Source organism: Pelophylax lessonae (genome assembly GCF_965119305.1).
Source record: "Pelophylax lessonae genome assembly, chromosome: 3".
NCBI classification, from domain to species: domain Eukaryota; kingdom Metazoa; phylum Chordata; class Amphibia; order Anura; family Ranidae; genus Pelophylax; species Pelophylax lessonae.
This window is the reverse complement of record NC_138770.1, coordinates 228,699,543-228,953,991: the sequence shown is the minus strand read 5'-3', so window position 1 is coordinate 228,953,991 and position 254,449 is coordinate 228,699,543. Positions and strand designations below refer to the sequence as shown.

Below are 254,449 nucleotides of genomic sequence, written 5' to 3'. Positions count from 1 at the left end.
AAAGTTCAATAATGCAACTTCATATTGCTCTCATTACAGGTTTCCTTAAAGGTTTGTGACAGGCAAGACATATTTCAAGCTTTTCATGTACCTCAAAGAGTAAATAAGACTGCTAAGGTATTTACAGTATGAGCACTAAGAAATCCTGGCCGGGCCAGCATAGTCAAAGCTGTAGTGTCTTTAGCATCTCTATATTTGCTTTGCAGCAGAGTACTATGCAATTCCAAATCTACTTGATTGAGCTGCCTTGAGAGCTTGTAGAATATGATGTCAGGTGGCTCCTTAAAGTGAACCTGGTACTAGTTCATGGGCATCCGCAGGTAGGGGCAAGGGGGGGGGGCAAATGCCCCCCCTTGGAACCTCAACTTCCCTTTTTAAGTGGTTGTTAAGCCACTTTATGCCATCCTGTCTGGTCTGTTTAATAATCATGTGTGCCTGTGTTTTAAAAAAATAAGCTGTTCTTTACCAGTTTTCAGAGGGCCGAGCCCCGCTCACGTGACCCGTCGGCTCTCTCCTCTCTCTGGCTGACAGCTGCCTGCAGTGGGCTGGGCCAAGGATTCCTCACTGATGTCAGTTGAGAGGGGAAGAGGAGAGGCGGAGAGAGGTGGAGGGTCACGTGAGCGGCGAGTGGCACTCTATACTTGTAAAAAATGGCTTATTTTTATAAAAAACAGACACAGGGGCACACAGGATTATTAAACAGACTGTAGACAGGACATTAAACTTTAAATGAATCTACAGCAGCAGGAGAGGAGGGGGGAGGGGCACTGACACAGGAGCAGACAGGCAGGGAGGGAGGGGGGAGAGAGGACAGAGGAGGACAGGAGGGCTGCAGATGATGGAGACATGTAAACTGACAACAGTGTCAGGGCTCAGCAACCATGGTATACGGTGGTCAGTTTACAGAAGGGAGGATATAGTCAGGCAGGATCAGCCAGGTATTTTAGGTGATAGAAGGGGCCAAATTACACAGCAAAGCACTGCACTGTATAACATGCTTTAAGGGAATATACTCAAAATAAGTATAATGACTAAGCCCCTCCCCTTCATGACATTGTTGAAAAGGGGCGGAGCATGGGTGACCTTAAAATTATGCCCCCCTTGAAAAAAGTTCTGCGGACGTCCATGTACTTGTTCTTAACGTTCTATGTTTCTAAAAAGCAGTAGCTAAGCTTTAAAGCAAGTCATCACTGATTTCTGTAGCTGCAGGCACTGTGGAGCAAGTTTACAGAAGAAGCCCTGAAATTGTTCTCTTTCAGAAGATTAGCTTTCCCTGCTCACCAAAAGTCCAGGCTTTCCCAACATTATTTAATCATAGGGAATGTCTGAAATAATTTTCAGGCCTTGTTTAAAATATTATATCTGCAGCGTATGGCACATTAGCATGGTCAGCAGTGTTGGGCATGTCCCTTAAAAAAGTAATTAGTTATAGTTACTATAGTTACAAAAAGTTAGTAACTGTAACTGAGTAACATCAATAAAAAAGTAACTAATTACCAGGGGAAAGTAACTATTGTGTTAGGGATGCGTTGTACAGAGTGCAAGGTTTAGGAATGCGTTGTACGGGGTGCAAGGTTCAGGAATGCGTTGTACAGAGTGCAAGGTTCAGGAATGCGTTGTATGGGGTGCAAGGTTCAGGAATGCGCCGTACGGAGTTCAAGGTTCAGGAATCCTATGAAACCCCACCTTGGATCCAGTGATGGTGGATACACCCAGCCCCCACCTTGGATACAATGATGGTGGGTACACCCAGCTCCCACCTTTGATCCAGTGATGGTGGGTACACCCAGCCCCCACCTTGGAGACAGTGATGGTGGGTACACCCAGCTCCCAACTTGGATACAATGAAGGTGGGTACACCCAGCTCCCACCTTGGATCCAGGGATGGTGGGTACACCTAGCCCCCACCTTGGATACAGTGATGGTGGGTACACCCAGCTCCCACCTTGGATACAGTGATGGTGGATACACCCAGCCCCCACCTTGGATACAGTGATGGTGGGTACACCCAGCTCCCACCTTGGATCCAGTGATGGTGGGTACACCCAGCCCCCACCTTGGATACAGTGATGGTGGGTACACCCAGCTCCTACCTTGGATACAATGAAGGTGGGTACACCCAGCTCCCACCTTGGATCCAGTGATGGTGGGTACACCCAGCCCCCACCTTGGATACAGTGATGGTGGGTACACCCAGCTCCCACCTTGGATCCAGTGATGGTGGATACACCCAGCCCCCACCTTGGATACAATGATAGTGGGTACACCCAGCTCCCACCTTGGATCCAGTGATGGTGGGTACACCCAGCCCCCACCTTGGATACAGTGATGGTGGGTACACCCAGCTCCTACCTTGGATACAATGAAGGTGGGTACACCCAGCTCCCATCTTGGATCCAGTGATGGTGGGTACACCCAGCCCCCACCTTGGATACAGTGATGGTGGGTATACCCAGCTCCCAACTTGGATCCAGTGATGGTGGATACACCCAGCCCCCACCTTGGATACAATGATGGTGGGTACACCCAGCTCCCACCTTTGATACAGTGATGGTGGATACACCCAGCCCCCACCTTGGATACAGTGATGGTGGGTACACCCAGCTCCCACCTTGGATCCAGTGATGGTGGGTACACCCAGCCCCCACCTTGGATACAGTGATGGTGGGTACACCCAGCTCCTACCTTGGATACAATGAAGGTGGGTACACCCAGCTCCCACCTTGGATCCAGTGATGGTGGGTACACCCAGCCCCCACCTTGGATACAGTGATGGTGGGTACACCCAGCTCCCACCTTGGATCCAGTGATGGTGGATACACCCAGCCCCCACCTTGGATACAATGATAGTGGGTACACCCAGCTCCCACCTTGGATCCAGTGATGGTGGGTACACCCAGCCCCCACCTTGGATACAGTGATGGTGGGTACACCCAGCTCCTACCTTGGATACAATGAAGGTGGGTACACCCAGCTCCCACCTTGGATCCAGTGATGGTGGGTACACCCAGCCCCCACCTTGGATACAGTGATGGTGGGTATACCCAGCTCCCAACTTGGATCCAGTGATGGTGGATACACCCAGCCCCCACCTTGGATACAATGATGGTGGGTACACCCAGCTCCCACCTTTGATCCAGTGATGGTGGGTACACCCAGCCCCCACCTTGGATACAATGATGGTGGGTACACCCAGCTCCCACCTTTGATCCAGTGATGGTGGGTACACCCAGCCCCCACCTTGGATACAATGATGGTGTCTGCTGATCACACCCCTATAGAGATAACCCAGGTATGTCATGATTTGTGATGACAGCTTGTCACGTATTCTTAGTAATGCAGACTCCTCTCTTCTATAGAAGTCCTATGGTGGAATATCCTGTGTACTAGTCTAATCAATGTCATCACGTGACCCCCCATGACACACAGCCTCCAATGTGATGACCATGGAATGATCGTTCACCCCCCCCCCACCCACCTTACTGCGAAGAATCCCCATAGACAGTGTGATGACCGCCATCCACAACAGGCTGGCTCTCTAGAAGTGGGCAGAGACCAGAGGCAGCCCTGCCAGCCGATGCCATGATTCCAGGACCGTGCACAGCTTCAACTGCTCTATGTAATACTCTATGTACCATGCTGAGCCACTCATGGCAATTGGTGCATTCTATTAATGCATACAAAGCCTTCTCGGATTGGCAAAGGTTGTATAAGCCCTTCTCTCAGCCAATCCGAGCAGGCTTTGTATGCATTAATAGAATACACCGCTTGCCGTAATTGGCTCAGCTCGGTACATAGAGTATTATAGCACAGGGATGTTCTGTAAGTAGCCAAAGCTTACTGTATACACATCCAGCGGGCTAAACTAGCTGAATAGTAACGCCGCATTTTTACTGTTAGTAACGGTAACGTCGTTACTACCGGCGAAACAGTAATTTGTTTGATTACTAATTACTGTAAAAAGTAACGCTGGTAGTAACATCGTTCACTTATAACGCCATCATCCCATCACTGATGGTCAGTAAGTTGAAACAAATATAAACTAATAGTCAGAAAAAGAAAAGCATCAAGTGAAAGGTGTCCTTTCATTGGTGGTCAGTGGGAAGAATGCACCCCTACAGATACCATTGGTGTCAGTGGGTTACTTACCTGTGCTTTGACAGGGAAGAATGAAGTTTGTGCTGAAACGATGCAAGCACTGATCAATTTGTCACTGCTCGAGGAACCCTTAGCAGCCTCAGGAAGAACCCTGGTTATTAAAAGGATGCATTAAAAACATTAGAACGCTGGAAGGCTTCTGAATCACTGCTGGGAGGAGGAGTATGCAGAGCATTAGGCCTGAATTTAGACCATCCCTGTAAAAGGGTTTTCATCTTTGGTAATATTGTTTTAGTACGTAAGGGATGTTAAGAATGCAGTCTTTATACAGAACAAAAAAAAAAAAAACAGACCTACCCAGTTAGCTGTCGGATTTAGAAAGAACATTGGCAAAACATACATAAGAATCTACAGAACAGTAGTAATTAAGGCTGTGACATCTTTAATTTGCAAGATGGTGTATCCTTGTAAATTGTACACTCTCTGCATATTTACAATGACCCTCATTTGTGAAAATGTCTGATAGAACAACTGTCTTTCTTGCCTGAGGCAGCTACATTCTGTTTTTTGCTCCTAATTGAAAGTTTATCTGATTGCTAAGGGCAAAATGTGTCCTTTTTTCAGAGACACTTTGATATTTTTAGTTATTCCCTGGTAAATGTATAGTTGTAGCATAATTCCCAGCCGTTTTACTGGATATGGGTCCGCCTGGGTTAGCACTAGCAACAACAGCACATTTAAGTGTGAGCACTGAGACAATGACCAGTCCAGTATCTTTGGGTTTTTGTATTTATTTGGTAACTTGGATAGGAGAAGGGACGAGTGGGATATTCCTTTCGCTCAGCTATGCACAAATTGCTAGGGACAAATGAAAAATGCAGATTGGCGCTGACTTGACGCTGGCTGGATGCCGGTCAACGCCGATTAACGCTGGCCTGCTGCCTGTTAACGCTGAACTGACTTCTGACTGCCTTCCTGGATAAATATGTCCTCTTAGACTCAGGGCTTAGACTCTAGCACCTCCTTTCTAAGCCTTCTCTACTGGTTAGCTGGCTCCCTGATCCCTTTGACCTTCTGGAGTGGTCCCCTCTCCTAGGCAGACCCCTGAGCAGTTTCAAGTACTCACAACACTGTTTTTCCTGGAGACTTTTGCCTAGCAGCTCCACTCGGTCCACAGCACTCTCTACAGCCCAGCTCAACCTTTGTCCTCTAGGCCGACCGCCCAGGACACCTTCTCCAGCTCTGACAGGAGGAGAGACAGCCATCAGCCTCCTCCTGGGACTCTGCTTCCCGCCAAAGACGCTCTGTCATGTGCTTCCCTCAGACTTATACCCCATCCCAGGATGCATTGCGGCAGACTCTGCCCACTGAGATAGATATAAGCCCCAGAGCCCTATTGGCCAGGTTTCCTCCACTGCCCAACAAGAGCCCTCATTGGACACAGTGGGGAGACTCCCCAGACTCAACAGACACCCCTGGAAACACATGACAGCCTAGCTGAATGATCAGGCCCCCCTGATAAGCAGACAGGGCCATATAAATGCTTTTTCCTAGCACCTACCTAGGAGGGTGCTACATCCACCCCCCACCAATAATGAGCCATGTCCCCATTGGCTCTGAGGCAGCCGTCTCCTACAAAAAATCTGCCAAAAAAGCAGAAGTATCGCACAAACTTGGAAACGGGGAAAACAAATGTACAAATAAATTAGGTGTATAAATATATAAATACATCTCTGTACTGTACACATATACATGGATCTGTTAAGTGCATGAAGTGATGCACCCCCACCAAACAAACTCCATTTGGTGGGGATTAAGCAAATTTACATATCCTGACTATCTACCTCTACTGTGAGCCCACCTGTAGAGAAAAAGGAAAGTTAGTCACGGTTCACATACATTCATTACGGGACTAACTATCTGAACAGTTGAGTGAGAAGACCCTCCTTGCAAGGGCGACCTTCTCAATCCATTCCCTGACTCTGCTATTTAGTGCTTGACACGCCGGGTCCAATCTCCCCCTCCTCTTGCAGGAATCCGAGCCCTATCACTGGCTACCTATTTGCAGAGTCCTTTGGAGAAGACAATTACAACATCTTCCTGCTGTCTCTCACGATGCTCCTCCTTTTGGAAACAGGGCAAACCACTGGAACCTAAGTGGCCTGCAGTCCTGCTGAGTCAGGGTAATGTAAGGGGTCTTGCACAGCACCCCCCACCAGACTTCCTGGATGCACCGCCCATCACTGTGACGGCCACCCGCTTCTTTTCATCTAATTTAAAACTCTGAAGTCTCTCCAAACAATATTTGTAATCCAAGAGATCCTGGCCCGTTGGCCCAAGGGATCTGTTAAAGTGAAGTTCCTTTTTTTAGGGCCCTTGCCCGGTGGCCCAAAGGGGTCTGTAGAACAAAAGTAATGACTTAACCGGAACATTAACTGTGAAACTCAGCATTATATATTTGTTTTCTCTGTGATGGCTAGCCAGCCTTATTTGGTTAGTCTTTGTGTGAAGAAATTTACTTCCTTAAATATAGTACTCTGGGTGGGGGACCCTGACAAGGGCTCCCTGGCTGTCCCGCACTTGGATGGACCAAGCCTGGCCCGACCCGTCCGGACTTCCACCCGGTCAATGTATATAGATCGTCCATAAAGCCACTGTGTCTTTACAGCATTGAATTTGTCTTTGAGGTCAGTTCTGGGTGAGTCCCGAAAGGGCTTGGGGACAAACAGAAAATCCCAAATGGCTTCATCCCACCAGAAGTCTCTTTTTGCTTCAATATTTAACTTGACCTCCCTAGGAGCATATGGACAATAGTATCAATAGTATCCATACTCCATTGCTACCTTGCGTTGCATCCATCTTTGCATCCGTGAGAGTCTGGGGAGGGTCTTCCTATTACCCCTCCCTGGCAAAGAAAAAGGGGTCTCCTCTCTTCTAATCAGGGAGCTGTACGCATCATTCTGATCCCGAGCCTGGGCAGAGTTTGTGGGTGGAGTTAGGTCTGGGACCCTTTTCGTGTAGGCCTCACAGAACCCCAATTTTTGGGCCAGCTCCCCTCTCTCAATGGACTCCTGAGTTTCTTTATCGAGTAAAGTGACAACATCAGGTCCTGGTGAGCTGCTCCCAGCTTTGAAACCCCAGTCCCATTTTGTCTCATCTTCGGATCTCCAATCATCAACTCCCTCCTCTATAGATCCATATTTGTATTGAAAGGAGCGAGACCCCACATTAATGACCCCAGCCTCTACCTCACTACTCAGACTGGTTGGTGAGGCCTTGATGGCCACGGGCCACTTCGGCTGAGATATAGGAACAGGGGCAGACCTTGTCTCTGCTGCGGCAGATTCCGGTGCATCCTCTGGCCACCTCCTGGCCTGCTGGACTGGCATGCACCCTCTTCCCAGTCCCCTCTCCTAGGCATACCCCTGGGCAGTTTCAAATATTTATAACAGTGTTTTTCCTGGAAACTTCTACCCAGCAGCTCCACTCGGTCCACAGCACTCTGGATACCTCTCTGCAGCCCAGCTCAACCTTCGTCCTCTAGGCCGACCGCCCAGGAAACCTTCTCTAGCTCTGACAGGAGGAGAGACAGCCGTCAACCTCCTCCTGGAACTCTGCTTCCCATCAAAGATGCTCTGCCATGTGCTCCCTTAGACTTATACCCCATCCCAGGATGCATTGCGGCAGACTCTGCCCACTGAGATAGATATAAGCCCCATTGCGCTATTGGCCAGGTTTCCTCCACTGTCCAACAAGAGTCCTCATTGGACACAGTGGGGAGACTACCCAGACATAACAGACACCCCTGGAAACACATGACAGTCTAGCTGAATGATCAGGCCCCCCTGATAAGCAGACAGGGCCATATAAATGCTTTTTCCTAGCACCTACCTAGGAGGGTGCTACATAGTAAAGGTAGCATCATTTTCATTTTAGCTTAGTTTAGAAAGGCTTTTTCATAAAATACACTGGACTACATGTATTAGCCTTGCCAGTACAGAAATAAGGCAGCTGCTATTGCTGTTTTTGTAAGTATAAATTGAAAGGAAACTAAGCTTAAGGTGAATTAAATAAATAGAAGTAAAATAAAATGAAATAAAAGTGACAAAAGCAGCGACTCTGCCGTGAGATATTCCACACAGTGTGACTCCAATTTTAACATAAAGGAGTTGTGCTACTAAATGATAAACACATTAATGAACAATGTAAACATAAAAACATAATTTACCCCAGTGATTAGGGGGTTCAAATCAAATCAAAGATACAAAAGAGTCCACGTGCAAAAAAGAAACAATCCTCTTCTTAAGTGTTCATATAAACATATGGATATACTGAGCATCCATCACCCTTGAGGAAGTATGATCTGTGACACCACCACCTCTTATGGAAAAAATACAAGCCTACCGACTGCATATGACCCTCTTATTAAAGAAAGGTCATCAGAGCTTATGACCGAACAGCCCAGCCTGGATCATCCCAGAGCAGTTCCAAAGGTTCTCCTCAGAGGCAGATGGTTAAATGATAGTTGTGACCTCAGCATCATCCCAAATAGTTAATCACCAGGACATGAAAAGAAATGCTCCAAATAGTGTAAAACCTTATTGATGAATTTATTAAAGTTTAAAATCACACTTTCATCACTACATCCAAAATAGTGCTATACAGTAGATTCCTCTCAGACCAAACACGAACATGGCACCTGCACTTCTGGGAATTTGAAACTGTGGTTTTTGCCTTTCTTTTGAGCCACTGTGCAACTCAGAGCAAAGGCCAGCCACACAAGATCATTGAAATCATTGATACCTGGTAACATCCCATAAAGACTTTCAAATAAAAAAAATATATAAGACATAAATTAATTCATAAATTCACAATAACTAAATAAGCTTTAAAAAGGTATCTATCATAGTAGTGGAGCCGTATGTGAATTAAAAATCCATCTAATAAAGAAAAGGGAATATGTGAAGTACCAGTATAAGTTCATATTAAATAAGAATAAAGCAGGGAACAAAACATTTTTTTTAAATGCTCTATACTTAGCCTTTGACCTGGGTTTTTAGAGGCAAAACTGGTCTTAAAACCCTATGGTTTTGTAATTTATACCAGTGTTTACGGATCAAGTGCTTTATTGATTGGTGTTGCATGGAATATGTAGTGATAAATGGCAAAGAAAATCCATTGCAAGTATTATCAAATGTTTTTGGCTTCTCTACCAACAGTAAACTTCTTTTCATGTTCTGGACAAAGGAAGCTAAGCTATCAAGTAATTCAACCAGATATTCTTTTTCAGCAAATCTCTTTGTCAGAATCTCTGTCTGAGTCTTATATTCCTCTATTTTAGTACATTCGCATCTTAGGCGCATATACTGACTCTTTGGAACTGACTTCAGCCATGACCGGTTGTGGCAGCTGTCGAGGGTAAAAAAGGAATTTCTGTTTGTGGATATAAGAATTGAACCTCCTCCAAACTCGCTTCATTAGTTGAGTTCAATACCCTTATCATTATTATTGTGGGATCCCATAAAGGTTTGTAGACTTTCCTACCTACCATTCCAAAGGAGGAGGCTGTCACTTATATATCTGGCCCACAAGACCAGCCCAAGCCAATGGGCATAAATGACATCCTCCTCCCATTTAGCCGTGAATAGGTTTGCCAAGCTGGGGGCATATTCAACCCCCATGGCTACCCCCTTATTCTGGTGGAAAAATGTATTTCCAAACCGTGGAAAAATGTATTTCCAAACCGTAAATAGTTATGCGTTGCCACAAACTTCAAAAGTTCCATTATGAACTCTCTCTGACACCTATAAGCTCATACTCCTGGTCAAAATAATAGGCCACTTATGAAAAACCCAATTCATGTGGTATAACTGTATATAAAGATGTCACATCTGCTGTGACAAACCAGTAACCTTCCCTAGGTTCATAGTTTGACAACAGGTTAATAGTATGCCTAGTGTCTTTGATGTACTAGGGCATTTTTTAACCAGAAGTTGGAAGTAAAAAATATGCCCCCACCTTGGCAAACCTATTCATGGCTAAATGGGAGGAGGATGTCATCTATGCCCATCAGAGGCCTGAGTTGGTCTTGTGGGCCAGGTACATGGAGGACATCCTCCTCCTTTTAGTTTTTGTTTCTTCTTTCCCTCCTCCCCTGTTCCCCTATTTCGTTAAATCATTACACAATTGGATCTTTACGGATAGGTAAGGACCAAGTACAGAGCATTTTTAAAAAAACATTTTTTGTTCCCTGATTTATTCTTAACTATTAGGAACTTACTAGTACTATGTATATTCCCTTTCCTTTAGTAGATGGTTTATTTGTAATTCACATATGGTTCCACTCTTAGGATGGATACCTTTTTTAAAGTTAATTTAGTTATTGTGAATTTATGAATTCATTTATGTCTTATATATTTTTTTAAATTTTATTTATATGAGATGTTACCAGGTATCATTAGGGAAGGTAATCTTTGCTTTCGGTGCTGTCAGGTAAATAACTGATCACTCCTCATGGATCAAGGCTTGTTTACTATTTAGATGCTCAGCTTGTAGCCCAGACTTTGATCAATATTTAGCTAGAGGCTGCTTTGCACTGTCACGATTGGGTTATCTATATTGTTCCCGGACCAAGGCGTGGTTACTGTCTGGATGACTGTCGTGCAGCTTGGGCTATGACTGTTATTCAGATGAAGGCTTGGTTGCCAGTGTATGAGAACCAGCCTGCAGTTCAGACCAAGTGTCAGGAACCATGAATCAGACTGAGACAGAAGATGCGGTAAAATCACACCTTCAATGTAATAGTAAAAATAGTATAGATCAGAAATGTAGTCAAAACATAAGCCAGGGTTTGGAAGCCAAAATGAGTAATCAGACATGCCAGTTATCAGGGAGCCAGAAATTAGCGTAGTCGGAAGTAGAAGGTTGGGATCAGGAACCAGAAGGGACGTCAGCCAGGCAAAGTCTTAATTAGGAACACAGCAGAGACACTGAGGATCTCTTGACCAGGCAAAGGCAGGAAAGGAATGAACAAGACAGCTTAAATAGCCAGAAGGGGCTAGCTGTAGGCGGGTCTGACGAGCCATCAATAATAATTAGGTGAACCACTGAGGAAACGAGTGCTGACAATTAACCAACAACTGAGCAGCCTGAGCACAGAGAAGAGAGCTGCTGCGAGCCCAGCCCTAACAGTACCTCCTCCTCAACGACCCCTTCCCCTTCGCTATAAACGGAACGTGACTTTCCACAATAAATGGCTAATTGTAAGCTAAATAATGATCAATAATTATTTAAATTTTTTTTTAATTCTTTACTTAAAGTTTTTAGCAGAATGCAAAATATAGTATATGAGGAAAATCAACAGCAAATTAACTAACAGCAAATTGACAGGAGAAACCCCTATTCCAAAAAGAACAAAAGAAAAGAAAAACACAAAGAAATATATCCGTAGTTACACAGGGTTACGGCCAAAAGACTCAAGAATAATAATTGCTTTTGATTTTCACTGGCTGATGTCCTTTAGTTCTAGCTGAAAAGAATTATCTCATGATAATCATATTTAATGAGAACTTAATTTAGAAAATAGATTACCATTACTTACATTTGAAAAGGAAATTGTTATTAGAATAACACTTTATATATTTGGTATGCTGCAAATGATAAACATTATTAGCTGTAGGACTAAAGCAACAATATGTAGATGTAATAATATATGCAAAAAAAAAAAAAGCTTTTTATAATAGTAACAATAGTGACAAATAAAGCTCACTCATTTTTTTTTTGTTACAAGGATTGATCAGTAACTAGAAAATTATTCAGAAATGTATGCATAATCACATTGTCAGGTTTACGGTAAATGTCACATTTCATTGTTCTTAAAGTAAATCTAAACCTATTCAGTAAATTATCATATAAGTGTTAATTATTGTAATTTGTCTTTGGAATTTCATTTAGATAACACTTGGTGATCCTGCCATGAATCGCTCTGTTCAGGCATTTCCTGTTTTGAAGTGACAGCCGATTCCCAGCTGTGTTCATTCATTGTCATTCTGTCACATGCTTCCCTGATGGAGACTATAGGCAGTCATGCTGGCATAGTTTGTTGAGGTATGGTCAGTCATTGTCATCATCAAGAAGCCGGTCCAGAATAATGATATGCCGCCAGTGCAGGAACACGTACATGTAGACAGGAAGAGGCTGGAAGAGAGCAGAGGTGCTCATATACAAAAAAAGGATGAAAGGAAGGAAGCTGCCATCTTAGCAACTGTTTGATCTGCATTTGCCACAGTGTTTCACATGTGATTAGTTATGACACCAGCTGTTTAATGGCTTGACAGTTTAATTGCGCTAGCAACTGTGACAGTCATCCTTTACTGCGTGTCTTTAAAGTAACTGATTTTATAACAGTGCTGCATCACCATATAGGCAGAGTAGGCACCAGCCTATGGACCCTGATAATTACTCAGTCATACAACTCTGTACCCAATCAAATTTTTATCATTTTTTTCCACACAAATAGAGCTTTCTTTTGGTAGTATTTAATCACCACTGGGTTTTTTATTTTTTGAGATATAAGTGAAAAAAGAGTGGAAATTTTGAGAAAAAACACATTTTGTTTTAGTTTCTATTTTAAAATTTTGCAAATAAGTATTTTTTTTTTCATAAATTTGGGCCAAAATTTATACTTCTACATATCTTTGGTAAAAATAATCCAAATTAGTGGTTATTATTTAGTCTGTGTGAAAGTTGTAGAGTCTACAAGCTATGGTGCCAATCACTGAAAATTGATTACACCTCATGTACCGACGGCCTATCTCATTTCTTGAGGCCCTGAAATGTCAGGACAGTACAAATACCCCCAAAATGACCCCTTTTTGGAAAGTAGACATTCGAGGGTATTTAGTAAGAGGCATGGTGAGTTTTTTGAAGTTGTAGTTTTTTCCCACAATTCTTGGGAAAATGAAGAAATATTTTTTTTTTTTTTACACAAAATTGTCATAAGAACAAGTTATTTCTCACACACAGTATATGCATGCTTGCAATTTTTCCCCAAAATACATTCTGCTACTCCTCCTGAGTATGGTTATACCACATATGTGAGACTTTTACACAGCCTGGCCACATACAGGGGCCCAACATGCAAGGAGCACCATCAGGTGTTCTAGGAGCATAAATTACACATATAATTTCCTAACGACCTATCACACTTTTGAAGGCCCTGGAGCACCAGGACAAGGGAATTACCCACAAAATGACCCCATTTTAGAAAGTAAACACCCCAACGTATATTTTATGAGGCACAATGAGTATTTTGAACATGTCATTTTTTTCCACAAGTTTTTAGAATATGTGGAAAGAAAATGAAAACACATTTTTTTTACACAAAGTTGTCAATTTATAAGATATTTCTAACACATAGCATGTACATAGAAAAAATGACACCCAAAAATACATTCTGCTACTCCTGAGTATGGCGATACCACATATGTGGGACTTTGTCACAGCATAGCCACATACAGAGGCCCAACATGCAAGGAGCACTGTCAGGTGTTCTAGGAGCATAAATTACACATATCATTTCATTACAACCAATCACACTTTTGAAGGTCCTGGAACACCAGGACAATGGAAACCCCCACAAAATGACCCCATTTTGGAAAGCAAACACCCCAACACATAATCTAGGAGGCATGGACTGCAGATAGGTACTCAGGTACTCTGATGGGCTGCAGACGGGTACTCAGGTACACTGATCGGCTTCAGAAAGGTACTTGGGTACTTTGATGAGCTTCAGAGAGGTACTTGGGTATTCTGATGGGCTAGAGACAGGTACTAAGGTAATCTGATGGGGTGCAGATAGGTACTCGGACACTCTGGGCTGGAGACAGGTACTCGGGTACTCTGATGACAGGCACTCGGGTACTCCAATGACAGGTACTTGGGTACTCCGATGACAGGTATTCAAAGTACCCGAGTACCTGTCATCAGAGTACCCGAGTACCTGTCACCAGCCCATCAGAGTACCTGAGTACCTGTCATCAGAGTACCCGAGTACCTGTCACCAGCCCATCATAGTACCCGAGTACATGTCATCAGAGTACCCGAGTACCTGTCACCAGCCCATCAGAGTACCCAAGTACCTGTCATCAGAGTACCCGAGTACCTGTCACCAGCCCATCAGAGTACCCGAGTACTTGTCATCAGAGTACCTGATGGGCTGGTGACAGGTACTTGGGTACTCTGATGACAGGTACTGGGGTACTCCGATGACAGGTAGTCAAAGTACCCGAGTACCTGTCATCAGAGTACCTGAGTACCCGAGTATCTGTTATCAGAGTACCCGAGTACCTGTCATCAGAGTACCCGAACACCTGTCACCAGCCCATCAGAGTACCCGAGTACCTGTCACCAGCCCATCAGAGTACCAGAGTACCTGTCATCAGAGTACCTGATGGGCTGGTGACAGGTACTCGGGTACTCCGATGACAGGTACTTGGGTAGTCCGATGACAGGTACTCGGGTACTCCGATGACAGGTACTCAAAGTACCCGAGTACCTGTCATCAGAGTACCCGAGTACCTGTCATCAGAGTACCCAAATACCTGTCACCAGCCCATCAGAGTACCGGAGTACCTGTCACCAGCCCATCAGAGTACCCAAGTACCTGTCATCAGAGTACCTGATGGGCTGGTGACAGGTACTCGGGTACTCTGATGGGCTGGTGACAGGTACTCGGGTATTCCGATGACAGGTACTCGGGTACTCTGATGGGCTGGTGACAGGTACTCCGGTACTCTGATGGGCTGGTGACAGGTATTTTGATGGGCTAGTGACAGGTACTTTGATGGGCTAGTGACAGGTCCTCTTTATTAGGGGGGGGCAATCAGTGTGTTTTGGGGTGCACTGTAATCGGTAACTAGCTGTTACCACAATCTCCTCCTCACACAGGAGGATCAGTGTGTGAGGAGGAGAACACGGTGACAGCTAGTTACCGTGTTCTCTGTTGACATTCTGTGACCGGTTGTGATTGACAGCCGGTCACGTGGTAAAAAGCCAATTTCATTGGCTCTTTACCTAGATCGGGGATGGGCTCTGTCCGAGGGACAAGCCTCGTCCCCGATCGCCGCAAATAGAGCTTTCTTTTGGTGGTATTGGTTCACCTCTGCAGTTTTTATTTTTTTTCTGCTAGAAACATAAAAAGAGCGACAATTTAAAAAAAAACTTTTCTTTTTTTTTTTTTTACTTACCGCTATAAAACACAGACAATAAAAAAAAACGTAAAAAAAATCTAATTTTTTCATCAATTTAGGCCAATATGTATTCTGCTACATATTTCTGGTAAAAAAAATCCCAAAAAGTGTTTGTTGATTGTTTTTCGCAAATGTTATAGTGTCTACAAATTATGCAATATTTTTAAAACATTTTTTTTTGTTTTTTACTAGTAATGGTGGCAATCAGTGATTTTTAGCGGGACTGCGACATTGCGGCGGACAATTCGGACACCTAACTGACACTTTTTAGGAACCAGTGACATTATTACAGTGATCAGTGCTAAAAGAAATAAGCACTGTCACTGCACTAATGACACTGGCAGGGACAGGGGTTAACATCGGGGATGATCAAAGGGTTAAGTGTTCCCCTAGGGGATGTTTTCTAATTGTGTCGGTGATAAACTCACTGGATGAGCACAGAGATCTGTGTTTGTGCTTAGCAGGAACTCAAGTTCACTGTGTTCATGCTTGTTTACATAGGCAGATCTCCGTTCTGCCTCTCCTGGGGATGATCGCAGGAGCTCATTGGACCTGTTGATTGACATTTTTGCTAGCCAATCACAGTGCGATCTTCAATAGCCTTCTAGTGGCTATTGAATGAAACGGCGTACAGCTACGTTGATTCGTGCAATAGAGCCACACTGCCTCGGTATATACATGGCGGGCGGTTGGCAAGTGGTTAATTTAATGCAGTGTTTCTCAAAAATTGTAAATAGGTTAACCACACTAGATAATGAACAATACTCAACGAGTTCAAAGCAGCAACTTGAAATGTGACAAACACCCAAAAAACATATTAAATAGAAAAAGCTGCGCTAAAGTGAAAGGACTATAAGTGAAATGAGTATAAAGTCCTAATAAAGTCCCATAATAGATTGTATGTTGAGTGAACAAAAACAAATTATATAGTCCAAATGTATCCAAATGATGTGTAAATCTTCTAGAGGGATTGACACTAGATGTATATACTGCTTACCAGAAACAGCAAATTCAAACGCCTGATAGGATGATATATGGCTCTCCCAATCCACTGTATAACCAGGGGAAGACCCTTAGGAGGGATTCCGGGCCTCAGACGACACGATATATTCAATAGGCGTCAATCATGTGTATATAAAATGAAATATTATTGCGTGATATTGTATTTGTAACAAAAGTGCACATAGCAAGTATAGAATCACCTATGTGCATAAATTGGAAATAAGTGCTGGGTAAGAGCAGAAGACCACCACCAACATCACAGGCTGCTTACCAGACACATATGTGTTGATAGCACAAAAAGGAAATAAGTCCAAAGCCGCCAAAGTTCAATCGCATGCGACAGAATCCAATCCACAGCTGTGACCACCACCAACATATACCACTGCTTACCAGAAATATGTTAAAATGATGCAGGCAACAGTCTAAGGAACCAAGAAGTTGGGAATCCCAAAGGATATAGATTCAATGGAGTGCCCCTCAGAATCGCGGAGTACACCGGTCCCAACCAAAAGAGGTGTCTTATCCAAGGATATTCTCACATGTAGCAATTATGCGGTCACATATAAAAAATAAAAATGCCCCATAGCGTAAAACCATTACATTTATTATCATAAAAAAGAAGTGACACTTACAAAAAAGCAAGAAGTAAGCGCTGAATTGAAGCCGCCGGCCGGTCGGCTTCAAACACCCGTCCTCACGTCTCGTGTAGGTGACGTCAGCACGCCGCGACCGACGTATGTTTCGTCAAAACTGACATTCTCAAGGTACGGGCGGCGCACTGGCGACACCTGTTAAATACATTGGTAAAAAGGGATCCTCCCAGCGTGACCTCCAGGACAGAAACCGAAAACGCCATCTTGATTATGGCATAACACAGCAGCGTGCCCTTCCTTAATGAAGAGTCAACTAAGGCAAACTCGCAATATACAATCTTTTGAGTGGTATATATCCTCGATTGTCATTATACAAAAATATATTAGATTGGAAAAAGTGGCAATGCGTCTCATGTACCAAACAGCAATAATCCTGTTCAAACACTTGACGCAACCCCATATGGACCTATAAAATCAAATTGATATACATAAAAGCAAACCTACTGATAATCACAGTATATGTACAACTAGTGACCATAAATCTAAAACCAACTGATTCTGAATTCCCCACAAGTCACACTGGGAAAACTCCTTGAGCTATAAAACGCAAATAACACAGTAAATAGCTCATTCTTATTTTCAAACCCGACATTGCCTTGGTCTAATTTGGGTAATTAAATCATATCATATAACATCACTAGTCATAAATGTAGATGGCTAAATAATTTAAAAATTATTCGAACCTATAATCAAAAATAATTAATATAAAGGACACGATAAATCATTCCAAACCAAATATTGGCAAAGTACAATACACTGCCATATTTAAACAAGATATATAAAAATAATATTAAAATTACAAAAAGCAAGGGGCTAAGCATTATCTATGAACGCGTTGACATCAGTGTCAACGCTCAGTCCAAATGGCGTGTAGGTCTTAACTCTGTAAATCCAGGCTATTTCTAACCTAGAAAGGCCCCTCACAAGTGGCTCACCGCGCCATTTTGGACTGAACTTGTCAATGCCCAAAAAAGTAACATTCGAAGGGTCCTTATTGTGAGATAAAAAATGTTTGGAAACTGAATATTTATCAAAGCCCTTACGAATATTAGCAATATGCTCATTAAGGCGTACAAAAAGTGTTTCTCAACCTTTTTAGTTGTGGCACTCTTCAACATGTTGCTGAATCTCGAGGCACTCTATTCTATAATGTAAAAAACTAAACTAATAGTTCTACATAAAACAGCAACATCCACCCCTGTAGGACACCCAGTGTCAGAGATGATTTATTCTAACAAAGCAAATACACCTTTACAGACTGGTATTGACTGTTTAACTCAAGAAACTTGAGCATTTCTCAAACAAGGATGCTGTGGAGACACCAGATGTTCCCCTTAGCAACTGATGATGTCATTGGTTGTTAGGAAGGCGGCGGATGGAAGGTTGTAATGGTGCACAATGAAAACCTGTGGCTTTGTGTAACTAAAGGCAGGCTTCAACGACCCGCTAGCTTGTTTATAATTTTTGGGCAATTTTTAGGAATTTTGCCAAGGCACCCTGGTTGAAAAAGGCTGATGTAATCTACCCAATAACAACTTAAAGTGCATAAACCATAGATATCAGGTTCACATTACAGTTTTTCTCTTAATAGGTCATCTTCTTTCAGCTGTCAGTTTGTAAAAAATGTTATTGCAGTCTACATATGTTTAATGTACAGTAGTGATGGTCATCTCCATCTAGAAGGCTGATTTGCACACCACTTAGTTCAACGTTATCCCATTAGAGCAGTGATGGCGAGCCTTGGCACCTCAGATGTTTTGGAACTACATTTCTCATGATGCCCATGCACTCTCCAGTGTAGTTGAGCATCATTGGAAATGTAGTTCCAAAACATCTGGGGTGCCAAGGTTCGCCATCACTGCACTAGAGCATGCACACAAGAAATCTCCAGAAACCTGTAAAGGGGGCCCCCAAGGATTGGATTGCCCAGGGGCCTCTACAGAATTTAACCAGGCACTGTTTGGTAAACAGTTAAAGTAGAATTATAGGAAAAACGTTTTTTTTCTTTTTGGATAGAGCAATAGAGGGTTAGAACCCCTGTCAGTTGTGTTTTTTGCCATCTATGTACCTTCACTTCCTGTCCCATTGCCAAAACAGATAGGGAGATTAAATCCCTGCAAATTAATTTAATTCCTTGGGGTCCCCCAGATCACCATAACTAGTGTCCCCATTGAAAGATTTCCCCTCCATTACATTTCTGGGACAACCCAAAATGAGGGTTTTCTTTTACTTTCACTTTCTATGATAATGGTAAACTGTACAAATAGAGAGGGTGACTATCAGAGGTAGCAATACAAACCTTATATGTGTTCTAATCCATCTCCACTCTATCCGAAACTTTAAAAAAAGTTTTGCCTTTAGTTATACTTTAATTCTCTGGGTTTATTTCCACGTTAAGATATACATTGATTAAGCACACTAAATACAGTTGGCTTAGGAATCAGATCTAAGGCACCCATAGAAGTGGTAGTTTAAAGTCTGCTAATAGGTTGTACAAGAAACAGGGTCTGCATATAGGGAGGTTGGGAATCATGCAAAATGTATCCCATTCCAAGGCATCTGGGTTTTACAGGGGGCTCCAGCAACACATTTGCAAGTCAGACAGGTACTGTGAATGCCAGATGTAGCACATTATGGAACAGTTTTACCTTCATTTTCATAGCATTACATGGGGTTTTTTTTTAGGACATTACAATTAGATTAGGTCAAATATTTAAGGGCATGTAAAGTTTTATAAATGTCCTGTAGATAAACGTTAAAGTGGTCAATTTTATTTAAATAATCTTGCCAATGTGTAATATTATTTGATAAACCCTGTCCTCTTCATTTCCTGTTCTCTGCATTTTTTTATTTTTTTTTAAGAAATTGAACATCGGGCATCCATGTTTTTTTCAGGCTTCCCTTCACAATCCACAGTACTACGCAGTGGTTGTACCATACTTCTCTATTAGTTATTCAGTTTATTTAAAACAAACGATACCTCTTATATCGAAAGAGACGCTAAATGCAAAAAGTTGCAATGTATGTGAAAAGGCCCCTTTCAATATGATCTGCTGGCACTCACCTTTGTCTGTAGACAGTGCTCAGGCCTAGTGCTTGCCATCTAGACCCCAGCACTGTTTCATGGAAGGAGAACAAATTCTCATCATATCTAAAGCCATCAGGTATTTTTTATACTGGCTGAGGCAAGAGCAGCAGGGGATGGCTGGAGAGGTAAGGATTAATGTGTTGTAGGGGAGGTTTCCCAGACAGACTGTGCACTTTGCAAGTGCATTTACACTCATTTTTCCCAGAGCTTAAGTGAACGTGGTGAAGTTTCACTTTAAAAAAAAAAAAAAATACCCAATCAGCTGCAAGGAAAAAAAAAAAAAAAAAAAGTTTTTCTTGCACATAGGAAATCAGAGGAGCTCCACTACATTCACTAAGATCTCGGGAGAATGAGTGCAACTGCACTTACAAAGTGCACAGCCTATTTGTCTTTAGTAAATCAACCCCTGTATCCCTTTACTCAGCCATAAGAGTGATTGCAATAGGTAATCTACCCGCTCTCTAGGGGTTTACTTACAATTCTCTGCATTCAATATTGAAAAAAATATAGAATATGTGTTAAAAAATAAGTCTAATTGACATCAAAACTTAATTTATGATAGACACTGTAATAATACAGTGCCTTGAAAAAGTATTCATACCCCTTGAAATTGTTCCACATTTTGTCATGTTACATCCAAAAACGTGAATGTATTGTATTGGGGTTTTATGTGATAGACCAACACATAATTGTGTAGTGGAAGAAAAATGATAAATGGTTTTCCAATTTTTTTTACAAATAAATATGTGAACAGTGTGGCGTGCATTTGTATTCAGCCCCCCTGAGTCAGTACTTTGTAGAATCACCTTTGGCTGCAATTACAGTGGCAAGTCTATTTGGGTATGTCCCTACCAGCTTTGCACATCTAGAGAGTGAGAGTTTTGCCCATTCTGCTTTGCAAAATAGATAAAGCTCTGTCAGATTGGATGGAGAACATCTGTGAACAGCAAAATTTTAAGTCTTGCCACAGATTATCAATTTGATTTAGGTCTGAACTCTGACTGAGTGATTCTAACACATGAATATGATGTGATCTAAACCATTCCTTTGCAGCTATGGCTGTATGTTTAGGGTTGTTGTCCTGCTGGAAGGTGAACCTCTGCCCCAGTCTCAAGTCTTTTGCAGGCTCTAACAGGTTTTCTTCTAAGATTGCCCTGTATTTGGCTCCATCCATCTTCCTATCAACTCTGACCAGTTTCCCTGTCCCTGCAGAAGAAAAGCATCCCCACAACATAATGCTGCCACCACCAAGTTTCACGGTTAGTTTTCGGCCACACACAGAATTTTACTTTTAGGCAAAAAAGTTAAATTTTGGTCTCATCTGACCAGAGCACCTTCTTCCATATGTTTGCTGTGTCCCCCACATGGCTTCTTGCAAAGTGCAATATAATGGCTTTCTTCTTGCCACTTTTCCATAAAGGCCAGATTTGTGGAGTGCACTGCTAATAGCTGTCCAGTGGACAAATTCTCCCACCTGAGCTGTGGATCTCTGCAGCTCCTTCAGAGTTCCCCCATAGGCCTCTTGGCTGCTTCTCTGATTAATGCTCTCCTTGCCCAGCCTGTCAGTTTAGGTGGACAGCCATATCTTGGTAGGTTTTCAGTTGTGCCATACTCTTTCCATTTTCCGATGATAGATTCAACAGTGCTCCGTGAGATGCTCAAAGTTCGGGATATTTTTTTATAACCTAACCCTGCTTTAAACTTCTCCACAACTTTATCCCTGACCTGTCTGGTGTGTTCCTTGGCCTTTGCGATGCTGTTTGTTCATCAAGGTTCTCTAACAATCCTCTGAGGACTTCACAGAGCAGCTGTATTTTTACCAATATTAAATTACACACAGATGGACTCTATTCACTAATTAGGTGAATTCTATAGACAATTGGTTCAACTAGATTTTACTTAGGGGTATCAGGGTAAAGGGGCTGAATACAAAGGCATGCCATACTTTTCAGATATTTATTTGTAAAAAGGTCTGAAAACCATTTATCATTTTCCTTCCACTTCACAATTATGTGCCACTTTGTGTTGGTCTACCACATAAAATCCCAATAAAATATATTTACGTTTTGGTTGTAACATGACAAAATGTGGAAAATTTCAAGGGGTACTGTATACTGTATCCTAACCTTTAACACTTTTTGATGCTCAGGGAATAACCTCTGAGTTACTTTTAAAATAGGCCATATGGCTTTCCATGTGACTTAAAAATACAGATAAAATTAGAGCTGAACTTACCAAAAGAGATGTTGGATCAGTGCCTAAAAGTGGCGTAACAGCTAGAACAAAACATTACTATTTGTATTTTCTCCTGGCCTCCCTGGGACATTTCCAGTTCCCTTCAGCTATAGCCAAAATAAAAGAAGGAGCACAGAGCTATTGAGAGGGGTCACAAGGATCTTTATAGCTCAGGTAACAAGATCTCTTTGCTTTATTTCTTAAATTCACAGTCCAATGGTGGACTTGCAGATAAAACTGGAAGCATGCTATTTCCAAGAGTGCATACCTTTTTACAGATGACTTTACTAAAGCAGCGTGTTTTTCAAATATGACCTTGAACATAATAAATACGGTATACAATGTATCTCACATAGTGTTTAAATGACAGTTTTGGTTTAATAGGTATTTACAACAGACTAAGGTCACAGCATCTTCAAATAGGGCTTGAAAAAATAAAATGCATTCGTTAAACAGAGGATATTGTCAGGTCAAGTAAGGACTTGTGAACTCACTTAACTTTAATCTGCTACTCACTGACTTGGTTGGACAGCTTTTCGCTTTCTTTAGTACCTTCTTCATAGCTCCTAATTGTCCCTGATTTTGAGGTACTGTCCCTGATTTTGAACAAAGCCCCTGTGTCCCTCTTTCCTCCTCATTTGTCCCTCATTTTGGTCTGATCTATATAGTTGTATACTTCTTTCTATCTTTCAGAAAGTGTTTCCCAGTGCTAAACCTTTCATCCAATTTCCAAATTGATCCCAGAATCCCAGACAGGACAGGGGTAAAGTTGTGGAGAAGTTTAAAGCAGGGTTAGGTTATAAAAAATATCCCAAGGTTTGAACATCTCACGAAGCACTGTTCAATCCATCAGAATGAGGACCTTTTGGGGAGTTGCTACAGACCCCCCCCCCCCCCAAGCTGTTAACTGAGCCTGAGTTGGCAAAGCCGGCCAATTAATTCCCCTTGAGCCTATGATCTACCATGGGTAGTGAGGGTTAACCCATATGTGGGTAATTATTAACTGTACAGCAGAGCAGAAAGGGTTAGGCTTTCTGTGACCAGTTACTGTAGGCAGTGGGAGCCCAGAATGTCTAAGGATCGCAGAGGCGCTAGCCAGCTTTGCATGCATGCAGACAAAATGGCATGCACATGTGCAGTGAGTCTCCCTGATATGGAGGCCCAGTAGACACAGTGGTGGCTATCATCTATGTGAGGGATGCAAACAAAAATTACACCAATTTCAAATATTATATACAACAGGCAAACCCTGTCACAGTGTGTTATTTTAACCACTCAAGAACTAGAGCAGACAGCACCCTGGACTGAATTACCATGGCAATCTCATCACCCTCTCACAGGAACAGTGTTCCACTAGTGGATGGACCATGGCCCTGGACTTGTATATCAGTCTGCAGCTAACTCGTGTTGCACTGTGTGCCTGGGTGAGCACATGGATCCAGAGTCAGAAGCAACATTAAGCTGGCCCAACATATTCACCCTGGTGCGGTCCAGGTATGGCCCTTCAAAGTGTAGCAGAGGAGTCAACCAATGTGAAAATGGGTAGATGCGGTTGGCTATTGTTGCGTACTCTCCCTATATTGGGTAGAACTGGATTTACAGATTTTTACCTTCAGTATCTCCCATTAAAAGTGTTATGGTTGTTGATGTGGAATCATTTATATTGTCACTACACGATTTAGCATTTAGATGGTTGGTTTAGAATTATACATCCATGCTCTGCCACCGGTATTTTATGTGAGAATTTTCATGGATTTACACCATCTGACTGTGAGCGCTTATGCTAGCAACACCAGTATTGTGTGGACATTTTTTCTTGTTGGGATTTGGTTTGTTTTGGCACATATATAGTATATATATTTTACTTTTTTTATTAGCAAAAAACGTTGCGTTGCAGGCAGTGATTATGTTAAGGCAATCCTTATAAACGTTGTTTGCCAGTGCCCAATAAAATGAAGGTAGCTGCATAAGACAGTGACCCAAGACTAAGAACCTGTGTCCTGTAATGCACAATTAGGAAAATGCTGCATGCATGTTTTTTTTTGGTCCGATACTGTTCAATGGCAGCCCATTCAAAATAATGGGTTTCCTTTAGGAACAGAAAAGTGTGAATCCAACCTCAATTGATGGGTTTGCTTCATCAGGTGCAGCCTAGGACCCACAGCCAACATCCCTGTAGGTGTGCCACCCCAAACTTGGAGTACCCAGCGGATAAAAAAAAAAAAAAAAAAAAAAAAGTGTACAGTTAATTCAGCCTTCTAGACTCCACAGGAAAACAAAATTCACTTTTGGTGGAACTGATTCGAACTTAGAACAGGTTTCTGTATCCCTATTTAAGAAAATATGTAGGATGCCAGAGCTGACCTATTGTTTAAAAGTGTTATTTTACCTACTGGCATGCTGCTCCAAGGGATTTAATACATTCTGATTCACTGACCCAGAACAAGTATGCAGGTCAAGGGTTTGGACTTTTTCTTTCAAATTCACTTGCTGCATGCTTGTTCCTGGTCAGTGACTCAGAACTGAAACCTAAGGCAGCCAGACAACTTATGAATTCAGGACGAATGTCAGTGAGGAAACCCCACATTTTTCTATCAGTGTAAGTAAAGTTTAAATCCAACCATTTCATAATACTTTTCTTTTACTTTGATCCTGTAGCAAAAAACATTTCTTATTACTCCCTGTGACATCATCACCAGGCTTGTAATATTCTTTCAGAAACATCTGCTTGGAGGAGGGATCAAAAGGAGGTATCAAGTCAGTTCATATTGTGGAAGGCATGCCCCCCAAAACTATAAGTCAGACGCCCTTTAAAACCAATAATATTCAAACTCTATATTGTGTGCTTAGTTCCATGGTGAGACTTAAGCCAGCCATAGATGGTTCAGAAGGGACCGGCCTAGATTCGAACCATCTATGGCCAGGCTGATTTCTGCAGGAAGTAATATTGTATCAACTATGGCCTGCCTTAGGATGACTGTACACATGGAGGGGTTACAGAGACTAGGAGAGGCAGTTTATGCAGTGCAGCAGGGGAGAGTAAGGCAGGGCTGACAACTCGGTTTGATATTCCTGTGTGCCAGAGGCACTGTATTGTCAGCCCGCAATAGGGAGTTAGGAACTTAAATAGATTTCTTGAAGAACACATTTTTTTGTATGTGCAGTTTTTTTTTTTTTTTTAAACAGAACATCCTCTTCTCTTTTTTTTATATAAAGTCCTACTTGAGCAAAAAGGCCGCTGTGTCCAGAGCAGATATCCTGAATGCTTTATGGCATTTATTTCAAAACAAAATAGGCAGAGATTAATTGCAGACAATGCCAGGACACTCTCCCAGATAAAAATAGTTGAAAAAAACATAATATTCCAGTTTTCATGAACAACCAAAGCGTGCCAGACTGTACATTCCGTCTACAGGAAATCTCCAAAAATGTTTTAATGGCTGAGATCACGTGATACAAGTAACTTGTGTCATCATAACATTTATTGATGTTCTATTATTGACCACTGTCCAGGTGACAATGGAAATACATAAAAATATAAATCAAGGCAAAACTTAACATTGCATATACTTTTAATTTAGTTGATGTACAAATTTGCAATCAACATTTTATTTAAAATAAAAAAAAAAAAATCAAAACATGTCCATTGTGCAGCACAGCTCCATGCCATGAATCTTGAACCGCACTGCACTGTATATAAAACACACAGATAACAGCACATGCCACTATGAAACACCCTCACGCTGTACTGTAAATACAGTGATAGACACATTTTTAAAAGCTTACAAACTAGGAAAATGAGGACATAAAAAATCTTCCCTTTTCATAATAAAATACTGTTCTCTATAAGATCCAATGAAAATTTCCAGTACTTAAAATATAATCAGGGAAAAAATAAAAACATTTTGCAAACAAATGTTGGTAAAATTTGAGAAATATATAGGTGCACAGTAAATATGAGAATATTAATCAACCTTTTGGTGAAGGATATTGGGTGGCATGTTGTATCTAGAAAATGAATATACAGAAGAAAAACAAATGGGCTTTACAGCATTGTACAGAGAAGAATGATGTAAAAGAAACACATTAGCAACCAAAGTTATGAGCAGTCAGAGTTATGACAGGAGAATAATGATTGGCTGCAATGAGGTACTACTTATTTCTCTGTGCACTATTAAAAGCCCATAGTAGAAAATGGTCCGTTTGGCAATACAAGACGATTATAAGCAAATTTTTAACAATTATACCCTTATACAGCAGCACTGGGTCATGATACACAATAGCAGATGACAGCAGAAACAATGGCGATTTATAAACAAAAGTGGAAACTTGAAACAGAAAAACTTTTTGGCAGCTTTCCTTAGATTACCAGGCTGCTTGGTTTGCCAATGGTTACCAAATACTGTACATCAAATCCTGCAGTATTTTAAAAATAGGAATTTTTGGAAAGGAAGGAAATAAATCATCTGTTGCTAATAGCAATGTAAACCAACAAAAAACCCATGTTAACATAAAAGGATTTTAAACATTAGGATGTTTTCGAAAACATAAGAATGCTCAGTGCATCTTCCTGAAACCTTTATAGTTTAGACAAGGGAGAATAGCTTATCGTGCAGCTGCACCTTTATTGTTTTTGGTGTGGGTAAAGGGCACGGAAGGACTGTTCAACCCATTTTTAACAGGTTTCTGCACCCATTAAAAAAACAAACTCTGAATCTAGTGCAAACCCTTTTACTCCAGGAACCTGTAAAATCACCCCGTGTCAAGCCAGTGAATAACACCACTCAGTGATAATCTGGACAGGCACAGATCGATCTCACACTACCTGCTGTTTTCTGCAAGACATTTGTTTCTGTATGGCCATCCTAAGACAGGCTCATACTAGGGAAGGGAGACTCTTATGCCCCATACACACGTGCAGATTATCTGCAGACTTTTGTCTTCAGATTTACCTTTTCTATGTAGTGCAAGGGCCTGCCGGATTGCATACAAATTGAAAGTGTTTAGGTTTGACCTCATATTATATGGTTTTGGTAAGTCTGCAGACAAAAGTCTGCAGATAATCTGCACGTGTGTATGGGGCATTAGGCTGGTCCGGTGTGTCCCTGTTCAACGTTTCAGGTCTGATTTCAGTCCAAATTTTTGTCTGAATTCGGACCAGAAAACACACAGGACTCCTGTGCAATTCGCACTGGAGCCGTTCCGGAGATATGTGAACTAGCTCCATAGAGAGCCATTCACAATCTCCTGACATGGGAATTGGATACAGGGAAACCCGCATACAATTCACAATAGTGTGAACCCAGCCTTAAAGGATATTTCCACTTTTGTAGTCAAATTTAAAGAAACCAAACATATGCTTGTTGTGTATTTCCTTTCACACAGCAAGCCAATTTTTAATTTTTGTTTTATATTTATTACCTTTTAGATGTTTCTCAGGACAAGGTGTCATGGCTGACTACAGGGTTTTTTGAACAAAGTTAGGTTGGTCATACATTATACAATTTATTTAGAATTACCCTCAACTATATAGTGCAAAGGCCTGCCTGATTGCATACAAATAGACAGTGTTTAGGTTTGACTCCATAATATATGGTTTTGGTAAATCTAAAGGAAAATTGTACAAGAGAATTGTATTCTGTATGGCCAGCCTCATGCCTAGTATATGATAGTAGTTTTCTTTACATTCAACCCAGCAGGGCTGAATGTATAAAAAAAACTCACAGCTCAGGAGGAGCGGCTGTACTAACTATCAGATGTTGGTACAGCAATCTCCCCTGCTGTTCTATTGTGTTCTGACATGGGGACAGTCCCCCCCCCAGAACATTTTGGTCAGCGCCATTGGCTGAGAGCTCTGATCGGGAGCCAAATCAGCAGACCTTTTTCAGTCATGCCTCTTCGACAGAAGCCGATTGAACGGCTGGCTTCCGTTGGACCGACTGCAATACACACGGGCCAAACGTCAGCTGGTTTCTATCGAACCGACATTCAGCCTGTGTGTACTAAGCTTTAGAATAAATCTGTTCCATATCTGTCTCATTAACATACAATGCAACAATTCCAGCGAACAGAAAGTGTTCAAATCCAGTTACAATTGTTAATGAAGATCTGCCTGCACAGTACAGACAGGCAAACAAAGTTGCATAGCCCCCTCATAAACAAAAAACTATCTAAAATATTCCTATAAAAACGTAAGCTGCAACTTTTAATTTTTTTAAGCTATGCTATGTGAATGGGAACATGTAACAAATATAAAGTATGTGTTATCCCAATTTGACTGCAAAAAAGTGGAAACAAGCTTTAAGTGTTGGGGAGGAGAACTGTCTGCCCTATATTGCCCATGGGCAGTGCAGCCATTTTCTATTTTGAGGAACCGCCTAAATAAGTTGATCGAGTGAAAAAATAGTAATATATAAACCTCACATTCATAGCAATACTTTAAAAATCTTCACAAATCAAGACTGATAACAGAATTATCCGTATGATCTCAATAACTTGCTCTGGGCATAATATGTTAAAAAGGGAGCTGTGTTTGATGTGCCCTAATTCATGGCAACCAATCAACAATTGCATGTATTTGATCATCTGGTAAATCGAATTGTCTGCTATGGCTTAATACACTTGTTTGCTCTGTGCAATTGTTATGTAATATCTGGCCTTCAGCAACACAGCTACTACTTAAGTAAGCTGGAATGCTGAAGATGTTCTAATCGTGGTGTCAGGAAATGAAAATATATTTTAATTTAAACAAGAGGCATAAAGTGTACTAGTGTATTATTCTGTAAAATAAAAAATAAAATTAAGCTCATGATTTAAAACAGTAGACAGCAGCTCACACTGTGTGTACACAGCAATGTTAAGGCGATATTACAGATGTTGGAAATAGACTAGATAACAGTCTGCTTTATTCTGAAGCTTTTGGAACGCTAAAGTTCACGGCTAATTTCCGAGGTTTTCGCCTGCTGCCTGATCCCGGAGTGGGCTTAGATTGAGGAGTTGAAGAGCCAGGTGGAGCAGACTTGTCCTTGTTTGGAGGGGTTTGTGGAGAAGTCCCAGGAACATGAGACCTGTGTGAAGGAAGATGACTGGCCACATCAGGTATCAGTCTCTGCTCGGTACTTGAAATGCCTTGTGAAGAACATGACGGCTCTCGGACTTCAGCATTCCTATTAACAGCTACTCTTTGTTTGGTTACCTTGAAAAAAGACACAATGTTTCATAAGTACACACAATAGAACCATTTCACTAAGATGCACAAGTTATTTTAACTGCATTCATTAAATTTACCCTGTAGTCATTTTCTCTGAATGTTGAAATCATAAACACCTTGGGGTAAAACTAGGATTATTCGATATGAAATAGATTTTTAGCTACTGAAATTCTCAATTTCTGATAAAATGGCAATTTATCTCATAAATCTGCATTTCATCTCTACCTCAACTGACTATTTTTCCTGCTCTCCTTAAAGAGCACCTCATTAAACCTCAAAATGATCATCAGGCAGAAACTAGTGATGTTTTAAGGAAGTGATAATCTCTGTGATATTCTTTAACCACTTAAGCCCCGGAAGATTTTACCCCCATTCCGACCAGGGGGTATTTTGCGATTCGGCACTGCGTGACTTTAACGGACAATTGCGCGGTCGTGCGACGCTGTACCTAAACGAATTTGGCGTCCTTTTTTTCCCACAAACAGAGCTTTCTTTTGGTGGTATTTGATCACCTGTGCGATTTTTTGATCACGCGCTATAAACAAAAAAAGAGCGTCAATTTTGCAAAAATAGCAATATTTTTCACATTTTTTTATATGAAATTCCCCAAAAAAAAATTTAAAAATCAAATTTTTTTTACTTTTTCGGCCAATTTGTTTTATGCTACCTATGTTTGGTAAAAAAAAACCGCAAAAAGCGTATTTTGATTGGTTTGCGCAAAAGTTATCGCGTTTACTAACAAAGGGAAAGATTTCTGTCATTTTTGTTTTTTTTTTTAACGTGTAATGGCGGCGATCTGCGATTTTTTTTGCGGTACTGCGACATTGGGGCGGACAGATCGGACCCTTGACTGACATTTTTGACACTTTTGGGGTTACCAGTGACATTTCTACAGTAATCAGTGCTATATATATATGCACTGTTACTGTAAAAATACACTGGTAGTGAAGGGGTTAACTTTATTTGGGAGGGAGGGGCTGTGTGTATCCCTAGGGGCGTGCTTTCTACTGTGATTGGCTGGGGCTTGAGCTGTATGGACACTGATCAACGGATCTACATACTAGATCCGAGTGATCAGTATCCTAACAGCAAGGAGAATGACAGGTGGCTTGTTTACACAAGCTGCCTGACATTCTCCCTCTCCCCCGCCGATCGCCGAGTGACCGGCGGACATCGGGTCCGCCGGTCACACGCGCGGAGGGGTCCGTGACCACGCGGGAGCGCGCGCTCGCTCCCTAGACCCTCACAAGCTAGTGACGTAGCCCTACGTCACTTTGCCTGTGAGGGGCTGACTGCCGACGTAGATCGGCGTTAGGCAGTCGGCAAGTGGTTAATTAACCTTTTTATTACTTTTAAGTGTTACACCGATATTAGTTTGGTAAAAATACCATAATGCGCTAACCTAAGGTTATCTCTTTTTATGGGTTAGCCAATGAAGTGATAGAGGTGAGAATAACGCAAAGCTGCACTGCCGCCAAACGCGAACCCTTGAAGTGAATGGGGCCGTGCCGCCACTGTGTGCAATGCACATGGTTGTGGCATGGTGACATGAGTTTTTCAGGGTTATAATAATCAGCGAGGAGGTGACATATAATCTCAGAGCCGCCTGTCAATTCCCCCACTGGAATGTGATCCACCGTGGATCACTTTTAAGGGGGGACGGCAAGGGCTTCCGCACGTGTTAACAAACATTTATTGTGAAATTATTCCTTCTCAGAGATCACAACAAAGACTCTAGAGGTGGGGTATCTAACACCTCAAACACATGCTGGTTGTTTGCAATACAGGGCTAGCACTATCCCAAGAGTCTGTTCTCATAGAAAATCACAATTCCTCTGTTGTCAACAGTAAAGGCCCCTTTACACCAGCAGACTGTTTTACCATGGCCGCTGGTGTGTGCTGTGAAGAAAACAAGACCATGTGCTAAATACAACCCATCACACTGTTTACATTTTTTTTTTATTACCTTTACTGAAATTTCACAAACTGACATTTCATTCATCTTTAGGTACCATAGCATGTTGTTATGTGGTGTAGTGTGTTGTACTTTTTTTTTTCAGTACACTGAACCGAACACATAGGACACAAGGCAAATTAACTTATCTATGTGGGCTACACTAATGCATAGTGGTGTGAATGGGTCCTTTTACAATGCAGAATATACGGGCACAGTCAGCGATAGCTTGTTTAAAAGATTTACCAGCTTGTTCATGTAAATACTTGGCACAGATTCATAACAAGCACTGAGAAGTTCTCAGTAGGTGTTAGAAAACTATGCGTACCCAGGTTTACACCACCTTACCTGCAAATTCATTTTGATAATGACTTTCCTTTATTAGATTGCCAACAATGGGGCACTAGAAGTAGCAGTTGATTATGGTTATTATTTTGCTTTTTTCAAAGGTTTACTTTGATGCATGCTGAAACCACTGTCATTCTGAATTTCTGAGCATCCACTTCACTCACTACTGGAAAATGGTTACAGTGGTTTTAAGTGGTGTTGCCTCAGGCATGAAAAATGTACAAAGAACACATTCCTCTATAGCAGTGGTTATCAATTCCGGACCTCGGGACACACTAACAGGCCAGGTTTGCAAGATAACTGAAATCCATCACAGGTGATATATTTTGCTGCTCAGTGATTGCAGTATTCTAGTCTGCATCTCCCCAAGGTGATACTTAAAATCTGGCCTGTTAGTGGGCCCCGAGGACCGGAGTGGAGAACCACTGCTCTATAGTGCAGCCCTCAAATTTTTCACTCGCCTGCTCACATTTTGCGAGTGAAAACTGATTGAATGCGAGCAAGGAGAGGAAGAAACAGAACACTGTCTGGACGTGCAGGGGTGGGCAGTGTCCATATCTGTGATGAGGGGGGGGGGGGGGGGGGGCGCACTAGGAGCTTCTGTCTTCACCTGCCTGACAGGAGTGAATGTCATTCTCCCTCCTGTTATTGCAGCAGCACAATGCATGATTTCTGGACTCCTCCGTTCCAGCCACTTATCTCTCCTGCAGCCGTTAATCACTTCTCTCCTTCCAAGCTCCCCCCCCCTGTTGGTTTGTTCTACTTGGCCAGGTTACTTTCACTTTGTCCTCACACTTGTCTTTATCTTCCCTGCACAATCGTAAGTCCTCTGTTCCCATTAACCCTTCATATACTTCTATCTTTCAGCTGTCCTCTCCATAAATCTGTACTGTATGTCCTGCAGCCTCTGGTCCCAGCTCTGAGCATTCCAAGCAGCCATTTAGCTGACCCTGTCCTGTCCCAAAATACAGCCTTAGCACTTTCTCTACAGTCCTTCACTCTGCTCTTCATTAACATATAATATTACAACCCAGACCCCCCTATTCACTCTCTTATCCCTAATAACTGGTGAACTGTGGTTTGGCCAGTGTAATTGTATGTGCGTTTTACCTGGATTTTAGGTGCATTTCTATTGAATTTCTATTACAAAGTGCGTTTTCATGAAAGCGCTTTAAAGTCCTGCATGCTGCATCTTTGATGCGGCTTCAGAAAATGCACTGTGTAATAGAATTCAATAGAAGTGCACCTAAAATCCAGGTAAAACGCACATACAATCACACTGTTGTTATTAATATTTATTTGTGCAACTTCTGCAGTCATGCAAAAACATTTAACAGTGTAATTTTATAAAATAATTTTTTGAGGGCGCATTTAGGGGCGGGGCAGGGTAGGGGTTAGGTGGGGCAAGTAGTGGCGCGTAACCCTTAAGGCCTGGCTAGTAGCTCAGGACTTGAAATTTTAAGCCCTGCTATAGTGTGTACTAAATGGAATCCAAAGCATCATGTCCGTTTCCTCTCTGACCTCATGGCTCACCCCTTAAGGCCCGTACACACGATAAGAAAATCGGAAGTAAAATTTCGCTCGTCGAATGATCGGCTGATTATATGATCGTTAGTATGGTTCTTTTCGACAGCCGATTACGAATTTGCAGATGACAAAAACTGGATGTGCAGGCTATAAAGTTTTAATCGTACGTGAACACAACATACGATTTTCATTCAATTAGTACAATTTTCGTCCAAAAGAAAATCTTAAGAGCAAGACTATGCATGCTTTTAAACGAAAGAAATCAAACAAAAAAATTCAACACATGACATCACTTCTGAAGTTGAATTCTGTTATATGAGAATTTTCATATAAAAGTAACCTCTTCACTTTCTATATGAGACTAGCATGCAACAAAAAACTAAAGAAAATTGGTTTGATAATCTGATCGTGTGTATAAAGCTTAAGAGATTAAGCTAACACCTCAGCCTCCTGGGAGAGGGCTGCCCTCCCTCCAGCACACAGCGGATGACTATACCCTGAGCTCTATGCTTCTCTGAGCACGTAAAGACAGGGATGTGTCACTTTCCTCCAATCAGCTCTCAGATTACACTCAGCCATTTGTTTTAGTTCTATGGTGTGACATCAGATCCCAGCCGCTGAGAAAAATACTTTGATCTGTGTACTTTGAACTGATGTAGAGGAAAGATGCTGCAGATAAACATGTACAAGGTATGCAGGAGGATTTGTTTAGTCTCGGTGTATCATCTGAGGCTAGTCACTTCACTATAAATATATGTATAAATAAGGGTTTACAACCACTCTGACAAGATTCACTTTCTACCAAACTAGAATTCTCACATTATATTTTGATCATTTAAATAATAATAACTCTATTAGGTGCTAAAACCACAAATATTATCTGGAAAATGAGCAAGTCTCTCAATGACTAATATTACAACTATACTCTATAATGTTTCATTCACCATGCCCTCAACATTACAAACATCAATCACTGGTATGATGAAATTGTATACTTTCTTCAATCATTTGCATTTGAGCTTCTTTTCTTACCTGTAGTGGTATGAATTGGTTGTGACTCCCAGCTGGCATCTGCCCTGGATATGTTCCTTGGTAGTAGGGTTTATTAAGAAGTGGTACAGGCGGCCGCCAGGAAACACTATTGAAGACATGTGGTGCTGGAGGGATAACATTGGCAAAGTTGAAAAAGAATGTTGCATAATTTACATAATGCTGCAAAGAGTTTCAGTCTTGTGCTTAACCAGTTGACCACCCCCCTCCTGCCTAAGCCAATTTTTAGCTTTCAGAACTCTCACACTTTGAATGACAATTGCGTGGTCATGCAACACTGTAGCCAAATAAAATTGTTATTTTTTTCACACAGAGCTTTCCTTCGGTGGTAAATAATCATTGCTTGTTTTTTATTTTTTACTAAAAAAAGGCCGAAAATATGAAAAAAAAAAAAAAAGTTTTTCTGTCAGTAAATTTTGTAAATAAGTAATTTTTCTCCTTCACTGATGTGCACTGATGAGGCGGTACTGATGGGCACTAATAGGCTGCACTGATGAGGTGCCACTAAAGGGCACTAATAAGGTGGCACTGATGAGGAGCACTAATATACTGGACTGAGGGGCATTAATTACCACTGATAGACGCACTGGTGGGCACTGACTGGCATCCCTAATGGGCACTGATCGGTCTCCTAAGAACACGGAATGATCGGCGCGGTCGAGTGAGAGTGGCCGTTCTATGGTGCCGTCATATGACATTGTCCCAGGGCGAGAGCGCACCTCTCTGCTGTCAGCGGGTGGGAAGTAGTTAAAACATATGTCCACTTTTGTTGAGAAAAGCGAAGCTCTTTAGATGAACTATGTACACGGCGGAGATTTTTAAATCTTTGTTGAAGATCTCAATCATTTTTTGCTGTGAAGAAATAACCATTTGCTTCCAAATGCCTTTGTAGACTGATTCTGAGTGGGAGGATCTTTCAGAGGTTGGATCTACCTGGACAACATGGAGGAAATCAAAGTTCCTCGGATGGAGGGAGGGGTTTTATAGCGTCACAGTAGTATCCTCTGCCCCCCTTCACATCACCCCCCACTGTAGTGTCCTCTGAAATGTCTACTGCAGGGGATGCCTAAAATCGGACTAGCATCCCAGTGCAGGCTTCTGAAAAAAGCAGTGACCTAATCACACAAGCAGGAAATTACATTTCTAGTGGCATCCTGTACACCAACAGTGTACAGAACATCTCTAGGTTTCCATATCGCATTAAATTCTATAGAAAATTACAGCAGCCCCAGACTGAAAAGGAAAAGAGGAATTTTGGCTTAACTGTAAATTCCATACCTTGGAGTACAGTACAGAACACAGGAAACAGGAAACTTATTCATAAATCATGGGTTTTAGGTTTGCACCTTCAAGTGATTGGACACTGGCAAGCTTTTGAGAACATGTCCTCTTGTGTGTGCATAGGAAAGCGGGAGGAGGTGTTTGTTTTAGAGTATAAGCTCTAGTGATTACATTCCCTAATGCTAAAACCACCTTTGGAAGGAAGAACGGTCTAAGGTGTAATATGACATTGACGTTGTGTAGTATGAGGAAGGGCTCTTCGCAGGAAAGAGACACTAGTTCTGAGATATGTCTAACCAGCATAATGGCCACCAGAAAGGCTATTTTGCTTGCAAGAGTCTCAAAGGGAATATCCCTAATGGGTTCAAGTAGTTATTTTTGAGGTAACCTGAAGCTAGAGGCCTTTAGAAAAAGATGGATAAGTCAGAGACTTGCCCTGTTAGAGTGCTGAGAGCTACATTCTGGTCAAGATCTGTTTGTAGGAAGGCCAGAACACTGGGTACAGCACAATCTCTGGAATGAAATTGACCATGCTCACACCAGGCGTAGTAGGATATGCAGGTACAATGTGGCTTTTCTTGTCTTCACGGTGAACCAGTAAATGAAGGTTGTGTGCTGCGTAAGCTGAAAGGGAACGCTGATTCTGTGCCCATCGCTGTGAGTGCTGGCCAGGGAAGGAGCTTGTCTCAGCTCTAAACATTAGTGTGAACAAATAGTATGTCCAGGGGGGGCGCACATTAGGACAGATCCGCTGTATTGAAGTGAACAGCAGTCTCAGCCTGGGTTCCCGCCAGGCCATGCCCCAACTCGTTTCACTCCTTCCCTTGAAGCTTAATCACGGATAAGGAGACCTGCCCTTTTAGAGTGCCGAGAGCTAGAGTCTGGTCAAGATCTGTTAGTAGGAAGGCCAGAACACAGAGCAATCTCTGAAAGCCATATCCAGGTACGATAATAAATCTTCCTGGATATGGCTTTTCTTGTCTTCAGTAAGGTAGCAATGGCAGACTTTGAGACCCCTCTATCCTTTCGGACCTGGGTTTCAACAGCTATGCTATTAAAGCCAGAGACTCTGAAGCAGGGTGGAATAGAGGCCTTCAGATAGATAACAGATCTGTTGGGAAGAAGCCAGAGGTTTTCTTCAAAATGTCTGAGCATGCTTATGTACCAGATTGTTAGTGGGGCAATTTGGTACCAAAAGAATCGCTGTCTTTCTCTCTCGCTCTATTTTGTGGAGCAGATGGGGTAGAATGCCTAATGGAGGGAAGGCATAAACCAGCCTAAACGGAGAAAAAGAGAAAACTAGAACATCGGAGGCCAGAGCTATAGGATGCCTGGTTCTGAATACAAATAGAGGTAGCTTGTTGTTGATGTATGTGGGGGCTAGGATTGCCACATCCGGAGTCCCCCATTTCTGGCATTTCAGATTGAACAGATCTGGATTAAGAGACCATTCCCCTTGGCCCAGGCAGTGAAAGCTGAGATCATCTGCCTGCCAAACTCCTGGGAAGTGGATTGCAGAAATCATTGGACAGTGAGTTTCCGTCCATGAGATAATCTGGTTTGCTTTATTCCAAGGCAGCCATGCTCCTCGTTCCCCCTTGATGGTTGATATATACCACTGTGGTGAAATTGATTGACTGCACCGAACTGCGAGTCCCTTTAGAAGGGTAGTCCAGTGCAGGAGGGACAGCCTGTCAGCTCTGAGCTCCAAAATATTGATAGGGAGTTTGGCCTTCAACCTTGGCCATGTTCCTTGAATCATTAAGGATTAAAAGACTCTGACAGACTTGCACCTGTTGCAAGAACCTTCTAATTGTAGGTCAAGGAATGGTTTTCCCACCTTGAGAGTTCCATCAGAACTAGGAACTTTTTGTTTGGGAGAATAGAAGTGTGGGTAGGTCCAGAGCCTACTTTTTCCAATGTTTAGTTGGAGAGTTCTTAAATAGAAATGGACGAAGGGTACTGCCTTGCAGGAAGCAACCCTTAGGCCCAGAACTCTCACGGTGAATCTCGCTGTATGATTTCTTTGGGATCTTAGCTGTCAAGCATGAGCTCTTTCTTCGAGGGGAAAAAAAAAAAGTTATTTTTCTGGAAGAAAAACACTTGCTTGAGACATATCAAGAATTATACCCAGATACTATAGGCCCATGGAGGGCTGGAAACCAGATTTTTTTTTTTTTTTTTAAGTTGACCACCCAACCAAAGGCCTGCTGGAATTGAATTCTTCTTTGGACATTTTCTGAAAGTTGAGAGGGGGATGCATCCTTCATGAGAAGGTAGTCCAGATAGCCTGTCACCTGGATGCTCTAAGAAGGGCAAGTAAGGGTGCTCAGATGTTTGTGAAAACCCTTGGAGCAGATGATAGGCCAAAAGGCAACTGTAAAGCATAGAAAATGCTGATGTGGTTGGTATTTTAGATTGTAAGCTGTAATGAACAGGGCCCTCTGATTCCTCTTGTATTCAATTGTATCGCAACTGTACTGTTTGTCCTCATGCTGTAAAGCGCTGTGCAAACTGTTGGCGCTGTACAATTCCTGTATAATAAATAGGAGCATGTTGATAGGAACCCTGGATGTCCACTGATAGTATGTGTTTCCATGGTCTCAGAGAGGCAATTACTGACCTTGCTGATTCCATAAAAATTTTTTGAACGTGAAGGAATTTGTTGAGGGATTTTAGGTTCAGGATGGGACAGGTAGCTCTGTTGGGTTTTGGTATGATCAGGTTTGAATAGAATCCCTTAAACCTGTCCTGAGGTAGTACTGGTACTACAACTCCCTCGAACAGGAGGAAATTCGGGGACTTTTGCAAATCTTCCCCTGGACAGTTTTTGGTTGATTTGACAAAGGAAAGCAATGAAGTAGAGTTTTTTAACCCTATTTTATAACCTTTGGAAACCACAGATTGAACCAACAGGTCTGGGTCATCTATGATCCAGTGAGATGCAAACTGCAACAGATGTCCACCCACTCTAAGGAGTGAGGGCGTCCCTTCATTGCGAAGAGGGCTTTCAGGAAAGGCTTAGTGGCTTTTGTGGGCCAAGCCTTGTGCCGAAAGGAAGGGCTGAGCTTGAGCTTTGACATTGGGTCTGGGTTTTCATGGAGCTAGGAGCACCTGAAGAGGAGGGTTTTGTTACCTTTCTCTTAGGAAGCAAATCTTTTACACCTGTGATTTCTTTAATGAACTGGTCAAGAGCCCCACCAAACAGACTTCTTCCTTGAAACACTTACGCATGAGGCTTCTTTTACAGCCAGGTTCTGCTGTCCAAGCTTTTAGCCAGAAAGTCTTGCACATATGAACAGAGATAAGAGCCATCCTGGATGTTTGTCCAATGATGTGTTCCAGGATACTGACACAGAAAAGAAAAGCAGATGGAAGCTGTTGTAATCAGTCTGCAACATTACAAACCTAAAAGACAGGGTCATGTCATTTGTTCATAGTCCTGGTCCAGTCTTCTGCGGTTTGACAAGATTTGGTTGTAGGGCTGGGCCAGCCAGGGTAAAGAGAGTTTTTAAAAACGTCTCCAATTTCCTGTTGGAAAGATCTTTAAATGATACAGCATTTTCAATGGGTAGAGTGAGATATTTGTTTAGGTAAGAGACAGCAGAGTCAAAAATCCTTTTTAGGAGTGACCCAGTCATCATAGACTGTACATTATATATGTTAATGAACAGGGAATGTTTTACAAGGCTTTGTAGGTCTCTTTGGATCTAAAGAGGCGTGGCGAAATGGAGTCCAACTGTAAAATGCCAAGGCTTTTGCTGACAGAGGCAATGAGCTTTTTAACATTGGCAAGCATATTGCGGAAACATCATTTTTCAATATAGTGACAGTGTGGGGGAGAGAAATCTTCTGAAGCTTCCTCCCAACACTGCTGCTACATCCTCTTCATTCCTCTGTCATTCAGCATCCTCTAGTTCTGGTATATCATAGTCTGACTCTGGTTGAAAACAAAGAGTAGGTAAAGATGCAGAGAGTTTTTGAACTCTGACTCTGGACAAAGATGGCTGAATTTAGGCTGTAATCTGTCCCCAGAAATATTGACATATTAAAAAAAACAAAAAAAAACTGCTCTTGTTAAATAGGCTGCTTATTTTACAAAATCACATCATGGGGTCCAGGTATGGCTCCCAAGGTCTTAACGAGGTTGCACAGATCCAGATACATTGCTTCTGTAGACAGTGAGGATATTTGAAGAAATCTTTACAAAAATAATAACATAGTGACGCTGGTTTCTTCAGGAAGGAGAAGAGGTCCATCAGCTACAGACATTAGCAAAAGACTGAGGACTCACAAAGTGGGGTAGTGTTACAGGGGAGAGCCCTAGGGGGTGTGTCCACAAAAGCTTGCCAGTGTCCAATCACTGAAAGGTACAAGCCTATAACCCATGGTGTTTGCTTAAGTTGCCTGTGTTGACTGTACGGATAAGACAATGGGATTTTTGTACTTACCGTAAAATCCATTTCTCAGAGTTTATCGACGGACACAGCGCTCATAAAATCATAACTACTAGGTTATAGTGCCTCCTCCAGGAGTAGGACTAGGCGGAACAAAAACACCTGGCTACACCCATGGGCTGTTCTCAGCTGGTATATAACCCCCCTCTCTGCTCTAGGTAATCAGTTTAGTAGCAAGCAGTATTATAAGTGTCAGAACTCAATAGAGGGGTGGGTGCCGTGTCCGTCGAACTCAGAGAAATAGATTTTATAGTAAGTATAAAAATCCCATTTTTTCTTTCGTTCAACGGACACAGCGCTCCATAAATCATAACTACTGGGACGCCCAAGGCAGTGCCAAAAGAAAAATGAGGGGTGGGGAAAATAACCCAAGGCTAAACATAAGAGCCTATAACCAGGACACAGAAGCTTTAACCGGGTCACAGGAGCACAATTTGAAAAATAAAAAAAGTTTAAAGAAGAAAAAAACCCTCAAGAGGGAACAGCTCCTCTTAAACAGCAGCCGGCAAAATTTTGCAGTCAAAAGAAGCATCCGCAGATGCCAAAGTATCTACCTTATAGAATTTTGTGAAAGGATGCCTCGACGACCAAGTGGCCGCCTTGCAAACTTGCGATATTTGTGGCAGATGACGGAAGGCCCAAGAAGTACTCAGTGCCAGAGTAGAATGCCCCATCACAGGGAAAGGTAGAACCTGACCTTTAATGGAATAGGCCTGAGTCACTGTCTGCCTGATCCATCTGAAGATGTTAGCCAAAGAAGCGGCCAGCCCTTTCCTTGTTCTGTCCATAAACACAAAATCGAGTCTGAACTCTGAAAGGACTCAGTAGCTGCCAGATACACCCAAACCGCACAAACCACATCCAAGGTACGCAAAGCAAATTCCCTGGGATGAGCCAGCTTGGGACACAAGGAAGGCAGCACAATGTCCTCATTCAAATGGAAGTCAGAGACAACTTCAGGCAGGAATGATGAACAGGGATGAAGAACCACTTTATCCCTATGGACCACTAAATAGGGACTGCGACAGGATAATGCCGCCAATTCCGATACCCTGTGGGCCGAGGTAATAGCCACCAAGAATGTCACCTTACGGGATAACGTAGGCAAGGGAATCTCCTGAATATTCTCAAATGGAGGTTTCTGGAGAACCAAAAGTACTAAATTTAAATCCCATGGTGGCAAAAGAAACCGTACAGGTGGAGCCACATGTTAAACCCCCTGAATGAAGGTACGAACTAAAGAGTGCGTGGCTAGGGGTCGATGAAAGAAGATTGCCAGGGCAGACACCTGGCCCTTGATGGTACTCAAGGCCAACTTCTGATCAACGCCCTGTTGAAGAAAGGTTAAAATCCGAGCCACAGAAAAGGATCAAGGATGAGCGCCAATCAACTCACACCAAGAAATGTACGCTTTCCACGTACGATGGTATATCTTGCTGAAAGACGACTTCCTTCGCCTTCACCATAGTAGGGATAACTGATCCAGACAGACCTCTATCCCTCAGTACTTGGCTTTCAATAGCTAAGCCAAAAAAAAACAGCGACTGTAAATCAGGATGGTAGATCAGCCCTTGGGACAACTGGTCTTCTCTGAAAGGAAGCCCCCAAGGGACGTTTATGGCCACCAGACTGATTGCAAGATCCTCGCCCTTGAGTCCTCGTAGGAATTGCGGAAGAAGCCTGAGACGACGATACTGGCCTTACCTTGGCCCTTGGACGCCTGCGGGATCTGCCAGAGGAACCCGTGATCTCGCCACAAACCTTGGTATCCTCCTTTGGAGCCGAACCTGCTAAAGGAGCTGCATGTAGGACTGTGCAAACAGAACTGTCTTGAAGGTGGATACCACCAGACTCAAAACCTATTGGCAAAAAGGGAGAGAATTATCTGTGTGACAGCAGCCGGGGGAATCACGGCCTGTGGTTCCTTAAGTTTGTCCAGAGGAAGGACCACCCTGGTCAGAATGAGAAACAGACCTAGATAAATCAATTCCCTGGACAGGGATAGGGGGGACCTTAGGTAGTTCGGACATCACTTGAACCTTTGCAGGAATTAAATCCGCACAAAGTCTCAGGACCCAAAAAAACTGAAAAGGACAAGCTATGTCCCCCTTTTTGGGTACCCCCAAAATAATCATTTTGTGGATCCCCTTGACGCTCATGAAGGAGGTCCACGAGGCTGGAAACCAGTGAAGATGTCCCCCCACCCCAATAATGGGTGAGGGCAGATCTTGATGCTGAAGGAGTCTTGTCTGCGGGTCCAGGGAAGCTAGCTCTAGGCTTACCAGACCAAGGATGCTTGGAACCTCCAAGGGAAGATTTGAAAGATCTAATTCCCTTATTCTCCATCCCAGAAGCACAAAATAATTTTCTTTGTGCTGAGATGGAGGGCCCCCGTCTGCGACGAGGAGCCTTCCCTTTCCTAGACTACGGCAGGAAGGTACTCTTCTCCCCCGTGATACCCTTAATGATGTTATCAAGGGCAGATCAATGAGAGCTTTCTTAGAGGCCAAAACTAAAGCTGCATCACAAATAAACTGCAGCCCATGAACCAACTGGTCCGCTAAACCAACATAAGCAGTGGGGACCTGCTCACCTCCCAATCCCTGGTGCAAAAGCTTGGCCCATTCAGTTAGGGTTTGAGACACCAGGGCTGAGGCAAAGACTGTCCGCAAGCCATAGTAAACATGCTGTGTGCCACAGCCTCTGCTTTCCTGTCAGCCGGGTCCTTAAAGGATGGGGATTCCTCTACTGGGATCATGTTAGCTTTGTTCAACCTGGAAACAGGAGGGTCCACCACTGGTGGACTATTTCACATTTTTAAAAGTGACTCCTCAAAAGCGTAACGTACAGCAAAACGTTTGTGGACCACAAAGGGTCATTTTGGTTGTTCCCATTCCCTACAGGAAAACCTGTCAAAATAAGGCACATAAGGAAACACTTTTGGAGTGCGAGGTGACTTATGCGTACCAAACGACACAGCCACGTCTAGGGCTACATCAGCCACATCCTCCATTTTTAAAATCTCAGTGCACTTACAGTGCGTTTACCATTTTTAATTTGCTGCTGCAAACATGGAGGAATCATCCTCACTATCGGATGGATCTGGGTGTGTGATTTTAAGCCCCCCTGGACAGGCTGCGTCCACGTTGGGAACAGGCTCAGAATCAGATGAGACAGACTGAGCAGGGAAAGGCTGGGGACGCTTCCTCCTGGGCCTTTGCCCACATGCCACTTCCACCCGGGACACTAAGGACTGCAGGACCACCGTCAGTGCAACCATGGGAAGCAGGGGTTCCGAGGGACCTGCCCACTCCATGAGGGGGTCAATGAGGGAGATGTGACCCTGAGGCTCCATAAGGAAACGAAGACCTTGCAGTACAAAAACAATCTTTTGGCACCACTAAAAAATCCCCCCAAGGCTCAGGGTACCTATCAGCAGACAGAAAGATAACAGGGACCCCCAGGACTCACCCTACCGATTGGAGGAGCGCTGAGAATTCGGACCCAGCATCACCATGGATGCCATCCCTGTTCAAATTTCCCCGGGCACAGGAAGAGGAAACTGAGGAGGAACTTCGGCATATCCAAGAGGCTTCGGTCATCTCCAGCGTCTCCCGGACTAAGGGAAAATGACCTCCGTGACATCATCGTGCAACACAAATATGGCTATCAGCTTGAGACCAGCCAGACTACTAGAAAGATTAAAACAGATTACCCAGAGCAGAGAGGGGGGTAATATACCAACTGAGGACGGCCCATGGGCGTTTCCAGGTGTTTTTTGTTCTGCCTAGTCCTACTCCTGGAGACGGCAATATAACCCAGTGGTTATGATTTATGAAGCGCTGTGTCCGTTGATGAACGAAAGAGAAAAGTAAATTTAATAACATTAAATTATGGTATAGCTTATGTTGCAATTATATATACTATTTTACTTTTTAATTTATCAACACCCTTTATGTTCTGCCTAAAGCAAACACTCTCTTCTCTTAAAGCAAACTTGTGCTTTGAGCATGCAAGGCAAATCAACAGGTTTCCTTTAATCCTCAGAAAACGTAAACCTTTCCCCTGCACACCCAAAGCTTTAGCAAAAGGCTGTGGGTGTGCTATGGCAACTTGCAAAAATCATAAGAAATAAAATGAGTAAAAACATATAAAGAAGTGCAGCGCAAAATGTCCAATAAAAAACAAAAGTCTATATATCTAATGGGGTGAACCAGAAAGCCTAGAAAGCAGCAGCAAGTGCTTCCATGTGTTGAAACAGATCCAGAAAACACAAGTAATGTATGACAATCCCTCCACCTCCAAGATGCTTGCTCGCTCCCCTTATTTAATAGACAACAACGCGTGTCCATTTAAGGATGACAATGTTTTTTATTGGAAATTTTGCACTGCACTTCTTTGTATGTTTTGACTTAAGCCCCGTACACACGTACCGATGGTCGGCATACAAATGTTCCTCTTTTCTCCCCGGGATGTCGGTGTCTGTTGAAAAGTGCAAAGACAGCACAAGGACAGCACAAGAATTTTGTCTGCAGACTTCAGCTGACTGCAGAAGTGATGTCATGTAATGGTTAACTTTCCCTGTGTTTTTAATTTTCTGAGCATGCCCAGTCTTGCAAATCTGCGGTCTGTCGGCCGAATTCTGTACTGACAGGCGAACAATCGTCCGTTCTGGTGTCGGCATACAAAAATTTTCATGTTTGCAAGAAAGACTTTTGTCCGCGGATTGTGCGCAGACATCTGTCGGAGGCACCATACTAACACGCGTACAATCGGCAGATCCTTCGTCCACCGACGTTTGTATGCCGACGATCGGTACGTGTGTACGGGCCTTTATTCATTAGGTGTTGTGAATACCTTTTTAAGTGTTCAGCTGGCATACGATTTTTATATATTTATTTTTTATAAGAAATAAAATATATTCACATTGTGAACGTGTGAGCTTACCTGCTGGTTGAGGAAAGACCACTGGCAATGGTCCAGAAGGTACCCCTGCTCCAAGAGGCTGATAATTTGGAAAAAGAGGTGATGGTGTTTGCAAAGGGAAGTTTGCTCCAACTGAACTCTACAGGAGAAAAGTTAACAGAAACATTTAGTAGATCAAAGGCAATATCCACTGTGGTCACCTTCCCTGGACAGACTTTTTTTTAGATAGAAGAAAAGTAAAAATGATTGTCCTTTTGCCAAAATAATTCACACCCTCTGGTTTATCCTTGCATTTTAATTTACAGTGCATCCTGAAAGCATTCACAGCGCTTCACATTTTGTTATGTTACACCCTGATTCCAAAATAGATTAAATTAATTATTTTCCTCAAAATTCTATAAACAATACCCCATAATGACAACATAAAAAAAATCTTTGCAAATGCATTAAAAAAAAAAAAAAAAAAAAATCACATCTACATAAGTATTCACAGCCTTTGCTCAATACTTTGTTGAAGCACCTATGATGCTACAAGCTTGGCACACCTATTTTTGGGTAGTTTCTCCCATTCTTCTTTGCAGGACCTCTCAAGCTCCATCAGGTTGGATGGGGAGCATAGGTGCACAGCCATTTTCAGATCTCTCCAGAGATGTTCAATCGGATTCAAGTCTGGGCTCTGGCTGGGCCACTCAAGGATATTCACAGAGTTGTCCTGTAGCCACTCCTTTGTTATCTTGGCTGTTTGCTTAGGGACGTTGTCCTATTGGAAGATAAACCGCTGCCCCAGTCTGAGGTCCAGAGCGCTCTGGAGCAGCGTTTCATCAAGGATGTCTCTGTACATTGCTGCATTCATCTTTCCCTTGATCCTGACTAGTCTCCCTGTTTGTGCTGCTGATAAACATCCCCACAGCATGCTGTTGCCACCACCATGCTTCACTGAAGAGATGGTATTGGCCAGGTGATGAGCGGTGCCTGGTTTCCTCCAGATATGAAGCTTGCCATTAAGGCCAAAGAGTTCAATCTTTGTTTCATCAGACAACACAATGTCACAAGGGGCGGAGTCTTGTGGTGACACCACCGGATAGCCACACCCCATGGCTATAAAAGAACTGGCAGACATCGGAGAGGAGACAAAGGCGGGAGCCAGCATCAGAGGAGGACTGGGTCGGCAGCGGATAAGTTAGCAGCGGAGATGAAGACACCAGCTGTGGAGAAGACAGCAATGGAAGAGAAGACCGCACTTGTTAAAGGGGGCTTCCAGATTCCAATAAGACTCCTGCCCGCAGACCCCCACAACCACCACCCAGGGTTGTCAAGAAGAGGCCCTTGTCCCAATCAACACCGGTGTTTTTTTTCTCAAGGGCCCGGTATGGTCGGATCAAAGTCACATCCCATTCATTGAAGTTGCATGGAAGTCGGACATGAAGTTGCATGGAAGTCAGACATGAAGTTGCAGAGCAAAGTCAGATCGGAAGTCATACGACTTTCATGATGGATCAGTGTGAACATAGCCAAAGGCTGTGAATACTTATGTACATGTGATTTTTTTCATTTTTATTTTTAATAAATTTGCAAAGATTTCACATTGTCATTAGGGGGTATTGTTTGTAGAATTTTGAATAAAATAATGAATTTAATCCATTTTGGAATAAGGCTGTAACATAACAAAATGTGGAAAAAGTGAAGCGCTTTGACACTTTTGGGATGCACTATAGGTTACTTTAAATGTTGCTTAAAAAGCAATGACTCATGAAATATGTTTACAACAAGCAAAATGATCAATGTAAACAAACTACAAAGCTATAAAGATGGTCATGGCAATTTTAAATGTAAAAAGATTATTTGTTAATTATTTAATTCTCATATGTTCACAGTGCAAAAATCTTGAGTTAAAGGGGGTGTTAACCTGACTTAAGTAATTTGACCAAAGTATAAATATCTAGCATGATAACTTCTGACAAGTTCTCTGTCAAACATAAAACCAGGCTGAAATTTGTGACAGAGAGCTTGATTTGTCACAGCACAGCTCTGCCTATGTGTCCCTTTCCTCCAATCAGCTGTCTTGGCTGTATGCCAAGAATCAACTTCCAGTGCTGAACAGGAAGAGAAAATCTCTAACACCATGTGCACTTTCTAATAAATACATATAGCTGAAGACAGTAGATATGCAAGTAAAACTTAAGTAGGGCAATTTGTTTAATCTCTGTGTATCATCTGAGGCTGTTCACTTCACTGGGTATATATATATATATATATGTGAGGGTTTACATCCACTTTAAATGGAAATTTTTTTTTTGCATATTTACCAGTCTCTGCAGTGCATATAAGGCAGCCTTCTCCTTTGCATCATTTTCAGTATGACATGGAGGTCCTTGTATGGCTAAACCATTTGACAGCTTAACTTGACAGAGTGTCAAATTCTGCAACAGACAAAGAATTAAACAGATACATAATCCACTGGCAAAAGACATACAAAGCTGGCTTTGATCCAAATCTTCTTTCTTAATTCTTTATTTATAAACTATACATCGTTTATTTAATCATACATGGATAGTTGAAAAAGCAAATAAAGGCTAACTAAAGACAGCGTATGTATATTTTTAGTAAACCAGGCTAGTATTCTTTATAAAAATTAAAAAAAAATATGTTTCAACATTTGAATGAATAATATTTAATAAATGAATACATTAAAATGGTCATTTAAAATTATGATTTTAAGTCTTTATTAATGAAAGCATTTAAGAAAAAGATATTTCATATCATATCTGATTTCATATTCAAATCAGAAGCGTCTTGAACCGCAACCGATTCACATCAAGTGAACCGTACCGTCTTGCAATAGGGCCGGTTCACATACATCCAGGATGGCCGCAGTCTGTTTTTAAAAAGAGTTCTGTGCGATTTTAGGTCCGGTTCAGGTGTGAATTCAAAGTAAAAATTTGCACCTGAATCGCGCCTGAACCAGTGAACAAAAACTGCACCGGACTATTTTTAAAAATCAACTGCAAACTTCAGTTGGACATGTGTGAACCTAGGGTTAAATGGAATTGCCCAAAAATGTCAAAGTGGGCTTCTATTCTCATCATCACATTTTAAAACTATTAACTGTCATTTTGTAGTAACCTTTTGCCAAAAAATGGCAGCCAAGACAAAGCAATAGGCTTAACAGCAAAGCTAGACAATATCGGCTATCTCAATTTCTGAGAATCTTTATGCATTTATTTGTAAATCTTACAGGTTTCCTGTTTTAACTCTAATTCTTACATACAGTGATCATTTAATTGTCGAACCAGTGTGAACAAATGATACAGTGGCATATGACCTGCTCCTGATGTCACCCCAGACTGGAGTGCAATATAAAAGCTCTCTGTTGAGCAGCTACTCTATGAGCTAAGAATATGGGATGGCCTTGGTCACCATCTGAATTTCTGAATTGAAAGTATGGGGTTTTACCTGCTTTCTTGATTAGTGATTTTGCATTTTTGATGACACACAAAATTGCACCACTCTAGGTTTCTGATGGAACTACTAACAGAAGCACAATAACACAGAAAGGCAATGGAAGAATGCAAACATTCTTGAACCACCAAGCTTTTTAAATCACCATTTCAAACAGTATTTCAGCTCAATGCTTCCTAAAAGCCTAAAGCTACGTACACATACGGTCAGTTCAGGAGAAACTGGACGACTTACAGCCCGTGTGTACAGTTCCCTGTCCAACAGAAGCCAGTCTCACAACGGCTTCTGTCAAACGAGCATGCTGGAAAAACAGCATTTGACCAGCTCTCGCAGCTGATGTGTTCAGGCGAGTGGGTGGGGGGGGGGTCGTCCCCCTGTCAGAACACAACAGCTCAGAAGGGGAGATTGCAGCACCAAAATCGCGAAAATAGGGAATAAAAAAAATAATTTAAAGCGCCCCCGTTGCCGTGAGCTCGCGCACGAAAGAAAATGTACATGGAAATGGCGCCCGCAAATGAAAGCGCTGTTCAAACCACACTTGTGAGGTATCACCGCGATTGCCAGAGCGAGAGCAATAATTAAAAAAAAAAGAGCTACTCTCTAACTCTAAACTGGTAACCGTTAAAAATTTTAAAGCGTAGCCTATAGAGATTTTTATTGACCGAAGATGGCCTCCATTCCGCGGATGTGCGCAATTTTAAACCGCAACACGTTAGGTATCTATTTACTCGGCGTGACATCATCTTTCACAACATACAAAAAAATGGGCTAACTTCACGGTTTCGTTTTTTTTTTTTTTTTTTTTTTAAATGCAGGGAAATTTATTTTTTCAAGAAAATGGCGTTTGAAAAACCGCTCCGCAAATACTGCGTGACATACAAGAATTGCAACGACTGCCATTTTATTCTCCAGAGTCTTTGCAAAAGATTATATATATATATATATATATGGAAGAATAAACAAATTGGGTAGTGCGCTAACCTAATGTATATAGGAATCAATAAACATAATATTTAGTGATTAACACATATCAAAATAGGTGCAAAACATGTAAAGTCTTGTGATTGAGTCCGTGTTGATCAAGAGAACAAAAACTTTGAAAAAAAACACAAGTCTTTCAAACAATGTCGGGTATGAAGAAAGGTGTTCTGTGCCAAATAAACTTGCCACTCTGAAGAAAGTGATCGTGTTCCCAAATAAGATCCTTGATATTTGTCAAGGTGGCCCCTTACCGCAGAAAACCTTTAAGGAAAGCTTTCACATAATGGACTTTCTATGTCGTTGGTATGATGACACTTTATGGTAAAGATGGATGCTTACCAGAAATCAGGGAGACTTGAGCATGGACTACTATAAAGCAGGGAATTCCACGAGGAAGCCTGGAGGTTGGTTTGCTTTGCAATGGTGGGATTCAGACGATGTAGAGAGCAGCTCCATTCCCAGTTGACGACTCCTAAGTGGAAACGCGTCGGAAGGGGCTAGCTGCGACATCCCACATGACGTACCGTTCTGCAGGCGGCCATGTATGCTCTTGAGCTTGTTTTGTACATGTTTGTCTCGATTTATTAAGAAAAAAAGGTGGCTACTTACATCAATCGAGACAAACATGTACAAAACAAGCTCAAGAGCATACACGGCCGCCTGCAGAACGGTACGTGATGTGGGATGTCGCAGCTAGCCCCCTCCGACGCGTTTCCTATATACATTAGGTTAGCGCACTACCCAATTTGTTTATTCTTCCACATTTATTTTTTCTAGTGCTGCTTTCCGCTTTTCATCACTCATAATTTGCGCACCTTTCACTTTTCACCATATATATATAAAATGTTTGGGGGTTCCAAGTAATTTTCTAGCAAAAAATACAGATTTTAACTTGTAAACAACGTGTCAGAAATGGTCTCGGTCCAGAAGCGGTTAAAGAGGACCAGGTCCTCTAAACAGCAGCCTGCAAAACCTTGTGGCCAAAGGAAACATCTGCAGATACCAACACGTCCACTTTTTAGAACTTTGTGAAAGTGTGCACCGAAAACAAGGTGGCTGCCTTTCAAACCTGATGGAATAGACCTGAATCACTGTCTGTCTGATCCATCTGGAAATGGTCGCAGAGGAAGCAGACAACCCTTTCCGAGGCCCATTCATAAGCACAAATAGTGAGTCTGATTTTCTAAAAGACTCTGTAGTTGCCAGGTACACCCTAAACACCCAGACCACATCCAAGGCATGCAAAGCAATTTCCTTCGGATGTTTTGACCTTGGAAACAGGGAAGGCAACACAATGTCTTCATTCAAATGAAAATCAGATATGACCTGAGGAAGGAACATTGGACAGGGGCAAAGAACCACCTTATCACTGTGAACCAAGTAAAGTGGATGACAGGGTAATGTCGCCAATTCTGAAACCCTGCGCGCAGAGTTGAAAGCCACCAAAAAGACCGCCTTCTGGGACAGCGTTAGCAGGGAAATCTCCCGAAGATTCTCAAAAGGAGGCTTCTGGAGGACCGAGAGCACCAAATTGAGGTCCCAAGGAAGCAACAGAGACCACACCGGAGGGGTCAAGTGCCTAACTCCCTGAAGAAAAGTACTTTCCAAGGAGTATGTGGCCAAGGGCCGTTGAAAGAAGACCGCTGCTCAACCCCCCGTTTAGGAAGGTCAAGATCCGAGCCACCGAAAAAAAGAGCGATGAATCCCAAGAAACTCATACTACGCAATGTACGTCTTCCACATACGATGGTAGATCTTCCTAGAAGTAGATTTCTTAGCTTTTAACAGCGTTGGAATCACCGACTCAGACAAACCTCTATCCATTCAAAAGCCAAGCCGTCAAAGCCAGCGACTGTAAAGCAGGATGGAAGAGTGGGTCTTGGGACAGCAGATCCTTCCCGATAGGAAGCTTCCAAGGAACGTCGGCGACCAGCCGCACCAGATCAGCGTACCAAGCCCGGCGAGGCCAGTCCGGGGCCACTAAGATAACCATAATTCCTTCTGCCTCAATCCGGCATAGAAGTCTTAGCAGAAGCTTAAGAGTAGGGAAGGCGTGAATTAGTGATCGACCGATATAGGTTTTTCGTTGCAGATACCAATATTTCGCCAAACGCATATCGGTATTGGCCGATATTTTCACACATTTTGCCAAAAAAACACAAATTTCGACACAAATCTCTTAACAAACATGTTAATCTTTATTTATTAACATTTTTAACATTAAGTTCTCGCTCTTCACACCTTAACTGCATAACAACTGATAGGAAAACTTTAATTGCAAGGGCATTTGCATTTCACATCATCTGATTGTGCAATAATGCATAATAAAATGCTGCAGTAGTGGAATCACTCACTGCAATATGTTTTAATTCACTACTGCAGTGCAGTCAGTGCAAAACTGCTAGAAAAAAAGCTAGGCAACAACAACAGCTACACAACAGTGGATTGGACTGGAGTACCTCTGCATTATTGCACTCACTGCAACTACTGAAGTGTGCAGTCAGTCAGTCAGTGCACAACCACTGTAAAAAGAGCAAGGCAACAGCTACACATGTCACAGTGGATTGGACTGGAGTCAGTGAAGGACTACCTCTGCAGTAAGGCACTCACTGCAACTACTGCAGTCAGTGCAATACTGCTAGAAAAAAGCAAGGCAACAACTACACATGTCACAGTGGATTGGACTGGAGTTGCAATAAACAGGGTAGCACTAAACAGGCAATCTCCTTTAAAGGGAAGATCAGTCAAGGCCTTTTTAGAAGTCTGGTCCGCAGACTGGCATTTGAGCCAAAAGACACGCCGAAGGACAACTGCCGAGCCACTAGGGGAGCCGCATCCAAAAGAGACATCCCAAATAAACTGCAGCCAGCTCAGCAAAGGCGGGGGGATCTGTTCTCCCTCCAGGTCACGGCGCAAAGCCTAGCCCATTCGGTCAGTGTCAGGGCAGTGTTGAAAAATGGCTTCATGGTCGAACCAGCCAGGGTGTACATATTACGGACCACAGCCTCTGCCTTCCTGTCAGCCGGGTCCTTAAAGGCCGGGACTCTTCAACCGGAAGCATGGTTGCCTTGTTCAATCTGGAAACCAGAGGGTCCACCACTGGTGGAACTGTGGAACTGTCCACTTCTTAACAAGGGACTCCTCATAGGGGTATCGCCTAGCAAAATCGCTTAGGTACTCCATGGGGACGCTTTGGTTGTCCCCACTATTTACTGACAATTCTGTCAAATAGGAGGGAATCTGGAACACCTTTTCTGCTCTGGATGGCTTGTGAATGCCAAAGGGAACCTGCACCTCCGCCGCAGCTTCAGCTGAGCCCTCCATCTTTAAGGTCTCACATATCTCTACAATCAGTGCATCCACCAGCGCCTTTTCGTACGCGGTGTTAAACTTTCAGTGCGAAATAGAAATACATTTTTATTATTACAGGTCAAGAATTGTGAACTTTGAGGCCTCCATTGACCTTGCTACATATTGAGTCAAAACTCTTTCAGTTTGAAACACACATTGCGTCCATTGTTTGACATGGTTTTGTTTGCCTGTACTTTGAGATAAGAAGCTGTGTCATCTGCTCCCGAAAGGAAATTGTGTTGGTTAAACTTTGAATAAGAGAAACCAGAAAGATCGCAAAACTTTATGTTCAGGCCATGACTCACACAATGGGCGAAACTAAATTTCAGGATAACACCTGTGTTCAACCATACCCAATGCAAGTAAACTATTGTTTCCACCCTGAGAAGACAAACAAAACTGTCTGGACAAAGACGAGAATCTGTCATTTATTTACCTAAACACAAACAGGGGGATAAAGTTGTTGAAATCTACACGGAGTCACATAAACATTGTCACTTAGATTGATGAGAACTGCAAATCTCAAAATGAATTTCAGAAAATCATAAATTGATATCTCTGCCCCATCATATACAAAAGGTGTTATGGAACTATGATGTTATGACAACCTCCTACTGAGAAGTACATTATATTCTATCATATAGTAGTGTCAAATGGTCAGAAATTTCGCCCATATTTTATCATCCAGTCCAAATCATAAATGTACTGTTGTTAACATAGTAATCCCTTAAATGGATAATACTCTAATTGGAAACAAACCATGTATAGAAAAAGTTACATATACAAGCTGTTGTGTATCAATATATATAACTGTATATGTATCTATACAATTCTTACTGCTACTAATTGAAGTCTTGGGTTAAAAAGTAAAATCCAATATATATATTACATAAGATATATTAAATATTAGAATAGTGTTACCAAGATTAATCTTTATTCAGATACCTGGTGGATTAAATGGACGTCATAGATGAGAGCATGATTACATTTTATGTTTTTTTTTTATAATAGTCTTAAATGGAGAAATTTTTAATTCATTTTAATATACTGGTTATCCAAGAGGTGTCACCCTATGACATCACCAGTTAATGAATAAGATGTTCCAACCAATAGGAATAATGTTCCTCCCACTGGGTTTGGCTTATGATAATTTTTACTGCCCTTTTGTTCAACACAAAATAAGAAGAAACCAGAGATGTAAGAGGGGATGCAACACAACAGACACAAGATACAAGATACATCACACTTACAACATACACACTACTAACAGCCATGCACAAACTCATCTACACAGACGACTCCATTTCAATCTGCCATGTATCTGAACCTTTGAGGGACGCCAGGCGAAACTCCTCCCTAATTGGCCACCATCTTGGAAATGCAGCCATCTTAAGGAACCTGGTAACTACTATTCTAAGCTAAGCGGCCATTTTAAATATGGTAATTATGCCTTGCTGTTATTTGATTATTATTCAATATTGTTTATGTACTTCCTTAAATGTTTTATATTTCGTATTTAAAGGGTAACGAAAGTACAATCCCAGCCGTATAAACCATATGTAGATTTTTCTCTAAAGAGATGATTTTTGTTTTTATGACATTTTTAATATCAGATTAAGCGCATTATTTGCGATTTTACGTCTTCCGTTTTGCATGGCTTATTCTCACTTCATCTGCAGTGGAATGACTTTCGGCCATGTGATTCGCAGACTATTGTGGTCTGATTATATAGAATATTAATGTATGGTTCATACTACACCTGGGAAAAACATAATCTTGTTTTATTTTACTTTCATCGTTTAGCTAAATATCACATTGCATTTATCGTTTTAAGTTGGTATTTTATGTAAGGTTATCTCTTTGTGTCACTCAAGTATGATCATTTATGGTGAAAATATGTCTTGCGAATAAATATTCTTATATATATATTCCCTACTGTAGACTGTTTCACTAAGATTGGTATATGCTTTTAAAAAGAAATTAACTGATATAAAAAAAGAACTTGGGAAAATTGCGTGGTATACTATGAGTGTCTGAACAAAATTAATTGGGTTTTTTCTTAGATATTAAATTATTTGCCGTAATCGGCTGGAGGCACTGCGTCATAATTCTATTGATAGTTCAGACATCGCCTTTTAGTAATAAATTAAAAATAGTCAAATTTTATACCAAAACGCACAACATATTAAATGGAGGCACTGCTGAGATATCATTAATTTCTTACATATACCAATCATAATTTTGATCATGGTGACATAATTCATAACTTTGCAAAAAAAAAAAAAAAAAAAAGAGAATTTTTTTTTATAATTTTTTTTTAAATTATTTAATTGTGAATATTGATAGTAATGCCCTAAAATGTCTACATAAGGTAAGGTTCACGCTGCCAACTCTGGCTAGATGTCAATCCCACAGCCCCAGTAGATTCGGCACAGATCTAGAATATGTAGAGACACCTCTCTGAGTCTAAAATGGTGATATATGTATAGGCTAGTTGGAGTCATACCAAAATCCTCAGAAAAAGTCGGGCCAAAAATGGGCACCAGACGTGGGTAGAGGAAAACCTGATGTATGAACTCACCAAAAGCTTCTCTAACCCCAAAGACGTCAGGAAGCGTGATCACATACTTTTAGAATCATGGCCAATCTTACTGTATCTCTGTGAGGAACTGCACCATAAGGCTCAGCAAAAAGGAATTTAGTAAAGTTCTAATCTCCACTCCAAATAATAAGAAGTGAGAAAAGGAACCTCCTTGAGCAGGTGAAAGTGACCTCTATTGGGACACATAGGTTAAGAGAATGTAGCACGAAACTGTAGGAAAAAGTAGAACTGTGGCAGAAGTTGTATTCAGAAAGCTGTAATATAAGCAACCATTTGAAAGAGCAATGTAAACGATTAATGCAATAAGTAGGAAGTTTTGAGCAAGGAAAAATGTTTTTTTTTTTAATAGCGGAAGTTGCCGAGTAACCAGTAGTTAAAAATTAAGTTGCCGAGTAACCAGCAGTGGAAAATTTTAAAATAAATAAATAAATAAAAATAAAAATGTAACAGTTCCAGTAAGGACAGGAATTCATCAATAAATAAATAGGAAAATTCAAAAAGGTTATGGTGTCCATACAAAAGGGTACTGCTTATCAGTCCTGCATTATAAATAAAATGAAGTAATTAATTAGACCCAGATATGACTCCCAGTCTGATGGTTATGACCCAGACAAGGGGGGGAGAGTCAGGCAAAGAGTCCACGTCCTACCCCAGTCATATTCCTAAGATAGGAGGGCAGAAATTGGGCAGCCATGCATAACTAGGTATGAGTCATATCAGGTCACCGCAAAAAGACTAGCACCCCTAAAAAGATACCATACACCTCTATAATTTAAAAAGTTTGTTTTAAAAAGAGTACTGTCCCGATTTTTATTAAGAAAGGGTCCTTAGACATTACTAATCTTGAGGCCTACAAAAACAGCCTGTGTTGTTCCTCAAGGATGTAATTTAAAAGTCGGCCCACACAAAAAAAAAAAAAAAAAAAAACCCTTAACGCTGCTAGAGCTGCTATATATAATTTAAAATGTACACAGCACCAAAGCCCACTAAATTTTTGCTGTACTGTACTCAAAAGTGCCTAACACCCTTCCATGGAGGAGCCTGAGTACAACTATCCAGAATTTAAAACCCTGTGCTTTGAGGCATCGGCCAGGTACATAAAAATAAGTTTGGCCAGGGACTACAAGTTGGGGTGTTCACTGGAATGGTTGGCAAAAGAGAGCGACAATTTGCACTCCATCCAACAGACCAGTGAACAAAGAAAGGCGTGAGCCTGTCACCAAAATTGTGGCAGAAACACACCTTTCTCCTCAACCTTAACACTAAAAAAAAAAAAAATATATAATAATAAATAAATAAATAAATAAAAAGGAGCAAGATTTTATACCGGATACCTCAAGGAGGACACCGGACACCCCACCAATAAGGAGGGGGGAACAGAGGCCATTTTAGGATTTCTTTCCAAGGGGACAGAGCCCAAGGTTTAAAAGAATCTCCAGGGAGCATCCCCAAAGAGCCAATTCACCCTTGAGGATGGAAATCCTCGCTATGCCAAATATCCTCAACAAAAGGGGGGACCCCACAAATAAATAGGGATTTGCCCCATCTTAGGGCTCCTCAAAACCCTCGGGAAGATGAACAGACATTAAGGCCCAGACCCCGCCAGAACCGAGCAAATGGTTCTGATAGGGATCTGTCCCATCTGTCTGTACCCGAGAGACATAGGCACCGCAGGAGGCGGAGCCAAATATATATAAATAAAAAAAAAAAAAAAGCCAATAATTCTATTTCAGAAAAGATTGTTCAGCAGAGTAGATGCCAAGGTGGATCGGATGATCACTTGATTCACTCAGGGCACTGTAGCCCGAACTAAAATAATTCCTTTTTAGGAACAAATCTTGTGGCCAGCCAAAGGCCACAAAATCCTTAAATGCCCAAATAGCAAGGGATCAGAGGGACACACTGAATGGATGCATAGGAGACAGAGGTTCTAACACCATTTTATCCCCAGGTCACAGTATTGAGGATCCTGAAAATCCCTGTCAGGGGGATCTTGGTTGTTAGATAATAACTACTCTCCTATTTTTCAGTGGTCACTTCATCCCTCTGACTCAAACAGGTCGCTCAAAGCGGGCACATTTCGAAAAATCGCCAATGGCGGTGATACAAGGAGGATCAAACCCTAATGACGTAATGAAGTCAAGAGGTTAAAGGTGGTATTACGGTAACCAAGAAGAATCCTCAATGTCAGGTAGTTTTGTTGCCTACCATGAATTGCATTGATGCCCCAAAGGGGGGATATTATATTTTTTTTTCCTCCCAAGTAGAAGGTAAATTCTAACAAAATAGTATATCACTGTTCAATTGTTCAATGTGTAGTATCCATGGTGATGAATACGTCCCCATGTTAATGAGCCCCAGAAGTCAGTCTCCCCTGGGAAAGGTTGCATATATAGTCTCACCGTCCATGGTGGTCAGATAAAAGGCTGATCACACGATGGAATAAAAGGAGGACTCTGAGGAAGCTCAGGATACTAACCTTACATTGAAATCCCAACTAAAAGTTATGGCTGAAAACTGTATGTATCATTTTCTCATGGAATCCATTTCCCTTTATAGGACTAAGAGACCCAGGAAGTAAGCAGGAAACCGAGAGTCTGATGTGTCTGAGACACCCAAAGGGGGGTACAGTGTGAAGGACCCCCAGATACCCCTGATGGCCAGTCTACCAAGACGAACCCGTCAAGACAGCCAAAGGCAAAAGTGCCCGGAGAAATCCACATTCCACTGGCCAACAGATGATAACCCTTGGATCCACACCTCACTCGGAGTCACCATGCTTGTTTACTGAAGTCACTACACCTACTTGCAGGTGTCTACACCCCATTCAACTATTCCATACCTATCTACAAAGCTGTCAAAGTCCGATTTAAGCCCTATTTCTTCAAAAGTTCTGCCTTGGAAAAATGTTTCAAACGGCTACGGCAATTTTCACAATTTTTCCAAGAGGGGGGATTTGTTAAACTTTCAGTGCGAAATAGAAATACATTTTTATTATTACAGGTCAAGAATTGTGAACTTTGAGGCCTCCATTGACCTTGCTACATATTGAGTCAAAACTCTTTCAGTTTGAAACACACATTGCGTCCATTGTTTGACATGGTTTTGTTTGCCTGTACTTTGAGATAAGAAGCTGTGTCATCTGCTCCCGAAAGGAAATTGTGTTGGTTAAACTTTGAATAAGAGAAACCAGAAAGATCGCAAAACTTTATGTTCAGGCCATGACTCACACAATGGGCGAAACTAAATTTCAGGATAACACCTGTGTTCAACCATACCCAATGCAAGTAAACTATTGTTTCCACCCTGAGAAGACAAACAAAACTGTCTGGACAAAGACGAGAATCTGTCATTTATTTACCTAAACACAAACAGGGGGATAAAGTTGTTGAAATCTACACGGAGTCACATAAACATTGTCACTTAGATTGATGAGAACTGCAAATCTCAAAATGAATTTCAGAAAATCATAAATTGATATCTCTGCCCCATCATATACAAAAGGTGTTATGGAACTATGATGTTATGACAACCTCCTACTGAGAAGTACATTATATTCTATCATATAGTAGTGTCAAATGGTCAGAAATTTCGCCCATATTTTATCATCCAGTCCAAATCATAAATGTACTGTTGTTAACATAGTAATCCCTTAAATGGATAATACTCTAATTGGAAACAAACCATGTATAGAAAAAGTTACATATACAAGCTGTTGTGTATCAATATATATAACTGTATATGTATCTATACAATTCTTACTGCTACTAATTGAAGTCTTGGGTTAAAAAGTAAAATCCAATATATATATTACATAAGATATATTAAATATTAGAATAGTGTTACCAAGATTAATCTTTATTCAGATACCTGGTGGATTAAATGGACGTCATAGATGAGAGCATGATTACATTTTATGTTTTTTTTTATAATAGTCTTAAATGGAGAAATTTTTAATTCATTTTAATATACTGGTTATCCAAGAGGTGTCACCCTATGACATCACCAGTTAATGAATAAGATGTTCCAACCAATAGGAATAATGTTCCTCCCACTGGGTTTGGCTTATGATAATTTTTACTGCCCTTTTGTTCAACACAAAATAAGAAGAAACCAGAGATGTAAGAGGGGATGCAACACAACAGACACAAGATACAAGATACATCACACTTACAACATACACACTACTAACAGCCATGCACAAACTCATCTACACAGACGACTCCATTTCAATCTGCCATGTATCTGAACCTTTGAGGGACGCCAGGCGAAACTCCTCCCTAATTGGCCACCATCTTGGAAATGCAGCCATCTTAAGGAACCTGGTAACTACTATTCTAAGCTAAGCGGCCATTTTAAATATGGTAATTATGCCTTGCTGTTATTTGATTATTATTCAATATTGTTTATGTACTTCCTTAAATGTTTTATATTTCGTATTTAAAGGGTAACGAAAGTACAATCCCAGCCGTATAAACCATATGTAGATTTTTCTCTAAAGAGATGATTTTTGTTTTTATGACATTTTTAATATCAGATTAAGCGCATTATTTGCGATTTTACGTCTTCCGTTTTGCATGGCTTATTCTCACTTCATCTGCAGTGGAATGACTTTCGGCCATGTGATTCGCAGACTATTGTGGTCTGATTATATAGAATATTAATGTATGGTTCATACTACACCTGGGAAAAACATAATCTTGTTTTATTTTACTTTCATCGTTTAGCTAAATATCACATTGCATTTATCGTTTTAAGTTGGTATTTTATGTAAGGTTATCTCTTTGTGTCACTCAAGTATGATCATTTATGGTGAAAATATGTCTTGCGAATAAATATTCTTATATATATATTCCCTACTGTAGACTGTTTCACTAAGATTGGTATATGCTTTTAAAAAGAAATTAACTGATATAAAAAAAAGAACTTGGGAAAATTGCGTGGTATACTATGAGTGTCTGAACAAAATTAATTGGGTTTTTTCTTAGATATTAAATTATTTGCCGTAATCGGCTGGAGGCACTGCGTCATAATTCTATTGATAGTTCAGACATCGCCTTTTAGTAATAAATTAAAAATAGTCAAATTTTATACCAAAACGCACAACAGCGGTTGCAGAAGTAGAGGAATCCTCCTCACTATCTGAGGATTCAGGGCACGTGGTCGCAGACCCAGCAGGGTGACCAAAGTCTGTGGTGGCCGAATCAGATTCAGGATCTGATGAGGCAGATGAGGCAGGGGAAGGCGAGGGGGGTGCTTTTTGCCAACCCTTCACCCAAAAGCCACCTCCACCCGGGACATCAAGGGCTCCAGGACCGCCATCAGTGCATTAAAGGATGGGACCTGGAGGGCCCCCAGCCTTAGAGAGGGGATCGGGTGGGGAGATGTGCTCCAAAGACTCCATGAGTCACCAGGGGGACAACCCCCACCGCTCAGGCAGCCCACACGGTTGCCAGCCACAGAGCACCAATCGATCCTCAGTAGGGAGAGAAAGGGGACACCACCAGACTCACCAGCCTGCAGAAACCAGGCACTGCAGCTACCAGGAAAATTTGCACTGCACGAATGGCCAAAAATCAACAAAATCGCTGCCCAGAGGGCTTCACTGTCACTGCCGCTGCTATTTTCAATGGCAAACCACCAAAAAATGGCCGCCGGACTACACAAACATGGCCGCCATGCATTTAGCAGACAGGCTACGAAAAAATGGTGGCTCTGTGCAGCACCCGAGGCTCCCAGGGACCCAGGAGGGATCCCTAGGCTTCAGAAAATGGCACAGGCAGGAAGGGGGGGGGGCCCTGGCAGGAGTCCCTACCAAGTACAGCCCTCCCCCTCACAGTTGATCACCCAGTCGCTGGCAGCGCAACCCCTTTCCCCCATCGCCAGCACAGCACCCTGCCCCCACCCTAGGCGGTGAATCAGGTCCCCCCACAGCCCCAGCATCAGTGAAGTAGCGGGCCAATGGGGAGGCGAGATGGCCCACAGGGACCACCAGTCCGATGAGGGGGGTGCCTAATGGGAAGAAGGGGAACTAGAGTACGACCGTCCCATGGAGGGGCCCACATCCACCCCAAAACCCTCAAGGGGGAGAGGGGAGACAGTTCCCTATCATACCAGGAAGCAGACGGGCACCGCTTCAGAGAGAACCTCCTCTCCATCGAAATGGGGGGCTGTCGGCCAGGTGGAACACTGTGACTCGAACCGAGACCTGGTCGCACGCGACCTCGCGACACGTTTAACTCGCAGGCCAGCCCGCGTCTGGTGGAGCTATAAAGAGGCCGACCTAGTGCAGAGCTAAGGTCTGTGCATGCTCGCTGGCCAGACTGGGGTGACCACTGGATCTAGATTATCCAGCCCGTCGCCCAGTCCGGCAGTTGATTGTAGATCTCACCGTAAAAAATCCAGGAGAAAAAAAATTCTATCTAAAAAGAAAAAATTGGCAGGACCAGAGATCAAAGCAAGGAACTAGGTCCTTACTCCTGACTAGGCAGAAAAAACTGAGTACCTATAGTAGAGAGAGGGACTATATCCCCTGGGACTGATCATAGGCGTAGCCAGAATTTTTTTTTTAGTGTCCTACACCTGTAGGGGCCAATATAACCCAATGGTTAAGAAGATCAGGAGCTGTGTTCATCAATGAATGAAAAAGAAATTATAACGCGTACCCTGCATTACTCTGGTCATAACAAAAAAAATGGAGTCCTACACACTGCAAGGATTAACTGTTTATTAAAGCAGAAAAACTGAACATTTGACAACCACAAACCAAAAACAATATTTATTTTTTAATATTCTAAGCAAGTCATCCCTCCACGTCTCCATGCATTATTTAGCAGAGAAATCACTTTGAAAAACACCCACTAGCATTTCTGGTCGTGGCTATCTTAAAGTGAGATTAAAATCTTGTTTTTTTGTTTAAAAATAACATGTTATACTTACCTGCTCTGTGAAGTGGTTTTGCAAAGAGCAGCCCAGATCCTCCCCCTCAGGTCCCTCGTTGGCACTCCTGGCCCCTCCCTCCTGTCAGGTGCCCCCACAGCAAGCAGCTTACTATGGGGAAACCCAAGCCAAGCCGCACTCTGTGTCTCCATTCAGACACGGAGCTGCAGCTCGCCCCCCACCCTCCCTTCTCATTGGCTTTTTTACTTTGATTGACAGCAGCAGGAGCCAATGGTGCCTGCTGCTGTCTAAGTCAATAAGGAGGGAGAGTCCCAGACAGCCGAGACTCTCATGCAACATCACTGGATCAAGAGGGGGGCTCAAGTATTAGGGGGGGCTGCTGCACAGAAGGTTTTTTATCTTAATACAAAGAATTAATTAAGATAAAAAAAAAACCTCCTGCCTTTAGAACTACTTTAAATAAAGGCAGGGGATTCATGTAGCATTTACTTCCTGGAATCCATCTGCCCTCAGCTCGGGGATGCATGCAGGAGTGTGTGCTTAGCTGAGAAAAACCCTCTAACCCTCCCGAAAACTCATGTACAGTATGACATAATTTGCTTACGCATGGAAAACAGGAGGTGAAAAGATATTAAAAAAAAAAAAAAAAAAACACAAAACAAGTAAATATGATATACTTTCCGAGGGTTTACAAAAATGGCTGCATTACTCATCTTATCCTCACTCCAGCAAGTTCCATCATTCTGTGCAACCAGCCTGCTGCAGTCTCTGTAAGCTGCTACCGGCCAAGGTCACATTCCTGCCTTCATCACATACAACACAGCATTACTAGCCCTACACTGTTAGTGTAGCGAGGTAATTCAACCCCTACAGCAACTCTCTTGACCCAACAAGCTTTAAAACATGTAATGCAGGGGGACCCAAAGCTAAATTTTGTTTTTTTTTTGCTAAGAGTTGGATTTGAAGGTTTTGAACCTTTGGTACTATGACCATAATTAAAATATATGCAAGTGCATCTATAACTAGAACTTTTTTAAATTTAGCATGGAAGGGTCGGACTCCTGCCTGTTTCCCCACTGGAAAATATTCACCCTTTCTAGTCCTGATAGCTACTGCTCCTAGACAAAAAGTGACATGAATTTCAAACTTTTATAACTGGGATCAGAACAAGATGTCAGGGAAATCTTGTATTGAAAAAATATTTTCCATTAACAACTAAGAGGAATCTCACATTGGAACACCTCTCACATTGAAAGGATTTTCTTCATTTGCTGTTGTATCTCCAGGAGAAGCAGTGAAAGTATATCTAATCAATATAGATGAGCTTAGGTTTGGTCTGAACATGGGTTTGGACTGAACCCAGAAGTAATCTACCACTCCCTCTCACTACTACCCAATCAACTGAGGCCAGGGGAATTCCTGTCAAGCAAATGCATATACATGAAGGGGTGGGGATGCTCATGACCTTATTGACCAAATATGGCCACATGCTCATACCTACTTCCAAACGGTACCAAGACAGCAAAAGGGGGGGGGGGGGAATCATTCTTGGCTTTTGATTCACTTTAATATTGAATGCATCATATTCAGTATTTTTAATACACTGATCAGCAATAGTGACAGTAATGTGGTTGACAGACACTATATATTTTATAGTTTTCTAGTTTACCTGTGGTGTTCGCATTAGTGAAAACTCCGGCGAAGGCATTCCAACAAAGGAGCAGATACGACAAAGTTCAGAAACGAGTGTGACCAGAGGTTGTGGAAGGAGAGGTGGGCGCTTTAACTCTGGATTAGGTGCATTGAAAGGTGGTCCTGCACCATGTGCTCTGTTCATATGTGCAGCTGCAATACAACGCAGAAGTTAACAAGGCATTTACCACCCACAAGCTCACAGCGATGCACAAAGCAGTCTGCATAAGTAAGTAATGCTCTACTATTTTACTTCAACTTAAGTCTCACTTTTACAGCTTGGAACATAAAAAAATATGCTGATGCACATGATACAGATATAGATTTTCTTTTTGCATATAGCGTTTCCCATGCTACAGTACACAGTTGGCAGATGACAACATCACTTTGTTTCAGTGCTGCAGCTTCCTGTGCCACCTGTCTGCTCATTTGAAAGTCAGCATCATCACATAACTAGGTCACTGTCCAATAACTAGACAAGAGAACACAAGATGCTCTAAAGCTAAAACAGCATAAAGTGCACCTGTGTGTCTATGGAGTGTAGCAGGAGTGAATGAATGACAGGACTGGCTGAATCTTTTGGCAGTAAAAAAAAACTTCACAGGTAGGTATTCCAACAGTCTACTATTCAGTTTGCTTGATTTAAGCAATAGTCCTGCAATAATTCCATTTTTAAGAGAAATGTGTTGTTATATACAGTATCTCACAAAAGTGAGTACACCCCTCGTATTTTTGTGAGATATTGTATATTCTTGTCTAAACATGCTTTTTAAGGCTAAGACATATAAAATAATTGACCCCAAGTTTACAAAGAACATAAATATTAAGGGCAGGGTGGATTTGATTTAAATCATGATTTAAATCACTAGTAAAAAGACTTAATTGAAATCATAATTTTTAAAGAGCAACTGTCATCTCTGACCCATTGTAAATTGTGTGAAAGCATTGTGTAAAATTGTGTGAATACATCAATGCAGTGCATGTCATCTCAGCATGCAGAGCTTGGATTAACTGAAAGAGTTTACCAAAAATGTAAATATTGCAGAATATATATATATATATATATATATATATATATATATATATATATATATATACACACACAGTGGGTACGGAAAGTATTCAGACCCCCTTAAATTTTTCACTCTTTGTTATATTGCAGCCATTTGCTAAAATCATTTAAGTTCATTCTTCTTCCTCATGAATGTACACATAGCACCCCATACTGACAGAAAAACACAGAATTGTTGACATTGTTGCAGATTTATTAAAAAAGAAAAACTGAAATATCACATGGTCCTAAGTATTCAGACCCTTTGCTCAGTATTTAGTAGAAGCCCCCTTTTGATCTAATACAGCCAGGAGTCTTTTTGGGAAAGACACACCTGGATTTGGGGGATCCTCTGCCATTCCTCCTTGCATATCCTCTCCAGTTCTGTCAGGTTGGATGGTAAACGTTGGTGGACAGCCATTTTTAGGTCTCTTCAGAGATGCTCAATTGGGTTTAAGTCAGGGCTCTGGCTGGGCCATTCAAGAACAGTCACGGAGTTGTTGTGAAGCCACTCCTTCGTTATTTTAGCTGTGTGCTTAGGGTCATTGTCTTGTTGGAAGGTAAACCTTCGGCCCAGTCTGAGGTCCAGAGCACTCTGGAGAAGGTTTTTGTCCAGGATATCCCTGTACTTGGCCGCATTCATCTTTCATAGGGAGCCACATGCTCTTTTTTTTGTAAATTCTTTATTTAGCAAGAGAGGACACTGGTAGATCTTCCTAGAGGTAGATTTCCCAGCTTTTAACAGCGTAGGAATCACCGACTCAGATAAACCGCTATCCTTTAGCACCTTGAGTTCAACACCCAAGCCGTCAAAGCCAGCGACCGTAAAGCAGGATGGAAGATTGGTCCTTGGCATAGCAGATCCTCCCTGACAGGAAGCTTCTAAGGAGCATGGGCGACCAGCCACACCAGAACGGCATACCAATTCGGCGAGGCCACACTGGAGCCACTACAATGACCGGAATTCCTTCTGCCTCGATCCTGCGTAGAAGTCTTGGCAGAAGCTTGAGAGGAAGGAAGGCGTAAATCAGACGATACTGACCCCACGGGGCCACCAGCGCGTCTGTGGCGTCCGCCAGAGGATCCCGGGACCGAGCCACAAACCTCTGCACCTTTCTGTTGAGCCAAAATGCCAACAGATCTACCTCGGGATGTCCCACCGGAGACACAACTGATGAAACACCTCCGTATGAAGGGACCACTCCCCTTGGAGGTAATCCGCCTGCCAGTTTTCTTCCCCGGGAACGTGTACAGCGGAGAGGTCTGGAACAAACTGTTCTGTCCCCCTTAGAATGCTGGCTACCTCCAGAGCCGCCAGGACACTTCTTGTGCCCCCTGGTAATTGACATAAGCCACTGCCATGGCATTGTCCAATTGAATGTGCACTGGGTATCCCTGAAGACGATCCATCCAATGGTCCAGACACAGTCTGATCGCTCAGAAATCCAAGACATTGATCGGTAGACTGGACTCTTCCAGTGTCCAGATCCCCTGAGAAGAATGTTTGCTGAGGACGCCTCCCCAGCCAGACAGGCTGGCATCCGTGGTGACCACTGTCCAATACAATGGGAGGAAGGATTTGCCCAGACGAAGCGCCAGAAACTAGAGAACAAAGCCACCATATCAGGGACTTCTTCGTTCCCTGACTGAGCAGGATCTGACTGTCCAGAGACTGCCCCATTTGGCCAGAATCTCCAGTTGCAGTGACCTCATATGGAACTGTACAAACAGAACCGCCTCGAAGGTCGACGCCATCAGGCCGAGCACCCGCATGCAAGTCCGAGGGACGACCATCTGCTTGACAGCAGGAGACGAATTGCAGCCTAAAATTTCTGGAGTTTGTCCAGGGGAAGGAGTACTATAGCTAAGGCCAAGTCTAGAGTCAGACCCAGATAGTCCAGCTTTGTGGACGGACCCAGAGCAGACTTCTGAAAATTCAGAATCCAGCCGAACTCCCGCAGAGTTCGTATGGTGATCCCCAGGTTTTCCACCAGAGCAGTAGGAGAATCTGCTCTCGCAGAAGGAGGTCGTCCAAGTAGCCCAGTACCGCAATCCCCTGTTGGCGTAACAAAGCTAGCACCGGTGCAAACACTTTTGTGAAGACCCGAGGCGAGACAAAAGGGCAACGCCACAAACTGATAATGCTCCTCTCCCACGGCAAATCAGAGGAAGCGCTGGTAAATGGCACATATTGGAATGTGAAGGTAAGCATTCTTGATGTTGATAGAGGCAAGAAAATCCCCAACGCAGGCATGTCACCACCATGCAAATGGACACCATTCTGAACTTCTGCACCCACACAAAGCAGTTCAGCGCCTTGGGGTCCAGGATTGGATGCACCTAGCCTTCCTTCCTGGGAACTGTAAACAGGTTTGAGTAAAAACCCTGAAAACCTTACGAAGTTGGAACCGGGACAATCACCTCTTGAAGTAACTGGTCTTTTACCACCCCAAACAGACGATGTAAGCGGTCTGGGGACAGGCGCAAGTTGGAAGGAAAGAACCGTGCTGGGGGCAAGAGCGAAACTCGATCTTGTAGCCAGACAAAATGACTTTGTGGACCCACTTGTCTTTTACCAGGGAAGACCACGGATCCAGGAACCAGCGAAGGCGTCCCCCCACCCCCGATACGGGTGAGGGCGCACCTTCATGCTGAAGGAGCCTTGTCCATGGGTCTGGAGAAGCCCGCTCTCAGCTTGCCAGACCGGGTTCATTTGGATCCTCCAGAGGAGGCCCTGAAAGGCTTTGAGCCCTTGTCAGTCAACCCTGAGGGACGAAAAACTTCCTATGACCCGAGAAGGCCCCACGTCTACGATGAGGTTCCTTGCTCTTGGTAGCCTGCGGAAGAAAGGTACTCTTCCACCCTGTGAGACCTTGAATAATATCATCAAGGGTAGCTTCAAACGGACAATCTCCTTGAAAGGGTCGATCGGTCAAGGCCTTTTTAGAAGTCTGGTCCACAGACCGGCATTTGAGCCAAAAGACACGCCGAAGGACCACTGCCGAAATGGAAAGCCGAGCCACTAGGGGAGCCGCATCCAAAAAAGGCATCACAGATAAACTGCAACCCCTGGACCAGCTAGTCCGCCAGCTCAGCAAAGGCCGGGGGGGGGGGGGCTGTTCTCCCTCCAGGTCAAGGCGTAAAAGCTTAGCCCACTCGGTCAGAGCAATGGTGAATACCAGCCTCAGTGGCGAACCAGCCAGAGTGTACATATTACAGGCCACAGCCTCCACCTTCCTGGCAGCGGGATCCTTAAAGGCCGGGGACTCTTCAAACAGAATCATGGTTGCCTTGTTCAATCTGGAAAATGGGGGGTCCACCACTGGTGGAACAGTTCACTTCTTAATAAGGGACTCCCAATAGGGGTAACACTCAGGAACCCCAAGGGGACACTTTGGTCGTCCCCACTCTTTAGCGACAATTTTGTCAAAATAGGCATGGAAAGGAAACCCCTTTGCCGCTCTGGATGGCTTGTCAGCGCAAAAAGGGAACCTGTGCCTCTGTCGCAGTTGCGTCCTCCATATTTAGGGTCTCGCTCGCAGATACAATCAGTGCATCCACCAGCGCCTTTTCGTGTCAGGGTTGCAGATGCGGAGGAATCATCCTCACTATCAGAGGATTCTGAGCGTGTGGTTGTAGATCAAGCAGGGTAACCCATGTCCATGGTGGTCGAATAAGATTCAGAATCAAATGAGACAGGTGAGGCAGGGGAAGGCGGGGGATGCTTTTTGCTAGCCCGTCGCCCAAAAGCCACCTCCACCCAGGACACAAAAGGTCAACAGGACCGTCATCAGTGCATCGATGAATGGTTGGGACCTGGAGGGCCTTGCAGCCTCAGAGAGGAGATCAGGTGGGAAGATGTGCTCCAAAGACTCCATGAGTCACTGTGGAGACCCCACAAAAAAGGTGTAAAACACAGCAAGGGACAACCCCCACCGAGCTGGCACCACAACCTGGTCGCCAGGCACAAAGCACCAAGCGATCCTCAGCAGAGAGGGAGAGAACCCCACCAGACTCACCACCCAGCATAAACAGGCACCTGCAGCCACCAGGATAATCTGCACTGCAGGCATGGCGATCAGGAAGTAAAAAGATCCAGGAGTCAACACCAGGGAATGAGAAGGGGCTCCCACCGCTGAAAAAAACATAAAACAAGGTGCGCTGATCCTGTGGAGCCAACAGAGCTTAGTCCACCTGCATACAATTCTGTACAGTTTGTTGTTCAACCTGGAAGCAAGGAGGTCCACATTCAGCATCCAACACCTGTTACACTGATCCTGGAACACCTCCGGGTATAGAGACCACTTTTCCCAGGTCCAGATGCTGCTTGATGAGAAAATCTTCCTCCCAATTGTCTACACCTAAGACACAGCTGACACAAAGTCCTGCCCAGGATAGGCTCCCCTCTACCTTTCTTTCTGCAGAAATATTTCTGGTTCCTCCTGGATGACTAATATACACCATTGCTGTGGTACTGTTTGACTGAATCAAGCTGAAATGGCCCTCCAACAGGACACCTAAAGCCCCAAAATGTTTATCGGTAGACTAGATTCTTGGGCCGCCAAGCTAAAAAAAGCATGGTCCTCGTCATCAACCGAATCAGCTTGTCCAGAAACTGGACTTATTTGTCCCACAATGACAATATTGTCTTACAGATGCCTAGAGTGAAAGTGGGCAACAACAACCATTCCAAAGGATGCTACCATCAGCCCTAAGACTCTCATGCAGAAGCGGAGAGTCAATTGCCTTCTGGAAAGGAAAAATCAATCCCAAGGCTGGAGAGTCTAAAGATTCTCACTATGGCCTGCGACATGTCCAGCGCTAGACCCACATACTAGTAAGTAATGAGTCAGTACCAGCTAGGATTTCTGAAGGTTTAGAATTTATCCCAATCTCTGTAATGCTGGGACAATCAGGGATATGTCTGACAGTGCCCTCACTTACCATTCCCTAAATAGGAGGTTAAACACCCGGGGGAAGTGCAGAAGAGAGCCTAAAGGGCAGGGACACTAACTGGTAGAAAATGAGGGTCCAGCAGTCATCCCTTAAAATTGCTGGTTGTCTGGAAAGATGGGCACATGTAAGTAAGCATTTTTTATTTCCACAGAAGCCAGAAAGTTTCCATGGCAGGCAATGACTTATCTGGTTGACTCCATCTGTAATTCTTGGTCCCAAATGTAAACATTCGAGGATTTGAGGTCCAAAATAGGGAGAATGCCCCCTTTGGGTTTTGAAAGAGGTTTTAGTAAAACTAGAGATGCGCCAAAACATATAGTCCGAAAATAGTGTTTTCGGCATTTTGCCAATAGTGGCGCCGAAAACGCGAAAACGCCATGTTTTTCATAACTCATGTGACTCAAAAACCGCAGCAAAATATTAACACAGGTGCGTTATTGATGCGTTCTTGCTGCGTTTTCAATGCATTTCAATCGAGAGGTGCATTTATAGTGCTTTTTTTAACTGACCACAAATGCAGCAAGTAAGGTTTTTAACAACACATCGGAAGTGCAACAGACCAGTGTGAAGACATGCATAAAGGGATGTATTTTTCTTAAGCTTTTCTTGTGCTAAAAGGTGCCGATAAGGGCCAACAAATTCATATTCATTTAAATTCATGATATTAAAAAGTTGAAAATAATACAATTCTATATAAGAAATATATATATTTTGTAAAAACTGTAATTTTCGGTTTCAGCCAAGTGCATCCTAAATTTTTGGTTTCGGCACCAAAATTTCCATTCGGTGCACCTCTAAGTAAAACTGTTCTGTTAGTAAAACTGTTCAGTAAAACTGAAACTGTTCTGCAGCAGGGACTAGTGCTTTGACACCTGGTCCAGAGGTCCTGAGGCAACCTAATGGAGATCTGCCAGTTGGTGAGGAAACACAGGAAGGTTAGAAGGAAAAAAACAAAGGGTCAGGAAACAAATCTTAAATTTGTAGCCCTGGGACACCACCTTTCCCACCCAAGCTTCTAGAATGCAAGCTGTTCAAGCATCTGCAAATGTTAGATAATGTCACTGCACACTAAAAAGTGGGAACACACCTTCAAGTGGAGGAAGGCTTGTTTAAAGGATAAGTTTACTTTTGGGAACATGTTACATGTTTTACCTGATTTTAGGGTGGAACATGTAACATGTTCCCGGTGCTGCAGCCGCCCCCCGCTGCCCCCCCTACCTGTGGGCAGCAGTATGGGGAGAAGTTCCCTGTACTAGCTGTCACTGCCCACACAGCCACGTCATTCATACACATGTGTCACTATGTGTCTAAATGAACTACAAGCTCCAACATCATTAGCGGCCGTTGGCTTGTAGTTCTCAACGAGCTACCACAGCGCTGTGGTAGTTCATTAAGTCTTCCAGTCAGGGAGTATCAGCTTACCTGTATGGGATGTACAGGCAAGCAGATACACTGACAGTGTGCAGGAGACCTGCATGGCATCAGTGATCTGCTGATTGCTAGTGCAATGCTTTACAGGCTCCTTCTACAAAAAATAATAAATGCACATTTTTTTACCTGCAAAAAAAAAGTGAATTATTATTATTTTTTTTTTTTTTAAAGTGAACTTATCTCTTAAGGACTTGGCAGACTTGGAGTGCCAGGCTTTATGGTTATAGTTAGAAGAGTCAAGCTTGGAAGGCTTCCAAGCTGAAGGGAATGGAGTGGAGAAACAAAAGGGATGATTCCTATTACTCAGAGAGGGAAGCAGCTTCACTGTTTGCTCCTTAGACGTATATTGTTGGGGAAGAGGAGTGCTCTTGCAACCAGTAATATCCTTGAGAAGAGCATCAAGTAATCCTCTGAAGGAAAGTTGTCCCTCGAAAGGCCATGCAGACCAAACAATTATAACAATACAGTACCACAAGCTGGCATTTTAGCCCTACGCATATGTACTGACAGAAGACACATGCAAGAAAAAAGACAGGAGTCTTCCAGTAAGTCAACACAGCTGAAATTTAGCACCACAGTCATCTTCTCTATGCATTCAGCGAGCAGTGGGTCAAAAGCAGAATGACAGGATCTGTTTTTAGGAGATTTTGACCAGTCATAAGCTTGCCAATGTAAAATCATAGCCAGAATAGGGTGCAAGAAGGAACATGTCAATGAGAACTGAGTTCTGGAAAGAGCTTTTAACTGCTTATTGGCTGGGTCGTTAAAAACACTTACATCCACCATCAGTACAGTAGTCACCTTGTTAAGGTATAACATGGCCAGATATACAGTGGGCACTTCTGAATAAAATCCACACCAAACAGATACAAGGCCAGCAAGCAGACCTTATCAGAGCACAATGTTCCTATATAAAAAGCAGGAAAAGAAGGTGCAGGTTTTGGCAGTCTTAGGGGCCGTATACATCCCAAGTTTCAAAGCAGTATCCGCAGAGGGGACAGGCTGATCCACTTGCCCCAGGGTGGTACACAACACATTATTAGGAGCCAAAATTGCCTCCCTTTTACTTGAGAATAATAGAAGGCGTCAACTACACAGGGGTGAGCTCATTAGAAAAAAAAAACAGAATCTGTTGGAAAGGGAGGGCGATCATGTGTGTGGCCTCGCATGACTGTAGTTAAAACCTCAGCTGAGGGGGCAGAGGACTAACCCCCACCCGACTGGGCCAAGGAGGACTCCATGGACAAGAGAAACTCTCACAGTAGAGGACAGCATGACTCCAGACCGTAGATGTATGCACCATCAATAGGTGTGCTCCAGGCAGACCGTGATCAATTAGTACAATTAGGTACCGGTACAGCAGGTATCTCTTCTCCATACCTTAAATCAGACATGTTGCAGTCACAGCATACATAAACAATGTACAGGCACAGGCTAAGAGATACGGCCTCAAGTGCTCATGAAACTCAGACAGCTGGTAGCAGGTGAGGGTCAGTAAACAGAGGGTTAAATGATCATAGATGACCAAAATCACTGTAGGTGGGAAGAAAGAGCTGATCAAATTTCCATGTGGCTCTTTACAACAGAAGCATCAGCACGGAAATGTTTCCTCGATGCTGTATGGCAGGAAAGAGTGTGTGCTGCACTCTACCCAGAAATTAAAAACCGCAATTATTCCCAGAGTGTTAAACTGTTCCATGGCAAAGCCAGCAGGCAACAAGGTACAATAACAGCCAGTGACCAATAAACACAAGGGACCACCAAGTGCTCAGCCCAGCCAGCCTACTCACTAATTGAATCTTTGGAGACAGGGCAAGCGCAGAGGCAATCACAGTGGCTCCACACCAGCAAAGTTCTTTACAGCTAACTTAACCAGAACGGAGCCTTGAAGAAACCCCACATGGAACCCAATGCCTGAACATCAATTCCTGATTCACACTGCAGCGTCTAGTCCACTGGGGTCCAGAGGCAGTATGGTCCAAAAGTCAGGCTGAAGATGGCCACACCGGAGAGCTGCAAACCAGAATGTGAACCACCAACAGCCATGTGGAGAACAGTCTTGAATAAAGAAAAAAAAATGAAAATAAAACTGCTAGCAAAACCAGATGGTCTTGAGGTAATCGAGAACAGCAGAGCTGAAAAAATAACACCCATCCTCCTAGAACGCCAGCACAAAATTGAAGCATGCTGATAGTAGGAGGGGGTAAACCCTGTACTCACCTGCACTTTTTTGTCTAATTCTCCTATAGGTGGCAGTATAACTTGAAGGTTTAGAACTTCATTTTTTTTCACAAGAGAAAAATGAAATACCAATTTAAAGAATAACTAAAGTCAAAACTTAATCTTTTTTCGTTTTGGATAGAGTGGCAGGGATTAGAACACCTGTCTTTTTTTTTTTTTGTGGCGTGTCCCTGTTAGGAAGGTTCACCCGTTCTATCTGTACTGTTTACAATTATTACCAAGAGTGAAAGTAAAATACAAATCCTAAATTATGGGTTATCACCAGATCAGGATTATAGGGGAAATCTTCCAAAAGATTCCATAGTTCTGGTGACAATCAGGGATTCTCTTTTTGGAGGGAATTCCTCTCAATTTATATTTTAGCTATGGAACATGAAATAAAAGGAAGATCTCCTTAATTGGATACAGATGGCAAAAAAAAAAAAAAAAAAAATCACACAACTAACAGCAGTTATAACCTTCCCTTGTGCCGTCCAAAATAAATGAGTTCTACTTTAATAGTAATGCATTGCTGCTCTAATATGAACATCTTGCAATATAAGGGAAAATTTTTTTAGTCAGCTATTACCAAATTATGTAAAGACATACCCATCTGTTTGGTTTGCTTGTGCTGCACAGGTGTTGTCACAGGATCCTTTCTAATGTCTTTATGCTGATTGGAATTGTCATTGCTGTCAATCTTCAATATTTCCTTTAGCATTTGGGTTCCTTTCTAATGTTATTATATAAAAAAAAAGAAAAAAAAAAAAGAAAACTATTATTGCAATGATTTGCAATTGTGAAGGCTTTTTCAGATCAATCATGTAAGTGGGAAACCGTTTTGTGTGTTTCTTATGCAAAGGAGTGAGTGTTATCCCTCTAGTGAATGTAAATTAGAAGGATTTTGGGGTCAGTGGGTATAAAAAAAAAAAAAGTATATGTAAGTGCGTGTGTTTTATATATATATATATATATATATATATATATATAATATATATATATATATATATATATATAAAATACACACACACACATACATACATACATACATATACACAGTATCTCACAAAAGAGAGTACATCCCTCACATTTTTATAAATATTTTATTATATGTTTTCAAATGACAACACTGAAGAAATTACACTTTGCTACACTGTAAAGTAGTGAGTGTACAGCTTGTATAACAGTGTAAATTTGCTGTCCCCTCAAAATAACTTAACACACAACCATTAATGTCTAAACCGATGGCAACAAAGGTAAGTACATCCCTAAGAGGAAATGTCCAAATTGGGCCCAAAGTGTCAATATTTTGTGTGGCCACCATTATTTTCAAGCACTGCCTTAACCCTCCTGGGCATGGAGTTCACCAGAGCTTCACAGGTTGCCACTGGAGTCCTCTTCCACTCCTCCATGGCGACATCACGGAGCTGGTGGATGTTGGAGACCGTTCGCTCCTCTACCTTCTGTTTGAGGATGGCCCAAGGATGCTCAATAGGGTTTAGGTCTGGAGACATGCTTGGCCAGTCCATCACCTTTACCCTCAGCTTCCTTAGAAAGGCAGTGGTCGTCTTGGAGGTGTGTTTGGGTCATTATTATGTTGGAATACTGCCCTGCGGCCCAGTGTCTGAAGGGAAGGGATCATGCTCTGCTTCAGTATATCACAGTACATGTTGGCATTCATGGTTCCCTCAATGAGCTGTAGCTCCCCAGTGCCGGCAGCACTCATGCAGCCCCAGACCATTACACTATCCCCACCATGCTTGACTGTAGGGCAAGATACACTTGTCTTTGTACTCCTCACCTGGTTGCCGCCACACAAGCTTGACACCATCTGAACCAAATAAGTTTATCTTGGTCTCATCAGACCACAGGACATGGTTATCCTTAACACTGACACCTTTGCTGCCATTGTGCGATGTGCTGGGTATTCAGTGTGACCCTGTGCCTTTAAGGAGGGGTGGGCTCCCTCTATTCACCTGTCCTCCATCTATCCCATTAAATGCATGTGCTCTCATTGTAGAGACTCTTTAAATTGTAGAGTTAGGGACTGCAGATCACAGGGTGCCTTGTCGGGGCCTGCAGCTTACGCGTGTATTTGCAAATGTGTGCAACCAAACCCCTGTTTTTAACGCATACTGTTAGACAGGTCAATTTGGTTGGTTGCTGGCTGGTTGGTAAGTTGTGACTGGAAATCTCTTCGTTTTTTTGATCTGCGTCTGCCCTTCCAGTGCTCCTTACCACTAAGACCAGTTATAGGTGGAGGCGGTGACCACTTTTTGCATTAGTCTGCTTGTCTTCAGCAAACTGTTTGTGGGCTTTCTTGTGCATTAAAATTAGAAGAAGCTCCCTTCTGGGATGACAGCCATGCAGTGTGCGGTGTATGGTCTGAGCACTGACAGGCTGACCCCCCTCCCCTTCAACCTGTGCAGCAACGCTGGCAGCACTCATACGTCTATCTCCCAAAGACAACCTCTGGATAGGACGCTGAGCATGTGCACTCAGCTTCTTTGGTCTTTGGAGTGGAACCTGTCCTGTTAAACCGCTGTATGGTCTTGGCCACTGTGCTGAAGCTCAGTTTCAGGGTCCTAGCAATCTTCTTACAGCCTAGGCCATCTCTATATAGAGCAACAATTCTTTTTTTTCAGATCCTCAGAGAGTTCTTTGCCATGAGGTGCCATACTGAACGTCCAGTGACCAGTATGAGAGAGTTAGAGCGATAACACCAAATTTAATAAAGCCGCTCCCCATTCACACCTGAGACCTTGTAACACCAACGAGTCACATGACACCGGGGAGGGAAGATGGCTACTTGGGCCCAATTTGGACATTTTCACTTAGGGGTGTACTCACTTTTGTTGCCAGCGCTTTAGACATTAATGGCTGCGTGTTGAGTTATTTTGAGGGGACAGCAAATTTACACTGTTATACAAGCTGCACACTCACTACTTTACATTGTAGCAAAGTGTAATTTCTTCAGTGTTGTCACATGAAAACATATAATATAATATTTACAAAAATGTGAGGGGGGGTGCACTCACTTTTGTGAGATACTGTATGTATGTATATATATATATATATATATATAGATAGATAAATAGATAGATAGATAGATAGATAGATAGATAGATAGATAGATAGATAGATAGATAGATAGATAGATAGATAGATAGATAGAAGCTTCACAGGTGCAGGTCCCACCTGAAATGTTCTCTGGTAGGTGTCTAATGACGACACCAGCCATCTACCGCAAGTCCACAGAAAAGTGGTTTCCTTCTTAAAAAACATCTATGAGGGTGTAATTTGCAGGCAGCTGAAGAACAATTCAAATAACACATACTGTAAAGTAAGCAAAATATTTGGTATGTACTAACCATGGCAAAGGACTGTGGTGACAAATGCTCCTCTGTGGTAACATGAACCTCTGTGCTGGGTGCGGCCGGAGTTTGATCCTGTCCAGACAGGTTCAGTGATGCAACAAACTTTTCAAACTCATTGTTTTGCTGAAAATAAAACCACAAAAATCAAAGTGAAACCAATCAGCAACAGCACTTTTATAATTAAATACAATTTAGATGTCGCCAAGATCTAAATAATTAATGTTGAGAACAGAAGTACCTTTCTCTGTAAGATGCTGTCACTGCTGTCTACCTGTACCTCATTGGGAAGGTCACTTCTCTTCAAAAGCTTGATTTGTGTTACAGGCTCAGAGATATTCTGCAAAACATACACATTTACAGAATGCCCAATGCTAACATATATATATATATATGAATGCACATGCACATAAATACATATACACACACACTTCGCACTGAACTCCAGAGTCTTAAAAAAGAAAAAAAATTTGCAGAGCTTAGAGGTACTAGTCTGTAACAGGAACGTGTATTAAATAATGTAGCTTACTAGTTTAAATTTTTTCGCAGTTTGGATAACATGATGCAGTCCAGGAGGTTCAAAATGCAAAAAAAAAAAAAAAAAGGAGGATCTATAGAAGAGTGTATTACAGATTCACCAACCAATACTGTGCAGGCTCCTTGTGTTAATTCATTTACAGGGTAGCCAGAGTAGAAAGAACTTGGATTTGCCCACCAGCAAGGCTGAGTTGCTTGACACATGCAGCCAATGAAGAGTACAGTGTGCCGTATTGGAAATGCCTAACAGGCAATAAAGCACAATCTGGTCCAACTGGTGTAAGTGGAAAATGGCAGTAGTTACAACATTCTTTTTACTTTTGTAAAGATGAATACAGCAGTTTAGCAGGTGCCCACCTGTCATCATTTTTGTGTGGTTTTCAGCTTTAATAGTTGTAACCCCTTGTTAAACCTGCTTGTTCTCTGCGTATTATTTCTACTATACAGTTGGCTGCTTTTTTTTTTTTTTTTTTGCGCCGATTCCTAAAACTAGATTTGAATAAAAGTTTGGATTCCGTAAAGTCATATCCTTAAATCAAAATTAAAAAGTAACATTAGGTCTAAGACTGAACATTTACCAGGTACCAATGCAGGGAAAAAAAGTTGGATTTTTGTCCTACCGTAAAATTATTTTCCCTGATGTTCATTGACGGACACAGCTCCAGAATATTCTAAACCATTGGGTTATGCTGCCCCCTACAGGAGTAGGACACTAGGAAGGAAAAAGCTTTGCCACGCCCATGGGCAGTCCCAGGGGGTATACTCCCACTTCCTGCTATAGGCATTCAGTTTAGTTGCAAGCAGCGTCACAAGAAAAATTACCCAACTCAATAGAGGGGTGGGTGAACATCAGAGAAAAGGATTTTACGGGAAGACAAAAATCCAGTTTTCCCTTTCTTTCATTGATGGACACAGCTCCAGAATCTTCTTACTGAGACAAATGCAGATGAGCCGTTCAGGTGAGGATCTACAATCAGGAGCAGGTCAGATCTGTAGTCTCCAGCAGTATCTTCAAACACAAAGTGATGATTGCACACCGATGTAAGTGAACATGTGAAGTTTATTCACCACTGTAGATCCAAAAATGGACATCAAAACATCACGGACAAGGATAAAATGTTGACGCGTTTGCCGAGTTTACACTCGCTTACTTATAACCACCACGCGTCAACCTTTTGTCCATGTCCGTGATGTTTTGATGTCCATAATCTTCTTGACCATTGGGACAACCCAAAGCAATGTTAAACATGAGGGGTGGGAAAAAAAACACAGCAGAAAAAATTCCCAAAGGGCTAAACCTAGCCAATCAGGTAACATGGAGCTCAACCAGGAACAACTGGAGCTCACCTGAAAAAAACAAACTCTCAAAGAGGACTAATCCTCTCAAACAGCAGCCCGCAAAACGTTGCAGTCAAAAGCAGCATCTGCAGATGCCAGCACATCTATTTTCCAAAATTTTGTGAAAGTGTGCACAGACAACCAAGTGGCCGCCTTGCCAACCTGCACCACTGACGCCTGATGGCGGAAGGCCCAGGGGGCACTAAGCGCCCATGTAGAATCCGCCTTAACAGGGAACGAAGGAACCTGACCCTTGATGGAATAGGCCTGCACCACCGCCTGTCTTGTCCATCTGGAAATGGTCGCGGCAGACGCAGCCAAACCTTTGCGAGGTCCATCCATAAGGACAAATAGTAACTAGGTTGCTGCAAGGTACACCCTGATCGAATGACCCACGTTCAGAGAGTGCAAGGCAATCTCCTTAGGATGTTTAGGCTTAGGACACAGGGAAGCAACAAAAAGTCTTCATTCAGATGGAAACCAGAAACAACCTTAGGAAGGAACAACTAAAAAGGGTGAAGCACCAGGTAAGGTGAACGACAAGAGAACCCTGCTAGCTCCGACACCCTGCATGCAGAAGTAATAGCCACCAAAAAGGCTACCTTCTGGGACAATGTAAGCAGAGGAAGCTTGTGAATATTTTCAAAAGGCTGGTATTGGAAAACCAACATCACCAAACTGAGATCCCACTGAGACCGTACTGGGGGAGCCAAGTGGCGAACCCCCTGAATAAAGGTGCAAACCAAAAAATGCGTAGCCAAAGGACGGTAAAAGAAGACCGCCAAGGCCAAAAACCTGGCCTTTACGGTACCCAAGGCCAGGTGCTGCTCAACATCTCGTTGAAGGAATGCCAAAATCCAAGCCACCGAAAGGGAACGGGGATGAACCCCAAGAGACTCACACCACGCAATGTACGTCTTCCAAGCAGAATGGTAAAATCTAGCCTTTTACAACGTGGAGATCGCCGATTCAGACAACCCCCTATCCTTCAACACCTGGCTTTCTACAGCCAACCCGTTAAAGACAGCGACTGTAAAGCAGAATGGAAGATTGGCCCTTAGGTCAATAGATCTTCTCTAAAAGGAAGTATCCAAGGGGAATCGGCGTACAGCTGTTCCAGATCAGCGTACCAAGACCGGTGAGGCCAGTCTGGAGCCACTAGGATGACCGGATCCCTTCTGCCTCGATTCCTCGCAGGAGATTCAGCAGAAGTCTTAGAGGGGGAAAGGCATATATCAGAAGATGCTGGCCCCAAGGAGACACCAATGTGTCTGTGACGTCGGCCAGAGGATCCTTAAACCTTGCCACAATTCTCTGTACCTTCCTATTGAAACGAAAGGTCCACCTCAGGAGTTCCCCACCGGAGACACATCTGAACCTTTGAATGCCGGCTACCTCCCGAGCCGCCAGGACACTTCTTGTGCCCCGTTGGTGATTGACATATGCCACGGCCGTGGCATTGTCTGATGGAATCCTTACCTGGCATTCCCTCCTGAAGGCGATTTGTTAAATGAGCCAGACAAATCTTATTGCCAGAAGTTCCAGTATATTGATCGGTAGTCTTGACTCCCCCAGGATCAGTACAGGGGAAGGAAAGATTTGCCCTGTCGAAGCACCGGAGAGCAAAGCCACCATATCAGGGACCCTCTCGAATCCTGGGTCAACAGGATCAGATTATCTAGAGACTGTGGATCCTTGTCCCACTTGGCAATAATCTCCCTTTGCAGAGGCTTGAGTTGAACTGTGCAAATGGAACCGCCTCGAAGGTAGACATCAGGCACAGCGCCTGCATGAAAGTCCTGAAAGAGGACCGACTGCTGAACAACAGGAGCAGAGTCACATCCTGCAGCTTTGGAGTTTTTGTTCCCCTGGAAAAAATACCCTGGCTGAAGCCGAGTCCAGAGTCAGACCCAGATAGTCCAACTTGGTGGACGGAACCAGAGCAGATTATTGGAAGTTTAATTTCCAACCAAACTCCTACAGAGTCCGCACAGTCATTTCCAGGTTGTCCTTTAGAGCAGTCAGAGACTCTGCTCACAGAAGAAGATAGTCCAGGTACCCAGTATCATAATCCCCCGCTGCCGCTACAATGCCAACACCGGGGCCAACACTTTTGTGAATACCCGAGGAGCTGAGGTGAGACCAAAGGGTAATGCCATGAATTGATCATGCTCCTCACTCATGGCAAGCAGAAACGTCAAACGCTGATGACCAACATATATTGGAATATGAAGGTAAGCATCCTTTGATGTGGGCATGCCACTACTGTACGAATTGACTCAATTCGGAACTTCTGTACCTGCACAAGTGGCGCAGAGCCTTGAGGTCCAGGATTGGGCATACCTTGCCTTCCTTCCTGGGAACTGTAAACTGGTTTGACAAGAAACCTTGAAAACGTTCCGATTTTGGAACCGGAACAACCACCCCTTGTAGTATAGTCTTGCACCACCCCGAAAAGACTCCGCAGGCAGTCTGGGGACAAACGAAGATTTGAAGGAAAGAACCTCACTGGAAGATAAGACTGGAACTCAAACCTGTAGCCGGACCGGATCAGCTCGTGGACCCAACTCAGGGAGGTCCATGGGCCCGAAAAGAAGGGAAGACCCCCCCCCCCCACCACAGACATGGGTGAGGGCGCCCCTTCAGTCAGAAGAGGTCTTTTCTGCAGGTCTGGAAGAACCTGCTCTCTGTGATGAGACTCCTCACCCCTGGCAGCCTGTGGAAGAAGAGTACTCCCCCCCCCCCCCCGTAAGACCCTTAATGAGATCATCTAGGAAGATACAAACAGGAGATCCCCCAAAATGGGGAGAACAGATAAGGCCTTCTTAGAAGACTGGTCCGCAGACCAGCATTTCAGCCATATCATGCGCCGAAGGATCACTGCTGTCACGGACAGCCTAGAAACGAAGGGAGCTACATCCAGAGAGACACCACAGACAAACTGCAACCCCTGGACCGACCGATACAATCAGTGTATCTATCAGCGCCGTTTCATGCGCAGCTGCAGTAGAAGAGGAATTCATCTTCACTATCTGAGCACTCAAAGTGCGGGGAACACAGACCCAGTAGGGTGGCTACATACTAAGCTCACCCCGAAACAGAACAATCAGGATTGTTACATAGACCAAAAACAGGCAGGTGAAGGATGCGACTGCGAACCTGCAAGGGGATGCCAAGCCAGGACCCACTAATGGACCCCTCCAAAAAAACAAAAAAAGGGGTCACCCTCCGAGCCCCTCCATAGAGGCCGTATAAAAATAAATGGCACCCTTAAAGGGCGCTGCCCGCCGTGAGGCGGACACGCAGGCAAGGTATCCAGATGGTCCACAGCACTAAAGGGGGGTGCCCTACGAAATAATGGCGGCATGCTGTCATCAAACACAGGTGAACACTCCCACCCCCCTCCAGGGAAGGCGCCCTGCTGGCCGCATGGCCTAAATTTTGGTGGAGGCCCAGCCGCATAGATCCCATCCAAGAGAAGGCGGGTGGCTACAGGACACTCACAGGGGGTCAGGGGGCGACCCCCTCCCTCCCACAGATGCACCCGCTTGCATGCAAGGCCCAGTAGCCACGAGCCGCGGCCCAATAACCCGAAAGAGACGGCCTAAATTCCTGTGGGCGCCCCGCCGCCTGGGCGCAAAGCCCGCCAGGGCCGAGCGCCCAGGAACAACGGGGGAGAGGGCGGATGCCCAAACAGAGGGTGGTGGCTCCAGCCACCCTCATTGGGACCTCCCAAATAGCGTCCGGCTGGCAGGTCCCAAAGCCATGGCCTAAATTTTCGGCCGGGTGCAGCCGCGAACCCATCCGATCCACCATCCCAACACAACAGTCGGTAGTCCTTAGGACCCTCCTGCCCAGGTCATCAACCCCCAGGATGACGAAGGACCCTGTTGTACACCCCGGTGGGCGCCCGGAGAAAACCGGCCAGCAGCTGCCCCAAAGGAAGCCCCCCTTCAGAGCACATGGCAGGGAGGGGCCCATGTCCACCCCAAAAACCTCAAGGGTGAGAGGGGAGACAACTACTTACTATACCATGAAACCGGGTGGGCACCGCTCCGGACAAATCACCTCTCCACCGAAATGAGGGTGCTGTCGGCCAGGAAGAACGCTGCGACTCAGGCCGCGACCAGGTCGTATGCCACCTCGCGAGACGTTTAACTTGCAGGCCAGGCCCCGTCCAGTGGGGCTATGTCGTGGCTGACCTAGCGCGGAGCTGAGGCCTGCGTGCGCTCGCTGGTTGACCTAACTACCACTCAACACTGGCCTATTACATCTCAAATGAATATCCAGTTTCACTCAAAGTAATTCTAGGAAAAGTTGTAGGAGACCTTCTACAAAATAGCAGCTATGCATTAAAAATTATACACTTAAAGCAGAACTTCACTTAAAATCGGCAGTTCCTATACCTCCTCCCACCCCCCCACAGGTTGTGTCATAAAAGGAAATACTGTATACTTGTTTAGGACTGACTCAAATGAACAGTCCACAAATGAAATGTGGTTTCTTCCTTTTGCCTGGAATAGTCTTACCTGCTTAGTTAATACATCTTGCTGCCGGATCTCCTGTCTTAAAAATTCAGACTCTTGTTTTCCTATAAGAGGAGTAAATATTACATTTACAGGTGAATCTCAAAAGTATGCATTTTACACATTTCTAAAGCAAGTCAAAGACAAAAACAAGACACTTGCTTAAAATAAACTATATAAAAACAGAGGGGTCAGAAATGATAAAATACAGTTTTGGATTGTCAGAAAAATAATTTTTTCCCCAAAGTGAATTCTTTTTTGACTTCATTAGAAGAGCCGACGGTTCCTAGGCATGAGGAACAATGTGATTAAAACACAGTAAAGCTGGCCATAGATGGATTGTTTTTGTTTTATCAGCCAGTTAAAAAAAAAAAGTGGATAGAGGAAAGCCTCCCACTGTGCTATTGTATTCTGACAGCAGGGACTCTTCTGCTGTCAGAACACATTGATCAGCACTGCAGCCAATTGGCTGATGAATTGATCAAACATACATTTTCCAACAAGCCCGATTGTAAGAAGAGGATTATCCCTGCTGAACTGACCAAATTTTGATCCATCTACGGCCGGCTTACAATAAAAGGAACAACAACTATATACTGTATGTAAACTAAGGAAAGGGAATTTTCAGCTACAGTATTCCTGAAAAAGTCCTCATAACAGGAAAGCAATGGAAATAGCCTCTCGATGAGGAACTGGGACACAGACAGCAATAAACATCCTATGTATGATGCAACTCTTTTCCCCTCCAATCAACAATTCTTTGGCTGGAATTCCACTTTAAATACCCCAATTGCAAGATAGAATGTGCTACTATCTACTTCTAAAAAATGTGCTGGATGGTGAAGCCACCATAACAGAGCAGATCTTGTGTTGTGGCTCAACCGAATCAAAAATCTAAGTGTCTAAAGACTTTGGGTCCTTGTTCCATTTGACCAGAATCTCTCTTGCAAAGGTCTGGTATGGAACTGAGCAAACAGAACCGCCTCGAAGGTTGATACCATCAGACCCAAAGGCCCGCATGCAAGTTGGCAGAGAGGACAGATTGTTTGCCAACAACAACTGGTTTTCCCCCTGCAACTTCTGCAGCTTGTCCGGGGGAAGAAAGACCATTGCAAAAGCTGAATCCAGTCATGCCCAGATAATCCAGTCTCAAGGAAGATATCAGGGTGGATTTCTTGAAATTGATGGTCCACCCGAACTCCTGCAGGGAGCTGATAGTGATCGTCAGGTCGCCGATCAGGGCTGAATGAGAATCTGCTCTCAACAGGAGATCGTCCAGATACCCCAGTACTGCAATCCCCCGTTGGCGCAACAATGCTAACACCGGGGCCAGTACTTCGGTAAACACATTGGAAGCGAAGGCGAGACCAAAGGGTAACGCCACAAATTGATAATATTCGTCTGCTACGGCAAAGCGTAGAAACCGCTGGTGTCCAGCGTAGATAGGGATGTGTACATATGCGTCCTTGATATCTATGGAGGACAAAGTCTCCCTGGTGTAGTGACGCCACTACCGTTCGAATAGATTCCATGAATAAAACCCTTGAAGGCGTTCCTGAGAGGCAACTGGCATCACCCCTTGCGACAGCAAATCTTGTACCGCCTCCCATAGATTCCTTAACCGTTTTGGAGAGAGGCACAGGTTGGACGGGAAGAATCTGTCCGACGGACGAGACCAGAATTCGATCTTGTACCCTAAAGGGATCAATTTGTGAACCCATTTGTCCTGAATCAAGGAAGTCAAGATTCCTGAAAGAAGCAAAGACGTCTCCCCACCCCAGAAGCGGGAGAGGGCGCCCCTTCATGCAGACGAGGATTTGTCTGCAGATCCGGAATTGCCAGTCTTTGATTTACCTGACCATGGCTTTCCTTTTGTGACCCGGAGGTACGAAAAAGCTGCTTATGAGCAGTGAAGGAAGGCCCCCGTCTATGACGTGGCGCCTTGCCCTTAGAGGAAGAAAAGTACTCCCCCGTAAGGCCTTTGATCAACTCGTCCAGAGAGGATCCAAATAGGGAAGATCTGTTAAAGCCATTTTGGAAGCCTGATTCTGCAGAACAGCTTTACAACCACACCATGGGTCTAATCGCAATCCCCACTGCCGATATTATTGCCGCATCCAGGGACGCATCACAAATGAACACCAGGGCTTGAGCCATCTGGCCGCTGGGGGGGAGCTGCGCAGCTTCCAAGTTACCTCTTAGTAACTTCACCCTGACATTCACAAGTATTTCAAAATGGAAGCCGCAAGCACGCGCAGATGGCAGGACAGAGACTCCACTCGCCTATCCACAGGGTCCGCGAAGGCCGGGGATTCTTCCACTAGAACCACAGTAGACTTATTCAGCCTGGAAATCGGGTGATCCACCTTAGGTGGCACGGTCCACCTAGTGGACATTGCATCTGCAAAAGGATAACGGTGCTTAAAGCGCTTAGGCACCACTAGCATGTGCTTGATGCGCCGCCATTGTTCATTGACAATATCGTCAAAAATTTCAGGACAAGGGAACGCCCTGCCCGATTTTCGGGATTTGCGGGAGTCAAAAGACAACTGCGAACCCGACACTGTAGATTCATCTGCCAATTTTAAAGTTTCCCACACTGAAACTAGAAGAGCTTCAACCAATGCACGTTCCCGCGTGGCAGGGGACGAGGACAGGTCCTCTTCACCATCAGAATGCGAAGACACCGACCCCTCAGGGTGGGGTGCGTCTGCGGCGGCCAAGTCTGCCTCAGAATCTGAGGAAACTAGAGAGGGAGGCGAAGGCAGAGGGCGTTTGCAGCTAGAAATGCTTTTACATATTCCAAGACTGCCATAAGCGCAGACAGGGGCTGCGACCCAGAAGGTTACGCAGCCACTCCTAGGGGGTCTGTAGGTGAAATAGTACCCTGGGACTCCATATTAGGCTGAAAAAAATGCACTGTCACTTTAAAAGTCGCTAAATCGGAGTCCCACCGCTAACTTAGCTGTATACCTAGTCCCAATCCAATAGAGTGGGTGAGTAAAACCTACAGGGGACCCTAGAAAAGGTTACCAGACCGCTCAGGAGACTGCCACGTTCTTGTGAAAGTGAAAGTAAAACGTTCCTTCACAGGAAATGACAAGCACATCCGGTCATAGATAGATTTATATGTTACATGCCGTTAGCCTGTCCAGTATTGTGGACTACAAGAAAATGGCTGCCGTATGCATTCCTATAGGGAAAAAAGAAAAAATGGCTGCCCATGCATTTCAATGGGAGAATAGAAAGCATGAATCTACAGCAAAAAGGCACCCCCCCCCCCCATGCGGTCTCCCAGACCCCCCGAGGGGGTCCCAGACAAGAGGCATCAGAGGGTCCCTAGGAAGGTCACCCCCAAAGAAAAAAGCCGATATGGTCGCAATTTTTCCACCCCCCCCCCTCCCGAGGTAGGACCTGCTATGGGTAGGGGAAAAGACTTGGAGGGGGTAGGCCTAGTATCCCAGAGGCCAGGGGAACCTGAGGAAGCCCCGAGGGTCCGACTATTCCAGGAAGGGGGCCCACATCCACCCCGAGACTGCCAGGAGGATTTGGGGGACAGTACTCACCATACCATGGTACCAGATGGGCGCCCCTCCACACAGACCTCCTTCCACCAGGGATGGGGGTGCTGCCAGCCAGGGGGGTACGCTGCGACTCAGGGCATTCCAGGTCGATCGTGTCCCAGCGAGACTTGTCCACTCGCAGGCTCGTCCCCATCCATTGGGGCTCTGTCGTGGCGAGGCCTAGTTCTGGACTATAACCTGCTCACGCTCGTTGGCAAGGCTGGGAGACCATAAGGATCTAGAATATGCAGTCCGAAACCACAGCAGGCTGTTGCTTGGAGTTCTCCAGGAACTCTAACTAGTGAAAATAAAAAATCACAAAATAACAAAATTTCCCTATTACAGCTGAGATCGAAGTCCCAGCAGGGAACTAGGTCCTATTCCTAAACTAGACAGAAACAAACTGGCTGTTGTAGCAGAGTGTGTAGGGTTATGCTTGCAGGGACAGCCCCCACAGACGTGATAAAGCTTTTTCCTGCCTAGTTTCCTATTCCTGATTGGAGGAGCATAACCCAATGATCTAAGAAGATATGACGTTGCGTCTGTCGATGAAAGATAGAGGAATGTATTTTAATTGTTTTTAGCAGAATGTTTTGGTTGTTATGGCAGCGATTCCCGCAGTGCATCATTTGGGGAAACCAAGACCTAGGGGGGTTAACTGCTGCAGGGTCAGAATAGAAGGAGGGTATTTAAGTATCCTGATTGGCTACCTCCTCCAGCTTCCTGATGACGATATGATGGCGAAAGCCATTTAAGCGGAGGTACATAGCTTCTGACGTCACTTCCAAAGGAAATACACTTTTGTGTTTTTTGTTTTCCAACTCGTTCAGCTAATGTGACCCCAGTGCTGACGGAGAAAGGCAGGTCAGGAGGTGAACAAGGATGCTGGTACAGGCACCTGAAGGTCCTATCAATTATCAACTGATGATGTTATTGGTTATTACAAAACCAGTGGTTAGAAAATGGCAATGGTTCACAATGAAAACCTGTGGATTTGTGTAACAAAATGGCAGGCTTCATCCACCCGCTGGCTTGTATAACATTTTTGAGCAATTTTTAGATGTTTTGCAAAGGCATCCCTGAATTAAACTGAAGATACAAATGTAAGCCAGCACTGTGTCACATAATTTATCAGTTTATTATTTTAACAATATTGTTAAATAGTGGTCAGGTACAGGGGTTGGTTTATGAAGTAAGCAGAGACTGTTCACCTTGCAAAGTGAATATTCCCTTTATAAAAGTGACTGTTGGTAAAGAAGGTGAATCTGTGGTTACTTTAATCAATCAACCCTGCATATAATACTGCTCATGTAATTAAGGGCCTTTTAGTGCCACCAGCGGATATGTGCATGGCAGCCTAGGCTCATAGGAAGTGAGCTGAATAATACCAGCTGTCATTCAATCCAGAAGAGCAGAGCTATCTAGGAGGAGGGGAGGACAGCAGAGAATTGAAGGTAAATATGGCAGACCTGCTTCTTTACTTTTACTACTTCTGGGCTTTGTTTCTTACATTATTTTAAATTGGCGTTGTGTTTTAAGTCTCTGTATACTGCAATGAGGTAAATGTTTAATAAATACCTTTTCGCGTGGCATCCTGCTTCTTATGCTGGCTTTTTGAGGTATTGTCACCAGAACTTGGTTTGTGAAACTGATAGGTATTTTGGCCAAACTTCTTTTCCTGAGGTAGACACTATAAAACATATTTACACAAGAACATTTAAAGGTATAAAAAGTTAAATTACAGCAAATTGCATGCTATACTTCTGTAAGTGTACCTGGTCATTCACATTTTGTGGCACTTGTGTTTTCCCAGAGCCTTGCAGCATCTGCCATACATTGCTGAACTCATCCTCTTGCTTATGCTGAAAATGAAAACATTATACTCAAGTTATGTTCTAAAATATGATTTAAACTACCAAAGTAGCTTACAAACATGGGTATATAAGGCCTAGAAAACGTTAATTGGCTTTCTATACAATACCAAAATTGTGCATTAGAATTAGGAAGTATTTAATGCATTAAATATTTAGCAACAGTAGTGTTAATTTATTCTAAGAAAATATTTTCGCCAACAAAATTAACAATGGTACTGGAGATTTTAATCAAAAAAAAAAAAAAAAAAAATTCAATTTTCTCTTTTGTTCATCGACTGACACAGTGCTCCATAAATCATAACTACTGGGACGTCCAAAAGCAGTGCCAAAAGGAAAATGAGGGGGTGGGGAAAATAACCCAAGGCTAAACATAAGAGCCCTTACCCAGGACCCGGGAGCCTTAACCGGGTCACAGGAACAGCCCCTCTTATACAGCAGCCTGGAAAACCTTGCGGCCAAAAGAAGCATCCGCAGATGCCAAAGTATCTACCTTATAGATTTTTGTGATGGTACGACCAAGTGGCCACCTTGCAAACTTGCGATACTTGCAAAGTAGCTTGATAAGCAAAGATCGATCAGTCTGTGGGAAAGAATATTGGTTGCGTGTGAAAAGGAGCATCGGGGCTACAGGGATACAGTTCCAGGTATTTGGTCATAGATATGACATCCTAATAGGTAGCACCCAGTAGTGCCAGACTCGACTGGAGATGCGTCCCTTAACGGGTAATAGAACGGCAACCACAATATAGCCGAGTAGCGCTATGCTGATCAATGGCTCAGCAAAGTTAGTAAACGGGAGACAGCCGGTGGGGGAATGACTTACCACCTCCTGGGAACAGATATCATCGCTTAGCCCCCATTCACACTACCGCGACTTGTCAGGCTGACAAGTCGCGGTCCCTCATGGTCCATTGACTGCTACAGGACCCGTTCTAATAGGAGCGACACAAGTCACTCCGACTTAGAAAAAGGGTCCTGTACTACTTCGGGGCGACCTCGGAGCGACTTGCATAGACATTCATTATATGAAGTCTGTGCAAGTCGCGCCGAAGTCACGGTGCACGGGACTTCACAAGTCGCCCCCGAAGTAGTACAGAGTCGTGCCGCGCTAGTGTGAATGGGCTCTTAGGCTCCCCGTCGGAGCTGTGGTGGTTTCCCTCTAGCTCCAAATGTCCAAGCAGCCCACTCGTCACTCCGGTGACTGACTGACACTACATCAAAGGAGCATGCTCGCAGCAGCAATCCCCACTGGATGTCACGTGTGTGATGATGACGACAACCTGATGCGTTTCGTTAGCTAATAGCGTTAACTTCTTCAGAGCAAGGAGGGGTTTACTGGCTCAAGCTTAAAAAGCTGCTAGTTCATGCAATGCTGAGTTTCTACCAATAGATGTCACAAACACTCATTCACCCTCCAGTCCTAAGGAACGGTATATTAAAGCAATTAATATGTGAAGTTCCAACGACTGAGAGAATAGTGAAAATTGTAGTATATCCAGGACAGTCTACATTATAGATGGTAATATGGGAAGGGACGTAAACAGAAAGTTCTTAATATTCTACAGAGTTTGGATAATTAGAAGAAAAACAGGACCATGTCTCCAGAAAGGGTTGTCAATTACATTCACTTTTTAACCCATTAGGGACTAAAGATCCAAATCTGTATATCCACATCTTTTCCTTCTGTAGAAGAATAGTATCAAAGTCACCTCTTCTACTAGGTAACTTTAAAACATATATGCCCTTTACTCTAAGGCCACATGGGTAACCCTAGTGAAATTGCATAAAGTGTACCGACAGTGGTCGATCATCATCTTTTTTCCCCAAGTTGTCTTTTTGACACAACATTCTTAGGAGAACCATTTACCTTTCGCTCTTGGATTTGACCACCCATCTATGGACTTTTTTTATATGAGTTACATATAACTGTCATATATATATTTATCCATTGGTTATTTCATCTGTGATTAGCGCTGCACTATTTGTCTGTGATCTTGTTTTGGAAGCTTGTATCATTATTCCAAGTGCTAGCAGCTTTCCTCATATCGCAGTGTTACAATTTGTTTTTATAACAGCCTATGTGTGCATGGACACATAGGATACCATGCTGGGGGAGTTTATTGGCTGCAGAAAATGTCTGAAGCCAAAAACAGCAGCTGTAAAAACGTCCAGTGTGCATGAAGCCTTAATGTTGGTAATATATTCAGGTAATATGTACAATGACATTACAGCTAGAATTTACATTTTTTTTTTTTTTATATATTTTAAAAATGCACTTCTTTTTGTCAAAAAGCAAAATTTTTGTTTTATTTATAAAGGCATTAAATAACACAATTGCTAAATCTGTGTCTGTAGTGCATGATCAATCCTGTTACTAGATTTTTACTCCAGGACTATATGAGTTTGTCATTTCTAGAAAAATGCTGAAATAATGCATTACAATTTTACTAAACCCATTATATTTTAGTCAACTAAAACAAATCAGATGACTAAAACAAGGCTAAATTTAATTTGTTTGGGTGCTCAGGTAAACTATTTAAAGCATAACAGAGGCACCTTCATCCCAGTATGTAATAGCAGAAAAAAAGAAAAGTATTGGGGCAAAGGGTATATTTGGGGCAATTTTAATGGTGCCGCCCTGAAGACAGGATAAATGAATCCAATTACGAATGGATAAAAATTAACATTTTATTTGAAAAAGTAGTAAAAAACATTACATCAAAAATTTCCTTAGTAAAAAAATATGGCTAAAACTAAAAAGGGCATTTTAGTCAAAAGGCTATGACTAAAACTAAATTTAAATTTGACGTCAAAATTAACACTGATCACCAGGCTAGATTATTTCATAAAGTGGTTATGTGAACTTACACAAAGCAGCCAGACTGCCCCTATCTTTAGCCTGGCAACAATAAAGTGGGAGTAAACCCTCCTATCGTTTTCAGCCAAAGAAGCTGCCATCTTTGGCCTCTGTTTAATCTTCAACTGCCATGATGCTGCAAATGTGATCAGTTTTGACGCCAGCTATTGGATGGTTTGAGAAGTTTAGTTGAGAGCACTACCAATGTGACAGTTACATTTCCAGCAAGTCCTGGGAATGTAACTTTTTTGAAACCGTTAAATCAATGGGTTTACATCTACTTTAACCAAAGCTGGTGTGTGACTGGTCACTTTGGATTACAGCGGAGTATTGCTCTTTGCTTGCCTTGAAATAAAAAAAATATCCTGAGTACTAGTTAGAAAAACATGATCACAGATGTAGATTACATATGAAAATGATAGGTCTTGGGTGTTCAATAAACTGGCTTACCTTATGCTTCTGATTTCCTGGTGAATAACCTTTGTATGGTGAACTGGCATTGCCCTGATATTGCTGCTTTCCACTAGGTTGCTAAATTACATGGACAAAAAAGTAATTATTATTTAAATACATCTCAAATGAATAAAACAGATTGTGCCACATTATGTTGGATGTCTCTTTTCTGGTAACTGGTCAACATGTATATTTGGGCTAGGTACAGGTGTACATATATATCACAAAAATGTATCCTGTATAGGCACAGGAAAAAAGAGGCTATTATGCTGACAAATAAAGTGGCAGAGGGATACTATTTGTAAAAAGATATTTGCAATGTATCTTTATTGTTCACAATGGAAACATTTCTCAATAAAAGCATAATCAAAAACATCCCAGACAGGGAAAATGCCAGAACCACATCAATTCATGAGACCAAACCCATGAAAAATGAAAAAACAAGACAAAACACATAACAAAGAAAACCGTCTGGATGCCAGGAATAATACCACACAGGAGGACTTCCACCGTCAATCACGCTGTGTCTGTATCCTATCAAATTAGTGGTGAATGTGAAATTCCCCTGTGTGGACCCCTGGGAGCACGAGCTGTAAGAGCAAGTTTCTGATCAATATACTGGATGCAGATAAGCGCAGTATGGGAACCATGGATAATATCAGGACCCCTCTGGTAACTATGAAACTCTAATCACTGTGGCAAATGCCTTGAATATCACTGGATGTTTCTGACCATGTGATCATCCCAGTGGTGAGCTGGGCTATGATGTGAATAGGAAAGTTCATCCTGATGGATATATCTTCCATGAGTCAAAGATGGTAAGTGTCTCAAAACCTTAAATGAAGCGTATGTGCTTAACATACATCCATCATCACCTGGGGTTTGTGCATCAAAATTGTGAATATACACAGGTGTGAGTAATGCCAACTATTCCTTTGCGTGTCAATAGGCAATCCTGGTAGAGATGATACCAGGAGCATGTACTGACTTCCACAAAATTAGTGCAATGCATAGTGCGGATCGGCAAGTGTGTGACGCTTGTACATCTAACAGGTGCTGAACAGTCACTGGGAATATGATGGTACCTTACCCTCCTATGTGAAATCAGTCACTTGTAAGGCGCAGCAACAATCCTTGGCCGTTGCTCTGGGGTTGTTTGTGAATTCCCAAATGGTAGCCTCCTATTCGTTTAACACATACCTGTGTAACTGTTTCGATTCAATCCTTCCAGGGTGCGGGGTACATATCCCAGCTTGTCCGTCCCGAACTGCTTTCACATAGCCCGCCACCTGTCTGGGAATGCTAAGAGTGGCATCTCAGCAAGAGATGACGTCAATGCGTTTCGCAAGACCAATGGAAGGATTGAATTGAACAGTTACGCAGGCATGTGTTAACTGAATAGAAGGATACCATTTGGGATTTCACAGACATCCCCAGAGAACAAATCCAAGGATTGTAGCAGCGCCTTACGAGTGACTGATTTCACATAGGAGGGTAAAGTACCATCACACTCCCAGTGACTGTTCAGCACCTGTAAGATGTACAAGTGTCACACACTTGCCGATCCGCACTATGCATTGCACAAATTTTGTGGAAGTCAATACATGCTCATGCCCACCAGGATTGCCTATTGACACATAAAAGGAATATGCGGCATTACTCAAACCTGTGTATATTCGCAATTTTGATGCACGAACCCCAGGTGAGGGATGTATGTTAAGCACATACGCAACATTTATGAGGGATGTATGTTAAGCACATACGCAACATTTAAGGTTTTGAGACACTTACCATCTTTGACTCATGGAAGATATATCCATCAGGATGATGTTTTCTATTGGGGACACATCATAGCCCAGCTCACCATTGGGATAATCACATGGTCAGGAACATCCAGTGATATTCAAGGCATTTGCCACAGTGATTAGAGTTTCATAGTTACCAGAGGGGTCCTGATATTATCCATGGTTCCCATACTGTGCTTACCCGCATCCAGTATATTATTCAGACAAAAATATGATAATACCATTAAATGAACATTTTTGGTAAAATTCAAATAATTTAAAATATTTGGACACAAACAGTGTGCATAATTGGTGACTTGTTGTGAAAATAAATAATAAATGAGTGACATGGTGATAGTGATGTGAAATATTAATAATAATGCTATTAATAAAAATTAATAAAATATTTATAAAACATATGCAATAAAAAGATATATCCACAACGTTAATTGTGCAACAAGTGAGAATAGTCCGTGAAAATAAATGAGTTCTTCAAGGTGATTTTGTGCTCCAAATGTGCTCTTGATAAAATAAAAAATCTCTGCCTCTTACCAGATGGCTTTAGGTCACCAGGACCTAAATCGCTTTTGATCCCTTTATAGGATGGATCAGTCCTACACCGAACTCCTCCACTCCTCTTTCTGGATCTCACTCAGGTGTATATAGGAAAAATAGTGGGGAAGCCAAATATAGGATAATACCATTTTTTATTTTTTTTAAATAAATGTAAAAATAAGAAATGGCTGCTTACAAGAAATAGTGCCTTTCCTGGCACTAGGTGAAACCGCTGTTTGTATGTAAAAGGGTCTGTTTCTGGTGCTCGGTTTGTTTGTCCAGAGACTCCTCTACAGCCCTGGTAGCAGCTGCGGCGTGCGCTTCAAGCAGGAAGGATATGACGTCGCTGGATCTCTGTGTTTTAGGGTATCAGTAAGGACCACAATGCATTTCACGTGTCAATCTCGCGTCATCAGGTAGCTACCAGGGCTGTAGAGGAGTCTCTGGACAAACAAACAGAGCACCAGAAACAGAGCCTTTTACATACAAACAGCGGTTTCACCTAGTGCCAGGAAAGGCACTATTTCTTGTAAGCAGCCATTTCTTATTTTTACATTTATTTAAAAAAATAAAAAATGGTATTATACTATATTTGGCTTCCCCACTATTTTTCCTATATACACCTGAGTGAGATCCAGAAAGAGGAGTTCGGTGTAGGACTGATCCATCCTATAAAGGGATCAAAAGTGATTTAGGTCCTGGTGACCTAAAGCCATCTGGTAAGAGGCAGAGATTGTTTATTTTATCAAGAGCACATTTGGAGCACAAAATCACCTTGAAGAACTCATTTATTTTCACGAACTATTCTCACTTGTTGCACAATTAACGTTGTGGATATATCTTTTTATTGCATACGTTTTATAAATATTATATGAATTTTGATTAATAGCATTATTATTAATATTTCACATCACTATCACCATGTCACTCATTTATTTGTTTTCACAACAAGTCACCAATTATGCACACTGTTTGTGTACAAATATTTTAAATTATTTGAATTTTACCAAAAATTTTAATTTAATGGTATTATCATAATTTTATTTGAGTTACACACTGGCTGCACTTTAAATTGGATACTTAACTAACATAACTACCAGAACACATTTAAAACCATCCAGATTTCCAAACACATCTTGAGCCTTAATTAATTAATTCCCATTAACCCATTAACCCATACCATTGCCAGCGCCCATTTTTTCATTGATATTAGCCTGTAATTTTTTGGGGTGACTCACCACAAAAATAAAAAGGGCAGCAGGTATCCTGAACTCATATAGGGTTAATCCATATACAAAAAGAACCAGGCGCCTTCACCTTGATAAGAAATATTATTCAGACACTTGCTCTTACAGCTCGAGCCCCCAGGGGTCCACACAGGGAAATATCACATTCACCACTAATTTGATAGGATACAGACACGGCGTGATTTGACGGTGGAAGTCCTCCTGTGTGGTATTATTCCTGGCGTCCAGGTGTTTTTTTTGTTCTGTGTTGTATTGTGTCTTGTTTTTTTCATTTTACGTGAGTTTGATCACACGAATTGATGAGAAATGTTTCCATTGTGAACAATAAAGCTACATTGCAAATATATTTTTACAAATAGTATCCCTCTGCCCCTTTGTCAACATAAGAGCCTCTTTTTTCCTGTGCCTATACAGGATACATTTTTGTGATACATTTTATAGGCTATGTTGACAGGCACCATACTGGTGAAGGCAAGATTGGGTAGATTATTAATACTATGAGCCTTGACCTAAGTTTTCTTATAACAGGTGTACATGTATAGCATTTAGCAGCAGGCATGCCTTTGTGTACTTCATTTGCCATAATTTATATATGAATTTACATGAAATTCGGTGCACAAAGTGTTTATAAGATGTGACTCAAAATAGCTGCTCGCAATTGTTTTGCGGCATTAGACATAGCTATTATTTTAGTACTAGAAAAAGCTCCGGTTCGCACTGCCACAATTTTTCATGTGACTTGAGAGTTCAAAGTTGCATGAAAAGTTGCACCCCATTAACAGCAATGGAACAGTTCTAATCGGTATGACTCAAGTTGCTCCGACTTGGAAAAAGGTTCCTGAACTGTTTTAGTGCAACTTCAACACGACTTGTATTGACTTCTGTTAAGGGAGGCACATGCAAGCCATGATGAAGTTGTGCAGGGAAGTCGGATTCAAAGTCGCAGCAGCATGAACAAGGGCCTAACACTGAATATTTGAATGCTGCAGAAAAGGTTTAGTGTCTGCCAGCCCCCAATGTGTTTAGTTTGGTTCTCAAGAACTGAACTGTAGCAAAATGTATTTTTAGGATGGAACAGAGAAAGGGCACAATATCTGCAAAGTTTTTATTGCTGTGTTCTCATTGTAGGGCATTTCTGCTCATGTCTAGTCCACCTCTCACTGGGACATTAAAGATAAAAAAACTGCAAGCAGGCAAACTATTATCACAGAAGAGACATGCAATGTCTCTTCTGCAATATCATATACCTACTGGCCTGCCCGCAGTCTTCTAAGGTAAGTAAACTGAGCATGTGCAGCTCAGCTTACATTACCAGTACGGTCTCTGTGTGCTAGGAAGACTGACTCATGTTCATGCGCAGGAGTTACAGCACCCCACACCAGAAAATAGAGATATCTAAAGACTGGCACCCAGGGAAAAGATGCCAGTGTGGGACGCAGACCTGAAGAGAGGAGGTACGTTTAATCTTTGGCTCCACTTTAAGTGGAATCTCTCCAATAAAGGCACAAAAATCAGCAAAATATTTTTAAGTACAGTAGAGAAGGATTAGATTCTCCATCGGAAATGTACTGCATCCCCATAAAGGGTGCAATTCCAGTGAGTAAGTGGAGTAGATAGATTGTTGAGTATTTGTACTAAGCAATCAGCAAATGCAGATGGCCTTCACCTGCAGCTGCTGCACCTTCCTTATCTCTGCCCCTACCTTGTCTCAGCAGCTGGCAACAGAGAGGGCGACAGAACTCCTCCTATGGATCCTGCACCTCTCTGTGCAGCCCCAGCACCGCTTCATCTACAAGTCCCCTGGTCTCAGTATTTAGCAGACTCCAGCCCTCCTCTTGACCTCCTCCAGACCCTGCACTTTCTGCTTCCCATTATTTCTGCCCCCACCTTATTTTTGGCAGCAGCACAAGGTAAGGGGGGGTGCACTGTGATGTATGGGAGGGTAAGAGACTCTTGACTTTTAGTGGTGGGGCGCTACAGATGGAACCGGCCCTTTGAGGGTGACCAGAATGCTGATGCGGCCCTAGATTAAATTGAGTTGGACACCCCTGGTCTATTGTAGATTTTCTTTTAAATCTTTTTTAATGTTATAAAATGAAATGTTTATAGTACTGTTACCATTGATTTAACCCCTGACGAAGGGGACATCCTCAAGCGAACAAAATGTTTGCTACTCTTGTGGAATTTAAAGATAAGTTTACCTTTTTTTTAAAAAAATAAAAATAAATGCACACTTTTTTGTAGGTTAAAAAAAAATGTGCATTTATAATTTTTTTATTCAGAGCCTGTAAAGCAGGGGTGGGGAACCTCCGGCCCGCGGGCCGCATGCGGCCCGCACGATCCTTCTGTCCGGCCCCCCCGTGCCGCTGTGTCAGAAGGAGCCGATGGCTCCGTTCTGACACTGTGAATTCTCCGAAAAGGGTGGACCCGAAGCGCAGAGCAGTGCGCCTCAAACCCGCCCATTTGTGTGACAATAGCGAATGAAAATTCGCTACTGTCTCACGGATCCACCTCCTCCTCGGCCAATGTCATTGGCCGGAGGAGGCGGGAGGCGGGACCCGTGAGGACTCGAAGAGAGGAAGCCGCCCGCCGCTAGAACAGGTAAGTCAAGTGCACTGGGACTTGGCACGCTGTTCACTCTGCATTGTGGTCAGTCACTGGAATTGAAAGGGGGGGCACGCTCTGGGCACTCCGCATTGAAAGGGGGGCACGCTCTGGGCACTCCGCATTGAAAGGGGGGGGCACGCTCTGGGCACTCCGCATTGAAAGGGGGGGGCACGCTCTGGGCACTCCGCATTGAAAGGGGGGGCACGCTCTGGGCACTCCGCATTGAAAGGGGGCATGCTCTGGGCACTCCGCATTGAAAGGGGGCACGCTCTGGGCACTCCGCATTGAAAGGGGGGCACGCTCTGGGCACTCCGCATTGAAAGGGGGGCACGCTCTGGGCACTCCGCATTGAAAGGGGGGCACGCTCTGGGCACTCCGCATTGAAAGGGGGCACTCTGCATTTAAAGGGGGCACGCTCTGGGCACTCCGCATTGAAAGGGGGGCACGCTCTGGGCACTCCGCATTGAAAGGGGGGGCACGCTCTGGGCACTCCGCATTGAAAGGGGGGGCACGCTCTGGGCACTCCGCATTGAAAGGGGGGGCACGCTCTGGGCACTCCGCATTGAAAGGGGGGGCACGCTCTGGGCACTCCGCATTGAAAGGGGGGGCACGCTCTGGGCACTCCGCATTGAAGGGGGGGGCACGCTCTGGGCACTCCGCATTGAAAGGGGGGGCACGCTCTGGGCACTCCGCATTGAAAGGGGGGGGCACGCTCTGGGCACTCCGCATTGAAAGGGGGGGCACGCTCTGGGCACTCCGCATTGAAAGGGGGGGCACGCTCTGGGCACTCCGCATTGAAAGGGGGGGCACGCTCTGGGCACTCCGCATTGAAAGGGGGGGGCACGCTCTGGGCACTCCGCATTGAAAGGGGGGGCACGCTCTGGGCACTCCGCATTGAAAGGGGGGGCACGCTCTGGGCACTCCGCATTGAAAGGGGGGGCACGCTCTGGGCACTCCGCATTGAAAGGGGGCACGCTGTGGGCACTCCGCATTGGAAGGGGGCACGCTCTGGGCACTCCGCATTGGAAGGGGGCACGCTCTGGGCACTCCGCATTGAAAGGGGGCACGCTGTGGAAACTCCGCATTGAAAGGGGGGCACGCTGTGGTCACTCCGCATTGAAAGGGGGGCACGCTGTGGTCACTCCGCATTGAAAGGGGGGCATGCTGTGGTCAGTCTGCATTGAAAGGGGGCACGCTGTGGTCACTCTGCATTGAAAGGGGGGCACGCTGTGGATCTGCATTGAAAGGGGGCACATTATACCTTGATTACTGAAGGCCCCTTTCACACTTTTGTGACCTCAATGTCACACAATTTTTTACAGCGTTTTTTGCCGCAAATCAATGCCTATTACATTTATGCATACATTTTGTGCGGCCCCCGAATGATGTTACAAAAATCCAAATGGCCCTTGGTAGAAAAAAGGTTCCCCACCCCTGCTGTAAAGCAACGCACCCACGATCAGCAAATTGCAAGTGTCATGCAGGACTCCTGCAGACTTGTCAATGCATCTGTCTGCTCGTACAGAGAGCTGGTCAATGAACTCTACCAAACTACTATGGCGATGTTGAGCGCCATGAACTACCAGAGCGCTCAACAGCACCATGGTAGTTCATTGAGAAATACAAGCCAACAGCCATAAAGACTTTTGGTACTTGTAGTTTCCCATTCACAGAACTCTGTGAACGAATGATGCGACATTTAAAAAAAAATGACAGCAGGCATCCGGAAAAGATGCCCACTCGCTATAACTGGGGGAAGAGGGTGGGGTTGTAGAGGTGGAGAGGTTGCAGCTGCTGGTACGTGCTACATGTTCCAAAAGGTGAACTTATCGTTTAAGTGGAACAATTAAATAGTTAGTCCTTTAGACTAAATTTTGAGTGTGGTGCTCCTTTTTCTTTGCTAGATTTAGGATGAGGATAGTGTTTCTTGATTCCCTTCTATAGCTGATGCAACGAAATTTTGTTGGAAGGACAACTGTCATGAGTGAAATACATAGGCTGCCATTGCTGACCTGTTTCTGAAAACACTGCTTTCTTCAGGGGAGTAAGAATTCCTGATCTACACACTTATTCCAGCTCAAGTAACTCAGAAGAAACTAAAGTCAGAGGAACAGCAGTACAGACAGGCAACTAGAATTTTCAGAAAAAATCCAGCAATGTCACCTATATAATCATCAATGATCTTACCCGTGTGGGAACAAATAGGGAACGAGGAGAATGGTTGAGGGCACCCAGCTGTCCTTTTTGTGATCCTCCAGCATAAAATTCAGGAGAATAAGTATGGTGATTAGTGGACGATTGGGGTTTTACTACAGAAGTTACCTTCTGCCCTCCATTTTCTGTGCGAACACCATGAGAAAGGTTAATTAAGGCACTGGTTGGCATACGATAACCTTTAGACTGGGAACATCTGTAAGAATATATGACAATGAACAGTCAATGAATAAAGGAGCTTTGCATTCACAATACAAAAGTATTAACAAAATGTTGTCACATCAATACCTTATAATTAAGCCTCCAGGAAATTCTTCATCAAATAATACTTCAAGCAGGACATCTGCATCTCTTTCGGCTGCAAGGATATGAAGTTTTAAAATAAATAATAAAATACCCTACATCTAGTAATGACTACACAATACTGGTGAGTAGCATCAAGAAGATTTGGATTTTCTGATCGGAATTCAATCCAAACTAGATGTAACTGAATGAACACAGACATCATACAAAGCAACAGACAGCATATCATCGTTTGATTTACAATGCTCTGCTTACCTCCTTTAATGCCAATAATAGTGCCCCTAAGTCCCACAGGAACAGAAAAGCTTTCCCGCACATTGACAACGCGGTCAAAAAGGCGAAACTCAGCATCTCTGTCTGGAACAACCCCGTGCTGCTGTTCAAGTGGCTGCCAATAGGAAAAACAACACTAAGCATAAAAAGGCATAAAACATCTAACATCGCATTAAAAAAAATATAAAGCAATTATTTTCACAAACAGCAAGAAATGCCAAGAGTTCTGGTAGTAATCGGTATTGCTTTTTATTGGGTGTTTAAGGTTTCAGGTGAGTTTATAAATGTAGTCTGCAACTGATTACAGTTACTGAGTACAGTAACTTTGCTTTGAGATAGAAAATAACTTACCCGAAACAATAAATGTGGTTTCACAGTCACTCGAACCTTTTTATTGCCCTTCTTGGTCTGAAAAAGAATTAAAAAATTTGTTACAGCTCCTGTTACAGTTTCTATAAAAAGTATGCCTCTCCCATGAAAAATTTTGTGTTTCATTGTCCCAGATTTACTACACCCTAATTTTCCCCCCTACACATGCTGTAGCGCTGTCGCAAGCTCCATTGTTATTGGGAGTCCATTTTCTCAATCCTTAATTCCCTCTGTTCTACACAGATGTCGGTAGATGTAAAAATTGCTATTTTGGGAATAATTTCTGAAAATATTTTTTTCTGCTGAAATGCATTTATTGTGGATACATTCCCTGTATTTAGCCTGTAAACTCATTCTATAGAAGTGGATTTTACCTTCACTTCGGACACATAATCATTGGACTCATACGCCTAACTTTACCTTACGGAGAGAGGAGTTAAGGTATAAAACACAGTCGGTACCCTAAGAGATTTTAAAAAATGTGGTCGCTGTGGCTAAAATCGAATGAATCAACACAATCATCTATAACCTCAGGGGAATGCTGTAAGCTAGATACTTACTTGTCTTTCTGATAAAATAGATAGTATAATATGTTGTTGTTATTACAAAAGCACTGTAAGAGCAATATATGCGGAACTGAGAGGGTTACTTTTGGTATCTGATAACTTATATTTGTGTTTGATGGCCTGAGAATTTAACGATTTCCTGTATGAGGATCATTTTTTTCCTTTGTTTTATTTCAATTTATGCTAAGTATGTGCATTATTTGTTCTGAACGACAAACCTGTATGCAACAAATGTTTTTATTTTTTCCCCTTTTTCTCTAAGTTATTGAAATATGTTTATTAAAAATTACCTGATTAAAAAAAAAAAAAAAAAAAAACACTGAACTGAAGCCGAAATACAAGCAAAACCCAAAAGCCTGAGGACATTCTGTAAGGGCAGGGAGTTCTAGGCCCACACCTAAAGCGCAATATAGCAAAAAGCAGCCCAATGTCATCACGTTAGCGCTCTCTGTATCACTGAGATTCAAGTAGGAAGAGGTCCCCATGCATTACATGAAAAGCCTGTAGATGTCTGTAAAAGGTAGGTTTAAAAAATAAAGCTTATAATACATGTTCAGTATGGGGGGGCTCCATGAGTGGAGGAAGAAGAAGAGGAGACAGATTCTGGGGTTAGAATTTATTTTACATCATTCTGAAAAGTTTTATTTTCACTTTGACTTTTTTTTACATTAAATATTCTATTTCTATAACAAAAAATTGGATTTTTGACTTACCGTAAAATCCATTTCTCTGATGTTCATTGACGGACAAAGCTCCTGATCTTCTTAACCATTGGGTTATACTGCCCCCTACAGGAGTAGGGCACTAGGCAGAAAAAAGTCTGGCTACGCCTATGGACAGTGCCAGGAGGTATACTCCCTCTCCCTGCTATACAGTATTTCACAAAAGTAACTACACCCCTCACATTTTTGTAAAAATTTTATTATATCTTTTCATGTGACAACACTGAAGAAATTACACTTTGCTACAATGTAAAGTAGTGAGTGTACAACTTGTATAACAGTCTAAATTTGCTGATGCAGGGAAACCACCACCATGCAAACAGACTCCATTCTGAACTTCTGCACCTGCACAAGCAGTTCAGCACCTTGAGGTCCAGGATTGGAGGCACCTTGCCTTCCTTTTTGGGGACTATAAACAGGACAATCACCCCTTGACGTAAAATGTCTTGCACCGCCCCAAAGCAGACTGGGGACAGCCGCACGTTGGAAGGAAAAAACCTTTCTGGAGGGTAAGAACGAAACACGATCTTGCAGCCGGGCCGTATGACTTTGTGGACCCACTTGTCTTGTACCCAGGAAGTCTAAGGGGCCAGGGAACCAGCAAAGACGCCCCCCCCCCACTCCAGATACGGGTGAGGGCACACCTTCATGCTGAAGGGGCCTTGTCCTCAGGTCTCGAGAAGCCTGCTCTTGACTTGCCAGACCAAGTTTGCTTGGATCCTCCAGAGGAGGCCCTGAAGGGTTTCATTCCCTTGTAAGTCATCCCTGAGGGACGAAAAAAATCAGAGTTAGAACTTACCGGTAACTCTGTTTCCAGGAGTCTTCCAGGACAGCCCTTGAGAGATGGAGCTCCTCCTACCAGACCGGAAACACATTGCCATCAGCTCTTTAAAAGGCGGTCCCTCAGGCACCTGGTCAGTTTTATCCAAGAACCGAAGGACAGAGCTGAAAAACAGTTAAAACACAGTACAGAACAGTACATCAATTCATTTTATCAATGTAGAAGCAAAAGGGTGGGAACCTGCTGTCCTGGAAGACTCCTGGAAACAGAGTTACCGGTAAGTTCTAACTCTGATTTTTCCCCAGTCGTCTTCCAGGACAGCCCTTGAGAGGATTAACAAGTACTCACCCAGTTCCTTTTAGGGGGGGACCACTGCTTGGAGGACTTTCCTTCCAAACACCTGATCCTGGCTACCCAAAACATCCAGACGGTAGTGTCGGACGAATGTTGACATGCTTGACCACGTTGCGGCCTTGCAGATCTGCTCAGGGGTAGCACCGGCTCTTTCTGCCCAAGATGTGGCTAAGGCCCTTGTGGAGTGTGCCTTGAGTCCCTCTGGCGGGTCTAGGTGCAAGATTTTGTATCCCTCTGAGATAGCCATCTTGATCCATCTGGCTATGGTCCCTTTGGAAGCCTGCTTCCCCTTGCGTTTTCCTGAGAACAGGATAAACAGGGACTCCGATGTTCTGAAGCCCTTTGTCGCTTCTAGGTAGGTAATGAGGCACCTTCTGACATCCAAATGGTGCAGTTGTTCTTCCTTGTCATTGGATGGCCTATTGCAGAAGGAGGGTAGTGTTATGTCCTGGCTTCTGTGAAAGGTAGAGGCGACCTTGGGTATAAACGTTTGGTCGGTCCTGAGTATGACCCTATCCGCCAGAATCTGTATGAAGGGTTCTCTAACAGAAAGGGCCTTTAGTTCGCTAACTCTGCGAGCGGAGGTTATAGCGATAAGAAAAACTGTCTTCAGGGTAATCGCTCTTAAGGAAGCCTCTGATAATGGCTCAAAGGGTTCCCTAATAAGCGCCCTTAATACGATAGATAAGTCCCAAGTCGGAAACTTACGACAAGGTACTGGTCTAAGTCTAGAAATTGCCTTGCAGAATCTGCTAATGAGGGGATCCTGTTGTAAGGAAGTTTGTAAATAAACTGATAGGGCAGCAATCTGTACCTTAATAGTGCTTAAGGACAGGCCCTTGTCGATACCTTCCTGTAGAAATTCCATAATTGTAGGCGAGTCCGACTCTCCTTTTTTGGATTGCGCCAGCCACAAGTTAAACCTCCTCCAGACCTTTTGGTAAATAGCTCTTGTGACTGGCTTTCGGCTCTGTAGCAAGGTTTTGATCACCTTGTCAGAGAGCCCTCTAGATTTTAAGATGTCCGATTCAGATACCAGGCTGCCAAGTTTAGCATGGCTGGCCTGGGATGAAGTACTGGTCCCTGCGACAGCAGGCTCCGGTTGGAGGGTAACATCCATGGTTGTTGATCTGTCAGGGATAATAGTAGTGAAAACCAAGCCCTCTTCTCCCAGAATGGCGCAATCAGGATTAACGTAGTGTGTTCTGTCCTGAATTTTGCTAGGACCCTTGGGATTAGAAAAAGAGGGGGGAAAGGCGTAGCATAGTCTGAAAGTCCATGCGGTCTGAAACGCATCTACTGCCATCGGCTGATCTCGAGGATTGAGCGAGCAAAAATCTGGTAGTTTGGTGTTCGCTTTGTTGGCGAATAAGTCGATCTCTGGATAACCCCATCTGGATGTTATCTGTGAGAAGACTCCCGGGTCTAAGGACCACTCCTCTTGTGAGATCAGTTGTCTGCTCAAAAAGTCTGCAAGGTTGTTCTTGAGGTGTACCGCTGAGAGGGACTCCAAATTCTTCTCTGCTCAGAGAAAGATCTCCTGTGCTACCTTCATTAAGGTGGGACTTCTGGTCCCTCCCTGCTTGTTTAGGTATGCCACGGAAGTTATGTTGTCCGACCTTACTTGTACGTGCTGGCCTTTGAGTTGCTCCTGGAAGGCTGCGATTCCCCTCTCTATGGCCTTCAATTCCTTGAAATTGGACGAATTGTGTCTCTCTGAAGAAGACCAGACTCCTTGTGTCCACTGACTCCCTAGATGGGCTCCCCTACCCCGGCTGCTGGCATCCGTTGTTAGGATGCATGAAATGTGAACTGTCCATGACAGTCCCTTGTTTAGGTTGGTATGGTTTCTCCACCACCATAGCCTTGTTTTACTCCTACTGGGAGAAGGACCTTGTCTTCTAGGTCTCTGTTCCCGAGGTTCTGTAGGAGGAAGGCTTGAAGTGGCCTCTGATGGAATCTGGCCCACCCAACTGCTGGGATGGAAGCTGTCATGAGTCCAAGTACTGACATAATCTCTCTTATTGAGCTTGGAAGGTTGGTCTGCAGTTCTGCTGTTCTTTGATCTATGCACCTGATCTTCTCCTCTGGAAGTATCATTACCTGCTCTTTTGAGCGGATGATATATCCCATGAACAGTATCTCCTGTGAAGGTATGAGATTTGACTTTTCGATGTTGATTATCCATCCTAGATGGGTAAGCCAATCCTGAGCCACTACTAGATCCTTGATCAGTTTTTCCTTGGTGGGAGCCATGAACAGCAGGTCGTCTAGATAAGGGATTGTAGTTATGGCCCTCAGTCGTAGCGGAGCCAGAGCCTCTGCTAGGATTTTGGAAAAAATCCTGGGAGACGACGAGAGTCCGAACGGAAGAGCTCTGCTTTGAAAATGGTGGATCTTTTCTCCGATCTTTAATGCTATGCGTAGATGCTTCTGGGATCCCTCCCTTATGGGGATGTGGAGATAGGCATCCTTTAGGTCCATAGTTGCCATAAAACAATCCCTTTGGAGCAAATTCCTTACAGAGTAAATTGACTCCATGCGGAATTTTTTGTACCTTATCGCCGCGTTCAGAGGCTTCAGGTTTAATATTAAGCGGAATTTTCCTGAGGGTTTCCGCACTAGGAACACATGCGAATAGAAACCCTTTCCTTCCTCTTGCTTTGGTACAGGAATTAAGACCCTCTGGTCTACCATTTCTCCTATAAGTAGTGGCAGGGCCTGTGCCTTTGCCGGGTCCCTGGGTAGTTTGGTAATTGTCAGTCTCGAGGGGGGAATTTTGCTGAATTCCAAAGCATAACCCTTCTCGATGACTCCCCTGACAAAACTGTTGGAGGTTAGTTTTAGCCATTGGGGGAGGAATCTCTCCAACCTCCCTCCCACCTGGCCTCCAGCGTCACTGGGTTTTGGGATTTTGGCCAGGAGGGTTAAAGAGCACATTTGCCCTCGGTTTTCCCTTCTGCCCTGTCCAATGCTTCTTCGGTCTTCCCGTATCCGGGCGACCTCTGTCTTCCCTGGCCTGTCCCCTATAGGGACGAAAAGTTTTCCTCTGAAAAACTCTCTTCTTGAACGGAAAGGTCTTCTTTCTATCTGCCGTCCGTTCTAAGGCTTCGTCCAATTGTGGGCCAAAAAGGAATTTTCCCGAAAAGGGTACGCTGCATAATCGCAGTTTTGAGGCTGTGTCTCCAGACCAGGTTTTGAGCCATAGTGCTCTTCTGGCTAAGACAGAAAGTGCCGCCGATCTGGCTGACAACTTTACCGCTTCCGTTGAAGCATCTGAAATAAAGCCTACTGCTTTAAAAAGCATAGGGAAGGATTTTAGCATCTCTTCTCTCGGGGTACCTGCCGTTAGGTGCTCCTGTAGCTGTTTTAGCCAAAATTCAAAATTTCTTGCCACACAAGTTGTGGCTAAGGCTGGTCTTAAATTGGCCATAGCCGTGTCCCATGAACGCTTCAAGATGACATCGCTTCTTTTGTCCATGGGATCCCCTAGGTGTCCCATGTCTTCAAAGGCCAAGTCCGAATGCTTGGAAACTTTAGCCAAGGGAGCATCCAACTTTGGTGACTGGTTCCATACTGATTCCTCGTCGTCGTCAAAGGGGAATCTTCTCTTCAAGGAACCTGAAAAGAATGGTCTCTTTTCAGGTTCTGACCACTCTTTCAGTACAAACTCCGACATAATATTATGTACTGGGAATACCCTAGCCTTCTTTTTATTCAGGCTCTGGTACATTTTATCGTGTCTAGATAAAGGGATCTCCTCTTCCTTTATTTCCAGTGTCTCATAAATGGCTCCCAAAAGGTCATTGACTTCCTCTATGGAGAGCCTGTATCCGGTGGGTCTGACAGCCTCTCCCTGTCCTTCTTCCTGCCCAGAACCTGACTGGGAGGAGTCAGGGTCCGTGACCCTAGAGGGGTCTTCCCTGCTCCTTACTGGTTCCCCTGATCCCGAAGCTACGGGGGTAGGCGGGGAGGAAGGTCCTGGTGGGGTAGGGGGAGGTATTTGTACATCTGCGATTAGTTGTCTGAAGGACGCAAAGGTAGATTGTACCTCGTCCTTAAATGAGGAGAGAAACTTTGAAAAAGGTGAATCCTCCTCAGCTTTTAATACAGCCGAGATGCATGCTGGGCATAGTGTCTTGGAGTAATTGGAGGAAAGTTTTGTGGCACAAGAGGGGCACTTTTTCCTTTCCGTTTTAGAAGTTCCTTTGGAGGGTTCCTTCTCAGAAAGGGGTACATAGGCAGGGAATTGATTCACATGATATCAACAACCAAAAAAAAAAAAAAAAAAAAAACATTTTTTAAAATAAAAAAGCCCTCTCTGTGCCTCTCTCACTAAAAAGTCCCTTAAGGACTCTTCAGTGCTTAACCCCCTTTTCACCCCCACTATGCTGCATAGCAATCACAGGAAGGAGATACTGGCAGGTGCCAGCCTACCTGTGCTGAGCCAGTGTTCGTTTCCCCTGCGGTGTGTGGAGCCTCCATTCCGTCAGGGACTTCCGTGGGATCGCTGCTGCAGTCGGCATTTTCTTGCAGGCTTCTCCCTTCCTTTAACACTGGCTCCGGCCCTCCCCTTCCTCTCTGCGCCCGGAGGCCGGAACCATGACCTCCGGCGCACAGCGATGACGTCATCGCCGGCGGAAGTGACGCCCCGCGTCTTCCGGTTTACGATTGTATACAGCGAGGCCGCCGAGCGGCCCCGCCACATCCACCGCTGGTGTGCGGTCAGCGCTGCCCTCTCCCTCACTGGGCCCTGGAGAGAGGGGGGACGGGGAACTCCAACGTCTGTGGAGGGAACCCGAGGCCATGCTGCTCCGCTGGAAAAAATCCTGTAAGGTGAGGGTCCCAGGCTGCTGCGGTGTCTTCCCAGACAGTCCTGAGAAATGGAGCTCATCCAGCCCTCTAAGGTGGTTCCTCCTGGCAACATGTCTCCTCGGAGTGAGGAAACAAAAAACTGACCAGGTGCCTGAGGGACCGCCTTTTAAAGAGCTGATGGCAATGTGTTTCCGGTCTGGTAGGAGGAGCTCCATCTCTCAAGGGCTGTCCTGGAAGACGACTGGGGAAAAACTTCTTATGAGCCAAGAAGGAGGGCCCACGTCTACGACGAGGGTCCTTGCCCTTAGTAGTCTGTAGAAGAAGGGTACTCTCTTCCCCCCTGTGAGACCTTTAATGATGTCATCAAGGTAGCACCAAACAGGCGATCTCCTTAAAAGGGAAGATCAGTCAAGGCCTTTTCAGAAGTCTGGTCCGCAGACCAGCATTTGAACCAAAAGACACGTGGAAGGACCACTGTCGAAACAGAGAGCCGAGCGACTAGGGGAGCCGCATCCAAAGAGGCATCACAGATAAACTGCAGCCCCTGGACCAGCTGATCTGCCAGCTTAGCAAAGGCAGGGGGGAGCTGTTCTCCCTCAAGGTCACGGCGTAAAAGCTTAGCCCACTCAGTCAGAGTTAGCGACACCAGGGCAATGGTGAATATTGGCCTCAGTGCCAAACCAGCCAGGGTGTACACATTGTGGGCCACAGCCTCCGCCTTCCTGTCAGCCCGGTCCTTAAAAGGCCAGGGACTCTTCAACTGAAATCATGGTTGCCTTGTATAATCTGGAAACCAGAGGGTCCACCAACGGTGGAACAGTCCACTTCTTAAGAAGGGACTCCTTTGAGGGGTATCGCCTAGCAAAGAGCTTAGGGACCCCAAGGGGACACTTTGGTCATCCCCACTCTGAAGTGACAATTCTGTCAAAATAGGAGGGGAATGGTTACACCTTTGCCACACTGGATGGCTTGTGAGTGCCAAAGGGGCCTGCGCCTCCGTCGCAGCTGCGTCCTCCATCTTTACGGTCTCACGCACAGATACAATCAGTGCGTCCCCCAGTGCCTTTTCGTGCGCAGTTGCAGAAGTGGAGGAATCCTCCTCACTATCTCACAGACCAATGCAGGGTGACCCACGTCCGTGGCGACCGGATCAGATTCAGGATCTGAGGGGACAGATGAGGCAGAGGGCGCTTTTTTGCCAGCCTGCTGCCCAAAAGCCAACTCCACCCAGGACACAAAGGACTCCAGGACCGCCGTCAGTGCGTCAATGGATAGTTGAGACCCGGAGGGCCCCGCAGCCTCAGAGAGGGGATCAGGTGGGGAGATGTGCTCTAAAAGACTCCATGAGTCACCAGGGGGACCCCACAAAAAAGTTTAAAACACTGCTAAGGGACACCCCCACCGCTCTGGCAGCACACCTGTTTGCCAGTCACTGAACCCCAATCAATCCTCAGCAGAGAGGGAGAGGACCCAACCAGACTCACCACCTTGCAGAAACCAGGCACTGCACGTACAACGATCAGGAAAGGAAAGGATCCAGAACTACGGGACGAGGAGGGACTCCCACCGCCGGACTACACAAACAAGGCCGCTGTGCACTATAGCACAAAGGCTACAAAAAAAAAAAAAAAAAGGCAGCAGGCACAGGCAGGACAGTGGGTTCCTGGAAGGAGATCCCACCAGGTACAAACCCCCCCGCCCAGCCGATCGTCTGGTTGGCCGACGATGCATTTCCGCCCCCCCTCGTCGTGAGCATAGAACCCTGCGCCCACCCCGGGAGGTGTAGTGGAGGGGGGTAAGATGCGGGACATGTGAGGGGGGTGCCTAACGGAAAGGAGGGGAACCCAGGGGTCTGACCGTCCATGGACACGTCCACCCCAAAACCCTCCAGGGGAAGAGGAGGGACAGCTACTCACCAAACCAGGAACCGCTCCAGACAGAACTCCTCGCCATCTAAATAGGGGGCTGTCAGCCAGGAGGAACGCTCTGACTCGGGCCGAGACCCCATTGTATGTGAACTCGCAAGGCATTTAACCCGCAGGCCAGTCCCCACCCGTTGGGGCTATGTCGTGGCCGAACTAGTGCGGAGCTGAGGTCTGCACGCGCTCGCTGGCCAGACTGGGGTGACCACTAGATCTAGATTATCCAAGCCCATTGCCCAGTCTGGCAGTTGATTGCAGATCTCACAGGAAAAAGTCCAGGAAAAAAAAATTGTATCTAAAAAGAAAAAATTGCCAGGACCAGAGATCCCAGCAAGGAACTAGGTCCCTACTCCTGACTAGGCAGAAAAAAACTGAGTACTTATAGCAGAGAGAGGGAGTATACCCACTGGGACTGCCTCTAGGCTTAGCCAGACTTTCTTTCTGCCTAGTGTCCTACTCATGTAGGGGATAGTATAACCCAATGGTAAAGAATATCAGGAGCTGTGTCCGTCAATGAATGAAAATCGGATTTTTGTAAGATCTTACCGTAAAATCCTTTTCTCTTAAGCTCATTGACAGACGTAGTGCTCTTGAGAATCAAGAAGACTACGTCTGTCAATGAGCGATAGAGAAAGATAAATCCACTGTAATACAATGAGCTGAAACAATAAAACAGAACTTCAAAGAGGTGAATACTTTTTATAGGAATTGTAAATCACAAAACAAAAGGACCTGCTCTGTCCAGCTGGAATATTAATTACATAAAACAGACTGAAATCTGTAGTTTCAAATCATGTTAAGTCCTACCTTACAATTTGCAACCTCCTCTTCAATTTTCTCCACAATAGCGGAATCCAGAATTTGTAAATCACATGATGACCGGGAGAGCATACTCGCAGGATGAGCCTTTAGCCAGGAAACAATCTCCTGAACTTTCTCTGCACTATGCACAAAAAAGCATGTGTTACACTGCAAGGAAGATAGATTTCAATGGAAGTTGATAAACTTCATTCTACTAACCCATTTTCATCCTCTCCTGGCCAGATGTCATCCTCATAGAATACATCATCGTGGCTGTTTTTTGAAATGTATGTAAACAATTCAGGGTATCTGTGTGGAAAAAAAGGATACTATAAGTCCACATAGAGAAACAATATAAATTATAAAACTCTAGATCTAACAATTGCCGAACCACAGATACATCTGTGAAACAGCCTAAAAGTATAAAAAAATTGGATTTTTGGCTTACCGTAAAATCGATTTATCTGATGTTCACTGATGGACACAGCTCCTTATCTTCTTGACCATTGGGTTATACTGCCCACTACAGCAGTAGGACACTAGGCAGGAAAAAGCTTGACTACTCCTATGGGACAGTCCCAGGGGGTATACTCCAATGCTCAGCTATAGTACGTCTTCCACGTATGATGGTAGGTCTTCCTAGGAGGTACATTTTCTAGCCTTTAACAGCGTAGGAATCACTGATTCAGACAAACGTCTACCCTTCAGCACCTGGCTTTAAACAGCCAAGCCGTCAAAGCCAGCAACTGTAGAGCAGGATGGAAGATTGTCCCTTGGGACAGCAGACCTTCCCTGAGAGGAAATCTCCAAGGAGCATCGGCGATCAGCCGTACCAGATCAACGTACCAAGACCGGCGAGGCCAGTCTAGAGCCACTAGAATGCGTCTGTGGCCTTGGCTAGAGGATCCCGAGACCGTGCCAAAGCTCTGTACCTTTCTTGGAATGTGTACAGCAGAGAGGGCAGGAACTAATCGCTCTGCCTACCGTGGAATGCCGGCAAATTTTTGAGTCGCCAGGACACTTCTTGTGCCCCCCTTGGTGGTTGATATAGACCATGGCCGTGGCATTGTCCAATTGAATTCATGCCGGACACCCCTGAAGACGAATTGTCCAATGATCCAGACAAAGTCTGATCGCTCGGAGTTCCAGTACATTAATTGGCAGTCTGGACTCTTCCAGAGTCCAGACACCCTGAGCACAATCTGTGCCGAGGACGCCTCCCCACCCGGACAGGCTGACATCCGTGGTGACAACCATCCAGTACAGGGGGAGAAAGGACTTTCCCTGTCAAAGTGCCGGAGAGTGAGGCAACCTCTAGAGACCATGGTATCTTGTCCCGTTTAACCAGAATCTCTTTTTTGCAGAGATCTCGTGTGGAACTGTGCAAACGGAACCGCCTCGAAGGTAGACACTATCAGGCCCAGCACCCGCATGCAGGCCTGGAGGGATGACCGTCTGCTGGACAACAGAAGCTGAATTGCCTCCTGCAATGTCTGACTCTGGACTCTGCCTCAGTCAGAGTGTTTCTTCCTCTGGAAAAATTCCAGACACAGATAGTCCAGCGTTGTGGACGGAACCAGAGCAGACTTCTGAAGGTTCAGAATCCAACCGAACTACCTCAGAGTTCGCAGAGTAATCTCCAAGTTGTCCATCAGAGCAGTCAGAGACTCCACTTGCAGAAGAGGATTGTCCAGGTACCCCAATACCGCGATCCCCTGCTGACGCAAAAATGCTAGCACCGGGGCCAAGACTTTTGAAGACCTGAGGAGCGGAGGCGACACAAAAGGGTAATACCACAAACTGATAATGCTCCTCGCCCACGGCAAAGTGGAAAAAGCGCTAGTGACCAGCACATATTGGACTGTGAAGGTAGGAGTCCTTGATGTTGATAGACGTGAAAAAATCCCAGATGTAGGGATGCCACTACCTTACGAATGGACTCCATTCGGAACTTCTGTACCCGCACAAAACAGTTTAGCGCCTTGAGGTCCAGAATTGGACGTACCTTGCCTTCCTTCCTGGGAACTGTAAAGTGGTTTGAGTAAAACCCCTGAAAACGTTCTGAAGTCGGAACTGGAACAATCACCCCTTGAAATAACAAGTTTTGCACTGGCCCAAAGAGTCCTCGTAAGCTATCTGGGAACAGGTTTGAAGGGAAGAACCTTTCCGGAGGATAAGACTGAAACTCGATCTTGTAGTTGGACCGAATGACTTAGTGGACCCACTCACCAGAGGTCCAAGGATCTGGAAACCAGCGAAGATGTCCCCCCACCCCAGATACGGGTGGGAGCGCCCCTTCATGCAGAGGAAGCCTTGGCTTACCAGACCAGGTCCTCTTGGTACCTCTGGTGGAGGCCCTGAAGGGCTTTGATACATTGTGTTGAGACCCTACGGGACGAAAAGGCCTCTTATGAGCAGAGAAGGATGGCCCACGTCTACGACAAGGCTCCTTGCCCTTGGTAGCCTGCGGAAGAAGAGTACTCTTCCCCCCAGTAAGACCATAAATGATGTCATTCAAGGAAGCTCCAAACAAGCGATCCCCTACAAGGGGGATACCAGATAAGGCCTTCTTAGAAGTCTGGTCCGCAGACCAGTATTTCAGCCACATAATACGCTGAAGGACCACTGCTGATACAGACAGTCTAGATTTAAAGGAGCCACACCCAAAGAGGCATCACAAATAAACTGTAGCCCCTGGACCAACTGATCCACCAGCTACACAAAGGCAGGGGGAAGTTGTTTCCCCACCAGATCCCAGCGTAAAAGTTTAGACCACTCGGGCAGAGTTTGCAAAACCAGGGCAATAGTAAATACCGGCCTAAGTGTCGAACCAGCCACAGTGAACATATAGCGGGCCAGAGCCTCCGCCCACCTATCAGCTGGATCTTTAAAGGCCAGGGACTCTTCAACCAGACATAAGGTAGCTTTATTTAACCTGGAAACTGGCAAGTCCACTACAGGTGGGACCGTCCACTTTTTAAGCAGGGAATCCTCATAAGGATACCGCACAGAAAAACGCTTAGGGACCACAAGAGTGCATTTTGGACAACCCCACTCTTTTGTGACATGTTAAAGTAAGCGGAAAAGGGGAACACCCTCGCCGCTTTGGAGGGCCTGTGGGTGCAAAAAATGACTGGCGCCGCCGACGAGGCATCGGCCGCATCCTTTATTTTTAAAGTTTCACGCACTAAAACAATCAGCGCATCCACCAGCGCCTTTTCATGCGCGCTAGAGGAGCAGAGGAATCATCCTTACTATCTGAGCACTCAAGGTGTGTGGACGCAGACCCAGTAAGGTGACTGGTGTCCGCGGGGGCTAAAGCAGATTCGGGATCTAATGAGATAGGTGAGGGCAGGGGGCGCTATATACGAAGCTCACCTGGAAAAAATAATCAGGTGGAGGGCCACCGACTGCGATCCCGCAAAGGGGACGCCGACCAAGGGCCCACGAATGGACCACTTTTGTTGCCAGCGGTTTAGACATTAATGGCTGTGTGTTGAGTTATTTTGAGGGGACAGCAAATTTACACTGTTATACAAGCTGTACACTCAATACTTTACATTGTAGCAAAGTGTAATTTCTTCAGTGTTGTCACATGAAAAGATATAATAAAATATTTACAAAATTGTGAGCGGTATACTCACTTTTGTGAGATACTGTATCTCAAATATGAAATTTCCTGCATTTCCACACCAACAAATTGCATTTGAGAATCAAAAGAATGACATTTCAAAGTGTGAAAGTTTACCTAGTATTAGAGTTAAATTCCAGGTTTACTTTGACCGTAAATAGTTTGTTTGGGCCAAGCTGGACCAAATTATCTATTTCCTTGACTAACAGGAGCGATGTTTAAACCGTATGTAGCATCAGCTAATACAGTATACAACACTGTGTTCCAGCAGCAGGACAGAGACTTCCGTCCCATTTCCAGAACAAACTCAAGTCCCAGCCATTCTCAGGAAGCCTTGTATTTTATGAATAAATACAAGGCTTCCTCTGATTGGAGAAGTGGGCAGATGATGTCACAATTTCCACCTCAGTCAATCAAGGAATGGCAGAGCAGTGCCCAACTCGATTTGGTTCCGGGAAAGGGGACAGAAGTCCCTGTCCCTCTGACAGAACACAGCACCGTATACGCTACATACAGTTTACACACTGCTCCAAGTGGACATATCTATTAGATCTATTTGTCAAGGAAGCAGTTTGTTTGAGCCAGTTTGGCCCAAATAAACTATTTAAAGTCATAGTAACCCTGGAGTTAGATTTTAAGCTGGCCAAACGCTGTTTGAATTTTGGCCGGTTCCTGATGAACTTTACAAAATTCACTATGCGGGTGGCTCTGCCCTACTACCCAAAATCTTTCAACTGCAAGGAAGGGGCAATGGGAAAAAATGTTGGCTGAACAGTGGCTGTGTCCAATGAGATGCAGCCGCTGTTCACGTTTTCTGACAGCCATAGGCAACAGCTCTCAGAATACTATAGCCCAACAGAGGGGATTTGTCCACCTATGCTGTTAAGAGTGGATGGAGAAATTTGTTAAATTTCAGACAAAATAAAATCTAACAGTGTATGGCCAGCTTTACAGAAGCAGAGGGTATGTCATCTTTGCATAACTCATAGGTAACAACTGAACAGAGGGGACATGCATGTTCTACCATAGTGTATAAAGCTTAAAGAGTATTACTTATGAGTACTATCGTCCCTATTAAAATTCAGAAACATTGGACCAGTCAATCCAGGTGTGTGTGTGTGTTGATGTCATTTTCTATATCCCTTTATACTGCATTCCCTCAGATGCCCATCTATGAATTTTTAAATTATTGTCTTTCCCCGCTGACACCATCATATTGGATTCTGCCAATCTACTCACCTTGGGTTTAGGTATTCTAGTTACACTATTAATATTGCCCCCAGTAGCAGCCTCTGACTTTCCCTCACTGCCAGCTACAGCTTCCTCTGATCCCTCCCCTTCACCCCCTAGTTTAAAATTTCTTCCAACCTTTTGGCCATCTTCTCTCCCAACAGAGTTGCACCTCCCCATTTAGGTTCAGTCTGTACCTGCTATAGAGCCGGTAACCAGCCTAGTTTTCCATTAATCCTAATCTCTCCTTCCTGAACCAGTTCTTCAGTCACTTGTTGAGTTCCCTAAGCCCCTGTAGCCTGTCTGGTGTGGCTTAAGGTACAAGCAGTATTTCTGAGAATACCACCTTGGAGTTCATTTTTTTAACACACACCTGCATTTTGGGTGTAACATACTGCAAACGCCCCCGCACCCCCACTTTGACACTGGGGTTTCTTCTCCCCTACAGCAACGGTCACTTTAAATATTGAGGTAGAGATCTGTGAGATAAACTACAAGTATTGTCTTCCACCACAGCAGAAAGACTTGTAGCTCTTAATGCACTATAAGTGTAGTAATCAGTGTACCCGTAGTCCACCTCCAACTCAGGGAGTGGGCAGAGCGCTGAAGGAAGAGTTTACAGGAGCCTGGCACTGCACATATGATCCACTGATAGTGAGTGCAATCGTTTGCAGGCTCCTAGTAAAAAAAAAAAAAAAAAACAATTGCACTTTTTTTTCTGCAAAATTGGGTGCGTTTTTTTTTTTTTTTAAGGTGAACTTCGCTTTTAATTACATAAAATAAATATATGAATTTTATGATACAATATTTGTGTTGCATTGGTACCTAAAAAATGTCCCATGTATTTTTCTTTCAGGACATGCATGTTTTAATGTTTGCTTTCCACAGGTAGGAAAATTCTGATCTATGAAGCAATAGCCCTAGAACCTTTGCACAGCTAAAATAAATTAGAAGATAGAATGATGTATAAACATTGTGATGGGAATCGCTTTGGTTGGGGGGCCCATGGAACACAGCTTACCTTAGAGAGGTTGGGAAATCCCTGTCTCACCTCCCTAGGCGCGTCTTATGTGTAAGTCACCCTGTGTCTATTAGGTGCCAAGAAAATTATGGACAGCTACTTAATGGACACTGAGAATATGGTTTGGATTACTTTAAACGGGACAGTAATATTTATAAACAATAACCCTTAAGAAATATATGAAGATTTAATCCCACTTTACACTGTGAGACCTATAAACCTGTTGTAGACCGTTGCCATGAAGTCTGTGACTCCTAAATAATCAAAGCATTGCTTAGATGTGGATTCCATGCACATCAATGTTGGAGACGGACAGTCTGCTACTGGGGTCTCCTGCTATTGTCTGTTTAGTAAGGTTCTGTGTTTATACGTAGGACAATGTGTAATGCATTTTGTTTTAGCCTTGTTGCCGGCCAGTCTGGTCATCCAGGCTGGTTTAAGTGCTGAGTTAATTAAAACACTGTCTAGATGTTGATTCCAATTCACCGATTGTTTCTGTCCAGATGGCTAGTTAATTAGTTCAGGTAATTATGTTTCTGGTTACAGTTTGTATTGTTAGGATAATCTGATCAGGAGGGGGATGTCCTCCTGTGTGTGGTATATATTGTGTGCGAGTTTGTTCAATAAATGTTCCAGATCTTGTACAAGCTATTGTTGGCTAGACTTTTATATCGTGGCTACAATATCTGATATCTATGTTCAAGACTGGAGCAAGCGGTATACTGACGGAAGCACACAAGCACACTGTGTGTCGGTCCCATTACTAAGATCTTTACAGACTGTCTTACCTCTCTATATATTCACCAAGAAGCTGTTCCACGGCAGAGGAATAGGTCCATTCAGTCCCAACTTTCTTGGTATAGCCTGGAACTTCTTCATTCTTTTTAACGAATTTCAAATTCAAGCCTACGTTTGCTTTTTGCTCTCCATGTGGACTATAAGACAGGACACAAGACTGAATAAAGTGAGCATTTCAATGAAAAAGGCACATCCTTATTTTGTACACACAGTGCCACACAAAGTAAGAAAAAGCTATCAGATTATTTCAACTGTATTTGCTTTACAGGTGTAGAAAAAAAAAGCATAAACAAAACTTCTAGCAATGGCTTAAAAAAATTTAGAGCATCAGAAACAGAGACATTCTAGATCACACAAATACTGGCAAGAAAAACACAAACAAGCTTTCAAAGTTGATCTTTTTGTTTAAAATGGAATTTTACTCACGTAAGATGGAACAATGATTAAAGTGATTGTAAAGTCTTGTGTTTTTTTACTATTCAAATAACAAACATATTATACTTACCTCCTCTGTGCAGTGGGTTTGCACAGCGTGGCACGGATCCTCCTCTTTTTGGGTCCCTCTTCAGCTCTCCTGACTCTTACCTCCTGTTGAGTTCCCCCACAGCAAGCAGCTTGTTATGGGGACACCTAAGCCAAGCAGCTGTTCTGTGTGTCCATTCAGACACAGAGCTGCCATTCGGCCCCACCCCCTTCCTCCTGATTGGCTGACTTTGATTGACAGCAACAGGAGCCAATGACGCTGCTACTGTGTCTCAGCCAATCAGGAGAGAGAGTCATAGACAGCTGAGGCACTCGTGTACATCGCTGGATAGAGAGAGGGCTCAGGTAGGTATGGGGGGGGGGGCGCTTCTGCACACAGAAGGCTTTTTATCTTAACAACCCCTTTAACCACTTACTGAACGCCCACTGCCTATTTACGTCGGGCCTTTGACGCTAAATACCAGGGTTTTCGCAGCAAGTAGCTGCCATAACCCCTGTATTTTTAAAAAAGGCGATCTGCTTTCAGATAAGGGTGGTCCAGCGGGATCACCCTTATGGTGCGGCGGAAGAGGTGCCCCCCTCCTGCCGCGTCCCGGACGTTTTTCCCGCTTACCGGACCAGCCGGCAGCGGGGAAAACGATCCGGTCCCAGATTCTCTGAGACAGGAAGTCGAGTGAGGGCAAGGTGGCCCTCACTCGACTCTATGGTCTTGGAGGAGCAGAGCGACGTCAAACGTCGTTGCCTAGCAACCGGTTTAAAGGGCCGATTTTTTCTCAACACTTTTTTTTTCCTTTTTTAGTGTAGTTGTGAGGTCTGAGGTCTTTTTGACCCCAGATCTCACAATAAAGAGGACCTGTCAAGCCTATTTCTATTACAAGGGATGTTTACATTCCTTGTAATAGGAATAAAAATGATCACATCTTTTTTTTTTTTTTAAACGGTGTAAAAATAAAAAATAATAAATAAATAGGAAAAAAAAAAATTAAAGCACCCCGTCCCCGTTAGCTCACGCGCAGAAGCAAATGCATACGGAAGTCCCGCCCACATATGTAAACTGTGTTCAAACCACACATGTGAGGTATCGCCACGATTGTTAGAGCGAGAGCAATAATTTGAGCCCTCTGTAACTGGTGACCTGTAGAAATTTTTTATAGTGTCGCCTATGGGATTTTTAAGTACCAAAGTTTGTCGCCATTCCGCGAGCGTGCGCAATTTTGAAGCATGACATCTATTTACTCGGCGTAACATTATCTTTCACATTATAGAAAAAGATTGGGCTAACCTTACTGTTTTCTTATTTTTTTATTCAAAAAGTGCATTTTTAAAAAAAAAAAACTGCGTTTGGGAGACCGCTAGGCAGATATGGTGAGATAAAAAATATTGCAACAATCCCCATTTTATTCTCTAGGGTCTCTGCTAAAAAAAAAAAAAAAAAGTTTTCTAGCAAAAAAAAAACTGATTTTAGCTTGTAAACACCAAGTGTCTAAAATAGGCCCGGTGTAACGTTAGAAAACCATACCTCGTTAAAATTCCATACCCACGTCACTTCCTGTCATGGAACAGCTGAGCAGGTTAGCAGTGCGCATGCTTGAAGGTCCTGGAGGGTAGGGAATTTTCACGGTACTGTGTTGTAACGTTACACCGCATCAGCTGTTGCCGTGGTTACATGAAAACATCTCGGGTGCAACATGAAATCATCTCCGCTCCTACCCCTGTGACTTCCCTGATCTCGGCTACTAAATGTAAAAGCGGCAGGTGTATGAAAATATAAATCACGGAGAACTCGGCTCAGTGATTTATATTTTCATAGACCTGCCGCCGCTTTTACATTTAGTAGCCGAGATCAGGGAAGTGACAGGGGTAGGAGCGGAGATAATTTCATGTTGCAGCCGAGATGTTTTCATGTAACCGCGGCAACAGCTGATGCGGTGTAACGTAAAAAAATACTACCCCGTGAGAAATCCCTACCCTCCAGAGCTTAGAGCATGTGCACTGCTAGGCTGCTCAGCTGTTCAATGACGTAGGTGCACCGGAAGCGACGAGGGTAGGGAATTTTCACGGGTAGGGTTTTTTCACGGAACACCGGTCTTAAAGTGGTTAAAATATGAACAAACCTGGGAGTAAGTTATAGTCATAGTTAGTGTCAAAAATAGAGCAGACATGACCCTAAACACCTATCTGAAATTAAGGAAAGCAATAGATAATTGCTGGCTTTAGTAAGTGCTTATCATAGCACACTGCAGAACTTGTATAAATATGCTCTCTACTTACTTGATAGTATATGTAGACAATGTTTAACACTTTCTATATCTAGCACGTTGCTTTAAATACCAGTGCATACTCCAGCTCTGCTTTCCTCCAACAATCCTCATCAGTGTAAGCAATAGCTTAAAGCAGCACATGAGTCAAACACAAGGCCTGCGGGCCGAATCTGGCCCGCCAGGCCTTGTCATGTGGTCCTTACACCCAGTTTTGCAGCCTGAACTACATTCCCCCACCTCCGGCTCTTACACTCCGGCTCCCAGCTGTCAATTGTAAACACAGAAGCCTTCTGTGTTTACAAGGGACACCTTTACTCTCAGTGGATCCCAAAACTAACAGATCCCTGCGTGCATTCATGGCGGGGACAGATTTCCAGAATCAGAGAGAGAAAACAATCTCCCTGCAAGGCAGAGCTGCCTACACAGGGAGGTACTAGAGCAGGGCCAGGTAGGAGAGAGATGCAAGGAAGCTTGAGAGGTTGGGGTTGAACACTGTGCATATTGCACCCCTAAAACATGCACTCTGTACACAGCACACCCCTCTGAACCCTACACGTAGTGTAATCCTAAACTCTGCTCGTAGTGTAATCCTAAACTCTGCTCGTAGTGTAATCCTAAACTCTGCTCGTAGTGTAATCCTAAACTCTGCTCGTAGTGTAATCCTAAACGCTACACATAGTGTAATAGTAAACTCTACACTCTGTATGTAGCGCACCTCATATACACCCAGCCCTTTGGCAGGAAACCATATTGCTGATCCGGCCTGCGATGGAATTGAGTTTGACACCCCTGGCTTAAAGTATAGTATTTTTACTATTTGACAAAGTGGAGACGGATTAGGACACCTGTAAACAAACGTGCAGTGCTAATGTGTGATGTATAATGAAAAAAAAAAAAAAATTATATATCAAAACAGTGCTATTAGAGGTAAATATACAATATACCAAAACAAATACTGCAATTGTGCTAGTAAATGTGAACAACAGCCTGTGTTTTTAATATTTTTTTTTCTCATTATACATCACACATTAGTGCTGCACATTTGTTTACGTAATCTTTGAAGGTTACATATTCACCTTTTGGTGCTAGCTGCTGTTTTCACATATCACCACCCAGAATTAGAACACGTGGCAGGTTTATACTGCTGTCTCTGCCTCATAAAGGAGATTGACCCTCTCGATTTGTCATGTTTACCAGTACCACTGAAAGTGAAAATAAAAGAAATCTTTTGAGTTGTAAAACCCATGAAATCTTTCAATGGGGACCCTACTTTTGGTGACCCTAGTGACAACCAGGGATTCCCTCACTTTGGATGGATTTACTCTGACTTCCTGTTTTGGCTATGGGACGATGGCACCCAGATGGAAAAAATAAAACTGGCAGGGGTTATATCCCTTCCTTACTGTTATTTAAAATTAACAAAAAAGTTTACTTCTACTTACTTTTTTCATCTGGAAAACATCAGTGAATTTCACATTCTTTGTTGTCTTGGTGTGGGGGCAGCCATAGAACTACACTTTTCATCAGCACTGGCATAGGAGGGGTGAGGAGAGGGTTTCCCATGTGGGAAATATCAGTATGTTGTCTTGTAATCCAGACACAAGTTTGGCATGCAGGGCGGGCGATGCTGAATTCTATTTCAAAGCAGTGGTGACAGCACTGTGGCCAATGAAATGAAGTTCGGTATTTCGCCCATATTACTGCCAGGATCATCTTTCACAACTAATAGTGGTCTGGCAAAAAAATTAACAGGGACAATGTCTGCCTCTTCCCCTGATTTCTCTGTCAAGATCGATAGCACTACTATCAGCCCGTCCCAACATGCCAAGGTTCTAGGTGTAAACCTGGATTATGAACTCTCTCTTCAGCCCCACATCCAATCACTGTCCAAATCTTGCCACCTCAACCTTCGCAACATGCCAAAAATACTCCCCTTCCTAACCAATGAAACTACAAAGCTCCTAGTTCACTCCCTGGTCATCTCTCGCCTCAGCTACTGCAACTCCCTCCTCAATAAATTGCCTTTACATACGCTATTCCCCCTTCAGTTCATCATGAATGCTGCTGCCATACTCATCCACCTTACCAACCGTTCTGTTATTCCTCCCTGTGAATCCCTCCATTGGCTTCCACTCACTCAACAAATGAAAATCAAAATACTAACAACAACTTAAAAAGCCATCCACAACTCGGCCCCCAGCTACATCACTAACCTAGTCTCAAAATACTAACCTTATCGTTCTCTTCGTTCCTCTCAAGACCTCCTGCTCTCTAGCTCCCTTATCTCCTCCTCCCATGCTCACTTCCAGGACTTTTCCTGAGCCTCTCCCATCCTATCTAACTCCCTACCCCAATCTGTCCGACTATATCCTACTCCGCTTCCTTTAAGATGATCCCTGAAAATCCCCCCCCTTTAGAGAAACCTAGCCTGCCCACACCTAAAAACTGTACTTTTATTTTCTCCATCAGCTCACCCCCCCACAGTTATTACCTTTTGTATCACTTGACTTTCCCCCCTACTCCTAGATTGTAAGCTCTAACAAGCAGGGCCCTCTGATTCCTCATGTACTGAATTGTATTGTGACTGTACTGTCTGCCCTCATGTTGTAAAGCGCTGCACAAATTGTTGGCGCTATATAAATCCTGAATTATAATAATAGTAATAATAATAAGCGTGTGTAAACAAGCTCTGCTATGGTTAGAGTTTTTCACACTTACAGTGTAAAGATGAGCATCGAAACGAGCCAACACCCCTATGTGTACTGTGTCTTCTACTAAACAAATGAAAAGAAAAGATGCTATATATAAACTAGCAAAATGTAAGTTATTAATATTAACTACCTCAATACTGGGCACTTAAACCCCCTTCCTTCCCAGACCAATTTTCAGCTTTTAGCGCTGTTGCAATTTGAATGACAATTGCGCGGTCATGCAACACTGTGCCTAAACCAAATTTGTGTCATTTTTTCCCCACAAATAGAGCTTTCTTTTGGTGGTATTTGATCACCGTCAGGTTTTTTCTTTTTTGGTGCACAAATAAAAAAAGACTGAAAAGTTTGAAAAAAAAAAAAAAGTTTTTTTGTTTAGGTTATAAAATTTTGTAAATAGATATGTTTTTTCCTGCACTGATGAACACTGATGATGCCGCACTGACAGGCACTGATGAGGAGACACTGATGGGGTGGCACTGATGGGGTGGCACTGATATGCAGCACTGATGGGCACTGATAGGTAGCACTGATATGCAGCACTGATGGGCACTGATATGTGGCACTGATAGATAGCACTGATATGCAGCATTGGTGGGCACTGATAGGCAGCGCTGATGGGCACTGATAGGCAGCACTGATGGGCACTGATTGGCGGCACTGATGGGCACTGATAGGTGGCACTGTTGGGCGGCAATGATCAGCACTGATCGGCACTGATGGGGGGCACTGATGGGGGGCACTGATAGGCACTGATAGGCGGCACTGGTGGGCAGTAATAGGCACTGGTGGGCGGCACTGATAGATGGCAATAACGGCACTGGTGGGCAGCACTGATAGATGGCATTGGTGGGCAACACTGATAGGGAGGGCACTGGGGGGCTCTCTGAGCCCTGCTTGCCATCCCTGGTGGCCATGGTGGGCATCCCTGGTGGTCATGGGTGGGCATCCCTGGTGGCTTAGTGGCACCCCTCCCCCCCCAAGGCTGTACTGGTAATCAATCATCTGATTACCAGCACAGACCCCCCCTGTGATCAGTGAGTAATTAGAAATACTCACTGATCACCCCAGCAGCAGCACCGATCCTCTTCTCTTCTCCTCACTGACAGGATCTGTCAGGAGGAGAAGAGATCGAAGCCGTTACAACGGCTCTATTTACATTACATGACGGCTGTGATTGGACACAGCCGTCATGTGATCAGGAGGGCCAATCACAGGGCCCTCCTGCCGAATGATGTTGCTCTGTGTCCGAGGGACACAGGCACATCGAGATCGCGCCGCTGCGCGTGCCCGCGGCAGCGCGATCTCTCTCCTTCTGAAGGACGTTCCGGAACGTCCATTCAGAAGGACGAGACTCCCACCCGGCCGTATATTTACAATGGCCCGGGTGGGAGGTGGTTAAAGAGGTTGTAAACCCTGGGGGAAAAAAAACTAGCTCGTTATGAAATGCCTATTTTAGAACGAAGACGGCTGACATCTTCCCAGGTGTTTCTTCTGGGTTCGCGGGCTCCGGCGCTGTGAGTGGCTGGAGCCACGATAATGTCACTCCCCCCCCGTTTACAACATGGGCTCTGAAGGTCCAGCACAGTAAACCAGACCTTCAGAGCGCATGCGCTGATGGTGTCATCAGCTGCATGCACTCTGAATATCCCCTAAACTGTGCAAGTTTAGGAGACATCCACAGTACCTACAGGTAAGCCTTATTATAGGCTTACCTGTAGGTACAAGTAAAAAAAAAAAAAAAAAATGGGATTTTTGTACTTACCGTAAAATCCATTTCTCTGAGTTCATTGACGGACACAGCACTCCATAAATCATAACTAGTCAGTTATATTGCCTCCTCCAGGAGTAGGACTAGGCAGAACAAAAAACACCTGGCTACGCCCATGGGCTGTCCTCAGCTTGGTAAATAACCCGCTCTCTGCTACAGGTAATCAGTAGCAAGCAGTGTTATAAGTATCAGAACTCCATAGAGGGGTAGGTGCTGTGTCCGTCGAACTCAGAGAAATGGATTTTGCGGTCAGTACAAAAATCCCATTTTCTCTTTCGTTCATCAAAAGGACACAGCGCTCCATAAATCATAACTAGTGAGACATCCAAAAGCAGCGCCAAAACAAAAATGAGGGTGGGGAAAATAACCCAAGGCTAAAAATAAGAGCCCTTAACCAGGACACAGGAGCCTTAACTGGGTCACAGGAGCCTCGTCTGAAAAATAAAGGTTTAACCACTTTACCACTAGAGGATTTTGCTGTCTTACGTCTGGGCCACTTTTTGCGATTCGGCACCGTGCGACTTTAACGGACAATTGCGCGGTCGTGCGATGCTGTACCCAAAGAAATTTACGTCCTTTTTTTCCCACAAACAGAGCTTTATTTTGGTGGTATTTGATTACCTGTGCGATTTTTACTTTTTGCGCTATAAACAAAAAAAGAGTGTTTATTTTGAAAAAATAACAATATTTTTCACATTTTTTTATATGAAATTCCCCCCTAAAAAAAATGTAAAAATCAAATTTTTTTAAAATTTTTGGCCAATTTGTTTTCTGCTACCTATGTTTGGTAAAAAAAAAAAATCACAATAAGCGTATTTTGATTGGTTTGCGCAAAAGTTATTGCGTTTACTAACAAAGGGAAAAATTTCTGTCATTTTTGGTGTTTTTTTTAACGCGTAATGGCGACGATCTGCGATTTTTTTTGCAGGACTGTGACATTGCGGCGGACAGATCGGACCCTTGACTGACATTTTTGACACTTTTGGGGGTACCAGTGACATTACAGCAGTAATCAGTGCTATATATATGCACTGTTACTGTAAAAATGACACTAGCAGGGAAGGGGTTAATTTTATTGGAGAGGGAGGGGTTAATGTATGCCTGGTGCTTACTAACGTGTGGGGGGGAGGTGACTGTGTGACACAAGGACAGATCGAGGGTTCAACTATGCTGAACCCTGCAATCTGACCCTGCCTGTCACTTCAGAGATCCGCCCGCTTGTGTTTACACAGGCGGGCGGATCTCCACACTCGATTCCCCGACGATCAGGGAAGAGCAGCGGCGATCGCCGCTGCTCCTTCCCTGGCCCGACTCCCGCTGTGACTGAATACAGCGGGAGCGAGCCTCCGGCGGCGCGCGCGCCGACGAGAAAGGGGAGTGTCTGACGACGTAGGTCTACGTCGTCAGACGATAACGAACCACTTTGCCGCAGTAGGCTCCACGTGAGCAGACGGCAAGTGGTTAAAGAAAAAATACCCCTCAAGAGGGAACAGCCCCACTTAAACAGCAGCCTGCAAAACTTTGCGGCGAAAAGAAGCATCCACAGATGCCAAAGTATCTACCTTATAGAATTTTGTGAAGGTATGCATGGACAACCAAGTGGCCGCCTTGCAAACTTGCGATATTGAAGCCTGATGATGGAAGGCCCAAGAAGTACGCAGTGCCCGAGTAGAATGCGCCGTGACAGGGAAAGGTGAAACTGGACCTTTAATGGAATAGGCCTGAGTCACTGTCTGTCTGATCCATCTGGAGATGGTAGCCGAAGAAGCGGCCAGCCCTTTCCTTGGTCTGTCCATAACCACAAAAAGCGAGTCTGACCTGCGAAAAGACTCAGTAGCTGCCAGATACACCCGAATCGCACAAATCACATCCAAAGTATGCAAAGCAAATTCCTTGGGATGAGCTGGCTTGGGACATAGGCAACACAATGTCCTCATTTAAATAAAAGTCAGAGACAACTTTGGGCAGGAATGATAGACAGGGACAAAGAAAACCCTTTATCCCTATGGACCACCAAATAAGGACTGTGACAGGATAATGCCACCAACTCCGATACCCTGCGGTCCGAGGTAATAGCCACCAAGAATGTCACTTTCTGGGATAACAAAGACAAGGGAATTTTCAGAATATTCTTAAATGGAGGTTTCTAGGGAAGCAAAATAACTAAATTTAAATCCCATGGCGGCAAAAGAGACCGTACGGGTGGAGCCACATGTCGAACACCCTGAATGAAGGTACGATCTAAAGGATGCGTGGCAAGGGGTCGCTGAAAAAAGATTGCCAAGGCAGACACCTTGCCCTTCATGATACTCAGGGCCAACTTCTGATCAACGCCCCATTGAAGGAGCCACAGAAAAGGATCGAGGATGAGCGGCAATCTACTCACACCAAGAAAATCGGATTTTTGTAAGATCTTACCGTAAAATCCTTTTCTCTTAGCTCATTGACAGACGTAGTCTTCTTGATTCACATCAATTGGGTTATGTTGTCTCCGCAGGAGTAGGACTAGGCAGAAAGAAAAAAACGTTCTGGCTCCACCCTAGGGGCAGTCCCAGAGGGTATATCCTCCCTCTCTCTGCTACAAGGAATCAGTTCTGTTATAAAGCAGCAACAGAGAATTTAACCCAACCCAACTCAATGATAGAGGGGCGGGTACTACGTCTGTCAATGAGCTAGGAGAAAAGGATTTTACGGTAAGATCTTACAAAAATCCGATTTTCTCTGTCGCTCATTGACAGACGTAGTCTTCTTGATTCACATCAATTGGGACATCCAGAAGCAGTGCCACAAATGAGGGGTGGGATTGACAGAAATCAAAATCCAATCTAGAAGGCCCAACCGGTGCCAACTAAAAGTTTTAAAGGCTCATTGTAAGCAAAGAATGAGACTCAAATAAAAATTCCAACGGAAAAAAAAAAACCCTCGAGGTAGACCACTGGTCTCCTCAAATGGCGGCCTGCAAAACCTTGCGGCCAAACGAGGCATCAGACGATGCCATTACATCAACTTTATAATGTTTTGTAAAGGTATGCACCGATGACCAGGTAGCCGCCTTGCACACCTGGACCACTGACGCCTGATGGCGAAAGGCCCATGACGCACTAAGTGCCCGAGTGGAGTGCGCCTTAACAGGGAACGGGGGCTCCCGACCCTTAATAGAATAAGCCTGTACCACCGTCTGTCTGATCCATTTGGAAATAGTCGCGGCAGATGCAGGCAACCCCTTTTTGGGTCCATCCGGGATTACAAAAAGTGAATCCGTCTTGCGAAACGAGTCTGTCGTTTTCAAGTATACCCTGATCGCCCGGACCACATCCAAGGAGTGTAAAGCAAACTCCCGAGGATGACTGGGCTTAGGACACAGGGAAGGTAATACAATTTCTTCATTCAGATGAAATTCTGAAACCACTTTTGGTAGGAAGGATGGATTCGGACGAAGAACTACCTTATCTCTATGAACCACCAGATATGGGGAACGCCAAGATAATGCGGCCAGTTCTGACACCCTGCGTGCAGAAGTGATAGCCACCAAGAAGGCCACCTTCTGGGACAACGTAGGTAGAGGAATCTCCCTAATATCTTCAAAGGGAGGTTTCTGAAGAACCGACAATACTAAATTTAGACAGAAAAAAACTGATTCCTTGTAGCAGAGAGAGGGAGGATATACCCTCTGGGACTGCCCCTAGGGTGGAGCCAGAACGTTTTTTTCTTTCTGCCTAGTCCTACTCCTGCGGAGACAACATAACCCAATTGATGTGAATCAAGAAGACTACGTCTGTCAATGAGCGACAGAGAAATGGTATATTTTTCTGGAAGACGACTTCCTTGCCTTCACCATAGTAGAGATCACTGATCCAGAAAACCTCCATACCTCAGTACCTGGCTTTCAATAGCTACACCATTAAAATCAGCGACTGTAAATCAGGATGGTTGGAAGATCCTCGCTCTTGATTCCTCCCAGAACTGCGGAAGAGATCTGAGCCGAGGATGATACCGGCCTTATCGTGGCCCTTGGACACCTGCGTCATCTGTCCGAGGACCCTATGATCACACCACCAACTTCGGTATCCTCCTGTGGGGCCGAACCTGCTAAAGGAGCTGCATGTAGGACTGTGCAAACAAAACTGTCTTGAAGGATACCACCAGACTCAGAACCTGTATGCAAATCAGGAGAGAGAACGGTCTGTGTGACAGCAGCAGGTGAATCACGGCCTGTGGTTCCTGAAACTTGTCCAGAGGAAGGACCACCCTGACCATAATTAAAATCAGACCTAGGTAAATCAATTCCCTGGACAAGGAAAGGGGGGACCTTAGGTAGTTCAGACATCACCTGAATCTTTGCAGGAATTAAATCCGCACAAGGAAACCCAGGACCTAAAAAACCTGAAAAGGATAAGCTTTGTCACCCTTTCTGGGTACCCCCAAAAGAAACCTTTCGCAGATCTCCCTGATATTAAAGAACTCCACAGGGTTGAAAACCAGCGAAGATGTCCCCCCCACCCTAATAATGGCTGAGGGCAGACCTTCATGCTGAAGGAGCCTTGTCTGCTGGTCCGGGGAAGCTAGCTCTAGGCTTACCAGACCAAGGTTGCTAAGAAACACCCGGGGAAGATTCAAAAGATATATTTCCCTTATTCTCGGTCCCAGAAGCACAAAAGAATTTCCTTTGGGCTGAGAAGGAGGGCCTCCGTCTGCGATGAGGCTCCTTCCCTTTCCTGGATTGAGGAAGGAAGGTATTCTTCCCCCTGGTGATACCCTTAATGATGTCATCCAGGGTAGCCCCAAACAAGTGATCACTAAGAAGGGCAGATCAATGAAAGCTTTTTTAGAAGGCTGGTCTGCGGACTAATTCTTAAACCACAGCACGCGCCTAATCACCACCGTTGAAACAGAAAGTTTGGACAGCACAGGAGCTGTTTGCAAAACTGCATCACAAATAAATTGCAGCCCATGGACCAACTGGACGGCTAAATCAACATAAGCAGTGGGGACCTGCTCACCCCCCAGGCCCAGGCGCAAAAGCTTGGCCCATTCAGTTAGGGTCTGAGACACCAGGACTGAGGCAAAGACTGGCCACAATGCCAAACCAGCCGTAGTAAACATGCTGCGTGCCACAGCCTCTGCTTTCTTGTCAGCCGGGTCCTTAAAGGATGGGGATTCCTCTACTGGGATCATGGTTGCTTTATTCAACCTGGAAACATGAGGGTCCACCACTGGTGGACTAGCCCACTTTTTTAAAAGTGACTCCTCAAAAAGGTAACATACAGCAACATGTTTGGGGACGACAAAGGGTAATTTTGGTTGTTCCCATTCCTTACAGGAAAACCTTTCAAAGTAAGGCACATAAGGAAACACCTTTGGATCTTATGTGGACCAAACGACACAGCCAAGTCTGTGGCTACATCAGCCGCATCCTCCATTTTTAAAGTCTCACGCAGTGCAGTATTAAGTGCATCTACCAGCGGCTTTTTATTCGCTGCTGCAACCATAAAGGAATCATTCTCACTATCTGAAGGATCTGGGGTCGTGATATTAAGCCCCCATGAACGGGCCACGTCCATGGCGGCATCAGGCTCAGAATCAGATGAGACAGACTGAGCAGGGGAAGGCAGGGGATGCTTCCTACTGGGCCTTTGCCCACACGCCACTTCCACCCGAGACACTAAGAACTGCAAGACCGCCGTCAGTGCAACCATGGGAAGTTGGGGTTCCAAGGGACCTGCCACCTCCATGAGGGGGTCAGTGGGGGAGATGTGACCCTGAGGTTCCATAAGGAAAGGAAGATCTTGCAGTAAAAAAGCAATCATTTTGGCACCACTAAAGAATCCCCCTGGGATGTGCCATACGAGCTTGGATGGTCCAATGGACTTTCTGTGGTGAAGTTGGTGAGCACAGATATGTTCTCAGCTGAGACAGACATTTTTGATTCACGATACAATTTTGTAAGTATATGTTTTCTCTTTTCTTCAAAGCTTTATGACAACTTAATACTGAGGGTTCCTGAAGAAGCAGAGGGGAAAAAAAACCTACCGTTAGTTTACCGGTAACGGTCTTTCTTGCGAGCCTTCCAGGACGGCCCAACAGTGAGAGGATAATAGAGATCCCTTTAGGCCTACCTTAGGGTGGGACCACTGCCTGTAAGACCTTTCGGCCAAATGCTAGGTCTTGTTGGGACAGTATTTCAACACGGTAATGCTTCAGGAAGGTGTCATGACTGGACCAGGTGGCTGCACAGCGGATCGGTTCCTATGATGCTCCTGCCTTCTCGGCCCAGGATGTAGCGAGGGCTCTTGTTGAGTGCGCTTTAACTTTAGTTGGGGCAGGAATACCTGATGACTCATAAGAGGTGGTAATTGCCTGCCTAATCCATCTAGATATTGAAGGCTTAGAAGCCTGTAAACCCTTTCTGGGCCCAGAATTAAGGACTAAAAGATGATTTGATCTCCTGAAGGATTTTGTTCTTTCTAAGTAAGTGAGAAGAGCTCTTCTCACATCAATTTATCTCCTATGAAAAGTCCTATGAAAAGAGGATGCTACCTTAGGTAGATACAGAGGATCTGGCTTTAGGACAATCCTATCTGGAAAAACTACCAAACATGGTTCTTTTATGGAAAGTGCTTGTAGATCACCTACTCTCTTTGCTGTTGTAATGGCTAGCAGGAAGGCCAATTTTAAAGACAAAAATTTAAGGGAGCTTCCCCTTAAAGGTTCAAAAGGGTCCTTAGATAAAGCCTCTAGGACCCTGGTCAGGTCCCAAGGAGGGAACCTGTCCTTAACAATAGGGGTAACCCTGTGTGTAGCTAACAAAAATCTTTTGATTAACGGCTCTTTTGCCAGACTAGTGTCCAAAAATACCGAAAGAGCCGCTACTTGTACCTTAACCACTTCCCGCCCGCCCTATTACAAAATGACGGCGGGAATGTGGTTGAGTTATCCTGACCGGACGTCATATGACCTCGGCAGGATAACACAGCTCTGGGCGCCCCCCGGGGGCGCGCAGAGCGGCGATCGGTGATGCGAGGTGTCAGTCTGACACCCTGCACCTCCGATCTCGGTAAAGAGACTACTGACGTAGCTCTTTACCATGTGATCAGCCGTGTCCAATCACTGCTGGTCACATCGTAAACAGGAACAGCCGTTGATCGGCTTTCCTTAGTTCGTGCCTGACAGGCACGAGTAAAGGAGCGCCGATCGGCGGCTCCCCTGACAGGGGGGGGGGTTGGCACTGGTAATCAGATTATTGATTACCAGTGCAGACCCTCGGGGGGGGGGGGGGATGCCACTAGATCCACCAGGGATGCCCACTATGACCCCAGGGATGCCCACTATGACCCCAGGGATGCCCACTATGGCCACCAGGGATGGCAATCAGGGCTCAGGGAACCCCCCATTGCCCTCCCCATCAGTGATGCCCACCAGTGTCCTCCCTATCAGTGCTGCCCACAAGTGCCCATCATTGCCATCCTTTAGTCGCCCACCAGTGCCCATTATTGCCCACCAGTGCCGCCTATCAGTGCCCATTAGTGCCCATCAGTGCCGCCCGTCAGTGCCGCCCATCAGTGCCCACCAGTGCCGCCTATCAGTGCCCATTAGTGCCCGTCAGTGCCACCTATCAGTGCCCGTCAGTGCCGCCTATCAGTGCCCATCAATGCCGCCTATCAGTGCCCAGCAGTGCCGCCTATCAGTGCCCACCAATGCTGCATATCTGTGCTACCTATCAGTGCCACCTATCAGTGCCGCCCATCAGTGCCACCCCCATCAGTGCCACCCCCATCAGTGCCACCCCCATCAGTGCCACCCCCATCAGTGCCACCCCCATCAGTGCCACCCCCATCAGTGCCACCCCCATCAGTGCCTCCTCATCAGTGCCTGTCAGTGCAGTCTCATCAGTGCTCATCAGGGCAGGAAAAAACTTATTTATTTACAAAATTGTATAACAAACAAAAAAACTTTTTTTTTTTTTCAAACTTTTCGGTCTTTTTTTATTTGTTTAGCAAAAAGTAAAAATCGCACAGGTGATCAAATACCACCAAAAGAAAGCTCTATTTGTGGGGGGAAAATGACATAAATTTGGTGTAAGTAAAGTGTTGCATGACCGCGCAATTGTCATTCAAAATGCAACAGCGCTAAAAGGGGAAAATTGGCCTGGGCAGGAAGGGAGGGAAGTGCCCTGTATTAAAGTGGTTAAGGGTGTTAACTGCCACACCCTTATCTACTCCGTCTTGCAAAAAATCTAGAATTGTAGGAATAGAGGTAGAGGCAAATTCCTTTTGCTTATGCCAGGTACAAATTTTTTTCCATACTTTCAGATACATTTTTCTAGTGACTGTTTTTCTGCTCAGTAAGAGTATCTACCACTCTTTCTGAGCATCCCTTAGATCTAAGGAGTTGGCGCTCAGTAACCAAGCTGTCAGCTGAAAAAATCCTGGATTCTGACACAGTATTGGTCCCTGAGACAGCAGGTCTGGGGAAATTGGGAGTTGCCAGTGGCAAGCTATTATCATGGCTTTCAGAATGGCAAACCAAGGCCTTTTGGGCCACCAAGGAGCAATTAGAATCAATTTCAGGTTCTGGGATCTGCTCAGTTTCTGCAAAACTCTGGGAATTAGCATCAGAGGAGGGAAGGCATAGGCTAGGTTGAACCGACACGGTTGGGCTAGAGCATCCAGGCCCACCATCCTTTCTGACCGGGTGAGGGAGAAGAATCTTTTTGTTCTGAGCGGAGGCAAATCGGACCTATTTCCGGCTGTCCGAACTTTTCCACCAGAGACAGGAAGATTTTGGGACTTAGTTCCCACTCTCCTTTTACACGGTGGCGGCTGAGGAAATCTGCCTGCAAGTTGTTCTTTCCCTTGATGGCAACTAGTGAAATAATTTTTCCTTCAGCCCAACCCAGGATGTGTTTGGTCAGGGTAAGGAGGGGGTCTGATCTGGTCCCTCCTTGTCGATTCAGATAGGCCACAGTTGTGGTGTTGTCCGATAGAATTAGGACTTCTCTGTTTACTTTTGAACTTTTGAAAAGCTTTTAGGGCTTTTCCTACCGCCTTCAATTCTCTGAAGTTGGAGGAGGTCTGTGCTGTTCTCTTGCTCCAAACTCCCTGAGCTTGAGCCCCTTCCAGGTGAGCTCCCCAACCCTTGGTGCTGGCATCTGTGGTAACCCTCACGGGATTCCACTGACCCCACGGTTTGCCTTCTCCCAGGTTGTTGGGATTGGACCACCACTCTAAGGATTTCTGTACCTGTGGAGTGAGACTGACTAATTCGTCTAGAGATTCTGTCTTTTTGTCCCAAGAGGACAGATGGAAGAACAGAAGCTCTCTGGCATGAAGTTGTGCCCACACAACTGCTGGAATGCTGGCTGACATAAGTCCTAGAACCTTTAAGATTTCTCTCCTGGAACAGGATTGAGCATTTTTTAGGGCTAGGACTGCAGAAACTATATTTTCCCTCTTCCTTGTGGGAAGAAATCGTTTCTGGGACACTGAGTCCACCTGAAAACCCAGAAAAGACTGTATCTGCGTTGGTACCAGGGATGACTTTTCTAGGTTTATAAGCCATCCCAATTTCTGAAGGGAACTTATCACCTGCTGGGTGTCCACTTTCACTTGTGCCTCTGATTTGCCAAAAATCAGTAGATCGTCTAGATAAGGGATCAAGGCTATCCCTTCAATGTGTAGATGTGCTACTCCCTCTGCTAGGATCTTGGTAAATACTCTTGGACTGGCTGCTAATCCAAAGGGTAGTGCTCTGAACTGCCAGTGAGTCGTTCCTACTTTTGACACTATGGCAAACCTCAGGAAGATCTGATGTTCCTGATGGATGGGAACATGCAGGTAAGCATCCTTGAGGTCTAACGTAGTCATGAAGACGTCTTTCAATACATTTTTCTCACTGAATAGATAGATAGTCTCCATTGCAAATTTTTGGTAAAGTAGAAACTTGTTGAGATTTTTCAAGTTTATCATCAGGCGGTGCTTTCCCGAGGGTTCTGGAACTACAAACACATGGGAGTAAAATCCCTGGAAGATTTGATCATCTGGGACTGGAATTATTACAAGTTGCTCTGCCAGTTCCTGAATTCCTAGTAGAAGGGCTTCCTTCTAATGAATGTCTTTGGGGACCTGCGTAAGGGTTACTGTTAAGGGGGGTATCGATGTGAATAGTAGTCGGTAACCTTCTTTTATGATGGAGCGGATATATGGGGAGTCTGAGATTTCTTCCCAGCTGGAAAGAAATTGCTTCAGTCTGCCCCCTACTTTGACTTTTAAGTAATTTGTTGTCTCTTGTAACAGAAGGGGGAGGGAAAAGTAAGCTGTTTCTTTGTCTTCCCCTCCGAAAGCGCCAATTCTTTGCAGGTTCCCTTTTGTTTCTTTGCGGTCTTTGGTCCCTGGGGCCATGAAAACATTTTCTGTTAACTTCTTTTTTGGGTTTTGCAGGAAATTTCTTCCCCTTTTCCGAGGATCTGGTGAGGACCTCATCCAAACCAGAGCCAAACATAAGGGTCCCTTCAAAGGGAAGACCACAGAGCTTGGATTTTGAGGTGACTTCCCCCTCCCATTCTTTTAGCCAGATAGCTCTCCTGGCAGAATTTATGAGAGCTCCTGTCTTGGCCGAGGCTACAACTGACTCCACCACAGCATCTGCTAGGTAGGCCACAGCCTTACCTATTACTGAAAGGTAATCTTGTACGTCTAGAGCTTTGGTCTGAGAAAATTTTTTACTATCAGCCCAAAAGAAAGCATTTCTTGTTACACAAGAAGCAGCCAATACAGGAGCCATAGCAGACGCATTGGCATCCCAAGCTTTTCGTAGTAAGGACTCTGCTTTACGGTTCATGATATCCTTAATGTTACACGAATCCACAAAGGAGAGGTCTGACCTTAGTCACTTGAGCTAAAGGGGCATCTAGTTTTGGTTTAAGGAATTTTTCTATTTCTTCTTCCTAAAGGGAAATCTCCTTTTCCAGGATCCTGTTTTATTTAACCTGTTCTCAGGTAGTTGCCATTGCTGAAGGATTAGACTCTTCAGGGAATGGTGGATAGGTAAAACTCTAGAAGGGCTTTTCCCTAGTCCTTTATAGAGCTTATCCTGTGCTGAGGTCTCTTTTGGCAAATCAGGTATCTCTTCTGAGGCATAGATGGTCTGAAGGAGTCCCTGCATGTTCTCCAAAACAAATGGGTTTTTAGATGGTTCTGTCTCATCCGGAGCATCCAAGTCCCTGTCCCCTTCACCTTCTGAGCAGGTTTGGGAATCTGAGCGGCTCTCCTCTGGTGAAAACCTAACTTCTTCCCTAGTTTGTGCTGAAGGGATACTTTGGGAAGATGGTAGGGGACCTGAAAGTCCTGTCCTAGGTAAAGAGATTTCTTGTGAAGAGGTACCTTCCATTGAAGAAAGATCTTTGGGTTCTACAATACTTGGGGTTCCTATTGAAGAACGTACAGTTTTAATAGTAGTTAACATTTCCTCCTGTACTGTCTTAAGGAAGTCTTTCATTAACCCTGAAGCCTCTTTCCCTGCCAGTTTGTAAATACATTTAGGGCAGAAAAGCTTAGTGTGGGAACTGGATAACCTATCCCCGCAATTACCACACTTCTTAGAGGCAACAGAGCCTGATAATGCTGGGGTAGCAGTAGAGGTTTCTTGTGAACCGCTCAGGGACTCTGGAAGACAGGATACAAAGCAATATAAGTATCACTCTTCCCAAACATAAAAACTTGAAAACCATAGAAAGGACATAGCAAAGTCCGACTAAGGTCGGGGGAAATGGGACAATTTCCAGGCTTTTTTAAGTCGGTTCCAGCAGAAAACAGGACCTAGAAGGACACCTCAGGTGACCGACGGCCTGTGTACCTGGGGGCGACCTGTGAGAAGCCTACGGAGGCGGCAGGTAGAGCTCAGCTCTGAAAAGCCCTTTGCTGAACCTTGCTCACAGGGGTACCGTTTGACTCTCAGAGTCTGCAGGTAAGTGAACATAACAAACATTTCGTTGTAGGAAGAAACACAATCTAAACTGAGGGGCAGAGGGAAGGGTGGGGCCTTTTAACAAACTGTAATTGATTGTGTTTCCGGTAGGGAGGAGCCTATCATCTCTCACTGTTGGGCCATCCTGGAAGGCGAGGAGAGAAAGTGTGTTCTGCGAAACGCATTGGACGGTTACACTTTAAAAACCTGTTGTGAATATATACATTGTATATGCAATGAGCCGGATATGCCGTTGTTTTGTATATATTATTTTATATTTAGATTTTAAAACTATGTCTGTATAATAAAATCTTTCTTTTTACATATGTTCCGTTGTTTGTGTGCTCATCTCAAGTGACAACCCCACATCCTTTAACCACCGGAAGGATTTACCCCTTTAATGACCAGCCCATTTTTTGCGATAAGGCACTGCGTTACTTTAACTGACAATTGCGCAGTCTTGCGACACTGTACCCAAATAAAATTGATGTCCTTTTTTCTCACAAACAGAGCTCTCTTTTGGTGGTATTGGATCACCTGTGCGTTTTTTATTTTTCACGCTATAAACAAAAAAAAGAGCTACAATTATGAAAAAAAAACCAATATTTTTTACTTTCTGCTATATAACATTCCCAATTAAAAAAAAAATCAAAAATCGAATTTGTTCATAATTTTAGGCCAATTTGTATTCTGCTACATGCTAAAAATCCCAATAAGTTTATAGTGATTGGTTTGCGCAAAAGTAATCGCGTCTACAAACTAGGGATTTTGTATCATCTTTATTTTTTTTTTTTACTAGTAATGTCGGCGATTAGCAATTTTTAGTGGGACTGCGACATTGCGGCGGACAGATAGGACATCTGACATTTGTGACACTTTTGGGGGACTAGTGACATTTACTACACTAATCAGTGCTAAAAATATGCACTGTTACTGTACTAATGACACTGGCAGGGAAGGGGATAACACCAGGGGCGAACAAAGGGTTACATTTGTCCCTAGGGAGTGCTTTCTAACTGTGGGGATGGGCTTACTGCATGAACACAGAGATCTGTGTTCCTAAATAAGAGGAACACAGGACGCCTGTGTTCATAACTGACAGAACAGCGGTCTTTCGTGTTTATAATGGCAAACCGCCATTCTGTCTCCACGGGGAGTGATTGCGGGTGCCCAGCGTCAATTGTGGCCACCGGACCCGCTGATTGCCCCCCCTATGGCCAATGGGGGTGCGCACACCCCCGCTAGCGGTACCGTGAAGCATCATACACGTACGACGTTTCGCTGGACAGAGCAGACTTGCCATAGTAAAACTATGGAGGCTGGTCTACAAGCGGTTAAAGTCTATTTTCTCTATGTAAGAGGGGTTTTCCTATTTACTTTTTTTTGTGGTTTACATCATATATTACTAGGATGCGGATGTGGGATGTTGTCTCTAGAACTGGTAAACTTACATATAATTCTGCTATGAAAGCAAAACATTATCAGAGACCAGTGAAGAAGTCGTACTTAATAAATCAAACGAAAAAACCCCACAAAAACATGATATTTACTTACTTTCGTTTGGAGCCTCTGCCAATAAGAATGCATCCCGTAAACCTGGAAACAAGGTATCCATTCACTCCAAGACGACTTGCCAAAATGTATCCAGGGTTATATTTCACAGAAAATTTCTAAAAAATATAGCACATACCATTTTAAAAAAATCAATATATGTGGAGGATGACCTAGCAAAATAAAAGGAACTAAAAAGAAAACTACCCGCTAATTATAGTCCCAGGGCCACAGAAGGTTATTTTCCCCTCTCTATTTCCACTTGTTACACACTAAGCTGGGCAAAACTTCATTGGCTATTAAGATGTAGCAGGAAGATATTTGTTCCTCCCACATTATGGTATTGCAAGCAATTAATAATAGACCGATTTAACTGTATGTTATTTATCAAACATACTACCAGTTCAATGACGTACAACTAGCCCAAGCTCTATATGAAGAACCCCAGGCAGATTGGCCGCATTATACTAGAATATTTTATAGAAACATTTAAGGTCTGCGAAGCCAAAGCTATTAAATGGGTAAGTCCATCCTACCCTACTGTAGCCCATTGATCAATCAGATTATTCTTTAAAGTAAACTATCTCAATCAACATTAACTATTTGCAATCATTATGCTGATAGCATTAATAAATAGGAAGGTATGCTATATTTTCTATTTTTTCTATTTTTAAGAGCTAAACGCTGGTCAAAACCCAGCTGAAGGAAGGAAAGGATTTGCTACATAAAACTCCTGGGGGTGGAATCCCTGAGACCTACACTAAGTAAATGATACATTCCATGTCCAATGAATGACCTTGTGGTAAGAAGACTTCTTAACTGTTAGTATTGTCCAAATAAGACTCAGAGATTACCCAGTCTATTAGAAACTGGGCTTTAACAGCCATGCTGTAAAGTGGGATGGCAAATTAGTTCTTGGGACAGAAGATCCTGGTGATCCTGGCATAGGGTCAGTGCCAGGCCAGTGTAGCACATTTGCCTGAAGACAGAGCACACAGGCAGAGTGCTTAGAAGCAGTCTAGGTACAGAAGCACATGTGGCTCCTATTGATCTCTAAATAATGCACATTTAGCCTGTTTTTTGAGGTGTCTATAGACCTGGTAGAAATGGCCATTCCCACTACAAACAAGGGGTGCTGCTTCTGAATCAAATTTTTACAAAATCAATAATTACATTTATTTAAAATAAAACTGTTGGGAACTTCCAGATTTGCTATAAATTATGTGAAAGTATGCACAAAGCTATGAAAAATAACATGGATACACATTACAAGAAGGAAAAACAAAATACAAAAAAGCAATCCCTTATAAGTAACAACTTAGATTAAAATTAACAGCATTCTCCACAATGTAGCAGAGAATTATTAAACTGCAATAAAACAAAACAACTTACATGCTGGTTCTGTATTAAGGCATCTAGCTGCGGTTCACAGGGAATGTTAAATAGAACACGGACTCTGTTCTCACTGAGAACATCAGAAGAGTCTTGAACCTATAGAAGCGAAGGCAAATGGAAACATTTCATGAAGTCATAGCATTAATAAATAAACAACAAAACAGAAAAAAACAGTGTTGTATTAAAAAAATAAGATGTGTTATGCCAAGAAGGAAATCGTTTGCAAGAATGAAAGACCTATATATCAGTCAGCACAATATTAAAAATACTGTTAGAGCAAAGATATAATTAGTTTACTTTATATGTTAAAAAAATCATTATACATGCAACAAAACATGTAAAAACAATATTTTAGCCCTATATAGCATGAAAAACATGCAGCCACCCTTGTAAGGACAAACTACTCCCCCAGGGTATAGATTGAGGTCTAAAGTACCACATAAAAATGATTTTGTAAAACATGAAATGTTGCATACTATACATAAACAAATGTGCCTATTCTAATATGCTAGCATACAAGTGCAAACAAGTAAAACGGTTGGCAGCATGCAGGTGAGATACAAATAAAAATAGTTGCAAAAAAAAAAAAAACAACTAAATATGCAAGAAGGGCAGACAGGGAGGCGCACAAAGCCAAGTGCATTGCATGGTGTGGACGAAATGTGTCCTCTTGTCATTATGTGTACACAGTAAATGAAAGTCAGTCTGAGGGTGCTCTATACTTGTACTTAAAGCGGAGTTCCGGTCCCGGGGGTCAAATTTAGATAAAAATACCCCCGGGACAGTCAGGGCTAGTACATTCCACAATGGATAGCCTCTGAACTGTCCTGGGTCGCACTTACCTGTAAGAAGAGAAACTTACCTTGCAAAGTTCTTCTGCAGCGCTGTCATCTCAGGTGTGGGCAGCTGAAGCCAGCGCGTCCTCTTCTGTGGCCTCTTCGGTGATGTCGGAGTCCCACAATGCACTGCACCGGCCCCACTTGTCACTCCCGATGCATGCGCAGCATCCCTGCATAGCTTCTGGGCATGCCCAGAAGCTGTTTAGCAGGGTATGCCGCGCCTGTACCGGAAGTGACGAGCAGGGCTGGTGCAGGCGCATTGACTCCTGGGAGCGATGACGTTCAGCTCCCAGGAGTCATCGCAAGCCGAAAGTGATGGCGAGGGCCGTGACTGCCGAGGGAGGAAGTGAAAGGAAGGTAAGTATATTTTCTTCAATATCAAGGTAAGTGACCAAAAAAAAAAAAATTGGAAGCATCCTTTTTTTTTTTCAGGTGGCCCTCAGCAAGCGACTGGCCCAAAATTGATTTTGAGGCCGGAACTCCGCTTTAAGACCGCAGTATACAGGTGAAACGTCAAGGTCAAATATTTTCAAAATTATTTTTCAACTGTAAGAAAATCAATCAACAAAACGTGTAGATCTCAAATAAATGCAAATGTGTCCAGTAAATTCAACCCAACAGCAAACAGTCTGTTCCTAAAATGCCTCCAAGAACCCGTACATTTCACAGTGGGTTGTTCATGTAACTCATGCAACAGTTGGGGTTGGAGTGCATGCATGCATAATCAGAACAAGATTGCACCATTTCAACGGGCATGAGAGGCGTAAAAAATTATATTGGAGGAAGATTACAGTTTGTCGTTCAACGTCTAGCCAATGGCCAGGCCTTATGGAACAAAGTGCTAAAGACTGATCAAAAGTTAGAAATGTTTGATCGCAGCAATAGAAAACATACTTGCCACAAACCAAAAATAGTATTTCAGGAAAAGAACCGCATAACAATTGTGATGCACAGTGTGGCAAAAGTTTTTGAGCGCTGCACACATGGAATCAAAGGAAGACCCCGGCAGCAAAATGGCATCCACTCAGCCATCTTCCTTAGCCACAGTAGCAACTACTGTATACAAGAGGGTCACCGGACCAGTGACAAGAGTGGGGAAGCACCGACAAATGACACCTACAGGGACTTCCCAAAAGACACACCACAAATTTTGCATCCAGACTTCCCAGCAGATTCAAAGGACTACCACACTTTAAGAGACATGACGATGGTTACCAGCAAAGCTCCGAGTCCTGTATTTTGCCCTTCAGTCGAACCTTGAAACATTAGCACAAAGGATACAGAGAATTCTCACACAGAGAATCTTAAAAAAAATCACACAGGTCTCCCAGGCGAGATCTAGGGTATCTAATCTGAAGGGTTCACAGGCTATGTTGAAGTTTATAATCTTGGTACTGGAGACAGCTCAAACCCACCACATCTAGGCTCTCACTCAGCTAGTCAGCTTAGACTGAAAGTTGATGACAAAAAAAAACATAGACTGTGAAATAATCTGAGAATATGGGAAGTCCTGAAAGCCACCATGGGTCTGCACCTGAAATTGACGCTATTAAATAAACTGCTAGATAGAGACCCCTCTTGAGTTCGAATTAGATAGAGTTCACCGGGTAGCTGGTTTAAAAGACCCAGCAAACAGGAATGGTCCATGGGACGTTCTCTGCCGCATTCCCTTTTTTGCAGTTAAGTAGAAGGCTTGGGAGAACAATACAGTGGAGCTTGAAGGAGCTTTTATCTTCTTTCTGCTGGATCTTTCTAGTCAGATTCTACATGAGAGGCGACAACTACTTCCCCTTCTTCGAGTGTCTGAGAAGCAGGCATGTCATACCGATGGGGCCATTCATTCCAACTCCAGGTTAGAAAGGATGGATGTTAATTCAACCTTAGTGACCTCCTCCTCTGTTCTCACAGTCAGAATGTATTTTTATGAGTGGAGTAATTAACTTGGAAACTGTTGGCAAGGGACTTAAAAGAAGCCAGGATGCAATCTTGTATCCCACATATAGACTCTAGCAAGGGCAGACTTCTCCGTACCTTGGCAGAGATTACCAAGCATTTCCAAGAATATTACAAAGATCTATAGAATTCATTCCAAATACCTCAATTACTGACTCACAAAATGAATAAGATACACCAGTAACTAACAGAATCAGGCCTCCCCTAACTAAAAATGGAGAGTCTCCTCAGCCCATTACAGTAAAAAAAAAAAAAAATGACTAGATGCACCGAAAGACTTCAAACCACATAAAAACCACAGCCCAGAAGGCTTCATGGCCTTATACTATAAAACGTTTGCTCACTTGCTAGCTTAGCCCTTTGTTTGTGGCTTTAATTCCATTCTGGAAAGCCACTCATTCCCACTACACACTCTTAGGGTTAAGTCACACGTGTTTTGACTACAAAGAACAAAACAATGCTCATTACCGTGCCTAGATCATTTATGTGCTTTTAAAGTGTGTGTGACGGTATCACTGTATCTCACCGCCTTGTAATTCCTTAATCCCAAATAGTTGAAGAATCCCCAATTCGCCAAATAAGAAATCGCTGGTATCGCTGAATAATTCCACACATGATTGTAAAGAAACTATCAGCGCAATCCAAAATAGTGACGTAAACTCAACACAAAATCACTGTGCGTGAATATAGTGCATAAATGTGAACCATCATCGTGTATAAAGAAATATCCGGCAGCATACACCAATCGTGTTCACAAATCACAATAAACTCATAATCATACAAAAAACGTGATGCGCCAGAAATACACAAATTCTTAAAAAGTGATAATAGTGTGTATAAATAATTATAAGAAATATATAATAAATAAATAAATCAAGTCCATAAGGCACACAACAGTGCTCGTGCTCAGATCCAATAATATATATATGTATATAGTGTCCCAGTGTTCGATAGAATAATCCTATAGTGACCAATACACAGATTGTGAACACCAATGCGTGAATCCCTCCACCGGATGAATTAGCCTCTCTCCTTCATGCGGGACCCAAACGGGCCAGCAAATGCATATATTAAAGAGTATTGGGCTCCAGGAAAGGACCTCCCAGTTTATCACCTCCAGGAATCACGGGACATAAAAGGGGAAGAAATATGGCAAAATCTAGTGCTTTATTGGGCTTTATTGAGAAAAAATCATTCAACTCCCATTTTCAAGGCACTCAGCCGTGCCTGCTGTTATGGCAAGATCTTGGTATGTACACCGGAGAGATGGTCAGCGTCGGCCACGCACGCTCCGCCCCCCCTATACGCGTTACGTCAAGCGTAGGGCTCCAATGACTTCCTCGGTAGGGGTGGCCTATGCGTGTCAAGCCTCGCTTTAAGTAAGTGTGCTCAGAGGTGGATTGGCCAGCGGGTCTCTGTCCCTCCCCTTGCTTCTAGCGCTATACAGGACACCGGAACCAACGAACCAGGCAGATATTCGTCTGTGTCACTGGCTAGTGTTGCTAATGGGGCAGTTTACTTCAATAAATATGCAATGGTTAATTATTCTATACTGCGGAGATCGCGTGCCAGCGCTAACCTCTCTCGGGTTTACAATACATATACTAAAAAATATATATATATTTAATATATTAAAATCCTATTAAATAAATGCCATACAGTCATATTAAAATACATATGTAAAAGCCAAATAATCTAAAATCAGTTATCAATTAAAATACATCCATAATTTATAAGAATACATCCATAATTTATAAAAATCCATAAAATTCATAAAATAGACGATTGGCCTCAGATAAATTTAATACATGAAGGGGTGTCATTTATTACTGATAAAACAGTTAAGATCGAAGTCCTTGTTAAGACCCCTGGGTGCCAATACTTTGGCCTCGTAGACCCAGAAGGATTCCCTTCTACTTAACTGGCGAATATAATTTCCTCCTCATCAATGTGGTTGGACGTGTTCTATTCCCCAGAATTTAAGGGAGTGAGGTTTCTTATCATGGACTTCTTTAAAGTGCTTGGATACATTATGTGAGACCTCCCCCTTCTTAATGTTTGCAATATGTTCCCCTATTCTCACATTCAGGGGTCTGGAGGTACGTCCTACATATTGGAGTCCGCACCCACATTCCATCATATAAACAACCCCAATGGTAGTGCATGTTATCAGATCTTTGATCTGGTATTCGTTGCCTGTGCTGTTACATATAAATGCTTTCCTTTTCTTTACATTTTTTTCTTGTCTGCCGGCAAACACCACATTTACCGCATGCGTGAAAGCCAGATAAGAACTGGAAGACCATATTTTTCTTGGGTTTGGGGGGGTTTATCACTCCCGGAGCCAACCTGTCCTTCAAGATAGGTGCTCTCCTATATATGAAGCCAGGTCTCTCCGGGAGATGGGGTCCCAAGATCCTGTCTTGTTTCAGAACCCCCCAATGTTTATTGAGAATACGCTCAACCTGTCTACGTTGAACGTTAAAATCAAACACTAATTTAAAATTATTATTCTTGTTATCCCCCTTGGGTGGAGCAACCTTATGTTTTAAAAGCTCTGTTCTGTTCAATAGAGATACCTGTTGCAGATCAGAGGACACTTTTTCCATATTGTACCCCGTTGCCTGAAACCTGTCTACCAATATTTTGGACTGTGCAATGAAATCTTCCTCATTCGAACAGTTCCTCTTGATTCGGATAAGCTGTCCCCTAGGGATGTTAAAAAGCCAATTCCTATGATGGCAGCTATCCATAGGCAAGTAAGAATTGCGGTCAGTGGGTTTAAAAAAATTTCTGGTATGTATTTGACCGTCTTTAATAAAAATCTCTAAATCTAGGAACTGTATGTATCCTTTCTTTGCTCTCAGTCCATGATAAAAAAATGTTTCTATTATTAAAATTCATCCTAGCTTTAAAAACGTTAAAAGAATCCATATCTCCCTCCCAGATCATGATCAGATCATCTATAAATCTCTTATAAAAGATGAGTTTTGGGGGTCTGATAGATAAAATCTCCTCTGCTTCCCATTGGGCAATGAATAAATTGGCTACACTGGGGGCAAATCTTGCCCCCATAGCCACGCCTTTGGTTTGTAAAAAGAAATCCCCTGCATACCAAAAATAATTATGTTTCAGACAAAAGTCCAAACTGTCCAACAAGCACTCTACATGTTCCTCTTTCAGATCCGAATGCTCCAGAGCCCATGTTGCGGCTCTCATAGCAGCATCATGCCCTATGATAGTATACAAAGAGCCTACATCTGCCGTAGCCAGAATGCAGTTCTCTGAGATGGGAAGGGTTTGTAGATCCTGTATAACATGTTTGGTATCTTTTATGTATGCCTGAGTACGGGTAACCAATGGCTGTAAGTAAAAGTCAATATATTGGCCCAATCTGGAGCTAAGGCAGTCAATTCCATTGATAATTGGTCTCCCCGGGGGTTTCTCTACAGATTTATGAATTTTCGGGAGAAAATAAATAATAGGGGTTCGACAGGCTATGGGGTTTAGATAAAGTGCTTCTTTTTTATTTAAAATGGCATCATCCAACCCATTTTTAATTAGTTCATCCAGTTCTTTTTTGTATACATTTAGCGGATCACATCTTAAACGAGAATATGTGTTCGTGTCTGAGAGTTGTCTTTTCATCTCATTAGTATAGTATTCTGTACTCATAACAACAATCCCACCCCCTTTATCCGCTGGTCGTATCACGAGCTGTTTATTAGCTTCCAAGCTTGCAATACCATTTCTGATCCATTGGGGGGTCTTGAACTTTTCTAACTTTTAATTGTTCGATATCCTGTGACACCAGATTCTTAAACACCTCCATATATTTACTATCTTTGTTGGGTGGGTTGAACACCGATTTGTTTTTCAACATTGAATGATGTGTTCTCTCACTGTTCATGGGGCGATTGTCTGGTTTAGATAGGAAATATTTCTTCTGATTTAGACCCCTCATGTATTTCTGTAAGTTGACATAAGGGTTCTGAAACAAGACAGGATCTTGGGACCCCATCTCCCGGAGAGACCTGGCTTCATATATAGGAGAGCACCTATCTTGAAGGACAGGTTGGATCCGGGAGTGATAAACCCCCCCAAACCCAAGAAAAATACGGTCTTCCAGTTCTTATCTGGCTTTCACGCATGCGGTAAATGTGGTGTTTGTCGGCAGACAAGAAAAAATGTAAAGAAAAGGAAAGCATTTATATGTAACAGCACAGGCAACGAATACCAGATCAAAGATCTGATAACATGCACTACCATTGGGGTTGTTTATATGATGGAATGTGGGTGCAGACTCCAATATGTAGGACGTACCTCCAGACCCCTGAATGTGAGAATAGGGGAACATATTGCAAACATTAAGAAGGGGGGAGGTCTCACATAATGTATCCAAGCACTTTAAAGAAGTCAATGATAAGAAACCTCACCCCCTTAAATTCTGGGGAATAGAACACGTCCAACCACATTGGAGAGGAGGAAATTATATTCGCCAGTTAAGTAGAAGGGAATCCTTCTGGGTCTACGAGGCCAAAGTATTGGCACCCAGGGGTCTCAACAAGGACTTGGATCTTAACTGTTTTATGAGTAATAAATGACACCCCATCATGTATTAAATTTATCTGAGGCCAATCGTCTATTTTATGAATTTTATGGATTTTTATAAATTATGGATGTATTCTTATAAATTATGGATGTATTTTAATTGATAACTGATTTTAGATTATTTGGCTTTTACATATGTATTTTAATATGACTGTATGGCATTTATTTAATGGGATTTTAATATATTAAATATATATATATTTTTTAGTATATGTATTGTAAACCCGAGAGCGGTTAGCGCTGGCACGCGATCTCTGCAGTATAGAATAATTAATCATTGCATATTTATTGAAGTAAACTGCCCCATTAGCAACACTAGCCAGTGACACCGACGAATATCTGCCTGGTTCGTTGGTTCCGGTGTCCTGTATAGCGCTAGAAGCAAGGGGAGGGACAGAGACCCGCTGGCCAATCCACCTCTGAGCACACTTACTTAAAGCGAGGCTTGACACGCATAGGCCACCCCTACCGAGGAAGCCATTGGAGCCCTACGCTCGACGTAACGCGTATAGGGGGGGCGGAGCGTGCGTGGCCGACGCTGACCATCTCTCCGGTGTACATACCACGATCTTGCCATAACAGCAGGCACGGCTGAGTGCCTTGAAAATGTGAGTTGAATGATTTTTTCTCAATAAAGCCCATTTGAATCACTAGCAGAGAGCACTAGATTTTGCCATATTTCTTCCCCTTTTATGTCCCGTGATTCCTGGAGGTGATAAACTGGGAGGTCCTTTCCTGGAGCCCAATACTCTTTGATATATGCATTTGCTGGCCCGTTTGGGTCCCGCATGAAGGTGAGAGGCTAATTCATCCGGTGGAGGGATTCACGCATTGGTGTTCACAATCTGTGTATTGGTCACTATAGGATTATTCTATCGAACACTGGGACACTATATACATATATATATTATTGGATCTGAGCACGAGCACTGTTGTGTGCCTTATGGACTTGATTTATTTATTATATATTTCTTATAATTATTTATACACACTATTATCACTTTTTAAGAATTTGTGTATTTCTGGCGCATCACGTTTTTTGTATAATTCCACACATGAGCCAAAGCTGAAAGCTGGAACGCTTTACTGGAAGCAACAACAGGCATTTCAAACTACAATTTCTTTTATCCCCTGCCCCCATGCAAGGGAGACACCCACAACAAATACACATTAACCAGTAACACAAAGGTTACAATCCACATAAAATTCCCCCCCCCCCCCCCTCTGTCTGTGATGTAATTATGGTAAACAATGGTTAACATAATTATCACAGGCAGGAAAAATGCAGTTTTTATCCACATGCTGTAACTTTAAAACTATACATCCAATCTTTATACAAATACATATTCACAATCAATCTATTCAGGGGAACAACATATTAAAAAATGGCACGAATCGGACCATGGGTTCCAAAGTTAGTACAAGTCTCTTTGGCCTGGCTGTACAAGTCTCTTTGGCCTGACTTGTCTGCCAAAAACTGGTTCTACACAGTCTTTTGTCCTGGAGACAATTGAGAAGTGATCCACTTATCTCCCAAGGACAGCAAAATACATGAAACTATATAACTATGCAGCTTATTGCATTAAACAGGTACATTCAACATATCCCCAGAGAGCTTAGATCTGAGCGCACATTATTACTAAATGGCGCTCAGATCACATACGTACAGATTCAACAGCAGGGGAAAAACAACGTGGGACCATAATCACATGGTAAGAGGCTGACAAGTAGTCCTCTCCAGGTACTTATGGCAACTCAAAAGAGGGGAGTTTGTCACAGACATATAAACGGATACTCAATATAGTCTTTAAAGCAGGGAGAGGAAACATGCGAACAGACATAGAAGGGCATCCTTCACAGTGTGTTTGAATTTGGGTTTTTGAAAAGCATCAAGAACACTTGTTAATGCCCATGAAAGTGTTGTTTTTCTAGCGGGAAGCACTTAAAGATGAAGTGATGTAGAGGAATTTGTGAAATTTGAGGCATGGTAAAGTGATTGTAAACAATCACCTTGTAAAACAACCTATTCAGTTAAAATTATAAATGAAAAGCAAAAATTTTTGTAGAGATATAAAAATACATTATAAATACATTTGAAGTGATAATATTCTCTCTGTTTTTAGCTGCATAAGAGCTGGGGGGAGGAGGGGAAGAATCAGCAGCACACTGAGCTTCCCAGTGAATGGCTGTGCAGCGGGGGCGTCAGGACGAATCTGATCATTTGAGGAGAGCCGAGATTGAGAACTAGCCACGGTTTGTTTTCCTGCTTATTGTGGTCAGTTTTTAATCACAAAAGCAGAGGGACTGGCAGGAACACCAGGAATTTCACACAAAGGAAGCAATAGAAAGAGAACAGGATACTTTCTCATACAAGTACATGGTACAGCAGGCACATATCAGGAATAGGAAGTGTTTGGGTAACAAACGCTTTAAGTTGTGGTGTGATGACAAACATTTTTTGTGAATTCTCTGCAAGAAGGCAGAGAACACTTGGCTTGGTCCAGCTCAGCTTTGCTGACATTTCCACTGGCAATAATTCTCAATACCTCTTGCCTCACACTGTCAAGTTTCATTGGTTGGGTCGATGCTTTTGGCTATGCACAGGAGCAAATGGTGTTACCACATGGCTGCTCTACACAAACAGGAAGTAGCTGGAGCTGTTCTGTCCTAGTTCTGTTTTCTTTCCCAGTGCATTCTGGGATACAGGAACCTCCACTGCCTCTCCCTCAGCACCAAGCTAACACTTTTTAAATGCTTCACTAACACATTATAAATTACCATTAAAATTAAGGGAGGTGAATGACAAGCGTCGATGTCTCAAAAATGACATGCTTATTTTTTTTTCTAACATGAAACAAACAGAATATTAATGCACCTGTGTATACTGCACAGTGTGGTGCCCATTGTATTATCCATGGCAGTCATTGAAGGGTGGTTATGAGGCTTTAAAAATGCTGCATAAATGCTACCTAAAAACATGGTATGGACACATGTTTGAACAAGCCCTTAGAGCAAATTTTGCAGTACTCCCAAAAGATTGGAAGGATCCCTCATGTGCCAATTATCACCCTACAGTTGGGGAAAAAATTATTTAACCCCCTGCAGGTTTTGTAAGTTTGCCCGCTTACAAACAAATGAAGGGTCTACAATTTTGATCATAGGTGTATTTTAAATGATAGAGACAGAATATCAACCAAAGATCCAGAAAAACAGCTAAAACAAATGCTGAAAAAATAAGTTGCAGTTTGGTGAGTAAAATAAGTATTTAATCCCCAAGCAAAACATGACTTAGAACTTGGTGGAGAAACCCTTGTTGGCTAGCACAGAGGTAAGATGTTTCTTGTAGTTGGTCACCAGGTTTGCACACATCTAGGGAGGGATTTGACCCACTCTTCTTTACAGATCTTCTCTAAATCCTTAATAAAGGTTTCTTGGCCGTCACTTGCCAACTCAAAGTTTCTGCTCCCTCCATACGTTTTCTACAGGATTAAGGTCTGGAGACTGACTAGGCCACTCCATGACCTTAATGTGCTTCTTTCTGAGCCACTCCTTTGTTGCCTTGGCGGTATGTTGTGGGTCATTGTCATGCTGAAAGACCCATCCACAATCCATCCTCAGTGTTCTGGCTGATGGAAGAAGATTCTCATCCACGATTTTACAATATATGGCCCCGTCCATTGGCCCCTCAGTGCAGCAAAGTCGGCCTGTACCTTTAACAGAAAAACAGCCCCAAAGCATCCGGGTTCCACTTCATGCATGACTTTAGGGATGGTGTTCTTAGGGTCATAGTTAGAGTTGAGCGGACACCTGGATGTCCGTGTTCGGCGGGTTTAAAAAAAAGTCTGGGTCCGTGTCCCGGACTTTTGCCGAACTTTTACCGGACACCGAACCCCATTGAAGTCAATGGGGACCCGAACTTTCAGGCACTAAAATGGCTATATAAAACACCAATGGAAAGGGCTAGAGTGCTGCAAATGGCAGCAAAACGTAGTTAAGAGCATGGCAAGTGCTCTGCAAACAAATGTGGATAGGGAAATAACTTAAAACAACAAAAAAAACACAGAAAAATAAAACAATGTTCTTCATCTCTGAAGGACGAGGCCCATATGGAGTAGGAGGGAGGTTGAGGTGGTGGTGGATGTGGCGGTGTCATAGGCATGCGCACAGGGTGTGCCGGGTGTACCTGGGCACACCCTAATCACCTAGGGCACATTAGCATTATCGCTCTGTTTGCCAGTGTGGAGATGGGAAAGATCTCCCTCTGACCTGCTCTGCTCTATTTCACTTTGCCAGCAGGGAGAGTAATGTATCGGGGCCATGTACATGTAGGCAAACACATGCATGTGTATTTAAACTTTGGGGTGCACACCCTAATGCAATAGGCTGCGTACACCTATGGGCGGTGTAGGTGGAAGCGGCGGTGGAGGAGGACCAGGGCCGGATTAAGAGCATCATGGGCTTGGTGCTGAGGATTTTGAAGGGCCTTAAGGGCCGTGCCTTGGCATGCACCCAGAGGAGGAAGGGTGCAGCCATGCATGCCTAATTCAACATGGGATGCTGTCTCTGAAGCCCATAAACACATCCATGCATCGGCAACTGTCCCTCCTTGTCCGGCCTTCGTGCTGTGTGGGGAGGTTCTGAGGGAGCTGCCTGGGGAAGCGAGCATAGAAGCCAGACTTCTGTGTTTACAAGCAACAGAAGAGCGGTAACAGTGAATATGGCCAACCCGGGGCCTATATAAAAGGTAGGGGCCTGGAGCTGCAGCTCCAATAGCCCCTACGTTAATCTGGCCCTGAGGAGGACGAGGTAGCCAACACTGCTTCTTTTCACAAATTTTAAATGAGGGTACACCCCAAAAGAGTGAGAAAGAGCAAAAATAGAACAATGGGTGGGTAAGGTCGGTATCCATCGCTATTCTGCACAAGGTACGGAAAAGTCCCGTGGGATCCATGCCTGGTTCATTTTAATGAACGTGAGCTTGTCCACATTGTCTCTGGACAGTCGGCTGCGCTTGTCTGTGATAACGCCCCCAGCCGTGCTAAATACCCGTTCAGATAATACACTGGCTGCAGGGCACGCCAGCACCTCCAAGGCGTAAAGGGCAAGCTCAGGCCATGTGCCCAATTTGGAGACCCAGAAGTTGAAGGGGGCAGACCCGTCATTCACTACATGTAGGCGTGTGCACACATACTGCTCCACCATGTTGGTGAAATGCTGCCTCCTGCTAAGACGTTCCATATGAGCTGCTGGTGCTGCTGTTTGTTGTGGCGTGCTAACAAAGCTTTTCCACATTTCGGCCATTTCACACGTACAGAAGCACACTAGGCTCCAATTACTATTGTTTGTACCCCTAAAGGCAGGATGAGGAGTAGGAGGAGTATGGAACAGGCAGCACCCTCAAATCTTCAGAAGTACGAGATGAACACCAAAAACTTGGAATGGTGGATCTCACACGTACCAACACAGACTATCCCGCAATTTAATTGATCCCCAAAGGTTTTTATTGAATAGCGGAATAGGAAATATGATCAAAAAAGTGTATGTATCTCACAGGTACAAAACCACACTAGGCCCCAATTACTATTGTTTGTACCCCTAAAGGCAGGATGAGGAGTAGGAGGAGTTTGGAACAGGCAGCACCCTCAAATCTTCAGAAGTATGAGATGAACCCCAAAAACTTGGAAAGGTGGATCTCACACGTACCAACACAGACTATCCCGCAATTTAACTGATCCCCAAAGGTTTTTATTGAATAGCGGAATAGAAAATATGATCAAAAAAAGTGTATGTATCTCTAGGGCTGGGCGATATGGCTGAAAACTGTATCACGATATCAGTGTTTGATATCGGTCGATATCGATAATTATTGATATTTTTTATTACCCATTTAAAATAAGGACCAGGAGAAAAATGTTACATTTAAACATTTTTATTTTAAACTTAACCTTCCTCTGATCATAATCCCCCCAGTTCTTAAGACAATAAAATGTCAACACAACCATACTTGCTTCGCGTACTCTGTTTGCTTCCGACGAAGAAGAAAAAATGAAAACAGAAGTATGCAGCGCTTGATGGAAAACACAAAAACAGGCAATCACTGATATATATATAGATGAATTTCCACAATGTATCGGAGTGTACTGAAAAAACAGTAGAAGGAGAGTCCGTGGAGAGGAAAAAGTCCAAAAAGAAGCTCAGATGATAAGTTGAAAAGATGTGACCTCCACATCCAGGTAAAATCCTGCGGGGATCTCTGAATGGATGGTGCGGTAGCTGCAGCCTGGTCTCCTGCAATGTAAAACAGGAGGACACTACAGGGTATACACAGGGCGGACGATCACCGGTCCCCTACCGGTTTCGTCAAAGCGTGACGTCATCAGGGGGCGTGGTTCAGGACCGCCGATCACCCCATTAAATGGCTGCAAGAGTCGGAAAGGGAGGAGCGGCGTTTGATCCAGCCAATCACCTCCCCCACCGCTAGCGCCAACCGCACATTGCTAAGGACGGAGGAAGCGTACCTCGGATGAACCGGAAATTAATCCAGGACCAATCGAAAAATGCCTCCAAAGTCCCAATGAAAATCAATCAGTACCTAACCGCTATCCAATCATAGCATCCGAGCAAGTAGGCGGCAACTTCCAACTGTAAAAAAGAGAAAAAGCAGGAGGAACAGAAGCCGACTTGCAGCGCTATGAGTGAGACTGCTTAAGGAAAAATATCGAACGTTTTATCGAACAATTTTTTTATTGATATCGATCACGTGTCTATCGCGATACATATCGTTATCGTTTTATCGCCCAGCCCTATGTATCTCACACGTACAAAACCACACTAGGCCCCAATTACTATTGTTTGTACCCCTAAAAGGCTGGATGAGGAGTAGGAGGAGTATGGAACAGGCAGCACCCTCAAATCTTCAGAAGTATGAGATGAACCCCAAAAACTTGGAAAGGTGGATCTCACACGTACCAACACAGACTATCCCGCAATTTAATTGATCCCCAAAGGTTTTTATTGAATAGCGGAATAGAAAATATGATCAAAAAAAGTGTATGTATCAAACACGTACAAAACCACACTAGGCCCCAATTACTATTGTTTGTACCCCTAAAAGGCTGGATGAGGAGTAGGAGGAGTATGGAACAGGCAGCACCCTCAAATCTTCAGAAGTATGAGATGAACCCCAAAAACCCCAAATATTATTCAGCTCTGCTGCAGGCCACAATTTAGTTTTTTTTAACCCAAGGCTGTATATTGAATAGTGGAATAGAAGAAAAGTGTATGATTTTTGAAACCACTCAATAGCACATGTGAACTGAACACAGCAGTGTATGATCAGTCACTCAGCACAGCACAGCTGAAGGAAAAATGCTGCACACAGTGCCTGATAGAAAAATACTTTTCTCCCTCCTCCTCCTCAGTGGGCAAAAAAGATTGTGTTCACTGCACCCCAAAAAGATTGTGTTCACTGCACCCCAAAAAGATTGTGTTCACTGCACCCCAAAAAGATTGTGTTCACTGCAGCCCACACACAGCAAAATGGATGTGGACCACTGACACCTGCCTATCTCCTATCCCACACCACACAGCAATATCGATTGTAGTTTGTAGAACACACTGTCTGACCCTAAAAATCAGCAGACTCTGTCCCTAAAAGGATTGATAAGATCGTAGATCGGTGACTGCAAACCCCCCCCCCCCCCCCACACAGCAATATCGATTGTAGTTTGTAGAAAACACTGTCTGACCCTAAAAATCAGCAGACTCTGTCCCTAAAAGGATTGATAAGATCGTAGATCCAGTCGACTGCAAACCCCCCCCCCACACAGCAATATCGATTGTAGTTTGTAGAACACACTGACCCTAAAAATCAGCAGACTCTGTCCCTAAAAGGATTGATAAGATCGTAGATCCAGTCGACTGCAAACCCCCCCCCCCCCCCCACACACACAGCTATATCGATTGTAGTTTGTAGAACACACTGACCCTAAAAATCAGCAGACTCTCTCCCTAAAATGCCTACAACTCGCCCTGCCTAACACACTCCGACCTGTCCCTCAATTCTATCCGGACACAAATGTTTTTTTTTTTCCTGTCTGTCCCTAATCAGCAGCCAGCACGTTGATGTGTGCTCTCTCCCTGAACTAAACAGCAGAATGATGCCGCAGCGTCGCTGCCTCGAACTTATAAAGACTTGGTCACATGCTTCAGACGGCCAATCACAGCTACTGATACATTTGTAGGCATGGCTGGGATGGCTTAGGCACACCAGTTAAACGCTTGTTGATTGGCTGTTGAAAGCCCGCCATGAAAAGCGCGCCAAAGCATGCAAAACCCGGAAATAAAACGACCTAACACGGATTTTTACCAGAATATACAGTAAAGTTTTCGGGTCCGTGTTCGGGTAACAAAAATCCAATTATTCGGTACGAACACGAATAATACAGTCCGTGTTCGCTCAACCCTAGTCATAGTCAGCATTTTTCTTCCTCCAAACATAGTGAGTCGAGTTGATGCCAAAGAGCTCAATTTTGGTCTCATCTGAGCACGGGACTTTCTCCCAATCCTTCTCTGAATCATTTAGATGTTCAATGGCATGACTGTACTTGTGCCTTCTTGAGGAGGGGGGACTTATGTGGTGGAGAAACCCTTCTTTGGGAGACGTCCACAACTCCCCATTTCCCTTCCCCCTCCCTACCCACCTCTCCTCATTCATATACTTGTTATGCTTTTGTATTCAACTTCAATTATTTTTCTATTCTTTCTTGCGCACATGGGCCTCTTGCTTGTCACAGCTCTCTGTTGCTATTTCAGTCTTGATACAGAGTCTTCAAAGCCGAAACGTCAGATGCTTCCTTCTAATCTATCTTCAGGGCTGGTTCAAGGGCTGAAATCGCACTGGACAGCACCAAAAGTAGAGCATGCCATACTTCTAAAAACACACTGCAACAGAATCGCATGTGTACAGCCTAAACATGTGACTCGGTGCAGGCAACCGTACTATGTTTGCGATCTACGTTTGGGCTTGTGTTAGGAATACACGGACACACAGATCTCACACCGAGTGCTTTTTCGAGGCAGTGTGAGAAACGTGTACAGGACACCGGTTTCCCGCACAGCTTTCTGTTCTAGTGTGAATGGACCCTGACAGCAGACACTCAACTGTCCTGCCCTTGACCAGAAACACTAAAGTGTTTATTCTCATGTTTGCAGATTTCTCTATGATGATATGACTGTATGTTGAATGGCTTGCGAACACTGCTCTGACTGTACTATGGTAGAACTAAAAAGTTTAAAAACCTAAGTTACTTACCGGTGACGGTATTTCTAAGAGCCTTTCAGGACAGCACATTGAGAGAGCGCAGCTCCACCCACTTCAACAGGAAACACTGCAAGATTAAAAGCTCCGCCTCTTCCACCATGCCTCAGTTATAGGGTATCCTCCGACATGCTGGAAAACAATGAAACACAACAACCACCACAGGTTAATATTGTTAATAAAATAACACAAAGATCGAAAAACCAGGGAGGGTAGTTGCTGCTGTCCTGAAAGGCTCTTAGAAATACCGTCACCGGTAAGTAACTTAGGTTTTCTCCAGTCGCCTTTCAGGACAGCACATTGAGAGGATAAGCGAGTAACTTACACCTAGGGCGGGACTACAGCTTGCAGAACTTTTCTGCCAAAAGCCTGATCCGTGGCTGACAACAGATCCAATCTGTAATGTCTGAGGAAAGTCGAAAAACTCGACCAGGAAGCTGCTTTGCATATTTGCTCAGGCGAAGCACCAGCCCTTTCAGCCCATGAGGTTGCCACTGACCTTGTTGAATGTGCCACCACACCTTCTGGAGGTTCTTTCCCCTGGGCCAAGTACGCTTGTTCAATGGCCCATCTAAGCCATCTTCCTAAAGTACTTTTGGATGCTCTTTCACCCTTACGCGGGCCCAAAAATAGCACAAATAAAGCATTCGTTTTCCTGAACTCCTTGGTTACAGACAGGAAACGAAGAAGACATCTTCTTACATCCAATGTATGAAAGGTCTCCTCTTGCGAGTTATCAGGCATCGAGGAAAAAGTTGGGAGCACAAATTCCTGGGTACGGTGAAAATTGGATACAACCTTTGGAAGAAAAGCTGGATCTGTACGAAGTACTACTCGATCCGGAAAAACTGATAAAAAAGGATCCGCAACTGAAAGTGCCTGGATTTCACTAACTCTCCTGGCTGAGGTGATAGCAACTAAAAAGATTGTTTTCAGAACTAAATTCGATAAGGAACTTCATCCAAAGGTTCAAACGGAAACTTGGTTAATCCCTGTAACACAATGGACAGGTCCCATCTAGGGAACACCTTGAGTGCTACTGGTCTATTGCGAGCTAATGCCCTAAAAAATCTTATAATTAAAGTCTCTTGAGATAAGGTTCTCTCAAAGAAAACAGAAAGTGCCGCTACTTGGGTTTTAAGAGTGCTGGCTCTAATACTCTCCTTCTGCTTAGCATGTCTGCTAGGAGATTCTGTGACCCCTTTAGGTGGATCGCTGTTAGGGAGGCCACATTTTGTTCCGCCCAGGAAAGCAGCTGCATCGCCAAAACAGAGAGTTCTGCTTCTTGTTCCACCTTGTTTTGTAACGCAAGTCACTGCTGTTATGTTGTCCGAGAGGATCTGTACATGCTGACCCTTGATCATTTCCTGAAACTCCTGAGGACCCAGAAATATAGCCTTCAACTCTCTCCAGTTGGATGACCTTTTGGATTCCAGTTTGGACCAGTTCCCCTGTACTGTCCGACCATCTAGATGGGCTCCCCATCCCCAGGCGCTGGCGTCTGTGGTCAGACGTTTGTCCCGGGGGAAGGACCACATCAGACCCTTCTCCAGATTGCTGGTATCTCTCCACCAACAAAGAGCTCTTTTTGTTTTTTCGGACATTTTGATGGATTTTTCCAGAGGTTCCAGATGTGACCAACTTTGTAGTATATTTCTCTGAAAGAGGCGGGAATGGAACTTCGCCCACTGAACCGCTGGAATGGAAGCGGTGAGTAGACCCAGAGCTGCCATAGCGGATCGGACTGACACCTGGATATTGGTCTGCATGTGAGCGACTGCAGCCTGTACCTTTAAGATCTTCTCTTGAGGTAGAAAAACCCTTTGAAGAACCGAGTCTAAAGTGTACCCCAAAAACATTATCCTTTGGGAAGGAACTAGATTGGACTTCTCCAGATTTAGCAGCCACCCCAGTCTCTCTAGATGGAATCTTGTTTCTTGAATGTGCGACAAGCACTGACTGCTGGAATCTGCAAAAATCAGGAGATCGTCCAGGTATGGAACGATGGAGATCCCCCTCAGTCTCAGAGGCTGTAAGGCTTCTGCCAACACCTTGGTGAATATCCTTGGAGAGGAGGAAAGACCGAAGGGAAGGGCCCTGAACTGAAGATGCCAGACTGAGTCTCCTAGATTGATCGCCAATCTCAGAAATTTCTGATGGGACAGATTTATCGGGACATGTAGATACGCGTCCCTCAAATCCACCAGAGCCATAAAGCAACCTGGGGACAGAAGTTTGGTTACAGAATAAATGGTATCCATCCTGAAATGCTTGTATCTGATTGATTTGTTCAAGATTTTCAGATTTAAAATCAACCGATACTTGCCCGAAGGTTTTTTCACCAGAAAAATATGTGTGAATAGAACCCTTGACCTTCCTGACCCCAGGGAACTTGGGTGATCACCTCTTGAGAAATCAACTCTTCTAACAGAGATATCATTGCAGAGGCCTGTTCCCGATCTTTTGGAAGTGGAGTCATCCAAAACCTGCTTGGAGGGGTTCTTGAGAATTCGAGACTGTACCCCTGCGCCATAATGTTCTTTACGAAAAGGCTTGAGGATACTTCTTCCCACTGTGGGAGAAATTTTAACAATCTCCCCCCCACCGGGAGAGAAATGTCACTTGGTTTTTGTAGACTGTTCAGGTGGTTTAAACCGTATACCACCCCTTCCTCTTCCTCTCTGTGAGGACCACTTTGATCTCTGGTCCAGATCTCCCGTTTTCTGGGTTTGCTGAAAAGGACGAAAATTTTTCTTTGGGGGTGGTTTCTTTTTGGAAGGAAAGGCCTTTTTCTTATCTGCCGTCCTAGCCAGGATAGTTTCCAAATCCGGACCAAAGAGCAGGTCTCCTGAAAACGGTAACCCACAGAGTCTGGCCTTAGAGGCCGAGTCACCCGTCCAAGTTTTCAGCCAAATCGCACGTCTTGCTGAATTCACCAGAGCCGACGACCTTGCTGCCATTCTGATTGATTCAGCTGAGGCAGCAGCCATGTATTTGACGGCCTTAATGAGCAGTGGAAAGGAATCAAGAAGGTCTTTCCTAGCCGTTCCAGCCTCCACATGCCCCCTGAGCTGATCTAATCAGCATTCTAAGTTTCTGGCTACCACTGTTGAAGCCATGGCCGGTCTAAGGCTGGATGTAGAGGAATCCCAGGCCTTTTTCATGAGGGAGTCTGCCCTTTTGTCCATAGCATCCTTCAAAATCCCCATGTCTTCAAACGCCAGATCTGTTCGGCGTGAAACCTGGGAAAAAGCCGCATCCAACTTAGGTTTTTTATTCCAGGGATGTGCTACATCATCCTCAAAAGGAAATCTTCTCTTTAGAGATTTGGAGAAAAAGGGGGCCCTCTCAGGGTCCTTCCATTCACTTTTAATTGCATCCGTAAGAACCTTGTGGACCGGAAACACCCTATGTTTGGTTTGATCTAAACCCTGGTACATTTTGTCGTGTACTGACATCTGTACTTTTTCATCCGGAATTTCCAAGGTAGTATATACCGCTTTAAGGAGTTCATCCACTTCTTCTAGAGCCAATTTATATCTGGACGATCTAGACACTTCCTCTTCTTCCACTTCTTCCTCAGAATCTCTGAGGGAAATTAAAGTACTAGCCCTCTCTTCCTCTGTGTCATACGCTTCAGCTGACTTAGAGGTGGATGCTTGAGAAATTGCCCATACATTTTGTTCTGTCTGGGAATCTGTCTGGGAGGCTGATCCCCTAGCTATTAGGGAATTTAACGTATCTTTAAGCTCTTGTACAGATGAAAACAGATCACTATTCTGTTGGGCTGTTTCCCAATCCCAGATCCGCTATACATGATCTGCAGAATGGCTTAGGCCAGGTATCCTTAAGAGGATTCTTGCAAGAGGGGCACTTCCTTGAAGATGCTGAAGCCCTGGCTTTAACTGTGGCTTTAACCTAAGACAAAACACACCAGAAACCACCTATCAGATAACTAACTTAGCACTGATTAAAAAACAAACAGCCCCCCAGACAATACATACAATCCTGCAAGCCTTAAGGACATACACCTCCGACTGCAGGGCAGGCTCCCAAGGAGGAACAACCAAAAAACCTATAAGCCCAATAGTAAAGAGAAGAGGCACCCCTGTACCTCTCTTACCTGGGCTGGGCCGGTGCTGACGGTGCCTGCTTCCACCGACGCTGCGGTTCTGTCCTCCATCGCAGAGCCTGCAGCAAGCTGGGCAGATCCTCCCCGCATGTATTGAATTTAAATGTCCGCTTCCCGCGTCCCCCTGTGGAGACCGGAAGCGGAAGCACCGACCCTTGACCTGCTGCCGCCTTCTGCGCTGCTAGTGGCTGGAACCAAAGCCACCACGCCCCCGCCGGAAGTCCCGCCTACCGTACTGCCATCCCCCGACAGCGGGACCAGGGACCGATATGCGGAAGGGAAAACATCCGCCCGAGCTGCCTACCAGCCCCACCAGCGGACCCCCGGCGCACAGGCGAGACCCTCCGACGAAGCTCTGCTCCCCTGAGCTCGAAAAGGCGGCCGCTCCGGAAAAGCCCCTTTGTCCTCAGGGAGGGGTGCTGGGATGGTCTCCGCAAAACATGCCAAAAAACGGGGTAAGTCCACCCTACTCCACCTGGAGAGAGCGCAGCCCCACACACTGGTTCCATGCAGTGTCTCCTCATGGAGGAGGAAATACAAAAACTGAGGCATGGTGGAAGAGGCGGAGCTTTTAATCTTGCAGTGTTTCCTGTTGAAGTGGGTGGAGCTGCGCTCTCTCAATGTGCTGTCCTGAAAGGCGACTGGAGAAATAGGCGTTATTAGAAAAAAACACACACACACACAAGCCTACTATAACAAGTTACATGTTAATATAGTATATTCAGTTCTGATGCTACACGGGAATGTTTAACCACCAGCCCACCGCGGCTCTTTACCACGTGATCAGCTGTGTCCAATCACAGCTGATCATGGAGGTAAACAGAAGCTGGTTATCTGCACTCCTTTCCTCATGCTGACAGCGTGAGGAAAGAAGAAGAGAGCCCCTAACCAGCTTGTGTAAAAGGCACATGTACACTGATAATCAGGGCACTGATTATCAGTGTCCTGCATTTTCAAAGCTGTCCCAACAGTGCCCACCAGTGCTGCCAATCGGTGCCCACCAGTGCCACCCACCAGTGCCCATCAGTGCCGCCTCATCAGTGCCCATTAGTGCAGCCTCATCAGTGCAGCCTCAACAGCATACAGTTTGCACAATTTTATAACAAACTATAAATAAGTTTTTTTTTTTCAAAATGCTCGGTCTTTATTTGCTTATTTAGAAAAACAAAACAAAAACCAAGTGGTGATTAAATACCACTAAAAGAAAGCTCTATTTGAGTGAAAAAAAATGATAAATATTTTGTTTAGGTATAGTGTTGCATGATAGCGCAATTGTCATTCAGACCGTGACAGTGCTGAAAGCTGAAAATTGGCCTGGGCAGGACGGGGGTAAAAGCGTCTAGTAAGCAAATGGTTAAATATAAATACTGTTGAGCAGAAATTAACTTGCCTCATATTTACCTAAACATGCACAGATGTAGTGGGAAAGAAAAAAAACTCACCTCTCCTATGGACCCATAGTAGGGTATGCCGAGCATGAAGACCGTACTCCCAGGTGAGTACAGCTCTACAAGTGTCTTAAAATGGGAGAAACCAGATTCAAAGGCAGTTATGTCCTGAAAGAGAAGCATAAGTAAGTTAGTCTGCATTTATAAAAAACACATAATAATTAGGTGTAATTTCCCAAGAACAATGTTGCATATTAAATACTCTGCTCACCTTGACAACTGCCTGGTGTACGAAAGGGAGTACCTGCTTGGACCACTGCTTCTCCAGGTAAACCTCTCCATTTTGTGTTATCTGATAACGACGTCCAGTAAGCAGTTGAGCATACAACAGCACCGATGTGTCATTGATGATAACTCCTTTTCTTCTTTGGTATCTTATAATAAACATATAATACATGAATAGTGCTGAAAAAAGTAAATTGACTATAATAGCTAAAATGTGCATATTCAGGAAGAGGAAAGTTTTTCCCTAAAAATTACATTTTTTTTTCTAGATTATTAATGTGATGCTACTAAACAGTAATAACTGTGCCTTCTTTTTAAATTTTTAACAGTACTATGTTTTGCAAGTAAGGGTTAAAATAGCCTGTGCTAGCATCACACTAGAGAGCCGGACCACTAAGTGGCACGCTGCTGACACAGGATATTTTTACCATTGCTGCAGCAATTAATACTGCATAAAAAACAAAAAAGCATGGAGCAGATGTGGCCAGACAGGCACTGGTGCAGATACAGAGAGGGTGAGTGAGAGCTGCACTGTTGTAGTGATGGTAAAGTTACCAGAGAGTGTAGAAGGGTAAATAAGCTTGGATTTACACTGTTGTGATGGTGGCAACATTTCTAAAATTGACCAGATGGCTATAGTTGCAGAGGACATTGCATGAAGGTGGAGCAGTGGGGAAGTGATGTACAGGGAGGTGTGTGAAGGGTGTGATCAGGCATATGGCTACAATGTAAAACCAGGTGCATACATATAATAAATCACATGCATACACTAACAGCGCTATGATTAATCACATAGTCCATCATGTGACATATTAGATATAGTCCAGCTTGCTAGCATAATCTGCAGTGTCAAAGTCCTTTGTGAGTATTCAAGTGCTCTGGCATAAAAGAAGTGTGAATCAGAAGGTGCCCCTTCACCACACCAGCATGCCCCCCAAACAGTGCCCACGTACATCACTGAGGGGTAATATGCGCCCAACAAGATATGCTGGGGATGGACAGCCTCAATCTACCAGACCAGGAACCTCCCAAGGATGACCGCTCACCACAGGAAATATACAGACCGGACAACTCAGATGCTTTTCCTAGCCCAGCTCCGGACTTCTTTAGGAATGCAGGCTGGATCACTCCATATATATCATTTCATGTATAGATAAAAAAAGAGCTCATAGCGTGATTCCATACACATGCAATTATTTATTAAATAAAGCAAAACAATATGCACTCACAAACGCAATCAAATCAATGGCATCAAAGATAAAAAGCTGTTGTCCCGGACCGGGCTACCTGTACGGCTCCCGCCACCCCGTTGTGGAGCCGAAGTAGCGGCTGAGAACGCCGAACGACTTTCGGGTTCCGACTTCCGGGTAGGCGTGACGTCAGACGTCCGGGACGTAGGGTTGCTATGGTCACCGCGTGTCCACGCCTACGCGTTTCGTCATTGGCTGACTTCAACGGAGGGCGTGGACACACTGCGACACCTCTCCTTAATATATCAAGCAAGTAAGGGCGGAAGGACCGCTCAGAGCGGGTCCATTACTGGCAATGCAGGACGCTCTCATCGTCCCTCCCCACTCCTTGAGCATCTCCATTAGCCCACTTGTTTCCAGTTCTCTGACGTCTCGGGCAATATTAACCCTATGGCCTCCGCCAGAAACATGGAACTTGGAGATCAAGGCACGCAAACTAACCACAGTCACGGCCATAAAAACATCTCCATGTTGACCATGCAACATAATTACAATGCAATAAACCTCATTTAGTAATATATCACACATTTATATAAAGATACTTGCAAAACAACTGAGCGTATTTTCAACAGGGATAATGCAATGTACCACCTCAGACAGGTACCCACACCCTTCATACGCAATCCCCCCTCCCCAGGGAAGAAGGAATACTACTAGGCCCTTCTAAGAGGTAATTTGGGAACATAGCCCTGCTATTCCCATTAATATTACACCCAGGGGAATTTCTCACTCCTCCCCCCAGCATTAAATCCAGGCACCAGTTCATTTAAGAACTATGTCGGGACAACTAGCTGGAAACAGTCATTGGGGCGATGTAAATATCCCCTGGCTTTCAAAATACCATTGAGTCAACATGTATATACACACCTGTACCTCCCATATATCGACTCAATACCACTCCTGTTTTGCAACATTCTTTCTAAAAATATATAAATGTGTGAGAACAATGATTACACACCAATATGAATAATATAATAAAAACATAAATATCTAAAATTTTGACTTATGCACCTCACCCACCCAACTACGGGGGGGGGGGGGGGGGGGGGGTGCTTAGCAACCGAAATCCGATCGGGTATTAAAATGTATATATACATATATAATGTCAAAGGTGAATCAATCAAAATAAAAAATTATATTAAAATAGACCTGTTCTTCGTGTGGGCTGGTCCAGAGAGTTCATTGCAAGAATTTTCTGAATACCTGAACAGTAACTCTAATAACATAAAACTGGAGTTTAATTGGAGTAAAGTAGTGATCCATTACCTAGATGTAGAGATACTGATAAAAGACACTGCACTGGTGACACGGGCCCATTTCAAGCCCACAGACAGGAATGGCTACTTACCTGTCCAGAGTGGCCACCATAAGAAGTGGCTTACTAACATCCCAAAAGGACAACTGCTACGTATCCGAAGAAACTGCACTGGAGACGCAGATTTCTTTGAGCAAGCAGGTATTATTAAGAACCGGTTCGTGGAGAAGGGTTATAGTGGCAGTGTTTTGGATGACACGATCAGACAGGTGGGACAAAATTCCCAAGCGTCGTGTCTGCCAAACAAAGAAAACAGTACGGATAATCACCATGAGTGGGGCTTTATTTCTACGTTCAATGCACAACATAAGGACGTTGAGCAAGTCTTCCGGAAACATTGGAATGTCTTATGTATGGACCGGATTTTGGGGGCAGTCTTACCCCCGAATCCGCCCTTCATCTATAGGAAGGCACCCACTTTTGGCGATAAATTGGTAAAGAAGGTCTTGGACCCTCCAAAGAAACCCACCTTTTTTTTGGGATAACAGAGAAGGCTTTTATGCCTGCAGGAGGTGTATATCCTGCAGACAGGTTCGTACACATCTCAGAGGGTATACTTCTTTCGTATCCCCAGGGAATGGGAAGACTTTTGACATCAAGGACTGTATCACATGCATGTCCACACACGTTGTTTATGGTCTTTTGTGTCCATGCAATAAGATCTATATAGGTCGAACGAAAAGAACCTTAGGGAAACATGTGTAGGAACATATTGCCAACATACGGAATGGATACAAAGACCATAGTGTGCCTGTACATTTTAAAGAAAAGCACAATCAGGATCCAAGTGGTTTGGTGTTTTGGGGCATAGAGAAAATTGATAAAGCATGGAGAGGTTCCAATATGGTAAGGGAAATATCCAAGAGAGAAACCTATTGGATTTACCTCACCAATGCACTCCAGCCCCAAGGACTCAACGTAGAATTGGATCTCAATTGTTTCATTAGCGACTATTGAGATCCCAGTAGGCTGATTGTGTGATTAATTCTGTGATATTCTTCATATAAAGAATTTAGGGGCACCTTCTCTGTTCGGGGATGCCTTGTTTTTATTTATGAGTAATTTTAGTTCCTCTCGGTTCCTGTACCAGGTGTGGGGCCTGGTTTTGATACCTTAGTCTATTTTAATATAATTTTTTATTTTGATTGATTCACCTATGACATTATATATGTATATATAAATTTTAATACCCGATCGGATTTCGGTTGCTAAGCCCCCCCCCCCGTAGTTGGGTGGGTGAGGTGCATAAGTCAAAATTTTAGATATTTATGTTTTTATTATATTATTCATATTGGTGTGTAATCATTGTTCTCACACATTTATATATTTTGAGAAAGAATGTTGCAAAACAGGAGTGGTATGGAGTCGATATATGGGAGGTACAGGTGTGTATATACATGTTGACTCAATGGTATTTTGAAAGCCAGGGGATATTTATATCGCCCCAATGACTGTTTACAGCTAGTTGTCCCGACATAGTTCTTAAATGAACTGGTGCCTGGATTTAATGCTGGGGGCAGGAGTGAGAAATTCCCCTGGGTGTAATATCAATGGGAATAGCAGAGCTATGTTCCCAAATTACCTCTTAGAAGGGCCTAGTAGTATTCCTTCTTCCCTGGGGAGGGGGGATGGCGTATGAAGGGTGTGGGTACCTGTCTGAGGTAACAGTCGGCGGTACATTGCATTATCCCTGTTGAAAATATGCTCAGTTGTTTTGCAAGTATCTTTATATAAATGTGTGATATATTACTAAATTAGGTTTATTGCATTGTAATTATGTCGCATGGTCACCATGGAGATGTTTTTATGGCCGTGACTGTGGTTAGTTTGCGTGCCTTGATCTCCAAGTTCCATGTTTCTGGCGGAGGCCATAGGGTTAATATTGCCCGAGACGTCAGAGAACTGGAAACAAGTGGGCTAATGGAGATGCTCAAGGAGTGGGGAGGGACGATGAGAGCGTCCTGCATTGCCAGTAATGGACCCGCTCTGAGCGGTCCTTCCGCCCTTACTTGCTTGATATATTAAGGAGAGGTGTCGCCGTGTGTCCACGCCCTCCGTTGAAGTCAGCCAATGACGAAACGCGTTAGGGCGTGGACACGCGGTGACCATAGCAACCCTACGTCCCGGACGTCTGACGTCACACCAACCCGGAAGTCGGAACCCGAAAGTCGTTCGGCGTTCTCAGCCGCTACTTCGGCTCCACAACGGGACGGCGGGAGCCGTACAGGTAGCCCGGTCCGGGACAACAGCTTTTTATCTTTGATGCCATTGATTTGATTGCATTTGTGAGTGCATATTGTTTTGCTTTATTTAATAAATAATTGCATGTGTATGGAATCACGCTATAAGCTCCTTTTTTATCTATACATGAAATGATATATATGGAGTGATCCAGCCTGCATTCCTAAAGAAGTCCGGAGCTGGGCTAGGAAAAGCATCTGAGTGGTCCGGTCTGTATATTTCCTGTGGTGAGCGGTCAACCTTGGGAGGTTCCTGGTCTGGTAGATTGAGGCTGTCCATCCCTAGCATATCTTGTTGGGCGCATATTACCCCTCAGTGAGGTACGTGGGCACCGTTTGGGGGGCATGCTGGTGTGGTGAAGGGGCACCTTCTGGTTCACACTTCTTTTATGCCAGAGCACTTGAATACTCACAAAGGACTTTGACACTGCAGATTATGCTAGCAAGCTGGACTATATCTAATATGTCACATGATGGACTATGTGATTAATCATAGCGCTGTTAGTGTATGCATGTGATTTATTATATGTATGCACCTGGTTTTACATTGTTTATATATATATATATATATATATATATATATATATATATATATATATATATATATATATATAAACAAACAGCTGCTGAGATCCGAAAGGTTTTATGATTATTGGTGATTTTATTATCAATTTTAATTAATTTTATTATTGATGGTTTATTACTCTATGTATATATGCTATTGTATGTAACATTAGCACCTTAGCGCCGAGTGGGTGAGATTGATTGACACTCCCCCTTTGGGGTATAAGTGTTATTGTTCTTACTTCTTTTTTTACAGGCATATGGCTACAGTTGGGGGTATTCTATATGTACAGGATATGGAACATTAGGGAGCACCATACAGTGCAGAGGGTTACAGTTGTTGGAATAGCAATGCTCAGTGTACACAGTAATTGCTTAGTGTTGAGAAGCCTCTGATAGGAAATAAATGGATTTTTGTAAAATCTTACCGTAAAATCCTTTTCTCTTAGCTCATTGACAGACGTAGTCCTCGGTGATACAGCACCTTCGGGTTATGTTGCCTCCACAGGAGCAGGACTAGACAGGAAATTAAAAAGCTCTGGCCACACCCTAGGGGCAGTCCCAGAGGGTATATCCTCTCTCTCTCTGCCTCAGCAAATCAGTTATGTCAAAAAGCAGTCTTTAGAGATTTTAACCCAACCCAACTCCAAAACAGAGGGGCGGGGACTACGTCTGTCAATGAGCTAAGAGAAAAGGATTTTACGGTAAGATTTTACAAAAATCCATTTTTCTCTATCGCTCATTGACAGACGTAGTCCTCGGTGATACAGCACCTTCGGGACGTCCCAGAGCAGTATCACAAATGAGGGGTGGGAAAATGGAAATCAAATCCCAATCTAGAAGGCCCAACCGGTGCCAACTAGAAGTTTACAATGCTCATCCTTAATGATGAGACTCAACAAAAAAGACATTTTTCAAACAGAAAAAAACTCTCGAGGTAGACCACCGGTCTCCTCAAATTGCGGCCTGCAAAACCTTGCGGCCAAATGAGGCATCCGCCGATGCCGTCACATCAATTTTATAGAATTTTGTAAAGGTATGTACCGACGACCAGGTGGCCGCCTTACATACCTGGACCACTGACGCCTGATGGCGAAAGGCCCAGGAAGTACTGAGCGCTCGAGTGGAGTGCGCCCTAACAGGGAACGGAGGACTCTGACCCTTAATAGAATAAGCCTGTACCACCGTCTGTCTAATCCATTTGGCAATGGTCGCGGCAGATGCAGGCAAACCCTTTCTGGGGCCATCCGTGATCACAAAAAGTGAATCCGTCTTACGGAATGATTCCGTAGCTTTCAGGTATACTCTGATTGCCCGAACCACATCCAAGGAATGCAACGCATGTTCCCGATGATGCTTGGGCTGAGGACACAAGGAAGGTAGTACAATATCTTCATTCAGATGAAAATCTGAAACCACCTTAGGAAGAAAGGATGGCTTAGGATGAAGTACTACCTTATCCCTATGAATCACTAGGTATGGGGACTGGCATGATAATGCAGCCAGTTCTGACACCCTGCGAGCAGAAGTGATAGCCACCAAGAAGGCCACCTTCTGGGATAAAGTAAGCAAGGGAATATCCCTGATGTTTTCAAAGGGAGGTTTCTGTAGAACCGACAAAACTAAATTAAGATCCCAGGGCGGTAAGGGCGCGCGGACTGGTGGAGCCAGGTGCCGCACCCCCTGGATGAAATTCCGCACCAAGGACTTGGTAGCTAAAGGTTTCTGAAAGAAGATTGCTAATGCTGAAACTTGACCCTTGATGGTGCTCAAGGCTAGCTTCTGCTCAACCCCTTGTTGCAAAAAAGCCAATATTCGAGTCACCGAATAGGTACGTGGAGGAAATCCTAAAGATTCGCACCACGCAATATAAGTCTTCCATGTGTGATAATAGACCTTGCTGGAAGTCGCTTTCCTTGCTTTAATAAGGGTAGGAATGACTGAAGCTGACAAACCTCTGTCCTTCAGTACTTGGGTCTCAATGGCCAGGCCATTAAAACCAGCGACTGTAAAGCACGATGGTAAATTGGTCCTTGAGACCACAGACACTCCCTGAGACGAAGTTCCCACGGAACGTCTGCGACTAGCCTGTCCAAGTCGGCCAGGCCGGCTTGACGAGGCCAGCCTAGAATTTCTAGGACCACTGGTGCTGACTGGATCTGAACCAGGCGTCCCTAGAGCTATCTGGCCCCGACCATCCGAGAAAGTCTGGTCGTTTTCTGTTCCCACACATTTATCAGATACCTGATTGCTATCAGGAAGGGTGATCTTTTCTGGTTGAACCTCAGGGACCGAAGTCACCCGGCTAGAGGCTTCTTGGCCTGTCTGGTCAACCAGATCCGATTTCTGTGGGGAATTGAGACTAATCTTAGGAAAAGGTAAAGGAAAAGATCTATTCAGGGAACGGTGACTACCGCTCCCTGTAGTACTTAAATGTTGGAAGGGAAGAATCGCACCGGTAGTAGTAGTTGATGCTCGATCTAATGTCCTGAATACCGGTGAAAACGTCCCCCCACCCTCAAACCGGGTGGGGGCGCACCTTCAGGCTGTGTACTCCTTTGCTTCGGGTTTGGCTGAGTTGGTCCTCTGTTTGTCCGACCAGCCTTTCTTGAACCCTCCTGGAGGAGTCTTGCCTTTCCCGCTTGTTCCAGCCGGGCGTGCGAACCCTTTATGGGCGGTAAAGAAAAGGTCCTCGCTTGTTGCGAGGTCCCTTAGCTTTAGCAGCCTGTGGCAAAAAAGTGCTCTTGCCCCCAGTGGCATCCTTAATGATTTCATCTAGGGTGGCCCCAAATAGACGATTCCCCTGAAAGGGGAGATTCGTCAAGGTCTTTTTGGAACCTAGGTCAGCTGACCAGCATTTTAACCACAGCACACGTCTGAGGATGACCGCTGACATAGATGCATGCCCTAATAGGGGAGTAGTGTCCAAGGCTGCGTCACAGATAAACTGTAGCCCTTGTATAATCTGTTCCATCAAATCAGATGTATCCTGGGGAATATCTTTTCCCCTAAGGTCTTGGCGTACCAATCTCGCCCATCCCGTAAGTGTCTGGGAAACTAGACCAATAACAATTACTGGTCTAAATGCTGACCCTATCAGAGAGAAGATGGTGCGGGACTCTGCTTCCATCTTTCGATCCACCGGATCCTTAAAGGACGAAGTGTCCTCTACTGGGATAACCGTGGCTTTATTCAGCCTGGAAATAGGTGGATCCACCACTGGTGGTACCGTCCATTTCTTAATGATGGATTCCTCAAACGGATAGCGTCTAGCAATACGCTTGGAAATAGTAAAGGTACGTATAGAATGCTCCCATTCTCCTTTAATCTTATTACCAAAACACTTGGGTACAGGAAAAACCTTCACCGTTTTGATGGGCTTGTTAGTACCAAAAGGAATCTCTGTATCAGTTGCTTCTGCCGGTAAAACCTCAAGTTTTAAGGTTTCCTGCACTGCCACAACTAGTGCGTCCACCAATGCTTCTTCCTGAATTATAGCGGGAGAAGAAACGTCCTCCTCACTGTCTGAGGGAGCTTTACCTGAGGTAACAGCCCTTGCAGAGGGACCTGCAACTGCAGTGACCATCTCTGAATCTGAGTCAGAGGTGTCAGATAATATAGGGGTAGGCGGGGGTCGCTTCCTTGACCCTCGTCCCTGACAGGCCGCCTCCACCCGAGCCACCATAGACTCCAAAATTGCTGTAAATGCCTCTACACTCTGTGCACCGGCGGGTCCCGTGGCCCCCTCGAGGGAAACAGGTGGGGGAATTTGTGTGGCAGGGTCCATGATTATTCCAGTAACTTCCCGGATAATATAATTCAAAAATAAAAAACTTTTTTTTTTTTTTTTTTTTTCACAGACCCCCAGCGCCACAAAAGCCCCTTAGTGTTACCTGCTAGGGATCCCTATCGATCGAGAGAGAGAGAGAGAGAGATAGACCCCCAGGCTCACCACTTGATGCTCAGAGTTTAACTGCAACAGGTTACAGCGCTGTCTTGACAAATAGGAAGTCTTTTGGCTGGCTGCCCAGGAAGAAAGGAGGCGGCTCCGCCCCTCTGCACGCCTTCCGGCGCCTCCCCTAGCTCCACGAGGTGTTTGGATCACCTCAAACATGGCCGCCCCCATGCTGGAGACACGAGGCTACGCCAAAATGGCGGCTCGTGCAATCCAGCAAAAAAAATGGCGGCGGCCTGTACCGAATAGCGGTGTGCTGCAGGGCACACAACACTATCTCTGCATGGGGATTTTTGGCGTGGTTGGCGGTACCGGCCCTGGCGGACCTCATGGCCGTTCGGAAGGACTGCTATAGCTGGAGATTTGACTAGGAAGGCAGTCTACATGTCCGTGGCTTCTGACTGGTAGGTACCTTATTCTTATCACAGTAAGATTCCCAGACTGCCACTGATTACAATCTTTTAAACATGTATACAATTAGATTGTTAGCTCCCAACACGGAGAATATAACACAAACCAAGCCTCCTGGCTTTTTGCACATAAAATCACACTCAAAGTAGGGGGATCTGTGCCATGTTATAGGATAGAGGGGGACTCTATCTTACCATACAGAGAGGGGCCCGCGTTCACCACAAGACCCGTCAGGGGGAAAAGGGGGAACATACTACTCACCATACCGGAACCAGGCGGGCACCAACTCCTGACAGTACCCCTCTCCACCGGGGCGGGAGGGCTGTCGACCAATACGGACGCCGTGACTCATGGTCTTTGGCGTTTCAGCGAGACGTTTAACTCGCGGGGTCAGTCCCTTAATGGGACTTTGTCGCGGCCGACCCAGCGCGGAGCTATGGCCTGCACGCGCTCGTAGGCTGAACTGGGGTGACCACCGGATCTCAACATCCAGCCCGTCGCCCAGTTCAGCTTTCTTGCTTGAAGATCTCACAGGAACACTGGAGAAAAAAGTTGTCTAAAAAATCTTTTTAAGAAAAAAATCTTGCCAGGACCGAAGATCCCAGCAAGGTATCTAGGTCCTTACTCCTAACTAGACAGAAAATAACTGATTTGCTGAGGCAGAGAGAGAGAGGATATACCCTCTGGGACTGCCCCTAGGGTGTGGCCAGAGCATTTTAATTTCCTGTCTAGTCCTGCTCCTGTGGAGGCAACATAACCCGAAGGTGCTGTATCACCGAGGACTACGTCTGTCAATGAGCGATAGAGAAAGCACATTTATTTTGTCTGCTCATGAGTGTTGGCTGTGAAATCGCTCCTGGACAAGAAATATACAACTGGCGAAACAAAACTCAGCATAAGGTATAATCTCTAGAGGAAATACAAAACTGTAGTGAAAAACCCATGAACGTTTATATTATTAGGGAAATATAATACATACATTTACAATAGATTATAGATGGTGAAGGCGTCTGGTTTTAATGTTTTGGCCCTTGATGTAATGCAAAAACCTGCTGCCCTTTATTTTAATGGTGGTGTGCCAAAAAAATACAAGTAGTAGATAAGTGAAAAAGTAGGCGCTGGTAATCAGTGTGTGTTCCAGGTGTGTTAGGGGGTATTAGATTGTCTACACCAATCAATTATGTCCCTAAAGATAAACCTCATTTACCAATAAATAAATAAATGGTGGACTTTAAAATCATCTATAATACCATAATGTGAACCATTTGTAATAACAACCTAGTAAAAAGGTGAAATCTATATCTCTGTGTCTATATAAAATTGGTGACTTTTAGTGATAATAAAATTGCAATTAGTGACATTTGTGTTATAAAACCTTGTGTGACATAAAAACGCATGTAATTAGCAATAAAATCTATCAAATCTGTAATTCATTTATATTTTTGTGCAATAGGTGAAAGAAAGTCCGTGGTGATTAAATAAAATCTTCAAAGTGCTTTTGTGCTCCAATTTGTGCTCTTGATAAATTTCAGCAATATTTGCTTCTTACCAGATGGCTTTAGGCCACAAGGACCTAGATCGCTTTTTTCCCCTTTAAGGATAGATCAATCCTCCACCGAGTTTATCCAATCCAGGGTTAGGTGGTAGATGTTCCAATTTAGATCTGGACCACAGGATAGGGTCTCAAGCAGATGTATATGGGAAAATACGATAGGGAAGCCAAAATATAGTGTAAATCCGTTTTTTATTATAGTGAAAAAATAAAAGATAAAATTGGCTGCTTACAGTGTGTAGTGCCTTCTCCTGGCACAATATGTTTAGGGTGTATGGAAGTGACCACTCTGGTGCTCTGTAATAGGATACAGTTTCCTTCCCAGCCCCTTTAGTGTGGCAGCGGTGGCGTGTGTTCCAGACCAAAGCAGGAAATGACGTCGCTGGTTAACTCAGTTTCCGGTTTACAGACCACCAGTGTGAAGCCAGAGAAGGCACTACACACTGTAAGCAGCCAATTTTATCTTTTATTTTTTCACTATAATAAAAAACGGATTTACACTATATTTTGGCTTCCCTATCGTATTTTCCCATATACATCTGCTTGAGACCCTATCCTGCGGTCCAGATCCAGATTGTAACATCTACCACCTATCCCTGGATTGGATAAACTCGGTGGAGGATTGATCTATCCTTAAAGGGATCAAAAGCGATCTAGGTCCTTGTGGCCTAAAGCCATCTGGTAAGAAGCAAATATTGCTAAATTTTATCAAGAGCACAAATTGGAGCACAAAAGCACTTTGAAGATTTTATTTAATCACCACGGACTTTCTTTCAGCTATTGCACAAAATTATAAATGAATTACAGATTTTATTGCTAATTACATGCGTTTTTATGTCACACAAGGTTTTATAACACAAGTGTCACTAATTGCGATTTACCACAGACTTTCTTTCACATATTGCACAAAAATACAAATGAATTACAGATTTTATTGCGAATTACACGCGTTTTTATGTCATATAAGGTTTTATAACACAAATGTCACTAATTGCAATTTTATTATCACTAAAAGTAATTAATTTTATATAGACACAGAGATATATATTTCACCTTTTTACTAGGTTGTTATTACAAATGGTTCACATTATGGTATTATAGATGATTTTAAAGTCCACCATTTGTTTGTTTATTGGTAAACGAGGTTTATCCTTAGGGACATAATTGATTGGTGTAGACAATCTAATACCCCCTAACACACACTGATTACCAGCGCCTGCTTTTTCACTTATCTAATACATTTACAATACTAATGAATATACTTTTTTTTTTGTTTAAACTCACTGTTCAGAGATTCCCTGTACTTCCTTCACCCAGATGTTTCTTTCCTTGTCAGCAAGATAAATTAATTTTGTAGGTGGCACAGCTCCACCAGTGTAAAGCTTCTGAGTTCCAGGAGGATCTTCCAAATAAAATCTGAAATCAATGGCAGAAAACAATCTAAAATTACATATCCAATCAATTAAGACAAGTCTAAACCAAAGCCAGCATCCCTAAATTTGTTTTCGAATTTTAGGTCAGTAGTTTGCAATTTCTTCTTTGGAGAGCAATAACAAGTCATGTTTTCCAGAGGCACTTACAAGAAGAAGTTTAAAGGAAGCAGGGACATGGAATCATCTGTAATTATTTCAAAAGGTGTGGAGTACACAGCCCGTTATTGGTGCCCGAGGGCTTTCGTTTAGAAACACTAAAATCTGTTGTGTGAATCCTCTAGAAGAAATTAGATAAAAGTCCAAATTCTTCTCTTATTATTATAGACTTTATTATTTACCAAAAATTAATTCTGCTCACATTTTTGTAAATAACATGCCAAAGTGTAATTATTGGGTAAGGTAAATGAAGGGGAAAGCGGCCTGAATAGAAGAGCACTGATTTGAAGCACACTTTACTCACATGATTGTAAGCACAATTGAGCTGAAGTGGGAATATTGCCACTCATAGCATACTACACTATAAATGTTTTTGTTTTTATGTTTATAAGACATGGCACCTTAATGTGGTGAGAATACTAAAAACAGAGGAAGCAGATGAAATCTAAACAAGATATATTGGGGTTAATTTACTAAAGGAAAATATATTGTGCGCTGCAAGTGCATTTGCTCCAGAGTATAGTAAATGAGGTAAAGCTTCACTTTGCAAAGAATACTCATCACATGCAAGGAAAATAAAAAACAGCATTGTCGCTTGCACATGATTGGATTATAGAAATCAGCAGAGCTTCCCCTTAGATCGAGACCAACTGCACTTCCAAGGGCACTTGCAGTGCACAGTATATTTGTGTTTAGTTAATTGACCTCATTGCCATGTTTGACATAGCAAGCTTTATTGGACCCAGGTTCAGGAAGGGTCTAGTCATCCGGTGAGGATCCCATGAGAAAATATTTTATTATACATTTAATTGAGAGACTTTGATTGAATATTGGGATATTTTTTTTAATCCCCCCCCCCCCCCCCACAAATAGAGCTTTCTTATGGTGGTATTTAATCCCCATCACCCCTGTTTTTTTTTGCTAAACTAATAAAAAAAAAAAAAAGGTTTTCTTTGTTTTTGTTATAAAAATTGGTAAATAAGTAAGTTTTCCCCTTCACTGACGGGCACTGATAAGGCTGCACTGAAAGGCAATGATGAGGCACTAATATGCAGCACTGATATGCGGCACTGATGAGGAGGCACTGACAGGCATTACTGATGGGTGTTGATTGGCATCGCTGGTGGGCACTGACTGGCATCCCTAGTGGGCACTTGTGAGAATCCTTGATGGGTCTGCACTGATAATCAGTGCGCAGACCCCCCCATCAGGAGAGCCTCTTATCGGCTCTCCTCTACTTGCACCTTGTCAGTGCGAATAGAGGAAAAGCTGATAACTGGCACTTCCTGGTTACGATGTGATCAGCTGTGATTGGATGATCACATGCTAAAGAGCCTAGGCCTAGGCTCTTTACCAAGATCAGAGAGGAGATGTGTTAGAGCAACACACCAAACTACCGATTGCTGCGCTGTGCGCCCTCGTGGGCAGCTTATTCTGCTGGAAATCATATGACACCCAGTCAGGATAATGAAGCCACTACCCGGCCTTCATTTTGCTGTAGGCTGGGCAGGATGTGGTTTAAGCAGGCAACTTCGCATATCTACCCACACCTTTACAGTATATTTAGACGATTCTGAAAGCCCCACAACCCAGGGGTGTTCTATTATGCTGATATCAACCACAGATTATGTAGTCAGCCTCTGGCCTAATTCCACCTGTCCCCTGCACCTTTCCATTGGCTAGTTTGTTGGAGCTGCCTTCTTTATAAAATTAACAACACTATACAAGGTACCAATTGCCCACTGCAACAAAGCACATTTCTACCCTCCTAACCACACATTCTGGCTGGGGGGGGGGGGGGGGTGGCATCCCCTGTCAGGACACAATAGAACAGCAGGGGAGATCACTGTACTAACATTGGATTGTTAGTACAGCGGCTCCGACCTGAGCTGTCAGTTTTTTTTCCGTTCACCCGCTAGTTGGAACAAAAAAAAAAAAACTAGCAGGGTGTACTAGGCTTAATACCTGGTTCAAACTGATTAGGTTCAGCCCTTTTATTTGAATGTGTGGCCATGCCTCCAGAAACGCAGGGAAAAGGTACCTACTGCATTTTTGGAATTGGAGCCTGCACATGAACTGCAAGTGCAATGCGGTTCTCAGTGTGGGAGCAATTTCCAGTGCATGCTGTGTCCCATTAGGATTAATGGCACACGCACATTTCTCCTGCGTTTTACTGTGTGGGTGGTTGCGTTTGCGGGAACAGGTGCACCTGTAGCTGGAATCACCCACACAGATGTAAACCTAGCATTATACATTTGCTACTGCAAAGAAACACAAAAAATGTTTATGCTGTGGAATGCAAGTATTGTCTAATATTTACATACTTCGCATCTCCATCTGACACTGCAACAACTCGTGCTTCTTCAAGGTGGGGCCAGTTAACAAATACAGATTTTCCAAGAACTGCTGAGGCCACAGATTCCACATTCTAAAGAAAAAAGGCACATAGGAAAATAAGTGTCATTTTACAAGACAATCAACTAGAGTGGTCTAATATACACCAAACATACTTACAGTATTATCAGAGTCTTCATCAACCACTATCTCCAATATCATATTTTCTCCTCTACTAGTCTGCTGGAAAACCTGTACTCCTGTTTTCTTCAGAGAGAACTGACAAAAATGAAACACATATCGTGCCATTAACAGATTTCTAATAATCAAGGGTAAATGTAGAAATTGCACAAGTACAACTCCTGCTAAAACACACATCTTCATGCAGAGAAAAAAAGACTGGCCCTGAACAACATCCAATAAAGAATTCTTAAAAGTCACCCATTAACATATGTGGAATAAAATGAGTCTAGCTGTACAATGGCTAAACCATGACAAATACGATGCCCTTTTTGTTAGGAGGACTTACCCTGTGTTTGATGTGCTTTAGAGTTGGGAAGCCACAAAAATACAGTGCACTTTTGTTCACTTTTGTGATTTTGTTATCAACCATATCCACGTGCCATGCATCCAGTGAAATACTCTTACTCCTGCCAAGAAAACAGGAACAAGATAACAACACTACGTTGTAGACACCAGATCATTGCACATATATGAGCTTGCTGGACATCCTAATCCATAGCAAAGATTTTAGGGGAACCTGTGTCCATTCAGCCAAAAGAACATTTATGAGGTCAAGGACTTATGTTGGATGAGAAGAGCTGACTCACACTTAGTATTCTAGTTTATCTAACTTAATAGGGCTGACTGAGCTCAGGGCTCTATTTAAGGCACAGGGCTCCTCCAACCAAACTGGTTCACAAACTTTGTGACCAGTGCACAGTCATTTTGGAACAGAAAAGGCCCCTCTCTAAACTATTTCTACAAAGCTTAGAAATGCACAAGTCTAAAATCTCTTTGTATGTTGCAGCAAGAAGACTATGCTTTACTGGAAACATCTGAACTCAAGTTTGAGGGGTGTCTACATACTACTCTTAGTAGGTTTAATAGTCAGGTGTCCACAAACTTTAAGCAATATATGTAGGTAATATGACATTTTAAGATAATGCCAACACAAACACACTAGCAGAAGCAAACACTCCCGTCACAACATGAAACTGCCTTCATATAAAAAAAACAGATTGTAAAGTTTCATCACGATCCGCACAATTCCTGAAACATATTCCTATAAATAAAGCCCATGGGTTTACGCATTTGTGATAAAAAAAAGACAATCAAAACCTCTGTTTTTAAGAAGGTAATGTTGTAATGTACAAAAATTAGGAGGACCTTTTTGCTTTCTAGTCCACCTTACACAACTCTTAAAAGATTGTACTGTCAGGTGCTAGCATTATTGAACATCTTTACCTTTACTCACAACTGTATAATGAGTGCAGTTTTACCTTGCCCGGCAGCAATTGATGCTCTGAAATTTCTCTGGCCATGGAGAACTGTATTTGAAGTCATCATCCTTTTCAAACCAGTACATGAAGCATTCGCTATGTCTATTGCGTGTCCTCTCTTCCTCAGTTAGCTGCTTATTACAGGCATCCATGGCTTCTAGCAGTCGAGTCTGCAGGGGTGGAGGATTCACACTTATAGTTCTGCTTTAGAAAGGCATAATAAATATCAACAAGCCTTATGTCTAGACAGTTTATTTCTGATATCGGGCCCCATCAGGGGATATTGGCCAAACACTTCAGTAAACTTTTGAGCCATGAATTACTGCCTCTCTAATGCAAAGACAATCTTTCCTTTTTTGGACCCATGTCCAATAGCAACATTTCCTCAGCAGTCTAGATCGAATCAACCTCTGGTCACGACCTCTCACCCACCCTGTATCCCTGTGCTCTAGAAACACACCGTTACAACATTTGGTCACTACTATATATGCACTCTTAGTTAGTGATCAGTCACCGAAAGCTGGAAAGACATTTCTCTCCTGGGAAAAGACTTGAAACTTTTTCGAGGAGGACTGGGAAGGCATCCATACTTTCATCTATAAAGGCTCAGTAAACATGACAGTCCTGGAAAATGGCTACAAGATACAACTGCGCTGATACAGAACCCCCAATGCAGATCCACAAATTCTCACCTTCCACATCCAACTAATGCTACCATATAATCTCTGCAGTCACCACATACACATTAGATTTCACTCCAGCCAAGTTTCTTCTGTGCCATACTTCTCTCCGCAGGAGATCATACCTCAGATCCCTGGTGATGCACATGGTGAATGCAGCCAAGCTCTGTGTTCCAGTGCTTTGGGGCTCCACTCAAGCCCCAACCATCTGGGAATGGTTTTCTGGACTTCATAAGAAGGCAAAACTGATTTCTATATCACATGACAACCTTTCAAAATTCCCAAAGATCTGTTCTTGCTGGCTTTACTTCCAGATTACCACGGAATACTCTTACCTTATGGGTAACCCCCCTTAAACCTATGTTTCATTGAGATAACTCCCAACTTGGGCATACACCCATAGCCCTTATGTTAACAGCAGTCATACCTGGGTGGCAACCGTATTCCATAGGGAGCAAGGAAGGAAATGAATACCTTTACCCCACAGGGGCATTCCTCCTTCTACCCCACCGTGGCCTGCTCCAGTCCTACACCAGTAAGTGAAGTGAAATCAGCAATAGAAAAATTAAATCTCTACTAGAAAATGAAAACTGAAATATGAAAGTAAGGAATTGATTAGCTGTAGAAAAGAACATACAACGATTAAAACCCATGCCAAAGAAAAACATACCTCATCAATAAATGGAATCAATACCACTGCTTCCCACTCCTGTTGTTTTCCATTGAGATCAGTTTTAAAATCTTGAGGATAGTAATCTATAATGGGAGAGTCTTGGCTAATCATTAGGCTCTGTGGGAAAAATGTACTTGTTAAAAAAACATACATAGCCAAAAAACTGACCACTAGTCTAGGGTTGACAGTGAACAGTTACCTGATAGGCCTGAGGCAGCAAATCTTTACTAGCAGCAGGTAAGACAGCAAGTAGCTGTTCAAATGGCATGAAAGGTTTTGCCAAATCAAACTTCAGTTTCAAGTGACTGATATTCTGAATATCAGATAAGTATGGTGCATAATGGTAGGGGTAGTACCTTGAAAGAGGGAAAAATAACAGTCATAGTAAACAAATACAGTTGTGCTCAAAAGTTTGGATACCCTGACAAAAATTGAAAACTTTTTGGGGAAAAAAAAAAAAAAAGTTTTTGTATGTATAGGGAGGGGGTCCCTATACATACAAAAATCCATGCATTGGGGTACCTACGTAAAAAACGGCAATCGTGCTACAAGTTAGTGAGATCAATATTTTTAGCACCAGAGCTGCTGGGTGACTCCAAATTGATGACCTGTAGAGGCTTTTATATCTTTCTCTATGAAAAACATAGGGTATTGAAGTTTTTTCGCTGTTTCACAGGCGCACACATGCTTGCCATGTTGGGTATCTAACAACTTAATATTTTATATATTACTAAAAAATTGGATAATTGGCTAAAATTAACATTGGTGTATTTTAATTAAATTTTGCGTTTCAAAAACCGCTGTGCTAAAATCATGTGACAAAAAAAAATTGGAACTACCACAATTGTATACTCTACGGTATCCGCTTTCAGAAAATATATAATGTTTGGGAGTTTTAAAATATAACTAAAGGCAAAAATTTTTTTTGGGGTTTTGGATAGAGGGGAAAGGGATTTGAGCACCGATCAGTTTTTTTTTTTTTCCCGTCTGTGTCCCAGTTAAGGATTAGTCTTGTTTACCATTACAATTAAAAGTAAAGAGAATTCCACATTTTGGGTTGTCCCTATATAAGTAATAGAGGGGGAAGCTTTTGGTGACCTGGGGTCCACAAGAGATTCCCTTAATTCACAGGAATTTCCTCACTTTCTGTTTTGGCTATCTCCAAGAAAGCAAAAATAAACCTTAAAGGGGTTATAACTCTTCCTTAGGCCTCTCACACGGGCGTTCTGTATGTCCGTATATCACCCCATCCGTTTGCGGGTGATATACGGACATAATACATGTCAATGGGATTGCGGATGTCAGCGGATGACCATCCGCTGACATCCGATTTGCGTCCTTTCAGTTCTGTTCCGTTTTTTGGAACGGAACAGAACCCTATTTTTCTTCCATTTAAAAAACGGAACGGATGCAAAATCGGATGTCCGGATGTCAGCGGTGTCATCCACTGACATCCGCAATCCCCATAGACATACATTATGTCCGTATATCATCCGCAAACGGATGGGATGATATGCGGACATACGTGTCCGTGAAAAAAAAAAAAAGTGCCAGAGCGGAGAAATAAAACGGAGCGGCCGTGTGAAAGGGGCCTTTCTCTATCTAAAATGGAAAAAAAAAAGTTTGCCTATAGTTATACTTTAAGTAATCTTGAGGCCTTAAATAATTTTTTAATCATGTTACCAAAAAATTAAAAAAAAAAAAAAAAAAAAAAAATGGCTCCAGGATTCAAGTGGTTAAGAATGTCACCTGGCAGATGTAAAAAAAAAAAAAACTGATGTAAAAATGGATGAAAAACTGAAATCTGATATATCATCTGATGTAAACTAAATCTGATTGGATGATGCCCATGTGAAAGGACCATTAGGGTTTACATAAATGTTATGGTACTCCCAAAGCACCTTCTAGATTGAAAGGCATAAGATTACTATAAAAATTGGCTTGACAACCTACATCTGTACAGTTCGGAGGCTGCATAACAAACAGCATTGCAGAACAGTTTGAGTACATCTAAAGGTCAATGTGTGCTAGCCTAAATCCAGTTACTATGTGATGCACAAGTGGTGTGTCTGTCAGTCCATCATCTTTGATTTAGAGATTCACATATTTGATTTAATGTGCACAGTCACAGCATGGTGCATGGGACTTATGAAGCAGATTCTTTTTTTAACACATTCTGTTCATTTCGGACTCACTATTTTTCATCTAGAGTTTTTAAATGTATGCAAATTTTTATACAGGGCTTTCTGTAACACATGAACCATTATATGGAATTGTTGTGTTTTTGGTCACTCTGATTGTATAGTTATTACTAATATTAATGTTATTATAATATCTATGTATTGTAAGATTTTTAATTATTTATAGTTGTTTGCACTACACAATAGAGCACTTCATGGTGTATTATTTACATATCCATTTGGGCTTGTGCATTATGTGATTCACTGTTTATTAATCGGTTTCTGTACTATTTGGTAGCGCTGAATCATTTTTAGGTTTTATATACATGTGAAATTGTTAAAAAAAAAAAAAAAAGTTATAGTTTTACAATAAGTAGAGAATAAGAAATTTTATTTCAGTTAAATCAAAGAACTTCAGAGACACAAAGATAAAAACACTGAATGTTACTTCATTATTTAAACCCAGCCTGGCTGAACTGGCTCATTGCAATTTTATAATATGCAAAAAACATAATCGCCTTTCACTTCAAAGTGAAATACTCTGCATAGAATATTCTGAGAGAGAGTGAATATAAGGTCTATAATAATGTCAGAGCAGACAATGAGAGTTAATCTTCTCTTCATGTCTGTGTGCTTCCAACAAAGAGATGTCTACATTCCAATATACTACATAGCCATGGAGACTACACTAGGTCTTTTTCAGTTGTGTACTAGACACACACAGGAATGCTGCATCACTAAGAATAAAACTTTTTCCACTCACCAGCTCCAGGATTGGACCCCATGGTAGTAATAGTGCAAAATCCACTGTATAGCCAGGACATAACATTCAGCTTGTTCAGCCAGAAACTCACTAAAAGAGTAATAAGAAAAAGTAATAATTTCAGACTTGGAAATCTCTGTATGTTCATATGTTTCAATTCTTGCATTCCAATAATGAAAAAGCACAAAACAGCAAAGAGGGTCCTAGGGGAACCATTGAGCAGGCATATACTATCAGGTGGAGCTAACCAATGATATATATAATGAGGAAGAAGTTTGATTAGAAGAGTGATGAAGGAGGTAGGGCACAGCAGTGCTCAGCAGACAAACTGCACAGATAAGAGAGAAAAAGGGATATGAAGACAACACTTGTCCAGGGAAGGTTACATCAATTGCCAGCCAGTTCATCACTAGCGGCAGTCCAGTGCAATATTGCAGGGAGCCATTATAAATACATTAAGGCAAACCCAGAAAGAGCACCTAGATTTTGCTCCAACCGCTCGGGTTCAATCCTCTTGCCCCCTACATCACTACAGCAGTAAAAGGAAGGAACCCCAGAGACTGGCATCCAAAACTCCCAGATGTGCTGTATATTAGCGAGTCTAGTGGAGGCAACAGTGCTGGAATGGAGGGAAGGCAGAAATTGTATGTACAACTTTTGTCTGACAAATAAACATTTAATAAATGGCAAAGGGATCACCACAACACTATGTAATAGATAAAACACATAAAACATAAAAAGCTAAGCACATTAAGTTTGCTTTCAGCTTCCATTGTCTTATTACAACCTCATACCGAGCAGTTTGGTAGGGGTGGAAGTCACTGCTGTGAGGGCACATTCAAGTTTCTTGAAGTGGAATTCACATTTTTTTTTTTATTTATTATTTTTTCTTTAAAGGATTGAAAAAATTCCAAATGCTACATGTCTCCTTTACACTGTAAGGCCAACCCCCGTTTTCTCTACCATACAACGCTGCTGGCCCTCTTTTAGGTTGAATGACAGCACATTTCTACCCAGTTCTTGTGAGTCCTGCTTGTCACTGAAATACTCCCTTGGGGTAGATCATCATGCAGTTTGGGCTCACAGTACTGCAGGACAAAGTGATGCTCACATGTCATTACCTAAGCACTGTTCAGTCCAGGAGGAAAGCTGACCTCTGCCACAGCTGAGAAAGAGGAAAGACCCTCATTTTACCAGATCAACTAGAAGACTGCAGTGAAAATGATATGTTTAGGGGGTATTGTTAAAAAAAAAAAAAAGATCTAGGGCAGTGATGGCGAACCTTGGCACCCCAGATGTTTTGGAACTACATTTTCCATGATGCTCATGCACTCTGAGGTGTAGTTGAGCATCATGGGATATGTAGTTCCAAAACATCTGGGGTGCCAAGGTTCACCATCACTGATCTAGAGGAATAGGTCTTCAGCAGTGATATAAGAGAGTTGGAGTTTCAAAGGAGGGAAAGAAGGAAGAAAGAAAAGAAGGAAAGGAAGACGGTGTTAAATAAAACCAGTCACTGTTGTCCAACAATGCCAATCAGATTTAAACTGTAATTTTTACAGCTGTCAAAAGAATCAAGGTTGTGGAAACAGGCAACAAAGAGTTTATTTTTAACCCATCTTAATAAATATGTATCTGTGGTACAAATAACATCTTATTTGGCCTTTAAAGAAATAAAAACACATTTTTGATTTTACACTAGGCATCATTTTGCATTTGATTTTGATCTCCTTGTCATCTGTACGACCCTAGTTCGGGTCTGTTTTTTTACAACTGTAGCTCAAAGATAACAAAGCTCACAGCAGTAAAGGTTATTTGAGGGGGCAAGTGTTCTGGGTGAGACTGATATGTACTATTTAAAAGTTTTAAAGCAAAATTTCATATACTCACTCTGACACAACCTCCACTCCCATTTTTGTCATGTAATAGGTTCTTTTGTACTGTCGAAACTCAGTCTCAAATAAATCTTCATCTTCTGCATCCTCATCTAAACCTAACAAATCAGCAAAACAAGTGTACACAAACAGACAATGTATCAGGGAAGCATGCTCAAAGTTTTTTTTTTTTTTTTTTTAAAGGTTTTTATTAAACAAACAAAACACAGTACACCAAAAGAAAAATGGCAGTGCAACATAAAAGAGAGGATACAGAACATACAAAGCATCCTCTCCAATCATCTAACAAAATAGAACCACAGTACAGAGAATACCCAGTAATCGTGGTATAAAGGGGGGTAACACATTATTATAAGCAATATATAACGACACATGCGGAGCAAAAGAAGGCACTTTAGACATCGCCTAGGAGGCGTCAGACACCGAGGAGGCAGTAAGATCAGAGTCTACCCAGAAGGACCAGATTTTAATTGAATTTCTTTGGACATCCTCTGGCCTCATACGTCAGTTTATACAAAGGCAGAGCCTGATTAACAATAGAGATCCAAAATGGAACGTCAGGGGGTGTGGAAGATTTCCAACGGAGAGCAATAGCTTTCCTAGCATAGAAAAAGAGCAAACGCAGAAATAGTTTCGTGCGGGCCGGAGCATCCTCATCATCCACATACCCTAGGAGACAACGAAGGGGGCCACAGACATTGGACAATTGAGAGATATCAGTTATAAAGGCCGTCACCCCTGACCAAAAGGCACGGATAGGGGGACATTCCCAAAACATGTGAAAGAAGGATCCCACACCATCAGAGCACTTAGAGCAGAGAGGGGAGGATAATGTACCAATTTTATGAAGGAACAGGGGAGTGTAGTAAGCCCTATACAGGAATTTCAATTGTATGACTCTATCCCTGGAGGAAATTACGACCGGGATTTGTTCAGGAAGGACGTCATGCCATACCTCCTCCGTCAAGTCCGGGACGTTCTCACGCCACTGGGACTCAACCACCGCCAAGCGCTTAGACTTAGAATGCAAAAGCCTACGATAATATGTGGAGACCAGTTTCTCATGTGAAGAGTCAGAGAGGAGATATTCCAAGGGGGATGGCTCCAGCGAGACATCCCGGAGGCCAAACTGCGCAGCCGCCGCATGTCTCAGCTGGAGGTAGCGAAAATGAGCCGTAGATGGTACAGCAAAAGTGGACTGCATGTCCGCAAAGGACCGGAAGGTTCCCCGGACATACAGGTGATCAACAGACTTCACCCCAAGACGGGCCCAAAAAATACCGTCGTCCCGACCGAAAAACTCCCGAAACCGAGGATTGTCCCAAAGGGGGGCATTAGGGGAGTACGACCCCGGAGGGTTGGCCTTACCCAATGCGGTAGCCGCAAAAACCCGTAGAGTGACCGAGATAAGTGCAGTGTTCGGCCTGCCCATAGTAGATCTACGGTGCAGCAAATTTTGCAGAGATTCATAGGACGTGAAAATAGCCGCCTCCAAAGCCGCCGCAGCATGATTGTCCTCGGGATGGAACCACCAATGTGCGTGTGCCAACTGGGATGCAAAATAATAAAGGCGTAGGTTGGGCGCTGCCAGTCCCCCCGCCAATACAGGTAACTGTAACGCATCTCTGGCCACACGTGCCGGCCGACCCCCCCAGATAAATGAAGTGAGGAGCGAATCGATGACCTGGAAACGACGTTTGGTAACATATATCGGGGAGTGACTCAACACATACAGAAATCGGGGAAGGAACATCATTTTAAAAATGTTGATCCTACCCAAAACCGTGAGAGGAAGCTGGGACCAGAGCTGTAGCGAAGATTTAAGTCGGGCAACCAAGGGATCTAAATTATTGGGGAGGAAAAGAGACAAGGGGAGTTGAATGTCAACCCCCAAGTATCGAAACCGATCTACCACCTGGAGAGGGCATGATGCGAGAGAAGGGGGCAGAACCTGGGGATCCAGGGGGAACAGAGTAGATTTACTCCAGTTCACCCGGAAACCCGAGAAGTGACCGAAGCGATCAATAATGGACAATAGAGTGGGGAGGGATTGATATGGATCCGCTAGATATATCAACATATCATCCGCATACAAGGAAACCTTTTCCTCCAAGCCATTGATCACAAAGCCCGCAACAGCCGCACACTGGCGGATCTGCGCAGCCAAAGGCTCAATGGCCAGGGCGAAAAGTAACGGGGACAACGGGCACCCCTGCCTAGTACCCCGAAAAATGGGAAAGGAGTCAGACACGGAATTATTGACCCTGATACGGGCGCGAGGGAGATAATATAGAAGTTGTACCCATTTTATGAACCCCGATCCGAATCCAAATTTCGCCAATACCTCCAAGAGATAAGGCCACTCCACTGAATCAAAAGCCTTGTGAGTGTCCAGGGCTACCACAACCCTGGCCCCCACAGAATCATGAGTCGTCTGAAGGTTGGTAAAAAGTCTACGCAAGTTGATCGAGGTAGACCGGCCAGGAATAAACCCCGACTGGTCCGCCCCGACCAAGTCCGTGACAACCGTATTCAGCCGTCTCGCCAGGACCTTGGCCAAAATCTTCACATCTGTATTAATGAGTGAGATCGGACGGTACTATTCACAGAGAAGAGGGTCCTTGCGCGGCTTCGGGATGAGTACTATAAGGGCTTCCGTCATGGAGGGTGGCAGACGTCCCTCCTTCAGAGCACAAGTAAACACTTTCAACAAATGGGGGACCAGCAATTCCCTATAGTGAAGATACCATTCAATGGGGAAACCATCCAAGCCAGGTGTCTTATTATGTGCAAACGTAGCTACGGCCTTGTCAATCTCATCTGTGGTCAAAGGGGAATCTAAGAAGCGAGATTGGTCAACCGACAATGCGGGCAATTCAATATCATATAGAAAATCATCAAGTTCGATAATAGTGTAATGGGCCTGGGTGCGGTATAAAGAGGAATAAAATTCAACAAAACTATGAAGAATATCAGGAGTTTGTTCTACAATGACACCGGCCTGGCTGGTGACCCGGGGAATGATACAAGGTTGAAAATCGGGCCTAGCTAAGTAGGCCAACAAACGACTGTTTTTGTCCCCCAGTTCAAAAATTCTTTGATTCTGATATAACAGTTTTTTCTGGGTGCGCTCAATAAGGACGAGATCCAAATCACGGGCTCTGGCCCGCCAAGCGGCGTGATTCTGAGGGGAGGGGTCGTCAGAGTATTGCCGTTCAGCCGTATGCAATGCCCGTTCGGCGTCAACCAACTTGGTCTGACGCGCCTTCCGAGCATGGCCTATGGCAGACGAGAAGGTGCCCCGCATAGTGGCCTTGAAGGCGTCCCAGGTCAGCAGTGCCGACCCCTCCCGTCCATTGAGCGCCCAGAAAGAATTCAATTCCGTGAGCCCCTGATCAGTCACCGCGGGGTCCGCCAGCCACAGAGGGCTCAGTCGCCACAATTTATAGTTAGGTGGGGACCCCAAAGCAAGGTCCACCAGCAAAGGGGAGTGGTCAGATACCGCCCGCGGGAGGTACCTGATCCCCGAGAGCGGACCCAGCAGTTCCCAAGAGAGCAAACAGAGGTCAATCCTAGATAGAGTGTGGTGTGAGCTCGAATAACAAGAAAACTCAGTAATCCCCCAATGTTTCCACCTCCAGGCGTCCGTGAGGTCCAATTTGTCTAAGTAGGAGTGCAGGGGGGTATGTTGGGAAGAGGCAGCCCCAGAGCGGTCCAAAGCATTGTCGAGGACCGTGTTAAAGTCACCCGCCATAATAAGAGGGCCCTCCGCCATTTCCAAAACCAAACCCAGAACACGGTCAAAGAATGACTTAGTAAACGGCGGGGGGACATAAACATTCACCAGGGTATAAGGTTTACCTAAATATTCAATAACAAGGATAACAAAGCACCCCGAGGGGTCCGTCTTTAAATGTTTAATAGTGACTGGAGCGGATTTGGCAATTAAAATGGACGTGCCTCGGGCATAGGAAGAGTAGGTAGAGTGTAGCGCATACGCCACGTGTGCCCGCTTAAGGGCCATAACCCTGGACCCCTGGAGGTGTGTCTCCTGTAACAAAACAACGTGAGGACTATGGCGTTTTAAATAGTCAAACATCAGAGACCGTTTCACTTTAGAATTTAGCCCCCTGACGTTCCATGAGATTATACGTAGAGTAGACATAGAAATATACCAACAATCAGCGTTAGCGCCCCGTAGGTCAGCCCAAAAACAGGCAAACCCCGAAGGGCCAAGGCACAACCAGCATCTGAGAGGAGCCCAGAAAAAGGAGTACACATAAGACATAAAAAGTGACCACAGGAACATAGTAAACAAAATCAACTGTATCGCATAAGGAGAGAGCATGACCCCAGAAACAAAAAAAGGAAAAACTGTACCGACCCTGTGGATCAAAATGGTGCAAACAAACAAACCAAAAAGAAAAAACCCGCCAAGACCCGCAGGTTGCGGATGGCAATAGTAACAAACACCCCCTCCCCCCACCCTAGCCCACCCGGCCCTCAAACCCCAACAATTGAGAGCTTTGTAGCCCATAACAACAAAAGGAAGTCAAATGCAGGGAAACGTGGATCTGCTCGTCCTGTAGTAGACAAACGAGAAAAAACAATAAAAAGGAAAGAGATGAGGGGGGAGCCCCCCCACCCCAAAAATGCCCAGCAGAAAAATCTGAAAAATAGGAACCCCGACCCTCAGAAAAAGGGAATAGCCATCTGTCCCAAAAAATCAATCAAGCGAGAGAGGGTCCATGAAGAGCACCAGGACGAACCCAGAGCCCAACCAGACTATCAGCAGATAGACAGTCTTTCATCTAGGAGGAGACCGCCGGTCCTGGCGGCCGGGAGAGCCACGGCCCAAGGAGTCCACCCAGTGCGCGGCCTCCCGAGGATCCTGGAAAAAATGAGCCTTGCCTTGAGAGATGATCCGGAGACGGGCAGGATAAAGCATACTATATGGTAACTGGAGATCACGCAGCCGCCTCTTAACTGCCATAAAGGAGGCTCGCTGCTTTTGGGTGGCTGCAGAGAAGTCAGGAAAGATGGAGATAGCATTATTATTGTAGGAGACACGGCCCTTCTCCCTGGAGGCCCGTAGCACAGCCTCCCTGTCCCGGAAATGCAGAAGTTTAATGAGAAGAGGACGAGGTGGCGCCCCTGGTGGCAGGGGGCGCAACGGCACCCTGTGCGCCCGTTCAATGGCGAATAACGGAGAAAAAACATTCTTCCCAAAGGTGTCAAGGAGCCACTTTTCCATAAATGATTCGGGGGTCTTTCCCTCCGCCCCCTCAGGGAATCCCAGAAAGCGGAGGTTATTACGCCGGAGGCGATCCTCCATGTCAGTGATCTTATCAATGGTGGCCGTGTGACCCCTCTGTAAATCAGACACAGAGGCCTGCAAGGGGCGGTGGGCATCCTCCAGGTCGCCAATGCGTTGTTCCGCGTTGCCCACCCTATGGCGGAGATTATGGACATCCTGCTTCAGGAATGACATCTCCATCCTCACAGACTCAATTTGAGTAGCGAGAGAGGCCTGACAGTGGCGGATGGCATCCATGATGGCAGCAAGGGATGGCTCAGGCCTATCTACCCCCACCCCTGCCTCAGCAGTGGGGTCCAGGGGGGAGGAAAGAAGAAGGTCACTCACAGTCTCATGCCGATGCAGGGAAGAAGAGTCGTCAGGCTCCGAACCACCACCGTGAGAGAGAGAGGCGGATGGCTGCGAGGATCGTGCAGCAGCAGCTGGCTGGCTCGAGCTCCGTGGCGGGCCGGCGCCATCTTGGGACCGCTCGAGGAGGGAGGCCGACGGCCGGGATCCAGGCGCCTCCGGACCAGGGGGACCGATCTTCACCATCTCCGCTGATGCACCGAGGGATCAGGAGTACACGGGCGTTGGAATCAGGTGAGTAGCGGCTCGGGGTTCCACAGGATCACTGAAGGATCAGGGCAAGCAGGAGAGAGCTCCGGGACCGCGCTGCTCTCACATCAGTAGCCGGCCACGCCCCCCCATGCTCAAAGTTTTTAATTTGTAGTTTCCAGTTTTTAAAAAACAATGTCATAAATGCCACTTGGTTGCAAGGCAGTATTCAATCAGAACAGTGTAATACTACCTAACAGTCCGAGTTAATACATTACTGATATGACAAACAAATCTGATTGGCTGAACCATGGCAACAAACATAATTAAAGTTCAACAATGCTGCATATAGGACACAAGTTTTAACAAAAAAAATAAAAAATAAGGGCAGGATTACGTACATTTGGAATCATCTTCGCCATCGTTTTCTAATGCAATTAGACAGAGAGAGTCATCGACAACCTGGAAAGACAAAAACCATATTGTTATAAATATACACGTTTTCTAAAAAATACATTTAATGCCCTTTCCACTTCCACTGACATTAACAACTTTTTGGCAGAGCCTGTGAACATGGCAGATTTAAGCTGCTGAAAGCTTCTCTCCCTCTGCTCAAATGGACTGTGATTACCTTAGGGGTACACATCTAACCATAAAGCAGCAACTTCTCATTAAATATTTGCATACAAAAATAGTGAAATGGTATACAGAACCTCAGAAATAAAATCGTATCTATTTTAAGCATGTTCACACTGGCTTTAGCTTGTATAAAAGCAGTGTGAACAGCAAGCTTTGACAAAGCATTTGCAGAGCTTTCAGCAAGCTTTGTTGAAGCATTTAAAGTACCATTCAGCTCCAGTTTGTAAATTCTGACCACAGATCCTAATCAAAGCGCGGATTACCACTTTAAGCAAGCTACTAGTAGACTTTGGCTCTTCATTTAGCGTGTTGAAAGCCTGCTAGCAACATTTACAAACTGAAGCTGAATGGTACTTTAAAAGCTTCTACAAAGCTTGCTGAAAGCACTGCAAATGCATTGTAAGAGCTTGCTGTTCACATAAGCTTAAGTCAATAGTAGGAGTGAATCATAAAAACAGAGGAGAGGACCCATGCCCTGTAATTTAGGCTAAGAATAGGATTTTACAGCAAGTCAAAAATCCTATTTTAATGGTGCATTACAAGAAATTATTTCCGAACTTGTGTCCCACTACACCAGGTCAATCCTAGTCTTACTGGTCAGGCATATGAGGCGAGACAGACACTGCATGCTTATGTCTCATGCTGCAGGAATGTTGATTTGCAACAATCTGGAGTGAAATTGGGCATATGGAACTTTCTCCAAGGAGGCCATCAGGTCTAAGATTCTCAAGCAAAATTTAAGGATCAGATGGGTTCTGGAATGCAAAGTCTGAACATGGACACAGGCTAAGGAAAACCATGCACCTGAATTTCTATAGGGTCTACACCAATGGTCTCCAAATTGTGGCCTAGGGGCCAGATGTGGCCCTCTGCTTGCCTTTATCTGGTCTTTGGGCACTATTCCACCAACGGACACCAGTGATGGAGCACCATTCCCTCTACTGGGATGAGAGAAGGTGGAACCACTTACACACCTGTATTCATTCCCCTTACTGACACCATCAATGGGGCACTATTCCTCCCATTAAAACCAATGATGGGGCATTTTCTACTCTCCATTGCCACAGCCCGGCCCCCCTAAAGCTTGAAGGACAGTAAACCAGCTGCTTGCTTAGACAGTTTGGAGACGCCTGGTTTACACAATCTGTTGTACATTGGTTGACATTGAGCTGACTGTTCCCTAGGAAGAAGGTTATCCAGGTATCCCATTATAGAGATACCCCAAGAGTGAAGCAGAGCAAGCACAGGAGCTAGCATCTTAGTGAAGACCCACAGAAAAACACAGGTAGCTTTGGTGCGCCAGGAATATAGGGACATGCAATAAGCTATTCTTGATGTCCGCAGAGGCCTGAAGGTCTCCCTGTTGGAGGGAAGCAATGACTGACCTGGTGAATTCCATAAAGAATTTGTGTACTTGGAGGTAGGAGCTCCGAACCTTTGTATTATTAGATTATACAGGATACATATAGTGCCAACCATTTGAGCAATGCTTACAATATAAAGGTGGACAGTACAATTACAACACAGTTCAATACAAAAGGAATAGGAGGGCCAAGCTCATGAAGCTTACAATCTAAAAGGAAGAGGGAGATCTAGTATTGGATGGATGCCCCCATTTGCTTTGGGGAACCTAATCCGGTTTGAATAAAACTACTAAAGTCTCTCCTTTTGCCAGACAATGGCTATGACCTCTTAGGACAGGAGATGTCCTACAGCAGCGTGAACATCCACAAAACTTTGCATAGATGTTGGCCTGTTTGACAACATGAATCAGGGTGAAGGCAGGGGCCAAAATTACCCTGGATACAATGTTCTGGACCCCAGGGTCTGAAATGTTCTTAGACTAGATGGTCATGAACACCATCGGACATCATCTTACTGTGACAAGTGGGGGCCCTCACTGAAAGAAGGACTTGCTTGTACACATAGAGGACATGGGAGTCTAAGACTTAAAGCAGGACAGTGTTTAAGGCTGTGACTTGGACCTGAAGATCTGAGAGAAATGAACGGAAATTTTTAATCTCAGGAGCAGATAGGTTGCGCCTTCTTTTTCTGGGGCAATTAGGGCATTCTTACGCAGCAGGTGACTTCCTTAATTAGACTGTACAAGGATTGACAAACTGGTGTGCCCATCAAATGGCATTTCTTTAACTGATGCTCCCAAGACCAACATTTGAGCCAAAGGGTCCTTCACATTTGTACCAAAGAAAGGCCTGTTCTGGATATTTGGCATAAAATATTCAATAGCCCACCCACACAATAAAGTAGGGCAACAGGCATGAGCTCCAGCTGCTGAAGAATAGCAGGATCCATCAGGATACATCCAGGACCAGCAGATATGACCTTGGAACAGACAGTTCAAGTCGGGCAGATGGACATAGTCACAACAGCAAGCTGTAGGAGAGGACCTTTTGGAATCTCTCCTTCATAGGTTATCCCTGAACAAATGCTTAGAAAGAGCAAGGACCTTTTTTTGGAGTAGGCCAATCAGGACATAGGACCAGATGCAATAGGGAATGCATTTTGGAAAGGTCTTGACATACTGAGAGAGTTGAATGCACAAAGGCACAATACAGGCCGGCCCGGCATCTTACTTGTGTTGAATTCCGAGTATGGACTCCAGGCTGTGCAAAGGATCAGTCATTCCAGAAAGCTACAAAATAAGCACTGATAGCTCTGCAGCAACTGAAGAAAACTTATCAGGAATCGTGAAAGGAGTGAAAAATGAGTTGTTTCTCTCACAGTACAGAAAAGATATCCATTCTTCTAGGATACTAGCAAAAATCCAAGGCATGCTGGTAGTGTGTGCGTGGGGTTATACTGGGCTTGCAGCTTTTTGTTTTGTCAGTATCCAATCTCCGAAGGGCAGCAGTATTGTCCAATGTGCCTAAACACTATTCCTGTATCCCCTAATGTATGATTAAGAAATTAACAATAATATACAAAAGTTGTGATCCAATTAAAAAAAAAAGATGTCGTCGTCTTTAGCACATTCATCGCTAAAACCTCCTACTGCAGGTATTTCAGCCAGGAATAGGCTGTTTGTACAAACCAGCCTTGTATAGTTTCTGTATTATGGGCGATAAGGACACAGGATAAGATAAAATCAAGGTCTAAAGCACCTGTAAAATCCATTGAATGCAGTCACAGATGGGCTATCACACAGTTTTGTGGGCTCAGGTGCTTTTCAGCAATAAAAGAAAGTGAAGATAGTGCAGTTCTCTCCATGATAAACTGCCATAGCTGTGTCCTTGAACTTTGTAGTCAATTGACACAAATGCAACAAACAAATAGGTGCTCTGTTCAAAAAGGAACAAGACACAAAGAATCCGATTTCGTGTGAAAGTGGATTCTTTGTGTCTTGCCAAAGCCCTGTATCCTTGTAATTTTGAGCCTGTTGTACAAATGCAGCAATCCAGTAAATATTCTATTTAGCAAGAAAAAAAAAAAAAACAGCAGGTGCAAATTGTCAACTACTGTATTAGTTAAAAGCTTTGTATTTAATTTTTGGCTCTGTTCACACCTACATATGTGTGCCAGTGATTTTTTGTGTTTAGGTATGGCATGTTTACAGTGGCCTATTTATTTCAAACAGCTGCCCTATGAGTGACAATTGCACACTATAGATGCGAGCACTATGTTTTGTGTTTACTTTACAATGCATTTTGGTGTGGATTTTCTCACACACTTTAGCATGGTGTGTTGGAGCACCATTAAATATAGAATCAAACCCAATTGTAAGACCATTTAAAAACAAAACAAAACAACAAACATGTTATACTTACCTGCTCAGTGTAATGGTTTTGCACAGAACAGCCCTGATCCTCCTCTTATTGGGTCTGCTGCAAGTGCTCCTGGCTGCTCCTCTTCTTGGTATGCCACCATAGGAAGCAGGCACACCAGTGGGCTCAATCTGGAACTATGCTGCCTGCATCCACTGACATAGACAGTGTGGCTCAGCCCTGCCTCTCACTCCCTCATCACAGGATTTGATTGACAGAAGCAGAAACCAATGGCTACCACTGTTGCCTCTCTGCTTTAATAAGGGAGAGAGAGGGGAGAGAGAAGGTGCTCTTGGGCACAGCACTGGATGGAGATCAGGCTCAGGTAAATATAAGGAGGGACATTTAGGCAAACAAAAAAAACCCTCTACCTTTACCGCCACTTTAAGAATCAATGCATGCCTGCCTGCAAAAAAAAAAAGATGCACATTTTTGTGTGCAACAGGAACATTCACGATTTTGCTTGTGTTACTGTTCAGACAAGTGTGAATAGTGCCTTTAGGCTCCATTCACACATGAGCATATCATTTTCGGGCGTTTTTTCAGGCATTTTTTTTTCTGGCTTTTTTTCAGGCGTTTGGAGGGAAGCATTGATATCTAAAAAAATGATGGTAATCTGCCAAAAAAGAAGCTCATGTACTTTTTTGAGCTTTAGGCATTTTGCTTCAGGTGACAAAACTCTCAGATGTGAACAGGGGCCATTGAAATGAATGGGATTTTGCTTGTTGGGCATTTGAGACTTCAGAGATGAGCGTTTTAGGAGCTGAAAAACACTCAGGTGTGAACAGGGCCTAACGGCAGTGTCTTGCAAGCAAAAGTGCTATTGAACCTATTAACTACAGCACACTTGTTCCCTGTTTGTTACTAGATACTATGCACTTTATAAAGATTACAGTCTCTAATGGGAAGCTTGTACATCGATCATGCTACGTGATCTGATTCAGAACTGCAAAACCACAGCCATCTGCCATCCAATAGCTGTAAATTAAAGCCAGACTATTATTAGCATTAGGGATACTCAATTTCAGGTAAGACAAAACCACGCTAGCAACTGCTAATATTGACAAAGTCCTGCTAGGCTACTCGTAAAATTGCCATCAACACAGATGTTTGCTGCTTACCACCTTCCCAAGGATTTGTACCCATAAGCAGACTGCATGTACAAACAAAAAAGTGTCCCAGTCCTAAACATCTCTTCATCACTGTTACAGCTGATCAAAATCCTCCATTTCTTATAGATAAGCTGGTCTAGCAGTGGCTCATAATTCCATTATACCGGTCCTGTATGAGGTGGGGGATAAGGTGGAAGGTGTTCCCACTGACACCTTTGGCGCAGACTTCATCAGCTTGGTCTTATTCAAGTCCAGCCATCTCTAAGAGAATTGTTCTAGGGCAGTGGTCTACATACTGCGACCCGGGGCCAGATGAAGCCCTTTTTGCCCTCTTGTTCACCTTTTTCCAGCCCATGGACCACTTTTTCTCCCACTGACATCCATTGTTGTTGGGCATAATTCCTGCTACTGACATCAAAACAGCGGGGCACTATTTCTCCCATTGGCACCAAGGATGGGGCACTATTCCTCTCACTGACACCAACAATGGGAAGCTATCACTCCCACTGATAACAACAATGGGGCACTATTCCTCCCACTGATACCAATGATGGAGCACTATTCCTCCTACTGACACCAATAAAGGGGCACTATACCTCCCACTGATATTAATGATGGGAGACTATTCCTCCCATTGATTCCAATGATGGCCACTATTCCTCCCACTAACACCAATGATAGGGAACTATTATTCCCACCGATACCAAAGATGCAATGTTTACTCCCACTAACCCAGGACTATTCCCATTTTTTTTTATTTAAAAATAACAAACATGTCATACTTACCTGCTTTCATGTAAGTGATGTAAAGGATTTCATGTAAGTAGACTTGAAGTAAAAAATAGAAATGAATACCCAACTACAATAAAGGGTACTTTAACATAATCTTGTTTATTTTTATATAGCAATGCTATTAGGCAGTAAATTCCATTCACCTCTTTAGCACAGGTGGCATAACATGCTGTTTATTATATTTCAAGGCACAGCAATTATGATTTACATATCTTAAAGTGGTTGTCATTCAGAAGGTTTTTTTATCTTAATGCATTTATGCATTGAGATAAAAAAAACCTTCTGTGTGCAGCAGCCCCCTCAGCACCCTCATAATACTTACCCGAGACCCATCTCGATCCAGCGATGTTGCACAAGAGTCTTGGCTGTCCAGGACACTTTCTCCTCATTGGCGGAGACAGCAGCGAGGTGCCCAGAAAACATGTCAGTGAGCCAATGAGGAGAGAGAGAGGGATGGGCCGAGCCACAGCTCCATGTCTGAATGGACACATAGAGCAGCGGCTCGGTTCGGGTGCCCCTAAAGCAATCTGCTCGCTGTGAGGGCACTAGGCAGGAGGGAGGGGCCAGGACCCCAGAAAAGAAGGATCAAGTATAAGTAGTATAAGATGTTTGTTATTTTTAAACGAAAAAAAACAAGACTTTAATATTACTTTAACCACTTTACGACCAGCGACGTAGGCCTACGTCAGCTGATTTTGCGTGGTTATACCAGGATGATGCCTCTAGCTAGAGGCATCATCCCGGTACAGTTTTTTAGAGCCGGCGGTCGACTTTCTGGCTGTAACGACTGATGCGGCTCGGCAGCCGCTCGATCGTTTCCCCGGCGAGCGGGAGGGGACATCCCCCTCCCGCGGCTCTGCCCGGGTCTCCCGTCCCACCGGGAGACCCGAGAAATCGGCTTTGATCGGGTCTCCGATGACGTAACCAGGAGGCGGCGTCCATGACGTCACGTCCGGGTTACTCGGCTGCTAAAGGCTGCAGTTTCAAAAAATGAATGTATTCAAAAATGCTGTTTTCGGCGTTTTGAATACATGGAAGTGTAGTGGAGGGGTCTAGGGTCTTTTAGACCCCCGATCCCTCCATAAAGAGTACCTGTCACTGCATATTGCTGTCACAAGGGATGTTTGCATTGCTTGTGACAGCAATAAATGTGATCAGATTTCTTTTTAAACCTGTGTTAAAATTAAAAATAAATAAATAAAATAAATAGGAAAAAAAAAAAAATGTAGCCGCCCCCCCCCCCCTGTCGCCATTAGCTTGCGCACGAAAGAAAACGTATATGGAAGTCGTGCCGAAAATGAAATTGCCGTTCAAACCACACATGTGAGGTATCGCCGCGATTGCGGGCAATAATTTAAAAAAAAGAGCTACACTCTAACTCTAAACTGGTAACCGCTAAAAATTTTTAATGCATCGCCTATGGAGATTTTTATTGCCCGTAGTTTGTCGCCATTCCGCGGGTGTGCCCAATTTTAAACCGTAACATGTTGAGTATCTATTTACTTGGCGTGACATCATTTTTCCCAATGTACAAAAAAATGGGCTAACTTTACTGTTTAGTTATGTTTAAATGCAGTGAAATGTGATTTATCGTAATTTTTCCAAAAAAATGGCGTTTGAAAGACCGCTGCGCAAATACGGCGTGACAAAAAATAGTGCAATGACCACCATTTTATTCTCCAGAGTCTTTGCTAAAAAAATATATATAATGTTTGGGGGTTTTAAGTAGTTTTCTAGCAAAAAATACTGATTTTAACTTGTAAACAAAAATTGTCAAAAATAGGCTTGGGGCTAAACTTGCTACAAGTCCATGGATCGTTCGTTCCCTAATCTAATTTTCTCTTAAAGTGGTTATAAACCCTAACATGTGCCCAGGGAAGTGACTAGCATCAGGTGATACACAGAGATAAAAACATATTGTATAAGTTGCACCTGTTTATCTGCAGTCTTTTGTTCTCTATAGCTGTTTAAAGTACAGAATTTATAAAGCTTGCCTAAGCATTCAGAAAAAAAGGGACGGAGAGCTGAAATTACACTCTTGAAAACTCTGAGAGCTGATTGGAGGGAAGGGACTTTTCCCATCAGACAGAACACAGGAACAGAGCTGTAAATTGGCTAGGGATCCCTCCCCTTTTACTTTTTTCTCTTGGTGTCAGGAAAAATTGTCAGAAGGGATTCATGCTGATAGCACTGGAACAAAGCAGCAGACAGGAATGACACGCTAAGGCTCCATTCACTCCTGAGCGGAATCGCCATTATTCTGCCTGCGATCGCAAATTGCAGTAAAATTGCGGGACGCTTGTGCGATGCTATTACTTCTTAATGGCACCCTAATTGGGGCGTGATTTTGTTGCAATAAATTGCACTGCAATTGTGGCAAATCGCAACACGCCGCGCCGCAGGTCACTCAAAAAGAAGCAGGAGACTCCTTTGAGTGACAGCATTGGGATTTGATGTGATTGCAGCGCCAAAATCGTGCCAAAGTTGGAGAGCCATTAAGAAGTAATGGTATCACACAAGTGTTCTTCAATTTGCTGAAATTTGGAATTGCAGGCAGAATCGCGTCGATTCCGCCCGCGTTTCGTATCGCTCAGATGTGAATGCAGCCTTAGTGCTCCTTACTGAGACAAGTACACACTATAGAAGGATCTGCTTTGTTCATATTTTTATATCTGAGGTTTACAACAACTTTAAGAAAGCTGTTTCAGCTCCGGTTACACCCAATCTGGAAGAAAAAAATATGTACTAGCTGGTTTAGCATTTTCATGTTTTTTTCAGGGTACTAATTAAACAAGAAAGTCATCTGCCTACATAAATAAAAATTGTATATTTTAATCAGCGTAATTAAGTATAGATCAAATACAATGCCTTGCAAAAGTATTCACCCCCTTGACTTTTTACCTATTTTGTTACATTACAGCTTTAAGTTCAATGTTTTGTTAATCAGAATTTTATGTCATGGATCAGAACACAATAGTCTAAGTTGGTGAAGCGAAATGAGAAAAAAGTATACATAAAACTAATTTTTTAGAAATAGAAAACAGAAAATTGGCTAAGCGTATGTATTCACCCCCTTTGTTATGAAGCCCATAAAAAGCTCTGGTGCAACCAATTACCTTCAGAAGTCACAATTAGTGAAATGATGCCCACCTGTGTGCAATCTAAGTGTCACATGATCTGTCATTACATATACACACACCTTTTTTAAAAGGCCCCAGAGGCTGCAACACCTAAGCAAGAGGCACCACTAACCAAACTGCCATGAAGACCAAGGAACTCTCCAAACACGTAAGGGACAATGTTGTTGAGAAGTACAAATCAGGGTTAGGTTATTAAAAAAATATCCAAATCTTTGATGATCCCCAGGAGCACCATAAAATATATCAGAACCAAAATGGAAAGAACATGGCACAACAGCAAACCTGCCAAGAGACGGCCGCCCACCAAAACTCACGTACCGGGCAAGGAGGGCATTAATAAGAGAGGCAGCACAGAGACCTAAGGTAACCCTGGAGGAGCTGCAGAGTTCCCAAAGCAGAGACTGGAATATCTGTACATAGGACGATAATAAGCCGTACGCTCCATCGAGTTGGGCTTTATGGCAGAGCGGCCAGAAGAAAGCCATTACTTTCAGCAAAAAACAAAATGGCACGTTTTGAGTTTGCGATAACGCATGTGGGAGATTCCCAAAATGTATGGAGGAAGGTGCTCTGGTCTGAGGAGACTAAAATTGAACTTTTCGGCCATCAAAGGAAACGCTATGTCTGGCACAAACCCAACACATCACATCACCCAAAGAACACCATCCCCACAGTGAAACATGATGGTGGCAGCATCGTGCTGTGGGAATGTTTTTCAGCAGCCGGGACTGGGAAACTGTTTAAGGTTGAGGGAAAGATGGATGGTGCTAAATACAGGGATATTCTTGAGCAACACCTGTACCACTCTGTGCGTGATTTGAGGCTAGGACGGAGGTTCACCTTCCAGCAGGACAATGACCCCAAAACACACTGCTGAAGCAACACTTGAGTGGTTTAAGGGGAAAACATGTAAATATGTTGGAATGGCGTAGTCAAAGCCCAGACCTCAATCGAAAAGAAAATCTGTGGTCAGACTTAAAAGATTGCTGTTCACAAGCGCAAACCCTCCAACTTGAAGGAGCTGGAGCAGTTTTGCAAGGAGGAATGGGCAAAACTCCCAGTGGTAATATGTGGCAAGCTCATAGAGACTTATCCAAAGAGACTTGGAGCTGTGATTGCCGCAAAAGGTGGCTCTACAAAGTATTGACTTTAGGGGGGTGAATAGTTATGCACATTGACTTTTTCTGTTATTTAGGGGGATGAATAGTTATGCACATTGACTTTTTCTGTTATTTTGTCCTATTTGTTGTTTGTTTCACAATAAAAAAAAAAAAACATCTTCAAAAGCTGTGGGCATGTTGTGTAAATTAAATGATGCAAATATTCAAACAATCCATGTAATTCCAGGTTGTGAGGCAACAAAACACGAAAAATGCCAATGGGGGTTGAATACTTTTGCAAGGCACTGTAAAGTATATACTGTAAAATGATTGCTGCCAGTACTCAACAAGTGTTTTCACCTCACTCACAACAATATAAATATAGAATTAGTACAGCACTATCATCTTTTTCAAAATGGTGATCTAAGTGCAGAAAATTAGCTACACATGTGAAAGCATATGTATAAACATATATAAACTGTGTAAACATATAGCTAAATCACAACATACCCCAACTACAATAAAAAAAATTTAAATTAAAAAAATTGTCCTTATAAAAAAATGCTTTCTGATCAGGTCCTCCTGTCAGTTTTTCCGCTGACACCAGCTGCTATCCGATTTGGTCCATGAAATCCAGACGGATGGTAACCCTATTAGTCTGTTTTAATCCTGTCTCCCATAGAGGAGAGCAGGGATTTGACAGCTCGTTCTCTGCACACAGAGCGGAGACGGACCTGTCACCCGCCTGCTCAGTGGGGATCAGCGGATCGATCCCCGGTGAGCTAAACGGAGTCCGCTGGGTGCAAAGCCCATTGATAGGACCATTAGATCACTATTTTGAAAGCAATGATATGCTTATATAAATAGCATCAGAAGGGGATTCTACAAATGTGTATGTACATAATCATGCCATCATGTTAAGTGTGCTGCTGGTAGAGAAGACTATACAGTGTGACAATAGCCAAAAGATTTACAGAGTTGGCGAATGCTTAAAGCCATCCTTTCACCGTCCAGCTAAACTTTCCCTGAAATTTACCTAAAACTTAGACGTGAAAAGTTCTGCCTGGATACATGAGGAAATAATTTTCACTAAGCATAATACATAACTGCATGTTATAAGCCAACATTTGGGTAACTTAAACAGACTTTTAAAAATAACAAGACAAACAGGACTGACCTTGCTCTTTTTCTTCTTACAGTTTCGAGCTTCTTCAGCAGCTTGGCCTGCAGCCTCATTGAGGTACTTATTGCCCACTTTGCTTTCAAACCACTTTAAGTCAACAAAGACTTCATTGAAGTGCTCTCGGTCAAACTGCACACAAAAAACAAACTTTAAGCTAACATGGAAGGTTGCAAAAAAAAGAAAAGCTTAACAAGAAAAAAAATGGCATTAAAACATTGTGTTATAAATGTTTTTTTTATATTAAGAATAGTAGCTGTTGCTTGTCGTTTGGACTTGCGGTTGTGGGTGGAGGGGGTGTTAAAAATGTGTGGTTGAGCTGCTTTTTTACTGCCCTTCAATCTCCCTCCTTATAAGCTATAAAGGCAGCAGATGGGGATGTTTAGCTACTGTGGTCATAATGCTTTGCTTCGTGCCTATATAGAAAACTATCACTTCTGTCACATTGAGTAGGTAGGTAGTAAGCCCTCCAAACCAACCTATTTAAGCAAATGGGAAAGAACTGCAAATGCCCCACAACGAAATTCAATGCATGTAATTGTGGAGCATTAGTGTGGTAATTATGGGGTTAAAACAGGCGGTGAGGTAGCATCACATCACCATGCCACTGCCTGTTTAAGATCTCTGAAAAGTGATCCAAACATGGATATCTTTTTAGAGGCATGGTGGTTAAGATGCTACTGGTCTTTAGTTCTATATTGGTAAATATTACAGGGTGAAAAACAAAACAAGTAAAATTCAAATGATTCGCTGCTATGATTTCACATCTGATGACATCCATTTGGACATAACGCCCAGGGCGAAGCTACATCGGTGATGTTATTATGCCAGCTGGGGTGCTGGATGCTGCATTTGTGACATGCTGACTTGCTTTTTATGACATGCAAGATACTAGAATTTATAATAAACACGTGTTTTTAATATTGCACCATGAGAGATTTTGCGCTATAGAATACTTTAATGTGATCTGCTGTGGAGTGGTGGTTTGAGCGGTTGGCTGTGGAAACAGTGGTTCAACTCCCATCCATCCACCCATCTTCAGGATCTTTCCTTACAAGCGTCATTAGACCTCTTCTAATTTGAGGCCTAACTTTCTGCTAAGCAGCTCCGTGTGTCACTGGTGGTTTGGTGCCCAGAGGTGATGTGGACGAGGAATCTTTTATACTCCCTTTTTCTTTTCGATTGAAGGCACTCACTCATGTGATGGAATTTGTTTTTGCAATTTTCATTTGTGGCACTCACTTTTGAACGGTTTCAATATTTATTCACTTGATGTTTTTCCTTATTATTTGTGTTCATTATTGCATTTTATTTTATCTTTAACTATTTACTCACTTTTTGACATGCAACTTATATGAATTGGTACTTTTTTATTTTTGTATATATTCTAATACTAGATGTGTAGGTATTGGTGAATGATGCTGTCATTTCTAAGCTATAATTGGCACTTTTAGCGCAGGATTTCTGTTGGTATTGATGATTTCACATTACTGCTCTTTACTGATCACTGATGGCTGCAGTTTATTACAAATCTGACCCGATTCATCTGCTGCCTCCCTGTGTTTACTGTAAAATCAGCAATATATATTTATCTTAGCGTACATGCACAAGGACTTTTACAGGAGCAAGGGAGCTCCAGCATAACACTCTCAGTGGTTTTCCACTCCCCCAGGGAGCTGCAGGTACAGCCAGCGGAATATTTGTGATTGGGAAATTTGTCACATGTGCATGCAGTCTGGGAAAATGTTGGGAGTTATATATATATATATATATATATACTAGAGCTCCCTTACATTTGCAAACATCCAAGCTAATATAGCCTTAATCAAACCCTACACAACCCAATTTAAAAATGTAATATCTAAATACACTTACGGCAGAAAGTTTTGTGAGATATTTCTCAAAGTGGACTAGGTTCAAATACCCATTCTCATTAATGTAACCTGGAGGGAGAAATACAATGCAAGTTAGAACGGTGGATTTTTTTTACAACCTTTAGAATGTTATTTATTTATTTACAGATCTCTCATGACTTTATGGTATTACACAACTACAGGTGAGCAAGTTTAATTTTTACTCATAATACATAGATATACCCAGTTATTTTACATTTTTCTGTGCTAAACCTACATTTGGAACCGGTCAAACAAGGCTCTTTAGTCACCACAGTAATGCACACTATTTAATACATATTTCTCAATCTTAGGAGTCACAAATTCAAAAAAGTACAGCAATATCCACTGTTTAAAAAATGTAGACCCCTGATTTAAACCTTTAAAAACGGGTACACACTAGAAGTTTTTTTTTTTTCATTTAACCCAGAGGGAAGAAAACTGACAAATAGCTGCACTAACCCAAGCGATGTTAGTGCAAAGATCTCCCTGCCAGAACACACTGTCAGCACTGATCGGATGCCAGTCAGATGCTGGTTTTCCTGCATGCCTGTTTGACAAAAGCTGGTCATAAGACGGGCTTCTGTAGAGCAGACCGCTGTACACACAGGCGGAAAGTCAGGCGGTTCCATTTTAGGCCCCTGTGTACTCAGCCTTACGGCCAGTTCACACCACAGAAACTCAGTCCGGATGTGTTCCAGATGCCTTTCTACGTGTGTGTTTATGATGCATTTTTCATGGGATATTGTGCATTTTTAATGCGTTTTGGTGTGTTTTCAATGCATTTGAGGTACACTGCATTCGTCTTTTCTCCCCTGTTTCTCTAAGGATAGCTGTGATCTACCGCCCCCCTGGACCAGTATCGACCTTTCTTGATGACTTCTCTGCCTGGCTACCCTACTTTCTCTCTTCCGAAATCCCCACAATCATTCTTGGCGACTTCAACAACCCTATTAATACTAACACTCCTACCACTTCCAAACTTCTCAGTCTAACCTCCTCCTTTGACCTGAAGCAATGGATACATGCTTCTACTCACTCTGAAGGCAATATCCTTGACCTTGTTTTCTCCCACCTATGCACCCCGCACAACCTTTCCAACAATCCTTTCCCTCTCTCTGATCACTACCTTATTAGTTTCACTCTCTCCCTCTCCTCCACCTCCTCTCCCTCCAGCTACCTTACAGTTACCCGCAGAAACCTACGCCATCTCAACCCTTTTCTTCTCTACTACCGACCACCTCTATGACAAACTCGCACCCCTGTCCTGCACCAACCTAGCCACTTCTGTCTACAACACTTCACTTTTAGCCTCCCTTGACACACTGGCCCCCTTCACTACACATTGAATCAGGCCCCATCCCCTTCAACCTTGGCAAACAGAAAACACTAGAAGTCTGAAAAAGCATAGCCGTGCTCTTGAGCTCCTATGGCGTAAGACTAGGTCTCAGAAGGATTTCAACCGATATAAATCTGCCCTCCAAAAATACAATTCCAGTCTCCACACTGCCAAACAGACCTATTTAATCACTCATTACCAGCTTATCATACCGCCCCCGGCAACTCTTCGCTACCTTTAATTCTCTACTCCGTCCTCCACTACCCCCTCCCACCGACTCACTCACTGCCCAGGAGATTGCCTACCACTTCAAATAGAAGATTGATACAATTCGTAAGGAGATCATTGCTGTTCAGATACCTTCCATGCCTTATGCTTCATGCCCACAGGTGCGATCATTACTTCCCTCATTCAACCCCACCACTATAGATGAGGTTGCTAAACTACTTGCTAACATCAACTTAGCCACCTGCCCTCTGGATCCTGTTCCCTCGCAAATGCTACGTTCACCTTCTGGCCCTATTCTACGCTCTCTAACCCACATCTTCAATCTCTCCCTCTCTTCTGGCATCTTCCCCAACTCTCTAAAACATGCACTAGTCAGCCCCATACTTAAAAAGCCCTCACTGGACCCAACCGATCTGAACAACCTACGCCCTATTTCCTTGCTCCCCTTTTCATCCAAACTCCTCGAACGTCTAGTCTACAACCGACTGTGCGACCACCTTGCCGAGAATAGCCTCCTTGATCCCCTTCAGTCTGGATTTCGGCCTCAACACTCCACTGAAACTGCTCTCCTAAAACTGACAAATGATCTACTAATGGCCAAAACCAATGGACACTATTCTGTAGTCCTACTTCTGGACCTTTCTGCTGCCTTTGATACGGTTGACCATCCCCTCCTCCTCAAAAAACTCCATGCCTTTGGTCTCTGACTGTACTCTTCACTGGTTATCTTCCTACTTATCCAACCGCACCTTTAGCGTTATGTACAATTCTACTTCCTCCTCGCCTCTTCCCTTCTCTGTTGGGGTCCCCCAAGGCTCTGTTCTTGGACCCCTCCTATTTTCAATCTACACCTCCTCTCTGGGTCAGTTGATAGCCTCCCAAAGCTTCCAATACCATCTCTACGCTGACGATACCCAAATCTATTTATCCACCCCTCAACTTTCTCCCTCAGTCTCCTCACGTATCACTAATTTGCTATCAGATATATCGGTCTGGATGTCACACCACTTCCTCAAACTCAGTCCATCCAAAACCGACCTTTTAATTTTTCCTCCACCACGTGCCCCTTCCCCTGATTTCTCTGTCAATATCGATGGCATTATTATCAGCCCATCCCCGCATGCCAAGGTCTTAGGTGTTGTCCTGGACTCTGAAATCTCCTTCAAACCCCACATCCAATCGCTGTCCAAATCTCGCCGCCTCAGCCTCCGTAACATCTCCAAAATAAGTCCCTTTCTAATCAAAGACACAACAAAGCTCTTAGTTCTCTCCCTGGTCATTTCGCACCTTGACTACTGCAATTCCCTTCTCATTAGCATACCTCTACACAGGCTATCCCCCCTTCAATCCATCATGAATGCTGCCGCCAGACTCGTCCACCTTACCAATCGCTCAGTGTCCGCTGCTCCTCTCTGTCAAGCCCTGCACTGGCTTATGCTCACCCAACTAATTAAATTCAAAATACTAACAACATCTTACAAAGCAATCCACAGCTTAGCCCCTAGCTACATTACTAGCCTAGTCTCAAAATACCAACCTAAATCGCTCTCTTCGTTCCTCTCAAAACCTCCTGCTCTCTAGCTCTCTCGTCACCTCCTCCCATGCTCGCCTCCAGGACTTTTCCAGAGCCTCTCCAATCCTATGGAACTCCTTACCCAAATCTGTCAGATTATCTCCTACTCTATTAGCTTTTAGGCGATCTCTAAAAACCGTCCTTTTCAGAGAAGCCTATCCTACCCAGACTTAACAAATATACCTCCATTTTCTCCATCAGCCCATCCCCCACGGTTATTGCCTTTTGTTTCACTTGACCCTCCCTTCTAGATTGTAAGCTCTAACGAGCAGGGCCCTCTAGTTCCTCGTGTTTTGAGTTGTATTGTAACTGTATTGCCTTCCCTCACATTGTAAAGTGCTGCGCAAACTGTTGGCGCTATATAAATCCTGTATAATAATAATAATTCCAGTGCATTTTTCCCTTAAAATTTCCCTCTTTGTTTTTTGCTGTAATGTGTTCTGCCATGTTCCAGTGCAGTGATCTTGCAGAAAAAAATGCAGCATGTTCTACTTTTGTTGACTGTACTGGAACACACTAAAATGGTGTGAACTTTGCAATTGAAATCTATGTAAACCGCTGTCCAAGCATTATTGATGCAGGAAAAAAAAAAAAAACAACACTGGACTGCATGTGGTGTGAATCGGCCCTTGGGCCTATTGCTCTCACATACACATTTCTATTTCAAATAGGAGTAGGCTCCATTTGCACTGCATTGATAATTAAAATTCCCCGTGTGTGTGTAATTAAATAAGCAGTGTCAGACTCCAATAATAGCTTTTATCAATGTGGGGAAAGAAACCTTTTGATTCAGATGTACAGACTTGTACAAGCAAAGGTGTAAACTAAAAGCCCAACTCCAATCAAAATTTTCTCTTGCGTTTCTGAAGTGAGGGTGTGGGGAGGACAGAATATTTGTATAGTTTTGGTGCAGCCTGTATCTCTATTGGGGAGACTTCTCTCTTTTTCCCCACAAAGATAGAAAGTGATGCGAAATCTCTCCACTGGGAACAAGGGCTGCATAAAACCACTGGTTGTTCTCACTACATGCAATTGTCTTCCCTAAACATGACTGATCCCCTCATTTCGGGTCCTGCCATCAGAGGGACAGGAAGTGAAATCTCCCTATCAGGGTCTTGAACACCAATTATAATTTGACAAAAGTATTATACTTTCCAAGTCATTCCCCAACTGGAAAAATTAGAATTTTGGCTGGAATTCCAGGTACGGATTTTATTGCATAATTACATTGGTGCAGCTTGGACCAGTGCAAGTATGCATAAGCAATACCTGTGGGACTGTTGAGGATGTAGAAAATCATTGTAGTAGTTGCCACTACTACTAGTGATCGTTGCAGTCTTCCAGGTCCTGTGCTGAGCAGTTACCCTGCTGCATAGTACCTACAGGTTGCTCTCGCAGCAAGGGTACCATTTATAGAACGCCTTGCCTTTTTCTCAATGAATACAAGGTGTTCTATGATTAGGCAAAGTGGAGAGGTGCGGCAGTTATGTCACAATCCCCATCTAGAGCAATCAGAGAATGCCTTCCAATTTAAGAGTTGAAAATGCAAGAAGTTTTATGAATGGTGCCCTTGGGGAGCGAGAACTCCCCTGTGGTTACAATGCAGCAGGGCAGCCACCCAGAAGATAGAAGCAATCCCTGGTATTAACAGCAACTACTATTATGATTCTTCATTTCCACAGCAGTCCCACAGGTATACCGTATGCACACTTACATTTGTCCAAGTTGGACCAAATAACTATGCATTAAAAATCGGTACCTAGAATTGGTTCTGTAAGTACAGAAATATGTAGCTTTCATTACAAGCTTTATTTTTAAAGCTGTATGGAAATCTAGCCCAGACCTCTTGGGTCTGGAGATCAATTACCAGAGTTAATATTGGGCCTTATGCATCCATCGCTTTACAAAATATTGTTGTAAAGGATCAAGTTTTTTTTTACCTTCATGTATTCCATGCATGAAGGTAAAAAACCTTCTGTATACAGCAGCTCCCCCAGCCCCCCTAATACTTACCTGAGCCCCATCTTGATCCAGCGATGTGCAAAAGAACAGCAGCTCTCTCGGGTCTCTGCCTCCTCATTGGCTGAGACAGCAGCGGGAGTCATTTTCAATCACAGCCAGTGAGCCAATGAGAAGAGAAGTGGCGGGGCTTAATCATGCTCTGTGTCTGAATGGACACAGGGAGCTGTGACTTGTCTCCTTTGCCCCCACAGCAAGCTGTTTGGAGGAGCACCGGCAGGGGACCCGAGAAGAGGAGGATCGGGGCTGCTCTGGGCAAAGCCACTGCACAGAGCAGGTAAGTATAACAGGTTTGTTATTAAAACAAAAATAACAGCATTTAATATCACTTTAAGCTTTGTGCTTTAGAATCTGTTAGAAGTGTTGGAGCTTTCCTCTCCAGGATTTACCAACCCTTGTGGGCTGTAAAGAATATCAAAGTTATTCACTAAATCATCAACTTGCCAAACAGGAAATGTAATAATAACATATTTTCAGAGACATACCTCCAAGTTCTGGTAAGACACTAATATATGTTCTGTACAACAGAGGCAGTGCATCGTGGTTAATATGCAAATGAGGTAGATGAGGAATAAAATCATTGCCCACAAGAAATCCCATTAAAATCCAGTCATCGATTATCCTTTCAATATCATATTCAAAGGAGATCTTGTTCTAAAACAAAGAAAGTGTTTAAATATGTATCAGAAATGCAGACACTTACCCATACTACATTACAGCACAATACTTACTTTCAGGGATGAAAATTCATAATCAATATATTCTCTCATTAGAGACAAGTGAAGGAGGTGAAATGTAGTTTCTTCTGGTGCAGAAACTCTGGAACACATAAAAAATTTACATACAGCTTCGTAAATTAAAATGATTAACATAGTTAACTGAACATTTTTTCTTATATTCGAGTTATATCTGTTCAAGAGGTGCAAAAAACACCCATTGATTCTGTTTGAAATGCAGAGATGTCCTGTGTACACTTCCAGTGTTCTCAAAGAGTCTAATTATCCCTTCTAGCTCCCATCATGGACTACAGAATAATTGTAGAAATGAGTGCCAGTGGTAGGAATTCGATGGTTTAGCAAAAGAGAAATAGACAGGGCTGACACAAGTCAGTCCAGAAAAAAAGCTGTGTGTTGTCTGTCTACAGCAAGAAATCAGGGGCAGTGTGCATTAAATGCAGATCAACATGTATTTCCATACTTGCTAGGTCTTTAAGCCCCAGTTCACATCAATGCGATGACAGACATTGCATGTGATTCAAAACACACTGCTCTGAAAATCACATGCGATGTCTGTGCGATGCAAATTCAGCCATACAAATTGTATGGCTGAATTTGCATTGGATTTGGACGCACAGGACTCTTTTTTGGGTCCGCAGCAGAATCGGATCGCATGGTGGTTCACACTAATGTGATCCAATTCATGTCCAAACCGACAGTTTGCACTGATCTGGAAGAGTTGTTAACCTTGTATGAACACCTCCAGCGATTCGAATATGGCAGTGTGAACTGCCTACGATTTGAATGCAATGCGGGAACCCGCAGTGGATTCACAGGGTTCCCGCATCGCATATATGTGAACCGCCACTAAATGGATAAAACATGGAGAAATGTTTATGTATTGCAGGGATGCACTGCATATATATATATATATATATATATATATATATATATATATATATATATATATATTTTTTTTTTTTTTTTTTTTTGGCACAAATTTTAATTTCCATTTGGACAGAAGTCAAGGATTGGTTTATATTTTGGGACAAGGGACTTCACATGGATCAGTTTCAAGAGTAACACATGTGAGTTCAAGGTAACACAAGGTACATATAACATTTTTTTATTTGTATTTTTCTGATTAATTTAATTATAGCTGATATTCAGAAGACATATCTAAATGAAAACCCTATACACAGATGTAACATTGGGGCAATTAGGATGCATCAGTTACAGTGCTATATTAAAAGGAATGCAGTCAGCACAGTTTGTCAACATCAATAAAACCCTAAATCTCTTTTACCAGATGCTGAAGCTGCTGCAAAATGTTAATATGAGCATGAAGTGTAGAATGCCATGTATGCCATGGTTCAGGTATGTACAATGTCTTACCAAAAATTCTGAGCATAACTCTGATCGGGATAGAAAACCACCAATGAACTTACAGAATGTTGGATTATATGCAACTGCTGCTTATTTTTTTAATCATGAGCAAAAGAGATGCAAGCACAATGACACTACAGTTCACAAAGCAGCCCTTTCAGATAAGGGTCTCCAGTTATATTTAAAAAGCAGTGCATGTGACATTTACTACAGGTGGATCTTTACTGTAAATGATTCACCAGCAGTAAATGTTTGGTGAATATCACATTTACTACTTTATAAATATGCCACAAAATGCATTTTGTGAGCATCTGTACCTGGCAGTCAAATGGCATAGGATTATAAAGATCTGCAATCGATTTACTATTTAATCCAGCATCATATTTCTACTTCTACTAGGATCTTCAGTCTTAACAAAAAAAAAATAATTAATTAAAAGTCAGCAGCTACAAATAATGAACTTCTGCTCTGATCGCCTATGTAGTCTGAGCGGACGTAGAAGTGGTTACCTGCTAAAACTAGATAGCCAAAAAAAAAAATCCAAAAGGGTGAATTTCTGTTTTAAAAGAGAAGTATGGGGTTGGAATAAAAAAATAAAAACATTGATACTCACCTAGATGAATCAGTTCGATGCTGCATCTGTTCCCCCACCGACTCTGCACTGAAAACTGAGCGATCAAACACTGCTGATTGCTCGGCTCTCCCCTCTGCCCTGAGCAGAGAGCGATGACTGTCATTTACCGGTTGCTCTGTCACTCCAGATCTCACTGGAGCACTGGGCTGTGGAGGGGTAGGAGCAGCTGGCTCCGGCTCTCAGAGGCTCACTGAGGCTGAGCCAGCTGCTGGTCAAGGAATCTGGGTGGATCCTGACTGTAAAGTCGGGATCAATCCAGTGCCTGGCCCGGCTGAGTAACATCAGCCGACAGTGGACTTTAGCCTGCTGTCGGCTGAAAATGGGTCACGGGTGTGCAGAAAGAACTGCACTTCTGTGATCGATAGGAGAGGGGCCAAAATAGCTTTGGTCCTACTTCTCCTTTAAAGCACAAACCTAAAAATTGGTTAGGGACAGGTTTTTGAAATTGGTTAACTGATAGTTGAATAATCCAAATGTAATCTTATAGCAAATGTATCTCACACTTCTAATTTGTCTTGATATGCAGCAGAACTGTAATATTTTCACACCCAGAGAAAAGACAAAAAAAGTTTCCTATGGGAAAAGGTCCTATATGAAAAGTTAACATCAGTGATCATCTACCTTTTTTGATTCTTCTTCCCACCAAAGCGAACCTCTTCTCTTAGAAGAGAAAAGTGAACTTCATGGCTTGTTAAACCAAGCATTATCTGCAATAAGAACAGTATCTGAAAATTACTTGTTTCATCATTATTTAAATGTGTATTTTAACAGATAAGCATATTATACACTGCTTCATTGTGCCCTAGACAGACTTGGAAATCCAACTATTTACAAATTCTTAACCAGCAGTAAAACAGCTATAAAACAAGCCATCACTGACCTCTTTAGCTGCTTTTAACATAAAGCAATTATTCTCATAGAGCCTCAAAGATCACAACAAAGACTAAATTTGTGTTTCGGTCAGTTCAGCGGTGTGAACACATGCTGCAATGCATGGTTATAATACACTGCAGTGCTCGCTTTATTCTTTACTTTTAACTTCCATCAAATGCTATGCACTGCAACGCGCTGTGACGTGTTAAATCGCACTATATAGAAATAGGACATGTCCTATATTTTTCAGCGGACGCCAACATGGAACTGTACTCACCCCCCCTCCAGCAATGCAATATACACAGGCTCCCTCTCTGGGGCCAACATCTTCAGCTGGGTTTCTTCCAGGTTAGGGATCTTTAGCAATCCTGACTGCACACACGCAAGGAAGTTCGTTCATCCCAGAAGCTGTTGAAACTGTACACTGAGCTGCTCATGAGCATAGATTGTGAACAGGCATGTAAGAATCTTTTACTGCAGAAAAGATGTAGTATGTCTCTTCTGTCAAAAAACCTGTCGGTTTACAAATCTGAAGTTTTATGTAAAACTCCTCTTGGAGTCATAGGTCATAAAAGGCAAATTGCCTTGTTTTTACATTGGACAATGCTGCCCAACAGGGCTGATGTGAGCAACCCCCTAGAAATACTTGCTGGTGATTTACATTAGATGGCTGGCAGGCTGCAAAGATTCTGTTCTCAAAAAAAAAAATTCCAAAGCCTGTATTGTGAACGCTAACAGCCCGTTCACACTGTAATGTGGTGGGTAAAAACCTGTGTTCCGTGCACGTTTCCCGAACTGCGTTCAAAACACACTGCAGATGCGATCTGTAGCAGGTGTCAATATTAGGTTAATGACACCCCAAACACTGGTCGCAAATGCAGTGCATTTTTCTGCATAGGATTGCATGGTACAGAAGAGCCATGCAACCCCATCGCAGTGAGTTTCCAAAATATTGCATGCGCTACTTTTGAGCCTGCATGCAGTATTCTCGGTGGCCCCCCGGGGGCTCTTGCTGACTGTTTTGGTAAGCGAGTCACGTGACTGGAAAGGACCTACAACTGCCTGAAGTCAATGGCTGAAGCAGGGAATCTGCATGAAGAAGGAGAGTAGTGTGGGGCCCCCGAGAGTCCCTGTGGCCCCCATCAAAACTTCTATGAGATACATAGTGTGTGGGAGGATCCTCGCTTTCAGTGCTTTGGGGATAATTTGACATCCATCCTTGACCTTTTCGATCTATTGGGAACCTTGAGGAGTTTTAGAGGCCCAACCATCCTGATGGCCAGATCAAAGGCCCTGGCTGGGTAGTAACCACAAGTAGGTTTGACCCTCGGTAATAGGGGGTCAATACTTTTCGGTAAGCAATAGCATGCAATTTATCAGGTGGAGGTTGCACTTGTTGTGGCGATCCGATATTGTTACACTGGGGAATCATTTTTCTACTTTTTGTTCACAGGTGTTTTTGTCACTTATTTTCACCCACAAGGACTGATTACTATTTTTGATTTGGGCCTATCATATATTGGGATTATTGTTTGAATGCTTGCACCACTTTTTTGAATGATATTCATTTTCTTGAACGTTACACTGTTTATATGTGTATTTAGCGCAGCTCCTTTACACCTTTATCTTTTTTACTGTGTATATCTCCCAGCTGAGTTGCTGCTTTGGATGACTATAGGTCACACTTTATTTTATTATATTATATTTTCTACTTAGCGCAGATTTTTTCTCTTTTTCACTACTTTTGGTGCAGTGTGATATGACTTCAGGCCATTCAAAATGAACGGGCTGAAAATGTACTGTACAGAAACTGTATGTAAATTGCACATGAATGAACAGCACATTCCATGTGCGATTCCCCATCTGAACTGGCCCTGAAAACTAAGTTCTTCACAGTGTCTACAGATACAGAGATGAATGATGGCTTGTTTTAAAGTTCTTTTACGGTTTGCCTAGAATGCGTAAATACTTACCGTGCATGATCTAGCACAGGTCTACTTTAAAATGGTTACTTGTCAAGCATTGTACAACATGAAAATTGTAGTAACTGTTCTCATCTGACTGATAACTGTATTTAATAAAACAAGTAACAAGTGGTTGATAACACAGCAGGAGAGAGGAATAAAATGGAACTTCACTCTCTCAATCGACGTGACTATTTTTATCCATATGCTGCTAGCATTAATAAACAGATAGCAAAAGTATATAAAATGTCCTTGTTTAAACTTTTTTTTTTTTTTACATTTCTTTAGTTACTTCCTGGTTTCTTGGCCTAGGCATGATATGTCATACATCCTAGGAATCTTTAGGAGGGGGAGGGTTTTTTTTTAGCTAAGTACATCCTAAGGGCAGATGGAATCCAGGAAATCAATGCTACATGAATCATGTGCCCTTACTCAAGGTGGCCATGGCCAGAAAAGCTATGGTGATGGTTTTTCAAAGTGATTGCTCAGCAAAAATAAACATGGGGACATGGATGGATGGGGGCGTTTGCTTTGAATATTAAAAAATGAACTACATAGCGTTTTTGGTTTGTGGTGCTCAGATGCAGTGTAGTTCAGATGGGGACAGAAAAGCTCTATGACACACCCAGTTCCTGGCAACGAATAAACGCAGTTCCTATAGAAAACTTCCCCTAAGGGAATTATTATAGCACTTCCCCTAGATCAGTGATGGTGAGCCTTGGCACCCCAGATGTTTTCGAACTACATTTCCCATGATGCTCAACTACACTGCAGAGTGCATGAGCATCATGGGAAATGTAGTTCCAAAACATCTGGGGTGCCAAGGTTCACCATCACTGCCCTAGTTGGTAGTACCACCTTCTGAGTCTATGGTAAGTAAGTATTATTATTTATGGCTATTATTGGTTAAGCTTTTAGCTAGTGATTTAACATCAAAGGGCATGCTCACTATTTGTACACACAAACACACACACATAAAAACAGAAAAAAAAGAAGAAAGAAACCTTTATAGTTTCCCTTTTAAATTATAAAAACTTTTAAAACATTTGGTAGCTATGCTGCTTTTTATATTAAACTGTCAGGCTACTGCATTTTCTAGTATTTTGTCAAAAAAACAATATCAACTGGCAATAAAATACACATACCAAATCTGCATCTAATCCATAAAGGCAATGCCTTGTATTTGGATCGTGATCTGGTTTAGTTTTCTCAGACCGTATAAACTCCATAATTTTATGTTCTCCTTCTCCTGGAGTCTGTAAACAGCATTATAGAGAAAAGTCAGGAATCTGCCTTAATATTTATAAGCGTAACACAACAAGTAAATGAAACACAGCACACTGACCTCATGACCAGACAAGTAGACAGTTACACCGTGCCATGTCTTGTCTGTGGAAATCTTCATATTTACAAAATACTTCAGATGCTCATGTAAGCGAGCCATAAATTCAGTTCCTAAAATGAGTGATTAAAATTGTAGAAAATTCCTATTTAATGATTTTAGAAACAAAAAGTAGGAAATTACTTCCTTCTGAATACAGAAGTGTTTATACCGGATGAAAGCACAGACTTTTTTAAAGCAGAATTCTTTAAAAAAAAAAAAAACTTTTTCCCATGTCCTTGTTGCGGATCTCCTACCTTCACCGAGTATGCCATCCATCTTTTTTTTTTTTGCTCAGTAGTTGCTCTGTAAAAGCCTGATGATTTTCAAATAAAACCATTACTGCCCAGTGATTTCCTGCTTGCAAAACTGGTGGCTATTATTGCTCCTATTACCCCAGCTACCGGTCTTGGTGCAGCCCATTTGTAGTTCTATCTACAACAAGCAGGGATGTACTTCCATCCCTGCTTGCTGTAGTGGGCATATGGGACACAGAGACCCCCAGTCTGTACTGCCCATTGGAGGTGGCATCCTCCTCCTCTGCTCTCTGTAAGCACTCCTCTTGCCAAAGCAGTATCACCACCCCCAGCCAACCCCAACACCCCCCATTTGTCACTGCAACACGGAAAACACGTGAGGAATTCCAGCCGGATCACACAGAGAGCGAGGATCTCCCGCTGTGACACAGCTGGTCTATGAAACACTGGCCGCTCTCAAACAAAGTCCCCCCTCCTGGACCAGCTCCTATAATAGACAGCACACTGGCACAATGCTGGTCCAGGAGGCGGGACTCTGTTTGAGAGCGGCCTACGTTTCATATGCCAGCTGTGTCACACCAGGAGATCCCCACTCTGTGTGATCCAGCCAGAAATCCTCCTGATTCCTCCCTGTGATTCCTGCTGCATTGATGGGCACTGAAATGCTGCACTTATGGCCACCGATGAGCACTAATGAGGCTGCGCTGATGGGCACTAATGAGGCTGCACTGATGGGCTGATGGGGCTACACTAATGGGCAATGATATGCTGCACTGATGAGGCTGCACTGATAAGCAGTGGACACCGTCCACTGCTCTACTTACAAATATCTACAGAAGGGGTTTCCACCATACCTGCAAAGTTTCATTGTTTTAGGTCGTATTTTTAGTTCGATGTGTATTATTTGTGATGTTCCGTATAGCAGAGACAAGAATTGTGGTAATATTGAAGGTTATTGAGATTTTCATACATTAGAGGGTTCTACTTTCATTGTTATTGATTAGTAGGTTAGAGCTGCACTTTTTTTGTTTTTCCTTATGCTGATGTAAAGCAGCATGTCCCGGTTCTTTCTGTGGTCTGGCTAGGGATGTGCTCACATACACCTTACAAGTGCTGAATACAGTTAGCAAGATATCAAAGCTGCAGGAGGAGGAATATTTCTAATACTGAAATGCAGCATAATATAGTGGGTAAAATATATAATTATGTGCACGTCTACAGTTCAATAATGATTAAATAAAACATGTAAAGGCAATATGTTTATCTCCTATTGTGGCTGTAGGGGGAGAGATGGCATGGGAAGGTAGCAGCCACAGCCAGTAACAAAGCCTAGAGGAGGGAGAATTCAATATTTAATTAATGTAGACTACATAGAATGCATGCTTTACATTTCTAAAATTGTCATCTGTCTGTGTGTTCAGCTGTGTGGCTGAGAATGACGGGTTGTGATTTATGTTGAAGTGGGTGAGTTCATATTCAATATGTATAGGCCTTGTGTACCCAACCACATTCACTGCAGTTCCCAAAGGTTCATGGGAATGTAGTAACTTTCCCTGCAGAGAGAGAGAGAGAGAGAGGAGAGGATATGATTTAATCCCTGCTGTAACACCTCCTCCTTGGCAGAGCAGAAGCTTTAATCTTTTGCATTAGAGTGCTGATTTCCTGAAAATGCAGTTAGACTTTGCTCTTCAATGGTAAGGAATTTCACAAATGTAAGAACTAAAAAGCAAACAATTGTTTGAAAACAAACGATCATTAGAATAATGGATAGGGTTTTTAAGGTGCAAAAGACACACGAAAATTATAAAATATATAATTTAAAAAAAAAAAAACATATAGTTCTAAAAAAGGAATCTCTGCACGTAAAACAAGCAATTAGTCCACTACCTATGATCTGAAGCATGTCAGCACCTTCCCTACTAGGTCTTAATATCTGTGAAAGAATTGTGTTGGTAATGAGTTTACTAATTATGTGTTTATTCTTATTAGCATATAAGAGCAATATCCGGAATCTCCTGAATAAGCTATATCAATATAGAGAAACGTGTAGAGAAATTCTGGTCTAATTGCTTGTTTTACATGCAGAGATTATTTTTTTATAACTATATGTATGTTTTTAATACTGTAGGCATGTTTTTTTACTGTCACTGTACGTGTAAAAGCATTTTGAGGTCTTTAAACACACTTTTAAAACAAAAGAAACTCATTTAAACACATAAAAGATACTAAGAGACAGAGCAAGAGCTATGGAAAACACAAAAATATTTCATTTTTAATGATTTATATAGTAAAATAACATTACAGAAAAAACTGCAATATACCGGGACCACAAAAACTGAACCGCGATGGAGCGGGGGTTTACTGTATTTTATAATTTTTGTGTGTATCTTTTGCACCTTAAAAACCCTATCCATTATTCTAACGATTGTTTGTTTTCAAACAATTGTTTGCTTTTTTGATTAAATCGGGGTGTGGTGCAATAAACTGTCCTATCGATACATTCATCCATATCTATCGTTTAATAAATATAATAACTGATGGCAGCGAGATCAGTTATCATGAGGCATTGGAAATCAAACTATGTCCCCAATGTAAACGAAGTCACAAGACTAGTGGAAGAAGTATATGGGTATGAGAGAATTTTAGCTTACAGGGATGGCTACCTCAAAAAATTCTAATCTAATCGGAAACTGTGGCGATCACTGAATGTATAACCTAGTATACAATACTCTGATTATTGCTCCCCCATTTGACATTTATGAATGTACAAAATGTTTTCTCTGCCTATTTCAGGATGACTGTTTGCGATTGTTGTAGTCTGATGAGATCTTTTATAACATTACTTGTACTATCTGAACTTTTTGTTACCATAATATACGATTTATATATGTGAAAATGTTGATGCAGTCCAGTTCTGTCACTTTTATACTTGACACTATAGGTTTCTTTTTTCCTTTGTATCGTTATAAAAATCATTTCAATAAATAAATGTAATAACTGTTTAGTGTTTTGCATAGGGTGGTGTACTAATGGGGGATTTTTCCTATCCCGGAGTTCTGCTTTAAACAATGTAGCAATACCCCAATTCCCTATTTTACATTACTTGTGCCAGTACTGACAATAGCAAATAGAAAGCGCTTAATCAAATGGTTCATGGAGACCTCCCTACATGCTAGCAAAAGTTTGTCTCGTATCCAAACATATCCAACACCAATCATCTAAGTGGTAAATTATATATACTTACATGTAAGGGTTACCCTATATACTAGGCACAAGTATGTGTGCCACACAATATACATGAATGTCTATACTTTCGATAAATTTACAATAATGACCATTACATGTATAGAACATAGAAGTCCTTTGACTACCTGGCCCATATTGTAATTGTAATTACAGAACCGGACTGTCTCCTAGTGTCGGAATGACGGCTCCCTGCGTGTGCACAGGAATGAGGTCATCCTGCACTAGCCATAGAAGAGGCATGTGATGGCAGTTCCTTTACAGTAATCATCAAATCATCCAGGTGCCAGGGGAGGCACCATAATGCACTGAGGAGGGTGTGGTGTAAATTGGATCGAGCAGAGGAGAATTGATGGTGTTATTTAGATTTTTGGGAGGAATGTGTAACAAGTGAATTATGACCCATTTATGTGGTCTTGCAAGGAGGTGAGCAGGTTTTTCACCCCAATGGTGGAGGCACATATGGCAAATAAGGAAGACTGAAGATTTTGAATCACGTTACACAGTGGTGTTTTCTTATATCACAGCAACCGAAGAACAATGTCACATGCTATTGATTTCTGCTTATTGTATTTTGTTGATCTACACTATACAGGGAGTGCAGAATTATTAGGCAAATGAGTATTTTTGAGGATTAATTTTATTATTGAACAACAACCATGTTCTCAATGAACCCAAAAAACTCATTAATATCAAAGCTGACTATTTTTGGAAGTAGTTTTTAGTTTTAGCTATTTTATGGGGATATCTGTGTGTGCAGGTGACTATTACTGTGCATAATTATTAGGCAACTTAACAAAAATCAAATATACAGTATACCCATTTCAATTATTTATTTTTACCAGTGAAACCAATATAACATCTCAACATTCACAAATATACATTTCTGACATTCAAAAACAAAACAAAAACAAATCAGTGACCAATATAGCCACCTTTCTTTGCAAGGACACTCAAAAGCCTGCCATCCATGGATTCTGTCAGTGTTTTGATCTGTTCACCATCAACATTGCGTGCAGCAGCAACCACAGCCTCCCAGACATTGTTCAGAGAGGTGTACTGTTTTCCCTCCTTGTAAATCTGACATTTGATGATGGACCACAGGTTCTCAATGGGGTTCAGATCAGGTGAACAAGGAGGCCATGTCATTATCTTTTCTTCTTTTATACCCTTTCTTGTCAGCCACGCTGTGGAGTACTTGGACGCGTGTGATGGAGCATTGTCCTGCATGAAAATCATGTTTTTCTTGAAGGATGCAGACTTCTTCCTGTACCACTGCTTGAAGAAGGTGTCTTCCAGAAAGTGGCAGTAGGACTGGGAGTTGAGCTTGACTCCAGCCTCAACCCAAAAAGGCCTCACAAGCTCATCTTTGATGATACCAGCCCAAACCAGTACTCCACCTCCACCTTGCTGGCATCTGAGTTGGACTGGAGCTCTCTGCCCTTTACCAATCCAGCCACGGGCCCATCCATCTGGCCCATCAAGACTCGCTCTCATTTCATCAGTCCATAAAACCTTTGAAAAATCAGTCTTGAGATATTTCTTGGCCCAGTCTTGACGTTTCAGCTTGTGTGTCTTGTTCAGTGGTGGTCGTCTTTCAGCCTTTCTTACCTTGGCCATGTCTCTGAGTATTGCACACCTTGTGCTTTTGGGCACTCCAGTGATGTTGCAGCTCTGAAATATGGCCAAACTGGTGGCAAGTGGCATCTTGGCAGCTGCACGCTTGACTTTTCTCAGTTCATGGGCTGTTATTTTGCGCCTTGGTTTTTCCACACGCTTCTTGCGACCCTGTTGACTATTTTGAATGAAATGCTTGATTGTTCGATGATCACGCTTCAGAAGCTTTGCAATTTTAAGAGTGCTGCATCCCTCTGCAAGATATCTCACTATTTTTGACTTTTCTGAGCCTGTCAAGTCCTTCTTTTGACCCATTTTGCCCAAGGAAAGGAAGTTGCCTAATAATTATGCACACCTGATATAGGGTGTTGATGTCATTAGACCACACCCCTTCTCATTACAGAGATGCACATCACCTAATATGCTTAATTGGTAGTAGGCTTTCGAGCCTATACAGCTTGGAGTAAGACAACATGCATAAAGAGGATGATGTGGTCAAAATACTCATTTGCCTAATAATTCTGCACTCCCTGTATTTGTATGGTAATTTTATTTGGGGAAGGTGTTGTGGAATCACCTATTAAAGCGGAACTTCACTCTCTCAATCAACATGGACTATTTTTAATCCTCATGCTGATAGCATTAGTAAATAGATAGGAAAGTGTATCATATTTACTTGTTTTAAACTTTATTTTTTTTGACATTTTAGTTGCTTCCTGGTTCCCATGCCTAGGCAAATTATGTCATTCATCCCAGGAGTCTTCAGGAGAGGATGGAGGATTCTCAGCTTAGCCTATACCTAAACTATGGGCAGATGGATTCCAGGAAGTAAATGATACATGAATCATCTGCCCTAACTCAAGATGGCCATGATCAGAAATGCTAGGGGGTGTTTTTCAAAATAATTTCTCAGCAAAATAAAGCATGGGGACGTGGATGGAGGGGGGAGATTGCTTTGAATAATACAAATTAATGAAATAGCATTTTTTGTTTGTGATGATCAGAAGCAGTGCAGTTCCACTTTAAGTGTTTGAGTGGCAACAAAAATTATTATATATATTTAATATATTTGAGTTTTATAATTATAGTTTCCTAATTGTGGTTGTGCTGATTGCACTTTTAATTTCCTCTAAGTTATGCCAAAGTGAGAGCCTCAGGGTTAGGAAAGCTCATGCATTACCTATGCACCTTACACTGTCTATGGAAACACGTTGGTTCTGAGGTTTGAGTGTCCACAACGCTGAAGGCACTCTGCCACAATTAGCATGCATCAAACTTTCTGAAATCAGCACCTTCCCGAGCAGTGGGGGTAGGAAAAGGCAGTACAATGTATTGGAATACACAACCTATACTTTGCAGGTTTATTTCCTAGAGGCTGTCTAGAGGCTGATTGTAGACCAGTGTAATGTTCTTACCAGGAGTAATACAATTGGAGTCAAACCTTGCTTCGGTTGGCAAAACTTCCCCTTTTTCTACTGCCTTCTTTATTTTTTCTTCTGCCTCTTTTGCTGATCTAAGTGGCAAAAAAAGGAGTAGGTAAATAATAAACATACCATGCAGCTCAAGAATATGTGGGGAAAAAAAAAAACGAAATTTGCACATAACAAGGCTAGTAAAATGGTCATCACCTCCTCTATACTGTGTGTCAAACTTTCATTGAAAATAAGAGAATAAAGAAGTGCATGCGCCGCGCGCTTCCAGCACAGTTACCGCCCCCTAACTGAAAGCTCCCGATCAAAACGAGTTTTCGGACCACATGACTGCTGGGGCAGCCAATCATGGCGGTCACATGATCTTAAGCCATGCCTGCCTCGCGGCTTCTAAAATTCTTAAAGCGCCAGGATCAGCCAGCGCTAAGAGGTTAAAGGATAAGTTTACCTTTTGGAAAAACATATTTAATGCACACATTATACAGGAAAAAAAATTGCATTTATTATTTTTTCCCCAAGGAGCCTGGAAAGAATTGCACTTGTGATCAGTGGATCAGGGATGCAATGCCAGACTCCTGCAGACAAGCCCTGCAGCTTTCAACCTCCATACGGCTGATTGTTTACAAACTGCAGGGTTTATGAATGAACTATGAGTGTGCTCATCAGTGACCACACAGTCCATTCAGAGCTACTAACCATCAGCGGGAGAGGGGGGGGGGGGGGAGACAGGGAGAGAAGCTGCAGCTGCTGAAAAATGTTACATCTTCCACTCTAAATACGGTTGGAAGATGCAACATGTTCCATAAGGTGAACATATCCTTTGAGCAGTTACAGCAACAGTTGTGTTCCTTTTGGGATGAAGGTTTTACATAAATAAATGCTGAACATTGTAAGCCCTGTCAATGGTAAATGGTCTGGCTAAACCTTCTAACAGCTACATCTGCAGGACAGCTTGGTCTGTTTAAAAATAACAGACTTACTGGCAGGATCACCAGGTGAAAAATAAAAAAGAAAGCTTAAAAAAGAAAACGAATGCAGCCATCACATCTACAAACTGGTAAGCAGCAATATAATAAATGGTTGCTTTTGGGTTTAATACCACTTTAATAGCTGAAGCAACTACATAACATGTGGAAGCACAAACGTGAAATGATCAATTTTGCTATTTGTATTTATTAGCTGCCTCGTTCAAATGTACCTGTATAGCATCAACTGCATGTAAGGAGAAACATTCAAACTTTAGATGAGCCAATGAAGGAACTATAGACAACTATCCATGGTTATGTTTCGTTGTGTACAGAATGTTCACACAGGAAAAATCAATGCAGCATGGAGTACAATGCATACATCAGGAAACCAAAAATATGCATGCCATGTACAACATTTAAATAGACTGAACATTAGATATAAGTTGATGCTATGAAAAAAGTGTCTTAAAAAAAGCTCACTATACACATTACACCTCTGATTGTAAAATCTCCTTTCAATTTAGCAACAATTATCTATTGCAGAGGTCTTCAAACTTTTTAAACAAAGGGCCAGTTTACTGTCCTTCAGACTTTAGGGAGTCGGACTGTGGTCAATGGGAGTAGAAAAAGTACACAGCGCCATCACTGGTGTCAGTGGGAGGAATAGTGTCCCATCACTGGTGTCAGTGGGAGGAATAGTGTCCCATCACTGGTGTCAGTGGCAGGAATAGTGCCCCATCATTGGTGTCACTGGGAGGAATAGTGTCCCATCACTGGTGTCAGTGGGAGGAATAGTGTCCCATCACTGGTGTCAGTGGGAGGAATAGTGTCCCATCACTGGTGTCAGTGGGAGGAATAGTGTCCCATCACTGGTGTCAGTGGGAGGAATAGTGTCCCATCACTGGTGTCAGTGGGAGGAATAGTGTCCCATCACTGGTGTCAGTGGGAGGAATAGTGTCCCATCACTGGTGTCAGTGTGAGGAATAGTGTCCCATCACTGGTGTCAGTGGGAGGAATAGTGTCCCATCACTGGTGTCAGTGGGAGGAATAGTGTCCCATCACTGGTGTCAGTGGGAGGAATAGTGTCCCATCACTGGAGTCAGTGGGAGGAATAGTGTCCCATCACTGGAGTCAGTGGGAGGAATAGTGTCCCATCACTGGTGTCAGTAAGAGGAATAGTGTCCCATCACTGGTGTCAGTAAGAGGAATAGTGTCCCATCACTGGTGTCAGTGGGAGGAATAGTGTCCCATCACTGGTGTCAGTGGGAGGAACAGTGTCCCATCACTGGTGTCAGTGGGAGGAATAGTGTCCCATCACTGGCTTCAGTGGGTGGAATAGTGTCCCATCACTGGTGTCAGTAATAGTGTCCCATCACTGGTGTCAGTGGGAGGAATAGTGCCCCATCACCGGTATCAGTGGGAGGAATAGTGCCCCATTATTGGTATCAGTGGGAGGAATAGTGACCCATCACTGGTATCAGTGGGGAGGAATAGTGCCCCACTATTAGTGGGAGGAGTAGTTCCCCTATTATTGGTATAAGTGGGAGGAATAATGCCCCATCATTGGTATCGGGGGGGGGGGGGATAGTGTCCCATCACTGGAAGGAATAGTGCCCCATCACTGGTATCAGTGGGAGGAATAGTGCCCCATCAATGGTATCGGGGGGGGGGGGGGGAATAGTGTCCCACCACTGGAATCAGTGGGAGGAATAATGCCTCATCGTCAGTATTACATGGGGGAATAGTGCCCCATTCGTCAGTATTATATGGAGGAATAGTGCCCCATCGTCAGTATTACATGGAGGAATAGTCCCCCATTGTCAGTATTACATGGAGGAATAGTGCCCCATCATCAGTATTACATGGAGGAATAGTGCCCCATTCGTCAGTATTACATGGAGGAATAGTGCCCCATTCGTCAGTATTACATGGAGGAATAGTGCCCCATCGTCAGTATTACATGGAGGAATAGTGCCCCATTGTCAGTATTACATGGAGGAATAGTTCCCCATTGTCAGTATTACATGGAGGAATAGTGCCCCATTTGTCAGTATTACATGGAGGAATAGTGCCCCATCGTCAGTATTACATGAAGGAATAGTTCCTAATTGTCAGTATTACATGGAGGAATAGTGCCCCATCGTCAGTATTACATGGAGGAATAGTGCCCCATCGTCAGTATTACATGGAGGAATAGTGCCCCATCGTCATTATTACATGGAGGAATAGTGCCCCATCGTCAGTATTACATGGAGGAATAGTGCCCCATCGTCAGTACCAGTTGCAGAAATAGTGCCCCATCGTCAGTATTACATGGAGGAATAGTGCCCCATCGTCAGTTTTACATGGAGGAATAGTGCCCCATCGTCAGTTTTACATGGAGGAATAGTGCCCCATCGTCAGTACCAGTTGCAGTAATAGTGCCCCATCATCAGTATTACATGGAGGAATAGTGCCCCATCGTCAGTATTGCATGTAGGAATAGTGCCGAATCATCAGTATCAGTTGGAGGAATAGTGCAAAGGCTGTTGGTTAGATTTTTATGTGTATAGTGAGCTTTAGTCTACGTTCACATCTAGACGTTGCTATTTTTACATGCGTTTCTTTGGGGTATTTTACAGGCATTTTTTGCAGCGTTTTTGTGCAGTTTTTAGGTTGACAAGTGACCAATGAAAAAGATAAAAATGCCTGTAATCTGCCAAAAAAGAAGCTTGTGTACTTTGAGTGATGGGAGTTTTGCTTAAGGCGACAGAACGCTCAGGCTTGAATAGGGGCCATTGAAATGAATGAGACTTGCCTTGTTGGACGTTTTTAGAGCTGAGGCTTAGAGGTGAAAATCGCCCAAAAATGCCTAGATGTAAATTGAGCCTAATGTATGTCTAAAAATCTGGAAATTTTTAAAACCTGTTCCTGAAGAATTCCAAGTACGGTAAATTCTTCCAACAAAGTTACAAGTAAAAAGAGACAAATACCTAAAACGTCTTCCCCGCTGCTGGTTCATTTTTGCCCTGGGAGCAACACCATCCACAGCCATGAAGAAAACCTTCCTTGGCTTGATAATGCGGAACAGAACTTCCAAGTAGTGAAATATATCTGCAAATATCTTGTCTTCTGTAATTCGAAAGTGCACATCGTCATCGTTCGGATGAGAGCATTGATGAATGATGCCGTTCATGTCCAAGTACAGATTGTCGAACTCCGGGATCTAGAAGTGCAACAGTGTCATTTAACATCCACTCTTTCACCAAATTTAAAATAATGTATTACTTACAGATTATGGTCAGGCTAATATACAAAACATCAAAGATCAAATAAGATAGTCAAGCCCAAAAGTCCCTTTTAAGAAAAGAAAAATCGCATTACATGCGAGGTGTTGAAATCCAAATATCCACTTCAGGTGATAAGCCTCCACCGTAAGTATAACTATTGCGCTCACCTCAAAACTAGACCCCTGTGTTACCAGAGGGTCTAATAACACTTTGTTTTAGGGATCAATCACAGATGTAGAACCGCAAAATCCCAGCCCGTAGTCTGTTATTCAAGATATACAGTATGTAGCTGAAGGGACCAGGCATAATCCACCAGCAAGAACTCTCCATAAACATTGATGTAGAAGATAAAAGAATACAATCCAAGAGCAATCCACTTTGGTAGGAGTATTTCAAGATTGCACTTACAAAATAGTCGGTGAGTATCAGCAAAATGAATGAAACCGAGCGGCCGGCGTTCCAACAACTGACTGGAGGATGGCAACGGATGACATCAGACGGGTAGCTCCTCTCCCCGTACGTGTTACGTCCAACAGGACTTCGTCAGTCAAGTGTTATTAGACCCTCTGGTAACACAGGGGTCTAATTTTGAGGTGAGCGCAATAGTTATACTTAGGGTGGAGGCTCATCACCTGAAGTGGATCTCTGGATTTCAACACCTCACATGTCATGCGATTTTTCTTTTCTTAAAAGGGACTTTTGGGCTTCACTATCTTATTTGATCTTTGAGGTTTATGTGTTGATTGCGCTGCACTTATATGTTTTACATTGAATTTGGGTTCTGTGGTTTACCTTCAGTGTCCAGCTGCAATGTTAATGATTTGATATAGGATTTACTATTTTTGCTGATTGATTTTTGTTTTATTTAATATTCAAAAGCTGGAGAAAAGGAAAGGAAAGCATTCTAACAAGGTTTCTTTATTCATTAACCACTTTGTGTCGGTTCACACTACAGCGATGTCAGACATCGCATGAGATTCCCACTGCACTGCAATGCAAATCACATGTGATGTCAGTGTGACGTGAATTCAGCCACACAGATTTTATGGCTGAATTCGCATCGCATTCGGACCAAAGTCGTGCAGGACCCTTTTTTTTGGTCCACATGGGTGTTTACAGGGAGGGAGGTTTATTTTTGCCTTTGTGGGGAGATATACCTTAATTTCCTGTCCAACAGCCAAACAGGAAGTGATAGGTAATCCCTGAAAATAAGGATATTCTCTTGGGGCCCCCCAGGTGACTGGAACTAGTGTCCCTCTATTATTTTTCTGAAGACAACCTAAAATATGGGATTTTCTTTTAAATTTAACTTTCAATGATAATGGTAAACAAGACAAATAGAGAGGGTGAATCTCCCTGATGGGGCACAGACGCGAATAAAAACTGACAAGCATTCTAATATCTCTCCACTCTATTCAAAACCAAAGAAAAAAAAAAGTTTTTGCCTTTAGTTACACTTTAACCCGCATTAAAGAAAAAAAAATGTATTTAATAGGAAATAAGTGCTTCACATGCTCCTAGATCATTGCAGTGTGACCAATGCCCACCACGCATTGTGGATCAGAAGTGGTGACCCCTAGGAAAGCCAATAATAAGAACACCCAAAAAAAAAAAAGGGACATTTCTCCAAGTGCAGGGGGCATCTAGTGCAGTGCTGCATGTGCTCAAACTAGGTTTCAACTGTGCCACACCCACAGTATGAGTATGAGGCCCCTTTCATACTTGTGCAACTTTAAAGTTGCACGATTTTACCCCGATTTTTTGTCGCGATTCTGATGCGATTTTGACTGGGCTTGAAGCAATGCCTATGTCTTTGGACCTCAAAACGCATTAAAATTGGGCCAAAGTAGTGCAGGGACTACTTTGAAGTCGGTGCGACTTGAAGTCGCACAGATATGAACGGTACTCATTGGAAATAATGGAGAAGGACTTGTCATGCGATTTTGCAGTCCCAAATCGCACAACAAGTCGCACAAGTGTGAAAGGGGCCTTCGTGGAAGGAAACACATACTGTAGCCAAAAGAGTTGGAGTAAGTACCACAGAGGGCTGCAATAGAACCACTACACTTGCGGGGACAGTTTCTTCTATCGGATGGAGAAGAGACCTTAAGGCATTGGAAAGGGGAGGAGACCCCTCTTCTAGGATAAGCATGTGAGATTTCCAAATCCCAGTAAGCCCTAGCTATACAACGCACCAGGTCCACTGTCCCTGGAAACAAGGGAAAGCATAAACTGGGAGTGTCCCTGCAGATAGCAAGAAGAAAAAAAATACTGATCCTGTTAGATCTTAGGTGACGAGTTGGTACTAGTCTTCTATAACCGTGGATCATATGCTGTCCTGGTAAATGATAATGGGGAAAAAAAACAGAGGTTTTAGTTTTCTTACATCACTCACAGACTTGAATGGTGAGACTCATACAGAAGCCTATGTCCTACCTGCCCTCCCACAATGCGAGAAGTCACTATATAATATAAAAAAAAAAAAATGATAACCCCCAACCTTCTGGGGCTCCTGGGGGAATTCGGGAAGGTCTCGGGTCTCTGCGTGAAGTCCATAGCTTTAAATGTCATGGTCCCCTCGGCCCTCCTTGCTAGGCTTTGAGAGCACTTTACCTTTGAATGGGCATCCTCCTACATCCCATATCTGGGCATTAATCTGCCGGTGTCCATTGATCAAATTTATGTGGTTAACTATCCTCCTTTATTTAAAAAACTCACTGCAGAGATGGAAGATTGGAGTAGAATATTTCTTGGCTGGGACGGATACACTATCAAGATGAATATCCTTCCCAGGATTTTGTATCTTTTCTGATCCCTCCCCATACCAATACCAAAAAAGTCAATCCAATTATTTCAATCTAAAATCGTTCGCTTTGTATGGGGGAAGAAAGGGACACGGCTCCCGAGGAGCGTTCTCTTCAGGAGTAGTCTCTAGGGGGGGTCTGGGGGTTCCATTTTTGTGGCGCTACTATCAGGCAGCTCAGTTGGTGCAATTTTCTGTAATCTACGCCATGGGAAATAAACCGGATTGGGTGGATATGGAAAGGCAAGCGATTCCTAATTCTACTACTGATTATTTGGTCTGGTCCATGCCACGTCGGAGACCCCCCGTACTATCGCCCACTCTTTCCCATTCTATTGCTCTCTGTGATACCCTTTATAAAAACATTCTACTCTTATCTCTATGCATAAACCATTATCCCATTTATTTAATAATCCTGACTTCCGTCCGGGACAGAACATTAAAGCTTTTCAATGGTGGACGAACAAAAGGTTTGTTCCGAATTGGTCCCTTTCTTACCCCCCAGGGCCCTCTGGGAGTCTCCCACTGCCTTAATAAACTGGGCATGCCACATTCGGAAAGATTTAAGCTACACCAAATCAGGCACTACCTTACGTCCATGCTGGGAGAATCGGAATCTCCCCCTTGCACTACAAGCTATGAACGTTGGGGCTCCCAGGCCTGTGGACAGAGAGGTGGCATTTTGCTCATTTATGGGAAGCCCCAGTATGCCCACATGTGGGAACGGGATCTTGAGGTCTCTTGGGATCCAGAGGTCTGGTATAATATCTTCAGGAGGGCTTTCAAAGGTATTTTAAATGTATCATTAATAGAAGCTAATGTCAAGCTGATTACACGTTGGTACCTCGTACCGGTTCGAGTAGCTAGAATGTTTCCGGGCACCTCTCCATTATGTTTCAGTGAGTGTGGACACCAGGGCTCCCTTATCCACATATGGTGGGAATGTCCCCGCACACAGGGATTCTGGAACAAAGTTTTTCACATGATGCACAAGGTTGCGGGGTTGGCTATTCCTAAGACACCTGAATTGGCCTTACTTAACAGCGCGATGGTGAAGGGCCTGAAAAATCTCCAGAAACGAATTAATTTTATGTTACTAGGGGCTAAACTCACATTAGCAAGGGCATGGAAGACTCCCTCGATCTCCTTTGCAGCGGCGAAGCGGAAGATTTCCTGGATTATAAAATTGGTTAGCATCTTTAAGGCGAAACAGAATGAGTTTGATTCCATTTGGGACCCCTGGTCTTCATATCTCTCTCCCTCGCAGTAGGGTTTTATTACAGTTATTTCTCCACATCTCCGGCTTCTTCCTTTCCTGTACTTTCTCTTCTCTCTAGCTTTTCCATCTAATTTTTACTTTCTTGTTCACTCTACTTTCCTTTTCAAAGTTCTTCTTTTATCTTACGGGTATCAGCACTGTCATCAGGTTGTCATATCATGGTAGCCCTTGAGAGGGGTACTTACCTCCATGGCTGGTCCCCTCCCTTAGGTCGGGACCCCCTATATGCTTTCTTTTACTCTTGCTTGATTGTACTTTAATTCAAGACTTGGGTAGATTGGACTTCATTATATCCAGGCTGTATGTCTAATTTCGATGTTGCACTTATGACACTGTCAAGAGGTGACTGGGGCCTACGCCCTGGAGCATTTTGGTCATATATGCAGCTTGGCTTTAGAAGATATTAGCTGTATCTATGTTACCTGAGTCCTATCGGGGGCCTATCCTATCCTATCCTTTGTATTGATACCTGCATTATTTTTGTTCCTTGTTAATTGTTTATGACTTTAATAAAATTACTGCACGTAAGAAAAAAATTATAACATACATATACATATACACACACACACACACACACACACACACACACACACACACACACACACACACAGTGCCTTGAAAAAGTATTCATACCCCTTGAAATTTTCCACATTTTGTCATGTTACACCAAAAAACATAAATATATATTTTATTGGAATTAATTGTGAAGTGGAAAGAAAATGATAAATGGTTTTTGAAATTCTTTGCAAATAAATATGTGAAAAGTGTGCTGTGCATTTGTATTCAGCCCCCTTTACTCCGATAACTAAAATCTAGTGGAACCAATTGCCCTCAGAAGTCACAATAGAATCCTCCTGTGTGTAATTTAATCTCAGTATAAATACAGCTGTTCTGTAAAGCCCACAGGGGTTTGTTAGAGAACCTTGGTGAACAAACAGCATCATGAAGGCCAAGGAAGACACCAGACAGGTCAGGGATAAAGTTGGGGAGATGTTAAAAGCATGGTTAGGTTCTAAAAAAAATATCCCGAGCTTTGAACATCTCACAGAGCACTGTTTAATCCATCATCCGAAAATGGAAAGAGTATGACACAACTGCAAACCTACCAAGACATGGCTGTCCACCTAAACTGACAGGCCGAGCACAGAGAGTATTAACCACTTGCCGACTGCCAGCAGTACATATACAGCGGCAGGACAGCTCTGTCCCGCGAAAGGACATAATTGTATGTGGGGGTGCTTGCACACACCGATTGGCTTTCTGGGAGAGCCAATCAGCGAGTCCGGTGGCCGCAATATCTGCCCGTGATCGATCCCCGTGGAGACAGAACGACAGTCTGTCATTGTAAACACAATAGACCGCTGTTCTTTCAGTAATGAACACAGGGATCCTGTGTTCCTTTTATTTGGGAACACAGGTCTCTGTGTTCATTCAGCAGGCCCATCCCCCACACAGTTATAAAGCATCCCCTAGGGACACATTTAACCCTTTGATTGCCCCTGGTGTTAACCCCTTCCCTGCTAGTGTCATTAGTACAGTAACAGTGCAGATTTCTAGCACTGATTACTGTAGTCCCCCCAAAAGTGTCAATGGTCCCCCCAAAAGTGTCAGGTGTCCGATCTATCCACGCAATCCCGCTAAAAATAGCTGATCACCGCCATTACTAGTAAAAAAATAAATAAATAAATAAAAATTACAAATCTTTCCCCTAGTTTGTATAGTTTGATAACTTTTGCGCAAGCCAATCAATATACACTTATTGGGATTTTCTTAACCAAAAATATTTAGCAGAATACATATTGGCCTAAAACACTGAAGAAATGACACTTTGCTATAATGTAAAGTAGTTAGTGTACAGCTTGTATAACAGTGTAAATTTGCTGTTCCCTCAAAATAACTCAACACACAGCCATTAATGTCTAAACCGCTGGCAGCAAAAGTGAGTACACCCCTAAGCCAAAATGTCTAAAATTGGGCCCAATTAGCCATTTTCCCTCCCGAGTGTCATGTGACTCGTTAGTGTTACAAGGTCTCAGGTGTGAATAGGGAGCAGGTGTGTTAAATTTGGTGTTATCGCTCTCACTCTCTCATACTGGTCACTGAAAGTTCAACATGGCACCTCATGGCAAAGAACTCTGAGGATCTGAGAAAAAGAATTGTTGCTCTACATAAAGATGGCCTAGGCTATAAGAAGATTGCCAAGAGCCTGAAACTGAGCTGCAGCACGGTGGCCAAAACCATACAGCAGTTTAACAGGACAGGTTCCACTCAGAACAGGCCTCACTATGCTCGAACAAAGAAGTTGAGTGCACGTGCTCAGCGTCATATCCAGAGGTTGTTTTTGGAAAATAGACGTATGAGTGCTGCCAGCATTGCTGCAGAGGTTGAAGGGGTGGGGGTGGTTAGCCTGTCAGTGCTTAGACCATACGCCGCACACTGCATCAAATTGGTCTGCATGGCTATCATCCCAGGAGGAAGCCTCTTCTAAAGATGATGCACAAGAAAGCCTGCAAACATTTTGCTGAAGACAAGCAGACTTATGCCCCATACACACGTGCAGATTATCTGCAGACTTTTGTCTGCAGACTTACCTTTTCTATGTAGTGCAAGGGCCTGCCGGATTGCATACAAATTGAAAGTGTTTAGGTTTGACCTCATATTATATGGTTTTGGTAAGTCTGCAGACAAAAGTCTGCAGATAATCTGCACGTGTGTATGGGGACTAAGGACATGGATTACTGGAATCATGTCCTGTGGTCTGATGAGACCAAGATAAACTTATTTGGGTCAGATGGTGTCAAGCGTTTGTGGCGGCAACAAGGTGAGGAGTACAAAGACAAGTGTGTCTTGCCTACAGTCAAGCATGGTGGTGGGACTGCATGAGTGCTACCGACACTGGAGAGCTACAGTTCATTGAGGGAACCATGAATGCCAACATATACTGTGACATACTGAAGCAGAGTATGATCCCCTTGCTTCTGAGACTGGGCCACAGGGCATTATTCCAACATGATAACGACCCCAAACACACCTCCAAGACGACCACTGCCTGGGTAAATGTGATGGACTGGCCAAGCATGTCTCCAGACCTAAAGTGGGGGCGTCATGGTCTGGGGCTGCATGAGTGCTGCCGACACTGGGGAGCATGAGTGCTGCCGACGCTCGGTCACGGACCCCCCCCCCCGCGCGTGTCCGTTACAGCGGGAGAAAGGCAGGCGGCTAATGTAAACAAAGCCGCCTGTCATTCTTCCCTGCGTAAAAATGGAGAACATACGGTTCTGCTATGTAGGACCGTTGATCTCTGTTCTTACACCAGTAGCCACATCCAATCACAGTTAGAATCACGCCCCTAGGGACACACTTAACCCCTCCCTCTCAAAAAAAAGTTAACCCCTTCACTGTCTGTCATTTTTACAGTAACAGTGCATATGTATAGCACTGATTACTGTAGTAATGTCACTGGTAACCCCAAAAGTGTCAAAAATGTCAGTCAAGGGTCCGATCTGTCCGCCGCAATGTCGCAGATCGCCGCCATTACGCGTTAAAAAAAAGAAAAGTTAAAAAAAAAAAAAAAAAAAAGGACAAAAATTTTCCCTTAGTTAGTAAACGCAATAACTTTTGCGCAAACCAATCAAAATACGCTTTTTGCAATTTTTTTTTACCAAACATATGTAGCATAAAACAAATTGGCCTAAAATGTTAAAAAATTTAGATTTTTACTTTTTTTTTTTTGGGAATTTCATATAAAATAATGTGAAAAATATTGTTATTTTTGCAAAATTGACGCTCTTTTTTTGTTTATAGCGCATGATCAAAAAAAAAAAAAATCGCACAGGTGATCTAATACCACCAAAAGAAAGCTGTTTGTGGGGAAAAAAAAGGACGTCAAATTAGTTTAGGTACAGCGTCGCACGACCGCGCAACTGTCCGTTAGACACGCAGTGCCGAATCTCAAAATAGGCCCTGGTCAGGAAGGGGGTAAAATTTTCCGGGGCTTAAGTGGTTAAAAAATTCACACTACCGCGATCCATTGTGTGCTACGGGAACCGTTCTAATAGGAGCGACTCAAGTCGCTCCGACTTAGAAAAAGGTTCCTGTATTACTTCGGGGCGACATCGGAGCGACTTGCTTAGACATTCATTATATGAAGTCTGTGCAAGTCGCGCCAAAGTCACGGTGCACGCGACTTCACAGGTCGCCCCCGAAGTCGTGCCGCGTTAGTGTGAACCGGAACTTACTGGCCAGATTACCAAGTGAAAATAAAGGATAAGGCCCCTTTCACATGGACAGTTAGATTTCAGCTTTTAGCTGCAGATAGAATAACTTATTTACCACAGCTAAATGCAGACAATGCATCCCTATGGCCTCATTTACACACTTAGTTTTGTGCATTTAAGAAAAATAAAGTTGACAGCGTCCAGGAGCGATGTACTACAGCTATCTGTATATAAACGCAGTTACTGTAATCACAGTACAAAGAAAAAAAATAGTAAACAGTTGCTATACAAAAGGCAAGACTTTACTACCGCAGCTAAACACAGCCACATGTAAACGCAAGTAATCGCATATAAACGCAACGCACAAATGTGAGTAATCTATGTGCCAGGAGTGTTGGAATTTTAAAATCACAAAACATGCAACGACAGAACAACAAGCTGCTTAGAAAAACTAACAACAAGCTGCTTAGGAAAACTAATGCATCTACCACATCTAAGAATTGGCAAGCTGGAATCTATACATTTTTTGTTTTTGGCTTTAATTCTACTATAATCTTTTTGTTGCTGGACCAAATATTTTTTAAAATTCAGCAAACTGGAGGGCCTCCCCTCCAAATATTTTTTTTTTCAAAAGCAAAAAAGGCCCTTTAAGTCTGGGTTCACGGGGAGCGTGGCCTGAAGACCGATGTGAGCGGACGGGTTCTAGCGAGGCTCTCCCGGCAAATCTCAGTTTAAATCATCCTGTGGCCCCAAAATCGAGTGTTATCTTCACCCCCGGACACCGTTCGACCCCGCCATCCAGCTCTGGGTATGTCTCCCCCGAAACGGCCATCTGAAGCGGCGGCTAAGTTGGAGAAGTTTCGGCGCCAGGAGGGGAGCGGGGTGGCTCAAAATGGCGGACCGTCCCAGCCTGCTCCCGCTGTGGCCACGCAGGCTGTGGACCAAGCGGTCATCCTGGCCGCCATCACGGACTGCAAGGCGTCCCTGACCACCAAAATAAGAGGAGATCAAGGTGGACATTTCTTTGCTCAGGCAGGACTTCCAGAAGCTGCGGGGTAGGATGACAGAGGCGGAGGGACGGATCTCCAGGGTGGAGGATGATTTACCCCCCATAAAGAATGCTGCTGAGCAGGCTGCCAGGGACATTCAATATCTGTTGCATAAGCAGGACGACCTGGAGAACAGAGCCAGGCGTAATAACATTCGTTTTGTTGGATTGCCAGAAGCTGCGGAGGGGACATCCCCTGCGACCTTCCTGGAGGACCTCCTAGTCAAGTCATACGGCAGGGAGGCATTCTCTCAGGCCTTTGTTGTGGAGAGGGCGCATCGCATGCCAGCGAAGAAGCCGCCCCCAGACGCTCCTCCCCGGGTCTTTATCGCCCGATTTAAGAACTTTCGGGACACGGATGCGGTCCACCGTCTGTTCAGGGAGCGTGGAAATATCCCGCTGGATAATCATCAAATTATGGCGTTCCCGGACTTCTCAGCGGAGGTCCAGAAGCAGCGCAGCCAGTTTGGAGAGGTAAAGCGACGACTCCGGACCCGCAACCTCAAATATGCAATGCTATACCCTGCCAGGCTACGAGTAGTTGGAGAAGACAGAGTAAATTTTTTTAAAGTCTGGGTTCACACTATTGAAAATACAGACATAGCATGCGATTCACATCGCATTGCTGTGCAGATCACATGCAATGTCTCTGTGATGCAAATTCAGCCATACAGATTGCATGGCTGAACTTGAATCGGATTCGCACGAAAAAGGTGCAGAAGCCTTTTTTTCCCTGCACTAGAATGGGATTGCACAGGTGTTCACACCCATGCAATCCGATTTCTGTCCAAATTCACAGTTCACACTGCGATCTGCGAATCGATCTGGGGATGTCATTAACATTGTATGGACACCCACAGTGGTTCACAGAGGGCAGTGTGAACTGCCTGCGAGGGAGATGTTATGCGGGAACCTGCACTGGAATTGCCGTATCGCAATAGTGGGAACCCAGGCTAAAATAAAATTGCGGTAGCTGCAATTATTTCTGTTGCTTGATATTTGCACAACTGTCAAAACATTATTTTCAGTAAAACTTTAGCACACTAAAACACAACACAAATATTCGTTTTCTATCCTCCCTATTTACGCCTATGCCCGTTATCTCAGACAAAATTTTTTTTTGTAAATTCTTTATTTAGCAAGAAAGGCATACAACACAAGCATGAAAATTCACAATTGACAGATCAACACCTCGAGGAGGGTATAAAAAGCATTAAACATAATGTGGCATCCCGGGGTGCAGTGGCCTCTCTTGATGCTGAAAAGGCTTTCGATTCTGTGTAATGGGAATACCTGTGGCAGGTGCTTTCCCAATTCGATTTTGGGCCCCGCTTTATTGCCTGGGTCCGTCTCCTGTATGAGGCCCCTGTAGCCCGGGTGCACACTAACGGCCTTCTGCCCCCCCCCCCCTTTCGGTTGCATAGGTGTACTAGGCAGGGTTGCTCGCTCTCCCCTGGTCTTTTCGCCTTGGCCATTGAACCATTGACCATACTACTTCAGGCATCGGTAGAGGGCTTGGCGGTTGGCCCTGTGGTGGAACGGGTCTCCCTATACGCGGATGATACTCTGCTGTATTTGAACGGCACTTCTGACTCGCTGCTGGCAGCATTGAGGTTGATTGAGGGTTCTCTGGAGTTCGGATTAACTGGACCAAGTCTAGCCTGTTTCCTCTCACCGCTGCGACACCCCCCCCCCCCCCACCGCCTGCTTTTCCCCTAGAGTGGGTTACTTAGGGGTGGTGGTGTGGCAGCACCTCTCCCGCTACTTGCAGGATAATCTAGAGCCTGTGTTCCGGCAATTGTTGGCAAAGAGCCAAGTGTGGAAAACGCTTCCTCTGACGCCGGTGGGGCACGTTAACCTATTGAAGATGACCTTTCTCCCTAAATGTCTTTAGAAATACCCCTGTTCCCATACCGGCGTCCTTCTTCCGTAGACTTGATGGAGTCGTTTCTTCCTTTGTGTGGGCTGGGGCTGTTCCTCTTATAGCTAGATGAAAGCTGCAGCTGCCGTTGTCCTCTGGAGGACTGGCATTGCCGTGCTTCAAGAAATATTACTGTGCGGCAGTACTAGTTACTGTTCGTTGGTGGTTTGCTCAAAATAGATCAAACCCGGCGGTCAATTTGGAAGCTGCAATCATGGGCTCATACGTGGCGTTAACGAACCTAGTCTATAGGGGGGTTAGTGTGGTGCGCGTGTGGGAACAAATGCTGGGAGCCACGGGTGAAACCGGAAACCGCCTCGCCTTACACCCCTTTGTGGGGAAACCCGAAACTGTCTCACCTCCGATCCATTCCCGACCCTAGTGTGTGGGCACGCTTTGGGGTGATTACGTTACAGCAGATATGCCTACTGCCCTTTCCGGCTTTGCGCGAGAAATTCCACCTCCCATCCCGGATGCTATTTGGGTATTTTCAGCTCAAACATGCGGTGCAGGCACAATTTCCAACGCCCATTACGGTTGTTCCTCACACGGTAGAGAGATTTTTGACCACGCGTAATGCAGATAAGTTGCTATCGTCCATTTATCTCTGTCTCACGTGTGGACGCCTGGAACGTGTTCCCCTCCTGCTCCGACAATGGCGCCAGGATATTCCTGAGCTATCAGAGGAGGATTGGGATCAATGTATCTCTCATTACATACCCATGGTAATCTAGGCCAGGGATAGGTTTGTTCAACTAAAATTTTTACATAGGGCGAAACAACTGACCATGGGATCCCAGCTACACCCTTCTCTACTGCTAGCATGCCCAGGGGAAGGGGGAGAAATTTTCACGTTTCCAGAAGAAACGCGTAATATAGAAAGAGTCAGAAGAAAAGGTAAGAAAAGAAGAGGAGGGCCAACAGAGTCAAAGGGGGGGAGACAGAACGGGTGGAGGGGGCAGGGATGGCCAACCGCAGGGCAAACCATCAGTTAGGTAATAAGTTCTCTGTATTCTGCCGAGGTGGAGAATTCATGCCAATAGAACCAACGCTCAAAAAAAGTATCTCTCGTAACTCTTTCTGCCGCCACAAGATCCTCCATCTCATTGACATAGGCAACTTTACGTAGCCACATAGCCACCGTGGGAGGCTGGGACTGTTTCCAGAGTAGGGAAATGCAGCTTCTGGCCGTCGTAAGCAAGAGCGGTAAGATTGATTTCTTGTAGGAAGCTCTCGGATACCGATGGTGATGAAGAAGGAAAAGAGCTGGGTCTAGCATGAGATTATAATCAGTAAACTTTTGGTGAATGTTTAGCACTGCCGACCAAAAAGGCAGTAGGCGGCGGCAAGCCCAGAAGATGTGGAGGAGAGAACCTACCTCTTCCCCGCACCCCCAGCAAAGATCAGAACAGGAAGGCAACATCCTACGGAGCTTGACCGGGGTAAAATACCACCTAGTTAAGAACTTTTATCCAGCCTCCTGATATTTGAAGCATGTAGAAGTCTTATATGCAAAAAAAAGGCAGTCGCTGGTGGCAGAGAGCCCAGGAAATGGGCAAGTTGGACCTTTTGCCAGAAGGATAAGGAGTCGAAAGTTTGATCAGAGCAAAGCTGCTTTCTAGAGACCCTTTGGTCTTGATGAATGAAGTGTCTAGCTTGGTACAGACCCTTGGTCTTTAGAGCATGGAAACCCGGGTCTCCCATCCCAGGTGTAAACTCCGGGCTGTCCACCACCTGAAACAATGGGGATGACAGGGGGGCAAGACTCCACTCCCTGCACACCCTCTGTCAAATTGTCAGAGGGGCCCCTATCGTTGGTTATATAGCCAACCTTTTCGGCATAGGAGACCGATTCCAGTAAAATGCTTCCTGAGAGGGCTCACCCACCAACTGTTAAATCTGAACCCATTGTTTGAGGGAACCATGTCTGTACCAGTCCAGGACCCTAGCCAAATGGCAAGCTGTATGATAGAGCGCCGCATCCGGCAGGGCCATGCCGCCGTGAAGTTTGGGCATGCGTAGAATCTCCAAAGCCAGACAGTGGGGCCTCTAAGCCACAGGAATTCCCGGAAAGTTCTATTTACCCGTTTCAGAAAGGCGGGGGGAACCGCTATAGGAAAAGCCTGGAGCACATAGAGCAAGTGGGGCATTATGTTCATCTTGATGATGTTGCAATGGCCAAACCAAGAGAACATGCCCCGCTTCCATTCCTCCAGATCCTTCCTGATCCGGGCAAGAAGAGGAGGGAAATTACATTCAAAAATACGGTCGGGGCAGTTCGGAAGGGAAATGCCAAGATAAGTGATATGAGAGGAGCTCCATTTAAAGGGGAAATCTGCACGAAGCAAGGACGCCATAGGAGCCGGCATCGCAACCGCAAGAGCCTCCGATTTTTGATGATTGATTTTATAAGAGGATTAAGGCTTCATATATATTAAATTCCTTCAGGAGATTAGGGAGAGAGATCAGTGGTTGAGTAAGAAAAAACAAAAGATCGTCGGCATACGCCGCTATTTTTGGCGAAAATGATGAAGAAATCGATAGTCCCATGATGTCGGCGTTGGCCTGGATCGTCCACAGGAAAGGCTCAAGGGACAAGACAAAGATCAGGAGGGACAAGGGGCACCCCTGACGGTGCCATTGGTAATCGCAAGAGCTTGAGAGAGAGTACCATTATTCTTTACACATGCCGAGGGTCGGGAGTAAATCGCATGGATCCATGACATCATACGATGGCCCAGACCCACCTGTTGCAAGGTCTCAGACAAAAACGACCAATTCACCTGGTCAAATGCCTTTTCCGCATCTGTCGAAATGATCATCATGGGGATCTTCCGGGTATGGGCTGCTCAGAGCAGGTTAATCGCCTTGGTAGTGTTATCCCTCGCTTCCCGGGAGAGCACAAAGCCCACTTGATCGTCGTGGATCAACTGAGGGATCAGGGAGGCCAAAACACTAATATTTTAGTAAAAAGCTTCAGATCGATATTAAGGAGTGAAATAGGCCGGTAATTTTGACACGAGGGGGTCTTTACCTTCCTTTGCTATCACCGTGATGTGGGCCAGGAGCGAGTCCAATGGAAGCTCATCGCCCGAACCCGCCGCATTGTATGCGGAGAGGAAGTGCGGGGATAGAATGTCCTCAAAAAGCTTTTTAATACATAAGAGAGTATCCGTCGGGCCCCGAGGCCTTGCCACCCCTCGATCCCGCAAGGGCTCTGGAAAAATCACAGGACAGAATAGGTTCTTCCAGCAGCGCAAGCTCCTCCTCTGGGAGTCTCGGGAGACCCGAGCGATGGATGTATTCTCGGATTTTGAAACGGGAATCGTCCAAGAGTTCCAGAAGAGGACTCTGGAGTTAAATTATATAAAGAAGCTTAATGGCGGAAGACTTACGTGATTTCCTCCGCCGCCTGTACCTTCAGTCTAGAGGCCGTAAATATTTTGGGGATAATCTTTCCACATTTATCCCCGTTTTCATAGAAGGAGCGCTTGCACCTAGCCAGGTGCGGCTTTCGCCTTGAACAGCGCCAGGGTGCGGAGCTTCTCACGGTGGGAGGTAAGTTCCAGTAGGGCGGCCCAAGCTTGAGTATGCTTGTGGACAGTCTCCAGAGTCTCAATATGCTTCAAGAGATCTGTCATGTGTTGCGTTCTCTCTTTAGTCATTTAGCTTCCAATGCCATTGTTTCAACTCCGGTCGTCTCAGGTCGAGCTCCAGCACCACCGGGGCATGGTCCGATATAGTGATGGAGCCAATAGAGGCCGAAATGACACGGGCCAGAAGGAACTGCGGGAGCAAAAGAAGTCAATGCGCGTATAGGAGTCATATGGGGGGGGGGGGGGAGTAGAAGGGGAGGTGGGAGCTGAGGGATGAAGGAGAGGAGGAAGAAGGAGAGAGGGAAAAAGGAGAGCGATTGGTAGGGGGGGGGGATAGAGAACCGCGGCGAGTGGGAAGGGGGAAGTAGGCAGGAGAGGAAAAGAAAGCAAGAATGAGAGGGAAGGAACTGGGAAGAAAAAAAGAGGGACACACAATAGGTGTGAGCCCAAGGGATTATACTATGACGCCAACGGCGTTACAGAGACCAAGTCTCCAAATACCCAGTGATCCAATCCCAGCCACCCCCAACAGTGGGGTGGGACGGGGTGGATCCAAGGGAATCAACCTTAGTGGGGAACAAGGAAGGGCACAACAGGAGGAAGAGGGCTCCCGTCCCCAATCGAACCCCAATCAGCAAGATATGACATAGCAGAAGGCATGGAACATGAATAAAGAGGAGAGAGGGCGCCACTCAGTTGCAGAGAACTACAGCGGAACATATGATGCCCACACAGGAGGACAAGGAGGGAAGGAGAGAGCAAGAAGAGGACAGTGAAAGCAAGGAAGACGAAAGAAGGGAGGGAGGGAAAGAAGGGGGAGGCAGGAGGCAGAGCCCAGAAAAGAGGGAAGGTCAGGACCAAGGAGGACCCCCGGAGAAGAAAGGCCATCGCAAGGGGAGGGGAAAGAACAGAGAAGAGAGGAGTGGAGGGGGAGGGGAGGAGCGGGACCGGGCGGCGTAGTGCGGCCATAGTAGCGGGCGCCAGGCCCCCCCCCCCCCCCCCCCCGAGTCCCACAACCCGCAGGCAGATATCGAAGATAATGAAAAACAGCAGAGCACAAAACCAAACAATATAATCCCCCACTGGACCCCCAAACCTCCCCCCTAACAGGCCTTAATATCCCCAGCACAGCTCCCGCAACGTATCGTCCAGCAAAGCCGCACTGAGAGGACATAGGGGGACTCTGGAGTGATCAATACCGCCATTCAGGCCCCAACCACAGAGGGCCAACCCATGGACTAGGAGCGGAGTCCCGGCCGGGCAACAGTCTCAGCAGCGGGGGAGGCTAGAGCAGCAGCACGGCCAAAGATAGTAGGCAGCAATGTCTGGCTTCTACTGAAGGCACCATCTAGGAAAGTCTGAGCATGTACGGCCAGCAAGCAGCTAGGGCAAGGGGACCCCGTCACCAGGGAACGGGGAGTGCTGGCAGAAGGGCAGGTAGGTGGGACACATCAGATAGCGAAGCACGGAAAGTCAAACAGTCAACAAAGGAGTGGGGCAGGGGCTGTACTCACAGATGGGCCTGATTGTCTGCTAAGTCTCTGGGGCCATTGCCATCGGGCCCCTGGGACGGGAACCGGAGCCCCGCAGTGGAAGAGGCTGGCCAGATCTGCAAGGTAGCTGACGGGGATCACGATCCGGGAATCTTGCCATCCAGTCGGGCACCGTCACTGGGTCAATATCGAGGAAGCGGAACAAGGCCAGCAGATCCACATGTCTGCACAGGAGGAATGAGGAGTCATTCTTACGGACGGTCAATTGCATGGGAAAGCCCTCAACGGTATGTGATCTCTGGCAATCTCCAGGAGGGGTTTTAACATGGCCCTTTGTTGAAGGGTCCCCCTAACCATGTCAGGATAGATGGTCACTGATGCCCCATCAAATTCAAGTGGGCCTTTCACCCAGGCTTCCCGGAGGACCCTGTCCTTCACCCCATACCGATGGAGCCGGCAAATAATGTCCCGGGGTTTGTCCGGATATGTTGATTTTACGCCCAGTGCCCTGTGGACCCTGTCAAATTCGAAGGAGACCGGCGGGTCGGTGGTCACTACGTGGGACAGTCTCCCCCAGGTCCTCTGAGACAGTAGCTTCAGGGATGCCCCGGAGCCGTAAGTTATTGCGGCGGCTCCGGTTCTCCAAGTTCTCTAGTTGGAGCTGGGTCTTCACCAAGATGTCACCATGGGATGTCTGGGTCTGCTCTAGAAGTGTTACCCAGGCATGGAGGTCACTCACCGCAGATTTCCCCCAGATAAGCACACCTCAATCTGTGCCACCTCTGAGCTGAGTTGCTGGAAATCTCGACGGTGCTGCTCTGTCACCTGAGCTACAATCGATTCAAGGTCCGCCTTGGTGGGGAGAGCCCGTATGAGGGCCCTGAGGTCCTGATCGTCTCAGATGGATGCCACGGTCGAGGACTGGGAGAAGGACAGAGGACCTGCAGGAGACATGGTGGGTAAAGCAGGCTGGGAGAGGGAGCTCCGTGACGGGGACAGCACGGCCGCAGGACCAGGTCCAGCACATGGGCTCAGCGGCAGGGTTCTCGGTGTAGAACTCCGGGAGTCAGGGAAGAAACTGAGGATGGGAGCCACAGGAGTTACCCTGGAGGAATTCTTGGTCTTCCTTTTCTTTTGCACGCTCATGGCAGCTATAAAGTCATTTTAAAATGCCGATTGGGATGGCTAAGGAGTGGGAGCACCAGCAAGGCACTTCTTCACGCTGCCATGGCCAAGCCACGCCCCCTCTCAGACAAAGATTTAACCACAACTGCACCCATCCCAAAAAAAAAAAAAAAAGAAGAAGGGGGGGGGGTGTTAACTTTGAAAACCAAACCAAAGCTGAATGCAGGACAGCAATTATTGGGCAGGGTCCTCCAAACAAAATGGTGCCTGATCTGCCAGTGATTGCCCACAATGCACAGATTTCCTTGACAGTCTCTACTTCCTTCTTACTAGGCAGCCTGCTGCAAACTTCCATGCAACTATTTTGTGCTAAACCACCAGCTGAATACATATTAACTCAAGTCAGAGACACTGTCCGAAAAGAGATCATTGCAGCCTTTACAAAATCTCATCAGAACAGCCTTAAGAGATAAGAGGTTTATGTCGCCGCACATTCTTTTTAGAGGACAGAATGAATGAAACCATGATGGTCCTGTGGTGTTATAGGAAAGATCTGGATAAACTACAGGATGAAAAATCACTTTATGAATGTGATTGAAGACGACGCCAAAAACTAGGCCCCATGTAGGCAACCTTTGTATTCACAGTTTATCAATTTCCAACATGTCAGGATACCACCTTGGACAGACTGGAGGTGGGCAGAGAGTACAGAGTACTTACACACAAACCTACAAATGGACATCCAGGAGACATCATTGTAAAATGTACTTTCTGCCGCACTAAGGAGAGCAAGCCTGCAAGTCTACAAGCAGCCTTTCAGGGCCACAACTATTATCTACATGCAGACTTTCTGATAAGAACAGCGCTCTGTCTATTCCTGCAAAAGCAAAGCACAATCACCAAACCCAGGTAACAACGTTCCCCAAGACTCAGATCACATGCACTACAGTCTCTCCAGAGGCAAAGCTTTCACTTGTCAGCTGAAGGATAAAACTGGATTTTTGTCTTACCATAAAATCCTTTTCTCTGATGTTCATTGATGGACACAGCTTCATATCTTCTTTGACTCTGGGTTATGCTGCTCTCCATAGGAGTAGGACTAGGTGGAAACAAAACTTAAAATACACCCCTAGGGCCGTCCTAGGGGGTATACTCCCACTTCCTGCTATAGGACTTCAGTTTGTAACAAGCAGTGTCAGAAGAATACATAACCCAACTCAACAGAGAAGTGGGAGCTGTGTCCGTCAATAAACATCAGAGAAAATGATTTTACGGTAAGAAAAAAAATCCAGTTTTCTCTTTCTCGTTCATTGATGGACACAGCTTCATATCTTCTTTGACTCAGGGGACATCCCAAAGCAGTGTCAACATGAGGGGTGGGAAAAACAGAAAATAATAAAAGAAGAAAAAATTCAATTTAAAAAAGGAAAAAAACGCCAGTACCGCAGATCCCAGCGAGGAACCAGGTCCTTACTCCTGACTAGGCAGAAAAAAACTGAAGTCCTATAGTAGGAAGGGGGAAGTATACCCCCTAGGATGGCCCTAGGTGTGTAGTCAAGTTTTGTTTCCACCTAGTCCTCCTCCTATGGAGAGCAGCATAACCCAGAGTCAAAGAAGATATAAAGCTGTGTCAGTCAATGAACGAAAGAGAAATAGGATTTATGACTTCACTGTAAAATGCTTTCTTGGTGTACATTACAGGAGGCAGTATCTCTGTACTGGTCCATGGGTTATGCACCTACCTTCAAGAGGGTGGACACTGGCAAACAAAGCTGTAAGGGCAGCAGTACTATAACCCTTACCACTCTCAAAAGCCTCAATTTTATTGCAAGCAATAAAGTGAATCATAAGAACAGAGAGGAGGGACCGGTGTCCTGTAATATACTACAAGAGAAAGTTTTACAGGTAAGTCAAAAATCATCAACTGAGGAGTGGGCAACACAGCAACAGGTCCATGTAACAAAATAGGGAAACAAAGGGCTCAAAAACTCAGAAAGTAGCTCAAAGCCCCTACATTTAAAACTGATAATAATAGGGAGCCTGAACGTCTACATGGTAAGACAAACATGTGAACTGAAGATAGGTGGCAGACTGGGAAACAGATGCCTGATTTGGAAAAGCACAAGGAGGCAAATTATAGCTCTGGTAGTCTGTGTCTTAACCCTCACCTTCAGATTGTGAGCTCCAATGATGACTTGTCTAATCTACCTGAAAATAGTTTAACAAGAGGCAGCATATCTCCAACAGGGACCCTCAGGAATGACAAAGGGAGGATCTGATTATCTAAAAGACACCTAGCTGAAAGACAGAATTGCACAGGACCAGACAGTGGAGAGAAGTCTCTCTAGAATGTTTCAGAGCAGGATATACAGAAAAGAGAATACAGTGTTCACTGTATTCTCTCCTAAAATGGACAGTTTATGTCAACCTATAGTTTAAGTATACCTAAAGGTAAAACTTTTTTAGTTGGAAGTCAGGTGTTATTGTATTATTGTTATTTGTCTCTATTTGCATTGTTTAAGAACATCATTGAAAGGGAAAATTAAAAAAAAGAAAAACATCCCAGATTGTGGATTGTCCCCAGAACAGTAATAGTAGGAATATCTTCATTTGGGTCATTAGTTCTGGTGATAATAAACAGGAATTCCCTCACTTTGAAGGGATTTCCTGCTTTAGCTATGGGATAGGAAGTAAAGGGAAAATCTCCTCAATGGGAAACTGGTGGCAAATTAAAGTAAAAAAAGTTCTTTATCACCTCCCTGACTTAAGCCCCGTACACACGTACCGATCGTCGGCCGAACGATCGGCCGTCTTTTGTCCAGGGCTGTCGTGTCTGTTGAAAACTGCAAAAGACTGCACACGAATTTTGTCGGCCAACAACAGCCGACTGCAGAAGTGATGTCATGTGATGGTTAACTTTCCTTGTCTTTTTTCTTTTCTGAGCATGCCCAGTCTTGCTAATCTGCTGTCTGTCGGCCGAAATCTGTACTGACTGGCGAACAATCGGCCGTTCTGGTGTTGGCCAACAAAAATTTTAATGCCTGCATGACAGATTCTGTTCGGCCGAAAATGCGCTGTCGGCTGTCGGAAGCATCATACTAACAAGCCTACAATCGGCCGATCGGTCGTCGGCCGAATATTTACGGCCGACAATCGGTACGTGTGTACGAGGCTTAAGGCCCTTCTCCCCCGATCACTCAGTTTGGCCGGGCTGCCCGCTCTAGGAAGAGGAGCGGCTCACTCTGAGAAGAGTCCTGGTGGTTCCAAACTTATTCCATTTATGGATGATGGAGGCCACGTTGCTCATTGGGACCTTCAATGCTGCAGATCTGTTCCTCGTATACAATCCTGTCTCGGAGGTCAACAGACTATTCCTTGGAATTCATGGCTTGGTTTGTGCTCTGAAATGCACTGTTAACTGTGGGACCTTATATAGACAGGTGTGTACCTTTCCAAATCATGTCCAATCAACTGAATTTACCACAGGTGGACTCCAATCAAGTTGTAGAAACATCTCAAGGATGATCAGTGAAAACAGGATGCACCTGAGCTCAATTTAAAGTGCCATAGCAAAATCTGTGAATGCTTATATACATGTGATTTATTTATTTTTAATAAATTTGCAAAGATTTCAAACAAACTTCTTTCACATTGTCATTATGGGGTATGGTTTGTAGAATTTTGAGGAAAATAATGAATTTATTCCATTTTGGAATTCTGTAACATAACAAAATGTGGAAAAAGTGAAGTGCTGTGAATACTTTCCAGATGCACTGTAGTTATTTTTGTATTTCTCCGATAGAGAATACTGTATTCCCTCCTATAAAAAATATTGAATTATCTCCTATAGTGAAAGTCGTATTTTCTCTTATAGTTACTATAGTATTTCTCCTATAGTGAAAGTCGCATTTTCTCTTATAGTTACTATAGTATTTCTCCTATAGTGAAAGTCGTATGTTCTCTTATAGTTAATATAGTATTTCTCCTATAGTGAAAGTCATATTTTCTCTTATAGTTACTATAGTATTCCTCCTATAGTGAAAGTCGTATGTTCTCTTATAGTTACTATAGTATTTCTCCTATAGTGAAAGTCATATTTTCTCTTATAGTTACTATAGTATTCCTCCTATAGTGAAAGTCGTATGTTCTCTTATAGTTACTATAGTATTTCTCCTATAGTGAAAGTCGTATTTTCTCTTATAGTTACTATAGTATTTCTCCTATAGTGAAAGTCGTATTTTCTCTTATAGTTACTATAGTATTTCTCCTATAGTGAAAGTCGTATGTTCTCTTATAGTTAATATAGTATTTCTCCTATAGTGAAAGTCATATTTTCTCTTATAGTTACTATAGTATTCCTCCTATAGTGAAAGTCGTATGTTCTCTTATAGTTACTATAGTATTTCTCCTATAGTGAAAGTCATATTTTCTCTTATAGTTACTATAGTATTTCTCTTATAGTGAAAGTCGTATGTTCTCTTATAGTTACTATAGTATTTCTCCTATAGTGAAAGTCGTATTTTCTCTTATAGTTACTATAGTATTTCTCCTATAGTGAAAGTCGTATGTTCTCTTATAGTTACTATAGTATTTCTCCTATAGTGAAAGTCATATTTTCTCTTATAGTTACTATAGTATTCCTCCTATAGTGAAAGTCGTATGTTCTCTTATAGTTACTATAGTATTTCTCCTATAGTGAAAGTCATATTTTCTCTTATAGTTACTATAGTATTTCTCTTATAGTGAAAGTCGTATGTTCTCTTATAGTTACTATAGTATTTCTCCTATAGTGAAAGTCGTATTTTCTCTTATAGTTACTATAGTATTTCTCCTATAGTGAAAGTCGTATTTTCTCTTATAGTTACTATAGTATTTCTCCTATAGTGAAAGTCGTATTTTCTCTTATAGTTACTATAGTATTTCTCCTATAGTGAAAGTCGTATGTTCTCTTATAGTTACTATAGTATTTCTCCTATAGTGAAAGTCGTATTTTCTCTTATAGTTACTATAGTATTTCTCCTATAGTGAAAGTCGTATTTTTTCTTATAGTTACTATAGTATTTCTCCTATAGTGAACACTGTACTCTCTCATGTAGGGATGACTGAATTCTCTCCTGTAGTGAGAACTGTACTCTCTCATGTAGGGATGACTGAATTCTCTCCTGTAGTGAACACTGTACTCTCTTATGTAGGGATGATTGAATTCTCTCCTGTAGTGAACACTGTACTCTCTCATGTAGGGATGATTGTGAATTCTCTCCTGTAGTGAACACTGTACTCTCTCATGTAGGGATGATTGGGAATTCTCTCCTGTAGTGAACACTGTACTCTCTCATGTAGGGATGATTGGGAATTCTCTCCTGTAGTGAACACTGTAATCAATCATGTAGGGATGATGGAATTCTCTCCTGTAGTGAACACTGTACTCTCTTATGTAGGGATGATTGGGAATTCTCTCCTGTAGTGAACACTGCACTCTCTCATGTAGGGATGATGGAATTCTCTCCTGTAGTGAACACTGTACTCTCTCATGTAGGGATGATTGTGAATTCTCTCCTGTAGTGAACACTGTACTCTCTTATGTAGGGATGATTGGGAATTCTCTCCAGTAGTGAACACTGCACTCTCTCATGTAGGGATGATGGAATTCTCTCCTGTAGTGAACACTGTACTCTCTCATGTAGGGATGATTGTGAATTCTCTCCTGTAGTGAACACTGTACTCTCTTATGTAGGGATGATTGGGAATTCTCTCCTGTAGTGAACACTGTACTCTCTTATGTAGGGATGATTGGGAATTCTCTCCTGTAGTGAACACTGCACTCTCTCATGTAGGGATGATGGAATTCTCTCCTGTAGTGAACACTGTACTCTCTCATGTAGGGATGATTGTGAATTCTCTCCTGTAGTGAACACTGTACTCTCTTATGTAGGGATGATTGGGAATTCTCTCCTGTAGTGAACACTGCACTCTCTCATGTAGGGATGATGGAATTCTCTCCTGTAGTGAACACTGTACTCTCTCATGTAGGGATGATTGTGAATTCTCTCCTGTAGTGAACACTTTACTCTCTCATGTAGGGATGATTGGGAATTCTCTCCTGTAGTGAACACTGTACTCTCTCATGTAGGGATGATTGAATTCTCTCCTGTAGTGAGAACTGTACTCGGTCATGTAGGTAATATTGAATTCTGTCTTCTAGTGAGTGTAATGAGTAGTGGAAGTGACAGGAGTGAGGGAAGCAGAGGGTAATGTAAGCTGTGAGTTCAGTACAGAACAGACAGTACAAGAAGCAATGTCAGCCCTGGAAGAACTGAAGGAATACACACAGCCAGTAATGACACAGACATGTCACAACATGACACTCCGAGCAGGAAGATGACGTCACGTGTCGGCGTCACTCCAGCCTCGGCTTTACCTGATGCTCTTTGACCACCTCGCTGAGGCAAGGGTACCGCTCGGAGATCCAGCGATAGAACTTGGGGACACCCATCTTGTTACAGTCCGGTACCGATCAGTTTCTGGCAGCAACAACACAACCGTCACATCCGGCGCAATCCGATATCATCATCTTTCTCCTGCAGGCGGGGGAATAAGACGTCACAGCAACCGGGGCGCCATTAATGGTTTCCCGTTGTAACGTTAAAAAACCATACCCCGTGGAGAAACCATACCCTCGTCACTTCCGGGCTGAAACAGCTGAGCAGCGCAGCAGTGCGCATGCTCAGAGCCCCGGATACGTGATTGAACATTAAAGAATTAGACAAGTGCGCATGCTCGGTGAGCATGAAATTCTCACGGCACTGTGTCTAATGTAAAACTTGCGGCGCTTACATTAAAACAGCTCATCTGAAACGTAAATCATCTCCGCTCTTCCCCCTGTCACTGCCCTCATCTCCGGTAATAAATATAAAAGCGGTGGCGGGTGTATGTGATGTAAATGTGACGGCGATCGCGGCTCCGTGATCCGCTTTTATATTTATTACCGGAGATGAGGGCAGTGACAGGGGAAGAGCGGAGATGATTTATGTTGCAGAGGAGCTGTTTTAATGTAAGCGCCGCAAGTTTAACTACCGTGAGAAATCCATACCCTCCGTAGCGGAACCGGAAGTGACGAGGGTATGGTTTTCTCACGGGTATGGATTTTTCACGGAACACCGGCTTCAGCACAGGGCTACCGTACATGTGGTGTTAGAGAGGGAAGGGGGTGTTGTGTGGCTTGGATAGGTAAATTTCATAGCATAGCCCGCATTGCATTGTGGTTTGAAGTGTAACTGAAAGCAAACCTTTTATTTTTCCTTTTGGCTAGTGTGGTGATAGATGAGAACACCTGGCAGGTCTGTGTCCGTATTCACCCTCTTTATTTCTCCTATTTACCATTATTACCAAGAGTGAAGGATAATCCCAAACCGTTGTTTGATAGCAGGACTGGAATAGAGGGGAAATCTTCATATGGTGACAACAGGGAATTCCCTTGAGGGATTTCACCTCACTTTCAGTTGTGGCTATGAGACAGGAAGTGCAGAGAAATCTCCCCAATGGGACATAGAGGGCAAAAAATTGAATAAAGTTAGATCCCTCCCTTACTTTATCCAAGATGGGGAAAAAGTGTAATTTCTTCAGTGTTGTCACATGAAAAGATATACTAAAATATTTACAAAAATGTTAGGGGTGTACTCACTTTTGTAAGATGCTGTATGCTGTCACATGAATCTACAACAAGCCAGTTCCAGATATGCCCTTACATGATTCTACAAGCCAATACAAAGCCACACACTCACGTTGATCCATGTTTCCTTGTATATTTTCACATTAGAGTAGAACTATAGGCAAAGCTTTTTGCTACAATATAAAGTAGTGAGTGTACAGCTTGTATAACAGTGTCAATTTGCTGTCCCCTCAAAATAACTCAACTCACAGCCATTAATATCTAAACCGCTGGCAACAAAAGTGAGTACACCCCTAAGTGAAAATGTCCAAATTGGGCCCAAAGTGTCAATAATTTGTGTGGCCACGGTTATTTTCCAGCACTGCCTTAACCCTCTTGGTTGGGCATGGAGTTGACCAGAGCTTCACAGGTTGCCACTGGAGTCCTCTTCCACTCCTCCATGACGACATCACAGAGCTGGTGGATGTTCGAGACCTTGCGCTCTGTAGCTGGGCAGCTATAACCTGTTCTAAGTTCCTAATATGACCTACATGCATATACAGCTAGACCTGCTAATAACCTCAATACAGTGCATATGTTTATGTGTGAGAGACAAAAGCAGAGTTATTTACTGTGATTTCATCTTTGGATGTCACATAACAGTTGTATGTTGTGTTCACAGAAGCAAAGGAAAAATATGCCTGTAAGATTCATTTGTATGCATGTAAGGTAAGCTCAGACACAGCAGAGTTGAAACCAGAAAGCACAGAGTTAAACTTTATTACCCATAAGGAGTTTGTGGCCAATCTCACACTCAGCAACAGTCTTGGCCAATCACAGCCAGCCTTACACCCATTTTTTCTCAAAGCCTCATGCTTTCAGCCAACCTTCTCATTCCACTACAGAGCAAGAGAACTGAATAGACACACAGATCCACAGAGCAGTTTTATGGAAGCAAGTGGCCAAAAATAGGTAATTAACAGTTATACATGTTCCTATTGTTAGTAATGTGAAAGATCTTTGTTGAAACCATAGACCCTTTGTAAACTTGTAAGAGACATTTTGTTTAACAAGTACATAATGAACTCTATTTCACCTTAAAAACAAGATGGACGCCATGCTGTACCATTCAGTA

The 254,449-nt window shown here is 43.6% G+C and overlaps 1 protein-coding gene and 1 pseudogene across 4 annotated transcripts; both read right to left on the bottom strand.

Annotated features, from left to right (window-relative positions):
- Positions 1 to 28,643: 28,643 nt before the first annotated feature.
- Positions 28,644 to 252,219, bottom strand: XRN1 (5'-3' exoribonuclease 1). 3 transcript variants are annotated; one of them, XM_082248988.1, is made up of 43 exons: positions 252,085 to 252,219; positions 227,888 to 228,120; positions 223,933 to 224,030; positions 217,365 to 217,474; positions 217,165 to 217,275; positions 213,804 to 213,889; positions 211,178 to 211,265; positions 210,932 to 211,100; positions 205,271 to 205,338; positions 203,393 to 203,527; positions 192,052 to 192,112; positions 185,792 to 185,894; positions 183,902 to 183,991; positions 181,158 to 181,314; positions 180,956 to 181,075; positions 179,606 to 179,775; positions 178,633 to 178,753; positions 178,284 to 178,382; positions 178,094 to 178,197; positions 175,465 to 175,596; positions 162,880 to 163,042; positions 162,663 to 162,776; positions 140,364 to 140,462; positions 138,975 to 139,090; positions 118,227 to 118,373; positions 111,776 to 111,865; positions 111,563 to 111,698; positions 101,578 to 101,634; positions 101,209 to 101,341; positions 100,939 to 101,008; positions 100,624 to 100,846; positions 92,241 to 92,321; positions 88,835 to 88,921; positions 88,638 to 88,737; positions 83,500 to 83,561; positions 77,337 to 77,435; positions 77,093 to 77,221; positions 74,331 to 74,454; positions 64,041 to 64,216; positions 47,385 to 47,498; positions 45,100 to 45,217; positions 34,397 to 34,521; positions 28,644 to 29,520 (listed from the first exon to the last, which is right to left on the bottom strand). In XM_082248988.1, the coding sequence occupies exons 1-43, from the start codon at positions 252,157 to 252,159 to the stop codon at positions 29,230 to 29,232; spliced, it is 5,184 nt and encodes a 1,727-aa protein (XP_082105114.1). In that variant the 5' UTR covers positions 252,160 to 252,219; the 3' UTR covers positions 28,644 to 29,229. The 3 variants fall into 3 exon arrangements, with proteins under 3 accessions (XP_082105114.1, XP_082105113.1, XP_082105115.1); XM_082248987.1 differs by having other exon boundaries at positions 28,645 to 29,520; positions 88,638 to 88,749; XM_082248989.1 differs by having other exon boundaries at positions 28,645 to 29,520; positions 88,638 to 88,749; positions 100,759 to 100,846.
- Positions 159,707 to 160,690, bottom strand: LOC309550135 (lamina-associated polypeptide 2, isoforms alpha/zeta-like; annotated as a pseudogene). The gene has a single exon. The product of its transcript is annotated as a lamina-associated polypeptide 2, isoforms alpha/zeta-like (transcript).
- Positions 252,220 to 254,449: the final 2,230 nt, after the last annotated feature.

What these genes read in the sequence shown, in the direction of transcription:
- XRN1 (XM_082248987.1), bottom strand. Translation starts at nt 252,159, where the DNA reads ATGGGTGTCCCCAAGTTCTATCGCTGGATCTCCGAGCGGTACCCTTGC. An exon ending in GTAAGAAGAAAAAGAGCAAG is followed by an intron (nt 192,113 to 203,392) that starts GTCAGTCCTGTT and finishes TTGTCTTTCCAG; the next exon opens with GTTGTCGATGACTCTCTCTG. An exon ending in TGCTGCCTCAGGCCTATCAG is followed by an intron (nt 181,076 to 181,157) that starts GTAACTGTTCAC and finishes TTTTTCCCACAG; the next exon opens with AGCCTAATGATTAGCCAAGA.